The sequence below is a fragment of the Misgurnus anguillicaudatus genome, chromosome 5, assembly GCF_027580225.2.
Source record: "Misgurnus anguillicaudatus chromosome 5, ASM2758022v2, whole genome shotgun sequence".
NCBI lineage: Eukaryota > Metazoa > Chordata > Actinopteri > Cypriniformes > Cobitidae > Misgurnus > Misgurnus anguillicaudatus.
In genome coordinates, this window is record NC_073341.2 from 24,157,931 (window position 1) to 24,440,000 (window position 282,070).

General features: G+C 38.6%; 9 protein-coding genes, 2 long non-coding RNA genes and 2 other non-coding genes across 25 annotated transcripts; 8 read left to right on the forward strand and 5 right to left on the reverse strand.

The window, feature by feature from the left end:
• The first annotated feature begins 1,576 nt into the window (after nucleotides 1-1,576).
• kdm5bb (lysine demethylase 5Bb) lies at nucleotides 1,577-23,294 on the forward strand. Of its 4 annotated transcripts, none has more exons than XM_073867774.1 (28): nucleotides 1,577-1,630; nucleotides 5,221-5,298; nucleotides 5,508-5,626; nucleotides 5,905-6,079; nucleotides 6,636-6,692; nucleotides 9,981-10,124; nucleotides 10,209-10,302; nucleotides 10,863-10,981; nucleotides 12,295-12,453; nucleotides 12,611-12,730; nucleotides 12,829-12,987; nucleotides 13,391-13,572; nucleotides 13,720-13,882; nucleotides 14,128-14,247; nucleotides 15,183-15,377; nucleotides 15,560-15,734; nucleotides 15,819-15,950; nucleotides 16,065-16,215; nucleotides 16,697-16,811; nucleotides 16,922-17,292; nucleotides 18,499-18,637; nucleotides 18,986-19,165; nucleotides 19,379-19,534; nucleotides 19,614-20,090; nucleotides 20,183-20,279; nucleotides 21,591-21,763; nucleotides 21,849-22,085; nucleotides 22,157-23,294. In XM_073867774.1, the coding sequence occupies exons 1-28, from the start codon at nucleotides 1,598-1,600 to the stop codon at nucleotides 22,289-22,291; spliced, it is 4,455 nt and encodes a 1,484-aa protein (XP_073723875.1). In that variant the 5' UTR covers nucleotides 1,577-1,597; the 3' UTR covers nucleotides 22,292-23,294. The 4 variants fall into 4 exon arrangements, with proteins under 4 accessions (XP_073723875.1, XP_073723872.1, XP_073723873.1 ...); XM_073867771.1 differs by lacking the exon at nucleotides 1,577-1,630 and adding an exon at nucleotides 1,641-1,954; XM_073867772.1 differs by lacking the exon at nucleotides 1,577-1,630 and adding an exon at nucleotides 1,641-1,954 and having other exon boundaries at nucleotides 20,186-20,279.
• Nucleotides 23,295-25,755: 2,461 nt separating this feature from the next.
• LOC129415137 (U1 spliceosomal RNA) lies at nucleotides 25,756-25,919 on the forward strand. Its single transcript, XR_008634723.2, has one exon. It is a non-coding gene; the product is annotated as a U1 spliceosomal RNA (small nuclear RNA).
• Nucleotides 25,920-30,742: 4,823 nt separating this feature from the next.
• On the reverse strand, nucleotides 30,743-30,907 carry LOC129415138 (U1 spliceosomal RNA). The gene has a single exon (XR_008634724.2). It is a non-coding gene; the product is annotated as a U1 spliceosomal RNA (small nuclear RNA).
• A 1,320-nt stretch (nucleotides 30,908-32,227) lies between these two features.
• Nucleotides 32,228-34,106, reverse strand: LOC129433115 (uncharacterized). Its single transcript, XR_012369669.1, has 3 exons — nucleotides 33,967-34,106; nucleotides 33,380-33,523; nucleotides 32,228-33,043 (listed from the first exon to the last, which is right to left on the reverse strand). It is a non-coding gene; the product is annotated as an uncharacterized lncRNA (long non-coding RNA).
• A 2,108-nt stretch (nucleotides 34,107-36,214) lies between these two features.
• Nucleotides 36,215-43,548, forward strand: lmod1a (leiomodin 1a (smooth muscle)). Of its 3 annotated transcripts, XR_012369670.1 has the most exons (4): nucleotides 36,215-36,747; nucleotides 39,439-41,127; nucleotides 41,210-41,322; nucleotides 43,526-43,548. XR_012369670.1 is itself a non-coding variant. In XM_055168630.2 (3 exons), the coding sequence occupies exons 1-3, from the start codon at nucleotides 36,478-36,480 to the stop codon at nucleotides 41,234-41,236; spliced, it is 1,986 nt and encodes a 661-aa protein (XP_055024605.2). In that variant the 5' UTR covers nucleotides 36,216-36,477; the 3' UTR covers nucleotides 41,237-41,547. The 3 variants fall into 3 exon arrangements, 2 of the variants coding, with proteins under 2 accessions (XP_055024605.2, XP_055024606.2); XM_055168630.2 differs by lacking the exon at nucleotides 43,526-43,548 and having other exon boundaries at nucleotides 36,216-36,747; nucleotides 41,210-41,547; XM_055168631.2 differs by lacking the exons at nucleotides 36,215-36,747; nucleotides 43,526-43,548 and adding an exon at nucleotides 37,029-37,244 and having other exon boundaries at nucleotides 41,210-41,547.
• A 501-nt stretch (nucleotides 43,549-44,049) lies between these two features.
• LOC129414566 (uncharacterized) lies at nucleotides 44,050-45,304 on the forward strand. The gene is made up of 4 exons (XR_012369672.1): nucleotides 44,050-44,093; nucleotides 44,650-44,754; nucleotides 44,947-45,012; nucleotides 45,171-45,304. It is a non-coding gene; the product is annotated as an uncharacterized lncRNA (long non-coding RNA).
• A 7,747-nt stretch (nucleotides 45,305-53,051) lies between these two features.
• LOC129414569 (uncharacterized) lies at nucleotides 53,052-58,691 on the forward strand. The gene is made up of 6 exons (XM_055168634.2): nucleotides 53,052-53,757; nucleotides 54,034-54,360; nucleotides 57,477-57,572; nucleotides 58,042-58,146; nucleotides 58,275-58,330; nucleotides 58,483-58,691. The coding sequence occupies exons 1-6, from the start codon at nucleotides 53,688-53,690 to the stop codon at nucleotides 58,654-58,656; spliced, it is 828 nt and encodes a 275-aa protein (XP_055024609.2). The 5' UTR covers nucleotides 53,052-53,687; the 3' UTR covers nucleotides 58,657-58,691.
• Nucleotides 58,692-64,778: 6,087 nt separating this feature from the next.
• rap1aa (RAP1A, member of RAS oncogene family a) lies at nucleotides 64,779-71,637 on the forward strand. Of its 2 annotated transcripts, none has more exons than XM_073867775.1 (8): nucleotides 64,779-64,848; nucleotides 66,220-66,302; nucleotides 67,612-67,680; nucleotides 67,792-67,848; nucleotides 67,933-68,073; nucleotides 69,186-69,329; nucleotides 69,432-69,559; nucleotides 70,662-71,637. In XM_073867775.1, exons 2-7 carry the CDS (start codon nucleotides 66,246-66,248, stop codon nucleotides 69,519-69,521), a joined length of 558 nt encoding a protein of 185 aa, XP_073723876.1. In that variant the 5' UTR covers nucleotides 64,779-64,848; nucleotides 66,220-66,245; the 3' UTR covers nucleotides 69,522-69,559; nucleotides 70,662-71,637. The 2 variants fall into 2 exon arrangements, with proteins under 2 accessions (XP_073723876.1, XP_055023860.1); XM_055167885.2 differs by lacking the exon at nucleotides 64,779-64,848 and adding an exon at nucleotides 65,956-66,018 and having other exon boundaries at nucleotides 66,225-66,302.
• A 118-nt stretch (nucleotides 71,638-71,755) lies between these two features.
• inka2 (inka box actin regulator 2) lies at nucleotides 71,756-76,410 on the reverse strand. 2 transcript variants are annotated; one of them, XM_055167882.2, is made up of 2 exons: nucleotides 75,977-76,410; nucleotides 71,756-73,547 (listed from the first exon to the last, which is right to left on the reverse strand). In XM_055167882.2, exons 1-2 carry the CDS (start codon nucleotides 76,031-76,033, stop codon nucleotides 72,600-72,602), a joined length of 1,005 nt encoding a protein of 334 aa, XP_055023857.2. In that variant the 5' UTR covers nucleotides 76,034-76,410; the 3' UTR covers nucleotides 71,756-72,599. The 2 variants fall into 2 exon arrangements, with proteins under 2 accessions (XP_055023857.2, XP_055023858.2); XM_055167883.2 differs by lacking the exon at nucleotides 75,977-76,410 and adding an exon at nucleotides 73,869-74,512.
• A 490-nt stretch (nucleotides 76,411-76,900) lies between these two features.
• Nucleotides 76,901-84,226, forward strand: ddx20 (DEAD (Asp-Glu-Ala-Asp) box polypeptide 20). Its single transcript, XM_055167881.2, has 11 exons — nucleotides 76,901-77,133; nucleotides 77,339-77,433; nucleotides 77,613-77,781; nucleotides 79,931-80,054; nucleotides 80,184-80,326; nucleotides 80,439-80,577; nucleotides 80,724-80,782; nucleotides 80,902-80,984; nucleotides 81,064-81,169; nucleotides 81,593-81,694; nucleotides 82,900-84,226. Exons 1-11 carry the CDS (start codon nucleotides 76,941-76,943, stop codon nucleotides 84,000-84,002), a joined length of 2,316 nt encoding a protein of 771 aa, XP_055023856.2. The 5' UTR covers nucleotides 76,901-76,940; the 3' UTR covers nucleotides 84,003-84,226.
• Nucleotides 84,227-87,031: 2,805 nt separating this feature from the next.
• Nucleotides 87,032-204,772, reverse strand: kcnd3 (potassium voltage-gated channel, Shal-related subfamily, member 3). 6 transcript variants are annotated; one of them, XM_055168032.2, is made up of 8 exons: nucleotides 204,642-204,772; nucleotides 201,731-202,907; nucleotides 110,584-110,752; nucleotides 95,931-96,029; nucleotides 93,028-93,063; nucleotides 92,828-92,920; nucleotides 92,481-92,719; nucleotides 87,032-89,542 (listed from the first exon to the last, which is right to left on the reverse strand). In XM_055168032.2, the coding sequence occupies exons 2-8, from the start codon at nucleotides 202,831-202,833 to the stop codon at nucleotides 89,338-89,340; spliced, it is 1,944 nt and encodes a 647-aa protein (XP_055024007.2). In that variant the 5' UTR covers nucleotides 202,834-202,907; nucleotides 204,642-204,772; the 3' UTR covers nucleotides 87,032-89,337. The 6 variants fall into 6 exon arrangements, with proteins under 6 accessions (XP_055024007.2, XP_055024009.2, XP_055024006.2 ...); XM_055168034.2 differs by lacking the exon at nucleotides 204,642-204,772 and adding an exon at nucleotides 204,033-204,569 and having other exon boundaries at nucleotides 93,028-93,060; XM_055168031.2 differs by lacking the exon at nucleotides 204,642-204,772 and adding an exon at nucleotides 204,033-204,569.
• Nucleotides 204,773-243,912: 39,140 nt separating this feature from the next.
• On the forward strand, nucleotides 243,913-246,640 carry LOC141363873 (uncharacterized). The gene is made up of 5 exons (XM_073867388.1): nucleotides 243,913-244,444; nucleotides 245,440-245,478; nucleotides 245,608-245,646; nucleotides 245,769-245,933; nucleotides 246,009-246,640. The coding sequence occupies exons 1-5, from the start codon at nucleotides 244,429-244,431 to the stop codon at nucleotides 246,638-246,640; spliced, it is 891 nt and encodes a 296-aa protein (XP_073723489.1). The 5' UTR covers nucleotides 243,913-244,428.
• A 5,875-nt stretch (nucleotides 246,641-252,515) lies between these two features.
• On the reverse strand, nucleotides 252,516-253,823 carry LOC141363874 (uncharacterized protein F54H12.2-like). Its single transcript, XM_073867389.1, has one exon. The coding sequence runs from the start codon at nucleotides 253,821-253,823 to the stop codon at nucleotides 252,516-252,518; it is 1,308 nt and encodes a 435-aa protein (XP_073723490.1).
• Nucleotides 253,824-282,070: the final 28,247 nt, after the last annotated feature.

Genomic DNA, 282,070 nt, shown 5'->3' on the forward strand with positions numbered 1-282,070 from the left:
CTGTTTATATTTTAAACAAAATTCCGTTCTGTTGCCTATGAAGGCTGTCTGAATGCGTTTCCCAAAGCTGCCTTCATGCCGCCGAAGTCATTGCCTCATGAGGCAGCGAGGCAACAAGTAAATTTACTCCTGGCTTAATCTAACCCTGTCTGTGAAACAGCCTGCTAAATTTCAGAAGTTTTTACTGAAATTATGTACATAAATAGTAACTATTTTAATTACTTTACATAAATTATTATTATATTATTATACATAATTATAAGCCAGGTCTTATCTGCACAGTGTAAACTCAATAGGCTTTATGCCCCGCTGCACTACTTCCTGAACTTCAGCCAGCTCCTTGTTTCCTGTCTGCCATTATTGGACAAACTGATTAATCCACGTATGTCTGATTAATGTTGTTGTGACTACTGAGGTCAGGGACACCTGGATTAATCAGTTTGTCCAATAATGGCAGACAGGAAACAAGGAGCCGGCCGAAGCCCAGGAAGCAGTGCAGCTGGGCACAAAGCCCATTTCCCTGCTTGTTCTGTCCATCTTTGGATTGTTGTCCCTAAAATGTTCCTAAGACTTTTATTTATTTTTAACATAATAAAGAATTTCTTATACAGAAGAAAAAAATGCAATTTAAAGTAGTTTGAGACCTACACTTCTGCTCAATGCCTTGCCATTTTAATGAACAGTTGCTCTACCTTGTCTCAATCATATTATGCATATAACAGTTGTTTATTAAGATGCATAAATAACATGACCGAGACAAGGTAACAATTATTTATAACATCGAAGTTCAAGAGCTGCTTTTATTTCAACAACCCTGCAAAAGTTACCCACTTTTCAAAGGCCTTTCTACGACACCCCTCCCCCCTTTACGCAACAAACTATATATGCCTCTTGTCCAATGAGCAGCCGCCCTAAGTCTATTTAAAGAAGAAGTCCCGGTCGTTATTAGCTGTCACCTGAACGTATCCTTACGCGGAGGTAAACACTGGGGCGGAGCGACACGGCTGACGGTTTTAAACGCGTGCTGGGAGTCTAAACATGTGTTAGGAGCGTGATGAAATTCAGACTTGATTAAGTTTCTGAAATAAAATGTTTGGTAACATTTTTAACATCCATTTTCACGCACAGTTAAAAGTCACCAGCGCAATTCGTAAAGGTTTATGACCGACTCCGTGTTAATGACAACTGTTTAACTCCTTTGGGTCTTGTGACGCTGGCTAGTGTAAGAAAAACTAAACAGAAAATTATAAAACGTGGTTCTTTTCGCTTATATGTACACTAACGTTACTTGGAATATAATCTGATTAGTTTACAAATCAATTTTCAAATATATAACATCATAAAAATGTGCAGAAGTTCGTTCTTTTGGAGCTCATGTATGAGAGAATACGTTTAGTCTTTTCCTAAGTGTGTAGAAATGTTTACGAGAAATGAGTGGGAAGAAATCGAGTCTCTACGAGCTGATACCGTTATGCAGCCATAACCAAATCTTTAATTAGAGTACGGTATAATCTTTAAATATCCCACATTAAAATACGTGTTTATTTAAAGTTGAAACGAGTGGACAGGTTTGCTTCGTGTCTAGATTTTTGAGCGGATGTGGTCTCAGCCTAAGAGCAGTCACGTCACGGTGAGTGTGGATGTGCGTTTGTGTGTGTTGATTGTTCGTGTTGTTCAAGTGTTAGCCGGACTCGGAGAATAACGGACGGACAGACCGTGTTACGGATCTCAGGAAGTTTTGTCTCCGTTTCGCTGAGCGACTCTATTCTGCTCCGCTTCGCTCCGGAACCGGACCTGTGAGATGACCCAGCCGGGCCCGGCCGAGTTTACCCCACCACCGGAGTGCCCGGTGTTCGAGCCCAGTTGGGAGGAATTTGCAGATCCGTTCGCGTTTATTAATAAAATCCGACCCATCGCAGAGAAAACCGGGATCTGCAAGGTTCGACCGCCGCCGGTGAGTGCTGTCCGGATGGTCTAAATCGGACCGGGCCAGATCTGCGGAGTGATTTTGAGTTCGGTTTAAAGGGAAATGTCCCAACATGGCGGCGCAGTGACAGCACTGCCGAACCGCTTTGTGTGTAGCTATAGTTTTGCCATAAGTCAAACTTTCGAACCACTGCCGAGTCAGTTCACGACTAATGGATATTTATGACCCGGAATTCTGACCATGGGCAAAGTAATTGTGCCCAGCATCCGCGAACGTCGGGAATGTATGCCATTATATAGGAACGTGTCTCTGTATGGCGCTGTGTGTGTAGTTTATGGCCTGGTTCGGTTCTTATAGTAAAATAAACGGCAGGTTTACTTGCAGTTTAGTTAGATGTTTAGCGGAGTTTATTGTTGAAACATAAGTTTATTGATATATTCGTATATTTTGAGGTTTAAATATAATTTTTAGGGCTGGTGTAGTGTTTTCAGCATCTTTGTTATTGATGTTAGGTTGACGCTCTCAAGTCCACAATCCATTAATTTATTACAATGTTTATAAGAAATTCACATGCATAAGAGTATAACATCTTTAGATGGAGAAAAAGCATCAAGAGCCAAGAAGATACCTGCCAATGCGGAAATAAACCTTTCCTTTCATTTTCACCTTTACACAACTTTATTTGCAGTTATATTTTTAGCGTCTATTATATTTCCTATGTTAACAAATTATATTAAAGTTAATATAAACTAAATGATGTCATCATTCTATGAAAATACATTTTGAATTTATTCAAATTCATTCTGTGGGCGAAACGTGGTTATGTGCGGATTAATGTAATTTATTGGTTGCAGTCTTCATATCCAGCAGTTTAATATCGTTTACATTTCTAAAATGACCCTGTTCAGACTATCGGGGTCAATCAGAACCTGAAAGGATTACTCATGAACAAGTCTGACCCAGTTTAAAGGGTTTCAGTGCGTCTGATGGCGTCTTTACATTGCGGGTTTATCAGATATTCTAGGCCTATTCTGGATAATCGATTAACTTTGATGTGTAATTGATTGCTTTATTGTATGTTTATGAACATTTGATGACATCATTTTTACATAGTCTTTAAAATATATTATTGTACATAATAATAATATCTATTTGTAAAGAACCTGAACGGTTGTGTTTCTCCTTGCGCAAAAATGACCGCCCTCAAAACTCGCTGGTTCTGGTCCAGGTTTAGTGTTGATGTTTGAATTGGGTTTCTTCTATAAATCCATTAGACTCCCAGCTACGTGACGCGATTCACGCATGAGGTCGCAGAAGAAGAGAAACTGTAATTAACGTACATTAAACAAGCGATGATAAACGAATTACACATCCCCAGTAGCATTATATAACGATCTTTTTGTAGTTGTCACATTATTAATATTCATAAAGCAATATTTGACAGGGACTTTTCAAATCCTTGATGATGTTAAATCTCTCGAAGGCTTAAAGTGATGAAAATGCTTCCATTTGGCCTCTTGCTATCCAACACAAAGAGTCCGCAAACCTATATGCGCCCCGGATCCTGACAGTTTATGAGACAGTTACACAGTGTGAAACTGTTCATAGGCTCGGTTCGACCCATATTCTGGTTACGAACCCAAAGGATGGATGCATTTTTCAGGCCGAGCGCGTCCTCCATGTTGCGAGCTTGGGAGTGAATGAACCATCTGGCCATTTTGTTTCTTTCTCTAACTGTGCTGCCTCAACAGCATTCAAGTGTTATATTATATAGACATAATATACTCAAAAGTCACGTCGTTTTGTGTAACTGAAGTAATATTTAGTTTGTGTATCGTTGTGTTAAATATTGATCTTTTGTGTGTACAGTATGTGCATTAACGGTGATCTCCACCGTCGTCTTTTGGATTTATTGCATATGCTCTATCCGTAGTGTGATGCATTTGACTTTGAATAGCTCATCAAAGTCACCCTTGATTCATCTTTATATGTGGTAGTTTCGAGTCAAGATAAAAAGTATTTGTTAGTTTTTACAGAAGTTATAGATGCTGATTTTATTATGTAACTGCATGATTATTAGACACAATGAACAAAAGCACAGGCTATCTGCAGTAAGGATCAATTGGGGACAAAATTAGTTATTTTCTAGGTTCATTTTTTAGATAAGCTACCAGGTTATTGATCCCTAGGGAAATTCAGGCTTGTTATGTTAGCGGCTGTCTGGTCTTCATAACACACTGGTTATTACATTATGTATATCTGGAGACACAACTGCATGTTTTCTTCATCAAGTCTTTTTTCAGAACAGGGATGTAGTGGTTCTTAAACTTTTTGGCATCCCCCTCCTAGGGTGCATCCCTCAAAAACTAACTTTGAATTTGAATTAAGCAAAACATGTTCAATTATACAATCCTTATTTTTCTGAACAGAATTTATGATAAATTAATGTATTTTAAAAAATGTCATAAATTGGGGCCCCCTGGCATCATCTCACGCCCCTCAACGGGGGCCTGCCCCCCAGTTTGAGAACCGCATAAGCACATGTGACAAAGACAATGAGCTGAACTCAGACAGAAAAGGCTTTGTTAGATTGGCTCACCAAACTGAACAAACCCCCCATTTCCACTGTTTAACACAATCTGATCTAAATGTGTGGGTGAAGATTTGACTTTTACCTTATTTTAAAGCCACAAGGTTAAGTAGACACACTTTCACATGCATCTTTAGACCACAAGGCACCGGAAAAGTTTGTAAACTTGTCTTCATCAGTTCATCTGAATTACATTCGCAAAAGCAGAAAAAATATGAATCCAAATGAAAGTGGATCAAACATGTTTTATATTGTTTCAGTACAAAGTCTCTTAACCAATGCTCAAAGCTTCAATATGAAAGTCTTATCTTAAAAAAGAAACGGTCTCTTTCTGAACAAAAGCACCATGTTGAATGGTGCCTATAGACATATGAGGGACATTGTCTAAATTTGAAAACCTAAAGATGGAAATGGAGGCCTACTTGTTTTGTTGGTTTTAGTATGGTGATCTTCATGGTAATGAGCTGTTGAAGCTCACCTCGAGGATAAACTCTGTGGTTTAGTGAAGTTTGTTTTTCGTGAAACGTTTAACTGGATGAAAGAATTTAGTATGTATTTTACACAACCATTTGCTTAACACAGACCCACAGTGTTGGCTTGAATTTCAAATGCATTTATTCTGCAAAGTGAATGAACTTTAAAAAATAAATAAAGGAAATGTAAATATTGATTATGTATATTTTTACTTTGTGTGTGTGTTTAGGATTGGCAACCTCCGTTTGCATGCGACGTTGACAGACTTCATTTTACTCCTCGAATCCAGCGACTCAACGAGCTAGAGGTAATTTAACACCGGGTTGAGTATGAGTGAGCGTGTGCTTGTGTTGTGCTCAGTGTCTTGCATCTTTGTCAGCAGAATTTTGGCCTTTTGAGATGTCTGATGTTAAATGACATCACTTAATAATTAACACGTTTCATTAACGTTGCTGATTCTTGCTTTCTTTTCTGCTTTCCCAAAATCCCACCTTCTTTCCCACACCTCTACCCCAGGCTCAAACCAGAGTTAAGCTCAACTTTTTGGACCAGATCGCAAAATTTTGGGAGCTACAAGGATGCACGCTTAAAATTCCACACGTGGAGCGGAAAATCCTCGATCTGTATCAGCTCAACAGAGTGAGTTTGTGAAGTGAAAGTATGTTTCAGTATATTAAACTGATAAATATATTTAATCTTGCTAGCTATCGAGATATACCAGTACACATCATACAGCAATCCTATTATTATGAAGATTATGAAACCTATTACTCATTTCTGTGTGTCTAACATAGTAATTCATGTAACCACCGGGTTATTTACGATTAACCAAGAGAAATTCAATTGCTGTTTATTATCTGCATGGCACAGGTGTCATTAAAACTCTAAATGACTCTCTTGTTTCTCAATCTGTCAGACTGGTTGCAGAAGAGGGAGGTTTTGATATTGTTTGTAGAGAGAGAAGATGGACAAAGATCGCCATGACGTTGGGCTTCGCCCCAGGGAAAGCTGTGGGGTCACACCTGCGATCCCATTACGAGCGGGTCTTGTACCCATACAACCTTTTCCAGTCTGGGGCAAATCTGCTGGTGAGTTATATAACAAATAGACATATCACACACACTGCAAGTTTTTTAGGAATAATGCAGGAGTTCACAGCATGGGTATGAATAAGCATGGTTGCTTTTAGGGCGAGGAGTTGGGTTACATTATGCATTATAAAGACAGGGCGGAGGGTTTGATCATTTATGCTGCGTTTATAAAAGAGCTGCTTGGTTGTTAAGTGTTTTAGCTGCTAATCGCTTTGCCTCCTGATGTTACTGCTGTTTGTGCTGCAGCATCTGCTAAATAAAGCTGCAAACGACTTCCTTCGTCTTTAGAGACAGTATGTTGTTATCAGTACTAAGATAATCACTGTAAGCATAACCGAGTGCAAAAAGCTCAACTCTGATTTTCATGTTTTTACATACAAATTCGTCAGTAGGCTTAATGATTTTTAGCATCGTATCTTATCACACAATCGTGGAGCCTAATTTATTTTTCAATGATTGGATGCTTGACATCTCTGTTAGAGATGTCGGTGACCTTTGACACAGCGGTCACTGCAAATTTGTGTATAATGTACAGTACTCTTTTCTACATCAGGCTCCTGAGTTTGCAGCCAAACTGGCAAGTTTTGGGTTGCATCCTGGGCTGAAGGAGGTATGTTTCAACTTTCCCCATTAACTAACCTGAAAATGCAATTTTGGACATGTGATGTCATTATGGGATCTGTGGATATATATTTTGCAACACTTGCCATACTCCTGCAGTAAAAACCATTTGTTTAAATATTCAGGCCAGTTAAAACGTGGTATTCATCACGCTCATTGCTTTACGCTTATTTCTTTGTTATGTTGAATTCTTAAACATTTCCTTTTGCTGCTTCTGCAAATGTGTTATTTTAAACCAGTGTTTTTATGCATTTTATTCCTGTGAAACAAATGGGCAGCAAGCTGGTGTTTTTTGTGACTGACAGCATTTAACCTTTCCCGACCTCCCCAAACGGTCTTGCAGAAAAACTGCCGCTTTCATTCTCCCCTACTACTCTTGTCTTTGTTTTTACTCTCTGATTTCACTTTTGCTGCTGCTGCTGCATCCTCCCCCCCACAGACACACTTCTCCTCCGTGACCTGCTTTCTGTTCACGCTAATCTCTTTACACCTCCAGCTGTTCGGTCTCCTCCCTCTATAGCCTTTCTCTGTGTCTTTGTGCTAATCTGTAATCTGATAGTGGAAGCAGGCATCATCCAGGTTTGAAGGTGCATAACTGGAGTACTGAAGATACACTCACAGATGCTCTGGGATTAACAAGTTATTTACTGATTATGTGTTTGGAAATCTGTGGGGTAGATTTTTTTCTGTAGTGAACACTGAAGTGACCCTAAAGTGACATTTTTCATCTTATATAGACTTAATCTTAACCCAACACTAACCCTAACATCATATTCACACTTAAAGGTGCAGTGTGTAAATTTTAGCGGCATCCAGTGGTGAGGTTGCAACCAACCGCTCAGCCCACTGCCCCCCTCGCTTTTAAAATGCATAGAGAAGATATGGTACCAGCCACTGGAAAAACGTGCAATTGACGGAGACAAGTTAGGGAAAAAAGTTTGTCCGTTAAGGGCTTCTGTAGAAACATGGCAGCACAAAATGGCGACTTCCACGTAAGGGAACCCTCTGTGTATGTAGATAAAAACGTCTCATTCTAAGGTAATAAAAACATAACAGTTCATTATAAAAAAGGTCTTTGTACACCCCTGATAATTTAGTTTTGTATAATATTTTGCATTTCTGTCAAGAGATCCTTCTAAAAATTACACACTGCACCTTTAAATAGATTAGTTAATCTAAACAATTAAAAAATACATTTCCTTAGTGCTCCTTTTCATACAGCAACTACATAATGTCATGCTTTTTTTAGAAAAAACATGAAAATAGTACTAAATACTTGTGTGACATACTCTAAAGGGCGGTTTTGCCGGGTTTAGGTTAATCCAGGACTAGACCTTATTTATATTAGGACATTTAAGAAGTTTACCAAACCTTACTAAAAACACTACAGGGGCCAGTTGCACCAACCGGACGTAAAAAGTTAGGTGTAAGTCCTACGTCAGGCTTAGCGAAAAATATCTACGCCTGTTACACCATCTGAAACTACGACCAGACACAGCTACGCTCAGCATACACGATCTGCGTCCTCGCGTATGCGTTTAACCGTAGTGATATTGAGATGCCATCGCATTAAAGGTGCAGTGTGTAATTTTTAGAAGGATCTCTTGACAGAAATGCTAAATAATATACAAAACTATATTATCAGGGGTGTATAAAGACCTTTTTATAATGAACTGTTATGTTTTTATTACCTTAGAATGAGACGTTTTTATCTACATACACCGAGGGTCCCTTTACGTGGAAGTCGCCATTTTGTGCCGCCATGTTTCTATAGTTGTCTCCGAAGATTACATGTTTTTTGGGTGATGGCTACCGTAGCTTCCCTATGTGTTTCGAGACCGAGGGGTGAGCAGTGGACTAAGCAGTTGCAATTCGTAACCTCACCGCTGGATGCTGCTAAAATTTACACACTGCACCTTTAACTATGGTTAAAAAGTACACTTTCTGCCGCAAGATAATAGATTAAAAATGAGAGCTTTCCTTCCTCACGTTTTAATTGAACGAAAGCCTTTACCGTTTGCACAAAAGGTAATCATTTGCACGTTTATTTCAATAGCTCTGGTTATTAAACTAACAGAAAGCTTTTAAAAAGATCTCTACTGTGTCTTTGTAAATACTTAAGCCCAATTTATATTCGTATGCTGTAGGTTATCCGTAGCCTGTGCGTAGCTCTGCGTAGCCTGACGTGCACCTTGCAAAATTTTTAACAGCGCGTCGGTTCTATGCGGACCGCAAGCACTGTGATTGGTCCACCAGAACCCCTCTGGTCAGGTAAAAAAACCTGTAATATAGGTATTTCCGTTTGCGACGGTGAAAACATAGATGGGCCAAGTTGAGAAGTGATTTAACTCAAACTGCAACAAAAGTCGCTGTTTATTTACTTCCATCATTGCTGGTCTTCGCAAACTTGCCAAGCTTCTTCATTGACGGTCGCGCTGCTAATGTGGTTACAGGCGTGGATACTGCCTACCAGTGGTCTGCGCGTGTGTTTGCATATCGACTCGGACGATGACGCAAAACTATAAAAGAAAACTGACGCTGTAGGACCAACACACAACTATAACGAGCTCTTTATGTATTTTATTATATCATTTATTGGTGCGGTCTCTGCCATGCATGAAACACACTGGTCGCGTAGGCTATCCTGTGCATTAGATGTGCCAATGTCTCATCACATTTCATTATTTCTATTTTTGCAATAGAAAAAAGTCAATACTTTATACTTACGCCTACCCTTGACTAGACATAAGTTTTAGGCCCAGACGTGCGCTACGCCTAGAAGGTGCTACAGGCGTAAAATCTACGTCAGACGTAAAGCACATTTTATGTCCAGACTAGTCTTACGACCGGGTTTATGCCCAGCTGGCGCAACCGGCCTCAATTGTGCATCTTGAGACAAAACAATGTCACTGATATATGTTAAAATTTGTCGGTACAAGATGTTATTAAATTAAAGCAGCTAAAACATGCATTTAATACTTGGACTAAGATAAGCCTTGTCTGGGAAACCGCCCCTTAGTCACCTAAAGCCATAAGGTAGTGTGAGGAACAGATCAAAATTTAAAGTAACTTTTAGCAAATATAAAAAAGCTCACCTAGCCTACGTTTAATAATAAAAGGGCACATTTTGAAAGAAACATGAAGGGTAATTCAATGACAGAATTTTCATTTTTGTGTGAACGATTTTTTTATTAACATGAGAATCATCTGTGCAATATCTCAATATCTTTGTAAGTTAACTGGATGTTAAAATGTTATGCTTTGTGTTTTCCTTCAGTGTGTGCAGAAACCATCACTGGATGATGTGGATAGCAAAGATAAAGAGTACAAACCTCATGACTTGCTACAGAGGCAAAACGTTCACATGCCACCCAACGACACAAGCGCACCTGCTAGAAGAGCTAAGAGGATGAAAACAGAGGTGAATGTTCAGAAACACACTTAAATGAAGCTCCTATACTTTACATTCTCTGTTTGTGCTCATGTATTTAATTTGTTTCTTTAGTCTCCTTCTGTTAAGCAAGAGGGAGGTGAGGAGTGTGACAACAGACCCAACCTTAGGAGGAGGATGGGTTCCTTTGTTGCCAAACCTGAACCGGGTAGGCAGCTTCTTTAACATCACATGGCTCCAAAGTACAGTAGCCAAAAAGGGTGCGCTCACCTAATCAAACTGCGCCCACGCACGTTTGAACCCCAAAGCCTGGTTCAATTGACCAGTGTGATCTCTCTGTACACTGCCTTCATAAAAACCTTCTGATGGGCACAGCAGGGTTACATGAATGTCTGAGCTGTACATGCGACAGATCAACTAAGCAATATGATAAGCATGTGAGAGGGCTGTGTGCCATCGCACACCAAATGACTCTAAATAAAAAACAGACTTAACATTATGATGGGTTCTAGTGTTAAGAGAACTCTTTACTTCCTGTTTTCTTCAAATCAATGGCATCCTAAGGATGAAAGTGTGCCCAGGCTGGGATCGGTCAAATTACAGTCTGAGTGCGTGCTTCTGGGGCAGTAGTGAGGGGGGACAATTGCGCTCGGGCACAGTTTGGTTGGGTATGATGTGAGTGCGCCAAACAAAGCATGTGATTCAAAAAAGTTTGTTAATCAAATTAGTATTTTTATTGTAACTTATGTGTTTCTGTTTGTGTTTTAGAAAGGGAGATCCCGATACAAGTGAAGCAGGAACCAGTAGAGATAAAAGAGATCATTCCTGAACCAGATAAAACCAAATCACGCTTCAAGAAAAACAACCCACCTCCTCCAGTCAGCGTAGTGAGTTTGTCTCTTTTACTTACCCATATTCAAATTATGCTAAGTTTTCCTGTCACATGTAAATCAGATGTCACCAGAGCTCTGGGGACAAACCGAATCTGTAGATCATATTGGGGCGGTTTCATGGACAGGGTTCAGGTTAATCCAGGACTAGGCCTTTATTAATATTAGGTAATTTAAGAAGTCTTTACAAACATACCCTACAAAAAACACTACAGGCGTGCATCTTAAGACAAAACAATGTCAACGATATAAGTTAAAATTAAACAAGCGCTCAAACATGCATTTTAGTCTGGGACTAGGATAAGCCCTGTCTGGGAAACCGCCCCATTGAGTTGTGATGACTTTATATCGAAAAGTGTCTTTGATTTTGTACTAGGTTGATACTAAAATAAATACGTAAATAAATACTATTTTTCTACTGTACCCCTTACATTTATACATGTTGGTAACGAGAATCTAAAAAAAAGAAGGGTCTTAAATTGGATTTTTGTTGCAATATCAGGAAGAATTCAATTTAAATGCAGCCTAATGCTGCGTTTACACCAACCGCGTTTTAAGGCGTCAAAATCGTGTCTACCGCGCCTAGTTTGCTGCTTGAACAGCTTGAATGCATTCGCGCGTTTAGAGCGAAGTAAACACGCGGAAAAAGCAAGCATTTGACGCGCGTCAGAGGCAAACTCTGCTTCTTGTGGGAGGGGCAAGTGCTATGTGGTTGTCTGTTTGCAAGTTGACTGATGTTCACTGACACTCTTCCAAGCGAGGTCCTTTTTTTTCCTGTCTCCTCTATAGAAATAAGAGCTTGTGTCGTATAGCTCTGGGTGACTGCTTACGGACAATATCAAGCGTTGGTTGAATGAGTGACTCCGGGCAGGGCTGCCACCACAGCAGCAAGCAGGCTCCTGATTGGTTAACGCGGCGCGAAATTCCGCCAAAGTTAAAATATTTAAACTCGGCCGTCAGCCGCAAATTCGCGTGAACCGCAAAATGCACAAAAAGCACCATTCGCGTGTACCGCATACAATGGCCAATTCGCGCCTTTCGCGTGAACTAGACGCGCGAATGAGGTGGAAATGCGTATTCCGCGCCAAACGCCTCATCCGCGCAGTGGGACCTCAAGACGCGCGTCAACGCGTCTTTGCATTGACTTAACATTGAAATCAATCGCACTTCACGCCTCTATCACGGTTGGTGTAAACGGAGCATAACTGACCTGCTGCCATCATTAATAAATAAAAACAAAGTAATTTCTAAATATATGGAGTAAAGTGGCTTGCACAATATTTTAATACTGTCTTTCTCTCTCTTTCCAGGTGGACCTATATGTGTGTTTGGTGTGTGGAAAGGGGAATGATGAAGATAGGTTATTGCTATGTGATGGTTGTGATGACAGCTACCACACCTTCTGCTTAATCCCGCCCCTCACCGATGTTCCTAAAGGTGATTGGAGATGCCCTAAATGTTTGGCTCAGGTGAGTGGATCAAATCGGGAGAAATGAAACAATGATAGTGTTTGTTCACTATTTAGGTAGCAAAATTAAAAACTATTAAAAAAATCACCACTAAACAGTTTTTGTGCCAAGCAAAGCTTTAATTCAGATGATTGCATCATTATTTGTGTTTCTCCAGGAGTGCAGTAAACCTCAGGAGGCATTTGGGTTCGAGCAAGCACACAGGGACTATTCTCTAAAAGCGTTTGGGGAAATGGCTGACTCCTTCAAGTCAGACTATTTCAACATGCCTGTTCATGTATGTACAAACCCCTTTGAGACTCACGCATGAAAAATTTACAAATCAAAAATTACATTTTAGAGGCTTATTTCGGTGCTAATTTTGGCATGTTTCAGATGGTACCCACCGAGCTGGTTGAAAAAGAGTTTTGGCGATTGGTCGGCACCATTGAAGAGGATGTGACGGTGGAATATGGCGCTGACATTGCCTCGAAAGAATTCGGAAGTGGTTTTCCAATCAAGGGTGGAAAGTTTAAGGTTGCACCGCATGATGAGGTACTAATGGAATATTAGGAATTTTGATATGCTATATCCAACATTTATTCACTATACAGTTAAAGGGATAGTTCACCCAAAAATGAAAATTCTGTCATTATTTTTTTCAAACCAATAAACCATATTCACTTCCACAGTAGGAAAAAAGAATACTATGGAAGTGAATAGGGCTCATGAACGGTTTGGTTACAAACATTCCTCAAAATATCTTCTACATATTTATTAAAAAACGTATACAGGTTTGTAACAACATGAGGGTGAGTAAATAATAAAAGAATTTTCATTTTTGGGTGAACTATCCCTTTCTTTTTACGTACATATTTTTTGCATTTGACAAGTTTATAGGGCTGCAATTGGTTGTCTCATCACTAGCCTAATTATTCTGTCATGTGATTTGTTGTAGAAATACCTTAAATGTGGGTGGAACCTGAATAACATGGCCATGATGACACCATCAGTGCTGACCCACGTCACCGCAGATATCTGTGGTATGACCCTGCCATGGCTCTATGTGGGCATGTGCTTCTCCTCTTTCTGCTGGCACATCGAGGACCACTGGAGCTATTCCATCAACTACCTGCATTGGTAATGAGCAACACTCGGGAATGCTTAACAAAAAATAATATTATATTGCAGTTAAAGGTGTTAATATTTGTTATAATATATGTTTGTGAGTAATATTTAAATGGCATCACGCTGGAGAGACCTTCATTATGCGTTTGTATGTTTTAGGGGTGAACCTAAGACCTGGTATGGTGCTCCTGGTTTTGCTGCTGAGCAGTTGGAAGAAGTGATGAAGAAACTTGCCCCAGAACTGTTTGAATCTCAGCCAGACCTCCTACACCAGCTTGTTACAATCATGAACCCTAATACACTCATGGCCCACGGGGTCCCAGTAAGTAACATTATGAGCCCACACACGCTAAATGTTTTGAATTTTATTTTCTTATCGTTCCATTTTGATGTATTTACTTTAATCTGATTTATTTAACTTCTTTTGCATGTATGTATGTGAAGGTTAAATGTCTTCTGTGCAATATTTTGTAAACGCAATAAAGAATAATTTTCGACTTACACACACACATACTCATCATCACGAAGTCTGTGCTCATATCAACTAAATTGTTAATTTGCTTTTAGATTTACAGAACCAATCAGTGTGCGGGAGAGTTTGTCATCACTTTCCCAAGATCCTATCACAGCGGCTTCAACCAGGGCTTTAACTTTGCAGAAGCTGTGAACTTTTGCACAGTGGACTGGGTGAGCTGTTTTGGGATCAGCCTGCAATCTGTTGTCATACATTAAATTTTTTAGATTGAAGGGATAGTTCGGACAAAGATGATATTAAACCCAAGATTTACTCACCGCGAAGCCGTCCGAGATGCACATGTCCATCATTTTTCAGACAAACACATTTTCAGTTATTTTAGAAAATGTCTTATATCTTCCAGCTGTTAAACATCCTTCAAGTCCAAAAATTGTGCATATATCCTTCTCCAAAGAAATCCAAACGGCTCCAGGATGATAAACAAAGGTCTTCTGAGGGTAATCCGTGCGGTGTTGTTGTGGAGGTGTCCATGTTTGGAACTTTGTAAGCGAGAATGGCTGCCTTCCGGTAGCGCTGCCATCTTGGACTCCTCTGTATTCAGGAGAGAGTATTAGCGTAGGGTACGCACTTGTCTTAGTGACGTATGACAAATTCGGAGGGCGGAGGCACAGAGCAGCAGCAAAGAAACCTCCGTAAACTGCGTACGCTCGTATCTTGAATGCGGACGCGACCAAGATGGCAGCATTACCGGAAGCTGGTTGTTTTCGTTTATGGAGTTTTGAATGTGGAAATTTCTACAACAAAAACTGCGCAGATTGCCCTCAGAAGGCCTTTGTTTGTCATTGCGGATCCGTTTGGATTTATTTTGTGAAGGATGGATGCGCATTTTTTGGACTTGAAGGTCGTGGACCACATAACTTCACATTTGATTAACTGAAAGATCTAAAACATTTTCTAAAATAACTGAAAATGTGTTCGTCTGAAATATGATGGACATATGCATCTCGGACAGCTTCGGAGTGAGTAAATCATGGGTTTAATATAATTTTTGGCCGAACAATTCCTTTAAATGTGTTCGTTTACATGAACATTTTCATATTATTGTTTGACGAAATTTTTAACGTTATTTTTGCTGTGTTATACGCAGATGACGCTGGGCCGTCAGTGTGTGGATCACTACCGTCTGCTGAATCGATACTGTGTGTTCTCTCATGATGAGATGGTGTGTAATATGGCCATGAAGGCCGGCAGCTTGGACGTGGTTCTGGCATCAGCTGTGCAGAAGGACATGCACCTCATGATCAAAGAGGAGAGAGAGCTGCGTGACAAAGTCCGAAAGCTGGTGAGTTCGTATGACGCATGCATACATGATCAGTGACAGCTTTAAAAAATCAGAAAAAATCTCAGATTTTTTAAAGATAAAAATATATTAATACAAACATGCCATATGTTGTGTTCTCCCTTCAGAACTATAATTAATTAAAATCCATCTCTCTCTCTCTCTCTCTCTCTGTCTTTCTCCAGGGCGTGGCCCACTGTCAGTTGTTTCAGTATGACTTGCTGGCAGATGATGAGAGACAGTGCATGAAGTGCCGCACCACCTGTTACCTGTCAGCTCTCACCTGCCCCTGCCGACCAGGAGTCCAGGTGTGTCTGCACCATGCCCATGATCTCTGCTCCTGCCCAATCTCCAACTACACACTCAAGTGAGTCCTTACGTTTGCGTTTTTACTCTTTGAGTCACCATATAGAAGTGAAAATTTACTCAAGTGTAATACTCAACCACTCAATTACCGTTTTACACTGGACGACCTCTACCCCATGATGAATGCTGTGAGGCAGAGGGCAGAGTCTTATGACGAGTGGGCATCAAGAGCGACAGAGATCATGGAGGCCAAACTAGACAAGAAACGCAGTACGTTTCCTTTTGAACACATACAGACATGTTAGCTAAGGAATACTTCCTCACTCCAGTTTTGGTATAGGACCTACTTATGTTTCCTCACTGGTCCCATTCTCACCTTTTTAGATGTCACAGTGTTTCGTGCCCTTCTGGAGGAGTCAGATGAGAACTCATTTCCAGAGAACGACTTGTTACGTCAGCTCAGGCTGGTCACACAAGATGCTGAGAAATGTTCATCTGTTGCCCAGCAACTGCTAAATGGCAAGAGGCAGACTAGGTAAAGATACAAACACTATTACTTGCTGCTACAATGATGCACATTAGGGATGCATAACGATTAATCTATAGCAGAATACAAGTACTTGTTTACATCATATGTGTGTGTTAACTGTGTATAATAAATATGTATATAAATATGCACACATGCATGTATAATTTTAAGAAAAAAATATATATATTAAGTATTTATATTTATATATTATATAAATTATACATAAATATACAATTGTATATACACATGTAAAACTTTCTTAAATATACATAAAGGACATAAGTTATTTATACAAAGTTCACACACACACACATATATGATGTAAACAAAAACTTTTATTCTGCTATAGATTAATCGCGATTAATCATTATGCATCCCTAATGCACATCCTCATAAGTCACAGTTATGCATGTATAAACAAAAACACACAATGTGCTGGGCTAATAATAGTTTTGATTGGTTGAAACACATGTAAATTTGTCTGCAGGTACCGCACCGGTGGAGGAAAATCTCCTAATCAGCTCACCGTAGAGGAACTGAGGTCGTTTGTCCGCCAGCTTTATAATCTTCCCTGCAGCTTGACGCAGGCACCGCTTTTGAAGGTGGCTGATACACACACAATCATACAAGATGCGGCACACTTTTACCAAAGATTCATGAGGATCATTAGGCTGATCTAGCTCATCTAATGAAGCCATTAACTTTTTCTCAGGAGCTGCTAAACAGCATTGAGGATTTCCAGCAGCACAGCGAGAAGCTTCTGTCTGATGAAGTAAGCGCAGATGCCGTCAGCGAGATCGAGTCGTTGCTGGAGGAGGGCTCTCAGTTTGACGTGCTACTTCCAGAGCTGCCATTGCTACGGGAGCGTTTGGAACAGGCGCGCTGGTTGGCCGGGGTTCGGCAGGCGGAAGATCTGGTGACGAACCCGTGCGGCCTCTCTCTGGACAACATGCGTCGACTGATCGACAGAGGGGTCGGACTGACGCCACATGAGTCCATTGAACGTACGATGGCTCGCCTGCAGGAACTGCTTACGATCTCAGAGGAGCTGGAGGAGAAAGCGGAAGTGCTGCTCAAAGCCAGGTGGGGGCAGCACTGAGTGTGCTGATACACATGCAGCCATGCCAATGTCACATGTTCATATTCTTACAAGAGGAGAAATTCAAACTTGAAGTACCAACTAAATGCAAAGCGTGTATTTACCGAGAGCATGTAGTGTGTTAAAGGAAAACACCAGCGTTTTTCAATATTTTACTATGTTCTTACATCAACTTAGACTAATTAATACATACCTATCTTTTTTCAATGCGTGCACTTAATCTTTGTACAGTGCGTCGTGAATGTGTTAGCATTTAGCTTAGCCCCATTCATTCCTTAGGATCCAAACAGGGATGAATTTAGAGGCCACCAAACACTTCCATGTTTTCCCTATTTAAAGACTGTTACATGAGTAAGTATGGTGGCACAAAAAAAACATGAAATAGGAAAAACATGGAAATGTTTGGTGGCTTCTATATTCATGTTGAGCACCTGCAGGGGGCAGCACAAGATTGTTTGTATAATGCCCTATTTTTGTATTCGTATCAAGGCAGACATTTCACAAGACTTTTTTAAGATGTCAAATAAATCTTTGGTGTCCCCAGAGTATGTATGTAAAGTTTTAGATCAAAATACCATATAGATAATTTATTATCACATGTTAAAGGTGGGGTGTGTGATTTTTGAAAAACACTTTGGAAAAGGGAGTCAGGCCGAGTACCAAAACACACTTGTAGCCAATCAGCAGTAAGAGGCGTGCCTACTAATCGACATTGTTGCCTGGGTTGCGTATGTGTGGGGCGGGTCTATCAAAAGAAGGTCCAGATTCTATTGAGGTAGGGGCGTGTTTGTTTAGGTGATTTCAAATATCAACATTGGCTTTCAGAGATCACGCACCCCGCCTTTAAAATTGCCATTTTGTAGGTGTGAGCAAAATGTGTGGTTTTTGGGTGTGTCCTTTTTAAATGCAAATGAGCTGATCTCTGTACTAAATGGCAGTGCCGTGGTCGGATAGTGCAGATTAAGGGCCGGTATTATCCCCTTCTGACATCACAAGGGGAGCCACATTTTAATTATCTATTTTTCACATGCTTGCAGAGAATGGTATACAAAAAAGTTACTGGGTTGATCTTTTTCATGTTTTCTAGGTTGATAAAAGCACTGGGGACCCAAGTATAGCACTTAAACATGGAAAAAGTCATATTTTCATGATATTTCTCCTTTAACGAGGTTGTTTTATCTTTTTTCAAGGCCTCCAGAGAGTTTAGAGATGCTCTGTTCACAGCTGACTCAGATGGAGGGGGTCCCCGCATACCTGCCAAACTGCCTCCTACTGCAGGATACAGTCAACAGGGCTAAAGAATGGCTCCAGGAAGCTGAAAATTTACAGGTAGAGAACTATACTTCACATTAAAGGAAGTATGCATACGGCATGCATGACCCAGTCTGTGAAAATCCAGCTAAAGTCGTTTTTTAATGATTTACTGTTTTCTACATATAGTAAAAATCATCCTACATAATGTAAAGTACATCATCTGAAAAATAACCTTGATATTTTTAAAAGACTGAAATCAATGAGTGAAATCAATCTTTGATGCTCTTACTGCAATCTCAAAGTTAGATTGAGACTTTAGCCTGGATTTCACAGACATGATCACATATTTGACACTCCTGTGCCGGTTCCTAACAGGAACAAAAAATTGTCAGTTCACATGATTGTTTGTGTTTGTGCTGGCAGGTGGGAGGTCAGATTCCGGTTCTTAGCACACTGTCTGATATGGTTTTGAGAGCTCATGCCATCCCAGTACTACTGGAGCCTCTGGAGAAACTGGAGACTCTGGTCTCAGAGGTGCACAGCTGGAAGGAGTCAGCAGCCAAAACCTTCCTCGTCAAAAACTCCCCCTTCACTTTACTTGAGGTCCGACTAGATAAATTATCATTTTTCCAACACACAAAGAATCATTTTGTCAATATTTATGCACCATCATGTTCATCCAAACCTGTATGTTTATTTTCATAGTAGTTTAGTTTTTTAAAAGTTCTGATCACATTTGCTCTTTATTAATTTTAAAGAGTTTCCATAGGCTACCACTGTTTTCGTTAAATCCATGTTTCTGGGTCACCTGTGCAGGTTTTGTGTCCCCGATGGGAAGTGAGCAGCTCTGTGAAGAAGAAGAGGAAGGTGAAGGGTGACTGCACATCTTCAGGGAAGAAGAAGCTTGTGAAGCTGGACAGCATGAGTGATGTGGAGAGAGCACTTATAGACAGCAAAGACTCCGCCTCTGCTGTAAGTGTGCAATATATTGTACATGACACTCACAGACCCACAAAATACTTATTTTCATTCTTTTTTTCCTTTCTTTCAGATGTTTACTCTGGCTGAAGTCCGTTTAAAGGAGCTGGAGTCACTTTGCGCTCTTCGTGCATCTAACGAATCAAAGCTCCTACCTACTGCGGACTGCGCTTCTCTCAAAGTGTGTGTGTGTCAGCAGCCGGCCATGGGTGCGATGCTACAGTGCGAGCTGTGCCGAGACGCGTTCCACAGCGTGTGCGTGCGCGAGCCAACCGAACCCCGCGGCACAGAAGCGTGGCTGTGTCCGTTATGTCTGCGGTCGACGAGGCCCCCCCTGGACAAGATCACGTCCCTTTTGTCATCCCTGCAGCGAATCCGTGTCCGTCTCCCAGAGGGTGACGCGCTACGTTACATGATCGAACGAGCCGTTAGCTGGCAGCGACGAGCGCGAGAGGTCATCAATTCTTATAACCTCTCGCTGACCTCTCAGGAGCGCAGAGGGTCCTCACCTACACACAGTTTACATCGGACCACTGGGCACAGTAGGAAGGTCAGATATTATATCACTTAAAATGCTGTTAGTGATTTCTGTTTATTTGGAATGGGTGAATACTCATCAATAAACCGTCATTGTTGTTGTAGCAGCCGAGTGGATCTCCATCCCGGTGTCAGGACTGGAACGTTTCCGAACAGGACCAGGCTGTGTTTTATACAGAGCAACGCTGTATACCACTGCAAGGTCTGTTTTATTCTCACATACACCGAGACCACTGTAATATTCCCACAATCTCGCTGTGTAGAGTATAAGACAAGGGGGCAGACATAGCCTAGTGCAGTGTTCTTCATTTAATTTGTGGCTCCCATGGCAGTAAATAATACAGTGATATGATCATGCAGGCATGCGCTTTTTCTGTCTTTTCTGCTCCGGACGCCAACTTTGTTAGAAAACCATACCTATTAGATCAAGATGCACGTCGAGAAGCGTGTTCAATCGCATGCAGCGCTTGCACAAAGCGATTGTCATATGACATCAAAGTACCGTGAGATCAGACTGCTTGTTATGCTTTCGAATTCCTCTCGCAGCAGTAATGTCACTCGCCAACCGTTCTGTGTAGTGCCGCATGAAATTACGAGAAAGGTGGCCCCCTGGTGGTTTGGGGGGCACTGCATATTATAAGAATGCTTAGCATTAAAATCCTGTTTTTGTCATTAAGGGAAATATAATACTAATTTGACTCGTAAATGATAAAAAATTGTATTGCATCAGATTGACAGATTGATAAGCAGACATGCTATTTATGACTGGATGTAACTTTTGATACTTTGCGGTAAAGGCGGCCTCCTATTAAGCCTTACCTATCAGTGTGGCTCTCATGAAAAAAATAGTGAAGAGCACTGGCCTAGTGGTTAAAGAGTCAGGCTTGTAATCCGAGAGTTGCTGGTTTGAGTATCATGGCTGGCAGGTTGCGACTGTGATGCCCTTAACTCCAATTGCTCACCAGACATTGCAGTGATAGATTCCCACTGCTCTGGATGTGTGTTTGTTCATGACTTTGTGTGTGTTTACTATGCACTGAATGGGTTAAATGTTGACGTCACATAGGTTACCATACATTGGCAAATACATCACTTTCACTTTAAAATATAAGACCACCAGCTCGTAGCAAAATTGTTGCTGCGTTGTGTTTGCTTGTTTTCTGGGTTTGCGAGAGGTCCCGGGTTCATATCCCGGACGAGCCCCCAATTTTGTTATGACCCCAGTAATGTAAAAGGGGTATAACAGATGATATGATGGATATTAACTGGTGTGTGTGTATGTGTACAGGCAGTCAAAGACAACGACAACAAATAAATGAAAAACTGTGGTGGTGCGGAAAGTGAACAGGAGAAAGTATATACATTTACAATGTTTACAAGAACAAAAAACAAAGACACAAGGGGGAAAGTGGACAAAGACGGTGCCAAACTAAAGAAATGAACAAAATAAAAATAGTACTATAATGTTCAATCTGCTCAACATTCTAAAATCATATGTGTCTCTGTGTTCCAGGTCTCAGCGCTGAGGTAGAGGAGCTAATGGTGGAGGGTTTGCTTCTACAGGTTACTCTTCCCGAAACCCAACAACTCTACAGACTTTTGCTATCCGGCCCCCCGACCACAAACACTCCCCACACAGAACGCACACCCTACCTCACTCCGAAACACTCCTCACCGCAAAGAGAGGTAACTTGCTTAGTTTTCAAACTCATTTAAAGCTTATTTTTAAGAATATAATATAAATCCATTCCTTTTCTCTCTCTCCTTAAAGAGAGATGCCATCACTTCAGCAGAGAAGAAAGCCAAGCGACGGATGAACAGAGAGGAGACGGAGATCAGTGACAGAGGGATGAAGCTAAAAAGCAAGAAGCAGCGTATGGGCTCAGAAAAGAGAAGAGAGAGGAAGGCAGCGTCGGTCTCAGCGTCGGATGTTTCTCAATCAGAAGACTCGGGAGAAGATATGACGCTGTGTCCAGCAGAAAACTGTCTTCAGCCAGAAGGAGAAGAGGTGAGTGAATCTACTGAATGTGTGAATGTGTGAGATTGAATGTGTTTTTAATGATTCTCTCTCCGCTGCAGGTGAACTGGGTGCAGTGTGACTGCTGTAATCGCTGGTTTCATATGATATGTGTTGGGGTATCGGCAGAACTCGCAGCTGAGGAAGATTACATGTGTGTGACGTGCAGCACAACAAACACGGGTCGGCGGAAGTGAATCAACTCGATACCCTACACCCTTCCTCCATCTCTTGTCCTGGCTGTATAACTGACCCTATTCCCTAACCCATGACCTCCGACCTTTGTAACAACGGTGCTATTTTACTTATTTTGTTGTTCTGAATGATATTTGGTCACTTTTTGTATTTTTACAGCTGTTTCCTTCTGTCGAACTGTTTGTGATTGTCTAAAATAATGATAAATATGCTAAATATGCTGAATGAATATAGCGGTGCATGGGTTTGTGTTTGTGTTGTTTTCTGGTGTGGAGGAGAGACACCCTCGCTAAACCAGATGAGGGTCGTCTCTTCTGCATGCGCAGCCAGAAACGCAAGACAAACAAACAGTTTTCACCAAATACAATAAATAAATAATAAATACAGAGAAATTATTTTTTGGAAACCTGCCGTTTCAGTACACAGGGATATGGGAATCTCACCGTTGTGCGTTTTTTCTTTTTCTTTGTAGATTAGTTTTATTTATCTGAGCAATAATGTTGTTTGTAAGTTACAGGAGGTTTTGATGGTTTTGGTTGTGTTGGTGCTTTTAGAGACTGTGGGTGGATATCCAGGATGTGACGGACACAGAAATGTCAGATTTGTAGCAGAGAAATGAGTTTAATGAACTGCCAGAAAACTTGCTCATGCCGTTTTGATGGGTGTGGGGGGGGACGGGTGTCTGATGTGGGGTTTAACCATGTTGTTAAAAAAGTCCCAATTTATAGTGTGGAATAAATCTCTTTGTTCTAATATCAAAAAGTCTACTCTGGTTTTGATTCAGTGATCCTTGTTGAAATGACCTGCTTGGTGCCCTTTTTTTATCAGTCACAGTCTTTGTGACATCATTCCCCTCTTCCCCAATCATCACAACTCTTTTAGGCTTTAATTTATAGGAAATAAGACATTGGTTAACAGTTAAATATCCACCCTTACTGAAAAAAGCTTGTAAAAAAGTATAAATATTCTGTACTTTATGTATAAGAAATAAACCTGGCAGCACAGTATGTGTCCCCATGCAATTATTTACAGAAGCACTAACCATTGCCATATAGTATTAGTGAAAATGTTAACTTATTTTTCCTTTCTTTATACTCTACTGTTCACTGTTGAATGTGAATACTATGTTTATTATTCAATGTGCTAGCGACATACTAAACAGTTGTTTCAATAATGCAATTGAATTACAGCCAAGCTGGTTTTATCTGGTCTCCAAGCTCAATCAGATACAAAGTGGGAGACCAGCAAAAAACAGTAGACCAGCTTAGGCTAAATTTGGTTGTGTTTATGAAAAATAATTACAGAAGATATTTTATTAATATCTTAATTATTTCTCCTATACATCATGACAACAAACGGAAACTTTTGCTTAAAGGTACCAAAATTATGCATTGAAACAATATGTTAAATTGTTCTCTAATATCTACATATTGTTAGCTTCATAGCATAATTGCCTATGTCATATTTCAATGTTTTTGGAAAACACAAAAAACACAAAATTTAGAAATCACATTATGCAATTATGCTAAGGCAGATAGTGTTTTTGGATTCTATTAAGTGTTGTGCTTGGCTAAGGACATAGGCAGAAAGGCAGGATGATGCTGCAGTGGAAGGACAGTAAAAGTAGGCAGATATCACAATTTGGCCAAAAAATGACTTAGGCAATTATTCTATGAGGCTAACGATATGTAGTATGTAAGGAATAATTGACGACGGGTAGTTGAATTATAAGAAAATAATGCACACCCAAGGTGCAATGTTCCACCACAAAACTGTGCATTATTTTCAAATAATTCAAAGGACCGGAGTCAATTATTCCTCTTATACCACGGTTACCACAAACATTGCTCTGGTGCCGATTTTTAAGACATTTGACAAGTTAGGTTATCAGAAATTAATGCATACCCATGGAACATTTCTCAGCCAATCAGAATACAGCATTCAACAGACCTGTGGTTTAAGTGGCTTAATTAAGTGCAAAAATGTACCGCTTAAGGATTTGCTATTATGAAATGTTCTATCATTACCTTATTTGAAAGGGTCATGAATTATAATGTTGAGCTCTGCTCTGATTGGCTGTTTCACAAAGCAGTTCTTTCAGTAGCTCTGTGTGTGTGCAAACAACCCTTATCTTTGAGACTGTTTCAGAGAAAGATACAGAATTTGAGGAGTAATCAGTTGTTAGTTTGGAGATTGTTTATGGAAAACTTCTAAACCTAAACGCTAGCTAGGATCAACTAACATATACCAACTCAGTCACAACTTTGTTGTTACAATGCTAAAAACATTTTACTTAATGTAATGTGTTATTTATTTTCTTAGTTTGAATTTTTAATTAATCATTTGGAGCAGGTACAGCTAGTATGTTCTGAACTCTATATATAATATAATTGCATCTCATATATCGTAATTTTTAAAAAATATTTTCAATTAAATCTTTTTAATAAATTGATTGATAGTTAGGTTTTAAACTTCGAAACGGTCCAAAACACGGAAGGAGCGGAATGTAGAAAGCAAACTAATGACTGACCGACTGTAGACAGTTCGGCATTCTGATTGGCCGAGAGTCTACGGTGAAACTGACCAATCGGAAGGCCGAACTGTCTACAGTTTCACCGTAGACTCTCGACCAATCGGAATGCCGAACTGACAGCATTTTCGCTCGACTCCAGCGCCATATCAAAACATAAGGCGGCCTCCATAGGTTAAAATGTGTATTACATGTTGTTGTTTTTTGTTGAAGTAATGAACATCTTTTATGTTATATCAATGAATGTTAGTAGTTAGAGGCAAATATAAAGTAGTAAAGCATGCAAGTCTTCATAGTCGGGGTACCTTTAAAGAAACCATGACGCACTTACTCTACGCTCTAACAACAGTTAAAGATTACCTGACCCCGTGTTTTTGCTGTACTGCCCTGTCCGTCCTTATTTTGCTTAACGTAGTAAGATTGGGGTAAGTAAAGATTGGGTTGATATATTTTTGTATGTTTAACGGACAACGAAGACAGTACTAATGTTTTAATACCTTGATTATTCTTCATGCTGCAACTGAGCGCCCTTTGTTCAAATTTCCCGGAAGTGATGTAACGTTTTACTCCTGTGCGTCATGCTGCTTTAAGCAATACAAACGAAAAATAAACATAAGCGGAATGCCAAAATTTTATTCACGTTTTAAATATAGTTCAACTTCTGATAGTGTTTTTAAAAAACATACGAAGCACTTCTGTGATTTTATTGGCTGGCTGGTGCGCGTTGCATCATGGGAATTGCTCACTACTAAATAAAACCATTTGTAACATTTAAAAGCTTGACTATCAGTGAACCTTTTGAAGCCAAAGCAAAGAACAATCCTAAACTTAGATCACATCGCTGAAGTATGTAGCGTTACTTTGACGTAACAAAATCACCATTGTTGAAACGGGTGTTCCCTGAAATGCCTCTCCTTCGGGGTCGTTGTAGAACTCATACTTACCTGGCAGGGGAGACACCATGATCATGAAGGTGGTTCACCCAGATTGAGACTCAGCCATTGCACTCTCGGCTTTGTTGACGTTTGCGAATTCCCCAAATGTGGGAATCTCGACTGCATAATTTATGGTAGTGGGGACTGCGTTCGCGCTCTCCCCTGATTTACCTGGTTAAAAATAGAATCGGAAATTTGACGATTAAGTGTATCGTGATTAAATACCGGTTAGATTTTCCCGCACAAAATTGAAAAAAGTTATTTAATCGTGATGTAACGTTTTTCGTTTTACTGTAGCGGATAACTGCATTACTGTTTACATCCATCACAATATTGGATGATTCAGTGCTTTTGACATTTTATTTTTAATCTTTTTTGTTTTATTTTTCACCACAATGTGCAATTAAAGGATGTGTGTTTTAAATTAGATATTTGATTCAAGATAAAATTTGATGAAGCATTCAGGCGTCTGATGTGGGGTTTAACCAGCTTGTTAAAAAAAAGTCCCAATTTATAGTGTGGAATAAATCTCTTTGTTCTATTATCAAAAAGTCTACTCTGTTTGTGATTCAGTGATCTTGGGTGAAATTACTTGCTTGGTGTCCATTATTTTTTATCAGTCACAGTCCTTGTGACATCATTCCCCTCTTCCCATCACAACTCTTAGGCTTTAATTTATAGGAAATAAGACATTGGTTAACAGTAAAATAACCAAACTTACTGAAAAAAGCTTGTAAAAATATAAAATATTCTGTACTTTATGTATGAGAAATAAACCTGGCAGCACAGTATGTGTCACCATGCAAATATTTACAGAACCATTGCCATATAGTATTAGTGAAAATGATTACTTATTTTTCCTTTCTTTATACTCTACTGTTCACTGTTGAATGTGAATACTATGTTTATTATTCAATGTGTAAGCGACATACTAAACAGTTGTGTCAATAATGCAATTGAATTAAATCCAGCCTAGATGGTTTTGCTGGTTTTTCCGGTCTCCAAGCTCGACCGGATACAAAGTGGGAGAGTGCATTGAAACAATATGTTAAATTGTTCTCTAATATCTACATATATAGTATGTAGCTACATATCCATTTACAACCTTTATGAAATGTTCTTTTATTACCTTATTTGAAAGGGTCATGAATTATAATATTGAGCTCTGCTTTGATTGGCTGTTTCACAGAGCAGATCTTTCAGTAGCTCTGTGTGTGTGCAAACAACCCTTATGTTTGACCCTGTATCAGACAAAGATACAGAATTTGAGGAATAATCAGTTGTTTGTTAGGAGATTGTTAATGGAAAACTTTAATGGAAAACTAACACCTAAACGCTAGCATATAGCATTAACTAACATATAGCGCCAACTCAGTCACAACTTTGTTGTTACAATGCTAAAAACATTTACAAGTACTTCATTTAATGTGTAATATACTTTCTTAATTTGATTTTTTATTTAAAGGGGCCATGGCACAAAACTTTTTTAAGATGTCAAATAAATCTTTGGTTTCCCCAGAGCACATATGTGAAGTTTTAGCTCAAAACACCATATAAATAATTTATTATAGCATGTTTAAATTGCCACTTTGTAGGTGTGTGCAAAAATGTGCCGTTTTTGGTGTGTCCTTTAAAAAAGCAAATGAGCTGATGAAATTCAAAACCTGATCGCAATGATGGTGGTTTGTTGCAATTAAAAGTCAATTGTGCTGTTCTTTGCACTAAATGGCAGTGCTGTGGTTGGATAGTGCAGATTAAAGGGCTCGTTATAGTCATGCGTAGGTCCTACGGCGTAGCAGCGACGGCGTAGGTTCCGCGTCGGTGTTCCTTTAAACTTTTGCGGCGTCGTCCGCGTCGACGTGCAAACACACGCGCGACCGCTGGTAGGCAGTATCCACGCGTGTAGCCACAGAAGCAGCACAAACGTGAAAGAAGAAGAAGCTTAGCAAGTTAACCCACAAACGAAGAAGAAACAGGAACTTGTTGTGTATAATTTGAGAAGACCAGCAATGATGGAAGTAAATAAACAGCGACTTTTGATGCAGTTTGAGTTAAATCACTCCTCAACTTGCCTCCTCCTTGGTTTTACCGTCACAAACGGAAATACCTATGACGCAGTTTTTTTACCTGACGGGGGGGGGTTCTGGTGGACCAATCACAGCGCTTGCGGTCCGCCTAGATCTGACGCGCTGTTAATTTTTTTGTGAGGTGCGCGTCAGGCTACGCAGAGCTACGGCGTAGAACCTATGCACGACTATAAATCGCCCTTAAGGGGTGATATTATAATAAGAGCTCCTTATGACATAAGAGCCAAATTTTTTGGTTTAGCAAAACTAAGTTACTGGGTTGATCTTTATCACATTTTCTGTGTTGATAAAAGCACTGGGTACCCAGTTATAGCACTTAAACATGGAACAAGTCAGATTTTCATGATATGTCCCCTTTAATTGCATTTATTTGGAGCAGGTACAGCTAGAATGTTATGCTTTTGCTATTTAAGAGCACACACACACACACACACACACCTCAAGGGCAAAAAGCGTCTCAATCTTTCTGAAATCACCCTATATATAATATAATTGCATCTCATTTATCCTAATTTTTGAATATTTTCAATAAATCCTATTAATAAATTCGTTGATAGTAACACGGTTTTAAACTTTGAAACGGTCCAAACCACGGGACAAGCGGAATGCAGAAAACATACTAATGAAAAAAGATCAGTGAGTGGGAAAAAAAATTATCACGGCCCCCCCAAATAATGTGGGCTCCACTAACGTGCAATGCTGACTGTAGACAGTTCAGCCTTCTAATTGGTCGAGAGTCTGTAGTGGCTGCAGCAACCGTAGACTTTCGACTAACCTGAAGGCCGAACGGTCTACGGTCGTTGAACGGCAGTCAATTTGGAACGCTGAATTAATTTACAAGTAGTAAGTACAACACCGTAATCACTACTCAAAGTTAGTGATGGTCGTTTTCGAAGCACTGCTTCATGAGGCTTCGAAACATTTACGAATCTTTTGTTTCGAATCAGTAGTTCGGAGCAAATTGGCCAAAGTCATGTGATTTTAGCAAACGAGGCTTCGTTACGTCATAACTGTTTCGAAAATTCGATGGTTCAGCACTAGGGGGAGGAGTTGATCACATGACCAGTGTCTAATATGTTTAGGTGAACTCGGGTCAGTTTTATTATGAAAGTTCATAAAACATTTATCCTCCTGACTAATAACACGCCATTTTGTCTACTTTTTGTTTATAGACAGATTTAATGTGCATAATTAAAAGGGTAGTTAGTTTTAATGACGTGTTTGCCCTAATTAAAACTAAAAACACATACCGGTAATAGACTTTTAACTATGTCTTAATTAAGTTAAATAATCTTTTAAACATTTAATACAAATCTTGCTATTATTTTGTTAAAAAAAGCTATATGGGGAGGCTGCGGACCTGGAGCCGGTAGATCTACGCCCCTGGCAGTTTTACGCCCCTGGCAGTTTTGCGCCCCTGTTGCTCCTCATTCGTCCAGTAGTGGGAGAGGGAAATACAACTAGGATACTGGCCTATTTAAACAACCGTTTATGAGCACTATTTATTCATAATACACATTTAAACGAAAATTTTATAAACTTAGTGTACACTGTAGTCTGCACACTACGGAACCACAGACAGTAAAAAAATCCATATAGTCTAGGTCTGGTCATCTTGGTTTTTAGTATTGGAGATAAAAATAAGGATCATGGGTTTAAATAGTTTTGCATTATGATACGAGTGTATATTAGCGTGTTTTCCTATGGCATTTGAAATCGATTGGACCCGAAAGCGGCGCATGATGACATCACACTTCACTATTTATATTTATTTATAAACTGTTTTTATATACAAGAGACTGACTGATATATGATGTTGTGAATTTATATTAAGTTACATTTAGATATTAACCATATTTAGGCCATTAGCATAAAAAAGTACTGTGTAATCATATGGATCCTAAATTAAATATCTGCTGTACAATTCACAATAGGTCGCCATACAGCTACAAAACATGTCCTACATAGCATTTTATGAAGACAAACACAATGTAACTTTTCTAAAATTCCAGGGGTCAATTCGTATCGCTATTCAAGAAGGTCTGCTGCTATCATACGGTTCTGATATATGACTAGGCTCATATACTAATATACAGCCTCCCCCTACTGGATGCATGAGGAACAACAGGGGCGTAAAACTGTCAGGGGCGTAAAACTGCCAGGGGCATAGATCCATAGATATGTATAAAGGCTAGATGGCTCAAGGCGGAGTCCCTAACGGCATCACCTGGCGGCCATCTTACGACAGGGTGCTCGCTCACTCGTAGCATTGAGTTTAATGGTGCAGGTACTTTTAAATGACCATTACTTGCTCAATTTTCTACCGATTTTCAAACGGTTTGGGTTTTTACAAACGTTATTAACGTGGCTATAATTCTGGATGCTTTAACATGTTTCATGAATTTATTTTTTATTTTTAGTATAGGTATGCAGTGTCATAGGTACATCTTTGACGTTTATAACAAACCAAACCGTTTGAAAATCTGTAAAGAATTAAGCAAGTTATGGTCATTTAAAAGTACCTGCATCATTAAAACTCAATGCTACGAGTGAGCGAGCGCCCTGTCGTAAGATGGCCGCCAAAATGCGGACGTTGCACTCAATTGGCCAGCAGCGCGGACGAGCCATCTAGCCTTTATATACATATCTATGCATAGATCTACCGGCTCCAGGTCTCAGCCTCCCCCTACTCAAAAAAAGTGTAAAATGTTTGGACAAATCTGCTTTAACACTATTTTGACCAGCAGGGGTCGCCAGCGTGTGTGGTGTTTCGAACTGCTTCGAAAAACTGAATCAATTTTCGAAGCAATTGGTTCAATTGATTCGAAGCTTTATTTCCCCCATCACTACTCAAAGTATGTTTAAAGTTCTGGTTTTAAATCTTTCCTTTAACAAGTAAATCAGGGGAGAGCGCGGACGCAGTCCCCCACTATCATAAATAATGCAGTCGAGATTCCCACATTTGGGGAATTCGCAAACGTCAACAAAGCCGGGAGTGCAATGGCTGAGTCTCAATCTGGGTGAACCACCTTCGTGATCATGGTGTCTCCCCTGCCAGGTAAGTATGAGTTCTACAACTACCTTAAAGGAGAGGCATTTCCGGGAACAGCCGTTTCAATTATGGTGATTTTGTTACGCCGAAGTAACGCCACAATTCAGTGATGTGATCTAACTTTAGGATTGTTCTGTGCGTTGGCATCAAAAGGTTCACTGATAGTCAAGCATTTCAAATGGTTTTATTTTGTAGTGAGCAATTCCCATGATGCAACACGTTGACAGTTCGGCCTTCTGATTGGTCGATAGTCTACAGTGAAACTGTAGACAGGTCGGCCTTCTGATTGGTCGAAAGTCTACGGTTGCTGCAGCCACTGTAGACTCTCGACCAATCAGAAGGCCAAACTGTCCAAGAAGTCCTCGCTGCAGCTTGCAGCGCGATGACGTGGTGGATTAATCCAGTACGTAGTGGATGTTCAAACACGCATGCGCAGTGAATATAATCCAAATCCAGTGCTCGGTTGTGTATTTGAACACAAACATTAACACATTTGCCGTCAAATGCCGATAAACGTGCTGTTGTCCTAGATTAGTTAATAAGTTTACGTGGATACCCACGTGCAAAATAAAACCATTTTCGCGTGTTCAGTGCAGTTATTTTCACATAATTTATCCATAAAAGCTGATCGTATTGAATGAGTAGGCTAACGTTACCCCTTACGAAAATTAACCATGGTTTTACTACAGTTAAAACAAAAAAAAAACATGGTACTGTAGTAAAACCATGGTAACTACAAAATAACAATAGTTTTGATAACCGTGGTTTTCAAAAACAATAGTTGGTGTAGTAAAACCATGGTTTTGCTGATAATCACACCAAAAACTATGGTTACTACACTTTTACCACAATAAAACCATGGTTAATTTTCGTAAGGGACTGTAAACTCATTTTACATTTTTAGCATTGTGTAATGTATTATCTTAACATGTGGTAATGTTAAGATGTATTAAACAATCATCTTTAAACAACAAGATAAGGTATATTAGCAATGATACATGTAACGTTTTAATCAATCATTTATTTGAGTGTTGTATTGAAGTTATTTAAAAAATATTCTATTATATATATATCTATTCAAGTTACTGTTAAATGGAAACAAAAATAACTTGTCATTTATTTAAGTTGTTTGTTTATTTAACTTTTACCCCACAGCTTGTTCAATTCACTGATGATCAGTGACTGCAAATATTAAAACATTTTAACAATAAACATTAGGCCTAAACATGAACTTAGTGAAAACTCAGCTAGTCATCTTTCTGTGATTTACTGTTTTCTACATTAACTCATTCTACATAATGTAAACAACATTCTGTAAAAAAAACATTGATATCTTTAATATTGAATCAGAATCAGCTTTATTGCCAAGTATGTTTTTGTCACATACAAGGAATTTGTCTTGGTGACATGTTACGGACATAAATAGAATGACTAAGTTAAATTAAAGACAATAACACACTAGTAATATAAAAACAAAAATAATTTAAATAAGCAGCATGGTACAGTAAGTATATATAAGTATATGTATATATATATTCTCCTTTTTTACAATTGTGTGTAGTGATGCCTGTATGGATGTTCAGATGCTGTTGTTGTACAGATAGATAATAGGTGATATTTACAGTAGCATAGTTTAGAATGGTAGTTTCAGATGTACAGTATGTGGTGAATATACAGTTATGACAGGTGTGGAAGTTATGGGTGCTTTAATTGTTTAGGTATATAACCTGAGGAACAAACTGTTGTTTATAGTGTTCAGTGCTTTGTAGCGCCGGCCAAAGGGCAAAAGTTCAAAGAAAAAGTTGGCTGGGTGTGTGGGGTTGACTGAGTAAAATCATGTCAAATGTCAAAATCAATGTGAAAGTAATGAAAATAACACTTTGATGCTCATTATATCATAATTACATTTCAAGACTTATCCTGTTTTTTCACAGGCAGGGTCACATATAACTGACTGCAGTCAGCACAGGTAAAGCTTTTGTCACAGTTTGATCTTAAATAGTTTAAAGTCAGTGCCACGCCACCATTGCTTTACTGATGCAGAATAGATGAACAATTCATCCCTGGGACACCCTTCCTCCAACTCGACCTGGTGGACAGTCTGTAAATAAATCTCTACACCCCGGAGAATGTGTTCCAGTTGACAACACCTATTTTAAGAAAGAGAAGTAAATATTAAAAATTAACAAATGTATAGTCTAAATCTAGGGATACTTTATATGAAATTAGAATAAAAACACTGTTACTATAAGCACACACACACACACACACACACACACACACACACACACACACACACACACACACACACACACACACACACACACACACACACACACACTTACATTTACACGTTTGGCAGATGCTTTTATCCAAAGTGACTTACAGTGACATGTTTTAATTAGTATGTGTGTTACCTGATGATATTTGCTAATAATGTAATGCTCTAATTGAGCTATGGAATTTTTTTTGATTAAATAACTTACTGTCAAGCCAGACTACATGAGCCTTTTCTCTGAAAGATGCTTTACTAACAACATAGTGAAAAAGCTGGCATGTCAACAGTCTGATAAAAGCCACATTTCCATCTTCTTTAATGAGCAAGGGCATCTTGCCAAATCCAGTCAAATCTACAAAAAAAACAGTCAAATCTCATTAAGTTGAACTTTTCAAATAAAAATGCAAAGGATTGTTAACATACAAGTACTAAGTCTCTTTTATAAAAAAATCCAATCCAGATGTATTAATTTAAGATTAAGTGGCACTGGTTACAGTATGTGCACCTATTACTGGGCAACTGTCCTTTAAAAAACATTCATCTAGAACAATGCAATAGCATTAGTTAGCCTAAAAAAAAAGCATTAGTTAGCCTAGCAAAATCAGGTTAGTTTTACATTAGACCTACAGTCTGTCCACGCGTGGCATTATGTTCTGAAGTAACGTTATGATTAAAATGAGAATCGCTGTTAGCATATTAAGTCACCTTTATACCGCTTCGGACACATAACACTAACGTTACACAAGACTATACATGTTGAAACAACAAATCAGTAGATAAAGATTAATTACCTACCTTTATACAATCACTGTTGTTAAATAATCCTTCGTTTTTCGGCAGATTCTTCTTGAAATACCAAAGCACGTGCGATTGTTCATCAACAACAACATAGCACCGCGCATGCGCGTAATATTATATTCATTGCGCATGCGTGTTTGAACATCCACTACGTATTGGATTAATCCACTACGTCATCGCGGTGCAGGCTGCAGCGAGGGGTGTCTCAAACTGTCTACAGTCGGCATTGCACGTTAGTTCTGCGTTCCAAATGGACGGTCGTTCAACGACCGTAGACAGTTCGGCTCTCTGATTGGCCTAAAGTTAACAGTGAACGTAGACTCTGGGCCAATGACGGACCGTAACTGTCTACGTTCAACGACCGTAGACAGTTCAGCTCTCTGATTGGCCTAGATAAGTCTACAGTGAACGTAGACTCAGGGCCAATGACGGGTCGTAACTGTCTACGTTCAACGTAAACTTTTGCACTTCTCTAGAGAGAACGTCAGCGAATTGATCTAGTACGAGTTCAGGGGTGGGAAGTCAATTTTTTTTCTAAATCCTATTTAGTAAAATATACAAAGATATACTTGAAACGGCTCAAATAAATCATATACAAGTACATAAATTATTTTGGTCACAATTTTTAGGGTCCAATTCTCACTAACTAAATATTAACTACTTTTTCCTCAATATAGTCATACTTACTGCTTATTAATACTTAGTAAAGTAAGTATTGGTAAGAATTGGGTAGGATTAAGGGTGTAGAATAAGGTTTTGCAGAATCAGGCATTAATATATGTGCTTTTTAAGTATTAACAGCCAACATCTCAGTAATATTAATGCTAATAACCAACCAGTTAGCAGGGAGAACTGTAAGCTACACTAGATTGTTACCATTACTTTTATAAACTCACCAACATATTCAAAGTGAGAAGGATACATAATAAACATGCACTTTAACATTAGACCTTAAATGTTGATGTTAAATCCACGATTGAATATATATAATGGTCATACAGTCCATACACAGTATTTAGTTCAATTACATCAGAAGTAACCGGACTTAAATTACTGGAAAAATAAGAGTCATCCCTTACTTTACTTTTCAAGGAAAAAGTAATTAAATTACAGTAACTACACCAACACTGTTTACAATAAGGTTGTATTTGTTAACACTAGTTAATGCACATTGAACTAACATGAACAATTGTATTAACATGCTGATAAACTATTCTGCTCATTGTTGGTTCATGTTGGTTAATGCATTTAATAATGTAAACAAATACAACCTTATTGTGTTACAAATTATTTTATTCAAAAACCTCTCAGTATCTGCCATACAAGTGAAACAAAAAAGTATTTGATCCAACAGACTCGATTCACAGAGACCTTTATCAATCTTGGCAGCGCTCAAAATCTAGTCATTTGAATAAAATTTTAGATTTTTAACAAATTGTTTTAAATTGTTAAAAATCTAAAATTTTGGTTACACTTTATTTTGATAGTCCACTTTAGACATTCTACTAACTATAAATAACTTTGCAACTACATGTCAACTAACTTTCAATAATTTGCAACTATACGTCAACTAACTGTCATTAGAGTATTAGTAGACTGTAAGGTTTGGGGTTAGGGAAGAGGTTTGGGTTAGTGGAATAAGTTGACATGCACATGCAAAGATACTTCTAGACAGTTGAATGTCTGTTGAGATATCATCGCAATCAAGTGTTAGTAGATATTAAGCAGACCGTTTACTAATAATCTAAAGATTGGTAGTTGATAAGTAGTTGATAAGGGTCAAAGTTACTTATAATCAGTAAAATGTCTAAAATGGACTGTCGAAATAAAGTGTTACCAAAATTTTATTCAAATGACTAGATTTTGAGGGCTGCCAAGTTTGATCAAGTTCTGTGTTTCATCAAAGCATCAACTTTTAGTCTATGATGTTTCTCCTAAAATTGCTTGGGAATAATAAAAACAGACACAAATGGGACAACTTTTAAAATTTATATGAAACTGTAAACATTTACATCACATTTATGCATTTGACAGACACTATTCAAAGCGACGTCATGCTATACATTTGATCATTTTGTGTTAATCAAACCCATGACCTTTAACTGCTCAATTGAGACCAGGTGAGCTACAGGAACGGCTTTAAAATAATAAATAAAGAAATCTGGATTATATGCTAATCTGATCTCAGTGACATTGTTGAGATCCTTTCTGAACCTTTTAATGGATGCATAGATGAATAATAAGAGTTCTGCATGTGATTACTAAAAACAAACAAACAACCGATTTCATACAGGACCATCTCTCTCCTTTCCTCACGTGCCGCATCTAGTCATGCAAATGTGAAGGAGCGCGTGGAATGCGTCCTGGCGCACGAGCCTAAACAGAGCTCTGAGCGCGAGATCCTCCTCAGCACTTCGAATTAAAGTTATTCGGGTACGCTTTGAACCGAGTCTGTTGGATTTCGACAAACTAAAAGGTAACTTAACTCTTGGCTAACAAACAGTAAATATGTCCAAAAGAAAACCTCTCGCGCCCTCGGAACGGCAGGGAAGCGATGACTCGGACACGGAGCTGCTGCTCGCGAACCTCTCACCGGAGGAGGTGGATGAGCTCGAGCGGGAGCTCGTGTTCATCGACCCGGACCCAGATGTACCGGTGGGACTCCTACAGCGGAACCAGACGGAGAAACTGCCGTCCGCAGGATATGACAGAGAGGCCATGCTGGACTACTGTGAGCGGCAGACCAAGAGATTAATCCGCAGAGAGCTCAGCGCAGAGGTCATGATGCGACACATTACACTCCAACATTCATACTTTAAAACATTGATGCACTGATACATTTAAATTAAAACACTGATACATTTAAATTTAATTTAAATCATTGATACTTTTAATTTAATGTAATTTTTGTCAATTTACAGTGATACATTTACTTTGTGCATACACTTAATGGGAGTTGGGCACTTGCAACTTTTACCACATACATCTTTTCTGTAAATTTTTTTTTTTAGGTTTTTAATACACTAATAGGATTAATTTCTTTAATTTTAAGACTTGACTGTTTTAGCTCCATCACACACACACAAATTCCTGTTCATCATTATGGTCTACATGCCTGCATGCTATTATGGTTTAGTGTATCAACACCGGTTTTGCTAAAGGCACATGGGGCACTGAGGGACCCTCAGTGAATGTCAACATACAGCACTGATGGACCACATTACTTGCAGTATTTTTAATTTGCTGCACATTTACAGAACTTAGTACCTCCATGTGTGAAAGCTGCTTTTTCCTCAAAACAACAACCTTAATCTCTCTAAATGCTGTCTTTGGACAGCGTCCAAAAATATGTGATGATTTTCTTCATAGCCAAAAGTCTTAATCAACTCTGGTTATGTTTACTGTTGGCTTGTATAAACAACATTTTCTTTCCCTTTAGTGGTTGTAGCTGCAGGTTATTTGTATTTTTATTGTGATTTGTTGAAGCCCAGTGTAAACTTGTACTTAGACCTTTAATTTCACTCTGAACCCTTGACAGTCACTAAATAAATATAAAATAAATAATGAAAATCATGAATCTGCGGGAAAGCTGGAGTAATAAGTTAATACTAACAGAGTAGAACAGATGGTATGATTCTGGTCGTAGGCTAGTTAGAAAGTAGTAGTTTTACAGGATTAAACAGGTGCTAATGAAGCTCTTGTAATGTGATACACAGTCAAGAGGTCTTAACTCTATGAGACGTTAAAGTGTTTGAAATGCAGGCAACAGAACGCACACACATGCTAAAACAAATCTTCTCTCTCTCCTCTTTATAAACAGTCAGTGGCTCCCATGTCTGGCTTATCTTTGATGTTTATCTGAACATTATTATCCAGACATAAAATTCTGTCTTACGGTTTGCGCAGGTGTGACGTGTTTGGCAGCCACATCTGATGCTGACTTTCTGGCATTGTGGATGTTCAAAATATTAACTGGACAGTCATGCTCTCATCAATTCATCAAAGTAGCTTTGAATTGTGAAATATTTAAGTGTTTCAGAGTTGTCATCAGGGATTTACTTTGGTTATTCGTGGCTGTTTTCTTTAAGCTCAACCTCAGACACACTTTGGAGCTAGTCAGATGCTTAGGAACAGTTAAGGAGGGCATTCCAGATCGGAACGCGATCCTCCCTTTGCTGCCTTATAAGGGCACATCTGAGAGTTTTAAGACTTCTTCAAACAATAGCACACAAAATACAGAGCGAGCTCATTCCCTCTTAATGGAGACTAAAAATAACTTGCTAGATTTAGTTGGCTGCAGCTTTTGCCTGTAATCATTCTACATGTTTCCTTTCATGTCCCCATGATTTTATTGATGATGGCCTTTTATTATAATTTCAATAAAATGAAACTGATCAGAAACTGATATTCAGTGTCAAAACAAATATTAAAATGCCAAATGTGTGATCACAGCAGAGGAGAAATGCAATAACCGAGCAGATTAATCAAAACACCTGACATGACACTGTAAAAAATCTTGTTGCACTTAAATTTTTAAGTTTATCAACTTGATTTTATTCATTTAGGTTAAATTATCTGAAGTTCTTTTAACCTGATAAGGAACACTGTGCCGTACACGGTACACCCCCTCCCTTGCACGTGAGGCTGCATTACGTCATTGTAACTTTGAAGCATTAAATCTTCAAAATATACGGTCATTCGGCACATCGTTGTAAAGCTTAGACTTTCGGGATTCCATTAAGCGCACACACAAAGCATAATATGATTTTTAGCAGTCATAAAACTGTAATCTAGTTCTTAGTTACCTGAACCGGGCGGCGCCGATTTAGGATATTTACTTACCTTCAAAATCTTCCCTTTATCCGCTTCGGTGAAATTGTCCAAAACAAATTGTCCATTAATCCCCAAAAGTCCAAGGAAATGGAATATCCAAGCCTTTTAATCCAAAACAATTTGTTCATCTCACAATCTTGACGTTTCTGACCGAATTACGATATAAATACTGTATACAGTTAGTTCACTAACGGACATTCGTTCGAATCTCACTTTTCCTTCGCGATTTATAATGAATATATTCGGATGTCAAGTTTATTGTGCAACGTCTGAGGAACAAAAATACGCCCCCTTGTGGAATTTCAGCCGTTCCATAAGAGGCTACCTTTATTCTTTACATTTAAAGTAACTCCTTACTAGTCAAAAAAATTGAAAATAATTTCAATTAATGGAAAGTTTAGGTCCAACAAGGAATTTTTACTGTGTGAAAGAAAAAATACATACAGAAGCAGTGGCGGCTCGTGACCGCCCGGCCACCGCTGGACAGGAGTAAGATTAAATGGAGATAACATAGTAAATAACCTATACTTTCAGGAAATCTCATAACAATGTCACATACTGTGCTCAAGTTAAAAACTCAAAAACAAAAAAAACATGATGTCATTTGAATAATTTATTTTGTATTTTATCTTTAAGGGAGAGTCAAAAGGGGAGGGCAGGAGGAGAGATCGACTCCGCAGGATGAGGAGCAGGGAGTTTTCCAGGTCACAGAGTGGCGACCCTCCGGACACAGAGAGCAGAAACGCTGCGAGTGAAGCACCTCCTGAAAACAATGAACAGGAGACTGCTAAGAAAAGAGATGATGTTTTCAAAGATTCTTCTGATAAAGAGGAAATAAAAATAGAGAAAAAAGATGAAGGTGGAACAGAATTAAAAGAAAGGGGACCTTTTAGAAAGGAACGGGGAACTTCCAAGACTCTGGAGCTTATTTCCAAACTGCAGGATAAAAAAGAGGATAAGAGAGAATGCGAAAAAAGAGAAGAGAGGAAAGTAAGTGAGAACTCAAAAATACGAGGCTTCATCTCCAAACTCCAAGATAAAGACAACGAGAACCTTAAAGAAAAGAGCAACAAGGAAGATATCAAGAAAAGCAGAACCAAAGTCCTGGAGGAACAGAAGAACAGCAGAGCAAGAGACAGTATGAACCAGAATCAAACTGAGGAGATAAAAAGCAAAATAAAGGAAAAAGAACATGATCCAAAAAAAGAGTTTTCCCGAGCACAGAAAGAGAGAGAAACAAAGAAAGAAAATATGCTAGACAAAACAAAAGAACAGACCGAACAGATGATATCTACCAATTCCAGCCATAATGTCTCAGAGACCAATGATGGTAGTAAAGACTGTTCACTTACCACCGAGGATGAAGATTCTTTTAATGAACATGATTCTTTGGACAGCGACACCGGCTCCAGTATGTTTGATGACCTTCTGGAGCAAGTTCGCAACGATGACCCCGAACTAACCGAGATCAATGTTAACAATTCGGATGCCATAAAGAAAGACACCCTAATGCAGTTTGCAGAAGGTCTCCGTAGCAACACGCACGTTAAAACTTTCTCCCTCGCCAACACAAGGGCGGACGATCACGTCGCGTTTGCCATCGCTGGAACCCTGCGGGAAAACACCACCCTGACAGGCATTAACCTCGACTCCAACCATTTAACAGGCAAAGGCATCTTAGCCATTATCAACTCTCTCCAGCACAACCGAGCCCTAATGGAGCTGAGATTTCATAACCAGAGACACATCTGCGGAGGGAAGACAGAAATGGAGATGACTAAAGTCTTACGCGACAACTCTTCTCTGCTGAAATTGGGCTATCACTTTGAACTGGCCGGGCCCAGGATGACAATGACCAACATTTTGAGCCGAAACATGGACAGGAAGCGGCAACAACGACTGGAAGCGCAGAAACTCTCCAGAGAGGAGACTAAAACCCCAAGTGAAAATACGATGAGCGTATTTGACCATAGCAAGCCAAAAGACTCATCATTCTCACTCACTGAGAAGAAAACATACAAATTTGCTGCAATGTCCAAATTTACATCTCAGGAAACTCCAAAGGTCTTGACCGCCAAACCACAACCTAGATTTACCTGCTCTGAAGTGACAGGAAAGACAGAAGGGGCAACAGGAAGTAGACACGTTCCTCCTCCTCCCCCTCCTCCTGGTCCAGCATTAGATGTTCAGGCCTTAAGAAGATCATTGAACCCAATCTCTCAGAGAAAGCAGGACAGCAGTACAGCTGTCCGTCAAACAGAGAGGAACTCCAGAGATCAGCTCCTCACCTCTATCAGAAACTGTGGCATGAACGCACTAAAAAAGGTAGAAAGGTAAAACAGTCAATGTCACAGTTTTTAGTGTATTTGTTTTATTTATAAATACTCTTTCTCTCTGTCTCTATCAGGTTGAGATCCCCAAGCGGTTAAGATAAAGTATGGTGCACATACCTTCAGATTTCCCAGAAACCTTAGGAGACAGACCACTGGTTTGGATATACATGACATCTAAACATCTGAGGTGGGACACAGCATTTTTCCACATGCCATATGGGCGTGATTTTCGATAGACTGATACATAATCATCATTGAACACTGATGATGTGAAGCACCTGAGTTAAAGGACACTAAAAAACTGACTTGTCAATTGAGTTTGATAGGTTCTTTAAATTTCATGTCTTGGCCATGTGTTCATTTTTATCAGCACGTTTGTTTATGATTCATAAAAATGAAAAATATGCATTCATAAGGAAGAAGAGAGAGTTTATTATAAAAATGCAAAAAAAAACAAATTCATCATCAATCTGCTTTATGTCTCAATAGCAGAAGGTATCACACCAATGATCAGCATTTTTTACATTTCCCTATTTTCTGAATATGAAAAATAATGAAAAATTAAAGAATAGCATTTTAGAAAGGTTTTTAATTACATTTTTTGTGATAAAAATTAAATTTAACTTTATGGGCCGGTTTCCTGGACAGGGATTAGACTAGTCAGACTAAAATAATATGTAAGAGCTCACTGAAAACAACTTGCAATGACATATCTTAAAATACATCAGCGACCTTTGTTTTCCTTTAAAATGCACATAAGTAATATTTTTAGTAAGGCATGTTTGTTAAAACTAGTTATATTTCCTAATTAAACTAAGGACTAGTCCTGGCTTAAGATAATCCCTGTCCAGGAAACCACTCGACTCTTAAAAAGTTTTGCATTAGCATCTAACCCAGGGTTCCCCAAATTTTATCAAATAAACAATCAAATAAACATCACTTAATATTTTCTGTTTTGAAGCCAAAGCTTAAAAAGTTTAGTTGATTTAACTTTTAAGCTTACAAAATCCATTTAACTAAAACATTCAAGTAGAATGAACTTAAAATTATTAGTTCATGTTGTTAGGAATACCCATAATCCTTTGCGCCTAAATACTTATATTATTTTCTGCTTTTTCACAGAATAAAAACTGAGAAGAACTTTCACTACAAAGAATCGGCTCTTAGAGCAGGCTCGTTCGCGAACGACCCATCACTAGTACTGACAATGCATGTCAAAAACACAGTTTGGTGTGCTTCTGTGGAGAATCACGTTTATTCAATGACTGCCTTAAAATCAGTCATCAATTCTCTGTTATAATACCATTTAAAACATCAAAAGTAATATAAAGTGATAAAAACTAAAGTTATATGCAATTTCTAGTAATGTCAACTAATCTGGGTTAAGAGTGCAGGAATATTGGAAGAAGTCTATTCAACTTAAAATTGTTGTTAGAACAGTTTATATGTTTAAGTAATCATTACTTAAAGTTTTTAAGTAATCATTACTTAATGTTTTTAGGGCAACAAGTTTGCTTCATTTTTTTAAGTATATTCAACTTATATACTTAAAATAAGTATATAAGGGCCTCTGTAGAAACATGACGGAGTGAAATGGCAACTTCCATGTAAGGCGACCCGTGGTGTGTATATAAAAACGAATCATTCTAAAGTAATAAAAAAACAGTTCATTTTGTAAGGTCTTTAAAATAGTTATGTATAATATATTGCACTTCTGTCAAGAGATCCTTCTAAATGTTTCACAATAAACCTTTAACAAAAACCATCATATTCAGATTCTCTCTCTCTCTCTCTCTCTCTCTCTCTCTCTCTCTCTCTCTCTCTCTCTCTCTCTATCTCTGTTATTCCAAAGTTTCTGCAAAAAAACATTAAGTGTATGGTGGTTAAAGATATCAGCATAGCTGTAATAAAAAATGTGAGCATTTAATCACTTTTGTCTATGTATCACTGTCTTGATCAAGATAGCAGAAGCACAATAAGAGCCACAGTGCTTTTTTCTTAGCCAGTAGGGGGAAGAATTATATGCACATTGCAAAACAGACATTATTACAATTATAATTATTACAATAATAATACAATTAACAGAGTGTACCTTTTAGTCAAAGACATTGAGACATTCATTGTCATATGAAGAGTTTGTGGATGATTATGTATTGCAAGGATAGTTAAGAACGTGCAGAATAAACTCTCGGTAAGCTATGGGGAAATACTTTTTTGCTATAAAGTTAACCCCCGCTGAAGCTTCTTTTCCTTCCTGTACCGCAGTCTGCTGTTTGTGTGCCGTTGTAAGTCTCTCTGTCAGCAGCAGTGTTTCTAGACAGTAAACAGGTTTGCTTTAGTTTACTGTGTTATATCGTTGTTTATTTTAAGATGATGTTTTGCTTTAATAGATCTTGTAAATATTGGGAGGATGAAAGCACATCTTAAGATTCTAATTCTTTTTAGGGGTGAGTATAAATTCACTTTTTGTGCCTGATGATTATTATATACTGTTAAAAGTTACTGTAATGGATAACTGTAATTAGTCTGTTGATCAGTTGAACTAATATATTAATATATTTATACTTTACAATTACTGTAACTGTTACTGTAATACGATTAAACTGACAGTCATTTTTTTTTAGTTTGTAGTGTGTTGGTGAAGTCGGGAAATGTTTTTGAGGGAACAGTGGGACAGACGGTGGTTATCAGATGTCCTTTTCCAAATAAACACAAATATACACCAAAATACTTTTGCCGTCATCCGTGTAGTTTATCTAAGCATGTTTTGCTTAAAACTGAAGAGATTGATGAGGTTGTCTCAGCTGATAGATATTCTGTGATGAGCACTACCAATGCAAAGATCCTTCACTGTAACCATCAGACATCTGACACTCAAAGACTCTGGTTTTTATTACTGTGGACTTGATCAATGGTTTAGAGACACACTGAAGAAAGTACAGCTGGTTGTCCATCCAGGTGGGTAAACAACATTTGTGGTCATAAAATGTCTCCCTGTTTAATTTTAAATGATTTCATTATTAATTTAATATAAATTCACAGCATTCAGTAAGATTTATATGTGCTCATTATTGTTCTTTGTCTGTTAATAATGTTAGGCAAGATTATTTATAGTTACAGTATAGCACATTTCATATAAAGTTGATTCGGCAGGGATGATATACAGAAAAAAACAGAAATTGATTAAAAATAAACATTTTAGTAAATTGAAGTAAAATGCAAACTTCATAAAAAGGAGAAAAAAATAAAAATATTTTTTGTCATGTATATGTACTTAAAGTTTCCCAAACAGGTTAAGTTTAACCCAGGACTAGTCCAGCCTCATTAGGACATTTGAGTAGTTTTTATAAACATACCTCACTAAAAACAACACTGGTGTGCATCTTGAGACAAAACAATGATGCTGATAAAGGCTAACATAGTGCAAGGTGGGACTTGGGACTATAAACCCTGTCCAGGGAACCACCCCTAAATTCTGTATAAATAATTTTTGGTGTGTGTTTATTCTCTGCAGCTCCTGTGACTCCACACATACACATGACTCTATACACATCAGCTGTATTGAGCTCCACACACATCCTTAATCACACAGTAGTGTCTACAACACACACATATACAGGTACAGTCACATCCAAACACAAGTGAATTGAATGATTTTACAGTGTTGAGCATTTGAGCTAATAAAACATGTAGACCTACAGTATATCTGCTGCATGCCCACATATGAGATGATATCCTGTCTCACTTTACAGATGATATATTGTAATTCTCTCTCTTTCTCTCTCTTTCTCTCTCTCTCTCTCTCTATCAGATGATTCAAGCCCACCACCAACAGTCCAATTTACTAATAGTTCTCAAATGCCAGATAAAAGCTCTGGTAGTTTTTCTCATATTTGATTTTTAATATGGCATTTTTAATTATTTGTTGATGCACTTAAATATCTCTGCTTTCTGGATTATCTGAGAATACTAGGCTGATGTCTAAAGTAAAACAAAACCATCTTAGTAACATTGTGATGATGTTTTTTTTCATAGCAGCCAAAGTGAGTCTGGGTTATGCAAGTATTTTGCTGGTGCTCTGTGCTCTTGTGGCTTTGGTTTTACTCTACAAGAGAAGATTAATGTCAAAGTCCAGCGGTAAGACCCCACAAACAGGAAGACATGAACAAAAAACACACAATTGTGTCAAACAGGTATTAAGATATCATTAGTTTAGACTGATTTGTGTGATTCCAATGATTCTTTGTGATCTGCTGTTATGTGAAGAGGTCTTGGTCTTGATAAACTTGATTTTCTCATGATTATTGTATTCTGAAATTTATTGAAAGTCAATTTATATGAGTTCTACTATAATGTTTATTGCAGCGTTGAACCATCCCAACCCTGATAATGCAGTTTTAGATACACCAGACCTTAACCAGGTATAGAAACACAATATTTCCTAATTAGTTGCTTTGTAGTATAATCTAGTTAAATAATATTACAGCAAATAACTTGTACATAATGATATGTGTACGCCATATTTTTGTTTCATTGTCTCTATAGAATATAGAAGACGTCTATCACCTCTATGATGAACTAGTGACAGAGCATTGTTCTGTGGGCCAACCTTTAGCAGATGAATCATCTCTAATCTATTCAACAGTGCAGAACTGTGATCCAGCACCCCAGGATGATGTTAACGTTTTGTATTCACACATTACTCACAAATGTAAAATGAGGATAAATAACTAAAGAACAGTCTACTGCAGAGCATTTATGGTAAATGTGGTCAAAGTGTTGCATAAAACAAGCTGTACCATCCTGCATCCTGCAGGTCAGTGTGTTTCTACAATAAAGCTCTCTAGATTTATGACATGTATGTTTCTGTGAAAACCTGGTTTAGAGACGTTAACTGTCAACCCAACTCTCCACCAAACTGTCACACACAACATATGCATATTGTGTCCCTCACTGCATATGAGATGAGTGTTTTCTTTGGTCAGACTGCATCATGGTTTCTTCGTGGTGGCTTAATGTGGAGAATATGTGTCATTTGTGGGTTGTACACAGTTTGTCTGCTATAGATCTTGAAGCAAATACTATAAGTAAAATTGAAATAGGATTTATTACAGTTTTTCTGAATTGCTAAAACAAATTTTTTGAAACCATCACTCATGGGCCCTATTTTAACGATCTGAAACGCAAGTGCGAAGCGCAAAGCGCAAGTGACTTTGTGGGCGGATCTTGGGCACTGTTGCTATTTTCCCGGTGGGAGAAATAACTCTTGCGCCAGGCACAAATCAACAAGGGGTTGGTCTGAAGTATAGGTTCATTATTCATAGGTGCGGTTTGGGTGTAACGTCAAATATAAAATCAGAACGCTATCCAACATTCCCTTTAAACGCAAGTGCGCAAGTTCTATGGCGGGTTGCTATTATTATGACGGATTTACCAGGCGCACGCTAGGATCGGTTCACAGCCGAGGAGACCGACATTCTTGTAAGAGCAGTCAAAGACAGAGAAGTTGTTTTGTATGGGGATGGGAGACACCCGCCCAAATCAGCGTCGGTTAAACAGGCGTGGGAGGAAATAGCCACAATTGTCTCATCACACTGAAAAAACGAACTTTTTGGTGTAGTAATATTTATTAGATTAACTCTCATAATTTCTACATAATAATATTAACATTTATTGAGAACTAGATTTTCCTAAGTAAAATGATGATAAATACACAATTAATTCATGTAAAAAATGAACTGTGTGGGAATAGTAAGTCTTATCAGATATTTTCTTGTATTATTTAACTGTTTTATAGTCACTGCACATAGTCCTAAAATAATTAAGTAAATTTTAATCAAAAACTTTAGCTTATCTTAGTTCATTTTACTTAAAAATATTAAATCCATTACACTAAAAAAATCTAAGTAAAATTTACTTACATTTATGTGCACATGTTGTAAGGAATACCCACAATTCTATTTTTAAGCTTTATCACAGAATAAGAACTGATAAGAACTTTAACTACTTAAATATTTGTTAGCAAAATGTCATAAAGGTTTAAGCTCTTATATTATTGATGTTGTTTTGTTGTAAATAATAATTTTGTAAAGTCACCGTTCAGGTGATCTGTGTTTCTTTACATGAACCCTGTTCAGAACATGTATTGTAATTCTCTCAACAGTGCTGATAATGCATGTCAGAAACACAGTTTGTGTGCGTTTCTGTTCCGAATCAAGTTTATTCAATGACTGACTTGTTGTCAGTCATGAATTGTGTGTTATAATGCCATTTATAACACTTAAAAGAACTATGTCCATATTAATATGTTAAAGAAAATAACAAACAGAAAATACGATTTATTTAATATTATTAGGACAGCAATGCTTCAATTTAAAAAAAAAACCTAATGGACTTTACCTAGACGATTAAAATAAATCTAACTTCTAAATAAAATAATTAAGTAACATTTAATTAATTATTTAACATATGTTTTATCATGCAATTTTAAGTACATTTTATTTGATTTTAGTAGGCAAGTTTTACTTATAAAAAAGCAGTAAATTTTACTTAAAAAAAGTTCGTGCAAATTGTTACGAGGATTTTTTAAAGTAAATTTTACTAGTTGTTTTTTTCAGTGCAGCTGGCATCCCCATCGTTGCGCCAAGCGCTACAATGATGTCAGGAGATGGGGGAATCCCAAGCTTGCCAGCATAAATCAGTCACGCCGTGTAACGGGAGGTGGATCTGCCTCTACACATGACCTGACACCAGCAGAGGACATCGCTGCGTCCACCCTCACCGCTGAAAGCCAAGAAACACAAGCAGTCCAACCCCAAAGTACACTTACAAATCAAGTTCACATACATTAATGTTTCTTGAAAACATTTTAATAATTATTTACATAAAATAAACGTAATACAGCCACACAACAAACTTATGAAAATATTTTAATTGTTATTTGGATGATAATTTTTTAACGCAGCCCCACAAAATAAATAAAAACTATCACCACAATGCTCACCACAATGATTTCCCTTATCTCATGTGTTAATATTTTTTATTGTAACAATTTATGATTTGCAAAATAACTGTTGCGTCTGTGTAGATTAGATAAGCAAAGTGTGTGAGCGTTGTGCATATGGTCAAGCATGCGCCCTTAAAATAGCATAATGAACAACGCGCAAGCGCCACTGACTTTAGACAAGTTTTTTCTGGTCAGTGGCGCAATTATTTTTTGAAACTGCAAAATAGCATAAGGGATGGTTTGCACCGGAACACGCCTCCTTTTTTGCGCTGAACCGCCCAGGGAGCGCAAGTTCATTCCCTAGTTTGCCGACGTTCGTCTGTGGAGGGAAAAACCTGATGTGCGCCGGTGCAAAATACGTATGATACATGCATCACTGACAAAGTCAATTGCTCTGGGTGCAAGATAGGGCCCCTTTCTCTAAACCTTAAACACAAATCCCAATTTTTCAATCAAAATTCACAGAACGCCTGAATCTTCCAGCAAAATCAAACAATGCCTTCAAAACCATTTCACCTGTACTTACAGTAAATTCAAACTAAGCTTTCAAATCATACACACATAAGTCTATAATATAAAACACTAAGTAGCGTCCATACCTTAAAAAATGCTGCAAAAAATCTGTCACGGGACAGAGGTGAGGGACTGCCATTTATAGGCACCTCTTTGCACTGATTGGTTGGATCACATGACCATGCTCCTCCCGAACTTAGTTAAATAAACTTCATTAAAAATCTATAGTTTGTAATCACAAGTTTAGTTCAGTGAATATATTGAATACTTTACTGTATAAGAAATAGTAAGTTTTCAATATTACAGTTTTTACCAATTGCTTACACACGTTTTCAAAACTAAGTCTCCTCTTTTCAAAACTCTACACACAATTCTCAAAACTGCGCACACAAAATGCAAAATAGCACAAATCTCCCTCAAAATGCAACACTGCGTTCAAAATGCCATAAACACATGTCAGAATCAAGCATTTGCTTCAAATGGCAAATACTTCTTTCATAATAATAAATTTTTGGATATACCATGTAAACACTGCTGTTCTAAATCTAAAGCTCTTTGGTCTTACTGTACTTACAAATGAATATACAATAAAAATATTTAGTACTTACATGTAAGGGTGGGTTAATGACAGGTTCTTATAGTGTACATATGATAACTAATAACAAACACTACTGTACTTACAAATTGTATGTACATTGTAAGTGTGTAGTACATACAGGCCAGTGTACGTTAATGACAGGAACGATAACGAAAAACATTACTGTACTTACAAATTCTATATACATGGTAAGTGTGTGGTACTTACAGGTCAGTGTAAGTAAATGAAAAGTACTTAGTATGCGTGTATGATAACTAAAACAAACATAACTGATGTGCCATTTTTGTGCTCAACATCTTTGTCCTCTATTGCACTCTGTAAACACAAGCATTGAATACTGTACGCATTAACTACTGGGTACATTCACTAGTACGTCCATAGTAACTACATGGGAACAGCACAGTAAAATAAAGTGTTGTACTTTACATAGTTATTACACAGGACCTACCATCTAAGTTATAGTATACATATGCCACTGGGAGGCAACCCCAACTTTTAATACTGTACGCATGAACTACTGGGTACATTCACTAGTAGGTCCATAGTAACTGCATGGAAACAGGACTGTAAAATAAAAGGCTACATATTACACAGTTATTACATAGGACTGTAAGAATTTATAATCAGCCTTGTCAAAGATTCCACTCCAATTTAGCTGTTGAATAAAGCTCACCCCTCTAAAAGGCTTGATAATCATAAAAGGTAATCTCAGTTCAAGCAATACAATAATATAACCTGAAGTAATATTTTCTTAGTAGGATGAGACTTCTTGAACCAACACAGGTCAAAGAGGGCTCATGATAGAAAGACATCTATCTAAACATTATCTGATCACTTGGTTGACCACACAGTTGGATACTACAATTACCCATTTGGGCACAGTGGGAGATAAAGAGGTCATTTGTAGTATCAGTCTTAATTTACATTTAAAGGGATACTTCATTAGGGGTGGGAAAACAGGTTTGAAACTATAGAGTGTTAAGACTGACTTTGCTCAGGGTTCAATCTTACTCCGCTGAACCCAAAGTACGACGTGCTTTGTCACTGCTACCACAATAAACTACTTTCATCAAGATTTTCAACGTCCTCCTCATTTTTTCTTACAGGACCTACCACCTAAGATATAGCATAGTATGCGTATGCCACTGTGAGTTATATTAACTAGTAAAACAATTTGTTGTCTACAAATTATATTGTACATTCATTTGTAAGTACAGAAGTGTTTCTTGTAATTACAATATACCTACACTATAAGTATGTATCTGGTATTACCCAGTACTTATCTAGAGTTACATAATGACTACCAAGAATGTACCACTTAGTACAGTAATGATACCATTTTATTATCATTTAGATACTGAAAAACAAGTACTAAACATTTCTCTGCAAGTACAACATATTTACCATAAATGTACAAGGTTAGTAAACGTACTGTAAAATAAAGTGCTACCAAAAAGGTGTTGTTGTGCTGTTGAGTGTCAGGAATAGGAATGCCAAGAAAAGATGGCCTTCATTAGAATACGGTCGTCAAAGACATCATTTGAAGATAAACGTAGGTGTTTATGGTTGCAATAAGCCCTTAAAGGTGAACTGTTATGTTTTTATTACCTTAGAATGAGACGTTTTTCATACATCCACCGAGGGTCCCCTTACATGGAAGTCGCCATTTTGTGCCGCCATGTTTCTACAGAAGCCCTTAACGGAGAAACTTTTTTTACTAAGTTTTCTCCGTCAATTACATGTTTTTCCAGTGGCGGCTTCCATAGGGTCTCTATGCATTTCAAAACAAGGAGTGAGCAGTGGACTGAGCTCTTGGTTGCGATTTGCAACCTCACCACTGGCTGCCGCTAAAATTTAAACACTGCACCTTTAAACAGACAGAGTGATCTGAAATCATCTGGATATCTATTAATAATTAGAATAGGAAATAAGTAGAGAAGATGTCCGGTGTTCTGCCGAAGTCTGTTCCCTCTATGTGTTTCTTATAGAGTTTTTATCATGCTACACTTATAATTTATTTAGAGTAAATGCTTTTTTATACTGAAAAAGCAATAATATCAACATTTATTAAATATTTCAGATTTTTTTGTTTTCTATTATTTCTTTTAACCTTATATCTTATGCATTATAAGCTTATGTCTTCTTCCTGTGTGTTCTTAAATTATTATGTTACATACTTAAAAAATATATAATATAGCACACACACACATGCTCTGTTTGCAAACACGAAAGTGGTGTATAGTGGAGTAGATTGAAGACGTTAGCAGATGGCCAAATATAAAGTGACCAGATACATATATACGTTTATACAACAGTTCTTTTTGGTTCTCGAATCTGATTGGCTAAGAGCCATACGATATTGTACTGATAACGGCACAGTAACCGCTTCACCTTTTGTATCATTCCGCCACCTAGTGAATGGAGGTCCAAAACAGGCTCATCTCTGAATGGAAAAACACAGACGCCCTGTTTTTAAACACTCTCCGTGCGTCTCATTAGTTCACTAGCTCATAAATCAGTCTGTGAATCCCCAATCGGAAGTTATTATTCCGTCAAAGATCAGCGCTCTTGAATGTTACGTTAAAGTTAATGGGATTAATGTCTTGTCACATCGTGTGGACGATTAACACTTGGAAAGAGGAATGTAACTTAAACACTCATTTTTTTCTGGAGCTATATCTCTTATCAGAACGCGAAAACACTGTGGAACTGCAGCTAAGCACAGCAGCTTTTAAATGTGGACATTGATCATTTACTTTATCGTGACGTGACTATTAAAACATGTTATGAGATATCGCCACTGATATATTTATAAGCAGCATGCAAAAACATCTCTCTGACACTTATAAAAAAACGTTTTATATAGTACTGACAAGAACAAAGTTTAATAATAATAATCGAGTGCTCGTATCGCGTTAAGAATAAATGAGAAAGCAATAGTAACGTTATACAAGTATAGTTTTATTAACTTTTACCTCGCGCCAAAACAATAACAACACAAAAGACACTAAATATGAATAAAAACAAGTAATGGTTTGATCATGACACCAAATACTGCTGATTTGATCTAATTTTGACGATCATAAACAAACAAGGCCAACATGAGAGCTAGGGAATACCTGTCAGAGATGTAGCCCAGAGAGGGCGGTGGTCAGCGGGGCGAGTGAACACTGACGTCCGCTCATGCTTTGGTTCTCATACGTAGTGAATCTCATAAGCAAACGTTCAAACAGGCGCTATCTTTACTAATCGACTGTAGATTTAAATATAATACATATATATTCTCGACTGAACTAATCTTAAAACTACACTTTGTGACCAAGAAATTGTAATATTTAAAAACGGCGAATCCGTCCATTGAGTTAATATGAGATTCAAAGCAGCCGAAAGTGTTACCCGTCATTCTGGCCGCCCTCAAATCCGTGGCGGAAGAAGTTCTCAAACAAAGAGGCTTTTAAAATTACTCTGTTGTTTTCTAGTTTTCGTTTTTCAAATGTGTGCCGTCGAACTGTTGTATAAAAGCAATATCGCTCTATATCATCAATTTTCGTAAGGGCAGTAAATGTATAGTATATAAGTTAAACTGATCAATAGACTAATTACAGTTTTTTATCCATTAACTTTTGACAGTATATAAATAATAAGCAGGCACAAAAAATTAAATTCTACTCACCCCTATAAAGAATTAGAATCAAAATGTCTGGTTGTTGCGTTTGGTTGCACTAATATAATATACTATATTTAAGCAATATCGCTTGAGTAGGAGTGTGATATAACTCTATATCATCACAGCTGTGATTGTCTCCGGCACTCGGCCTACAGCCTCGTGCCTCTGGCCTAATCACAGCCGTGATGATTTAGAGTTATATCACACTCCTACTCAAGCGATATTGCTTAAATATAGTATATTATATTAGTGCAACCAAACGCAACAACCAGACATTTTGATGCTGGGAAACCATTTTGATAAACTTAGCTAACCACTGGGGAACAACACCACTTCCGTTGCCAAAATGTACCACAGTACTGATCATCACTTTTGTCTATGTACCACCATAATAGCAGAAGCACAATAGGATCCACAGTGCTTTTTTCTCAGCCAGTAGGGGGCAGAAGTCTATGCACAACAGAAAGAAAATAAAAGTGTGTACCTTTTGAAGTCAAAGACGTTCATTGTCATATGATTTTTTTGGGGATGGTTATGTATTGCAAGGATAGTTAAGAACATGTAGAATAAACTCTCGGTAAGCTATGGGGAAATACTTTTTTGCTATAAAGTTTACCCCCGCTGAAGCTTCTTTTCCTTCCTGAAGCGCAGTCTGCCGTTTGGGTTCCGTTGTAAATCTCTCTGTCAGCAGCAGTGTTCCTCTGTAAGATTAAAGGCAGTAAACAGGTTTGCTGTAGTTTACTGTGTTATGCCGTTGTTTATTTTAAGATGATGTTTTGCTCTAGTAGAAGTATTAGGATGATGAAAGCACATCTTAAGATTCTAATTCTTTATAGGGGTGAGTAGAATTTCATTTTTTGTGCCTGATGATTATTTATATACTGTAAAAAGTTAATGGATAGAAACTGTAATTAGTCTATTGATCAGTTTAACTAATATACTATACATTTACTGCCCTTACGAAAATTAACCATGTTTTTTTGTGGTAAAAGTGTAGTAACCGTGATTTTTTGGTGTATTGAATATTATTAGGAAACCCATGGTTAATTTTCTTAAGGGTGGGACTGTGATAAGATTCAACTGATAGTTATATATCTTTTACTTCTTTCTCTAGTTTTATGTGATGTGTTGGTGAAGTCTGGAAATGTTTTTGAGGGAACAGTGGGACAGTCAGCAGTTATCAGATGGTCTTTTCCAGATCTTCACATATATACACCAAAATACTTTTGCCGTCATCCATGTAAGCATGTTTTGATTAAAACTGAAAAGATTGATGAGGTCGTCTCAGCTGGAAGATATTCTGTAATGAGCACTACCAATACAAAGACCTTCAGTGTAACCATCAGACATCTGAGACTTACAGACTCTGGTTTTTATTACTGTGGACTTGATCAATGGTTTAAAGACACACTGGAGAAAGTACAGCTGGTTGTCCATTCAGGTGGGTAAACAACATTTGTGGTTATGATATACATGTCTCCCTGTTTAATTTTAAATTATTTAATAATACATTTAATATAAATTCACAACATTCAGTAAGATTTATATGTGCTAATTATTTACTTCTTTGTCTGTTAATAATGCTAGGCAAGATTATTTAAAGTTATAATATATAAAGTTAATGCTAAGTACTTAACATAGGGATGATTTGCAGAAAAAAAATAGAAATGGGATATAAATTATTAAAGGGCAGCTATTTTGTGTATTTGATATAATACAATGTGTTTGCATGGTTTATGGTTAAAAACACATTATTTTCCACATACTGTACATTTTTGTAGTTCCAGATATCCCTGCCTTCCACAAACGCTCTGATTTTGCATAAAATCATCGATCTGAAAAGCCCTGTGTCTCTGATTGCTCAGCTAATCTATACATTGTGATAGGAAATGTGATGCTCCTTATCATGTTTGAAAGATTTGCTCACATTGCAATGCTGACAGGAGTTAAAGGGGCCATGGCATGAAAATTTTCCATGTTAAGTGCTATAATAGGTCTTCACGGGTCCACTTAGATCCGAAAACCCGAGGTCCAACCCGAGACCCGATCGGGTTTGGGTCTAAAAGTTTCATGTGTGCCTCGAACACGGGTTGGGTATAATATTAGTGGCATTGGGTCTCGGGTAATTTAAAATTAATGTGTTTTTGCCGAACGACCCAAAAACCCGAACTCTCTTGCGTGTGTGCGTCAATGTCCTTTTCAAACCTCTCCTCTGTTTGCCAAGAGCGCTTGCAACATTGTGTAGCTGGCGGTAGGTTAATTTTCATTGAGACAGACATGTCATTCAATTTTAAAAGTAACGTACATTTTAACGGTTACCTGGGTGTCGTCTTCAGATAACAAAGTAAAACAGATGGAGCAGCTCGCCAAATTGGTTGCGACTTGGTTGTTTCTTTATGTCTGACTGCTGCATGCGGGGCTGCAGACTGCACACACATCTGTGCCGTTTACATTCAAGTCCAGTCGGGTAAAAAAATGCCACTGGTTCGGGTCAGACTCCGGTCTAATTTTCTCGGGTTTGTCTCGCGTCGGTCTTTCTTTTTAAAAATATTATTTATGCACGTCGGATTTGGGTATAAAGTGATTTTGGTCATTTCGGGTCGGGTACATTTCCTTGGACCCGAGAAGACCTCTAGTTCCCAGTGCTTCTATCAACCTAGAAAATGATGAAAAAGATCAACCCAGTAACTTAGTTTTGATTAACCTTTTTTTGCAAGCACCTGAAAAAATAGGTCATTGAAATTGCTTTCTCCTTATGATGTCATAAGGAGATCTTATTATAATAAAACCGCCCCTTAATCTGCAATTTAAGTTGGATACTACAGCACTGCAATTTAGTGAAGAGAGAAAGAGAGAGAGAGAAAATAGTTGACAGCACAACTGAGTTTGAATTGCATCAAATCACCATCTTTGTGATCAGTGTTTGCACTTCATCAGCTCATTTGCATTTTAAAGGACACACCCAAAACGGCACATTTTTGCACACACCTACAAAGTGGCAATTTTAACATGCTATAAAAAATTATTTATATGGTATTTTGAGCTAAAACTTCAGATATGTGCCCTGGGGACACCAAAGATTTATTTTACATCTTAAAAAATTATTGTGACATGTCCCCTTTAACTGACAGTATCAGAAGTGGGAAGAATTATGATAATGTCGGTCTTGTCTACGTCACCAATCCACTGATCTATATAAATGACTGGATTGCGCATAGAACGCTTAACGTAACAGCGTGAGGTGAAGCCAGCGCAGAGTTCGAGCCGCCATCTTGGTATACCCAACCGGCAGACGGCGTCATTGACTTCCATTCAAAATCATGTTTAAAATTCACCCGCTTTACAGCGTATCAGTCACGCAAGATTATTTTTAGGATATGTGTACGTAAGTTAACTGTTATTTCTGGTGTTATTTGCAATGTTTATGCTTTAATCGGGCAGGAAAATGGATTTATAAAAAACCATTAAGGTGAGTGTGTCTGCTGCGTTCTGTTAATGACACGGGTATAAATAAAGTTTTTTTGACATTCAGCTATACGGTCAGCGTTATTTCTCTAAATAAGTTTAGGTAACTTGTAAGTTTAGATAACATAAAACCAGCAAATTATTGCATGCACATACGGTACGAAGTATGATTATTTATTTAGATTTCAGAATGAGCACGTTTGTCATTAATACTAAATATGCTGCGGTCTGTCTGCTGATCTGATACTGTAATGAAGATGAATGTATAATAACTCATTAAAAACTAAAATGTACAACTTTCAGTAAATAACTATGTACATGCTTAGGACGTTTGTGTTGTAATAATGTACAGGGTAACTTCAGATATAAAAACGAAGACTAGTAAGGTGATGTTTTATCATTAAAACCTGATCGCGTCCATTGATTTAATAGAATGTTTGGGCATACCAACATGGCGGCGCGGTGGCTTCACAGTTGTGACGTCATGCGCAATCCAGTCATTTATATAGATCAGTGCACCAATCCCAGGAAGTAAACTGTTGCCTACAATCTGTGTGTTTGTTGTAGTCCAGGAAAAGACACTTGCGTCATCGTTTACTTTGGGGGTTGTGCCTTTAGCATATTGTTAACATGTACTAATACACACTTACACACCAAAGGAAATGTAAAATCATGAATCAGACCAGGTGCCCTTTAAAAAATAACAGAAAGAAATCTAATGATTTAAAATCACAATCAAAACTAAACATAAGTTACAATATGAAAAATGTGTATAAAACAAGGAGACAGATATAATATTAATTTTAGTCATTTATGTTCTTAAACTCAAAGGGGTGGTTTCCCAGACAGGGTTTAGATTAATCCAGGACTAGGCCTTAGTTATATTAGGACATTAGGACCCATACCTTACAAAAAACAATACTAGTGTGCATCTTAAGACAAAACATATGTTAAGATATGTCAGTGCAAGGTGTTTTAAATTAGACCTAGCTCAAACATGCATTTTTGTCTGGGACTAGGATAAACCCTGGCTGTGAAACTGCCTCTAAATTCTGTATAAATGATTTTTTGGTGTGTGTTTATTCTCTGCAGCTCCTGCGACTCCACCTTTAAACACATCAGCTGCTGTATTGAACTCCACAAACATCCTTAATCACACAGTAGTGTCTACAACACACACCTATACAGGTACAGTCACATCCAAACACAAGTGAATTGAATGATTTTACAGTGTTGAGCATTTGTATATTGTAGAAACATAGAAACACATGTATATATGTTATATCCGCTGTAGCTGCCCACAGATGACATGATATCCTGTCTCACTTTACAGATGATATATTGTAATTCTTCCTCTATCTCTCTCTCTCTCTCTCTCTCTCTCTCTCTCTCTCTCTCTCTCTCTCTCTCTCTATCTATCTATCTATCTATCTATCTATCTATCTATCAGATAATTCCTTCACCAGTCCAATCTATTAATAGTTCTGAATTGCCAGAAAAAAGCTCCGGTAGTTTTTCTCATATTTGATTTTTTGTAATATGGCATTTGGAATTACTTTCATTATTTGTTCCTGCACAGAAATATCTCTGCTTTCTGGATTGTCTTAGAATACTATGCTGATGTTATCATTGTGATGATGTTTTATTTTCACATCAGTCGATGTGAGTCTGGTTTATGCAGGTGTTCTGCTGCTGCTGGTGCTCTGTGCTCTTGTGGCTTTGGTTTTACTCTACAAGAGAAAATCAATGTCAAAGTCCAGCGGTAAGACCACACAAACAGAAAGACATGAACAAAAAACAATGTTTTTGTTGTGATTAATAGGTATTAAGAGAGTGTGGACAGTTATTAAAAGTCACTTTATATGAGTTCTACGATTATGTTTATTGCAGCGTTGATCCATCCCACCCCTGATAATCCAGTTCTAGATACACCAGACCCCAGCCAGGTAGAAACCCAGCATTTCCTCATTAGATAGTTGCTTTGTGATAGTATAATCTAGTTAAATAATATTACAGCAAATAACACAGCAAATATATATTTTTTATAATGTTAATATGTGTTTGCCATATTTTTCTGTGTTTCATTGTCTCTCTATAGAATATAGAAGACGTCTATCACCTCTATGATCAACTAGTGACAGAGCATTGCTCTGTTGGTCGACCTACAGCAGATGATTCATCTCTAAACTATTCAACAGTGCAGAACTGTGATATTGCACCTCAGGATGATGTTAACGCTTTGTATTCATTCATTACTTTACAACAAATGTAAAATGAGGATAAATAAATAAAGTATACTGCAGAGCATTCATGGTAGATGTGGTCAAAGTGTTCCATAAAGCAAGCTGCACCATGCTGCATGCTGCAGTGTCAGTGTGTTTCTACATTAAAGCTCTCTATATTTATGACCTGTATGTTCCTGTGGAAAACCTGTAGAGTGTGAATAGTCTGAAATAGTTTCTATTTAGAGATGTTAACTGTTCACCAAACTGGCACAGACAGCATATATGCATAGTGTCCCTTACTGAGATCAGGGTTTTCTTTGTTCATGGTTTCTTCAAGGTGGTTTAATGTGGAGAATATGTGTCATTTGTGGGTTTTACACAGTTTCATGTTTGCTATAGATCTTGTAGTAAATACTATCTGAAATTTAAATTGGATTTATTATTGTAAGAGAATGACTTCTGATTATTTACTTAATAGTTAGTAATGTTATTGTACCAGATGCCACTATAAGTGTGATTTAAATGAACACCTTGTCACAGTACCCTGTGATGAATGTTGAACATTCAAGTTTTCTTGCAAGGTGACAAGAATATCAGAATGTGTTTATGATGATGATATGCCAGCAGCTTAGATGGCAGGGTTCCCACGGGTCCTTGAAATCCTTGAAAGTTTGTGGATCTGGGGGGGGATTCAAGGCCCTGCAGTTTTTGAAAATATACATACATAAATTCAGGTCATTGAAAGTGCTTGAATCTTTTTTTTATTCAAGAAGTTTTCTGAAAAAAAATCCATATTATTCCCTGTGTAGTAGGATAATATCATAAAATTCTAGACTTTCTAAGCACACATGCTGTTTGCTTTAAATGCTTATATCTTCTGTATGCGAATGTTGATTTATACCAAAATGCTTTTAGTTGTGTTTGACACATGAAAACGTCTCGGGTTACGTACTGTTATTCCCTGAGAAGGGAACGAGACGCTGCATCTTCCTTGCCATACTTCCTGTGTCCCTGTAACGCTGTCTTTGGCAGTATTTCAGATAGTGATATACTTCCTGGCTCCCGCATCACCTTTGTTGTTAATCCTCACCATTGGTTGAATTTGATATACACATTCAGACGCACTTACCCCTGGAGGCATCCCCAAAGTGTCACCACCACAGTTCCCTCAAAAGGGAACTGTAATAACGTATCTTAAGAGGTAACAAGGCTCTCACTTGAAATGTGTCCCCACATTTAGTCCTTGAATTTGAGGGTATTGGACCTAGAAAGTCCTTGAAATGTCCTTGAATTTGAAGTTAACTAAGGTGTGGGAACCCTGTAGATGGGAAACTAAGAAGCTTTTTGAAATTACAACATAAGCATTTTCTAACAAACCCAAAAATTGTTGTGTTTTACTGGACTAAGCTGTGAGTGTCATTTGTTCAGCGGTAAAACTACAACTCTACTTCCTTTTACTGCAACAGATGAATGTGTGCCTTCCTCCCTCTCCTAATAAGGTGGGGCACACACCGTTCATCTGTCAGCAGGGCCGGCGCCACGAGGGGGCGTGAGGGGGCGTCGCCCCCGCACCGGCACTATCTCGCCCCCTCCACCATTAATGTTGAATGGGATTTTATTTTAATGATAATATTTGATTTAAAAATCACATTTGCCTTGTGTATTGTCTTTCTAAAGTGAATTTTATAGTCTAATTATTTAACAAAACCAAAAAATCAAGTGTGCATGTATTCTACCGTGACATTAATAAACACACGCCCACTCCATGGCTTGTTACACTTCAAGCGGCGCCACCAGAACCGCGAGGCGATCATGACGTCAAAGCGCCGCGAGAGCGAGACGAAACTACACTTTGCATGATTTCTCGAATCGCTCCCGCGGTACCCCGACATCACCCGACCGTCGGTTCCTGCAGCGCCGCATGGAGTTGAACAAGCCTTTTGTGTTGACGGCTTGACGCACGTCGACAATGAGCCCGCATTCTCAGTCTCAGCGGGAAATCAAGATGTCGAAGTGCGAAAGTATATCAAAAGTTACAGAAAGGAGTGGGAGAGTTACCCGGGCCTGCCCTGTAGCAATGGATATATGGAAAATAGGACTTCAAATTCTGCAAACCGGACTGCGGATTATCACACATCAATTAATGCCGTGGCATGGATTATTATCGGAGCATTTCAGGTGCACAGAACCAAATGTTCGGCTGTCATGTCAATTCTGGCACCATGAACTTCAGCCAGACTGTACATAGTTTTGAAAAGTTCAGATGTTTATGTTGTTCAGCATCCTTGCAAGTTAAAGTACAACCAACACAGCCTATTATTGTTCTGCATTTAACGTTAAAGGTAAGCATACGATCTCTCTCTCTCTCACACCTGTTTATCAGAAGTAAAATACATGTATTATTATTAATATTAATAGATAAAAACAGACATTGAATTTATAACTAATGAATAGGTATTTGAATTAGCCTATTCTATCCTAAAGCATAGCTAAATGTGTAAACGAGTTGTCATTTTGCTATTGTGGTTCTCTATCTGCTGGTGTTTAATCGCTAGCTTATGGTGCATTACTTAAATAACTACGTTAAATGATCAAATTGAACCAAAATTTTGATAAAATGTTGCGTTTGGACCGTTTTTGCGCTAGAAATCATTTGCAAACACTGTCCCCCACCATTACGTAAAAATTATTTGCACTACGGAAAGCAAACACGAAGTACGAACATTTCATAATTTCAGGGTTTTATATTACATTAACTAATTTCACAATGGACAGTCGAAATGGATTAAAAAGAACTACCTCTGGGTCTGAACTTCAAATGAGCAGTGTTGAGCTGTTAAGTAACGTTAGGTATGCTTTTTTGTTGTTGTACATAGTAAAAGTGTTCAGATCATGTACGTTGCTCACTATAGCTGTAGTTTTTGTGGTTGTATTACAGAGATGTTTGTTTATAACACGTTAAAGCTTAAGGGACGTACCAAAGCTATATGTATTTTCTAGCTTGGGGAATTAAATGCATTTTGTGTGATCGCCCCCTCTGGTATTTAAGACGCCCCCTCATCAGCGCTCGGCTGGCGCCGGCACTGCAGTAGAATCAGACCTGTGAGAGAGTGAAGTTTGCTGTTTCTTTTAATGTGCTATGCGAAATGTTTTTGTTTGTAAATATTTTAGGGAGAATGAATACTGTTCTGAAGATTCTTTGTCTTTTAAAAGGTAACATCTATTTATATTGCTAATTTTTTACCACCCATTTGCAATTCATTTTTTTCTGAAAAATTGCTCAAATAAAAATGTATATGTTAAAATTAAACGGGAGGTAAAATCAGTACTATGTGGTTAAATTATTAAGTGTATGTAATGTTACATGTATGAGGTAAATATCAATATAGATGTTTAGATAGTTATTAGCAACATTTTACACCCTATTTGTCAACATACAAACATTTTCTTTGATGATTATTTGTATGTGTGAGAGTTATTGTAGTGCCTCATAAATGTAATTTCTCTGTAATTCTCTGTTCAGATATTTATTGATAATTAAACATGTATATTTCTCTAGTTTTATGTGGTGTGTTGGTGAAGTCTGGAAATGTTTTTGAGGGAACAGTGGGACAGTCAGCAGTTATCAGATGTCCTTTTCCAGATTTTCACATATTGACACCAAAATACTTTTGCCGTCATCCGTGTAGTTTATCTAAGCATGTTTTGCTTAAAACTGAAGAGATTGATGAGGTTGTCTCAGCTGATAGATATTCTGTAATGAGCACAAGCAGTACAAGGATCTTCACTGTAACCATCAGACATCTGACACTCAAAGACTCTGGTTTTTATTACTGTGGACTTGATCAATGGTTTAGAGACACACTGAAGAAAGTACAGCTGGTTGTCCGTCCAAGTGGGTGTTTATGAAAACATGTATTTTAAAATATACAGCTTTGCAATTATGCTTGAATAATTGTATGTAGATTTACAAAATGATAATTTAGTGATATAAAATGGCAACACATTTGAATAATATATGTCATTTGAAATTATATTTAAAGGATTAGTTCACTGATAAATATTTGCTGTTAGAGGAATAGTTCATCCAAAATGAAAATTCTGTCATCATTCTCTCTCTCTCTCTCTCTTTCTCTCTCTCTCTCTTATGGTGTTATACGGTATGTATAATTTGTATAAATCTGATGAACACAAGGGAAGATACTTTGAGGTTCATGGACCCCATTTACATTTTTTCTATTATTGAAGTGAATGGGGCTCACAAACGGTTCGGTTACAAACATTCTTTAAAAATATCTTCCTTCGTGTTCATCAGAACAAAGAAATGTATAAAGGTTTGAACAACATGAGAGTGAGTTAATGATGACAACATTTTCAGTTTAGGGTAAACTATCCCTTTAATTTACCGACCCTCAGACCAATATGTAGTTGGCATCGTTTCTTCAGTAGAACTTGTAAAAAAGATTTTTAGCTGAAACCATGGTCAGTGATACTGTGCTGATACATGCAAAACAAAAATTTAATCACGATTTCAGCTAAAGAAACATTACATCTTGTACATGGGTTAATAAAATAACAGCAAATATTTTTATATAAACCATGCACCATTATTATATAGTTTTTACAATAGCCTATATAAATACTTTAGTTAGTGGGTCTTTATTTAATGTGTTAATACTCCAGCTCCTGTGACTCCTCCTCTGAACACATTAGCTCCAACACACAACACTACAACACACACATCTGCAGGTAAAGCTCCATTCATTTTCCTGTTTAGAAAGAGAAATGCTGTCTCCGTTTACAAATATTAACCTCTCTCTCTCTCTCTCTCTCTCTCACACACACACACACACACACACACACACACACACACACACACACACACACACACACACACACACACACACACACACACACACACACACACACACACACACACAGATTATTCTAGTCCATCAGAGCAGTTATCAACAACAACCCAATGGTCCACAGAATCCATAGTCCTGGTTGAAAGCTATGGTCGCTATTCTTTAATACTATAAATTTTGTTTTGTACATTCCCAGTAATTGGTCCTTTCTATTTTCTTCACCAAACGAGGGTGCTGGTTTATTTACTGGTAACACTCAAGTTGCAGCTTATCGTATAAGTAACACTCTGATGTTCTTATTTTACAGCAGTTGATGGGAGTATGGTTTGGGTTGGTGTTCTCATGCTGGTAATGTTCTTGGTTCTTATGGCTCCAGTCTGCTTTAACAGAAGATCATGTTCAAAGTCCAAATGTACGATCACACAAGACATTTAACACTGTCATTGTTTATTTCAATAACCCAACAGAGAATTGTCATGACAGTACCTATCAAACAATTGTAATGTTCTGTATGAGTTTTGGCAGTTGCATGGCATGAGTGATGGACACCTGTGTTTTGATTAACAGGCAATGATTATGCATGCGATCTAACAGTATTATTTTTATGCTTTAAACACCTGCCACCCCTCCACTCGAAATCCAGTTGAAGATGCATCACACCTCAACCAGGTATAACCACTTCTGTACCAATAAGTACATTATTGTATTTAACATGAACTGTATGCTCTCTCTTTTTCTGTCCATCCAGACTGTAGAAGATGAGGTTCTCTTCTATGATAAAACAATGGCATTGTATAGTTTGGTTGATCCCCCTAAGGGAGATTTCTCTTTATTTTGTTCTAATGTGCAGTACTGTGATCACGTAGAGTGAATATTTAATAACATAGCCTAGGTCTGTTATATTTAGTAACATAATTGATTAATGTTGTAGACATATGTGGTTGTAATAAAATATTTTTTTGTTTTCATTTAAATTATATGGTTGTAATGTAATCGTCTGTAGAAAAGCTTAATCTGTCTTCATATTGCAATGCCACTTCATTTCCTGTTTTACTGATCTGCTCACTATTCAACACAACAGTTTTTCTTAATAGTTCAATATAATGAGCAGGTATCTCTGGTGTGGAAAGTACTCATATATTGTATTATACATACATAAAAAATGTACACGTGTACGTGTTTGTGCATAGAGTTTGAACTTCACTTCATTAAAGCTGTCAAGATTAATAAATAAACAAACCATAGCCTTTGTCATTGATCGTCCCTTTAACCTGTTCGTGACTGCACGTGTGTCTCTGCCAGCGTTCCGTTCGAATTGAGTGACGTTTGCATCCGCGAGACCGGAGTCGGATCGCGCGGCGGAGTGGCGTGACACGGTGAGTAAACAGTCAGAGAACCTAAAACGATTAAAATGGTTTACGGGTTTCATATATAAAACCCTGGGTTTTTTTAATAATGTCGGATCAAGGGATACACGCGTATTGAACCTGGCAACGTGCTAGCGTTAGCAATAAAGTAACAGGACTTTTAGCTACAGCGGGCTGCTGGGCAGAAAGACCGCGTATAACAGCTCCGCTATCCGGTGAACTGTACAGGAAACACTGCTGCTTTTACAGGCCTCGGTCTTGTTTGCACAACACTTGTTACAAGCTAAACATTTGTAAAATGCAGTTGCCTTCTTCAGACGATCACATTACATTGTACATGTAATTTTATACTAATGAACCTAACTTGTATATGATTGCATATTAATATTTTTACTCGTCAAGTGACCAAAATGACAAATCACGTAACGTTACAGTAACAGTGTTTTCTGCGTGTCCTGTACTGACAGCTAGTGAGGAGGTCACTAATGTAACGTTATAGTAACGAGACTCAGATTTTATTAGGACATTTTGGCCTCAAAATTGACTATATAGATGTCTAAAACTTGACCAGTCATTAATTTTTGTGAGATAGTCTAATTTTAAATAGGTATCACGGGGCAGCAAGAGTTTGTCTCGTGAGTTATGTTAGTTTCATCTCTGTTTTGATAACCGGTTCAAATGTTTTGCTTTACCAGGCGGACATATAGTTTAATATTCACATGCGTTGATAATATGTGCTTATTGCTTGTACTCATAAGCATATAAGGATAATGTTAAAAGAAGTTTATTTAAAGTCGCATTTGATCTAAGACATTTGAAACATTATCAATTCACATGCATGTCCTTAATATTTTTTTCATTTTACCAACATTTATTAAAATAACTTGAAAGGCTGCTTTCTCTGCAGTCTGCTTTATCACACATAATAAACTATACAAAACTTGTTAAGGGCCCCATAGATAAGAATTTTTTTTGTAATTTGGATGGGTTTGCATCCTTGATCACGGTGGAATTTAAAGTGCACTTGACTTCAAACAATAACTAAAGCCCTGCTTTTTACCCAACTTCTGACTTTGAATCTCAAAAAAGTGCATCCATCTTTTCTTTACAGAAGTAATCCACGTGGCCCCAAGGGGTTAATAAGTGACTTCTAAGGACAATCAATGCGATTTTTGTAAGAAAGTTATAACCATATTTAAAAATAAATCTGAATATAACTGTGGTTGCCAGCTCAGTATTTATGTAGCTTATTGTACAGATGTACAGTTTGATTTGAAACATTATAATTGAAACATTAGTTTTAAAAGTTTGTATAAATGTTTGTTTATTAGGTTTACTTTATTTTTCTGAAATATGTGTGCTGTGGTTTAATTATACACGGCCTCAGAAGAGAGACCCACCATGCGTGAATATAAGCTTGTGGTCCTAGGCTCTGGAGGCGTGGGGAAGTCTGCACTGGTAAGTTCAATGTCTGTCAAGAGGTGAGACAAGGAAAGCTTTATGAGTCATTTTTTACGGTTATTATTAGTAACTTTTAGTCTATCAGTTGTTATCAGTAGTCTGTATCAATGGTGTGCACAGATCTCTGCAGGGGTGGAAGGATACAAATGGCACTTTTTCCTTTGTTACCGACGCTGATACTGATGTGTTTCGTGCATAACTTATCAGTCAGTCAATTAAAAATCCCTACGTATAAATATGACAAAAAATTTATATCAATTTTTTCACTTTTTTCCCTACATTTACATGTGTCTTATCACTTGTCATGCGTATCGTGATTTAATAATGTAAATTCACTTTAAAAAATTGATCTTTTTTTATTTTCTTAAAGGTATAGAGGTAGATTGTCCATAATTATTTAATATAACCGCCCCTCCGTTTTTTTTAAAAATTGCACACGAAACTCTCTACACCTCCTCCCGTGAGGTATCGCCTGTTAAACGCGTGCACGAGACAGAGAGAGAGAGAGAGAGAGAGAGAGAGAGAGAGAGCATGCAGGAGCCTAGTTCTTCTATTCGCTCTGTTTACAAGTTGCTGTCGGCATGTTTACCGTGTCTGTGCGCTTCGTGACTTGTGCCAGGGCTAGCATCGCTAATCATAACTTACATCAACTTTACTAGCAGTGATTTTAAATGGATTTCTCCAAATAGCATGACAAAATGTACCTTTCCTGTAGAAACTTCGCGTGGGAAGCCCAACCTGTCCTTTTAGCTCACACCAGCAGCCAGCGTGTGAAATAGTCTCCCATAAACAGTCTGGTCTTGTTTCTTTCTTTATAGTCCTTTCTCTTCTTGTCATACAATTCGTAGACACTTTTTCTCTTGCGACCCTCAGACATTTTGAAAAAAAAAAACACAGCGAGAACGCGAGCTTCAATGAATGGTTGAAACCGTAGCACAACACACATACACGTGAAAGTGCGCATGTGCAGAAAGCGAACCGAGAGGCGAGCACGTACGACGGTTATAAGTCAACATATAATCAGAATGATTGACATCTGGGATGACCAATAACAGAGGTGATCCACCCGGAAAACGAAAATCTTCCGCTATACCTTTAAATTAAATTAAATATGGGCATGGCCTATTATCTATTATAATGAACATCACCTGTTACTACACTTCCGTCTATAAATCAGTATAAGCCATTAAAAACAAAACTGTTGACTGATGTTTATAAACTTTAGTGTTAATCACATTATCACTAGTTTTTATGAATCTTTGTTTATCTTGAATGGGGTGTAATTGTGCTTTTGTGTCTTTTACAGACAGTTCAGTTCGTACAGGGAATATTTGTTGAAAAATATGACCCCACAATTGAAGACTCATATAGAAAGGTAAGTAAAAGATTTTGGCTAATGTTGTTTCAGATTATAATAAAATAATTAAACTGAAGTAAAAACATATATTAAATACATGCTTGACACCTTTTCTCTATTTCCTTTTAGCAAGTTGAAGTAGACGGGCAGCAGTGTATGCTTGAAATCCTGGATACTGCAGGCACAGTGAGTTAAAAATGCTGCATGAACTCTAATTAGTTGATTGAACCTTCATGTGAACTCAATAGATTTTCGACTGTTTGCCTACAGGAGCAGTTTACAGCGATGAGAGACTTGTACATGAAGAATGGTCAGGGTTTTGCTCTGGTTTACTCCATCACAGCACAGTCCACCTTTAATGATCTGCAGGACCTACGAGAACAAATACTGAGAGTGAAGGATACAGAAGATGTAAGTAACTTTAAATACCTTTTATAAAGCGCTATACAAACAAACTTGCATGATTTTCCTTTGAAACACTTTCGATTTGCTACTTTTTTTTACGTATCCATGTATAATTGCATTCAAAACTGGGATGCAAACTGCACATATAATGCATTGCAAATGTTTTTATTAAACATTGACTTGCACATTATGTATTTCAAAACTAAATTCTGCATAACAAAGGTTTTTGCAGTTCAAATGATTTATCCAGCCCCTTCTATCTCATGTCTGAGTATACCTGGTATTAAGATGCGTTTTGGTCAGTCCGATCCCGTTCACACCTGGTGTTTTAATCTGTTTCTTTTGTCCACTTTTGAGGTTTTTATGTTAACGTGCACTAATATTTTGTGAGAGAACGCTGCTTGTGTAGTTAGTGAATATGCTGCACAATGTTTTGTACATGTATTTGTAAAACCTTTCTCAGATATTTCAGAGCAATTGCTGAAATAAGCTTGCACAACTTTTACACACTCGCAAAATAAAACGTGCGGAGAGCAGCTGCTTTTATCAATGATAGCCTAATCTGCACCAAACACTGTGGGTTCAAGCTAGAAGTCAGAAGCAATGGAAAAGCATTTCGTTCAGTACAGCACACATTAGGTCAGTAGGCGGACAGTAGGCGGTCTTTTGTGGCTGAGCTCAAAACGTTTTACACCCCTTTTACGCCTGTATTTAGCGTGGTCAACTTGTGATCTGATCGACCAAAATGATTGTGCAAACAGCACATCAATCAACATCAAAATTTTCCTTGCCTACTTGGAGGTGGGTGTAAGCATTTTTAGACATACATATATCATTTGCAAAAGGAGCTATAGCACTGTGCATCAGTCTAGCACATTTGTTTTTTTTAAAATGTCCTCCTTGTAAATGCTTTCAGTTCTCTAATTTTAACTTTTAGAAGTTATGTGTGTGAAGAAAATGATGTGTGTATATAGATGAGACCTCAATGCACAAGCATGTCAGGCATGATTTGGATTTGGTTTCTATGCAAGAAAGTTTGGTAGCAAATAGCAATATGTACTAATGACTTTTTTTGTAAACCCAGTATAAATGCTATAAAAATATCTCTATCTCTTAAGGTGCCAATGATCCTGGTTGGAAATAAGTGTGATTTAGAGGACGAGCGAGTGGTCGGGAAAGAGCAGGGTCAGAATCTCGCTCGTCAGTGGTGTAATTGTGCCTTTCTAGAATCCTCTGCCAAATCGAAGATCAATGTCAATGAGGTGAGTCGCAGTTTACCCACCTCATCTAAAGCAAGTTAAAAACACACTTTCACACAAAATAAATATAATGGGAGTTCTCTGATACAATGCTGTGTGTTTCAGATCTTTTATGACCTGGTAAGACAAATAAACAGAAAGACGCCGGTGGAAAAGAAAAAAGCGAAAAAGAAGTCAAACTGCATCCTGCTGTAACACAAATGCAGAACGACACTGCAGCAGCTCTGAGCCAGGTAAACATTACTGAATTATTTACATGCAGTTAAATACTCATTTTATTCATGTGTACATATATGTGTAAAGTAAACAAAAGTTATCATGTAAATAGTAATGAATTTTATAAAAGGTAGTGCAGAGCTGATCTGTGCAGCACTCCAGTTTGTGGTAATGGTTAAGCTTCTCTACAGACCATTATATTTTTATCACCTTCTCTCAGCACCACTGTGGTTTTTTGGTGTGAAAACACTGAACTCTCTTAGAGTTGAACTTCCCTGAACCTCAACGAGTACTGCATATCACTTTCAATTTTAAAATAGTTTTTTATCTAAAATTGTCTAAAGTTGGAGCTTATTGGCACAAAATTTTACCCCACTGAAAGAAATTGTGTACTTTTACTAGTAAAGGTACTAGATGGCGTTACCCAAACCTGTTGTCACACCATGTGGGTAATGAGGTTGGTGTAGACCAGTGGATCTCAACTCCAGTCCTCGCCCCCTCCCACCCTCCCAGAACATTTTAGATGTCTCCATATATAAAACACATGATTCAGTTCATCAGCTTGTTAGTGTGTTAATTAAGGAAACGTTCAAGCATTCTGGCAGGAGCCTGATGACTGGATTCAGGTGTTTCATATAAGGAGACATCTAAAATTTTCTGGGAGGGGGGGCCGAGGACTGGAGTTGAGAAGAACCACTGATGTAGAAGATCCTGAAGTCCATTAGTAAAATAGCACCACCTGCTGGAACTTAAGCATTCCTGCATTGGATGCAAGTAGTCTTCAAATACAGTGGTTCCCAAACTTTTCAAGCGTGCGGCCCCCCTTGTGTATGGTGCATTCCTTCGCGGCCCCCCAAAGGTGACAAAAAGCTGTTCTAAACTCAACATTTTACTAAAACACATATTAAATTATACAAAAAAAGTAGTGCTTTTGGTTAGTAGCCTTATTTGTTTATGTTTTATTACACAGAATTCATGATAAATTAATGTATTTTATAAAATGTCATTGAACTGGGGCCCCCCTGGCACCATCTTGCGGCCCCCCTGTTCTAAAAAACAGCTCTTGGTTTGGTTGTGTTTAGATAGATGGAGAGTAAACGTTTTCCTCTTTTCTTTCAGAATGCCGATATGAAGAACTGTTACTAAGTTGGCCAGCATTCCAGTTTCTCTCTACAGTTTTTGGCCAAACAATTAATAAGGCAGAAAACGACACAGACTCCTGAACTAAAACAGACTTGACAGATGAAGAGATGCAGCCTCTGCCTTTCCTTCTTGAAAACCTGCCACCCCTTTGATTACTGTTGTTTTTTCTGAAGGAGATTCTACACTGTGAATCTGTGCCTGGAGGAGAATCTGTCTGACAAAGGGGGATACAGACAGGGAGGGGGTTCAGGACTTACTTAATGCCTATAGAGAGAATGGGGACATTTCAAAACATGGTTATTTTTACGTTATATTTGGACCCTTCTTCATCATTTGTACAGAAATTACATTAGAAACAGCTCAAATATGTTTTGGTCTAATCACAGCTTTTGTATTTTCAATGATACGCTCAAGTTTTAATTTTTGGATCTAGAGAAACTGTGGCAAATTAAACAAATGTCCTTTTTATAGTTAAATGCTGAAAATAACAAGACGCTTGGTTCTGTGTATCTTGAAGATAAAGATATAGTACTAAAACGAGTTCTGTAATAACCTTTATGTTCTTTACAATTGAAATTGTTAATTTTACAGCTTTTTCTGAAAAAATTATTTTTTTTTGAATATATATTTTTTCTGTATTTTGCGGTATGATGTAGCTCAGCTCAGAATCAAAATCCGAACCGATTTGTGCCTGAGCAGGAGAAGAATGAAATCCAATCTATTACGCACAGATGACTTCTCCACTGATAACCGCAAACCAATAATCAATAGTCAGTCTTCACACTTCAGTTGCCAAGTTAAATATGTCATTAAGATATTTTACTTTAGTTCATCCTGATTTTGTTTTGAGTATTTCAACCAAAATGTGTCTGGCTGGCTTTTGATTTTATTTTAAATTAATGTGTGTGTGTGTGTGTGTGTGTTTTGATCAATAAATTTAATATTGATTTGATGTTTTATGAACATTTTTAAAAGTCCCTTCATCACTTAAATATTTATAGTGCTTAGCCATTTTCAACTCAATTTGTATACAACATTTTTATCTAGGTGTATACATTTTGTCCAAAGCAAAATTACAACATAAGCAATTTATACTTCCATTTGTTCACATCCCCTAACATATTGCATTCAAGATTGAAAAGCAGTTTTTATTTTTTTGGCCACAAGTCATGAGTAATGTGATAACAGTTGTTTGAAATTAGTTTTTTAATCGCCTTTTACCCATATCATGTACTTTATAATAAGAGGGCAAAAAGCAAGCCATTTGTTTGTAGGCATTACAGAAAACACGATCATGCTGGTGTTTGCATTTTTCAGGTTTTTATAAATATTTTGCATAGTTATTCATCACAGCATATAGGGCAATAAAAAATGTGCAAAGCTGGGGGGTTTTCCAACAGCATGTGGGAGGTTTGTAAAAAAAATGCACCAAGCAGGACTTTTAATAGACTTCTTGACAGGCATAAACATCAGCACAAACACAGCATGTTGTACTCTCAACTCTTGCAATCAATGAAAAAATATCAATACATCCTAAAGGAGTTTACCTAACAAATCTTTGGAATTAATTTCTTAAAGAGCGCTACATGTGCACATGTTTTTCCTCTTCCTTTAATCCTTTAAAATGATTTTGGCAATTGCTTTTACACCTGTAGTTTTGACCATAAAGCAAGCCTATCAGTTGGGTTCTGGCTAGATAAGATACAGCTATGGCTAGATGGGATACAGCTACGGCCTTGTGATTGGTTGGGTTTAGGGTTAGGTTTGGGGGTAAGATTAGGATAAAAACAGTGCTCATCCAGCGAGATTTCATGAGATTTTGGATATAGCTGTACCCCTTCTAGCCACAAACCATCAGTTGATAGCAATGTATCTAACATTCTCTATGTAGAATTATTTACATTTTTCATTCTTTTAGACCCACACAACTGAATTGTGCTTATAGTCTATAGTCTGTGTCCATCCTCTTCCCATCAAACCCTCTGAGCTATGATAAGCCACGCCCTCTTGCTGAATGGGTGTGGTTTTCTTTCTCAGTCCTCTTGTTCTCACCCAGAATGGCTTGCTTGCATCCCCCTTTGGCTTTCTGCACATAATCTTTGGTTGTTTAAAGACCTCCATCTCCTGATTTCTTTGGTTGAGCTGTCCAGGAGAGTCCTGCAAGGGATTACTTCTCCCTGGTCGAACGCGGCGTAGGACACGTTTGAAGATGTTAGCAGTTAGGGAGAGTCTTCTGGAAAGCTCATGCGAATGACTGGTGGGTGATGATGACTCTGTCGTGTCTCTGAGGCTCGCGTCACTTTCCACCTCCCCTGCAGATTGGTAACCAACGTCTGGCAGGTCCAGCCAGTTCCCCACCAAATCAGCGAACGCATTATCACCCAACACCAACGGCTGTCTGTTTCTACTGTGATTCATCAGTGAGGATGTCCAATCACTAGAGTCGTCATTATCGTATGAGGAGAAACGGCTGTCAAGTGTATCTTCTTGAGAGCTGGAGAAAGACGAGGAAGTGCTTAGACTTCCCCTGTGCTGGATCCTCATGGGTTCCTGTGCCCTGGATGTATTGCGTTTCTCTAATGGAGAACTTGTGAGGAATAAAGATGGTTCTGTGCTAAACTCAGTCTTACAATGTTCGTCTAAAAGATTTTCTCTTTCTGAATCAAGCGTTTGGTTCAGATTGGTTTCTCTTGAGCTGTGGTTGTTTGGAGCGCAGGTGAATGGAGAGATCTGGCTGGTTTTACTGGGGAAGTTCAGCTCGTCCAGTGCAGTTTGGACCTGCAAAAGTTTGAGCTCCTGGAGGGCACCAATCACAGTATTCATCTGAGTGTGGAGACCTTCATCTGTCTGCCACAAACAATCCTAATGAGAAAGATAATAAAGGAAGATTAATTTACTTATGGTGTCTAATGAATAACGTTTCTCGAACTCACATCAAATCAATATTACAACAGTTTGCAATTTCTGCTAAAGAGAATGCAATGCAGATCTCTATTTTTTGTAAAATGTATGTTGCCATAAGAGAAGAGAGAAATATTGACCAACTGATACTGCAGATACTTACATACATTTGTGATGCATGCAGTTACATTTAAATAAATCCCATCTTTATACAGTGTGTAACTAATAAACCTTCTTTTTTCTCTCCACACCTAACCACATTTAAAACCTTTGTCGTCTTACCTTATTTCATCCTGCGGACCCTTAGCTTTCCTGTCTTTCCTTCTCTTTTCTTACTGTGTCTGTTTTCTGTAATGTCTTTCCCCTACCAGTGTGTGATCAATTATCAGTCTGAGATCAGCAAAACACTGCTGCCTTTTTACAGGAGACCTCAAAGCATGATGGGAAATGTAGGAACTAACATGTGGGTGAAATGGCTATACTCTTGAGTCATGGATATACAGCTGATAAATGGCTTTAACTGTGTTGATCAATAATGTAGGTATACAGTATTTCTGTATATTGGTAGTGTGAATCCACAAGATGGGCTTCTTTCTAGAATTATGGAGCACAATGTAAACAGGTTTAGATTTTAAGCATATACAAACTGCATAAGCTGTGTGCACACTTCAGGTTTGTCTAGTTTTCTAGCAGGTAGAAGCCAAACATATGTGTTAAAAAAAAAAAGATCAACTAATTGGAACATTGGTGAATAATGGGTTAATGTTTCGGCCTGATAGTTATGACATGTTTTCTGTTTAGTGTTTCATCAGATGAACCAAATGCCTATTGCGCGATGTCAGTGTTCTTCTGTGTCAGATTCCTTGAGGATGAGCTCACCCGATGGAGTAATAATTAATCAGACATCAGGAGGAGACCAACAAATGATTGATTTGTTAGTGTGCTAGTCAGCACCTATTTTCCCTTACTCTCTGTTTCTTTCACCTCTTTCTCTATCTCGCACACACATATAAAGGTGCATCAGTCTTTTCAACGTATTGTACTGTACTGTTGTTTTGGGACCAGATTGTCATTGCTTTTTAAAGGGCAACTATGGCCCGATTCAGGATTTTACATTTCATTTGGTGTGTGTATTCGTAGATGTTAACAATATGCAAAAGGAACAAACCATAAACCAGGCGAACACATTGTATTATATCGAATACGCAAAATTGTTTTTTTTAGCAATTAAATACGTGCACTTTAAAGAACCCATGAGTTCTTGATCATAGGTTTTCCCTGTGTTGTATGAGCCCTTCAATATGTCCCCCACCTTTGTTACATAGCCTATAGACATTAGTTAGATCTCAGACATGAACAATGATTTATGCCTTTTTGTAGATTTGAGCCAAGTGGCATAAGGAGGAGGAAGGTATTTTTAGAGAGCAAATTGGACAAAACTATGTGTGGTGCAAGGTGTCATCAATATTTCTGACCGCCGGAGAAAGAACAAATATTAATATGCATATAATCTGATGCATTTAACATCAGAATTTAAACACATAAAATTTAGGGATACACTAGTACCGGTATATGATCTAAAAAATAAAATAAAAAAACATATACTGTAACTTTTTAATGCCACAAGATGGTATCTTGTATGAGGTAAGAGTATCCTGAGATCAGATATAAGCCTTATGAGAATACAAACAGCGCACTATAGGGTGTTTTGTAAAATACTTTACATTCAGATTGATTTCTAAACAAAAAAACTATAATTAAATATATATCTATAAATTCCAGTATAGTCTACAATACATGTAAACAATATTGCATTTTGCAAACACACTCTCACATACAGTGTGTTACATTATACACAGTATGTCCTGTCAATCTACAGCCCCATTTAAAATATTCTACACAGTAATTTATAGACCCCATTTGCTTTAGAAACAGGCACATTTTAACTGCATGTGAATCTGCAGAAAGCTGCTTTGTAGTCTCGCATCAGATTCAGATCAGAAAAACTCACGCTCCCTACTACATTTTTTGAAAAAATACGGAAGTGTGAGGGGCAGCCAATCAGTGCCTTCCATTTCAAATAACCTGCCAATCAGGTTGCACCATTTTACAGCTGGAATAATCTAAACACAGAGTTGAGAAGAATGCGCTTCTGGAGAAAGTTTATGTTAGTTTTTACGTTGTAAATTGTCAAATTTAAGTCGTTAATCATTATTTGATGAAACTTGCAAATGTCAATAAAAGAGGTCAAAAGTTGTTGTTTTTTAATCTCAGCATGTGCAATTACACGAATAATTATTATAAAACATGTTCAAGCATGAACAGTAATAGAATTGCACTGTAAGTTACAAGTCAAGCAGATAAATAAGGAAGCAAAACAAAAATCTCACCAGTTCGTGTTTTAAACGCTGAAGGTTGCTGTCCATATTCAAATATCCTTCGTCCATTAAAACGGAATTACGCGATTTAAAAGCTTGTTAAACTAAAACACACTGAGTTAATTCTGTGCTGTTTATTAATGTCCCTCTTCGATCCTCAATCTTCTCTGACACACTTCTCATACATATTCATTGCAGCCCTCCAGGATTCAGGAAACGTAAAGTTAACCCACTGTGTAACTTATGTGGTGTAATATAACATTGCGTTGAAGGGAAAGTTTCTGGATAGGATTAACTAACGGTTGTCTGTCAAGAAAATGAGTCTTGCTTTAACGCCAGTGGTCAATTCACGATGAATAGAGCGTTTACAGGGGGGTTCATGCATAAGAATAGAGCTACAGTCTAGGGGCTTTATTTCTACAGATCCACTGTGATTGGTAGAGGGAGAGAGTACAATAAGTAGTGTGATTTTTTTTAATTCCAGTTTAAAATTCCAGTTTATTTTGTATTTATTTTGTATTTATTCTTACACCATCATCTGATTTGTAAACTTTTATTGTCTTCGAAGAGTACAGTACAAAAAAATCATATTTTTTTTTACAGAGAAAAGAAAAATATTTAGATAGCTGTGCTACCAAAAAAGACCAGTGTATCTCAACAATTAAAATCTTATTTTAATGTTTGCTTTGTCATATTTTAAATATATTAAATTAAATAACTTAATTGTGTAAACCGTCTTTTTAATACTTAAATTGATTTGATTATGTGCGTAACTGTACACGGCAAACTATTCGAAACAGCTGTTGTTGATATACATTTATCAACTTGAAGCAACAATGTTGTTGTGTTTATCGCCCTCTGTCGTGTGTTGCACAGTGGTTTAAGAAGCTGTGTCTGCGCGCTAGGGGGCGCATTTATTTTCTGCTCAACTTATTTATTCAGTGCAGAAGAAGAAGAATGGACTCGCGATAAAAAAATGGCGACGTCCATGCGAGCAGCGCACGAGCTGCAAACCAGAACCCGGACCGATGATGTACAGAGTAACGGCGGGGTCGAGTTCAGCTCTTTATTGCTCTCCAAACCTGTGCTCGAGGGGTTAGCCGCCTCTGGCTTTCAAAAACCATCTCCAATTCAACTGAAAGCAATCCCACTGGGAAGATGTGGGCTAGGTACGAGACCTAATAAAATACGAAATATATCTAAAACGTCCTATTTATAAAATGTCATGGGATTGATTTCTCTGGGTTGAAAACACATACTAAAATGTTCATCTTAAATGCAAGTCGCTTTGGAAACAAGCGTCTGCCAAATGCACTAAATGTAAATAATGATCTTCACCTTTCTTGTGTTTTCATATTATTTTTGCCTGTTCAGATCTAATTGTTCAAGCTAAATCTGGCACAGGGAAGACATGCGTGTTCACTACGATTGCGTTGGACACCCTAATACTGCAGAATACAGTCACACAGGTGTTTTATAGTTGATTAATTTTTGGGAATATATTTTATTACCATTTGTACAAAACTGTATTATTAAATACCCTGTTGATATGTTGTGATTGCTTGTTTGTTTCCCTTTCACAGTAATTCACCCTTTATTTCAACTTAATTTATTTTCAATCTCTTCTGCCACTTCTCTTGTCACACAGGTGCTGGTTTTGGCCCCCACAAGGGAGATTGCTGTGCAGATCCATTCTGTTGTCATGGCAATAGGCAGTGCTATGGAGGGATTAGAGTGTCATGTGTTCATTGGGGGACGGCCTGTCAGTCAAGATAAACTCCACCTAAAGAAATGCCACATTGCTATCGGCTCACCAGGTGTGACATCATTAAAGTCCAATGCGTAAGGTCTATACCATAGCTACGCCATAGGTTATCCGTAGCCTCTGCGTAGGCTGACTTGCACCTCGCCAAATTTTAAAGGTCACGTTCTTTCTGATCCAATTTTTTTATCTCTAGTTAGAATGTAATGTTGCTATAAACATTTTCAAAGCCTACAGCGAACGGCCAGTTTGGACTACAGCTCTCTACTTCCTGCTTTAATGATGTCAGTAGAACAGTTTTTTTAATAAACTCCGCCCACAGGAATACGTCAGTCGCAAGCTAAGCTAACGGCAAACTAAGCTGCTATCAAATCACAACACACTAAACAAACTACACAATAAGAACTCGCTACGTATTTCTGAAGAAGGGACTTCATAGAACAAGGAAGACATCAGCCCGTTTTTAGGACAGTGAAAACAGCGCTCGCTATACAGACAAGTAAATTTTGTGAAAAATACTGCGTTTTTTTTACACGTGAAACAAGAACTCACGTTATAATGCGCACTGTAAACAAAATCAAATCTTCAAAATCACAGAAAGAACAGGACCTTTAACAGCGCGTCAGTTCTATGCGGACCGCACGAGCTGTGATTGGTCCACTAGAACCCCTCCCGTCAGGTAAATAAAAACTGTGTCATAGTTATTTCCGTTTGCGACGTTAAGAACAAAGATGGGATAAAAGAGAACAAGGATGGACCAAGTTGAGGAGTGATTAACTCAAACTGCAACATTAGTCACTGTTTATTTACTTTCGTCACTGCTGGTCATCTCAAAACATACACAACAAGATGATGTTTCTTCTTCACTTGTGGGTTAAATTTTCCCAAGCTGCTTCTTCGTTGACGGCCGCGCTGCTATTGTGGTAACCCGCGTGGATACTGTCTACCAGCGGTCTGCATGTGTGTTCACATGTCGATGCGGACGATGAGGCAAAAGTATAAATGAAAACCGACGCGTAACCTATGCCGTCGGACCTACGCACAACTATAACACATCTCCGTGCGTGTTGTAACTCTGTCTGACGCAGCCCCCGCTAGCTTAGCTTAGCACAAAGTCTGGAAGTGAATGGCTCCAGCTAGCAAACTGCTCCCAATAAGTATTCTCAGAAGGCGAAGCACCGCCACTTGGGCGGAGCGACCTGCTTGCAGCACCCGAGAAGCCCCTGGTGAGGAGCAGAGAGTTCGTTGCAAATCACTTCGCCCAGTAGCAGTGCCTCGCCCCCCGAGAACACAGTTCCCAGCATGCACACCGCCAAAAGACCGCTGTCTCTCATACCACCTTGTTATTTGTACACGGTGTGACCACACAAATCACAACACACAAATAGGAAAACGTTCGCATTATTTTGTCACTTCTAGCTGGAGCCATTCACGTTCAGTCTTTGTGCTAAGCTAAGCTAGCGGGGGCTGCGTCAGACAGAGTTACAACACGCACGGAGATGAGAAAGGTATTTATGGACTTATCTAACTCTGGGGGATACGGTGAATAAGCTAAATTCCCAAAGTCTGGGCGTGCTCCTTTAACCCCAATTTCAGACAAGTAGGAGGGTTGGAACACTAATTTTACAATCATAAACATCGTTTTGAGTTTGTGCATAGACCTGACAATCCCACTGGCAGAAATCTTTACTTGTTTCATAAGAAAGCACATTTGATTTTAATAAGTAAACAACAGTGAACAACACCTAATATTTTAGGTTATCTTGCTTCTCAGTAAATTTGTCTTTATTTTAGTATTTTTTAAATATTTTTACTGGTAAACAACAAAAAATACTAAGACATCAAGGTTTATCCTGGCTCAAAATGAAAGGGAGGTAGTGCTAACATGATAAACATGCATGTGTTCAGTGACTCAACAATACACTTTACAAGCAATTTTTACAATTACCTTTTTTTAGTGTTTTAGTAATTTAATGATTAAAGAAACTCAGTGCATAGAGTGCAACAATAGTTTTTGCTTTTCTTATAGACACATTAAAAAGACACCTGTTTGGTGTTGGCCACCTTCAAATTCTCTATGCAAGAAAATCCCTGGACATAAAGTTTTGTCTTCATAGTATTTCAAGCACAAAATAATTGACAGATTTCTTTAATATAGTGTGTGTACAGTTTGGAAAAACAGTATTTTCATGTTGTTTTTATAGGCCGTATTAAGCAGCTAATTGAGATGGAAGCCCTAATTACATCCTCCATTCGTCTGTTTGTTTTGGATGAGGCTGATAAACTGCTAGAGGATGACAGCAGCAGCAGCTTTCAAGAGCAAATCAAGTAAGTTGTTTGCCGGATGCCGAAAAACAGAGGTTAATTGGATTTTGTGACTTCTGTATTTAGATTAAAATATATGAGTTATCTGATCTTTCTCTTTTTGCTTTCCGTGTACCTGTCACTTTGTGTAAGCTGGATTTTCTCCTCGCTACCCACAAATAAACAAATGCTGGCGCTCTCTGCCACCTACCCAGAATCCTTAGCGCAATACCTATCAAGATACATGAGAGAGCCTACATTTGTGCGACTCAACCCAACAGATCCTGGACTCCTTGGTCAGCAATCCTTTGAGATTTATCGTGTTTGTTTTTTACGAAAGAGAGCAGTATCTTTTAAATCATTGTTTGTGCATTGATGGTGTCATTGTTTTTTGCTTTAATCCTCCAGGGCTTAAGCAGTACTATAAGATAGTGCCCTCTCATTCATTGCCTCATAAAATCTTTGAGGAGAAGCTTCAGTGTCTTCTTGAACTCTTCAGTAAAATCCCATTTAACCAAGCGTTGGTGTTCTCTAATCTCCATAGCAGGCAAGTGCCGCACCTTTCTACTTACATTACTCATGCTGATTTATGTATATACTAGTCTAACACTAAGCATTATGGTTTAGACTTATTATAAGAGCTGTGATTTTACTATAAGTAATAAAAAACTAAGCTGAGCTGTTGTTCTGCAGAGCTCAGCACCTTGCTGACATCCTCTCATCTAAAGGTCTTCCTGCAGTCTGCATCTCGGGTAAGTTTCACAGAGTTTTATAGTAATATGTCCAAACTTAATATCATCTGGGCATTAAATTAAGTCTCAAGTGCATTATAAATGTTCATTATTTTTTAATCTCTTGCTGTGTTATGTAGGTGGTTTAAGTCAGGATCAGAGGTTAGAGGCGATGTGGAAGCTGAAGCAATATCAGTGTCGAGTTTTAATATCAACAGATCTGGTGAGATATCTGATAAAACATCCAGCTTTTAACACCCAAGCATGACATTCCTATTGTAAATCTCTTTCTTTTTTTACAGACGTCACGTGGTATTGATGCCGAAAAGGTGAATTTGGTGATCAATCTGGATGTTCCTCAGGACTGGGAGACGTACATGCACCGCATCGGTCGTGCTGGAAGATTTGGTGCGTTTGATCGTAAAGTTTAACGACAAAACAATTACACACCAACACTTACTTAGCCTTGTCTCTGTGGTTTTAATTAATGCACATCTTGGACATTTACATGAGAGTACTTAATCAGAGATGTGGAGCGGAGCTAGACATCTGTTCTGAGACGGTCAGACAGGGGTCAGAGTCTGAAAGGTCAACCATAGCAATCAGTAACATAATTAGCTGCTAAACACAAACTCATCAGGAGTATAATAATGACCGGGGCACTCCACAATCTGAATTTATAATTGGATGCTCGAGACATCTTGGTAACCAGAACATGATGTGCAGTGGCAACTGGAGTCTCATATAAATGACAGAAATATAAACCTTATATCAGCAGCAATGTTTATTTCTTTTATTGATCTGACAATGACCTCTGTGCTTATGTTTCAGGTACTTTGGGGGTTGCCGTGACCTACTGCTGCCATGGAGAGGAAGAGAATAAGATGATGGCCATAGCTCAGAAATGCTCCCTAAATCTAACTCATTTACCAGGTGAAGATGGTTGTTTATTAGGGATGCACCGAATATTCGGCCAACGAAAATTTTCGGCCGAAAAAAAGAGAAAGACTTTTATCTCCGAAACAATACGATGACGCAAACAGAAACCGCGACCTGCACGTGCTTGTCTGAAGCAACATGTATGCGGTGTGGATGTATTTAACCGCAAAAAGGCGCTAAAGAGAGCGGTTGTCTGTACGCACAGAGGCACATGCGGTTGAATAGTCCGGTCCAGATGTGATCATCACAGTGAGTACGCCTTTAAAGATCAGAACTCTTGGTGTGTAAACTTGAGAGAGAGTCGCACAAATGTGTCTCATACTGTAGTCCATTAACATACATTGGCCGAATAAAACAATGAAAAACAACGTAACGTTTGCATGCTGCGCTGTTTGGGATTTGCCCTCGGTCTCTGCTGCGCGTGCGTTTAAGTGCCCTCAATAGTGCACACACGAGTGAGACGCAAACAAGCGAACGTAAATTCTTTCTGTTATTGACAGGGCACACATAAACAAAATTATCTTCAAAGTATTCTTTTTCTAATAAAAACATTTGTTTATGTCTTTAGTGTATGTATAGATAACAGTCAGAAACCAGTCTCTGCTTATTTAAAGAGACCGTAACCTCAGTTAACCTACTTAAGTCTTTGTCATTAATGTTAATCAAACAACCCAAGACAAAGAGAAAATCACTTCTGTAGCTCTAAAAATAATAATATATTTAATTTATACAATAAAGACAGTGTTATAACTCATTTTATTCGATTTCTGTACCTAATGCTAATGTTAGCCCTTATTAATGTGCAATTTTGTTCTTTTTTATAAATTTCTATATTTTGTTAATTTCTTTATTTTTTATTAGATTTTCCCCACCCCCTTTTCGCTGATCTTAAAAAAAATGTGATCCGTCACACACCCCTAGTAAAGTTAGTACACAGTGATAGCCATAAATGCATTTGTACTAATAATTGGCATAATGATTTATTTAGGTTTTTGGGCCTTGGTTTCCTCTTTTTTGGTTTCGGCCAAGAATTTTCATTTCGGTGCATCCCTATTTTTTTATTGTGTTTATTTCATCCCAATCCTGTATATGTTTCTGTCAATTGTTTTTTTCAGTACAATGAAAGTGAGTGGCGACCAAGTAAATAATGATGGAATTGCTTTCCTTAAGATGTTAATATCTGTCTGATTCTCTCCAAGATCCAATCCCGCCTGGGATCATGGAAGAGACTTGTGACTGGGACGTGATCATTGAGCCCCCTTCCAAACCTCCTCAGAAGTTTCCTGCCGCCCCCAAACCAGAGAAAAAGAAACGGGTTAAATCAGAACCCACATCAAATAAATCTTCAAGGGCATCTGAAATATCACAGGTCAACCAAAGACCATGTGATAAACCTTACAGTGGTGCTGAATCCAAGGCTAAAAGTCCCTCTCCCAGACCTGCAAGGCAAAGACCATCGTCATCAAACCTTAAACCTCACTCGACTGCCATCCAAGCAGAGCAGAGTGATCCCCTTCCCAAAATTCCTTCACTGCCGTCCTTTAAATCACGGGCACGAAGGCTTACGACCTTCAGTGAGGCTGAGGCGGATTACGAGAGCTTCATAACAGAAGGTCCGGGACGATCTGTAGAAATCATTCACCAGTATGAAGGTAGCATCAGAAGTCAGGACACATTTAATGGCCTGCAAAACAGCCAAGATGACCATCATAACGAGGATAAAACTGAAGCTAATAAATCCCATCTTCAAGATGTGTCACACTCCCATCTAGATCTTCCTCTACAACAGGAAGTTTCAGAGCCAACCTCTGGCTCAAAGACTTCAGACATTTCTCCATCATCTGATGATGGTGATTCTTCTTCCGAGTCCAAGATGGAGGTAGAGAGCGAATCAAACTCTTCACTTCCCAGACAACACAAACATCACACACATGTTCCTCCAGACAAGGACGTTTCGCATGTACACATTCCAGTGGGCATCAATGTAAACCAGCGGGATAAGTCATCTTTACCTGCAGCCAGAGAACCAAGACATGGCAGAAACAAACAGTCACACAATAATCCTCCTCAATACAAAGGTCATCCAGGCTTTAAATCCAACAAAAAGTCTACGACAACAGGGCAGAGGAGGAGAAAAGAGAAAACTGATGATTTGGAGGAGGAAGTTGCAGAGCAGGAGGATTGGAATGCATACAGGGCCTGGGTCGATTATTACAATTCATATTACTACCAATCACAATTTAACTGGATGAGAGCGTATTACACAAATTCCATCTATATGATGGAAATGATGAAACGTTAAACAGAAACGAATGACTTTGTCATGTATAGAACCTATCTATGTATCCATTGACATTCACTGCTGTTAATGCCTCTATTATTGGGGTATAAATGTTGTTACTCTGTGCATATTTGCCTTTAATGGGCTTCTTTAATTGCAATTCGTTTACAGTGCTTAAGGTTTAATGATCTTCACTGTATTTAGTTCTTTAATAAAAATGAGATTCTAGAGATGGAGATTGAAAATGTTGCAATTGGCTGCAATGGTATGAGATGCGTTTGAAACAATCATTCGGTCTAATGTTCATCTTAATAATAACCAAAACATTTGTCGTCATGCATATGAAATGTGTGCAATCATAAGCCACGCCTACTAATCTGAGCTTTCAACTCGTTAGCAGCAATCAACTTGTGCTTTTCAAAACCAGTCAAGGGTATGAAATTAACAGGTGCCTCCAGAAACCAATTCTAAATGACCTTTCTAGACCAAGTCGAGGATATTTACCTTTGATGATGATCTTTATACAAACCTAGTAATTGTTGGTCCTCTGAAAAAAATGTGATTACTAGGAGGAGATGGGCACTCGAGAGGGGGTGGGATGATTGCAAGGGTCTTAAACTCAGTCAACCCTCAAACTGAACCTATAACCTATGCTAAGCAGAAAAAGTCTTGTTTTGAATTGTAGACAGGTGCGCAAATACTTTGTATCGTTACTGTGCCGTGTAACTTTGCTTAAATGGGTTTTATTTGGCCGCCTAACGTGACTTTAAACGGGAACGCGCGCTTTGTCATATTAAATTTTGAATCAAAAGTTAAATCTCGCTGTCGTGGCTTTTTTCCAAATGCGTATGCGCTGTTTTTAGCGTCATTAATCCAAGGAGAAAATCATATTGAGGTAGGACTCTTTTTGTGTCGCGTGCAGCAGTTTACAAATTCTCTGTTTACCTGCGTGCAGTTTCTGACGCTCGCGCTCATAAGCATGGAGAGATACCGCCACACCGTTGCGTTTCCTTTCACAAATAGGAACGAAAGTATACGAGTCTGGATTTGTGGACTTATTTTCGCCATTCTGGCTCTGACACTGAGCGATGATTCGGCCTGTTACTTGATGTGCCGGCATTTGCGACCGTTATGGTATGCCGTGTATGTGCTGTTTGCTGGGGGTTTTCATTATCTTCGCATCTTTTTGGTTGTGAGACAGCATTCTAACAAAATCACTGACAGTGGTGTGTCCTTTAAGACGGGTTTGCAAAGACACCTACCTGGTTGGAATCCTGCGGCCCATTCAGCACCATGGACAGCGGCCCCATGCGCACAAAAACTCGGCAAATCTCGAAAATACGCCTCAATTCAAACCACCGATAAGTTCTAAACTCTTTCTAAACATGTCCGAGCACTTTGGTCGGAATCAGGTGACTACTGTATGTAATTAAACCTGTTGTGATATTTTGTCTTCATCCTCTTCTATACATTTTTGTTTGGCCAGTGATGTAAAAATGTACTAAAAAACTGGGAATCGAACCCATAAAGATTAATTGCATTGCTAAAGCAATGTTTTTACCAATTGAGGAACACTTAAGTAGGCCTACATATTTTATAAATTTATACATTTGACATGAATGGATTTTTAATGCATTGTGGTTTTCTGTTTTGTAGCCCTGGCTGTTCACTGAAAAAAATGATTCGTTCAATTTACAATTTTTTTTAATGGTAAGTGGTTGCAATCAATTTATTTAAGTTACATTTAAACAAAAAAGATTAGTAAAGTAAAATGAAATAAAAAAACTTTTGTTTAAATGTAGCTTAAATAAATTGATTGCAACCACTTACCTTAAAAAAATAGTCAATTCAATTAATACTTTTTTTCAGTGTTGCATGAGTTTGAAACATTAACAAGTCTTTACAGAATAAAATGATTATAAAACAGCCCCTTGCAAAGGATTCTAGAAATCGACATTTGTATCATGCTTTACTTGTTTTTAGTCTTTTTAACGTTCATTTATCTTTGAACAAACTGTTAAATAACATACAATTAAATCTACAGTAAGTTACTGGCAAACAGCTGACAGTAATACTGAATTTCTACAGAATTTTTTAACAGTGTAGAGCCACATTTGGTTCTTAAGAAAACCAGTCAGAGGTTCCTAAAATAAGTAGCCTATATCCCCGCCTTTTTTTTTTACATTTGTATAGTTTGATAAACAGTTTTCTGCTTTAGAAAGGTTCTGTGAATGTTTACAGTTCTTTATGAAATCATACAGCCTCACAAAAAAACTTTTAAGAACTTTCATTTTTAAGAGTGCACATTATGTTTTAAACATGCAAACCAATTAGAATAAATATATTGATTGCACAAAATCTAATGTATTTTCACTTTAAAGTCTGTGTAAAAAACCCTAAGAACAAAGTTTAAACTTTGGGTCATATGTTTATCAAATCTTTGTCCAGAATAACCTAAAATTCAATGGAGCACTGATGTCACAGACAGACAGAGCTGCACATAGCAACATAATATAAAACAGAAATCCTTAAAGTGACTTAAATGAGACAAAACATATCTGATTTGAATTATCTGCTGTTGCATGTGTAATTGATTAGTAACTTTTTAATGATGCACATATAAGGTACATCATTTATTATCAGTATATCTCTAAATAAACTTAATATACACAGTTCTCTGGAGTACTTGATTCTAATTGGTCAGTTGTGACATTAAGAGGTCAGTAACAAACACTAAAACTGATGACACACTGCTCATCCTGGTACTGCGCGAGACCAATACTACTTTTAGATTTAATGTATCTCCGCTCTTTTCTTTTGTCAGGCTTGTTATAAATCAGATAATAAAATCAAAAAGGATCAGCTACTAAAATATTTAAAATTAATATTGATAAATCAATATCAATTTCGAATCCATGTATTAAGCAAATTAATGTATTGTTATCTAAAAATAAATCCTGACTGGTGTGAAATCTTAATAATAGATTGCTGTGGGATTATGGCTCAGCACTGAATTATTTGTCTGAAGAACTGAATAAACAGCAGATAGATTTGTGGCAGATACAATTAATTTATCAGGCGTTTCACAACTGTGACACAAGACAAGATCATAAATAATATTTAACATCTGACAGTGAACAGGAATCTGTTAAATAGAACAACATGACTATAAAAAAAACAAAACAAAGCAAAGAGAGTAAAAGCACAGACACACAGAGGAAGGAAGAAAAAAGACCCTTGATGTGTGTAAATGCGCACATACAGAACTCCACTACAAGCAGTTCTGTCACCTGTATGGACTGCACAAATGAATAGTTACAAAGCTGTTAAAATTTTAACTTCTATCACATGTATGTATCCAGCGTCTCCTGCATGTAAAGACAAAGTCAAAGTAACTTGAACGCATTACTGCTCTCCAATGTGAAGATCACAAGTGACCCAATACTTAACATTTATTATTGTAAAACTCTGAATCTATTGGCCACACGGTGTGTCTCTTCTGATGAATTACACAATTTCCATATTTCCCATTTATTATGTACATCCATAAAAATCAATAAATCACAATGCGACCAAACATAATTTGGACCAAAATATGCAGATTATTTTTTATAGCGGCGCTTAGATGTTTGTCATGGATTGTATTTACAACAAACAGTAAGATAGTGGCCATATGAACTCAGTGCCACTAAAGAACAATTTTGTAAGAGTTTACAAAACCTGATAAAGAATAATGTGGGCCAGATACCCTGATATATGTCACATGTGCTTTTCCCTGTAATACTATACTTTTTACATACCAGTATTTCTGTTCATATTATTAATGATCCTTTTGAAATACTCCATGGAAATTTGGCTTGTAATGTCTTAAGAGAACTGGTCATTTGCCAAAAACAGGTATGAGTCTTAAGGAGGGTCAATTTCTATGTATGCTGGTGTTAGAGGCACAAGTGAGTGAAGATTAAGGGAAAGGCATGGGATTATGTAAAGGGCGGGGCTTACGGGACAACAGGTGAAACTCGGGGAGGTTGATTGCTGGCAATTCTCAAGTTTGTATCTGTGAACACAATTCTCAAATTGTAAACAACACATACTAAACAACAGAGACATTCAATACATCCACAAATTTGAACTCTCTAATTGGCATTATTTTTCCTGAACATGGGCGACAAAGACACATACAGAAATGGAGGGAGTTTATAACTCAGTGGAGAATAGCTCTGTATGGTTGGTACAGTTGTTAGTATCTTCTCTAACGGCAATAAATCACTGAAACTCTAGAATGAAGGAAAACATTCACTGCTGATGAAAAACACAAACATCAAAATTTTTCCTACCCATGTAAGGTTTACGCAAACTAGACACGTTTAATACCCATTGAGCCATAATGACGATAACACTTAGATCAGAACAACTACAAGAAGCAGGCCAGCAGTGGACAGAGGAAAGGGGCGGGGCAGACACAAAGGGGCGGGAAGACGTAAAAGGGGCGGGGTAGGCAGTTGCTCTGGTTTTGCCAAAATATTACAAAATATTCTATCAACAATATTCACAGTTAAACCAAGGCTCGGTACACATCATAATCACAAAATCTCAGCGATGCCTTGTGCTTGTAGTCACAGAGTTTTCAAAAACACTTTCATGTTTCTCTCGTTTTTTGGTTCTATATTACAAAGTGATGCGTGACAGGTCTGACGTTACAAAGTCGACTCAGCATTTTGGGCTCAGGGGTTGACAGTGGCTTAAAGAAGAGGGGAAGTCTCCTCCCCCTGAGAGGCACAAACTGTGTAATAAGCTCAGAGTTTGAGGGAAAATTCAGTAACGCACACGTACGCACACGGGGTAGAAACATTCAAGTTATGCCTAAATCCAAAAATAAAAACTAGTCTAAGAAACACTGTCGCACTCATACATTCACCCTTAGACTCTGATGATTTTATCGCTTAACCTTTAAGATTTAGTATAGATCAAAATCAAACATATCTGGGATAAAGAAAGCCGAGGCTTTGAGAGGCTGTCTGTGATTAATAGACAAATAATAAACAAGAGTCACAAGATGTTTACAAGACTTCTTCCCTTCATCTCTACTTAAAATATGAATCTTTGCAGATAAAAAAAGAATGCATGACAAAACGTTATAGGAAAAGGAAAAATGTTTTATGCACAGTGACACCCTCATCTTATCAGTCCTGATGGAGGTGGATCGAATACTCATGGTTGTCCTGCTCTCTCTTTCTTTTACACACGCATCCTTTTCATCTTTCCTATTTCTCGCAGGAAGTTTGAGTCAGTACTCTCCTTCTCCCACTAAGGGGCAGGCTACTCATCAGTTTCTTTTCCTGAGGTCCGTTTTCCTTCAGAGCGCCGAGATTTTCACCACATCAGTGCTGGGATTCAGAAAAGGTGGGGCTTCGGGGGTCGGAGGGAGCGGGGCATCCGGACTGGCTCGAGAGTTGTTTGAGGGAGGGGTGGGGATACTGATGATTGCCGTGGTAACCAGTCCACTGCTTTTGCAGTTCATGCTCCCCGATTCAACTGACATCAGATTTAGACTGGAACGACTATAACAAAGATGCAAAAGAGCAAGATGTATTAGAAAGCTAGAGAAAAGCGACAAAATGACATCATTTTAAAATGTATGCATATTAAATGTGAAAAGTTTGGCAAAATAGGGCTAATAAAAATGTAAAAACTTAAATGTACTTTTAACAATTAAACTAAATGTGCTACTTGTTAGAAAAGTTTTATTTTAACATTCATTATGAAATAAAGATTTAAAGGCAGGGTGCATGATCTCTGAAAGCCAATGTTGATATTTGAAATCACCTAAACAAACACGCCCCTATGCCAATAGAATCTGGACCTTCTTTTAAATAGACCCGCCCACTGATCTGTATACCCTATTTTTTGGTCTATAAGCCGCGTTTTTTTCATAACTTGGCTAGTGCTGCATCCAGGGGCGTCGAACTGGGGGTAAAACCAGTACTGATTACCAGGGCCCCAAAGAAAGAGAGGGCCCTTGAAAAGTCTGGAATATATTATGGGGTGGGGTATGGGGGCCCATCAGGAATGCCTATGCATAGGGCCCGAGATCTTGTGCAACGCCCCTGTCTGCATCTTATAGTCAGGTGCGCCCTGTAAGTCAGTATGAATTAATTTAGACATTTATGAGGCAAGAGACATCATTACCGTCTACAGCCGCGAGAGTCCGCCATATGCTGCTTCTGTATTTATGTAATTCAATAGATTCTGTAATGTTGAATGACAAGTATGCGAACTTCACGCTAATTGGCTTGTTCGATTAATTTAGCCTATTCAACCTTCCAGTTAGTTCAGTATGCTTTGGTTTATCGTTTAAATAACTGATAATATTACTTTAACGTACAGACATTCATTCAGCCTGCTGTTCTGTCTGCTATTGTTTAGTTGAATAACTTGCCTTTCCAGATTAAATGTCTGTTCTTCGGCTCGGATTTTGTGGAATAATTTTCTAAATAAACGTATAGTCCACTGTGACTTATAAGACGTTATTTATGATGCGGCTTATACTCCGGTGCGGCTTATAGTCCGGAAAGTACGGTAAATTACTGGATTACGCATGTCGTCACAATTGTGAAGCCACTGCGCTGCCATTTTGGTATGCCCAAACATTCTATTAAATCAATGGACGTTATTAGATTTTAATGATTAAACATAAATTTAATAGTCTCTGTTTTTATATCTGAAGTCTCCCTGTACATTATTACAATGCAAATGTCCTAAGCATGTACATAGTTATTTACTGAAAGTAATTTTGCTTTTAAAACAGTAAGTTACTATACATTCATCTTCATTACAGTATCAGATCAGCGGACAGACCGCAACATATTTATTATGTATGAGTACGTGCTCATTCTGAAATCTAAATAATAAAATCATGCTTTAAGTAGCGTATGTGCAGGCAATAATTTGCTGGTTTTGTAATTATGTTATCTTTACAAGTTACCTAAACTTATTTAGAGAAATAACGCTGACACGCGTATAAATAAAGTTTTTTGACATTAAGCTACACGTTCATTAACAGAATGCAGCAGATACACTCACCTTAACAGTTTTTTATAAATCTTTTAATCTGCCTGATTAAAACATATAAATATTGCAAATAACATCAGAATTAACAATTAATTTACGTACACGTATCCTAAAAATGAATCTTGTGTGACTGATACTCTGTAAACCGGGTGAATTTAGATCATGATTTCTAATGCAAGTCAATTACGCCCTCTGCCGGTTGGGGATACCAAGATGGCCGCTCGAACGCTGGCTTCACCTCACGCTGTTATGTTGAGCGTTCTATGCGCAATCCAGTTATTTAAATAGATAAGTGGACCTGCCCCACACATACGCAACCAAGGCAACGATGTTGGTTAATAGCAGGGTTCCCACACCTTGATAAACTTCAAATTCAAAGACTTTCCAGGTCCAATACCTTCAAATTTAAGGACTAAATGTGGGCTCACATTTCAAGTGAGAGCAAGGTTACATCGTGTTATCTTTTAAGACACATTGTTGCAGTTTCCTTTTAAGGGAACTCGCGCTGCGTCACTGCGGTGACACTTTGGGGACGCCTTCAGGGGTAAGTGCATCTGAATGTGTATATCAAATTCAACCAATAGTGAGGCTTAACGACAAAGACAGGGTGACGCGGGAGCCAGGAAGTATATCGCTATATGAAATATTGCCAAAGACGGCGTTACAGGTATGCAGGAAGTATGGCAAGGGAGACGCAGCGTCTGGTTCCCTTCTCAGGGAACAACAGTTACAAACGTAACCCGAGACGTTTTCATGTGTCAAACACAACTATGCAAAAAAGCATTTTGGTATAAATCAACATTCGCATACAGAAGATATAAGCATTTAAAGCGAACAGTTTAGCATGTGTGTTTTTATACATTTTTATAATATTATCATACTACACAGGGAATTAAATTGTTTGTTTTTTTCTAGAAAACTTCTTGTATAAAATGGATTCAAGCCCTTTCAATGACCTGTATCCATGTATGAATACTTTCAAAAACTTCCCAGGGCCTTGAATCCCCCCCAGATTCACAAACTTTCAAGGATTTCAAGGACCCTCGGGAAGCCTGTAGTAGACACGCCCCTTACTGCTGATTGGCAACAAGTGTGTTTTGGAACTCGGCCCGTCTCCCTTTTCCAAAGTGTTTTTAAAATTCATGCACCCCACCTTTAATAAAATAGTAAAGCCCAAATCACAACAATAATGATAAAGAAACACAGAAATGGTATTATTTGGATAAATATTTCCAGGTGATAAAAAAATCAAACACTGACAGCCAATTCCATTTGAATTTAAAGGGCTTGTGGATTTAAAATGTGAAACGGCAGTGTGCAACATAGAATAAACATAATATAAATAAACGCTAATATAGTTCTTATTAAGTAAATAGGCATACTGTATAAAATCATCTATGTGTGTGTTTATGTGTGAATAAGTGTAACCTGGTGTTGAACCTTTGCTGTTCCCCACACTGGATATGCAATGCGCTGAGCTCCTGCAGGTTGTGTGTGTGTGAATGTGTGGCGTTGAGAGCCTGGTGGTTTTTCTTGTTTCTTCGAGAGCAGCAGGTGCCCGTGACGCCCTCTTCACTGGACAGAGATGGGCTCTGCGACGGGAAGTTTTGTAGTGCTGTCTGCAGATAGCCCTGTTCATACAGCCTCTCATCCACAAACTCATGATTCTAGATGTAAAATAAGAGATTTTTTTTAAATAAATTGTCAACAGCCTTTAATGATCTCACTTTACATGCATGCCTAACACTTGATACATGTATGTGCTTTTGACTGACCGTGGTCTTCTCCAGGCAGTGAAGAAGATGATGATGTTGACTCTCCAACACAGATGTGGGTTTTTTCAGCTGTTGGTCTCCTTCCATGGAGTCCTGCAGTACACACAAACATTCAAATCTTTTTTTATGGTTTCACCACATTTCAAACATTAATAATGCATTGGAGAGAGGGGCAAAGTGCGTGTTATTTGGCTCAGTACCTGTGGTGAAAGTTTCATCTTGTAATAGGGGATCTGCTGTTGTGTAGGGGGGGGAGGGGGGGAGGAGAGACATGGAAAGTGGTTTACTGGGTTTGGAATGAACTACATCCATAACAGAGCAGCACAATATGTCATCCATAAAAAAAACAAATCCCATTTATGGACGTGTAACCGTCCATATTTTCTAAAGTCCAAAAGATTTATCGCTTGGCGTATACTCTTGTATACACGCTAATCGATCTTGTGAACATCCTCTAGTAGACGGATATGATGGGTGACCTGTTTATATCTTTTTCTCCTTTAACATTTTCGATTATGTGCTTTGTATACTTGGACAGACAGGTGGAGACTGTAGCTCAATAAAAATCGCACATGTAGACTGACTGCACACTGGGCCACCCTGCTGACCGCACATACACTTGTTCTACATTTCACCATTTCCATGTCTTAACACCTACCAAAATAACATGAGTGAGTCAGTGACTGATGTAAGAGGAGGGTGAGACAGAAAGGAAAAGAAAGATACTGATGGAGAGAAAATTACAGTAACATGCCCGAGTATTCCTGATAGCTGCATGTTCGTACTCTTAATCTGATTCAAAACGTTGACTTTTCAGCACTGAATCTCTTAAACTACACTCTTAAAATCAAAAATACAGAAGCCTTTAAATGGGGCAAAACCCTTTCAAAAAGTGCACTTTTGGACCTAAAGCTGCAAAGTGGTACCTCAAAGGTACATATTTAAATTAAAATCTCATCAAAGGGTCTCAGTGACAGCTTCTGTACCTTTTTTTCTGACAGTGAAATGTCATACTGACCCAAAAAGATAAATTATACTTGTAAGTAGGAATGCACTGAAACTTATTTTTATATAAATTATATTGAAATTTATGTGCCAATACCGACAGTTTTGCTTTTTACTCCTTGGCTTAAATTATGATGTCATGAAATCCTAGAATTGCAGCGCGTACAAACTACAATTCTGTTATCATTGTTATCCAATTTAAAAAATAATCACATTTTATTAGTTCTAATGTATTTTTCCGGCCCTCAGGGATATAATCTGCTGTTTTTAAACATTTGACCTATATCTTTTTATCTCCCGATACCAATTATAGGCAGATATGCTGGTACATGCATAGTTGTAAGTAAAAATTATAATATAGAAAATAAAGGAGTATATGGAGTTTATGCTTATTAACAATGACTAGCTGACTATACATTATTTATATTATTTCACATTTACTTCCAAATAATTTAATAAATGGACATAAAATATTTATTTCAGGTTTGATTCCAAAATGCGATAAATTACTTTTTTTTAAATAGTTACCGCCAAAATCAGTATTGTATTAGGTCAGAAGTCTTCATTTTATGCAAAATCTGATATCCGCTGTGTTATTCTGTCATCTTTTCTCCCTTTTTTCTAAAATGCGGTAAACGTCAGTCCTCCTTCTCTGCAGAATGCAATAAATCCACTAAACCAATCACAACGCACCATTCCACGCACTGGAAACAATAATGGCGGTGCTTTGAATTCACACAGAATCCTAGTTTTCCTCATCTACTTGGTACTTCATGATTAACAAACAAACAAAAACAAAAATGTTTGATGGCATTGGTAAACCTTTGGTGGTTTTCTGTGGCGGGAAATAAACGGCCGTCAAAATTGAATAATTTACGTGAGAGGCACTCGGGAGACGAAAAATGTCGGCTGTTGCTTGTTCTCCCAACAGCATCAAGCTTCTGTCATGCTAACACATTGACCCCAGGGGATCTTACGAAAAACTTTCAATTTTCAAGTCAACGAATATCGAGCAGGACCAAAACATTAACAGCTGATCGCTGTCAAAAAAGTTCAGCGATGACGTCAGTTTTAATCAGTGTAAACCACTTAACAACTAAATGAATATAAATGACAAAGATGAATGCACATTTATATATTGATTTAATAGATTTATAGCTTTTTGGATTTATAGCAAATTTGTCATGGATTTATTGCATTTTGCAGAAAAAATTATCCGTTTTTATAATAAATCTTTGAAAATCAAATGATGGTTTAAAATTTTAGATGCTATGTGAAAGTTTGTAAACAGAAAATAGAGTGTTTTGGAATACAAAACACATTTTTACTGAAACGAGTCAAAATGGATGTATTGCTTTTGGAACCATTTTATTATAATGTTTATTATTATTCAGAGTTCATTCCTAACGGAGAAATAAAACTTGCATACTGTAGGAGATTTGCTTGCCAGAAATAATGTCCAAATACAAAGTTTAATGGTCAAACAAACATATCTGAATGCCACTGTTGACCAATCAGAATCAAGTATACTACAGAGAAGCATAATATGTACTTTTAATGTTGTTTTCTCTCTCTATCTCTGGATTTCTCTCAGATCTGTCTCTTTCCTTTGTATTCACTCTCATAATGTTCATTGTTCCTCAGACACATGAGGACATTTTATAAATGGCAGTTTTAAACATCTGCAGTAATAAAGACCAGACCGCACTGTCAAACACACATTTACGCACAGCTTACTAATGAGGATGTTTAGAAACACTAAGACATTTTCAGCACTGCGTCTTTCTGCCCCGATAAACTGGATGTTATTGCATAAATTATTCTGATGTTTATGCAAACACGAAAATACGATAATTGATTTTATTACGTGTTAAAGTTAGCTTACGCCACACGGATCCATTACTTTTGAAGCAACACAACCTGACACTTTATCCTAAGTGCTAAAATACGGCATGAGAGAGATTAGCACTTTTTAGAAGGGACCGTGCATAATGTATATCCAATGAGCCACAAGAAGTCAAACGGAGAACATAATCCGAATAACTTGTACTTTAAAATGAAAAAGTTTGTGTATGTGAATGTGTGTGAGTGTTCTCACCGTTAGCTCCAATGACTGGTTGAGTCCATTTCGCTTGCTATGCAGGAAGGCGCTAGAAGTGCCAGTCTTGGAAATTCTCATTCGGGCCAGTCGGGCTTTCTGTCAACACACACACACAGAGACCAAGTTACAACTCAGTCTACCAGGGCTTTTCCATCACAAAGGTCCGGGTTTCAATCTGATCTCTGTTGAAGGAGTAATTCAAAATACTTTAGGAAGCAAAATGGATTTTCACACGGATTGCTGTCCGTCATGAGATGATGAAAAATGCAAGAGCCTTCAAAAGCCACCGAACCAATCAGAAGCTCTCTGACAGCTATGGAGCAAATATGAGAAAAACGGTTGCTCGCTCATCTGCTTTAAAAATGTAACCGAATGGTAAATTACAGAAACGCAGCTGTGCAATGGAAAATTACAGTAAACGTCTGTAATTCTAAATTACGGTAAGCACAGCTGTGTAACGATAAATGATCAGTCAGAGCGGCTGTTTAAATTCTTCAAACATGTCATTTGTATAAGCACAGCACGGATGATAGGTGGAAACCACAAGTCAAATCCTCTGAGGAACATCAAAATGTAATATTTACAATGAACGAGGAGTATTTTTAATCTTCGCAACTCCAAAGGCGTAAAACGGTCTGATTTGTTCACTTACTTACTCATTCTGTAACAGTGTAACAGAGAGCAGATCCTCTCTTAATTTTAAGATGTAAAAAAGCCTTTTTCTGTAATAAAAAGGCTGTATATTGCCAGTGCAATACATTTATCACATTTTCAGTCAAATATAGGTGATTGCTCAGGCACAATTTGTCAAACTGTGTTCTGGGTGGGTGTCAGGGCATTGCTAAGCCGTTACACACTTTATGGTGTTGTTGCAAGGATGCTAAGTTTTGCACCCTTCAAGGTCACCTCACCCCCAGAATAAATTTAGGCTTTAAGTTGGCTGCTCAATGTAGATGCATGACTGTTTCCCAGCCCAATGAGTGTTTTTAAATTATTGAAGAGGAACAAATTGTGTCTCAATTGCATCAGTTCACTGGCTGAGATCAAACCAGTATTCTGATGTTCATTAATTTCTCACACACACTTGAACACAGATTGAAAGAACATACACCATCATTAAAATCCTCACACGCAAACACACACAGGAATCCCTCTGGGTGAGAGGAGTGCTAACTCCGCTCTTTTCACAGGAGATTGCCATCACATAATGGAATCAGTTTGGGCCTCTGAGAGCGTTTGTGTTTCCAACAAACGCAGGAACAATTTTCGGCTATCGCGTGAAGAAATGAGAAACATTTTTCCTGTGGATCAACCCCTGCAGAAGGTGCGTTGGAGAAACGGCTGCAGCGGCGCTGTGGTTCTTTATCAATGTGACAGAGAATCTCAAGGCTAAGAACAGCTGCACTGTACTGAGATCAGTAGCATTTGTTGTGTCACATACAGTACAAGTGCTTTCGGTTGGTATTATGCAGGAGATAGACAACCATCCCCTAAAACAAATACTTTAAAGTTGTATCAAAGTTGTCTAAACTGCACTTTAAAGTCGCAATGAAAAGTAAAATAAAAAACTGTAATTTGTTTTGTAATATTGTGGTATTTTTTACAAATGATTTATCTGTGAGCTTCATTAATTTTTAAAAATTCATGTGCCCTCATAATCTTTAATCAAAAATGCAAATCTCATCCCCTCCTCAAAACAATCTCTCTTTACTTCCGGTCCTAATGTATGGCAGGTGGGCGGGGTCCGGGAGAATATCGCTGCGATTAGCAATTAGCAACACGACCCAACTTCAAACGATCCAATCTGATCTCGATGGACAAATTCAAATCCAGCCCTGCCTTATTTCATTTCAGAGGCCGGTTTTACTCGGATACACGTCACCACGGGGAAAATTAGGCAATTGATACTTCCATTTCATGGTGACTTTAACGGTGTTATGTGGGTTTTCTAGTGGTGAGATTGTGAATTGCAACCAACCTCAATTTCGAAATGCAATGAGAAGCTACAGTAGCTGCCACAGGACTAACATGTCATCGTCTGAGACAACATGGGACAAAACACACTCCGTAGAACAGTTTGTCCATTTAGGGCTACTGTAGCAACATGACGCTGACTTAGATGTAGATAAAAATGGCTCATTCTAAGGTAATAAAAACAAATCAGTTTATTATGTAAGGTCTTTATACACCACTGAAAATATAGTCATTTATATTATATTGCATTTCTGTCAAGAGATCCTTTTACACATTACACCTTTAAGTTTAACAAAGTTTGTCTAAAATTTTATATATACAATATTTTATCAAAACAAATTGCATGTAAAAATATCAAAGTTCATTTATTTTTACAAGGTATAAAGCAAGATTTTTAAATCATTAAACGTAACTGTTCTGGCATTTTTATGTAGCGTAAAACTACTGGAAAATACTTTTCTAAATTACAACTAGTGAGATGTAACAGTAAATGTTATTAAGTTTTAAAACATCCTATTATGTGTAAAACCTTTAGCTTTGAGTGAAACCGAGAAAAATACCTAAAGCTCCAGTTTAACTGCAGAACCGGAAGGACCTAAACAAATCCCTGTTAATCCATGAGTCAGTTCAATGACATAAAGTACTGTGCAAAAGTCTTATGCTGCACTCAAGCAAGAGTGATTTCAATGTTAAGTCAATGTGAAGACGCATTGACACGCATCTGGAGGGCTCGCGGCACGAATGAGGCATTTAGCGCGGTGCGGTAGACGCGGCAAATGCGCGAGTTGAAAAATTTGAACTTTGGCAGAAAAACGCGCTGCGTTAACCAATCAGGAGCTTGCTGTAGTAGTGACGTGATTACAGGAGGCGAGCGGAGTCGCAGAAGCCCCTCCCATGATGCGAATTTCCCGCGTCTTCAGTCTCGATGACTGAAATTTTACACACGAATGAAGCGAGTAAACTCAAAATGTTCAAGCAGCGAACTAGACGCGGTAGACGCGCATTTGATGCCAAAAACGCGGCTGATGTGAACCTACGGTTAGGCCACCATCAAAATCTTGGAAAAATTGGCAGGATTCTCTACCCTCAAATCTTGGGGGTGTGTCGGCTGTCGTTTCTAAAACCACGGCCACTCGCGGGAAAGCTGCTGTCTCTCTCGAATTTCAAATATTGCAACAACCTGAATGGATGCTCGCAAATGTGTTGGGGGTGAGGCCATGCTCTGTGGTTTTGGTGCGTCATCGAGTCAACCTTTTAACCCCGCCCAAATAATCCTGAATTTAGAAGTGAGGAAAAACAGTGTAACTCCACAATTCAGTAATACATAGTCCACAGTCTTTGTAAACTGTTTCAGCAATAAATGTCTAACATAATGTATTTAGAAACAATTGAGGGAAATTACTTTAGACGATCTTTAAAACTGAAGCTGTAAAAGCTAAAATGGATTATGTCTTACCAAAGAAAGTTTCACCCAAAGAAAAGTGGAGATAAAAGTTTAAATTGTCACCTCGAAGTGTTTTGATAAAGCTCCAAAAATTCAATATACGCCTTTCTTTCAATATACGTCTATGACATTGTGCTAACTTGTTTTATCATCCAGCAAGCAAATAATCGATGAGCTGAAAGCTTAAGGGAAATAAATGATTCTGTAGTCATCATTGCGTGACACGTCCGAAGCACAAATGTTATGCATAAGTTTATTATTTATGGTTAAGAATTGGATAAATTGGTCATTGCTTTTTGAAATCTCCACTTATACTGCTAAAGGGCCATGCATGCACACATTTACAATGTCCATGCTTGTTATGCAAATGCTAAATTAAAAATTAATACCTCATTAATATGCTTCTCATACACCGAGAAACTACTGAACTAACACAAGCAACCATACTGTTGTCGGGAGTTGTGGTTTGACTGCCGGCTAATGACTCAACTCCAATTATTGGACTAACTGTGATCAAAACTCTGATTCCTGAACTAACTTTAAACAAAACCCATACCTTTGAATAAAGTGCGAGAGTTTGAGCATAATGAGATCGCTTGTGATCAGTCATGAAAGATTGTGTGATGTCTAGGAATCTGTCTGTTCTCTATAGCTCTCTGACTGGGATGATTTGCATTCATTATTAACAAGTAGCCGTAGTGTATAAAGTTTTCTGCAGTCCCTATGATAAATCCGCAGTGGATGTGCGTGAGGCGAGACACAATCAGCTAGCGAATGATAAAATTATCGGCATATAAAATCTAAAGCCTTCCTCACTTTGATCAAAGTTTCATTAAGGTGACGCTCACTCCGATAGCTCTGCATCAAACCCAGATGTCGTGCGTGAAATGATCTAAGTCCAGGGCGTTCTGGGAAACCCTAAAGTGCTCTAGAGAAGAAGCAAAGGCCCAAAGCTGAATCAATCTCCATTTCATAATACAGATACTGCAGATAGTGCTGTCTGGAGCCTAACAGGTACCTGTGATTTGCTGTAACAAGCCTATATATCTGTATTGCAATCAATAATGTTACTGCAGTTATATTAGAGCTGACGTTTGGTTTAGTCATAATGGTCTGAGATATAAGTTGTTAATATGGATCCACAGTTTTGGTGTAGTTAGTACCAATGCAGAGTTTACCAACATTTGAGTTGTATGGTATCACACTGAAGGGGCTTATTTCACGATAACATTCAGCTGCATGTACATTATTCCACTAAAACAAGGCTGTTTACATCATAAGGTAAGGAACATTAAATTGTGATTTGAAATAATATATTTGCTCATTTTTAACGAATGCAGACTTTCATTGGGATAAACCATGTTTACTTTTGATTTTAAGATAAGACAAGACATTAAAATGTCACAAACACATTATTTGGTTTAATAATAAGTAAATATAATGTCATATATGTTATTAACTCTTTCCCTGCCATTGACGAGTTATCTCGTCAATCAAGAGAAAATATTTGCATTAAAAAATGTGTTTCTGATGAATTTTTATGTTACTCTGCAATGCCGCGATTATCCACTAGATGGCACTTATCCAATTTATAAAAAACTGAAGCCAAAACGTTATTTATAAATTTTAAACTCGGTGTATGTTTTAAAAATCGTTCTGAATCTGATCTCCAACAAAATTCCTTCACAAAAATGCAATTATTTCAGCTTTTTACTAAAAAAAACCGCGCTGCGTTAACCAATCAGGAGCTTGCTGTAGTAGTGACGTGATTACAGAAGCGAGCGGAGTCGTAGAAGCCCCTCCCATGATGCAAATTTCCGCGTGAATGTCTCGATGACTGAAATTTCACCCGTGAATGAAGCGAGTAAACTCAAAATGTTCAAGCAGCAAACTAGACGCGGTAGACGGGAATTTGACGCCTCAAACGCGGCTGATGTGAACCCACGGTTAGGCCACCACTACCAGGCTTGTTGTTTTAGAAGTTTTAATGTCCGTCCATATTTATCTTTCAATCTATTTTATTAAGAAACAAACAGGAAATACAGGAAATATGTACAAAAAAACCCCACCTTTCAATTAAACAATTTTTATGTTAATCTGCAATGCCGCGATTATCCACAAGATGGCACTTACCCAATTTATGAAAAAAACTGAAGCCAAAAACATAATTTACAAATTTTAAACTCTGTGTATGTTTTAATAATTGTTCTGAATCTGATCTACAACAAAATTCCTTCACAAAAATGCAATTATTTCAGCTTTTTACAAAAAAATGTACGTGTCGGGTTAACCAATCAGGAGCTTGCTGTAGTAGTGACGAGCGGAGTCGCAGAAGCCCCTCCCATGACGCGAATTTCCGCATGAATGTCTCGATGACTAAAATTTAATCCGCGAATGAAGCGAGTAAACTCAAAATGTCCAAGCGGCAAACTAGACGCGGTAGACGGGAATTTGACGCCTCAAACGCGGCTGATGTGAACCCACGGTTAGGCCACCACTACCGGACATTTTGTTTCTTTTTCTATTTTATTAAGATACAAACAGAAAATATGTAAAAAAACACCTTTCAATTAAATTTTTTTATGTTAATCTGCAATGCCGCGATTATCCACAAGATGGCACTTACCCAATTTATGAAAAAACTGAAGCCAAAACGTTATTTACTCATTTTAAACTCTGTGTATGTTATGATAATCATTCTGAATCTGATCTCCAACAAAATTCCTTCAGCAAAAATGCAATTATTTCAGCTTTTTACTAAAAATTTGTATTTCTAAGGAAAAATACCCATATTTAAGAGTTTATAAGTAGAGATTTTTTTCCAGTTTTGTTTGTTTGTTTGTTTAGGGTCTGTTCATTCATTTGATATATTTGTATGTTCATATATTTTTCAAAGAAATTTTTCCTGGAACGCATTTTGTGAAAATCACAAAAAATGCTGTCGGGCAACTTTTCAAAAAATGGCTGGTGTGAAATGAGTTAAAAGACATTTATATTTCATTTTGTGTAATATTAAACAAGTGTACCTGTCAAAATAATTTGCAGCATCTGGGTTGCTGTGTGTTGTTAGTTTTGAGCAGTTGTTATCTGGGAATAACAAACCATGTCGCGACTGGCCAATCAGAATCAAGCATTCCGACGAGTTGCGTAATAAAGTGTCAATAAAAATGAAACCGACAAGAAACTAAAAAAGTAAAATATGTGACATCCTAAAATGTATACAGCTTAATACTTATTCCTTAAATAGTTTTGTGGTAGTGGGTGGTCACAGGATTTTTGTAACCTAAAAATTGGTTGTGTACCAATACGGCGCTGAAAACTCCTGCTGTAAAGTTACAGTGCAGTGTTTAGGATTGCGTTGTCTGATACGACAGGTGAGATGGAGAAAGGTCACCTCCTAAAACTGACAAACATCATACCCCTCCCAATAGCTCTCATATGGGAGTGCTATTTGTGGAAGGACTGTCATTTGAATGAACATCGCTATTGGCTATCTGTCCCCTCTCTCGCCCATTCTCTCTCTCTCTCTAATGTTCTGTGGACAGTATGCACAGCTGTTTGAATGGCGAAGGTTAACTAAGGGCTCAAGGCAGATTCAGGCACTAAGATCGCTCTTTTATTAGTTACAGCTGAGGGATAGTTTAAAACACGCACGCACACACACAGCACATTTTTCAAATGGTCCCGGCAGGTTTCGTCACATTTGGCTGCTTTCGTTTGGATTGGAACTAAACTTGCATCTCCCCGAGGCCACATGGAGAAGGGATAGAAAACGTTTAGGACAGCACTTTTGTGAAAATTAACATCAAATCTTGGTTTAGCCTGATCCAAGCTGAGATAAAGTGCAAACCGGGCATTGCTGCATTGGGAACACAAGGATTTCTGGGTAAAATTTGCCATCCCAGATAAACTGTAAATTAACATTAAGTAAAATGCTAAATCTGTAGGAAATTTTGCCCACGGCGACACTGTGGCCCTGTTAATCTGTCCAAACCTTTGCATACATTAATTTCTCATCAGCATACATTAACTCCATGAGTGCATGTGTAACGTACCGCTGGGTGTAGAAGCTGACGTCTCTTAATTCACACACGCGCACACACAGACACTTGCTATGTTGCAAACCCTAGAGAGTTATTTACACAGGCAGCATTTTAATGCAACATAGTCCCATACACTTTAGGAAAATTACCATGGTTTTACTACAAATAAAACAAAAAACCATGGTTACTAAAGTTAAGCCATGGTTATCTCACATTAAACCATAATTTTTGTTGTACATATATGGCAAAAATGTACATTTAAACATTTGGCAGGCACTTCAAACCCATGAGGTTTTGTGATGCTAACACAACGCTCTGCCACTGAGCTATACAGGAGCAAATAATGTAGTTACTACAACACAATACACTGCAATGCACATCCCTGAATGCACTGTGGTCACTTAGTGTTTGCAAAAATGACGGTAATGCTGATTATAAATAAATACTCTAAATTAATAAAAATAGTTCGCATTAAATAACACATGATTATTTTACCCGGTATTTGTGTGTGTTATCTATTGTGTTTGATTAGAGCATCCACCTTTTTCTCGAATGTGGAAGTAAGTGATGTGACGTATTTCCCTTCCTGTGCGAGACTTTCGGTTCAATAGCCAGCCGGTAGAAAACAGTGTAGTGGGAGCACGCATAAAACATGATTTAAACAGTTAATATTTAGTACACCTGCCGTGTATAAACTGCAATTTTTAATGAACTTGTTTATGGCAACACGTCGAGCTTCACACGGTCCGACACAGTCAGCAGTATCTTTCTCATTCAACACAAACCATAATAAACATATTAAACTACTACATGTATTGAGTATTGTTTTCGTTTTATGAAAATATTATTACATCACTTCTTAATACGCACTAGGTGGAGACATGAGCTTATGAAATTATCTGCTTACTTTTTGAAGTATTTGCTTTTTCATTTAAAACATTAAAAAAGTACGCGCAAACACATTACGAACTATTAAAAACATTAACTAAGCAGATAATGTTGCATATTCTGTACTGTAATCGAATTTTTGTAATAATATATAGTAGCAGAATAAATAAATCAGCTAAATCAGCATATTTTGATCAGCATAATAAACAATTATTGTATTTATTGTTTACTGGCAATGTTTATGAAAGGTTTTACTGGATGGATTTGTAAATACAGATCATGAGTGCAAGTGCGCCACATTCAGTTCTTGTGCATGGATTATGGTTAAAACAAATGTTTTGTAGAGATTTAATGCGTTTGTATTAGCTATTATGGCAACCCCTAACTGCATAAATTATGTCGATCTTCCTGCATTTCATAATAAACATTAAACAGCCAGTCAAACGGCACACTTGTGTTGTGTTCGCAATAGACTACCATTAGCTTTATAGTGGCTCACCGGAAGTCAGAAACAAGAAAGCTTAAAAATGGCGGCGCCCACATTTACGTCAAGAAACAGGTGGATTGCATCGCAAGCTCAGCATCATGCTAACAGCGAATACTTCAATACAAATCAATAGTGAGTCAAGACCCAGTGTAAAGCTTAATTTGTGTGATTCATGTCGCTACCTAGGACAGTATTTAAAATCAGTCACTAATGAGATGTTATGATGGTATAGATGAGTGCATTAGCCGTAGACTCTAAGTATCACTAGGATTTGGAACAAAGCTACAGTGTGTCACAGTCGTGACCTTGTTGTTTTTCTGCTAATCTCCAAAAACATTCATTTATGTTATTAGCAGAGCAATATAACTGAAAGGGCCCGTTCTGATTTAACAGATAATTGCACCCAAACTAAATAACCTTCAGAGAGAAGTAGAGAGATGTTAGGAGGAGGGCAGGGAGCAACGGAGTGATAGATGGGTAGACGCAGGGCATGTTACCCTGCTGGGAACTCATTCAGAGTCTAGACTTAATCTTTTGACAGCATGCTACCATTAAACCAGTGACAGGTCATCCCTTCATTTCCCCAGGGGATGAGAAAGGCTTAATTCAACATTAAGGCTGTTTGTTTGAGGTGTTATTTCGTATGGGGACAGAAAAGGATCGGGAACTAGTGCTCTTATTCGTCATACACATGGAAACAAACAAGTTTAATAACCTTATTCATCAGACAAGTGGAGTAAAGGAAGCAACATGGTTGGGTGGATATCAACAGGAACAAACACAGAACTATAAAAAACTGGTGGCAAGACAACAGACCTACATTTCAAGAGAAGACCATTTTCGAGCTAATGCGGTTTGTGGTGGAGAAAATGTAAGCTTTAGATGTCTTTTATTCTAAGACTGGAACAGGAACATCCCTGTCACTAGCAATAAAGTACGGTGCACCAAAGTAACAGACTGTGCAATGGTAATACCTTGGTGTTCTTTAAACTACCTTGATGTAAATATCATTGTACATGAATATGATAATCAGTCAGTCATCATCTGATACCACCTTACTATCACAGAGCGTTTACTGTATGTGAAGATTTCTGACATCTCTAGTGACTGTTTCTACCCCCCTTTATTTCTAATTACAAATATCTGTTAAACGGGGGGTCTAAAGCTATTTCATCGATTCTGACTTATTAAAGGATTAGTCAATTTTCTTAAAAAAAAATCCAGATAATTTTCTCACCACCATGTCATCCAAAATGTGGATGTCTTTCTTTGTTCAGTCGAGAAGAAATTATGTTTTTTGAGGAAAACATTTCAGGATTTTTCTCATTTTAATGGACATCACTGGACCCCAACACGTAACAGTTTTATGCAGTTTAAAATTGCAGCATCAAAAGAATTTTAAACGATATCAAATGAGGCATAAGGGTCTTATCTAGCGAAACGATTGTTATTTTTGTTAAGAAATATAAAAAATATGCACTTTTAAACCACAACTTCTCATCTTCCTCGCGTCATGTGATGCGCCAGCGCGACCTCACGCAATACGTCATGACGTCAAGAGGTCACAGATGACGTATCAAAACTACGCCTCAGTGTTTACAAGTGTGGAGAAAGAGGACCGCTCTGACGTTGTTGTATGTTGAATGATACTGTCTTTGTGTCAGTTTATTGTTTCAAGTGGTCCGCAAATGTGGGTTTCATATATGTAACATGTGACCTTTCGACGTCATTACGCAATTACGTGAGGTCGCGCTGCCTCGTCACACAGCCGGGGGAAGAAGAGAAGTTGTGGTTTAAAAGTGCATATTTTTAATTTTTCTTGCCAAAAATGACAATCGTTTCGCTAGATAAGACCCTTATGCATTGTTTGGCATCATTTAGAGTCCTTTGAAGCTGCGTTGAAACCACAATTTTAAACTGCATTAAAACTGTTAAGTGTTGGGGTACATTAAAGTCCATTAAAATGAGAAAAATCCTGAAATGTTTTCCTAAAAAAACATAATTTCTTCTCGACTGAACAAAGAAAGACATCAACATTTTGGATGACATGGTGTTGAGTAAATTATCTGGATTTTTTTTAAGAAAATGGTCTAACCCTTTAACACTGCTTAAGAGTTGGATTCCAAATGCTAAACATAGGCAAAGTGTCAAAAAAGCAAGTTGGATGTATTACAGAGTGTTTCTGTGCCGAATGCACTTCGCCAGGGTTCGTACAAGCTTCGGAAAGTTTGTTTCGAACATGAAAGATTCTTGTGTAACAATCTTGCTTTACTTCATTGATGGGCAATTTCAGTGCAGGAAGTACAGTGGAAGTCCTTATATGGACACTGTAACCGGAATAGCATACGTACACACCACCAAGAGCTCACACGAAATGAACGTCACCAAAGAAGTGTGCTGTTGTTGTTTGTGAGGGAAATTTAAGCTTGTTCAGCGAGTTGCACGCCCGTGTTTGTTGCACGCTGGATTTCATTGAAATGGGGTGGTCCCAACCAGGTTATAAGTGACAGGCGGTAAGTAAAACTGCATCAAATGTTTTGTTGGCAATTGGCGGGTAAGTGCATACAGTGGATATAAAAAGTCTACACACCCCTGTTAACCTCTTTCACCGCCGACGAGATTTTTAGTCTTTCCGCAATAGAGCTATTATCCACCAGGTGGCGCACTTCCGCAACTTATACAACCCGGAAGTAGCGCCTCACGTGAAAGAGAAAGAAGTCTGTGTACGTTTTAAAGATCGCTCTGCATCTGATCTCTATCAAAAGTCCTTCGCAAAAATGGAATTATCTCAGCTTTTTGCTCAAAATTGAGTGTTTTTGAAGAAACCTACCCATGTTTGAGAGGTGATTACAAGAGAAGTAATAAAGGTAGGATGAAACAGTTTTTTTTGTTTGAAAGCAGAGGGTCTGTTCTTTCATCTGATATATTATTTGTTGATATATTTAAAGAAGAACATTTTCTGAAAGGCCTTAAACTTTTGTGAAAATCATGAAAAATGCTGGCGCTGGCTGGCAACTTTTTTTTAAAACGCTGGCGGGGAAAGAGTTAAAACTACAGGTTTTGTGATGTAAAAAAGTAAAACCAAAATTAATAATTTCAGAACTTTTTCCACCTTTAATGTGACCTGTAACCTGTACATTTTAATTGAAAAACAAACTGAAATCTTTTTAAGGGGTGAAGTAAAAATAAAAAAAAAAATAAACTAATGTGGTTGCATAAGTGTGCACACCCTCTTATAACCGCTCATGTTGCTGTCTTCAGAATGAAGCAATCATATTCAAACTCATGTTAAGTAGGAGTCAGTACACACCTGACATCATTTAAAGTGCCTCTGATTAATCCCAAATAAAGTTCAGTTGTTCTAGTAGGCTTTTCCTAACATTTTCTTAGTTGTATCTTACAGCAAAAGCAATGGTCGACAGAAAGCTTCCAACACATCAGAGGGATCTCATTGTTAAAAGGTATCAGTCAGGGGAAGGGTACAAAAGAATTTCCAAGGCATTAGATTTACCATGGAACACAGTGAAGTCACCAATCTCAAGTGGAGAAAATATGGCACAACAGTGACATTACCAAGAACTGGACGTCCCTCCAAAATTGATGAACAGACAAGAAGAAAATTGGTAAGGGAGGCTGCCAAGAGGCCTACAGCAGGGGTGTCCACTCCTGCTCCTGGAGGTAGTGATGGGTCGTTCGCGAACGAGCGGCTCTAAGAGCTGATTCTTTGTAGCGAACGAGCAGAGCCGAATCTTCAGACGCATGCAGGGGAGCCGGCTCTTCTAAGGGAGCCGAGCTAGAAGAGCCGAATCTATGAAAAGAGCCGGACTGCCATCACTAAAATGTAGAGCCAGCGCTTGAGCCGAAAGAGCCGAATCAATGGAAAGAGCCGGACTGCCCATCACTACCTGGAGGGCCGGTGTCTCTGCAGAGTTTTATTCCAACCCTAATCAAACACACCTGATCCAGCTAATCAAGATCTTACTAGGCAGACTAGATACTTTGAGGCAGGTGTGTTGAGGGAAGTTTCAGCTAAACTCTGCAGGACACAGGCCCTCCAGGACCGACTTTGGAGACCCCTGGCCTACAGCAACAATAAAGGAGCTGCAGGAATTTCTGGCAAGTACTAGCTGTGTAGTACATGTGACAACAATCTCTCGTATTCTTCAAATGTCTAAGCTATAGGTTAGAGTGGCAAGACGGAAGCCTTATCTTACGAAGAAAAACATCCAAGCCCGGCTAAATTTTGCAAAAACACTTTTGTCTCCCAAAAGCATGTGGGAAAAAGTTTTATGGTCTGATGAAACTAAGCTTGAACTTTTTGGTCATAATACCAAAAGGTATGTTTGGCGCAAAAACAACACTGCACATGACCAAAAGAACACCATACCCACTGTAAAGCATCGTGGTGGCAGCATAATGCTTTGGGGCTGTTTTTCTTCATCTGGAACTGGGGCATTAGCCAAGGGGGAAGGAATTTGAACAGTTCCAAATACAAGTCAATATTTGCACAAAACCTTCAGACTTCTGCTAGAAAGCTGAAGATGAGAAGGAACTTCATCTTTCAGCACGACAACGACCCAAAGCATTCTTCCAAATCAACAAAGGAATGGCTTTAAAAAGATTAAAGTTTTGGAATGGCCCAGCCAGAGTCCAGACCTGAATCCAATTGAACATCTGTGGGGTGATCTGAATAGGGCTGTGCACAAGAGATGTCCTCACAATCTGAAAGATTTGGAGCATTTTTGCAAAGAAGAGTGAGCAAATATTGCCAAGTCAAGATGTGCCATGCCGATTAACTCATACCCCAAAAGACTGTGTGCTGTAATAAAATCAAAAGGTGCTTCAACAAAGTATTAGTTTAAGGGCGTGCACACTTATGCAAATGCATTATTTTAGGTTTTTATTTTTACTTTTCTCCTCTAAAAGATTTCAGTTTGTTTTTCAATGAAATTGTACAGGTTATAGGTCACATTAAAGGTGGGAAATTTTCTGAAATGATTTATCTTGGTTTGACTTTTTTACATCACAAAACCTTCAGTTTCAACAGGGGTGTGTAGACTTTTTATATCCACTGTAAAAACGACACAGACATAGTGAATCATAAGTTATCCAGACATATTGGGATAATGGGTCTCATTCACTAAGCATGCGTACGCACAAATTTGTTCGTAAAATGTGCGTACAGACGTTTTAACTTACAAATCATGATTCAACAAAAACTTTCATACTAAAACTTAGTTTAAATGTATGCAAAAAACGTAAGAACAACTTAGACCACACGTACGCCATAATTATGAAGAAAAAAATATGTGAAATATCTAACACAGATATATATTATAAGGTTATATTTCCTTAATTATTGCGCACATTTGGTCTCCATCTGGATACCCAAACATGAGATAAGCAGAAACTGCGTTATGTGAGCTTTAAAACTTCTATAGACGGTTTCAGCATAACAACATAAAAAAGCGGCTTTCGTGGTCAACACATAACTTCTGGTAAACTTCACTAAGAATAAATAACAACAAAGTACTTTAAAGGTAGTTTATTTATATAACAATCAAAATAAACAACACATAGATTACCTAGGAAATCAAAACATTTGTTATTTTTTCGACCAGGTATTTGTTCAAGAGTTCAGTTTAGCAACTAGTCAGACCATTAAAAAAACTGAAACCGTGAGTAAAGTTCGGACCAGATGCGTATCGCGTCACCGCACGTGTGTCCGATGAAACCGTCTATAGGACCCATATCATTTAATAAGATGGAAAATTATACTTTTGTAAGCACAGAGAGAGTTTAAGATCCACCGACCTGAACTTTTTGAGCCCGGCGCTTGTCAGCTCTCTGGTTCTGATGGTAAATGCGACTGAAGTTTGAAACGATTACTGGAACAGGCAGAGCGATGACCAGCACCCCACTGAGAGAACAGATGGAGCCAAATACCTTTCCTGCGATGGTCTTAGGGACCATGTCTCCATACCTGCAGAAAAAGCCAGAAGATATTGTCAGTGAAATTTGTACACCCTTCTCTCAACACTTGTTTCACAACCCAGGAGCAATAATAAAACCAGAGACACAAACACGATATCACACTTACACGAGTCTAGCTTCACATAGCAGTAACAATCCATCTGTTTTGATTATTACGTTCAAAATAAACAACGTCTCGGTTACGTATGTAACCCTCGTTCCCTGAAGGAAGGGAACGGAGACGTCACGTCGTGACCGACGAATTGGGAACCGCTTCGCGGGTGACCTATCTACTTCGAGAACTATCAAAAACGCCAATGAACTTGGCATGCAGGTATTTGCATAATGCCGGCGCCGCCCCGCCAGGTGCGTATATAAGGCACAGGTGCATAATACCAAATCAGCTATATTATTGCTGAGAAGCCGAGCAACAGTGCCCGGCCTGGACAGCAATGGAACAGCAAACTGTGGCGACGGGACGTGACGTCTCCGTTCCCTTCCTTCAGGGAACGAGGGTTACATACGTAACCGAGACGTTCCCTTTCAGTCGGTCACTACGACGTCACGTCGTGACCGACGAATTGGGAATCCCTACCAAAACGCCACTGCAGCTGAACCCTTCCAGTGCCTGCAAAAGCCCTCCGCCCTCCACATAAAGGGGCGGAACCTAAGGCGAAATGCAGAAGGCCGGTCACTACCTGTTCCTTAACCCACGATAGTGAAGCACGAACTGGGAGAAGCGTCTAAACTGAGCGGAGCTAGAACACTGCGGAAGCCATCCCCTAAGAAGGTTAAATGGATGACATAAAAATATATGAAACAACCGACAGGTTGCTCAAAATAAAGTCTCTGAACAATACATGGTATGTTGAGAGATGCAGAGCAGGCTCTGCTAAGGAAAAACGTGGAGGATTAGAACCCCACGGACTATACACACAAATGAACCCCACGTAGGGGACAAATGTGGACGCCTAGCCTACACAGGTTTACAGAGAATACATCAGTGATAGGTTGACAGCGGATGCTCCGCAACACCAGCTATCAGGGCGGTGGAGGAGAGGCAAAAACAGTTTTTTAGACGTTTTTGCCCCGATGGCCTTCCATAATGGTGCAAATGTGCAGCACCAAAATAGAGGCTCCAAGCCGACACACGAGCCGACCCTCGGCATTCTTAACTAGTTAGTAGAAAGAACCCGAGTGGAAACCGGTTCGACACGAACACTATAGAATCTTGTGAACGTATTAGGTGTCGCCCAGCCTGCAGCTCTACAAATATCTGTTAGCGAGGAACCGCGAGCCAGTGCCCAAGATGATGCCACACTGCGAGTAGAGTGGGCACGTAAATTAAATGGACAAGGCACATTCTGCTTTTGATATGCAAGGGCTATAGTATCCACAATCCAATGGGACATCCTCTGCTTGGTGACAGCTTTTCCTTTCTGCTGACCACCGTAACAAACAAAGAGCTGATCTGAGGTCCTAAAACTTTGCGTTCTGTCTATATACACACGTAGTGCACGAACAGGACATAACAAAGCCATGGCTGGTTCTGCCTCCTCCAAAGGCAGTGCTTGGAGATTCACCACTTGATCTTTAAAAGGAGTGGTGGGAACTTTGGGCACAAAGCCGGGCCGGGGTCTCAGTGTTACGCTGGATGCAGCCGGCCCGAACTGAAGGCACGATTCATCGACCGAAAATGCATGAATATCCCCTATCCTCTTAACAGAAGCCAAAGCAAGGAGAGTTAAAGTTTTCATTGTAAGAAACTTAACACTCACACTATGCAGAGGCTCGAATGGGGCTTCCTGGAGTGATTTCAGCACCAAGGACAGGTCCCAAGGAGGAATAGAGGGGGGACGCGAAGGATTCAGTCTTCGAGCGCCTCTGAGAAATCTAATGACTAGGTCGTGCTGACCCACTGTTCTACCGTTTACGGGTGAATGGTGAGCTGATATCGCAGCGATATCGACTTTAATAGTGGATGGTGACAGTCTATTCTCCAAGCGACGCTGGAGATATAAAAGCACAACACTAATCGGGCATTCTCGGGGGTTTTCACTTCGGGAAGAACACCAGTCGACAAACAGGTTCCATTTAAGCGCGTAAGCCTGTCTCGTAGACGGCGCTCGCGCAGCAGCAATAGTGTTAGATACCTCTTGCGGTAAATCACTCATATCCTCCGTGCCCCGTCCAGAGACCACACATGGAGGTTCCACAGGTCGGGGCGCGGGTGCCATAATGTGCCCTCTTGTTGAGAAAGAAGGTCCTTCCTCAGGGGAATCTTCCACGGAGGGGCTGTCGCGAGGAGAGAGAGTTCTGGAAACCAGCTCCTGGTTGTCCAATACGGTGCCACCAACAGCACGCTCTCCTCGTCCTCCCGGATTTTGCATAAGGTTTGCGCAATGAGGCTCACCGGAGGGAACGCGTATTTGCGCATGTTTCGCGGCCAGCTGTGTGCCAATGCATCCACGCCGAGCGAGTCGTCGGCTAGTGAATAGAACAGGCGACAATGGGTCGTCTCTGGGGAAGCAAACAGATCTATCTGCGCTTTGCCGAAACGTCTCCAAATTTGCTGAACCGCAATGGGGTGGAGTCGCCATTCGCCGGGACGCGCAGCCCGAGAGAGCGCATCCGCCTCTACATTGAGCGTGCCCGGGATGTAAATGGCACGAAGAGACCTCAAATTCTTCTGACTCCAAGTGAGGAGGTGACGGGCGAGATGCGACAGGTGACGCGAGCGTAAACCGCCTTGACGATTGATGTACGCCACGGTCGCAGTGTTGTCTGTACGAACTAATACATCTTTGCCCCGTAACTCGTTGCTGAAACGGACGAGCGCAAGATATACAGCCCACATTTCCCGGCAGTTTATGTGCCAATGCAGCTGGGGTGTCGTCCAGACCCCCGAAGCCGCAAGCCCATCGTACGTGGCCCCCCACCCCGTGTCTGACGCATCTGTGCATACTATCGCGTGCCTGGAGACCTGTCTCAGAGGCACACCGGCTCGGAGAAACGCACGGTCTGACCACGGAGTGAAAGTGCGACGACACGCAGGTGTAATGATAACACGGTGAATGCCGCGCAACCACGCTCTCCTCGGGACTCGATCGTGAAGCCAACGCTGAAGCGGTCGCATATGAAGCAGTCCGAGCGGAGTTACAGCTGCGGCTGCTGCCATATGCCCCAAAAGCTTCTGAAATTGTTTCAGCGGGACCGCGCTCTTGCTCTTGAATGTATTCAGGCAAGTCAGAATCGACTGTACACGCGCTTCTGTTAGACGAGCTGTCAAATCGATCGAGTCCAGTTCCATACCGAGAAAAGAGATTCTCTGCACGGGGCAAAGCTTGCTCTTTTCCCAGTTGACCCGAAGACCCAAACGAGCGAGGTGTTTTAAAGTTAAATCTCTGTGATCGCACAGCGTCTGACGTGTTTGAGCTATTATTAGCCAATCGTCCAGATACGCGAGAATGCGCACACCTCTCTCTCTCAGGGGTTTTAAAGCCCCCTCCACTACTTTGGTGAATACACGGGGCGACAGAGAGAGCCCGAATGGGAGGACTTTGTACTGGTATGCTCGCCCCTCGAACGCAAAGCGGAGAAACGGCCTGTGTCGGGGGAGAATCGATACGTGAAAGTACGCGTCCTTCAGGTCGATAGATGCGAACCAATCGTTTGGACGAATGCATGGAAATATGCGTTTGGGCGTCAGCATTTTGAACGGCATTCTGTGAAGTGCACGGTTCAGCGAACGCAGGTCCAGGATCGGTCGCAAGCCGCCGCTTTTCTTGGGTACAATAAAGTAAGGGCTGTAAAACCCCGACCTCATCTCGGCTGGAGGGACCGGCTGAATCGCGTCTTTCGCCAATAAGACAGCGATCTCCGCACGGAGGACGTGCGCATCGGCAGCTCTCACCGTAGTGAAACGAACGCCGGAGAATTTGGGGGGACGCCGGGCAAATTGGATCGCATAGCCGAGACGAATCGTGCGTAAAAGCCAACGCGACGGGCTGGGAAGCTGTTCCCACGCCCCCAGATACCGTGCGAGAGGGACTAAAGGCACGATCGGTGTACCCGCGGCGGGCGCAACGGAGGTGATCGCCGGTGTGTGCGTAACGGCCGCACCGACAGCAGTGTTGTGTGTAATAACACTCACCTGAGTCCGTTGCTGGGTGGTTGAGTAAGGGAGGCTCTGCTGAAGACACCTCACACCACTCGATGCACCCTCTGGCGAAGGAGGAGGGAGACGATGGGTTATGAGCCCGTAGCTGTCTCCTACCGGCTGAGAGCGCGGTGGGGTTATGAGCCCGTGCGTCGCTCTCGTTCTCCTCTGATGAGTCGGAGAACGAGGGGGGGTTATGAGCCCTCTCGTATCTCCGGAGCTCATCTGAAGACCTAGAGATGGAAGTGGAATTCGCTCTTTTTGTGGATTTGTGGGTGCCGACTGAAAAGTCGGCGGAACAGAAAAATGAAACAAAAGATTCCCCAACCGGCCCTCCTCCGGTGGGGGGAGTGGTGCCTTCACCATCTCCCGAAGAGCGATCCCCTCCATCTCTAGGTCGCCCGTCTCAGGGCCGCTTTGATCTTCTTTTACCACCCTTTGCAGCGGGCTGAGCGGGCGGGGCGGGCTGCTGACGACCGGTTCCTTGCTTCTTAGAAGAGCCCCGGGGAGGAACCGAGGCGGCCGCCGCAGGACGCCCTCGGCGAGGAGCAGGCTGAGGCGCCGACGTGGATGGGGCAGGCGCAGGACGCTTCAGACCTGGCATGATCTGAGCGATGGCCTCAGTCTGCTTCTTGGCCGCGGAGAATTGCTGGGCAAACTCCTCGACCGTCTCGCCGAACAGGCCGGTCTGGGAAACCGGAACATTCAGGAGCCGGGTTTTATCGGCGTCCTTCATGTCCGCCAGACACAGCCAGAGATGGCGTTCCTGGACTACCAGGGTAGACATCGCACGCCCGACGGCGCGTGCGGTGACCTTGGTCGCACGAAGCGCCAGATCTGTAGCCGCACGTAGTTCAGAGAACTCCGCCGAGTCGTGACCTCCCGCGTGCAGATCCCTCAGAGCCTTAGCCTGATGAACCTGCAGCAATGCCATGGCATGCAGGGCAGATGCTGCCTCCCCACAAGCCTTGTAAGCAGCACCGGACAGCGCCGAAGACTGCTTACAGGCCCGTGAGGGGAGAGTAGGCTGGTCCCGCCAGGAGGAAGCGACACCGGCCGGACACAACTGCATCGCGACCGGGCGCTCCACTGACGGGATACCAGTGTACCCCTTGGCATCTCCACCCTCGAGAGAGGTGAGAGGTGAAGGCTGATACGGCCGGTTCCGGGCGGAAAACGGGGTTTTCCACGACCGCGTCAGCTCTTCATGCACCTCGGGGAAGAAAGGCACCGGGGGCGAGGACTGAGAAGCCCTGGCACCCCCGAAGAACCAATCATCGAGGCGGGACGGTTCAGGTGGGGGAGGTTTAGTCCACTCCAAGCCGACCGCCTCCGCCGCCCGAGCGAGCATGGCTGCCATCTCAGGGTCGAACGCAGAAGCCGCAACCTGGCCCGAAGGCGGGAGCGGATCCGGATCGACGTCTGAGGCTGACAACCCCCCCTCCGACGTTACGGTGGATATCGCGTCAGGTGGAGGCTCGACAGAGCGCGAGGACACCGTAGAACACGGGCCACTCGTCTCCATCGGGACCTCCGCTGGCAACGGATCAGGGCGCTGGGAGCTACTGGACGAACCAGCAGACCGACCCAGCACCGTTATACGGAGGTCATCCTTCGCCAATCTGGTAGCTGCGCCCTTAGCAGCACCAGACTGGGAAGGCGGGGGCCGTTGCCGGAGGAACGACACCCGTCTCCGCAAATCCGCTATAGTCATGCCCTCGCAGACGGGGCATGAACTATCACGCAACGCTGCCTCTGCGTGCTGGAGCCCCAGACACGAGAGACAACGCTTGTGGCCATCCTGGGGGGCGATAAACACACCGCATCCAGAAACGGAGCACGGACGGAAATCCATCTTTAAAAAGACGACCCCGACCGTGACACGAATGAGTGGCTGTCTTTAAAAAGACACAAAGCTCAAACGTGCTGCTCTTTTAGGGAAATCACTCTTTTGTGCGAGCTGGTGAAACACACAGGGAGAGGCAAACGCACTCACTCGAACTCAAGTCCTAAATTAAGAGACAGAGAGAGAGAGAAAGGGTGGAAAAAAAACACTGCGAGCCTCCACTGAGGTGTCTTTGCCCAACCAACTTCAGCAAGCTGAGATATTCTTTTCCCACACAGCACAGGATCTACGAAGATCAGTAACAGCTTCTCGAGAGCAGATGTCTGCCGGCTTCGAAGCAATAAAGCTGATTTGGTATTATGCACCTGTGCCTTATATACGCACCTGGCGGGGCGGCGCCGGCATTATGCAAATACCTGCATGCCAAGTTCATTGGCGTTTTTGATAGTTCTCGAAGTAGATAGGTCACCCGCGAAGCGGTTCCCAATTCGTCGGTCACGACGTGACGTCGTAGTGACCGACTGAAAGGGAACTTCTTACTAAAAATACTAACATATACGTGGGAAATGAAAGCGAGTGTGATATTTTTACTCGAGGTGCCAGACTTTAAATGCAACAAATGATTATTGAAGCAGAAGGTGAAAGAGACACGAGTGGGGTGACAGGTTTATTTATATATCCATTTGTCTGCAAAGCATCTTGAATGTCTTGTTTTGTTGGAAAGTCTATTGTTTATAAAGTTTATTCGTTTTTCATTTAGAAAGCTGTTATTTGTTTACGAACACATTTGTTTATAAGATTAGCCTGAAGCCCATTTGTTTACATAATAATAAGCTTTGTCTAGAGAGCATATATGGAGCTAACTAGTAAAGGTCCAATATTATCAGTGCGCTGTGAAGAATCACCTGTTAAAAGGTTACACATTAAAACATAGCCAAAACCTATAGCAAAGGAAGAAAAAGTCATTAAAGTTTAAATCCCTCAATCCGACGCTGTGACAATTTTATGGATGTACAATATGATTCAATACCATTACGAAAATGAAAATACAATTACACGCACCACAGTAGATCTTTCTCTGCCTGTGTGATAGCCTGCCATCTAAATTCAGGCGGCGAGGGGCGGAAAGGTTTTTTGGAAGATAAGAAAGTAGCTGTAATATCTTTTCAAACAGATTGGATGGTTCAAGATGGCTTTAGGAAAAGGAAGACATTCGTTTTAAAAAGCTGAAGTAATTGGATGCTGATAGAATACAGCCACAGCGTGATAAAGAAAATTAGACCGGAGCACCAGGTGGGAAAGAAAAGACTAAATTGAAACCCCATACCATCAGATAATGTAAAACACATATGCGTGTTTTATGCGACAATGCAAACACATGTTATGTATGTTAACACCTAACGCAGTTTTCTTTTTAACTAATCCAAGTCTATTTAGCGACTGCCAGTGAGGATTTAATTAACACTGGATAATCCCGTTGCTTCATTAAATTCATTTTGCACAAGAGATGAACAATTCAACACAATCAGAAAACACAAAGAAAGCCAGCGGATTTGTAAAGAGACTCCAAAGTCGGAATTTAAATGTTCCAAATAGCTAAAACGACTCATTAGTTGGGAATGCTGCTGGGTTAGGAACGCTCTACTACGAAAACACTGCAGCATTGGCAACATCTGACAAATAAACAGGTTAATCATTTCAAAGTGATAAAGGATTCTTCAAAGAATGCTAGAGGACATGAAAGGGTTTTTAAATTATTCATAAATATATATTTATAAACAAATAGTTGTCATTTCAAGAGTTGATTAGTGTGCCGTTCTAAGGACTGGATTATATCCACATGCGAATATATTAGAGAAAGATCTCAGTGTTTTATGAAATCTAAACTCCATTTACATTTCACAAATGCAATATACACTACATAGCGATACACAATACAATCTGGGACACAGAGCAGAGATATAAGCAGTCTTTGGTACGCACAAACAGACTCAACTAAATACCCTGCAGGATGGAGGGCTTAGCAGCTTTGACTGAACGAAGCACAGGCCAAATAAAAGCTCCCTCTGGACTGAGATCTGAATTATGGCTGAACACCTCTCTGTATTTAGGGTAAATTCTGCTTTCTTATTTTTATTATACTATGGAGAATACAATGCATGTTTAATACCTTTCCAAATTAATAGGAAGTGTCTGACTAATCCGAATGTGGATCAAATCAGCTTTGTGGAAGATCTGCTCCTCGACAGCGTGTTTGGACTCGAAATAAATATCAAAAAGTATTGTGTTTGTTCGAAAATTATTTTTGATGCGAATAATAAACCATGTAAGACCATGCAACGCAGTTTTATTGACCGTTCTGTGTAGTCCTCCTGGTTCGCAAATTCTGTCTCCCCAATCCACACACACACAAAGACACATTAAGCATTTAAGTGTCCTGATTAAAGCGGTGTACGAGATTTAATGGTGTTTGTAATCAATGATTTTGGCCTTTACTCCTTTGCAAGTCCTTTGCATTTAAACTGAATTAATCAAATGATAAAATCAACTGATTAAAACCATTCACAGTATGCAGATTACAACTCACAACACACAACAACTACTCACATTAAATATTAAAATAAAAATGTATAAACACACTTTATATGCAATATCATTCCTTGTTTTGCCTTTTCATCTTCTTCTTGGACCCTCATGTGTATCAACCTACTGAGAATTGTTCCTTATCTGCATACCTCCATAACAAATATGTTTTGGTAGCTCGACTGGTAAAGCATTGGAATCCGCTTGTTAAGTCATGACACAAGGAATACAGTTTTCGGGTCCAAGCCTCCACTGATTTCAATAGAGGATATTATTTAAATAGATGTTAATGAGCACAATTCTTATTACACATTTACGGAAACATTTTATAAATTCACAGTGTACATTGCAGTCTCCATGCTCATGGAATCACCGACAGCAATATATTAATAATTTGTAAAAAATTAATGTCCATGAGTCCATGTCTGGTCATTTGGGATTTTGTTATGGAGATAAAAATTAGGACTGAGTGGATAACACACAAACAGATAAAAAATGTATAGATGGAATGCATTGTGCCAGGTGCATGAATGTAAATAAATGTACAAGCTTGTAGGCAAAAGGTAGAGCACATGGATGCTTATTCGGAGATGTGATAAGGAACTTAGTTGTTCTTGAGTGAACTGACTTTAAAGGATTAATCTATTTTCTTAAAAAAAAAATCCAGATCATTTACTCACCACCATGTCATCCAAAATGTTGATGTCTTTCTTTGTTCAGTCAAAAAGAAATTATGTTTTTTGAGGAAAACATTTCAGGATTTTTCTCATTTTAATGGACTTTAATGGACCCCAACACCAAATTGCAGTTTCAAACTACTCTAAACGATCTCAAACGAGGCATAAGGGTCTTATCTAGCGAAACGATTGTCGTTTTTGACAAGAATAATAAAAAATATGCACTTTTAAACCACAACTTCTCGCCTATCTACCGGTCCTGTGACTCGCCAGCGCCACCTCACGTAATTGCGTAATGCCATAGAAAGGTCACGTGTTACATATATGAAACGCACATTTGCCGACCATTTTTAAACAATAAACAGACACAAACTTTACTTCGTAGCATTCCACATACAACAACGTCGGAACGGTCCTCTTTCTCCACACTTGTTAACACTGGGGCGTAGTTTCGCATTCATCATCCGTGACCTCTTGACGTGATGACGTATTACGTGAGGTCGCGCTGGCTCGTCACACAGCTGGAGGAGAAGAAAAGTTGTGGTTTAAAAGTGCACATTTTTTATTTTTCTTGTCAAAAATGACAATCGTTTCGCTAGATAAGACCCTAATGCCTCATTTGGGATCGTTTAGAGTCCTTTGATACTCTGTTGAAAATGCAAGTTGAAACTGCATTAAATCTGTTACGTGTTGGGGTCCATTTAAGTCCATTAAAATGAGAAAAATCCTGGAATGTTTTCCTCAAAAAACATAATTTCTTCTCGACTGAACAAAGAAAGACATCAACATTTTGGATGACATGGTGGTGAGTAAATTATCTGCTCCAGCGCTTACGTGCACGCACACAGATGATAGAGGGATGTATCAACAGTTCTTAGTTAAGGTAATAACATATTTTAATATTGAAAATGAGTAGACTATTCCTTTAAGTAAATTTTGCTATATTTTTCATGTCAAAGATCAAAATTTGGCTGGTTAGCATTATTCAGTGAACGCTTTTTGTCCAAAACTACACCACTTTGGTGGCTTTTTAAAGAAAAATCACTAGTGCAGGGCTTCAAACAGCCAATCAGCATTTGTGTCTCAGATGATTGGTCAAAACATATACCTGTACCTGACTTCCCTTGAGCAAAGATGATCACATGTGGGTCACAAACACCCAGGAGGGCTCACACCAGTCCAGCATCTGACATTTAAATAAATAGCTTTCTCCAGGTATTATAGACCTCAATGATCTTTATGTGTGTGTGTGTGTGTGTGTGTGTGTGTGTGTGTGTGTGTGTGCATTAGTTTTTAAGATGCAAGAGTCAGCTTAAGCACAATTAAACACCCAGCAGGTGAAGGACATTGTATATTGTCTTGATAAGAGAGCAGCAGCCACATTATTCATAGTATTGGACTGAAACCAAAGATGATAGCACGGGGAAAAGGACAGATTTGGGACAAATGGGAAAAGAGAGAGCGGAAAAAGGTGCAGAATGCAATATAAAAAGCATTTATCTGCGGAGGATGAGTCAAACCTTTTCATATTGAACGATTTAGTACGCAACCCAGTTTAACAGAAGGTCCATCAAATGGCATATCTGGAGAGAAATCAGAGATTTGTGGAAAACATCCAATTTGGAACCTTCTGTTTGACTGGTTCGGAAAAACAAAAGCACTTTTCCCAGGATCTATTTCAGCTGTCATAAAGGGACGTATCGGCATGTCACATGTCGTTGAGTTCTCATTAATACGTGCAGTCACACACAACCTCTTTCATGCATGATTTGACTGCTTTCATTGCCACTGTGACTTTACTGCTGCGGTAATGAGGAAAGGGATGTGGTGAGCATGGAGAGCGTGTCATTAGCCCTTTAGCGCTGCGGGCCTGCCGACTTGCAGTTAGTGCTTGGTACATTACAGCCTGACTGCTGTTACACAACACGCACTCTCCCGAACCCAAACTTTCATCCTACTCACATCTAAAGCTCTGCCTCTCTCTCCCATCCTCCTCAATCCTTTCTTTCCCACTTCCCACCCCCTAACATTACAGATTCAACTCCCACGGAGCTGTTGCGACCTGCTTGGAGCCATCATTCCAACATCTAACATACGCTAGCTCAGTGTTGTCTAATGCCCTGTTTACATTACAGCATTTGTGTTTTAAAATGTTTTAAAACTATCCTCGTCTATACAAGCATTTCAAACATATCTTCATCCACAATATACAGGACCATAAACACATAAAACATGACCATTCGTGCACACTGGGCATGTGCATAAAAGTTTAAAATAACTTATTACTCTAATAATAGCTTACCTTTAACGCATGTATGCAGCCTATGGGTGTGCGATATTGGCAAAAAAAAAAAAATATTTGCCCGTAACAATAGACAATATTTTGTATCTTTCAAAAAGTGTTTGTGAAAGTCTTATTTTGTTCTAGCTCCCAAACATAAGAGGTAATGCATAGCTTTAGCCTACATAAATGCTTATTGCTAGCGAGTTCCTCTTCAGCCATTTCACACTGTTATGTTTTATTGTTCAGAGTTCATATTGGTGATCTTATAATCCATTTGAAAATTTTCTTATGAACTAAATGTATTTGTCAGAAAAACACCAAGTAAATTAATTAAAAATTATCCACGCACGTCCTCTCCTAGCGATACAGAAAAAATTACAAAACTCGCAATTTGCTACGTTGATTTTTAAAAGTCACAATAAACATGCCATACTCAATAGTGCTGCTACATCATGCTCTGAATGCGCATGCCAATTACATTTCTGTGCAAGTAATATACCGTATTTTCCAGACTATAAGTCGCATCAGTCAAAAATGTGTTTTGAACAGGAAAAACATATAAGTCGCACTGGACTATACGTTGCATTTATTTAGAAAATTATTTTACAAAATCCAAGCCGAAGAACAGACATTTAATCTGGAAAGACAAGTTATTCAACTAAACAATAGCAAACAGAACAGCAGGCTGAATAGGCTAAATTAACACGACAAGCCAAATTAAGTTCAAAAAGGACCCGAAGTCATTCCGCATCACTGAATCCATTGAATTAAATAAATCCAGGAGCAGCATAGAGAGGACTTTCGCGGCTGTAGACATTAATGTTGTCTCTTTGTTCATAAGAAATAAATTTGACGTATAAGTCGCACCTGACTATAAGTTCCAGGACTTGCCAAACTATGAAAAAAGTGTGACTAATAGTCCAGAAAATACGGTACTCAATAATATGATTTTGCAAATCGTTAAAACAACAACGATATTATTGCAAACATTAATACTGCATCAGTAGCAGTGATTTGTATACGCATCAATGAGATGCATGATGTTCCTTTTAATGTTCTTATTAATTTATATTCACAAAAATTATCAACAAAACATCGGTTAAAATGAACAGCCAAATTATATGAAACGAAATTCCTTTTAAGGTAGCAAACATGACTTAAAATAAACTCGAAAATTATGTCTGACCCACTCCATTTCTCCCATCATATTGGTCTTTAAAATGCCCTATATTCATTCAAAAGCGATTCTGCTATTGGTACAGAGAAGTCCTGTGAAATAAGATTGGAATTCATAGCAGTCACCCCTTCAACCATGCAATTCAACCACCAATCATCTCTATGTAACCATTCTCTGTATTTGTGAGAACAGTTGTCTCCTTTTTCATATAGCTTTGGAGATTTGCTGAGAGTCTTATTTCCTTTACGTATCAAGTTTGTCTTAGATATTGCACTGAGAAATAGAGAACAATTGAGGCGATTTTTGAGCCTTCACCTTCATTCAGAAAGGACAGTGAAGAGTGACTGGAGAGAGATAGGGTGGGAATGGGAAACGGCCGTGGATCAGATTTAAACTTGGGTCCCTTTGTAAGACCTTGGACCTGAATGCAACCTGAATGGTGTAGCCACATGCATCACAGCGCCCCCTAATGTGTGGTTCAGTTTCTTTATTTTTACAATTCCAACTTTCATCATTTGCAATGTTTCTAGTTGCATCTTTAGTCATTTTTCATGTTAAGTCTTCATTTATTCGTATACAAGTTGTACAGCTTAGATAATTTGCTTTTGAATGAATTTGATGTGAAATCTGAAATGTCTCTCTGTCATTGAGTTATACTGAAATCCCTGAAATGACTTTTGATCACCACTTAGCACTTATCCAGCGTTAGCCCATTTTGTGAAATTATTGGAGATTTCTGTGTCTTTATCTCAGGAGAAACATCTGAGATACATACTTAAGCAAATGATTTTGTTTAATCTCCATTTAATGTCATTGTTGTTTAGAAGAAACAACTAAGACATTAACAAAAGATTTGTTTCCTTCCCTATGGTCATGTCTTATTGAGTGCTTCAGCAACAGTTTGTAGATTGATCACAGGCCTTACAGACTCCATTGTTGCAGGAATTGGCTAGAGGATGTAAACCGTTAAGTGTCGGTTTCTGGGCCGATTGGCTTTATTTCAGACACAGACATGTACACACACACCGTAACATTTGGCATAGTTTCAGCCACAAACATTCCTAATGGATTCATCACCTCATCTGAATTCCACCGCCTGCTTAGGTTTTGAAGTTTGTAAGTAGGTTGCTGAAGAAACTAGGCCACTCCTCCAGCAGCCTTCAGACATGATTTTTCTACCTTCTCCATCCTCATCTGACAAGACCTACCACCCCAGTTTTTATTCACCCCATTACACAAACACACACATAAACAATTGCTCAATCTACTCCAGATGTGACATCCCAGAAAATGAAAAACGTAGAAGGGTGTCTAAATCTGGCATTACATTTTGTTTCTGCCTGAAAAAGATCTTAACACCTGTTTGCAGTAGGGATGGGTACGTGCAGTTACTTGCACACATGCAACTATTATAACAGGATTTTTGGTCACTAAATCAAACCATTTTACAAAACCAACTCAAATTTAAGGTACTCTGTGTTCCTGTAGCTCAAGCGTTGCGTAACAAACAAGTGTTATTATTAATAATTGATAGGATCTGTCGGCTGCATACGTACATAAACCAGCAATTCAAAAATCAGTGCACAAAAGTCTATTTTCTGATTTCTTTCTCTGGGTCTTTCTCTCCCATTGCATATTAAAGGACAAAAGCTCTCCCATAACACCAATTACCCATCTCAAATGATCAATTCAATCAAAAGAGCCACACCCTGAAAACACCACCTGTGTCTTATAAAATGTGGTTGCGTCACAGATCTTCAGTATCATGACTAATTTATCCAACCTCTTTCAGACAGCTAAATAATGCTAGCCTTTGAACCCACACCACTTCTTTCTGATGAGGGATCAGTTTCACATGTTTCTTTTTGTAAAGTGATATGCCGGCCAGCTCATGCTGCGAAGGAAGCTAATATCCCCTGGCACACATTTCTGGGCCAACCAGAACGGAGACGCAGGTTAATGCTGGAATCACCGAAGCAATGTGCAGTGCTAATTGATCTTTGACCCAGGTAGGAGCCCAACATCACCGGGCCTAAAGCCAGTGATCGAATTTACTGATTGGCTTTTAATGAAACCACAGACAGTCATTGATCCTAATCAAAGCAGGTTCAGTTACTGCCACAGATATGCATTTGGAGCACCGGCGCACACCTGATGCTTCTCATTGTTCGACCACAGATTTCAACGGCCTTAAACTGGCATGTAATTGGTGATGACAGCCATCTGTCATCTGCCAGTGTCTTATCGGCGGTCAGTCAGATTGCACTTATTCAAAGCAGCGCTGCCCATTTAAGACATTGTGCACCTTCATGCATATTTGAAACACTGGCAGGCTCAATGGAACCAACACCAGGTCTCAATGACAAGATCCAAAATCCACACTGGCCATAGAAATAAACGTGCCAGAGGGCCATGATGTCATCGTGGAAAATGTTTGTATTGTGAGATCAGTTGCCCTTTCCAGATCTCCGAGTACACATTATCAAACCAGCATGAGCTCGGAGATCACCAACCAGATTTTTCAGACATGATCAGAAGTGCATAAGGTGGAGTCTTTGATTTTGGCCCAGAGTCAAGTCTGAAGTTTATGAGCCAAAATCCTATTCGGACAGGACCTCTTTAGTTTCGATTTTGTTCCTGTCAGAATCCACCAAGTCGATTTTTCTCACACAATATCTTTAAAAATAGCAAATTACTGACAGTTTTTTAGCTAACTGAGCAGTCCTCTGAGAAATCTTATCCTTTATGAATGTCTGTGATTGGGGATATTGTATTCTCACTACGTGTTTCCTCATTATGGCCCTTCGTGAACAACCATAGGAATGTGCACCTCTGCAGTATAGACGTTTTGCCAAGACCAATAAAAAACACCAACCGCCAAATGACATAAACTGCTTAGACTGGCCACAGTAATACCAGTGAGCTCATCCGTGACTGCTCATCTGAGGGGCACTAATTCGAAATAAAAGTGTTCGGAGTGTTATGTGTGTTGCTTGTGTTTTCAAAATATGTGTTTGTTCAACCCTGTATCACAAAATTATGTACCTATAGTCACGTTATTTCGTGAGTGTTTTCCGTGACACTGACACGTTTTTCTGCCTTTTTGCGTGAACATGTCACGTATTTCTGTGAACTTGTCACTGTCACATATTTGTTACTCAACTGTTTTGTCCTATTTTCAAACCATTGACGCTTCAGTTTAGGGTTAGATTTGGTGTTTGCGTTAGGAAATCACTTTAAGTATTGGTTTATGATTTATTTTTTATAATTTTTGAATTTTAAACCATTGTCGCCTGGCATTAGGGTTAGAGTTTGGGTAAGGATGTCATTTTATGTAAATCTAACCATAAACCGAAGCGACAATGGTAAGAAAATAGGACAAAACAGTTAAGTAACAAATACGTGACAGTGACACGTTTACAGAAATACGTGACATGTTCACGCAAAAAGGCGTAAAAACGTGTCAGTGTCACGGAAAACACTCATGAAAATACGTGACTATAGGTATGTAATTTCGTGATAATGGGTTGGCTTGTTGCATCATGTGAACCATGTTCATCACGTGTTTTGTCAAAATAAGTGCCTGCTGCACACGCGTCAAAACCGTTTATAATAAAAGAGATGCTCGCGTTCACAAAATACACGCAAGACACTCCCTTAACAGTAAACTCTTATTACGCATGAGATTATGCGAGTATCTGGCAAACGCGAGCGTCTCTTTTATCATAAACCCTTTAGATGCGTCTGCAGAAGGCACTTATTTTGACAAGACACGTGATGCACACAGGTTCACTAGATGTGCAGAACACATATTTAAAAAAAATTACAAACCACACACATGACGGGCTACATACATGTTGTGATGAACTTCGCATTGAGCGCCCTCAAAAAAAGAAGTCACCAGCCGCCACTGCCAGTGAGGTAGGATACCCATCCCAATAATCCCCCAATTTGTAATTTTGTCATTGTTCAAGTAATAATGCAAGTCTTGTTTATTTCATTGAGTTTATTACAAATCTTCAATTTCATAAAGTCATTTAATAGCGTTTTTATAAAATAATAAGTGTGTTAGGTTTTTAGGTTACTTTGACAATTGTCATGGCAATCGGCACACACAGTTCACACCAGGATCAACATTTTAATAATGTAAAGTTGGCAACTACAATAGCTAAGTTTCCATCCCCTTGTCAATCGAATTATGTGAAGTTCGGTATAAAAATCTCATGCGAATAAAGCTGGGACATTTGATGTTGTTATCATTCATTTTCGCACTGAATCGCACAACATTCAAGCAAACATTTGCGAACAAAGTTTTGCTAGACAAAATGGATTGCGCCATTTCACAAGTTAAAATAGTGCTTATAAGCCAGCTGAGCTGATAGCGGCATATCAAGCTATAATAAGAAGAAAATGACGTTAACATCAAATTGCTATGATGATGCAGATGTATGTAAATGCCCGACGACAACGGAGGTATTAACGTGAAATGATAGTCCGGATCAATGCTTAACGCATTCCTTAAAGTAAATAGGAACGATAACATGATATCTTACCTGAGCTGTTAATATTGGAAGCCAAGGAAGCTACAAGGGTTCTTTGGCAGAGGATCTGATCCATCTCATCAAGGTCGAATTTGCTTTTATTATCCCTCCGGCATCGTTGCGAGATAACTCTCTTTTTTGAAACATGTATCGCTGTTTGAGCGCCTTCCATTTACTCCGGAGGACGTCCCACGTCTTGTCATACCCATTGTTGGACATTTCCTTCGCGAGTTCCTGATAAATTATGGCATTTCTTAGATGTTTGCTGTCTAAAATAGCCGTTATTTTCTCTGGTAAATTAAATTTAAAATGTATCTCGTCTCGTCGTTTGTCCACTTACATCTGACTTTGTTGACACACGCCATGTGTGCCACCAGAGTGGAAATTACCTAAAACTTTTTCTTCTTTGTTTTGTGGCGGGTTGCAACCATAAAATGACCTAAACCTTAATCGCAAATCATTATTTATTCGGCAAATAATGTTTCCATCAGCGTTTATCACATAAGCCATATATCGATCAAGATAAAATCCGATGAGATTGAACGTATTTCTTTTGAGTTGATATTCATGAAATTCAATAGAATTTTACCGTTTCCATAAGGCATTTTTCATTCGATATCACTTAATTCGGAAAAAACATGTGGATGGAAACATGGCTAATGACTTGTTGTGATATTGGTTTTGATTTGCTAGACTTTCCCACTTCACAGGCTTCAGTTTCTCATGTATAAAATGGAATCTGTACATTAGCAGTTCATGCTGATTTTGAGCTAGTCATTTAATTTTATTAATTAGTCAATTCTTTGCACTTTACTGAGCCTAGTGCTATAACAAGAAACGTTTGATGCTTCATGACATCCAGTTCAGTGACATCTGTCTTGTAATATGGACCATAAAGGTTGAGCAGTTGGGGATAGAGGTTACTAGCCCGAACGTTCGTGGAATATCAATACAGTGATGCACTGCAAGGAACGTCTGAAAGATGAGGTGCCTCTCGTGTTGTACTGATAGAGACTTAACTCACTTACATACCGTTTCATCCTCTCGATGTGACATGATACATTCTGTGAATTTGAATATGCAAAATTTTAACAATGCAATTAGTTGCCAAGGTGACAGTAAAACCGAAGGAAGACTGCTGCGTTATGCGGGTGTATATTAGAGACATTTGTCTCTTCTGTCCGATCTTCTGGTTAAGACATTAACCGTAAAGGAAATGGGGGGCAGAGGGCGTTCGCTGTCTCCCGTGGTCCTTAAAGCCAATTTCTCCTGACATGTAAAATCATTACCTTGACTTCAGTATCCAGGGTCTCAAACACTGGGAACAATCAATACTTGTCTCCATGGTGATTTAAACAGGGATCTCAGCTGAAACCCTTTAATTCATCTTATTGCTGCTACTGTCATCTGTAATCAATGAGGCTTTGTTTCTTTCACTTACTTTGATGTGTGCGTCTGCGTCCACAGGTGTACGTCTGCAAACGTCTGGGTGTGCATATGTGTGTGGCGCGTTTAAAGTAGTGGAAATGTACAGCAGATGCCCCTTTAATGGATTCTCATCGATCGAAACGGAAAACGTTCCAGCTTCACCACACGCTGGCACCTGATGTCTTTTATCTGTCCCGTGGACCTTTTTCGTCTTTATCCAAGGCTGTCTCTCTCTTTCAGCTCACCTCTAACGATCCATCTTTGTCTCCTCACCTACTTTTCAACAGAGCAGAACTGTGCGCGAGTGGGTCTGTCTTGTTCTGTATTGACTACATCAAGCAGAAGGTGCTGATCTAGAAACAGCTGTGCCGAGTCATGGGACTCCACAAACTCCAAAAAAAAGTAAAGACTGTAACACTTTACTTGAAGGGGTGTTCATAATCATGACATGACACGTGTCATGAAGGAGATTTTATGCACATTTATGACAACTGTCATTAAGTGTAATTTGTTCAATTCTGTCATTTTTAATGCAAAGATGACATTGTTTGAAATGTCTTTGTTATGGTAATTTGACATAAACCAATATATCATAACTTGTCATAAATCTGTCATAAACATGACATAGCAGAATAATGATCAAACTTAAGAAACTACCTAGCTTTATGGGTTAACATTACATTAAACTGTCATTTAAATGTCAGTAAGTGTTAATACTCTGTCAAATAGTTTTAAATAATTTAACAATGCAACAGACACATCAAAAGATTATAATTAACTTTATGTGTGTGCACAATACATAAAAACTGACAACTAACAGAACTTCTAAAATGATCTGACATAGAAGAAAAAACGAACAAAACATTTAATTAATTTAATATAATGAACTTGGCAGCGATATGAACCCAACGCTGGCTTAAACCATTGTATTGTACTGTTTTCATTAAATTTTAGGTGATTTGAGCCCTTTTCACACAGACATTCCAGAGAATACACGGAAAATGCACCATGGATTTTTCCGGGATCGTTTGATTTTTTTGTTCATTCACACTGCCAATGATTTGCCGGAATCTGCAAGGTCCCGGAAAGACAAGTGACCTGCACTTTCTTCTACGCAGCATCTGAAGTTTGCATATTATTTATTATTTTCCTCTCCAGAAACCACTCGCGTGCATTTTTGTTTATGATAAGACTATAAAGGAGCATTAACACTTAATGACATTTTAATGATAAATTCAATTTGTGGTACAAAGTGGTCAGTTAAGTTGTTAAGTTGTCTTGGTAATGTCAAGTTGTCATGACCAGGGCCAGACGGAACATGCAGACTTTTTTTCTCTGGAAATTTTTTGGAAAAATCTGTGGAATGATTTTAAATGTTTTTAATAGATATTGGAGAATTTAAGCTATAAATATTACAAAATTGCATCTAAAATAATTACTTTTTAAAGGCTTACAATGAAAATGAGTACACCAAACCAATGAGTCTTCTAAATTAAACTGGACCAACATGAACTAAATATTGTGCATGTCAAGATAGTGTAGTTTGTATATAAAATTACACATATATTATTGTTTATAGTGTTATATATTATAGCAGAATAATAAAGCTTGTGTTAATACGTTCTCATTATGAATTAAGCACGTATGAAGATAATTTCATAATTTTTACAATGCAATGTAAACTTTATATTAAACATAACATTCAAGAGCATTCGTCTTGTAAATGAATTTGAAATGATGATGTGCTGCTGAGTGCTGACTGTCGCGTCACATAGACGACAGAGACAAGTTAGATCTGCATAACTCAGCGATAAGTTTTATTTCATCTCAAACATCAAATGGTTCGTGCTCTATATCATTAAAAACAATCACAGCAAACAGCACACTCAGGGTTTATGTACTTGTCAATGCCGCTCACAAACGCGCGAGGCTATGTATGTGTGCTTGTCGTCAATGAGGGTTAATGGTCACAAACACGCTCAAGCGCGGTTTATGTGTGCTTGCCAATCACGGGCATTAAATCCGAGGAATTCCGCTGAGTTCTCCGCGGAAATCTGCGGGTGCGGATTCCGTTTGGCCCTGGTCATGACAAGTTATAATGTATTGGTTAATGTCAAGATGTCATTACAAAGACATTTCAAACAATGTCATCTTTGCATTAACAATTACATGATTAAACGAATGACACTTGATGACAGTTGTCATAAATCTGCATAAAATCTCCTTCTTGTTCATGGCACGTGTCATGTCATGATTATGAAGGTGTCATGTCAGTCTTATGAACACCACTTCAAGTGAAGTACACTGTACACTGTCTTTGGTATGCGCATATAAGATATAAGTGACTCAAACTAGTTAAATTCACTAAAATGCACTTTCACAGAATTAAGTAGTTTTTCTTTCCACACCGCTGGCATGATCACACTTTGCTGTGAAGCGTGTGATAACACCTGGAGCGAGAGTGAAAACTTTGAGGGGAGAGGTGGGGCGCCAACTATTTTCTATCTTTCACACAAAACTGATAATGCTGCTTTTGGCTGAAATTTCTGTGTATCTCTAGTATAAACATATAACAAAGTTTGACAAAAACAACGTAGCAAAATAATTTTACATTTTGAGAAAAATAAATCTTCAAAGAAGGGCAAGTAATTTGCACAGTGTAAAATGTATATATTTTTACTTTTTGGAGCTACTGTATTAGTGTCAATGACATTTATTTAGCCATAAAAAATTGCATTTATGCAGACACTTTTTGACAAAAGCGACCTACAATACATTCAAGCTATACATTGAATGTACTAGTTGAGGTCTCTTCAGATCTAGTATTGTGCAGGTAACCAACTTTAGGTTTTGTCTCTTATGGTAGTCTTCTCAGTGAGAATGCTTGCAGTAATGTGCGATGCAATTTTACCTCTCATTTGCTTTGGTAACCCGTGCATTTTTAATTCATTCAACACTGAAGTAACAGTGGGAACCCAATTAAAACCTGCTGTTACAACAATAACCAACACTCAAAAAACTTCATACATGAGGCCCCGGTACACGAATCCAGGCAGATGAAGGGAAAGTCTATTAGTATTCACTCTTTATAGGCATGCCTGGATTAATTCCTCTTCCGGGCTTGTGTGTAACCGAAAGCTAATCAATTAGAAAGAGTCTCTGAAACACGCATGCACACACACACACGTTTACACACACTCCCTACTTTCCCCCTCTCTGACCTCTATTCATTGATGTCTCTATCTGTGATCTAGATAGGTAGAGACAGAAGGAGAGATAGAGAGACGGGAGAAAAGCAAGAAAGCGAGAGCATGGATATGGCTTTTAATAATGCAACAAAGACCAAGCACACCTGGGGGTGTATAGGGCCACAACAGGATCAAAACCCTATTGAGGACTCTCCTGTGCCTTAGTCTTCTCTCTTATAAAACTGAACTTTAGTGTAAGGCTTTGAGGTCTATTGAATATTAGATATTATTGAGATAACTGTGCTGAAGATTAGGCCTGTACAACTGAAGAAAAATGTGATTGTGTAGTTGTTAAATAATGCAGTATACAAAGTACATTACAATTAGGGAATTCTGGGAATTTTGGAAACTTTTCATGGAAATTACAGGGGAGTATACATGGAAATTGTGGCACATGGATGAAGATGAGTCAGATGTTGAGGAAGCTAATGTTTGTATGTCAAAATAGCAATGCGCCTGAACACACCTCTTTAGCATTATGGCAAGCCGTTTTAACTTTTATTCGTTGAGTTCTTGATATCAACAATTCAATTTTCACTAGTTAAAATTTTAATTCTTGATATCAGAAATTACATTTCTACTAGTAACAATTAAATTCTTGATATCAAGAAATATCTTTTTAACTAGTAACAATTAAATTCTTGATATCAAGAATTCACATTTTTACTAGTAACAATATAATTATTGATATCAAAAATAAAGGTTTTTACTAGTACACTGAAAAAAAAGATTAATTTAATTTACTCATTTTGTTTTAAGGTAAGCAGTCGAAATCAATTTATTTAAGCTACATTTAAACAAACAAACAAACAAACAAACAAAACAAAAAAATCGAAAAACAATACAAAACAAAAAACTTTTGTTTTTAATGTAGCTTAAATACATTTTGTAAACATTTATTTTGTAAGTTTGTAAATAAATTGTAAATTGATTACAACAACTTACTTTAAAAAATATTGAGTAAATTGAATTAATCTTTTTTTTCAGTGATATCTAAAAATTTATAAAATTTAATTTGAATGGTGGTCTATGGTGACATTTAATTAGTGAAAATACAATTTCTGATATCAAGAATTACAGTTTTTACTAGTAAAATTCAATTATTGATATCAAAAATAAAGGTTTTTATTAGTACACTGAAAAAAATTATTAATTCAATTTACTCATTTTTTTAAGGTAAGTAGTCAAAATCAATTTATTTAAGCTACATTTAAACAAAAACAATACAAAACAAAAAACTTTTGTTTTTAATGTAGCTTAAATACATTTTGTAAAAATGTATTTTGTAATTTTGTAAATAAATTGTAAATTGATTACAACAACTTACTTTAAAAATATTGAGTAAATTGAATGAATAATTTTTTTCAGTGTAAGAATTATATTTCTGATATCAAAAATTCTAATTTCAGATATCAGAAATATAATTCTTGATATCAAAAATTTAATTTGAATGGTGGCCTATGGTGACATTTAACAAGTGAAAATACAATTTTTGATATCAAGAATTACAGTTTTTACTATAAAAATTCAATTATTGTGATAAAAAATAGCAATTGCTACTAGTAGAAATCCATTTTCTGATATCAAGAATTAACATTGTTACTAGTGGAAATGTAATTCTTGATATCAAGAACTCAACGAATAAAAGTCAAAACGGCTTGCCATAAAGCATGCCCATAGGTGCACAAATGGGTGTAAATGCTATTTAAATAATGTGATGCAGGATGTGAAAGTGATAACTGCGGTGGGCTGAAACTAGCAAAAAACATTTGCGGCGTAACATTCTAGTTACTGACAAGTTAAGCCTTTATCAGAGGACAAACTTTATAACTTGTACACACACACAAATATATCCAACCTGTCTGTATAGAGGTGTTGAGGGGACAGGTAGCCTATATAATTAAAGACCTTCAGTGTGCAAGTGTGTGTGAGCAACTCCCTGTCAAAACATTTCAGCGTCACAGCATGAAACCCAACGTAGTGAAGGTGTGAGTTTATGTCTGTGACTCATATCTCTGTCCTGTTCACTTCAGACCTCTCTGACCTGCATTCAGACAGGTGTCAGTCTCTCTCTCTCTCCCCCCTTCCTTCTTTATATTGCCAATCCACGGAAAGTGCAGTGAGCAGTAAATTATTTAGGGACTGTCTCAGGACACGTACAGTATATTTATATACAGTACAGAATGTATACACACACAGTGCACTGGGAGTCTTATTCAGAAGCCATTATTAATCCGGTTTTATCTGTGCTGGTATAGCACTACATCTTCTGTATTTAAATAAAGTCACTGTCATTCTTTCAGTGCTAACACGCCCACTTTCTATGCAAATCAGGCTTATTATAGATAGCACATCATTCACGAGACTCAGCACTTTTTGTGCTATTACCTGTGCTAAGGTAGTGATAAATAGTAGTTTGCTAAAAGACACATTAGTGTATGCTTTCTAGCTATCATGGCAGCATAATTGATCAAACCATGGCAAAGACGGTCATTACCTTGGCACATACCTTGATGTATTGTGCAATTGTACACACAGAGCTGAGTCAAGTGCTTAGATCATAGTGATGCAACGACTGTAGGCGTCTTTTTGATCCTCTACAACCAAGCACCAAGGTCTGGCATGCAGAGGTAAAACCTGGCCTTGGCTGCAAAAAGCACTCGGCACTAATTTAAATGAGGCTGTTTTGCATAATTTCTATAACGAAATAGCGTGTTAAAATAAACAACGCTATCAATTTATTAATACTAAATTTCCTCCATAATTCCACGCTGCAGTCAAGAGAAAAAAACAAACCTTATTTTATAGGAAAGGGAGAGGGAAAGAAAGTAAAGCAACACTTTTAGCACGTTCACTGTATGTCATGAGGCTGGAAATTCAGTGACAGGGAGTCAATATCAGCAGCTGTAAATAACCTTGCCATTTCCTTTTTTCTGTCTCTCCGTCTCTTTCTTTCTTCCTCCATCTCAACTCGCTATTGAGAGACCCATTAAAATTCAGGACAAAGAGCAGAAAGTTGCTGTGAAATGGAGAGTGATGACATTGAAGTGAGTTACTGAAGCTAAAACTAGCAGCTCTTATGGTTGATGAGACCCAGGTGAGAGCTAAAACACTGTTAGGATTTTGCTCTTTTATGGAGAAAATGCAGAATGCGTGTCAAAACTTCACACTTGCCTGTTGACTTACTGACACGTTCTGTGCAAAGAAAGTTTAATGGTCTTTACTTAAAAAATCAAAGGGAGAAGGTCTAAACGTAAAGGAAATGATCACTGGATACAAACACTATGTGCTATTTCCATTGTCTTGAAAAACAAACCGTTTTACTCTAGTTTTTAATCTGTTTTAAATCCTTTTTTATATTTTGTGAGCAGCTGTGTCCAGGTGATATTTCTATGAAACGATTTCAATCAGCTCAGAATAGATTAGTGCTGACATTTAACCGAAATGTGTTGGCTAATTCAGTCAAGGGCTTTAGAGAGCCCAGACTGTCTTGGCAGTGGACCAGATTGGAACGGAACCGCAATGCTGGAAACATTAAGACAATCTGATGGAACCCGGCACACATTAACCTAGAGAACTGACAGAAAGCATATCTGAAGGATAACAGGGAATCTTATTTTCACAGTTTTTTAATAAACTCTTTTTGCTGACCACCAATGAAATATGGGTAAAGGTATACTTGAGATTAACTTAGAGCCAATTCGGTTGTGGAGTAAGAGAGTGAGTTTATTTTCAAAAATCCATTTAAGAGTTTTGCCTGTTCTCATAAACACAATGTATATTCTGAATGACAGAATTTTAAAATGCACATATTTCAAAAACGTTATTTTGTCTATTTGGTATAATACAATGTGTTTGCTTGGGTTATTGTTAAAAAACACAATTTACAGCCTCTGAGTCCAAACGGGAGGAATTATAATAATGTCAATCTTGTCTATGTCAACAGGCCCAAGACGTAAACTGTTGCCTACAATTCGTGTGTTTGTTGTAGTCCAAGAAAAGAGATTTACTTTGGGGTTTGTACCTTTTGTATATCGTTAACATACTAATACACACTTACACACCAAAGGAAACGTAAAATCGTGAATCGGACCATATGTAGCTGCTTTTTAAACAAAAAGCAGGCTTTGTGAACAGTTTAAGCAACCATTATGAAAAATTCTCTTTTTTTAAAGATAGTAAGGTTAGTAAGGTTTGAGTTTACAATTTTTTGTGCAAAGCCGGAATAACGATTAAACATAAAAATGAATTTCAGCATTTGTTAAGGCATTATGCCATTATGCACAGTGTTGGGTGTAACGCATTACAAGTTACACGCATTACGCAATAATATTACTTTTCTGAAGTAACGAGTAAAGTAACGCATTACTTCATAAATGTACACATTAATATTTAAGTTACTTTTTAAAAAAAGTAATGCAAGTTTAATTCATTCAATTTAAAAATAAAATAATGTATCGAATTTAACTGAACATATTAACGTAGAATTACGCACTCTGTGTGCCTGAGCGGGAACAGTTTGAGTCAGAAACGAAGATGGCAGGCCAGAGCCTGAAAGATATCAAGCCTCAGCCAAGTAAGAAAAAGTAACTTAAAAGTAACTTAAAAGTAACGTAAGCAAAACTTTTCATGACTTTTTTGGGGAGTAACTTATTATTGTAATGTATTACTTTTAAAAGTAACTTTCCCCAACACGATTATGCACTGACAAAGCCTCGTATGATTTCATTTTTCATTTTCAGATCAAAACATAATGATGACAACTGAGATCTAACACAAAAAAAACACATTTTGTGTCTAGTTAAGAACAACACATTTAGCGTGTTGTCCGTAACTAGACACATCTCTGTGTTATTATTGGAAAAACACATTTTGTGATGTTTTAACACATCTTGTGCTGTCGCTTTTATTTATTTAAACACAAAATCAACACAAAATGACACATAATGTGTTACATAGGATAACAGAAAACAATGAGTAAAAAATTAACACATCCTTTCTTAAGAATGAATGTAAGAAATAACAGAGAAAAAAATATAAAAAATTTAAAATCACAGCACTGACAACCGAGATCTGGTACTGTATAAGGTAAAATAAAACAAAAGATAATATAGAGAAAGTAAAATGAAAAGCAACGTGTGAGGATATCTTGTAAAAAATTGTAAATTGCATTGTAAAAAATAAACAATATATGTGAGAGTGGCCTGGATACCGACGAGAAGAAATGACAGAGCCAAAATAAACCCAGATACCAAATGCAATTGAGATTGAATGAGAATCCAAAACAGGAAAAACAAACTATTCCTGATCTCCTATCAGACTCTGGAGGCATATAGCACTGAGACTTACACAGACCAACAGGTTATTGAGCTCAGGAAACTGTCCATCTCGCTCTCTGTATGAAGCCATGACCTTTCAGATCCCAGTCTCGCTCTCTCTCTCTCTTTCATCAATCTTGCTGTTTGTTATTTTGCTTTCTTATTCTTCATGATCCTCTACTGTATTGCATCTCTTTGCTTCTTCTCTGCTTTCATGTACTTTCTTTGTACTTTCTAGTAAATAAAGCTCTTTATGTTCAATTATTACTTCATAATGCTTATCGTTTTTTGGCTTCAAAACAGCTTTAGGGCCTGATCAGCTTTGTGTGTTCGAGTAATACAAGCAGCATTATTGCACAGATAACATTAAATATATGAATATAAAATGATTTATCTCAGGCTAGTCACAAGATGGCTTTATGTTTTGCTCTACTTGTAAATGCATTCACAGCTATAGCAAACCTGTATGCACATACACATACATTTATATAGCGATATAAAGATTATTTATTAATTAAAAAAAAAAAAACATAAGAAACAAAAAAAATCATAATTAAGTTTACAAAGTAACTGGATATAGTTTTTGAAAAACTTGCTCTTGACAGATTGGTAAATCTTATAAAAGCTTATAAGGTTAAGAAAGATTAGTGTCTCCAGTTTCTTTTAAGTGAAATTTCCACTATTATTTGCCATTATTGCTTTTAGTATTCTAACCTATTCCTTTTCTGTGTCCTCTTTTCAGTCTGTCCTTGTCATACATTTTACATGAAAGTAAAGTAATCACTATTTGAGTTTCAGCTCTTTTATCTCAGTTAGACTGGACAGACTTTTCCTCTGTTATTTTTCTTTCTCAATTTGGCTTTAACTAGTCTTTTTACAGTCTGTCACGAAATTATTTTTATTTTAAAGCTCTGCCACTTTAGTAATGCTATGTGCATGTGTCTGAAATCATGGCCTATATCTTAATTTTTGACCCAGTGTTTGGAAAGCAGCTCGTGATTTACAGTTTTCTACATTAAATAATCTTACATAATAAAACAAAATTATGAAAATATAAAAACATAATATAAAAATATAACACTTATATCTTTAATATTGACTGAGTTAAGCCCATGTCAAAGATTGGAATCAATGTGAAATCAATGACGGAAATCAAACTTTGATACTCCTAATTTTGCCTGAATTTCATAGACAGGGTCACGTTTAATCAAATTTGAACTGTTGTGCATTTTTTTTTTGTTTTATCTCTATGAATAGAGTGTATAAGGGACATCACACACACTGTAAAAAATGTCTGTAGAAATTACAATATTAATGGGTATTACTGGCAACTAGCTGCCAGTAACTTACTGTAGATTTTACATTTATGTTGTTTACTGGCAACATTTTGTTTAAAGTTAAATTAACATGAAACATTTTTTGACTTTATCTTCTACAGTAAGTTACTGGCAACCAGCTGCAAAATTACAGCAAATTTTTTAGGGTGCACAATTCAAAGCTGCCAAAAAACACGTATGTATTTTTTGCATTTGGATTTAAATAACTTGTGTGTTCTTGTAAATGTTTCATAAAAGTATTTCTTGGTTACAAACATTTAATGGTGAAAAGCTAAAGACTACTGCCGATTGATAGTATAAAGGACAGGTAATTTGGACCTTGTCACTACCAAAGGGTCATCAGACCAGTCAATAACAAAGACACGCCTTTCCTTAACACATTAGAGATTCCAATTAGAGATACAGATATATCTGGGCATGAGAACTGCGTAATAAAAAACACCTTTGTTAGAAAACTGACACTGTTGAAGTGTAGGTGAGCGCACTGTATGTGTGTTGTAAGCTTTTAAATAGAAGAAAGGTGTGAGATCAGCCGGAAATAGCAAGTGTAAAATAAGATTACTTTGTTACTTTTCAGATGTGATAGATGAGTGTGGGTATGTGTGTGTAAAAGCAGAGAGAATTAAAGAGACAGAAGCTTTTATCATATAAGAGCCTCCATGCATTATTGAAGATGCATAGATTAACTTTTCAATCTCAACATGCATCTTTACAACTTTAGCTGTCATTTTGTTAGCGCCTCTTAATATTCATTCTTCTGGTTCACTCATTCTTCTTTACATACACACACCTAAAGGATTATTAGGAACACCATACTAATACTGTGTTTGACCCCCTTTTACCTTCAGAACTGCCTTAATTCTATGTGGCATTGATTCAACAAGGTGCTAAAAGCATTCTTTAGAAGTGTTGGCCCGAATTGATAGGATAGCATCTTGGATTTGATGGAGATTTGTGGGATGCACATTCAGGGCACGAAGCTCCCGTTCCACCACATCCCAAAGATGCTCTATTGGGTTGATATATGGTGACTGTGGGGGCCATTTTAGTACAGTGAACTCATTGTCATGTTCAAGAAACTAATTTGAAATAATTCGAGCTTTGTGACATGATGCATTATCCTGCTGGAAGGAGTTTTCAGAGGAGGGTTACATGGTGGTCATAAAGGGATGGACATGGTCAGAAACAATGCTCAGGTAGGCCGTGGCATTTAAACGATGCCCAGTTGGCACTAAGGGGCCTAAAGTGTGCCAAGAAAACATCCTCGACACAGTTACACCATCAGCCTACACAGTCATAACAAGGCATGATAGATCCATGTTCTCATTCTGTTTACGCCAAATTCTGACTCTACCATCTGAATGACTCAACAGAAATCGAGACTCATCAGACCAGGCAACATTTTTCCAATCTTCAACTGTCCAATTTTGGTGAGCTCGTGCAAATTGTAGCCTCTTATTCCTATTTGTAGTGGAGATAAGTGGTACCCAGCGGGGTCTTCTGCTGTTGTAGCCCATCCGCCTCAAGGTTGTGCGTGTTGTGGCTTCACAAATGCTTTGCTGCATACCTCGGTTGTAACGGTTATTTCAGTCAAAGTTGCTCTTCTATCAGCTTGAATCAGTCGGCTCATTCTCCTCTGACCTCTAGCATCAACAAGGCATTTTCGCCCACATGACTGCCGCGTACTGGATGTTTTTCCTTTTTCACACCATTCTTTATAAACCCTAGAAATGGTTGTGCGTGAAAATCCCAGTAACTGAGCAGATTGTGAAATACTCAGACTGGCCCGTCTGACACCAACAACCATGCCACGCTAAAAATTTCTTAAATCACCTTTCTTTCCCATTCTGACATTTAGTTTGGAGTTCAGGAGATTGTCTTGACCAGGACCACACCCCTAAATGCATTGAAGCAACTGCCATGTGATTGGTTGATTAAATAATTGCATTAATGAGAAATTCCTAATAATCCTTTAGGTGAGTGTAGTCTTGGACAGTTACATGCTGTGGCCCTGAAACATATAAGAAGGCTTTTATAAAAAGTGCTTATGTTTTAAAACATGTTTTAAAAGTCTGTAAGCAATCACTATTTCGAATATCAGGGGGAAGAGAGTTTCATAAGCTTAACTGGTACAAATATGTACATTTGAGATGCTATTATGTACTTTAGTCTATAAACTCTTAGGTGAAAAGTTGTACTTTTTAAAGAAGTACCACAGTGACAGTTATGGTACATATTTCGACCATTTTTTTCTGACAGTGTACCCTTTTCAGGCACATTTTACAAAAAGTATGTCTTAGGTTTTAAATGCTGAAACAATAAATACATGTTTAAGATGAAATACCTGCTTTGATGTTTTGTTAAATAATGCAATGGAATTTCAACAGATTACATCAAATGCCCTGTTTATTTTTTTCAGTCTGAGTTGATAAGATGATAAGCGGATAAACGCTGTCTGATTAATATTGATGCCATTGCATGAGACTGGAGCCAAAATATCGTTCTAGTTATAATTTATTTAACTAAACACCACCCAAGAGAAGTTCCATTAAAATACAGAAACAAATAAATAGGAAATGATGATGGCAGGAAATGGGTGACTGACAGATTAGATTTAACAACATCCATTCAGATCAAACGTCAGACATGACTTTCTGGCCAAGATCAGTCAGTATAGAAGATTATGTAGGAAAAAAACTGCTCTGATTCATCTCAGTAAAAGCATATAAAATGATGAGCTTGTTTAAACATTAGGACTATAGCTTTTAAAGAAAGGAGGCATATCCTGATTAAAATGCACTACAGCACAATATTAAGGGCCATATGAAATCCATTAATTTTTTCCCAAATTCCATTTTATTTATTCTCAAATTCGGTGTTTTACGTTTTTATTTTCTGGATTCTGGTTTTAATGCTGAAATTAAATTTGAGTAATCAAAAAGTATATTTTATCAACTGAAAACATTAAACGAATATATTAAACGAATACAATTAAACGAATACAACTTTCAATACAATTTATTGAAAGAATATGCTAGTTTTCTTCACCGTTCCTGAATTTGTGAATGTCCTGTAAATATACTTTCAAAGTGGACGTGTGCGCGTGCAAGGCGGATGCGGGAAGAAAGTATATTGTACCTTTTTTGTCTGCTTCGGCAAAACCTGCTTGCGCTCTGGCAACGCTTGTCATTGTTTGCAATGCATGACGAGAAACGGACGTACCTTTCTTTACGTCCAACATTACATAAAAGGAAAATGTTTTCGCACATTTCTGTAATTTTATTTGCCAATTAATGAAACAACTAGCTTTTGAAAATGAGTTATAATGGGTTTTAAAAATGACTGAATGCCAAATTCTGAAACATTCCGCGCTGTACAGTAAATTCCATTTTTAAAAATACAGTTTTATCTGGCTAACAGAACTCCAGAGAAATCATCTTAGCTGTGACTCGCTTGACTTTAACTGATAAGAAAGGATTAAATGATTGTTTCATGGTTCTACTTTCCTACTACATTAACAATTTTATGAATATGGCATTCAGGGAAAGATAACAGTTACCTAAATGTCTAATCGTGTAAAAGCTTTTATTAAACCTTGAATGGATGTAAAGTAATGCTTTACCACATTTGACCTCCTTTAAAACTCAAACAATCTTTATCTTTATCAATCAAAATCCAATCACTCCTGCACTGCGGCATAGTTGCCAGCAACTAGATTACTTAAATTATAAGCTGTCCATTTCAGTAATAAGGTATTCAGTCGGGTCATGCAAAGATTACTGTCAGACCAACCCAAAACACATCCTGAACAACCAAGAGCAACATGATCTCACAGCAAGTTGTGTTATAAATAATGTGATTAATTTATTCGTGTCCATGGCACAAAATTCAGCATTTTTTGCCTTTTTCGTGTCACTCAGCATGAATTTCTATAAATCGTTTTTCGTGTCCATGGCATGACTTTCTTTTTCGTGTCATTTTATGTATTGTTTTCTGATTTTTTCCCCTATTTTTAAATCATTGTCGCTTGGGGTTTGGGTTAGGATGTACTTTTATGTATTGGTGTTTTTCTTCAGCTTTTAAAACTATTCTCACCTGGAGTTGGGGTTAGAGTTAGGGTTTGGGTAGGATGTCTAAAAAATGTAACAGAAAGTGATTCTAACCCCAACCCCAAGCGACAATGGTAAGAAAATAGAAAAAAAACAATGGGAAAACAATACATAAAATGCCAATAAAAAGAAAGTCGTGCAACAGACACGAAAAACTATTTATAGAAATAGTGACACGAAAAAGAACTTCATGCTCAAGGCACAAAAAAGCTGAATTTCGTGCCATGGACACAAATACATTAATCAAATGTGATCTATGATAGGTGATCTATTAGTGGTGTGACGAGATCTCGTGCGAAATTAATTATGTCACAAGATTTCTCGTGGAGGTGATATGCTGGCCTTTGGATGTCGCATTTGTAGACTGCAAACTTCATAAACACTGTCTTATTACAGAATATTAACAATTATATAAAGTTTACTATTAAACTTTACTAATCATAAATTGTTGTAATATGCAGATTAAACCCTCACTCGGAGTTTACATGATTTTATCTTGGCATGTTCTTGCTCAAGAATAACAGTGGCTATATCATTTTTATTGTAATAAATTGGACAAATATTAAAGATTTAAGTGGATTTAAACGTTGTTTGATTAAATGTAGGCTAAGCGTCTAAAGTTTAGATTCTAAAGTGAAAGTAACAGAAGCGGGTTTGTTAGCGCCCCTTGCAGGCATTTGTTATAATACATAATGCTGGTTTTTATTACAAAGGCTACTTATTACTGTAATGTGTTTACTTGTTTTGATACTTTATTTGAAAAAAATATTATTGCATCGTCATTATTATGTAATTTTAAAGGTAATTGCTAACTTGGGTCTATTTTTTACCAAAAATATCAAAATAATTTATTATCAATTAGCAAGATAATTGTAAGGGACAGTGCAAGATTAGATAAAACATTTCAAAATAATGTGATTTCAGTTTCCCATTCATTTATTTTATCATTGAGGATTTCCTAAAAAATGTAAAAATCTCATCTCGTCTCGTTCTCGTGAACTCAATCTCGTGTCTCGTCTCGTAGATTAAGTGTCTCGTCACACCCCTATGATCTATGGTAATTATTATCATGACTCCATTAAGTGTCATTGAAAGTCCTCTGTTATGTTTCTAAACTGGTTAAGCACTACTGTAGCAATTCTGAGGTTAAAATGCATAAAAATATATATTTAAATACAATTTAGAAAAAATTGCCTTTCAAAATCATGAATGTAAATGTAATGTCAACAGTCCTGATAGCACACGGCACAATGACATCAGTTTGATGTGTGTGTTTTTATCAGGAAAATGTAATTTGTATTTGCTCATCTGCTGGACATCATTATAATGTCCCTGCAGGATGTTCAAATGACACAGAGCAGATGTTTACCCAACATTTTTTTTTTTACTTAAAATGTTTGTGTGAATTTGTTTGAAGGTGTTTATTTGATTCATGCAAATAGGATGTCTAATACAAAACACAAAGCTTTCCAGATGATGCTCTTTTTCGCAGAAGGATTGAGGCAATGTTCTTCCATTTATCGGGAGAATGGAAAGGAATGTCACAACTCAAATAGCATGCAGTAGCTAAACATGTCTGATCTCTGCCACGCTAGCGCTAACGCTAACAACCCTGTCAGACAAGATTATATTGGAAGAGGAAATAGGACAGACAGTTATATTTGCGTTCAGAGCAAGGGCAATACAATTCTAGCCCGTGCCATTTTCCGAACTCATCTCCTCCCATGGGCCTCGCAGTGATTTTGAAGTACTGTATGTGCTAAGACTGAGATAATAATCATAATTATCAGTCACATTTAATTTAAATCCAACCTCATTTAAAAGCTAAATATTGCGTAAAGACGCCGAGAGGTAAATACACAACAGGTCAGAAATATTAGCATAACACTTATCTCTCTTTCCAGAAAGAAAAAGAGAGCGAAACATAGAGAAACAAAAGAGAAAGGAGCTAAGTTGTGTTATTTTTAGCTGCTTCTACTCATTAGCATGTTCTTTACTCTCAAAGAGCATGAGTCTGAAATAAACATCTTCAAAAGCCCACCAGCTCTCTCAAGAGATGCTCTCCACAGAGAAAGAGAAAAGATCTAAATTAAGAGCCTGAACGTGTTGGATCCCGAGAGACATTAGACAACAAGCTTATGTTCTGTGTAGGTTAGGCTTATAAACATATTTAGCACACTATGCTGATCTGTGATCAGTAACTGCACTAGTAACGTCATTCAAAAGTGCATTTGCTTTCATTAACAGTGACTGTAGATCAGTCCTCCAGCTGTGATATAGTTGGACAGATTTTGTTGCAGATTAAGAGCTCAGTTATGGGTAAAGACCGAGTGTGACAGTGGGAGGTTTGAAGTTGGGAGCTTCAGAGGCAGCGATGATTACAGCAGCACTGTGAACATAGATTCACAATATTTGCTCTGCAGATTTACTGAACTTTTTGTGAGGCTGTGTACCAAATGCGCCCAGAGACTTATGAAGAGATGTGTGACATTCACTCTGCTTTTTATGATTCAGAGGACTCTGGGTAGAGACAAGCCGGTACATGTGGCTGAACTATGAGCTAATAAAATAATTCCTATAGTAGGGGAGACCGGGGCTGGTTGTCTCACGGGTTGGTTGTCACAGTGCTTATTCCAGACATACTACATGGCGCTGTGGTACAATTTTGTTATCAATTTGTTAGCCTTTAATAGCTTACTCATTTGCACTTGAAATTTTACTGAGCAGACACAAAACATTGAGGTTAGGAGAAAATTTTTTATTTTCATGGGTCAGAGTAAATGTTCATGTTGGTGTTGTTTTTGTGTTGAGATCTTGTAGGATATTAGTCATTCAAAAACAAAACACTCATTAAAAAGCTAAAAGTAGTAGCTTTATTTTGAGTCATCTTTTAGCTATCAAGTTAAAGCCGTGTGGCAGCTAGCTTAGCATGTTTGTCAAGAAGTCAGTTGGGGATGGTTGTCACATAGCTTGTGGGGTTGTTTGTCACATAAGAATATTGGACATGTAGACCTTTTAAGACTGTTTGTCTGATTGTTTGTTTGTTTTTGTTTGCTGTTAAAATAAAATAAAGCATTAAATAAAGTGTTTTTAACACTAAAAAATTATTTCATTTTATTTCTCAACACAGTAGACAATAGGCTTTATGCCCAGCTGCACTACTTCCTGAACTTAAGCCAGCTTCTTGTTTCGTGTCTGCCATTATTGGACAAACTGATTAATCCAGGTGTGCCTGACCTCAGTAGTCACAACAACAATAATCAGACACACCTGGATTAATCAGTTTGTCCAGTAGTGGCAGACAGGAGACAAGGAGCTGGCTGAAGTTCATAGTGCAGCTGGGCATAAAGCCTATTCAAGTAACTGATCACCCACTTTAATCCCATTGTTTAAACATAAGGGGCATTAATAACAACTATCATACCCAACTACCCAAGATGTCAGCGCCGTATCGAGACATTGGCGGCTTCACTTTTCACCAATGGAAGAAAGCGAACATGCGTCCATCTTCACTAAAAAAAATGATTCATTGAATTTAATCAATTTATTTAAGCTACATTTAAACAAAAAAGATTAGTAAAGTAATATAAAATATAATATTATTTATATTATTTATTATTTATATTATTTAAGCTACATTAGTTTAAATGTAGCTTAAATAAATTGATTGCAACCACTTACCTTAAAAAAATTGATTAAATTCAATCAATCATTTTTTCAGTGTTTTTTAGGGTCTCTTTTTTACAGTCTCTCGCAGAATGTGCATATCACAGCTGTAAAAAAAATGGACGCCTGTTCGCTCTGTTCCATTGGTGAAAGGTGAAGCCGCCAGTGTCCCGATACGGCGCTGACATCTTGGGTCTTGAGTCTGCGCAGTAGCGATTTTGGGACCAGTCCTGCGCGGTAGTGAGCAGGAAGTAAAGCCGCGAAAGCAAGGCCCCGCCCTCGCAGAATGTGCACAACACAGCTGTCAATCATGACGTGACACCACTGTTTTTATAGCATTAAATAAGTAACTAAAAACAAACTTATTTTGAAAACAAACACTTGAGTTTACATCAGCGTGATAAAAACTACAGTAAATGACAAAAACCAGCTTCGGAAAAAAGAGACCGGAAAAAAGTTGTTTAGTTGGTCTCAAGTCCCATTGAATAACATGGGGATGTGGGGTTTATGACCTATACAGGGACCAGTCACTGGGGGACGATCGAGACATTTTGGCTTCACTTTTCAAACGAATTTGACGTCAAAATAATTTCTAATAAAATTTCCAAAAAAATGTTTTTGTTCCTTTAAGGTAGTTGTCATTACATTTTTGTGATAAGTTTCATTTTAGCTAGTAATTTGATGCTATAGAAACGGGGCGTGTCATTATGATTGCCATTTGTGATTGACAGCTTCTCTGAGCGGACTCTCAGAGCTTCGAGGGAAGATTGAAGATATAACTTTCTGTGTTATTTCACATCGACAAAATGAGTTGTATTAACTTACTTTATTTTAGCAAGCCAATCTAATGAGACGTTCAAGTGACATGGTTGAATTGGACGCGCAAGTGTTTGGGCGTAAATTTGATACCGTCTCTCGTCTCTGCGCTTCACGGATGATTCCTTCTGGGCATGCCCTGGCTCCAAACTGACATTTTTGCTTAACATGTCAGCACTCATTGTCGTACATTTTACAGTTCATTATAATGGAAGGAAGCGTCGTCACGTCGTCCATCTTTTTTTACAGTCTATGGTCACAATGCGGAAGTACAGTCGATCGGGACTTCCGGTTCACAGGGACTTTTAAGTTAGTATGCATTAAAATCTAAATGTTACACCTAAATCAAATTAATGTAATGTTTCAGCAATAAGTATGTATGACTGTTTGAATGATTCATTCCTTTTATATAAAGATGAATGTGTCCTTTAGATAGATTTAGCATGTGTTACAATCTGTTTGGTGCACAGACCAGCGTCTTGGCACTGAAACAGCTGAGCGAGGAATTAGAATTTATAATCTAATAGCAAAATGATTATATTTCCTTACAACATAAATCACTGTTAGCAACAACAGTATCAACATCCACGCAAACACACACAGGCAAAGCAAATCATCTATAAAGAAAAACGCAAACCCCTCTGTGAATCTTTGTTGAATAAATGAGAAAGAAACAGCAAGATTTTACAACTGTGCAAACATGCGCTGACTGAGAAACATGAACAGAAAATAAATGAGATTTCATTTCTAAAAACAACAGAAGGAGGGAGGGACGAAGATCTTTTCTAATGAGTGAGAAAAGGATCAAGGCATAAAGGGGGGGTGCGTGTCTTTCTTAAAGTCAGTGTAAAGTAATTTCCGAGAATTGTTTCTAAACACATTATGGGGCGGTTTCCCGGACAGGGCTTGTCCTAGTCCCAGACTAAAATGCATGTTTAAGCTGCCTTAATTAAAAAACATCTTGCACGGACACATCTTAAAGTCCCTGTAAAGTCAGATTTTAAATGTGTTCTGAGTTTGCCGCACCACAAAAAATGTGTAACCCCCAACCAGATTTGAACCTAAATGGATGCTCACGATTTTGGCCCTTCGTGGTGGCTCAAGTGCCTCATTGAAACCACTGTTTTAACCCTGTCCAAATAATCCTGACTACAGAAATGGTGAAAAACTATCTAACAATCTAACTCTGCAATTTAGTACCACATGCTTTACATTCTTTTTGGAGTGTTTCAGCAATACATTTCTAACATTTATAATGTGTTTAGAAACTATCTTCAAAATTGACTTTACAGAGATTTTACCATTAGTGGCATTGTATTGTCTCAAGATGCACACCATTATTGTTTTTGTATGGTATGTTTGTAAAAACAGCTTAAATGTCAGAATATAACTAAGGCCTAGTCCAGGCTGCCAGGCATAAAGGGGACATATCATAAAAATCTGACTTTTTCCATGTTTAAGTGCTATAATTGGGTCCCCAATGCTTCTATCAACCGAGAAAATGTGAAAAAGAACAAGCCAGTAACTTAGTTTTTGTAAACAATTCTCTGCAAGCATGTGAAAAAATAGGTAATTAAAATTTGGCTCCCCTTGTGATGTCAGAAGGGGATAATACCGCTCCTTAATCTGCACTATCCAACCAGGGCACTCCCATTTAGTGCAGGGTTCAGCTAATTTGTATTTAAAAGGACACACCCAAAACAGCACATTTTTGCTCACACCTACTATATTATCTATATAGTATTTTAAGCTACTATCACATATGTACTCTGGGGACACGAAAGAAAATTAGTGTGAAATGTCCCCTTTAATCTACACCTTGTCTGGGAAACTGCCCCTATTAAAGTTAGAAATGTATGTACACGTTGCAAAAACAGTAAACTATGTAGTATTGAATTGTGAAGTAACACCGTTAAAGAGTTTTTCCACATTTTTGCGTTCAGGATTATGTGGGCGGGGCTAAAATGGTGGGCCCTAACACAAATGCGAGCATTCATTCAGGTTGTAGCGGTATTTAAAAGTTGAGAGAGATGACAGCTTTCCCGTGAGTGGCCGTGGTTTCAGGGCTGACAGCGTATAGGAGCAGAGAATCTTGCCTGTTGTTCCAACTTATTTTGTTTATTTGGTGTTTAAAAGATGCAGTGTGTCATTTTTAGAAGGATCTCTTGACAGAAATGCAAAATAATATACAAAACTAAATGATCAGGGGTCTATAATGAACTGTTATGTGTTTATTGCCTTAGAATGAGAAGTTTTACATACACAGAGGGTCCCCTTTACATGGAAGCCGCCATTTTGTGCAGCCGCCATGTTTCTACAGAAGCCCTTAACGGACAAACTTTTTACTAAGTTGTCTCCAACGATGACATGTTTGTCCGGTGGTGGCTGCCGTTGCTTCTCTTATGTTTTTCAAAAGCAAGAGGTGAGGAGTGGACTGAGCCGTTGGTTGCAATTCGCAACCTCACCACTAAATGCTGTAAAATTTACACACTGCAACTTTAATCATTCGAATTTGGCTACAGGATAATATCCCATTTTTTGTGGTGTAATAAACTGCAAACACAATAAATGTGTTTTGTAATCTTTAAGCTTATAATCAAAATCTGAAAATCTGCCCTTCACCTCTGGAATAGGTTCCTCTCTGATGACATCATTTTGCAGGTTCAAGGTACATTCACATTATCAGAGACTTTGTCGCTGTGTGTTGCTCGTCTCTTTCAAAAGAAGCGTTTTTTATATCTAGTTGTCATAAAAAATGACGAGAGACCACTCCAGTAACTGACGAGAGACAGATGACGTGAACTCCACTGCTTTGTTCTCATTGGTAGTCGCTCCGGAATGCCGCCCATAATTTGCATAAAGTTAAACCTTTCTCAACTTTGTCGTGCGACTGGACATGCCCATCCAGCAGTCAATGGTCACTGACGCTCGTGTCGCCGGATGCCGCCGAGCTTCCATTGAAATCAATGAGATTGCGTCGTTCTGCTACTGCTAGCCGCTTATAATGTGAATGTACCTTGACGGCTCATTCACACGGGGCGTAAGCGTTAACGCTTAACGGAAGGCTTGTCTGAAGCATGGCCAACAGCCAATCACAGTGGCCGCTACACATGCTCCGTTCTTCCATAGACGTAATTGGCTGGCTCTGTCTAGGTAATTTGCATAAGGCGATCTGATTGGCGGACGCACGCGTTGCCGCTTGAAATGTTGAGAAATCTTCTGTCGCGAGCAACGGCACTGACGCGGCGCAGACGGATCCACAATTCAGTTCGGCAACGCATGACGTCACCCATTTAAAGTGAATGGGAAGCATTAACGCTGACGCCCCAGGGGAATGCGCCGTAAGGCGTAACTCCTGTTAACCCCTCCTCCCCTACTGTCAGTCGACGGCCAGTTCTTTTTGTAAATGAAACACCCACTTTTCTAGATCCAATAAATTTGCAGTGGAAAAAGAAGCCACACCCTCTTGTTAATTATTCAATATTGTATTACATTTTAAGATAGCACAATATTTGTCAGTTGCAACCTCCGGTTCACATGTACTTTACGAAATGCAGTACCAAAACATTACCTCTATGCAGTTAAACTTCTATGTCTGATGTGGGCGATGTTGAGTACAACAAGTTATCTTTTACTTTTCAAAAGTTTTTCTTATATCGTTTCTTTTTGGCAAAAAAGGGATTTACCGAAATATATATTTACATTATTTGTTAAAAAAGTAAAATGTTAATCAAAACACTAACATTAGCTTGTTAGCATGTGTTATGTTAATCTAGGGTGAATAGAACCAATATCTGGCACTTTGACTTGAAAAAACTGTTTTCACAATGCACCGCTCACATACTCATGCCACAATAGTTTTTGTCTTTTCACAGAATCGAACCCACTATACCGCACACATAAGAGAAAGCGAGTGCTTTGGTGTTTCAGAGGTTTCCATGGTAACCATCTAAAGAGACTCATCTGCTAGTCATCACATTGTTTAGTGCATTCTGTATGCATGCCTTTGTGTTTATGCATGCGTTCATTTGTGTGTGCTTGTCTCGGGTATATGATGGTGCTCCAAAGAGGTAATGAGAAAACAGTGGGAAAGATGAACAAAGAAATGAGGGATAAAGAGTTTCCCAGTCAGGGTGATACAGTATGATGGAAAGAAATAACCAGGGGATAAAGAAAGGGAATTGGATAGATGGATAGATAGCGAATGCTTTACTATTCCCATCAGGAAGCATGATATTAGAGTACAGCATCGCAACAGGACTGACCGTACATTAGGCTATATTACAGCTGTATGATCTTGGCAGCTGTTTGAGAAGTCAGGGTTAATGTGCGCTCTATAAATAAACAGCGTTTGGCATTTGATCAACATCTCTTAGAGGTATGTGATCTCCGCAGGGCTCCAGTCATTACAAGACCACAGACAGACACGAATAGAGGCACGAATAAAATCACACCCTTTCTTCACCTCTCATAGAGCATGACAAAACGACCAAAGCACCTCTGGGATTGCCTGTTGCTAGGACATGAGAGATTACCAAGCAATCAGATTTACGAAATGACACAATAGCTTTACAGAACAGAGAAAAGAGGCAGAGAGCGAGAAAGAAAAAACGTCAATTTTTTTGTCTTGAGGGAGATTTGCTATTATGAGAAGTAAGCATGATGTGGATCTCCATCAGCTTATAAACCCAAAGGATGCCAAAGATGCCTCACACTTCCTGTCATGCACTGAGAGTCTGGGCACCTCTGTGGAAGTCCAGGCCTCTACACGATTACTAAAGGATCAGCGAAACCCTTAGGGGACGTTCGGTTTTTGCTCATTTCTTGATATAATCCCTGATGCATAAACAGTCAGGCTGAACCCAGATAGCAGGACAGTAAAGGACTGTAGTAGTGTTAGAGTATGTATAAATAAATTCAATAAAATACACAAAAAATCGATATGACATCTAAAACTCTACGCTATTACAGTATATAACTAATTAAGCTGGTAAGATCAAAAGACCAAACTTGGCATTCAGTCAAAAACCCTTATAAGATATAAAATCTAAAAAAATGTCAAAACGGATTGCTGCCCTGAAAGTGTGTCGATTTTCTCTTTTCTGAAGATCATTACTCTAAATCATAAGAAGAGTTAAATCTTAAGAAACACTTGAAAGTGGAAATCTGGTGTGCTAGCATTAATAGCATTTGAAATGATTATATGCCAGCTACAAATGGCTGCCCTCTAAATTAATAAATCAAAGATGTAGTTTACCTGTTATTCATGCAGACAACATAAAAAAGACATTTAAATGCAGTAAAAGCATTTGCTTTGATGTAATATGGTGGATTATAATGCAAGTTTAAGGGCCCTATTTTAACAATTTATGCGCATTGTCCAAAGCGCACAGGCGTGTCCGATTCTGCTTTTGCTAATTTAAAAATGGTTTGTTGGTCTAAAAGGCGCACGGTTTAACAGGGTTGTTGCTATTCACATAATGAGTAATGGTTGTGTTTTGGGCGTAACGTGCAATAAACCAATTAGAGTCTCAGCTTACATCCCCTTTAAAAGCCAGTTGCGCTGGCGCCATGCCGATTTCCTATTTAGATGGCGGAATTTGTAAAATGAAAAACTAAGCGGAGAAAGAAGACCCCCAGTTTAAGATTGATATAAAAAAACGCGTTGTCGTCCCGTTTAAATGTGCATTTTACTAACTCCCTCCTTAACTAACAAAAACAATATTGCGCCATTGACTATTTAAATTGCCTATTTTAATGACTTTTAAATAAAAAAAATTGGGCGCAAATGCATTTGCTATTTAAACAACGTGGCGCTAAATGTGAAAATGATCATTGCGACGGGCTGAAACTAGCAAAAAACACTTGTGTCGCGCATTGCACTGCATTGCGCCGGTTGTACGATTGGGCCCTGTGTTTTGTAACAGACACACAGACATGCTTCACTATATTGGTGAAGACACACTTCTGTTGTTTTAAGGAAATGGATTAATGATGTTTATTCATATAACAACTATACCTAAACCTCGAACAAACCTGTTGACACTATTACAAACTAGCTTAACATAAGTTTGTTGATTTATGAGTCTTGTGTGGACCACCTAAAATGCCGAACCTGATCTTCGGAAATTCGTAACTATTTTACAAAGTGGCTAAATTGCATAAAATTGTTCAATGTGCAACGTATGATTATTAGAAAAAAGCAATAATGAAGCCCCACTTTGAAACCCAACATGACACAAATGGGATCGTAGAAATTCTTACAAAGTACACAGATCCTAAAATAATTACAAATTGCCACGAGACTGTGTTAAAAGTTCGTGTTTCACCTGTTTTACTATATTTGTGAGAACATTAAATAAAATAGGCCACATTTCATTCTGGATAACTGTCTATTGTCTATTGTTTTATACTAAGCTAATGATATTCAAATCTAATTTTACATTTTTGCATTTTAGATGATAATTTACAAAAATGTCCCTTCATTAGCTGACTTGAGGTTTTACTTTCATAGACTATTTGGTCCCCACAACATAGGCAACACACAAATATTGCAATCATATTGTTGTCATAAATATGTACTTTGTAATACTTTGGCTCTTGTGTGTCTGTGTTAAAATGGTACAATACAACACCCTGTTTTAACACCTACTGCATCTCGTCTGATAAAACATTGAATCGGTTGCTTGGCAACCCAAAGGCAGAGCATGCAATATACAAAATGAGGGGGAGATAAATAATCTGAAAGCAGTTTAACACAATAGCGGACACAAAACAAGCACACACACATGTACGCATGCATTCAGGCTGTAAAGTTCAAGTAGGGTAAACAGGGACAACTGTAAAAAGAAAGATTGACAAAATACAGAGAGAGAGAGAGGGAGAGGGGGGGGGGGGGATGATGATGATGGAGGATCAAGAAATGGCACTAAGCTTGCTGTGCCCTTTAAATTTAGAGGGTACATCAAAATAACTAAAACATGATGGAAAGGGAGAGACAGATAAAACTCTGCGTGTAATATCTTTGTGACCCTTATAATCCATTTTAAAATCGTAATCTTAGGAGGACGTGACCCTGACTGTACTGCGAATGAAGCAGACTTGCGAATAAAATTCATTACCACTGAAAAAGCACCACATCGCAACTATTTAAATTAAAGAGTTGTCCGTCTTATAAGAATTGGCTGTCTTATGTAAATAGAATGCGATTGTGATAAATTGATATTGCACTCTCCCTGTCTGAAAGGTGGTGAGGAGGTGAATACAATTTTATTTTGAAGAGATGTTCATGGGCATTTTCTATCGATCATGGCAGCAGTAATTCATCAAATGATCAGATGATAAAGAAAAGCGTTATGACTGGGCACATATCCAGAGACACTTTGTGTACGAGTGCACTATCAGCATTTTAAAGTCTCTATTGGAGTGACTTGATCACAGTAGAGAGGATGGATGATGTGATTGTGATAAACTGGTCTGAAATGTTAATTGAGCTGTTAAAATTCACAAACTTGAGCGTGTTTGCACTCTTGGCTGACATGCATTATTTCAGTAGTGAAGGTAGGGTGCAGATAAGTGATGCTATCAGTAGGCACAATTAATTTTTAGTGAATTTCCCCTGAGCATGTTTTTTATTAGCTCTAACAATTTCTTTGAGATGAAGAGAAACTAATTATAAGCTAAATGATTCTGTACCCACTGCAGGTCAGGTTCTGTTTTAGCAGAAAAACATAAACAAACAGAAGCAAATATCTCTTCTGGTGTTGGGCATGTCGGTAATGATAAGCTGCACTTTTATACCGGCGCTTCTGTATAATCATTTACTACAGAATAGCTATTTAAAGTTATATATAGCAAATATATTCATTTTATCATTTCAAAATGCGTGGTTGTGGCAGAGCTGCTATAGTTCAGCAGAAATACTCGCATATTATCGTTTGAGGTGGGCGAAGGAATCAAGGAATAACTCTAGCTATTTGTTTCAAAACAAAGGAATCATTATGTAATGTAACAGATAGCTTGACTCCATAATCAGAGGAAAGCAACACAAGCAACTGTAACCTATGATATGCGCCATATGGTACAGCAGTTACAATCTGCAGTAGAGAATAAAATGCCATGCATGTGTCTGTCGGATGGATCTACATAAATTTAAATAAATTGCTGCAATTTGCAACAATTGTCATAGCAGAGTCTTTCAGGGCATGTCGCTTCACTTAGCGGCAAAATTGGTGCCCCTTGCAATTTCCAGTGTTAATATCTGCCTGAATGGAGAACAACCAAAATCTTCAAAACGTTTAAAGAAACAAAAAGAAAAAAAAAGTTTTGCGTTGAGCTGCATTACCACCTTTGGTGTGCATTATTTTCGCATAATTCAACAGCCCATTATTTTACATATAACATATACTGTATATACACTCACCTAAAGGATTTTTAATTCAATTATCTAATCAACCAATCACATGGCAGTTGCTTCAATGCATTTAGGGGTGTGGTCCTGGTCAAGACAATCTCCTGAACTCCAAACTGAATGTCAGAATGGGAAAGAAAGATGATTTAAGCAATTTTGAGCGTGGCATGGTTTTTGATTCCAGACTGGCCAGTCAGAGTATTTCACAATCTGCTCAGTTACTGGAATTTTCACGCATAACCATTTCTAGCGTTTACAAAGAATGGTGTGAAAAGGGAAAAACATCCAGTATGTGGCAGTCCTGTGGGTGAAAATGCCTTGTTGATGCTAGAGGTCAGATGGGCCGACTGATTCAAGCTGATAGAAAAGCAACTTTTACTGAAATAACCACTCGTTACATCCGAGGTATGCAGCAAAGCATTTGTGAAGCCACAACACGCACAACCTTGAGGCGGATGGGCTACAACAGCAGAAGACCCCACCGGGTACCACTCATCTCGATTATAAATAGGAAAAAGAGGCTACAATTTGCACAAGCTCACTAAAATTGGAGTTGAAGACTGGAAAAATGTTGAGTCTTGATTTCTGTTGAGACATTCAGATGGTAGAGTCAGAATTTGGTGTAATTTGGTGTAAACAGAATGAGAACATGGATCCATCATGCCTTGTTACCACTGTGCAGGCTGGTGGTGGTGTAAAGTGTTTTCTTGGCACACTTTAGGCCCCTTAGTGCCAATTGGGCATTGTTTAAATGCCACGGCCCACCTGAGCATTGTTTCAAACCATGTCCATCACTTTATGACCACCATGTACCCATCCTCTGATGGCTACTTCCAGCAGGATAATGCACAAATGGGTTTCTTGAACATGACAAAGAGTTCACTGTGCTAAAATGGCCCCCACAATCACCAGATCTCAACCCAATAGAGCATCTTTGGGATGTGGTGGAACGGGAGCTTTGTGCCCTGGATGTGCATCCCACAAATCTCCATCAACTGCAAGATGCTATCCTATCAATATGGGCCAACATTTCTTAAGAATGCTTTCAGCACCTTGTTGAATCAATGCCAAGTATAATTAAGGCAGTTATATATAATGTATGTATATATACATATATAAATTGTGCATCCTCTTCTCAAACTGCTCAAAAACAATTGTAAGGCTGATCTGGCTAATTTGCATATACATTTTGAAAAAAAAATAATTCTCTGATACTGAATATTGTAAAATCTCAATTAAAAAGGCAATTAATAGCTCTCATTTATGTGAGTGGCCATCTCTCTTATTATTATGTCCGTTTATACTGAAATAAAGGTAAAGTGATTTGGAGAAAAAGACAATCCCGCAGTGAGGGGTCTGAACACAGGGGTCAGTGTTCAGTGCACAGACCACACAAACCAAAGTATGTGCCTTGGCAGTTTTGCACAAATGCTTATACATAAAACAAGATGTGATTGCGTTTGCACATGTTTAGCCGAGTGTGTGTCTAATGTGATGCCCGGAGCGTGTCGGTCACTGCTGTGCAGAGGCGAGATTGAGGTCAAAAGTCAGCTTTTCCTCATTAGCCTTTGTGGAGCTGTGGGACATTGTGGGATACGGTGGTGTGGGTGTCAATTTGATGTTATTTTTAACTCCTTTACATCAATTCACATCTTCAGATTAGGACAGATTTAAGAAATCATCATAACAAATGAGCTTTTAATCAAATTTTTCCAAAACTTCAAGAGCTTGATTTGAAGTCTGAAGTAATGCAGGTGTATGATTTTCAACAGGGGATCATTTGCCGTACCACGTTGTCACTAATACGTTTTGTTTGCTTCAAAGTGATAATTTATCATTAACGGTCATTAACATTAATTTGTATTCATAGATTCTGAAATGAAACTCTGACCTCAATTACCTATTCCACTTTTCCTAGTAGGACTTCGGAATTCCAATATCCTAGCGAATCTTGAATACCACCACAGCACAGGAGGACTATGAACTTCTTTGTTAACCCCCTTAATTCACCTTCTGAAAACAGTGCTAATGAACTGCTAATTATTGTCTAGCAGTTGCTAAAAATACATGTACCTGTAGATAGAGTGAAAACGGGAAAAAGAAAGCTTTTCACACAGATCTGTTCCACATACGCAAACAAAAATACAAGCGGAACTAAAGACTGTCGTCTGCACATTACTTCAGCTGTAAGCACATTGAAAGCCATGTAAGTGTTGCCCCAGTGGCACATTAGCTGGATCTGGTCCAGTCCACTCTTTATTTCTCATTATTCCTTAATGCAAAGGGCGGGACACAGCGATCTAGCAATAAATTAGTCGTGTCCACTCCGGGATGGCTGCCGGGTGTTTGGGCATGGCGCCAGACAGTGTGGCATCAGACAGAGATGGCGGTTACAGTCACCAGCGGAAGCTACTCGGTTTGAGCATTTCTGCACCGTGGTATATGTCAGCCTGAACAGAAGGGTCCAGATTGTGCAAACACATGCTGCTGAGTGGCACAGTGCTTTCCTGCAGGTCCTGTGGGGCTGACCGCAAAACATTACTTAAATATAACACCACACAGGGAAAGATTATGCATTTTATTTCTGGGTCAGTTTATGTTGACCTCATATTTATGCCTCAATCGAACACATATACAGTAGATAATATTTGGTATCCTAATGCTCTTTGATACAAGTATTGTTGAGCCAGGCAATGGAAAGATATAATTTATTTCCTGTAATTGGCTAACATGATCATTGTGGATATTATAAATGGATGTCCTCTAATGGCTCAGTGCACTTACACATATTAATAATACGTTTATCACATTGTACATATTTAAAGTGAGAAAAGGCACCATAGCATTCTACTTTCTTGAAACTTAGCACTGTGGTACTACGAGTACTGTTGCCTCTCGCATGATAAATTGCCCGTGATGTTCCTCATTTGTTAGCCGCATATGAAAAGCCTACTAAATGAAAATTTAATGTGTAAATTTCTTATGTAAAACACTCCATGAAACATGTACAGTCGAGGTCAGGTGAACCCTGAAGATATACAGTCTCGATACTTTTTTCCCCACTAGTTTCTGCTTTATTTCTCCTTTCTTCCTATTACATTTTAATTTATGGTCTTATCGAAAGTTAATCCTTCCTTTGGGTCATTCTACAAAAAAGTTGGAAATGCTTTTCCCTTGCTTTTGCAGACCCCTTAATCATTTAATTTGACCCAATAATCCCATAATGATATATATTTAATAAATATAGATTGTCCTTAAAATGATAAGAGAGTTTATTTATTTAATTTTCTTTTTTTCAACTTTTTTTTTTAAATGTCTGGTCCTGAAAATTGCCCTGTCCCTTTGATCATACATGGAAGTTGAACTGTGTACTTATTATTTAAAACTTTGTTTTTTGTAAAACAAATCAAATTTACATTTGCCTTTAACCCTGTATGAATTTACTACAGCACTGAAATGGTAAAAATACACTATTAATATGAATAATATCAAAAATAAATATTTGTCCCCCAAATTTATGTCATTGGTGTTACCCTACCCAAAGCACTTTTATTTTGAAACAATGCATCAGCTCTTTGAAGTTTTTAATGTGTCAAGAGGTCAGTGAAAGAAGCGCAGTGGAGGGAGGCAAAAGGTTTGTGAGATGTCTTACCTTATTTGTCTAAAATATCATGATATATATAAGAATTTTGAGATTTTTTTTCTCAAATGTCATTAGTGTTACTCTTTTTTATAGCTGGGAGTGTTAAGATCTTTACATAAAAATACATTATACTGAATAAGTATGTGATTGTTACATCTCTGATGAAATGGCACATGGTTAATGGCAGCCATTTTGTTAAAATATTAGTTTTTTCTGTAAATTGTCATTGGTGTTACCATCATTGGTGTTACTATCATTAGTGTTCTCTAATGAGTACTTCCTAAGCACTATTCCTTTTACTGACCAACATAAAAGCATAAAAAACAAAACAAGATGGAAAATTTTATGAAAGTTTATAAGTTTTATCATATTCATTATCTATTGTTATATTTCCAATTTTGTCATTGGTGTTACATTGTGTCATTGGTGTTAAACCAAGTTTTGGTGTTATGAATGTGTTTTCTTATACTTTCTAGTAATATTTTGTTGTTGATATGGGATGTAAGACATTGTTGATATTTCAGTCTTTGCATCAAAGCCTTTTTGGTTGAATATTTTTGTTTTTGTTGGTTTTAAAGAAAAAAGTCAAACTGAGAATCAAATAATTTCATACAATGCTGGGTAAAGATGAAGAATTTAATTAAGCAAATATTGATAATCAATTATTTTTCTTGCTGTTATCATTTCTCTACTCAACCTTTAACTAAATACACAAGCTGTAATTAAAAAATATTTAGTATAAACATTAATGTTGTTTAAATCACAGGTAACACCAATGACAAATAAATGACTCATGGATTCTTTATTAAAATGTATTAAAAAGGTTAAAAATAGATTAAGCTCCCCGTTCTGCGGATTCATAGATTTGACAAGTTAATTAATGCTATTAAAGAAGTTTTGGGTATGTTGAAAGAAGTTCATTTAAGCAAATTTCCATCACCCGAATTCCACCTTTTCTGTAGAATGACCCCTTTGCCCCTTTAACAGCTTTCGCTCATCAGGATTGGCTTTCTTATAGATGTTGACACATGGCTGTGATCTTTTGTTTCCACTGAGATGTTCAAATATAAGTAAGGTCAGGCACTGCCAATTTTGGGTGATGGGGTTAGGCTCACAGTCCAATTCATCCCAAACATATCCAAAATCATTAGGATCTGGGCTTTTGTACATGTCAGTCAGGGTTTTTTTTACATTAGATCCATTCTTCATGTGCCTCGCTTTGTGAAAAGTACGATTGTCAGCCCAGAACAAAAAAAAACAAACGTTCTCATAGCTGTTACTGAAAATGTTAAAGCACACGGTTCTCTAAAATGTCGCTGCAAGGTCTTTACTGAAATTACTGTAATAGCCAAACCTGTTAATTAAAAGGGATGCATTAACTATTATGATTATATGGTAAGAACTGTGCAGAAATAACCTGAAGATAAATCAGCTTTTCTTCGTTTAGGGAGAAACAGAGACACGTTGAAATTGTAGAGTGGTCCTCGGTGATAATGTGTGTGTGTGCAGGTGTCATTAGCCGAGTGGAGAGCTTGTCTCTATGTATTTTTAATGAAGGCCGAGGCAAGCTTGTCTGTGTTAATAGAGAATTAAAGATGATCAGTCCAAAACATGAAACAGTTCTGTTCCAGCACTGCTGCGAGCTTCACCCCCCCCATATGTTTAACTGTGTACTGACTTACAGAGAGACGGTGCCCAGCTGTTCTTAGCAAAAGTCTTGTAGTCTTAATGAAAAGAAATAATTGTAACCGAAATGCTCGATCTCTTTCATAAGAGCAACTGCATAGTTCGGCTGCGCTCAACACCTTCATTAAACACTAAACATCTAAGCTGGTTTTCGACGTGACTGGTTTACCGAGTCTGGAACATGACTGGCCTAGACCAGACTTGAATTCCATTAAACACCTTTGGGATGCCAAAAGTGCTTGTGTCTGATTTGGAACAAATCCTTGTAGCTATGTTCCAACATCTAAGGCTTCCCAGAGGAGTGCACGCTGCCAAGGAAAACCTTGGAAAGCGCACCCTCTATTAGTGCCTATGGTTTTGAAATAAAATATACAACAAGCACAAATGGGTGTGGATGTGTCGTTCATACAGTGTGCTTTATCACCATACAGGAATTATAATAAACAGCAGCATCATGGTCACATTCTTTACAAAGCAATGCATTCTTCGAGGTAGCAATGAGTCAAAATCTAAATTTTTCTAAAACTTTTTCCACTATCACACACAACATCGCACCTAAATTCCACAAAGTCTCTGCTCTGTCTCAGTGCAGCTGTCCCAAGAGGAATTTGGGTCATGTTTAGTCCCAAAAAGCAAATGTGCGATGTAGTGACAAAAACAGGATGTAATTGCTAGCCACAAGTTCAAACAGAATCTAGGATTCCCACTGTGCAACCACAGATACGACAGCATTAGGAGTGGGTGACTCGATTTTGAACTATCAGTATTTCTAATCCTATCAAAGTGTTTGAGTGCTTTATTATTTATTTAGCATGAGAAAATCATCTGTATCATTAAACTGAACTGATAAGAAGAGATTTGTTAGGAAATACTGTAGCAGAGGAACTTGTTCTTTGTATGCTTATCTGAACACGAACAAAAACACTGAATTTTTGAAGCAGAAACACAAAGAGCTCACTCACAATGCTGAATAAAACAAAAAGAGCTGTGATTAACAGAACGAATGACACAAAGACATATTTTTGGTGTTACTTTACACTTAATTATAAGGGGTTTTCATTACTTATTAAATTAAAATATGTTAGAAGATTGATCATTTTCTGTAATTGTTGTTATTAAAAATTCAAACATATTTCAGTTTAGGCATATACTGTATTTGATTCATTTTAACATTGGACTGTCAGTCCAAATCCATTTTTTCGACATATCCGATTGGAAACGATAATATTTAGCAAGTGTGAACGGCAAAAAAACATAACATAACATAACATAAAAAATATTTATATGTCTTTAAATTGAACCAGGGCCAGACGGAATCTGCTGACCTTTTTTGCTTTTACTGTGAATTTTTTTGGGAAAACCTGTGGAATGATTTTAAATGATTTAAAAAGATATTCAACACATTCTCACATCCTAAGGCGTCAAAATCTGAACCATGTTCAAACGCCTTTTAGCGTCAGTACACTCTTAAAATGAATGTGTTAATTTAACACATCTCTGTGTTATTTTTGGAACAACACACTTTGTGTTGTTTTAACAGATCTTGTGTTGTCCCTTTTATTTTTTATGAACTTAAATGACACTTAATGTGTTAAAAACAACACATAATGTGTTAAATAGTTTAACACAAAGCAATGTGTTAAAATTAACACATCCAGGGTGTGTTAATTTTAAACTATTTAACACATTATGTGTTGATTTTGACACATTGTGTGTCATTTCGTGCTGATTTAAAGTTCATATAAATAAAAGGGACAACACAAGATGTGTTAAAACAACACAAAGTGTGTTGTTCTAAAAATAACACAGAGATGTGTTAAATTAGGGACAACACACTAGGTGTGTCGTCCTTAACTAGACACAAGATGTGTTAATTTAACACATTCGTTTTAAGAGTGTATGAAGACGCGAAGGGTGCCCCTATGCGTCACTCACTATATCGACTCCGTTGCTTTCATGCTAATCCCTCAGCGTCGGATATAGACGAAAGGGAATCCCGGTAGGTGATGCCGTCATGTTATGCGACGATCGGCAGGATAATGCTGCTTCTGGACGGTAACTACTCAATTTTTTTCCAATTTTCAAACCATTGTCGCTTGGGGTTGGGGTTAGACTTGGGATTTGGATGTCAGTTTGTTTATACTTTTTGTCTTCTGATTTTTAAGCCATTGTTGCTTGGGGTTAGAGTTCGGGTTTGGGTTAGAATGTCTGTATTGGTTTATACTTTCTGTCTTCTGATTGTTAAACCATTGTCGCTTATAGAGTTAGAGTTGGGTTAGGATATAATTTTATGTAACAGAAAGTCGTTCTAACCCCAACCCCAAACGACAATGGTAAAAAATTTGGAACAAAAATTGAGTAGTTACCATCCAGAAGCGGCATGATCCTGTCGATCGTCGCATAACATGACGGCATCACCTTCCGGGTTTCCCTTTCATCTATATCCGACACTGAGGGAATAGCATGAAAGCAACGGAGTTCCCATTTCGTCGATATAGTGACGCATATAGGGGCACCCTTCGCGTCTTCATACTGACGCTGAAGGCGTTTAAACATGCATCAGATTTTGACGCCTTGGGGAGTGAGAATGGGTTGAGATATTAGAGAATTTAAGCTTTAAATATTACAAAATTGCACCTAAAATATATATTTTTAAAGGCTTACAATGAATATACCTAACCAATGAGTCTTCTGAATTAAACTGCACCAACATGAACCAGATAATGTGAATGTCAAGATAAAATTATATTTTGTATATAAAATGACATATATTATTGTTTATAGTGTTATATATTATAGCAGAATAATAAAGCTTGTGTTAATACATTCTCATTATGAATTTAGCAGGTATGAAGATAATTTATCAATTTTACAACGCAATGTAAACTTTATATTAAACATAACAAGAGCATTCGTCTTGTAAGCGGATTTGAAATAATCATGTGCTGAGTGCTGACTGTCACGTCACATAGATGACAGAGTCAAGTGAGATCTGCTTAACTCATCAAGTTTTATTTCATCTCAAATATCAAATGGTTTGTGCTCTTTATCGTTAAAAACAATCACAGCAAACAGCACGCGCAGGGTTTATGTACTCCCTGTCAATGACAGCTCACAAACACGCGGGATAGGCTATGTATGTTGTCAAGTTACTGGTCCCAAACACGCTCAAACGAGGGGTCTGTGTGCTTATCAATGACGGGCATTAAATCCGCAGAAATCTGCTGGTGCGGATTCAATTTGGGCCTGATTATAACATATGTCATTATGAATTTAGCACGTATGAAGATACGCAATGTAAACTTTATATTACATATGTTATATGTTATAAGTCACATTTCTCATTTCATTTAAGTTGTAAAGTACATTCTGATCACATTTGCCATAGCTTTTTACATATTTCACATTCTCACACCACAAACAGTAAAACAAGCTTGCTTTGTTTCTGTCGATTTGCGAGTAGAGACGGCTCCTATGTTCATGCCGCTGCTTTATTAGACACAGTAGAACCGCGGCTACACGTTGTCATATTGTAAGACAAAATTAAGTGTTTGAATTCATTTGGCACTGCGCAGACAGAGAGTTGTATGACATCAAAGTACCATGAGAGTAATTTGAAAGTACTTCTGTCTGCATAGTGCTGCATGAACTAGCTAGAGCAAACTTATTTCAAACACTTCCATGCAACGTCATTTCTATAAAAAGCAATGCAGCTATTCTGAAAAACGAAAAAGTGACACAAGTTTCAAGAGTGGATCTCAAGAGTTGTGACAGACAGTGTGGACAGTCAGTCATTCAAATCGGATATGTCAAAAAATCGGATTTAAACTGGCAGTGTGAACATAGACTTTGATGTGCAAATATAGGGCAAACTGATACAGAAATCAATCAAAATTCAATCAAAACTTTTTACTGTGTTTTTTTTTAATGTATTTTCTTTGGTGTGTAAGTGTGTGTATTAGTACATGTTAACGATATGCAAAAGGTACAAATCAAAAAGTAAACGATGACGCGAGTTATCGTCTCCAACGTAAATCTCTTTTCTTGGACTACAACAAACACACGGATTGTAGGCAACAGTTTACTTCCTGGGATTGGTGATGTAGTAAAGACCGACATTATCATAATTCATCCCGCTTCGGACTCACAGCCAGTAAGTTAACTCCTGTTAGCAAACGAATCTTTCAAACATAGTAAGGAGCGTCACGCCAATCAGGGACACCGAGCTTTTCAAATCCGTGCGTGTCAGGAAGAGAGTTAAATCTGGAGCTACAAAAAATTACGGTATGTGGAAAATAATGTGTTTTTTTAACCATAAACCACGCAAATACATTGTATTATACCAAATACACAAAATAACGTTGTTTAATGTAATTTTTGTACTGATACCAATATCCGATTACATAAAATGACATCTGATGCAGATAGATACAGATACTTTTGCTTTATAGCTTGTTTCAAAGTATTGTGTCATGTAAAGCTGCTGATTCACAGCAGTTCTGTTCTGTTGCAATTTTATTACCCAATTCAAAATAATCACACAGCATGAGTTCTGATTCGTTTTTCTGCTCCTTTTGATTTCCAGGATATAATCTGCACTAATTTTCGGGCTGATGTCCGATTGTGGAAAATTTAGCTTTTAACTGCTGATACTGGTTATAGGCAGATATATCAGTGAATCACTAATTATCTGTGTTGATGTACCAAAATAACAGTGATTTTGGCTTTGATAATACTTGGAATAGAATATGAAATTAACTAAATTGTATCATCCCTAGACAGCATAGCAGACTGCTGGCACACAGACTATATATGTGACCGCCTAAAATTTCCACCTTAGTCGTGTTAAGCTGCTGGCAAGATTACGCTCCAAACACAGTCTCTAAACATATCAACCTCGTGACATCATGCCCCCGATCCTACTTTCCATCCATCTGCTCATTTCTGACCCCATGCTATAAACGTGTTATTTTGTGTGTTACACTCCAAATCTGTTATTACAATCAGTGGGATTCAACAATGCATGCCGCTTCACACAGCAGTTAACTTTACACTCTCGCTCTCTTTCTGATCAAGTCTTTTAGCCATCTGCCCTAGTCTTCACTGCCAAACCTTCGCTGTTTGAACCTGTACACTTTACAGTAGTCATTTAGGTCAGTATTAACCTTTAGGGCCTTTGGACTCAGTCTGTGCTCAGAGTAGCCAGATTTTAAAGAAGTGAGTCTGAAAGATTATTTATATATTATATAATATTTTATTATTTAATTCATATCAGAAGGTTAGTCTTCAAGTTTAATTTAAAACATAAGAAGCTTGGATTTGCTTGGAAGTACAGCCATACAATAAAGTCAATAATGTATAACCCTTAGTGTAAAAACAAACCAGATCAAGTGTTGCCATTACAGGACCGCCTTGCTGAAATCCTAAAGGATTGTATTTTTGTGAAAGGATCATCCTAGAATATTGCAGGTTTTGTGTAAAAGTCCTGCGGAGGTTGTACATTTATCCGGTATGATTCTTGCAGGTGTATAGAAATCCTGCAGGATTGTTTAAAAATCCCAAAGAGAAATCATTGCGAATGTCCAAGTGGGATCTGTGTGTGGAATTCCAGCAGGATTTTCCAGGATTCCTGTTAAATGTTTTTGAACAATCTGACAGTGGGGTGTGCATTTAACTTTGCTTGTAGGGAAACACTGCTGTTTGTGCGACCTATGTGAATAATAAGTCACTTGCAGTTACAAGCCAACTATAATACAAGGTAAACTGCAAAAAATGATTTTTAAGAAAAAAAATCTTAGTATTTTTGTCATATTTTCAGCAAAAATATCTAAAATGTCTTAAATTAAGATGCTTTTTGATGAGCAAAACGGCCCAAAAAAATAAGTCTAGTTTTTAGACCAAAAATATCAAATTTAAATGCATAAAACAAGCAAAATAAAAAAAAATCTTGAATTTTTCTTGAATTTAGTGTTTAAGAAAAATCAAGATTTTTTTGCTTGCCCCATTGGCAGATTTTTTTGCTTGTTTTATGCACAAAGTCACTTAAACTTGATATTTTTGGTCTAAAAATTAGACTTATTTTCTTGGGTTGTTTTGCTCATCAAGAAAAAGCATCTTAATTTAAGAATTTTTTGATATTTTTACTGAAAACAAGACAAAAATATTAAGAACATTTTTTCTTGAAATCATACACTGCAAAAAAAAAAAACGTTCTTACTTAGTATTTTTGTCTTGTTTTTAGTACAAATATTAAAAAAATCTTAAATTAAGATGATTTTTGTTGATGAGCAAAATGACCTAAGAAAATACGTCTAGATTTTTTCTAAGTTTTTTTTTTTGCTTTTTTGAGCACAAAAATTGGAAAATGATATATTTGAAAAAATTATGTATTTGAAAAAATAATAATAAAAATAATAATAATAAATTGCAAGGCTGCACAGAACAGTGCACTATTGCAGACTTATGTAGGCTACTGAGGATTTAATATAGAGTGGGCTGGTCTAAGGCATGAAACTCCAGGGCTAAAAATTAGTCCCACCCCTGGATATATTTGCTCTTTGGTGCTTTATCATGTTGACCCCATATAAAAACATAACATGGCATCATTTTATTATTAGTTAACTTTAATTTCATTTAATGTTGACACAAATTGATAATTCATAATTCAGGTACTTCAGTCTCAAAATCCCAACATAATGTTCTACACAACGTTGGTCTCACTGTCTCTTTTATCATCTTTTCTATTTTTTTGGTCTTACTGAAACTGGACCAGTTTCAGTAAAGACATACTGTAGGGTGGGGTCTTATTTCATTACAGCTGCACTAATGTAATTTAACCAATTTCATAATGCAGCATCTGTAATAAAGCTAATACATCTAATACAGCATATTTATGATCCCATAGTTAAAATCGTCCTAAGCTCAGATTCTTCTTCATTGTTAAAACCCTCAGACTTCACCAGACAGAAATGGTTGTAAAGCAGGTTATACTGATTAAAAACATCTCAGTTTCGCTTTCTTTCTTTGTCAGCCTAGAGTAGATTAGAACCCATTAAAGATGCATGCTTAGGGAAATTGAAAAGTCTGACTTTGGTGCATAAAATTAAGCTCTATTATTTGGCCGGAAATACATACAAAAGAACAAGACTAGCGGAAAGCAAAAACAGCGCTGGATAAATAATAAGTGATTGATTCAGATGAGTCATGACATTCTGCAACACAACACATACACATAATGTCTACATGTAGTACTATTACGCATACAGTTTTAGAAAATGCAGTAAAGCTTTAATTATTCCAGCTTTAATTATTTATAAAACAAACTCTGATATTCTGCTTAAGCATCTGCTTAAACTACTAAACAAATGTCAGTATGAACGTTATTAGCCTTAACGAAATCCATAACAAAAACCAAACCATGACAAAATGTTTTTTGTTTACTATTACAAGCATAAAATGAGCAAATTCGCAATGCAACTTTAATATGCACTGCAGTACTAAAGAGGTAAAAACACTTTGGTTTTGCACATTCAGCCTGTTTCGGATGATTTGTCATTTCTTTAATTTTTTGTGTGTGTGTTGCAGCATGACCACTTGTCTTCTCTGCCGCTCGCCTGTGTTACTCTTCCGGCCGGAGATGATCGAGCTGTTTGCACGGCTCGGTTACGGCTGAGTGTTCATACGTGCGTGCATGCTCCACACTTTACAAATGTTTCAGGTCCTGCATATGAAAAGCAAAAGGCAGTGGAGCATCGAATCAGATCACACAGCACAAAGCCAGTCAGCCAGCCAGGGCACGAGGGATTGAGAGCGTTTGACCAATCAGATCACAAGAGCCTGAGGTTGATCGCTGTTGCTTGATGGGAGCATTACATCACTCCTTGAGCTGTACATCAGACACTGAATAATGCAAACCTGCCCGTTCCAATGAGAGAAGGAAAGGTAGAAAAACGAGTCTCTATGCCCATTTTCTCAGCAAGGAAGAAAGAAAAACGAGAGCGAACGACAGAATAATCCATCATTATTATGTGCTGGTGACAGAATGACAAAATCATAAACGTAAGGATGTTTCCCCTGTCTGGTGAAATATGCACAGGCGTATGTAGCAACGTTTGTACTGAATTGGTGCAGCAGTTTAATTAATTTAAAATAAATCCTGCCTGAAAAATCCTTTTCAAAATTACATCACTATGATATTTAGCATTCATATAAGTGAATGTGAATAATAGGTCAGGCACAAGCACACAATGGCAGCACTGAACTTTATCTCCACTTTAACTGCATCCGCACAAAGTCTTTAACACACATTAATTAAGACTAGCAGTCTCTGTCTATGCAACAATGACCTAACAGGACAATACAGGTGTGTAAATGAGGAAAGTTAAACGATCAAAAACAAATCAAAACAACCGGGACGTTTTAGCAACAGTGCAGCACTCAGACAGATGAATTAAGTATTTGCATAGCTCACTTTGCTAGCAACAAACAGGTCACAGCCAGGTTTGAATTACAGTAAACACACACTCATAAAACAAGTGGAGTAGGTGGATCGCAGGTGGATTATCACAGTTTTGGGAAGCTAACTCTGTACAGTCCCAAACCAATATGCTAGATTATATTATACAACAGTTCTTTCTGGTTCTCGAATCTGATTGGCTAAGAGGCGTGCAATATTCTACTGATAACGGCACAGTCACCGCTTCACCTTTCGTATCATTACGCCACCTAGTGAATGGAGGTCCTCTAAACAGGCTCATCTCTGAATGGAAAGACTGCCCACACACACGGACACACACAAACGCGCTGTTTTGAATCACTCTCCGTGTGTCTCATTAGTTCACTAGCTCGTGAATCAGTCTGTGAATCCCAATCGGAAGTTATTATTCCATCAAAGATCAGCGCTCTTGGATGCTACGTTAAACTTAATGGGAGTAATGTCTTGTCACATCGTGTGGACGATTAACACTTGGAAAGAGGAATGTAAACTATTTTTTTCTGGAGCAATATCTCTTCTCAGAACTCGAAAACACAGTGGAACTGCAGGTAAGCACCGCAGCTTTTAAATGTGGACATTGATCATTTATTTTATCGTGACGTGACTATTAAAACATGTTATGAGATATCGCCACTGATATATTTATAAGCAGCATGCAAAACCATCTCTCTGACACTTATAAAAAAAATGTTTTATATAGTACTGACAAGAACAAAGTTTAATAATAATCGAGTGCTCGTATCGCGTTAAGAGTAAATGGGAACGCAATAGTATCATTATAAAAGTATAGTTTTATTAACTTTTACCTCGCGCCAAAACAATAACAACACAAAAGACACTAAATATGAATAAAAAAACAAGTAATAGTTTGATCATGACACCAAATACTGCTGATTTTATCTCATTTTTGACCATCAAAAACAAACAAGGCCGACATGAGAGCCAGGGAATCCCTGTCAGAGATGTAGCCCAGAGAGGGCGGTGGTCAGCGGGGCGAGTGAACACTGACGTCCGCTCATGCTTTGGTTCTCATTCTTACCGAATCTCACTAAGCAAACGTTCAAACAGGCGCTATCTTTACTAATCGACTGTAGATTTAAATATCACAACCGTAGAGCTATATCACATATAGAGCTATATCACACTCCTACTCGAGCGATATTGCTTAAACAGGATGCCGCATCCTCAAAACTGGCCTTTAAAGGCCGGGGGGAATACCATTTTCCGCGTCCGGCTTGCGCGCGCACGCATCCGCGCAGCTTTCCAAGTATACTCCCCGCAGCTACACGCGGATAGCCGCGTTCGACACTATACGCAATACAAATGATTTCTTACTCAAATTATTAGTCTAACAGGCCGTCAGGGCAGCACTGATTTGGCAACATTTACAGTACATTAAAACATTAGGATATGTGAAGAAAAGTAACTGATCCACCATTGCAAACACAGTTTAGAACAAACAACAAGACAACAAAGAACAGGAATCAAACATTATGATAACAAACATGCTCCACAGCTTTCTGTTCTTGGAAGAAGTAAAAGTTAAAGAAGAAAAACGATAGTGTGTGTGCAAATGCTGTGTATTTCCTTTGTATAATTGTTTGTAGTGGAGTGTCCTGTCTAAATATTTTCACGCACATGCGCTGTTGTACGGGGACTCTACGCGCACTGTCAGCGGCGGTCTCAAATTTTGGGCTGCACGCGGACGGTCCGCAAATGACGTCATGCGGACGGCGCGCATACGGGACGTCCCTAGAATACTTTCAGCTTAAGATGATGTTCAGTGCTAATTTTGTATACATTTACAATAGTACTTTTGGCAGATGCTTTCATGTGAAGTGACTTACAGTGCGTTCAATGTACAGTATAGTTTATCAGTATGTGTGTTCCCAAAGTGTTTCTAATACGAGTGTGTAATAAGCAGGCTAAAGCACGCACATCAATTTAAATTGGGTGCTCGACAAAAATAGTAATAGTATATAAAAAGAGTAAAAATAGAAATAGTATAGTAATGCAAAGTCGGCAACACCAAAGCCCCAAAAGTATCAAAAATATTTATTGTTTAAAAACAGTGCATGGCATCAGGTTACGTTTCGAGCATGCAGGCTCTTTATCAGACCTGAAGAGCCTGCGTGCTCGAAACGTAACATTGGTTTTGTTATCTTACGCACCCAAATCATAAACCGAAATATATGATGAAAAATTTACTTACATGACACCAAAACACTCATTCATCAATAACTCTCCAGAAAAACATTATACCTTTCCATAAATTCACAGGAGACTGTCTTTTGGTAGCGTAAATACAATATCGGAAAAACAAATCGCTCAACCCTGTGCAACAATGTAAACAGTCCGTGTTGCGATTAACCCCGCATTAGTTTTTGCCCCGCGCACACTTCCTTATATGTGGTGACTGGGTGAGATCGCGGTGGGCAGAAGGTTAAGTTAGATAAAATCTTCAGAACTGATGAAAGCGGCATGTGACCTTTAACCTCCGCTGTGAGTGAGTGAAGTTGTTGTGCTATTTTTAGCATCTGAGGAAAAATCATTCCAATAGAAACCCCATGAGTATGTGTGTGAAAGATAGATAGAGAAACGGCAATAGAGAGAGAGAGAGAGTGATGAAAATGAAACACCTGCCTTTGTGCATCTCATGTAATGTAGTGCGTCTGTGTTTGAGGCTTAAATGAGTGTGAATGCTGTAAGAAACTGGTGCAGTGCATAAGACGTTCAGAGCCTAATAACAGTTAACAATAGCTTGGAGCGACGGTCACCAACACAAGACAGATTAAAAAATAATGAGCTTCACTGATGTTTATGCTGCAGGTGACTGTTTAATGTTCATATTCACATTACTTTATTGGCATAACATACTTTGGTACATATTGCCAAATTGTTTTATCCCTCAAGAATACAGCAACATAGACCAGGAGGTCTTCACAATCTTTTATTTCAAGAGGCTTTTTGGAGTCCACACCAGTGGCGGCCGGTGACTTCTTATTGCGAGGGCGCACAATGCAAAGTTCGTCACAACATGTATGTAGCCCGTCATGTGTGTGGTTCATAATTTCAAAATATGGGTTTTGCACGTCGAGAGATCCTGTGTGCATCAAGTGTCTTGTCAAAATAAGTGCCTGTTACAGACGTGTCTAAAGGGTTTATGATAAAAGAGATGCTCGCGTTTGCAAGATACTCGCATAATCTTATGCGTAATCCGAGTTTACTGTTAAGAGAGTGTCTTGCGTGTATTTTGAGAATGTGAGCATCTCTTTTATCATAAATGGTTTTGACGCGTGTACAGCAGGCTCTTATTTTGACAAAACATGTGATGCACATGGTTCACAAGCCCTAACTAACACATATTTGGAATTTGCGCCCCTCAAAAGAGCAGTCATGAGCCGCCACTGGTCCACACCCATGTTTTTACAGTATTTACATTAGGACCTCGCAGGCAGCAGATTATTACAACAATAATATATTTTATAGTGTAAAATATTTCATTATTTTTGAGTATAGCAAGTTAAAGTTGTTTAAAAAATTACAAACTAGTAGGGCTGGGTATTGGCAAGGGCCTCGCGATACAATACATATCACGGTACATGGGTCATGGTACAATATATCATGATACGATACAATACGTTGCATGTTGCAATACATTTCAATGCTTTTTCTTTTTTTAAATCAAAAATGTAAAAAATAGAGCTGATTTTTTAAACTTTTTTAATCAAAGTGCGTCCACACGAAAGCTGCAGGTGTTTTTAAATTTTCTGCCATTTTTTCACTCCCGCTAACTTCTGAGACATTGGCCATATACGACAGACAACTGGACAGCGACAACTACAGCAGCAGCGGAGAAGGTCGTTTGACGCACACAGAGGGATTATTAAATAGTTAAAATACCGACAGTAGAGATTGAAATATCGATACACTATCGTGGGATAAATTATGATAGTTAACTGTATCGATATTTTTGCACAGCCCTACAAACTAGATGATGAAACTCTAAGTTCACATAAGGTAGATGAGTTCAAACAAATAATATAACTTTTATAGTCCCACGAATGTATATCTATCTATTTATATAAGCAAGGAACAACAAGTGTGTGTGTGTGTGTGTGTGTCTATGTCAGTGCCCTCGCTTTGCTTTGTTTAAGGAGAGATGTGAGATTTTATGAAACAGCCATCCTCTTACTGAAAGTATTTGTCAGCACACACACACACACACACACACACACACACACACACACACACACACACACACACACACACACACACACACACACACACACACACACACACACACACACGCACACAACGACACACAGTCCTTTTTGCTGTGACTGCTGCAACGTTATCACAGACCCCTTCTAATTAAATACTGACAGATGCGCTTGGATTACCCCACACTTTTTCTCTCTCTCTCTTTCTCTTAGATACACACAGGCAGGAGAAGATGAAGAAGACCGAGAGAGATACAGTGAGAAAGAGAGAAAACTGAATGTATTTGAGTGGACTGGGTTCATTACTTGCTCCTATATGTTGTTTTCTATTCCCTCCAATACTCAGGACAAACATCTCTTTCATGGTAAATGCAGGGTGCATGACTATATAGAGAGCAGGACAAGTTTCATTAAGTGTTGTAAAGCTGTTTGTGATCTATTACTGTATGTGCTTGTGCAATATCTGTACATAATGCTTCTAGTGATATAGCACACAGTCAAAAGTAACAGGTTGGTTTTTATAAATACTGTCATTTTGGTTAATCTTCACGTACTGTATGTGGTTTTAACTCAGCATCCCCAGAAACTAAAGCAGAAACTCTTTCCCGCACTGCCCAGTTGAATTCCTCTGTTCTTTACACTCATTTGTTGTTTTAATTATGTTAAAAGTGTCTATCTCTTCACCAGATCTTAAATTGACCTGAGTTGTTAGCAGAACAAATAGCTGAGGTTCCATCAATAAATCTGACCATGCGGCTACTGAACTGTATAGCAATAGTCGAACTTAATTAGAACCATCCCTGGTTTAGGCACCAGTATTCAGAATCTGTTTAGATCTGATGTGGCTTAGATTCATCTAAGTAAATAAGTGCATTCATTATCCATTTACAGCTTGTACACACATTTACAATCTGCTCAATGTGATTTACACTCTTGTTCCTATCAGCCAATCATCGTCTGTTATTTTAGGAGACGGGATAGAGCTATGATTGGTAAGTAGGAAAGTTATTCCAGGAACAACAAAGGATGTTATTTCAGGAATATTTGCTTGTGTACCTCTAAATCACATAAAACAGCTCTATCATAGTGGAGATATTTGTATCATATATATCATATGATATATCATTATACCAATTTATTTCTGACAATCAAATCATCATTTTGAGAGTTAAAGGGATAGTTCACCCAAAAATGAAAATTCTGTCATTATTTACATCAGTATACATCTGTATGATTTTCTTTATTCTGATGAACACAAAGGAAGATATTTTGAGGAATGTTTGTAACCAAACCTTTCATGAGCCCCATTCACTTGCATAGTACACTGCAAAAAAAGACCTTCAAGAAAACATTTTCTTAGTATTTTTGTCTTGTTTTCAGTAAAAATATCTAAAAATTCTTAAATTAAGATGCTTTTTCTTGATGAGCAAAACAACCCAAGAAAATAAGTCTAGTTTTTGGACCACAAATATCAAATTAAGTGATTTTGTGCATAAAACAAGCAAGAAATCTGCCAATGGGGAGATCGGCAGATTTTTTTTGCTTGTTTTATGCACAAAATCACTTAAATTTAATATTTTTGGTCTAAAAACTAGACTTTTTTTCTTGAGTGTACACAGCAAAAAAATAACTTTCTTACTTAGTATTTTGGTCCTGTTTTCAGTAAAAAAATTCTAAAAAATTAAGTAAAAAATAAAAAAAACAAAATTTGATTTAAGATGCATTTTCTTGATGAGCAAATTGACATAGGAAAACTAGTCTAGTATTTAGACAAAAAATATAAACTTTAAGTAAATTAGTGCTCAAAACAAGCAAAAAAATAATAATAATCTGCCAATGGGATAAGAAAAATTTTCTTGAAATAATTTTTTTTCATAAAGACTTCAATTCAAATTCAAGAAATGTTTTCTTATTCCATTGTCAGATTTTTTTGCTTGTTTTAAGCAACTAGACTTATTTTTCTAGGTCATTTTGTTCATAAAGAAAATACATCTTAATTTAAGAATTTTTTGATATTTTTACTGAAAACAAGACAAAAATACTAAGTAAGAAAGTAATTTTTTTCTGTACTATGCAGGTGAATGGGGCTCATGAACGGTTTGGTTACAAACATTCCTTAAAATTTCTTCTTATGTGTTCATCAGAACAAAGTAATTTAAACAGGTTTGTAACAACATGAGAGTGAGTAAATGATGAGAGAATTTTCATTTTTGGGTGAACTATCATAATGCAAAACAGCTTACAGCTTAGGCCTAGAGAAAAATAAAACATCAAGGGTTAAAACAAAGGTTAACCAAAGGTGTCAGAGATGTTTCCACACTCATAAAGCAAAACAAGAAATGTAAAGAAATTCATCATGCAATCTCGCCGAGCTGAGACTGCACAATTTTAACCCTGATTTTGATTCGCCGACAGGTTTTGAAAAAGCACCAACAAATGGCTGAAATCACAGGCAAATCGGTGCTTGTTCAAGCGAATGACAATCAAACAGTGTGAACTGTCAAAGACGCGATCTGAGAGAATCGCAGATGAGTCGCCAACACCGTGAGATATCTGGCATGCTATATATCTGGACCTGTCTGCGATTCAGAATCATGCCGTGTGAAATGTGTTCTTACTGAAAATAACATCGGCAATGACCTACAGCCAATAAGAGAGCAACAAACAGGGCAGCATTTCCTCCTTCATAATCTTTTTTTCTTTTTCTTCTTTTCGCTGCAAATGAGCGCACATGCAATTTGTATGGCAAGCTTCTTGCGGGCTACCATTTTTAATAATAATAATAATTCCAATCTCACGTTTTCCTTGTCACTTCTCTCGTGCTTTTGGTTGTAAGATGTAGTTTGCGGACCGGAACAAAGTTGTTGTGATTTCTCCTATGATAAAGTCATGCTGTGTAAAACCCCCTGACGCCGATCCATCGTGCAGTGTCAACACAGCAGTAACTGAACGTCATGCAGTGTGAAAAGATCTGTGACCTGACAACTTTGAAAATCATGCAGTCTGAACTCGGCATTAGGCTAAATAGGAAAATAATTACACGAAAACCAAACTGGTTTAATGTCAGACTAACACGACTAACACACATCGAGCGTGAAAGGTGAACAAACTTACGATGGCTGCCAATGAGTGATCTGGGACATGGATCAGATGTTCTCCTTGTGTTTCACTTGTAATGTTTAGTATTTAGCGTTAACCGTCTAACCCTGATCAACAGTTTTTGGCTGTGAAGATGGACAGGAGATCAAGAGCAGAAGGGGTCCATCTGCCTGTTTACAGACACATTTGAGACCCTGGGGTGTGTGTGTTTGTAAGTTTATGTAAGTGAATGCTCATGTTTGTGAAATAATTTGGCTGCTAAAATATCAGCAGCTTGGCTGAGAGAGAGGTTTGAATAGCTATCTGAAGCTTTTAACAAGTGCGTATTTATTTTTGCGTACTCTGTGGTTGTGTATGTGCTGTTTTGCAGTGGTTTCACACGGTTTATGAAATAGCTATCAAGTACAGGTTTACAAAAAACAAAAGAATCACATGATCGATGATATTTCCTGATTAAATTTGATTGGCTGGAGCTCTCTCTGTGTGTGTGTCAGAGGTGATGCTGCAGAAGGTGCTGGTGAAATTGGATGTGGTCTGAACAGCCATGTGTTTGTCTTATGCTGTTTGACCACATCTGTGTGAAGTGGAAATGCCCAAAAGGACAGCGGTGTGACCGCAGCGAGATGAGGTCCCACTGGGATGCTGATGTTTAGTTTGTTTGACCAGATTCACCTTGACTCACTCAGTCCAGCTGCTGACTGTACTAAGATAAAGAGAGCTAAAAGGAAGTAATGCAAGAAGGTAATGAAGGTAATAAAGTAAATGTAAAGTAAAAAACACTTTGGAGAACAGCACAGGTGAGTCAGAGAGAGAGAGAGAGAGAGAGAGAGAGAGAGAGAGAGAGAGAGAGAGAGAGAGAGAGAGAGAGAGAGAGAGAGACTTTGACTTTTAAGGTCTCTTTATTACAACAAAACTACAAAAACATTAAAACAGCATCAAGATGATAAAAACCAAATCAAATATAAATGTGTAAAACCTCAACAGAATCCACCTCACAAATGCATTGATTAATTTCCCATTTTTCTTTGAAGCTCAACATGTCATCAATCAATTTATAATAACTATACTCAATATTGATACGGGATTTTATTAATCCCTTTAATATTGTAATAACATCAATTGATCCCTTCTCAATCAGCTTATTTTTTCTTGACAACCATATAGCCATCTTTGCTTGCCCAAACATGAAATTTAATAAAACATGACTCTTCATTTTACTTCTGCAATATTTGGGTCCAAAAATAAAAAGTTCGGGTGCAAATAATTCCCCCAGGGTTTGACACCACTCTTTCAATATATCATATAGTGGCTGTAATCTCACACAATTAAAAAATAAATGAAAAACAGTCTCTGACATCCCACAAAAAGGACAGCCCTCCCCAACCTGTGGATCCAGGTGTGCTCTGTGTCTGTTTGTGGCTATTATACCATGCACAAGCCTCCATTGTAGGTCCCCAGTTCTTTTCTCAATAGGAGGTTTGTACAGGGTCCGCCAGCAGCCCTTAGGGGAGGTACCTGGTCCAAAACAGTCTTGCCATTTAGACTCTTTCACATTCTGGAGCTGAAGAAGATGTGACACCTTTACACACAGTACATAAATGTTTTTCTTGCCATCATTTCTAAAATCTTCCAACTGAGGGGTACAAAACGAAAGCAGTCCATTCTCCATCTCTTCCCATGTTTCTGTATCAGCTGAAAGGTTCAAGTCCGGAAAAGCAGAAAATTCCTCCTCTCCAACCTGTGTCTCCAATAAGCCTCTATAGTCAGATGGTAAAAACTCTATGATTTGAGTCAACAGTCTTTCTGCTACTCGAACTGATCTCATTTTCAATTTCCGTGCCAAATTTTCAGCCGAAATCCACCCTTGCTCAGAAACAAGATGTTTTAATTTCGTAATACCAGCAGTCCACATCATTTTCCTTAAAGATTCTGATTTGAAAACATTTAAGTCCAATGCTGTATTAAAAAACAATGGCTCCTCTCTAAGCCATAGTCCCCTCACACCTTCTGGTTTCCGAGAAAACTTAAACAGTGTCCATGTTTTCAACATTGATCTGTAAAAAGGTGTCAATCCTGTCAGGTTTAGTTTTTCAATGTCCATAAGAAATAAATGACGATCTAGTCCGATATTGCCTGCTCTCCTTAAAAGAGCACAGGCTATCCCAGCCCAGCTTACGTCTTCCCCATATAGGAGTCTCTGCGCCGTCTGAAGTCTAAAAGCTCTGATCCTGGATTTAATATCGACCAGACCTTGTCCTCCTTCTTGTATTGGCAAATAAAGCACTGGTGCCTTCAACCAGTGTTGTCCCGACCAGAAAAAGTTTACCATGCTTTGTTGAATTGTCCTTACCAACTCATCCGGAGGCTCTAGAATCATCATTTTATGCCATAATGTCGAAGCAACCAGGTTGTTACAGACCAGGGTTCTCCCCCTAAAGGACAACTGGGGTAGCAACCAGTTCCAGTGAGACAACCGAGCACACACTTTTTCCACAAGTCCCTCCCAATTTTTCTTTTTATATTCCTCTGTCCCTAAAAAGACACCTAAATACTTAAAACCCGCTTTCCCCCACTTCAAGTCACCCGGTAATGATGGACTAGTAACATCTTGACCACACCACAAAGCTTCACTTTTTTGCCAATTAATTTTGGCTGAAGATGCTTTCCCATAACATTGTAAAGCCATTTTAACACTTTCAACATCATTTTGGTTTCTAATTACAACAGTCACATCATCTGCGTATGCAGAGAGTTTAATAGGATGTTTAAAAATGAAAGCATTATCCTGTATACCTGTTAATTGTCTTCTTAGTCGACATAGTAAAGGTTCTATGGCTATAGTGTAAAGTTGACCTGATATTGGACAGCCTTGGCGAATGCCTCTATTTATCTTTACAGGAACACTAAGGCCACCAGCTATTTTAATCATACATGTTGCCCCAGTATATAGCATTTTAATTTTGGAAATGAAATTGTCTCCAAAACCAAAAGCTTTCAGAGTATCGAAAAGAAAAAAATGATCAACTCTATCGAAAGCTTTTTCTTGATCTAATGACAAGAAACCTGTATTCATATTATTCTGAGAAGCAAAATCAAAAGCATCCCGCACCAAATGCAAATTATCTAGTATTGATCTATTTTTTATGCAATATGACTGGTCTTCATGTATTATTGTGTCCAGTACACCATTTACTCTATTTGCTAGACATTTTGAAAAGATTTTGTAGTCGGACCCTAAAATTGCTACGGGTCTCCAGCTCTTAAGGGATGTCAAATCACCTTTTTTGGGGAGTAGCGTTAAGACTGCTCGCTGACAGCTCAAAGGAAGAACTCTTTCCTTTATACATTGCTGGATTACCTCAAAATAGTCATTACCAATAACACTCCAAAAATTCTTAAAAAATTCAGCAGGTAACCCATCCAATCCTGGCGTACGTCCTGAGGAAAGTCCCATAACAGCATCAGTAATTTCCTCAAAATTCAGTTCAGAGTCTAAGAGTTTTTTATGTTTTGATGTCAAACTCGGAAGGTCTTGCAACAGTTCGTTTCTGCACTGTTCATCTAAAATGTCAGCAGCATATAAATTAGAATAAAACTCCACAGCCATTTTACGCATCACAATTGGGTCTGTTGTAACACATCCATTATTGTCTTTTAAAATATGCATCTGTTTTTCTTGACTTTTTTTCCGCTCCAAGTTAAAAAAAAAAGAGGAAGGTCCATCCATATCTCTTATTGTTTGGAAGCGACTTCTAATCAGTGCTCCTTTAACCTTTTCATTTAAAAAGGAGCTCAACTGATTTTTCTTTTCAGTCCATAAGTCTTGTAAATTCCCAACATCATTACCATTCATTTTCTTTTCAATGTCTATAATCTCATTTTCCAACCACTCTAAAGTTTTTTTCATAGCTATAGAGGAATAAGATGTATATTGTTGACAAAACTCTCTTATTTGTACCTTGCCAACATCCCACCACTGAATTATATTTTTATACATACATTTTTCAGTTTTCCAGGCTTCCCAAAAACATTTAAAATTTTCACAAAATTGTTTATCACTTAAAAGCTTAACATTAAAATGCCAATAATAGCTCATATGTTTTCTTTCAGTTAAAATGAGTTCAACTGTTATAAGTTTGTGATCAGAAAAAACTGTTGGAATAATGGTTGCTTTAACAACCTTATTTCTCATATTTTGTGATACATAAAGCCTATCCAACCGTGCACCAGAAATGCTTCCATTGCTGACTTTAACCCATGTATATTGTTGTACTGATGTGTTATACTCTCTCCATACATCTGAGAAATTAAAATTCTTTATAATATTAGACAAAAACATAGCTGACTTTGCATGAGGTTCTTCTCCATTTCTATCTTTTGTAAAATCCAAAGTACAATTCCAGTCTCCGCCTAATACAATCACATCATCCTGTTGTTGTTTTAAAAAGTCCTCTAATTTAACAAAAAACTGTGCTCTGTCTTCTCCCACATTAGGGGCATAAACGTTCACAAACAACACATGCAGATTTCTGATTTCAGCTCTTACAGCCAATAACCTCCCTGGTACGACTTCATGCTTTGATAAAACCTTTGTTTTAAGAACAGTGGAGAAAAGCACCGCTATTCCTGCACTTATATTTGTCCCATGACTAAGGACTTGATCTCCTTTCCACCATAGTCCCCACTCAGTCTCATTATCTTGATTACTGTGGGTTTCTTGTAGAAATATGACATTCAACTCTTTCAATCGTATAATTTCTGATACACAACTATTTTTCCTCCCATCCCTCATTCCATTTACATTAATTGATCCCACCCTTAAGATCTCCATTAGTAAAAGGAAAAAGAAAAGGAAGAAACAGAGTGGAAAGGAAAATTTAGAGTTCATTAATTAGTTTTTTCCCTTACTTTCACTATCTTTTTGCCTTGTCTAAGACCAGTAATATGCTTCTTTAACCGATATCGCTTTTGCTGCGAAAGTTCATCAAGGCTACTAGACTTCCTAGCCCATGCCACTGAAGCAATAAATCTTTCCAAATCAGGAAAATAATTACTTACTTCAACTCCTGCTTTCCCTTTAGTTTTATCAAGAAATGCATTAATTTCCTCAACAGTATACAGATCCTTATCACTTCCTCTTGAACTGTTTGTCCACTGTTCATCATCTACTAATCCATCATCTGTACACTGAGATAGACTTTCCCTTTCATCACACATATATTCTTCAGAGTTTTCAACTTGTACATCATAACTTTCACACACATCTTCTGCACTACTCTGAACTTCACTTTTATCAATGTCATCATCTGTTACATCTCCAGATTTTTCAAAAGTAGACCTACATCCAGCTTGTTCCACGCTTACATCATGTAAATTAATCTCACTCACCTCTTGTATCTTGCCCTCCTCTATAGGCTCCTTATTTTGCTCCTCAGTTCGCTGTGCTTCACCGTCACTCGTTTGCTGATCATTAATGTCACCATTAGAAGCACGTTGGTCATCTTTATGTGGACATGCGATGCGTTTATGGCCATATTCTCCACATTCATAACACTTAAGGCTCTCCGTGCTAGCATAAACCATGTATGAGTTTTCCCCGTGATTAATACGGAAGGAAATCTCTAAAGTGCGGTCTTGTGAGTTCAAAATCATGAGGACTTGGCGTCTAAAAGAAAGGACATGTTTAAGGGCATTGTTTTTACATCCAAGCGGAATCATTCTTACGTGACTTGCAATCTTCCCAAATCTTTGCAGTTCCTTCGTAATAGCCTCATTGGATATAAACGGTGGAACATTTGAAATTATGATTTTCGTTGCCGGAGCGGATAGCGGGGTTACCGTCACAAACGTATCCTTTACCCATATTCCGCTCACAGTCAACTGATTGACAAGAGAATCGGATTTTAAAAACACGACGACAGCTTTGTTCATCCGCGAAGCCGAAATTATATTTTCAAAGCCCACTTGTTCTCCTATAACTAGAAGCAACTCTTCTACTGTCACTCCAGGCTCTGGGGCACACTTGCACCCATTCCTGCGTGACAGAGTTGGCGTTCCCTGCACTGGAACAGACGCCATTGCGGCGTCTGTAAACGCACAATGAACAATGAACTTTTTCCTCCCACTATCCCTACAACTAACTAACTAACTAACAAAACAAAACAAAACAAAACAAAAAACAAAAGGTTGGAAAACAGTTTGAAAAGACACAGTTTTCACAAACTTTCTCGCCCGCACGCTCCCCTCACACACTCCGCTACAATCACGCGAGAGAGAGAGAGAGAGAGAGAGAGAGAGAGAGAGAGAGAGAGAGAGAGAGAGAGAGAGAGAGAGAGAGAGAGAGAGAGAGAGAGAGAGAGACTGGGGATTATTAACATAAGTAATTGTAGTTCATTGTTAGTAACAAACAGGTTATGTAATGAGTGTGTGATGTACTATACTACTGTCTACAGTAACTTACTGTAGATTAAAATTTATGTTATTTACTGGCAACAGTTTGTTCCAAGGTAAATGAACATTAAACATTAACAAGTCTTTACAAAATAAAACTAAAATAACAGCCTCATGCAAAGCATTCTAGCTAAAATCTCCTAGAAACTAAAATATGAAAGAAAAAAAAGAAAATGGTTAATGAGGATTTCTGGTTCCCAGAATGCTTTGCATGAGGCTGTTATTTTATCGTTTTATTCTGTAAAGACAAAGACTTGATAAAGTTGTAATGTTCATATAACTTTGAACAAACTGTTGCCAGTAAACATACATTTGAATCTACAGTAAGTTACTGCCAAAAAGAACTACAGCAACAATTTTTACAGTGCAGTGATTTGTAAGTATTTTACAAGTTGGCAAATTCGTATCAATTCATATAAAATAAATCGCACAAAAACATATGATTATATAAAAAACACAATAACGAAACCACCCCTTACCCCAACATTACAGGGGCGAAAACAAATCGTACAAAAACGTACAAATGTTGTTGTGCGAATAGGAATTATCCACCTCATAAGATATGTTTGAATTCCTTTTAGATTATGTTGGAAGTATACTGCACATTCCGATTTAGTAGTAAGCATAAATTCCTTTCTGAACACAGCCGTACTCTATGAACTTACACTATACTATACCATCTTGTAGAGAAAAGTAGTATCATCTCAAATAGATCATGAACTGGTTTGTACCATAATCATAAGTATAAGCAGTTTCCCTGACAAGGACAACGTCAAATGCATAACACAATGCGAGTCAATAAAAAGCAATTTGTATATTGTGATGCCAGTGTTGGGGTTTACTCACATTACACTTAAAGGTGCCAAAGACTGCATTAAAATAATGTTAAATTGTTCTCTGATATCAACATAGAAGGTATGTGGCTTTATTAAGTGCAAAAATTATCCCGAAACGTTTTACATTTCCATTTACAACCCTAGGATTTTCCTTTAGAACGAAATGGTCTATTATTACCTTATTTGCAAGGGTCATGAATAATAATGTTGAGCTCTGCTCTGATCCTTTCAGTAGCTCTGTGTGTGTGCACAAACAGCCCATATTTTTGTGCCTGTATCAGATACGAAATTTGAGGAATTTATGTTTTTTTTTAGTGTGGACCTGCAAAACGTAACTGTAACGTCAACAGTAGAACTTCAGCCTAAACACTAGCATATAGCATTAACTAGCATATAGCGCTAACTCTGCAGTCACAACTTTGTTTTTAGCATTGTAACAATGTTGTACTTAATTTAATGTGGATTTAATGTTGAGAGTGTAAATCTCGACTGTAACATCACAATTGACCTATGGCTAAGCCACGCCCCCAAACCCGATAAGCCAATCACAGTGCGCATAGCTAACCCAATACACTCGGACATTCTCTTACTCTTACAAGTCCATTGAAATGCATTGCACTTAGTCAGTTTTCATTCATTTTTATATGTTTTTCTTGTCATTTTAAGTTTAAAATGGTCAAGCGGTGTGGCTGTGGTACATGCAACTCCGACACAAGGTATGCAAAGAGGCTGGGCAACGTTGTGTATTTTTACCCTTTCCTAAGCCACATTTCGACAAGATAATGTTAAGTGTCTTCACTGGATTAAGTTGTGGTAGACCACAACACCAACTAAACATGGATAAATTAAACAAGGATATCTACATCTGTTCTGAGGTAAGTCAACAACATATTTGAATGTTATCTTTAACATCTCTAACGTAACGTTAGCCTAACATTAGAAAATGTTAATGTTAGCTTCTAGCTGCGTTGTACATCATGTTACTTAGCTTGATTAACGTATTTGTAAATAACCAAGACTACAAATGTTATTTATAATAGCAATGTTGTGCTGAATGATTCATGTAAATACTATAGCACCAAACTAACGGAGAGGTACTCTTGATGAAAATAGTAAAAAGGCTTGTCCTGGAAATGTATACAACTTAGGTACATATTTAATTTGATCATGATGGCAACGAGATGCGGTTTATCGCGTTTACACTGTGATCTGTAAATTTTTGCTTGGACCTGAAGCTTTTCATCGACCTTCTTAACTATAACATTATTAATATAACCCTCCAATGCATAGTTAAGGCCCTTTTGGTGACTTTGAGATGATAAATAGTCTTTTTGTCTCCAAAAATCATCAATTGCCTCCTGTGAAATGTCTCCTACTGTTACAGCTGCTATTAGCACCTATCATTGAATGTTGATGAATTGTCCGAGTGAGTGGAAGGGGCGTGGCTTAGCCATAGGTCAATTGGTTTTACATATGTTAAGATTGGCTGTTTTTGGCATGCACAAGGTTTACATTATAGGAGGAAAAACAACTGAGTTTGAGGCTCAGGGTATGTCATTACAAAACCCTTATTATTCATCTATGCCTAGGTAAATACAGTTTTACATTCTATGGCACCTTTAAGTGTACCGAACGCTACCCAAGTAGGATTGTCTCCCTTCCCCCAGTCATCTTACACTATACTCTATGATCCATATTCTTATGTCATTAAAAGATGTGATTGTTTTAAAGAAAACTGGAAGCATAGTCAAGTGTAATCGTCTGAACTTTGCTCACACAGCACCTTATAGACCACTTCTGCTATATAAGCAAAACTGCAAGGTGTCCAGCGTTCCACACTTCATTTACTCGGTTGAAAGAGAGCATCAGACGGTTACTTGAAGTGCACTAGAATTTTCGAATAGTGCACAACTGTACCCTCTCTGTTTATCTCTTTTTATTATGGAAGAGGAAATGAAAGTATTGGTCATGTCCTCTTGCTGACTTTCACAGAAGTCTAAATCGTCCAGCGAATCTTTTCGAATGTGTCCGTTACAGACAGGTACAGATTAAAGCCCTTCACCGTGAGCCTTCAGGCCACACGTCCCATTATAAAAGAGCTTTGTATCGCATGGGCTGTTAGTCACAACAAACCACACTTTCACGCCAGAGTCCATCTGTTAAAAGCTGAATATTTGTTTTTATCAATGCTAGCTCAGAGCAGCAGGAGCTATCAGTGCAGAGTCATTAATTAATTTATTGCTACGGGCAACTAATATCAGGGGTAAACATAAACACTGCATAGCAGCAACGAATGTTCAGAGACATTAGTATCTGAGCATCAACCAGCTGGGGCCGAAAAGGATCTGCGGGAGACAGGAGGATATCCGCGGGTGTGTGCTTGTGTGTTCGCTCGCGTGCACATAGGCTTGTGCACGTGCATCAGTATGTACGACGTGTTGCGGCTGCAGTCACGTGACTGTCAAACCATCTATTTCTTTCCCCTGAATGAGTCACTAATGATGATTAAATTGAAGCCTGAAGACAAAAACAACAGACATTCATACACCAGATTATTTAATGCAGCGAGAGCTGTCATGAGCTTTGAATTCGCACGAGTGAAGTTTAGATCCAGTCACACACACACAGAGAAACATATGCACACCCCGAATCACAGCAGCTGGTGGTGCTGTGGAGTGAAATCATTATTCAGTGTGACAGTTGCAGATTCATTAGCAGCAGTTAAAGATGACAGTGGTCAATAACCAAATGCATTAGAAGGGAGAGACCGACGATTATTTCTGTCATTTATACACTCATCCACCTGCTTTATGCATCCCCCCTATCTCTCTATCTTTACCTCACCCCTCTTTAGAATAGAATAGCGATGTCGGGGAACACACTAAAAGTAAAACTAAAAGTGTTTAAACAACAAAACAGCAGGTACACTATAAAAATGCTGGGTTATTTTATACCCAGTGTTGGGTCAAAAAGGGACAAACATGTTTGAAAACATTTAGTTTAAATATTTGAAAAACAACCCAACATTTTGGGTTGAAACAACAGAGCCTAGTTAAAATTGAAACACGAGAGGTTTGGTTTCTCCCTTTTTGACCCAGCGCTGGGTTGAAAATAAGCCAGAATTTTTTAGAATTAGTACTGTCTACAATGTTTAAGCTATTTAAGGAGCATTATTGTAAATATTCAACATTTTCATTATATAATGTATATATAGCAGTGGTGGGTCGTCAGGGTTTAAACACTATCTGAATCACTGATTTACATTTTAATATATTTTTCCATGAATGTGTATTGAATGAATCCCATAATAGTCTATTATCTTTATTTTTATAGCTTTTCTCTTGGTTGCTTCCAGTAGTGTATATTTTTGATAAAGCATTTATCCAATCATATTTCAGCTAGCGGCTGACATCATGTGTTGACAGGGTCAAAAAAATCTGCCTTTACTGTGCGTTCACAATGCCACCGGCGAGAGCGTCAGAGTGGCCGGAAGTCATTCATTTTTAATGAGAGCCAGCGGTGAGCTTCGGCAAGCAGTGTCGCGGCGCATCTTGGACAGTGTGAGCGTCGAGGAGAGTTGAAATCAACTTAACTTTATGCCTATGAGCTATGACGCGGTTCGGCAGCAACCATTTCGAAGGCCGAAACGTTCAGCGGCAACCAATTGGAAGGCGAAAAAGGATACCAGAGAATGCATTCAAGCATAAGGGCGTCCACTACTCTGTCATTGGCAGGGCAGCCAGAACGTTTTCTTTGATGCTTTGGCCAGTGGCGGTGTGAACGTGCAGTAAGGCCTTCAGAACAAACAGTGCGGGCGCCTTCAGCTACAGGTAAATGACAATGAAATCATTGCATTAACCAATTACATTTCAAGTTGGTGTCACCGGGGCCATCTAGCAGGCCTACAATGAAGTCAGCATTTTCGCATCATGTGATTGGATTGAGCCCCAGGAGTTTCAAACATACCGGAAAAAATTCCCACATACAGTACAGCGTTCTCCTCCAGCTTAACACAGAGTCACGGAACAGTATTCGATCTGTCCCGGCTAAAAACAGAACTGACTGGAATGTATGCCACGACTGATTTTGAAGGCAAACATCCCATTGAAATCCTTGATTTCCTTCATTATAAAAATCTGGGTGAGATTATGAGGCAGCTGTACACATTGACATGTTTGGCGGTTTGATTTTCCGCCTTAGCCTCCGTGGCAATAGAAAAGGACTTATTGTTGTGCAAGAGAAAAGAAAGGAGGATGGATTTTGTGTACAAATAATCCATAGATTAATTTGGTGAGTTCAGCTTTTTTCAGTCGAGCGACAGCTTTCTTGAGCTAAGCGCTTTGGTAGCTGTGATACTTGAGTTGTGAGCCGGTTGGTTGTTGTGATACTTGTTCCACCCCTCCTCCACTGTGATTGGACGGCCGTTTGAGAACTGACATTGGCCCTGTCCCAAATGGCGCACTTCATGCGGACTTTTGGCCTTAAATTCGCGTGCTCGCTTAGTCTACGAGTCCGTAGGGTGTGCCATCTGTCATTTTTACACTCCGAAGTGTGCTCATCAGCGCCCCCTTTGAACCACTGATGCGGTCTTCGGCAAAGCCGACGGAAGGGAGGAGTTCACACTGATGGGCAACTTCTCTTCCTATTTCTGGCGTGATGCTCAAATCTTTTCAACTCTCGGCCCTGAGCGCTGAGCCGGAAAAAGCGCTGAACGCCGTTTTCCAGTGGGAAAGAAAACCGCTAGCTGCTGGCTTTCTTGAAAAACACAGAGCTTCCATTGGAAACAATTAAAAACATACGCTAGCCATGGGTGTAAAAGCTTTGGTGTGCACGCCTCCTAATGCATTTTATTTAGTAGGCAAGTAATATTTGTAAATTGTAAATTTTTTGAATATCACTTTTTTAAACCTTTGAAAAACTTTGCATTATCTTTGAACAATAGACTGTCAACAAAGTAATTGTTAAGCTTTATCAAGAACAATTTATGCAATTTCTTTTGCAACAAAAAATTCTATTTATTCTATTTGTATTATATTTATTGCATCTCATTTTGTAGTGTCTTTTTTAAATAAAGTAAAATATTACTGTTTTTGCGTGAGGTGTAAAATACAGTCATTTCTATTTTACTTAAATTCAATTTAAAGGTTAATGTGTTTCTACTGCCATGATGTCATAATGATGTTATTAAGATATGGATTCATTCAGGTAGGACACCACTGAAGGCCTAAGTGTGAAATGCATGGCCCGTCACTGGTAAATATAGCTTTTCGAGTGTAGTGAATTCGTTGAGTCTGTTTCTGAATGCAAACTCCTCTTTCTGCTCTCTGTGAACTCATCACAGTGTCTCTTACTTGCTCATATTTTCTCTTTTTACAACCCTTTCTACATTGAGAAATCTATAATCCAGCGTTGGGGGGTAATGATTTTAGTCTTAATGTATTTATTATGCAGTTTTTCCATGTGATTACACTGATGTTTCAAACATTTGCGCTGAAATAGTCCATTTGTTTGAGTGTTGAAACCCTTCCCGAAACCTTCAGGATTCAGTGAGTGTGATTCAGCTTCACTCAGCAGAGACACAGAAACCCAGACGTGTAACCATTTCAGTTGAAAGGAGCACACAAACGCTTAGCAGCTGTCTAAAGTGAGACAGTCTGAGTGTCTGACAGAGAGACATTTCTGTGATTCTCTTATACACATATCACAAAAAATGTGTGCCTTGAGCGAGTCATTTGCACACAATAGCACAAAAATTATTGTTTTGTAACACTTTCTATGCAGATAAATGAGCATTTTATGACAACAAACACATAATCCTACTATATGTACAAACATTTTGGGTTAATGAATTTACATGATTTTTTAAGAGCTAGAAAAGAATATCAGCCAGAAAAAAAATGCTCTTTCACCAGGTTGAGAAGAGAGAAAGGAATATGTTGGGTCCCCCAAAAGGTTCTAAGAGGGTCCCCAGAAAATGTCAAGATATAAACATTTTAAAACTTCACTGTGTAGCCCATTATTATTTTTTTTTAGTTATGTAACCAATTTGCTGTATTTATATCATCACAAAAAGTCTAAAAAACCCTGTAGTCGCCTACACCTGTCATAAACACTGTATGTACAGCATGCATTATACAGCACTATAGATCATCATTAATAATCTCACAGCTCTGAATTCATACTGTAGCTCATTTTTAATAGACATTTCTCAGTTTTTACAGCGTTGTGTTCGGGTGCTTAAGAAGGTTTCAAAGGTCAGACGTCTTGCTTTACTTCCACTTTCCTTTCGTGACCTTTCATTAAAGTGAAGAGCTTGACCTAACACCTGTTCCTCTTACCCTCTGCTGGCAACACTAAGCCGGCAAAAAAACAACAACAAAGGAGCAGCAAATCAATACGACCCCTTAAAATCCAGACATCTACAACGCGTATCACTAGATCAACAGAAATTGCACTTGGTTTGGTAGGGATGTTGAAATAACTGTAAGGGTTATTGTTTTGATGTTTTTTGCTGGATGCAGCGTAACAATATCTTCCTTCATTGATGCTTCCATTATATGTCATCAGATGTGGTTGCTAATGGTGAAAGTGTGTTATTATGTAGGGCTGATGGGATGAAACTGCCGCAATTTGGCTATCAGAGAAACTCTAAACCCCACAGAGCACTTTGAATAAAGACCCAAACAAAGGAATATTTATCTTTCTAGCAGTTCACTCATTTTTCTAAATTGCTATGATGTATAATAAAACAACAATTTGCCTGAGTTTGATCAATAAAGAGAGGCTGATGTTTATTTTAGTCATTTTTGAAGAAAATTATATATGAGTATGATGATATGGCACCTAGAGACAGCTCAAGGCCAAATTTACTATGGACAAAGGAGAACATGGGAGAGAAAGACAGAGAGAAATGATCTGATCAACTTTGTTGATCCCTTCTGCATGTCATGCTAGATAGTCAAGTCCATACTACATTCTTACTGGCCATCAGACAATTTCAGAACAAAGGAACAGTACAAAAGTTGTCATTGGGGCAGTACCTTTTCAAAAAGTACACTTTTGTACCTAAAAGTTCCATATTGGTACCTCAAAGGTAAACATTGGTACCTTAAAGGTGCATACTGTTACCTCTGATTACCCATGAGATTATGCGATTATCTGGCAAACGCAAGCGTCTCTTTATCATTGATCCTTTAGACGCGCCTGCAGCAGGCACTTATTTTGACAAGACATGTGATGCAGGTTCACTCGAACACATATTTCTGAAATTTCGAATCACACACATGATGGGCTACATACATGCTGTGACGAACTTTCACGTGCGTGCGAAAGTTTCATGTGAGCACTTGAAACTAACCTTTAAAAAAAAATTTGGCACATGAAGGTTTCGCGTGAGCACATGAAAGTTTCACATGAGCACATGAAACTAAACTTTGGATTTTTTTACTCCAATGTCACTTTAGGGGCTCGGTAGTTAAAGGCCCCCAATCACTAAATTTTTTCCACATTAAATTAAATAGAACTTGATGAATAGACAGATGTATATATTAGCAACTGAAATGGCCACAAAAAAGAAACATCTTGACTTTTGCTTGTTTTAGCTTATTTTAATGCTTGTTTTGTCAATTTTTTTATAATTTTTAAGGGGACATATAATGAAAATCTGACTTTTTCCATGTTTAAGTGCTACAGTTGGGTCCCCAGTGCTTCTATCAACTGAGAAAATGTGAAAAAGAAAAACCCAGTAACTTAGTTTTGGTAAACCATTCTCTGCAAGTGTGTGAAAAAAATAGGTCATTGATATTTGGCTCCACTTGTGATGTCAGAAGGGGATAATACAGCCTCTTAATCTGCACTATCCAACCACAGCATTGCCATTTAGTGCAGAGATTAGCTCATTTGCATTTTAAAAGACACACCCAAAAAAATTCACATTTTTGCTTACACCTACAAAGTGGCAAATTTAACATGTTATAATCAATTATCTATATAGTATTTTGAGCTAGAACATCACATACATGCTCTGGGGACACCAAAGATTTATTTGACATCTTAAAAAAGTCTTGTGAAATGTCCCCTTTAAGTCATCTTGAGGCCCCCTTGGAAATCTGCTGGACCTCCCGGTGGACCCCGGCACCCTGGTTGGGAAACACTTTATTAGGACCTTTTCTAAGGACTGGCCAGTGACAACTTTTTAACCCTTTTTCTGAAAATGTACATTCACGACAAGGATCTAAATAACCTTTTTAAAGGACAAGTTCGGTATTCTACACCCAAAGCCCTGTTTGTTTATGATGAAATAGAACGGTTTTGACTGAAATTTCGACATATGCGGCTGCCCCGAGAATTTTTTGGGTGTTTGTGTTTCACCTCCCACCTCTACAATGGGTTGATAGGTGCACTGGAACAATCCTTCCTAAAATGCATTAAACTTTCGTTTACAAAGACGTGAAACTCAGCGAGTGGTCAGGGGTGTTCACTGGTGTGCTCGCACAAAAATCGCCGCAAAATACGCACTCCAACAGGTTTTATAGTAGTTTTTGTCCAACTCCATTGACTTGTATTAGATGTGCTGTGAGGTACGGTATTACTCCGCGCCGGGAACTTTGTTTCTATTCTTGCAATTGGCAAAGGTGGATTATAGCCACCAACTGGGCTTCAGCGGAAGAATGTACGGGTGTGAGGCGTTTGGAAAAATAGGTCCACAAGTTTACAACCAATGCTAAAACACCTGTTGGAAAGCATCTTTTGCAGCGATTTTTGTGTGAGCATATCAGTGAACACCCCTAACCACTCGGTGAGTTTCACGTCTTGTTTCACGTCTTTGTAAATGAAAGTTTAATGCATTTTATGAAGGATTGTTACAGTGCACCTATCAACCCATTGTAGAGGTGGGAGGTGAAACACAAACACCCGAAAATTCTCGGGGCAGCCGCATATGTTGAAATTTCAGTCAAAACCCTTCTACTTCATCACAAACAATCTGAAAACAGGGCCCCAAGTGCAAAATACCGAACTTGTCATTAAACTACAAAGAACCTTTTTTGCAATAAAATGTTTTTTAAAGGTTCTTTATGGAACCATTCAGCCAAACATGGAGTGTAATTAAACATTAAATCAGATCAGTGCGAATAGACAAATCCCTTACAGTTGGAAAACTGTTGTCATATCTAATCAGGACATGGTGAAAAACCGAAACGAAGATCAAAGGCGCACTTACTAAGCGCACAGCTCTATGCTCAAAACAGCCAATTCCTGCACACCTGCAGCAGTGGCTAGACTGCAGTCATCTCGCAGATAAGTGAGCGCATTGGTGCATGCGTGATTCGTTTGTGAATTTCACAGCACAATATACACCACAGAACAGAAGATCAGGTGCAGTCCCAAAGCCAGAATTTCCTTTATTTGGAACGGTTGCTCATGCACAACCCCTGACAGCAAACATCATGAGATGAACTCAACGACCCCTTGACAAACACACGTACACATACATGTTCCCTTACTGATCTAATATGTCTTCAGTCTGACACCCCGCAGCTCTGGGTGATTATCATCATTCAACCTGACTAATAGATTCAAGTCCGCTTTCTCTCTCTTATCATCCTCTCTCCCATCCTTTGTTTCGTTTAATCAATGCTTCTGATCAGTATTGACAGAACAGGTTTGCCAGAAGAATAATATGCAGTGAATCAGGAAAAAGAGAGAGAGTGAGAGAGACAGTTATGCGTTGGGCGAGAATTGTGATCTATTCAGCTATTGAAATGAGGGCGTGAATGTCCAATGTCATGTTAATTATTACTTGTAACAACTGAAAGCCTTCATTACTGGGAGGATTTTATACTGCAACACTAGAGTGCAGAATAAATACAGTAGGTCTGTAAGACACAGAGGGTGTATTGTAACCATCGCTGCAGGGCTAGAGGCTAATAAGATGCCAAACAAACAGAATTATGTAGGGAGAGATAATGAAAATTATATTTCAGGTACACTTGGTGTCGCTTCTCTAAGCCGCATGCTTGAAAAGCTGGCTTGAGATTTGCGTTTCTGTAAAAAGGTCATTTAGAATATGCTACTTTATCTAAAGGTCAAAACCATCTTATTATGGCAAATAAATAAATAAATCAATAAACAAGCATCTATTCTCTTTGAAATCCCCAACCTCCTGTCCTGTAGCAGAGATGTAGATGTAAAAGCTCTATGCAATTTCACAACAGACATCATAGAGTCCAAATCTCTTTCTGTAACTGTATTAAAACCTAGATAAAATCCTGCCTGGATCCATTGAGGTTGTGCGAGCAGTGTTCAGGGCCAGATTAACCAAAGGACAACCGAATCAGTGCTTTATGCAACATAAGATCTGATGCTAGGGCACGGCTGTTTCGTTGCGGATCACACAACAAAGAGTTTGCAAGCATTTTGTCTTGTGTATGTCACTGAAATACTCCATTGTGGCCAAAGGTTAATCTGTCTGTCTTTTCCACTTTCTCTAGCCCACTGTTTATCTCATCCATTCTCTTCTTTTGTTTAAAGCCCGTAGCATGCCCTTCTGCCAAGACAAAGCACAGGACACTATAATGGCCAACAGCTAAATTGTTAAACGTCAGTAGAAAAATACAAAAATCATGTGACCATGACTCTGAAATCCAGGTTAAAGTCTCATAATCTAATGATGAGATAACGACCATCAAAGTTTGATTTCAATCATTGATTTCACATTAATTTTAACCTTTGACATGTCCTTACTCAGTCAGTAAAGATTTCAAGGTTATACTTTCACAGAAGGTTTGTTACATAATGTATGATGATTTTATGTAAAAAACTGTAAAAAGTACTTTAGCTGGGTTTTCTTTCACAGGCAGAGTCACATATTAAAGGGCTTTACATACTTTACATAAAAATGCAATTTACTCACACCTTCTCCTTTCTTGTGGAACAAAGAAGAGTTTTACAGTAGGATATCCAAGATGTGTCATAAATGTAAAGATTTAAATAGGATACAAATCAGAAGCCCTTCTAACACAGAGATTAAAGAAAATACACGGAAAATTGTCTGGGATTTGTCCAGTATCGTTTGATTTTTGGTACATTCGCAGTCAATGATTTTCTTGAATCTGTGCGTGCAATCACACACGCACACCGTAAAGATCCCGTAAAGACACATGACATGACATATTTAAAGTCCTGCACTTGGTAGGTTTTGCTACAGCTAAGCACAAGTTTGCTAGCTATCCATGATTTGTCTATCGAGAAGGCATGTGTGTACATTTTTGTTTGTGACAAGATGATAAGGATGCGTGATTTGCTGTTCTTTGAATTATTTCAGCTTCAGCACGCATAGTGATGAGCTCCCTGATCTCTGCTTTAGTCCAGTTTGCCAACATTTCTCCTCGTAAATGTTGATGTGTGTTTAAATCCAACATGACCTCACAGAAAGTCGTGTTATAGTCACGAAAATTTGTATTAATTCATTTGTGTCCATGGCACAAAAATTCAGCTTTTTTCATGCCTTGATCACAAATGTCTTTTTAGTGTCACTCACACGAATTTCTTTACATTTTTAAAAACGTTATAAGTTTTTCGTGTCCGTGGCACGACTTTCTTTTTCGTGTCATTTTATGTATTGTTTTCTTTTTTTCTATTTTTAAATCATTGTCGCTTGGGATTAGATTTGGGGTTTGGGTTAGGATGTAATTTTATGTATTGGTTTCTACATGTTTATTCTTGCCTGGAGTTGGGGTTTGGGTTAGGATGTCTAAAAATGTACCAGAAAGTGATTCTAACCCCAACCCCAAGCAACAATGGTATGAAAATAGGAAAACATGGATACAAATAAATTAATAAAAGTTTTTGTGACTATAACGCAACTTTCTGTGAGATCAGTCTGTTTAACCCTCTGGGTTCCGACCATTTTGGGACACTGGCAGAGGTTCTGACATGCTCTTACATTGCTTTAAAACATATTAATGGCTAATATCACATAACACTGTATTCAGCACAAACTGTGTTACAATAATATGTAAGTAAAATGTATGTACATGTTTGTATTTTTAATCCCTGTTGCTTAGTGATGGGGACGAGACCGCCTATGCCGAGTCAGAGTCTTTGAAGGTTCGAGACCGAGTTGAGACCGAATCCGTTTGTTTTCAAATACAGTCGAGTCCAAGTCAAGACCGAGTCTTTGAAAGGTCAAGACTGAGTCGAGACTGAGTCCGTTGGTTTTCAAAAACAGTCGAATCTGAGTCAAGACCGAGTCTTTGAGGAAGCAAGTCTGAGTTGAAACCGAGTCCTTTAGAAGTCCAGACCAAGACCATAAAAACATGGTCAGTTTTCATATTCATGATTTAATATCACCCCAGTTAATAATCAACAGTTAGGCCTACAGACTAAGCTAGATTGGGAATTGTTTAGAGGAGCAAGTCTTATGAACTATGCTTTAACTATCATTAAAAAAATCCCTACCACATGAATCATTTCTGCTTATTTTTCTAGAGATAAATAAACGGCTCTGATGGCAGTATCTTTGCATTGCACCATGAAATGTCATTTTCAAATAATTGCATTTTATTATTTTTGTTATGTGTTTTTTATATGAATATTAAAAAAATGTGGTGGTCTCGAGGACTCGGTCTGAAATTACGAGTCCTTCTCCTCCCACTGTGGTCCGAGACCAAGTCAAGACCAAGTCTTTGAAGGAACAACTCAAACGAGCCTGAGAAAGCAGAAATCGGTCTAGAGACCTGACTCGAGTACTACATCACTACTGTTGCTAAACCAGGGATGGGCAACTTCGGTCCTGGAGGGCCAGTGTCCTGCAGTTTAGCTCCAACCATAATTAAACACACCTGAAGCAGCCAATTAAGGTCTTACTAGGCATACTAGAAACTTTTAGGCAGGACCGAAGTTGCCCATCCCTGTGCTAAACTATAACTTCTTGTTGCGTGCGCGTCCTTACTACGAAACACCCCTTACGTAATTGTTTCTGCCTCTTGTTCACACTAAATGCTTTCCATGAGTGTTATGGCAATGTTACTAGGTCCTCTTTATGGGAGCGATCCCAAAACATTTGTGTTAACACAAAAGCCTCTCTGCCAATTTTACAGAAATTTTCTGGGACCAAAGTGCTGTGGGAATGAAGTAAGGCACTATAGTCACCACATTCACGTTGACTATAAACAAACTGCAGCATTTTTGTTGCACAGAAGAAATAAAGATTGGATTTAAAGTGACCCGAGCGTAAGTAAATCACAATGTTTTCATTTTTACTCTTATAAGGGTGTGTAAAACGTGCCGAGTAGCATGCATGTGTCTTCAGGGTAGCGTACGTACACCAAATTAATACAATGCCACATGTAGGTAAATCAGTCACCTGACACCAGCCGTGCTACATTTCGCTCTGGCCAAGCAAGACAGAGACCCCAGGTAATGTGCACTTTAGTGTGAATGAATCAGTGAATAGGAGCAGCAGTGAATGTGTAAAATACACCACTGCTTTGGTCAAGAACAAAGACGGGAGCATTCATGTGCCTCATAACCAACAGGTGTGTTGTGATACAAACCTGAACTCCTTGAGTAAACTGTTATTGCTTAGAGATCACTTTTTATTGCTTAGGAGATTTATTGAGTTTTCAGAATTGTTGTATTTATATCTACTTTGCCTAAAATTGTTTAGGAGAAATATAAAGAATTGCTAAAATACATTAAGGTACGATAATTTATTTTTGGATGTAACAGGTTTGAGTTCAAATTGAAATGTTCAATATACAGTACTTAAATATTGCAAATATTATTGAGATCTCTACAGGAATTACTGCAGTATGTTTGTGACATATCTGGATCTTTTTCTCAGCTGAAATATATCTGATACGCAGGAGAAAAAGTTTCAATTTCCAACCTCATTGCTGTCTAGGAAAAGCAATTTAGATATTAAAGAGATATTCTCATCTGTGTTTTTTTCAGGTTTAAAGGCTGGCACAATCAATCACGCGATGAACTGCTGGGATGGGAAAATGAACCTCTATCTGGTCTAAACTTCAGGAGATGTAAACACGCTCCACGCTGGCAGTGAGTTCAGGTGACGTCATTGGGGTTGGAAATGTCACGGTGGTTTACATTGTTCAGCAGATGTACCTGAGAACATTAGTCACAGTGACACACACTTCTGCAGCGTGTTTTATTGATGAGAAGTCTCTCGCTGTCGTTGTGGGTCAAGTCTCAGATGCTGGCGGAGACTGGATCTCTGCTGAGAATGTAGTCATGAGTAATGAGATCCGCTCTACACTGAAATCCATGTCAAACTAGCCAACAACAAGACTGATATATAGAATTATAATTCAGCAATTACAAATTTAAAACCTATTCGGATGTTGTGCAAACGCACGACACATTTACTTAAAAGACTTAAATATCAAGAGATATGGCTTTTGTACGTGAACCTAAGCAAAGACTGGTGCAATGCTTCAGACACAGCTGTATTCATCAAGAACCAATCGTTTAGTAATGTTGCATTCATGATGTTTCCTCAACCATGAATGAAATTATTCATCTCGTTGTTTTGGGGTCACAGAGCTCGCTGACAGGTGCATCAGCCAATAAGCAGAGTCGTGTAGCTTACTAAACAGGAAATCAAAGACCCTTTTGACTGTGCAGCTCCAGTTTCAAAGGCACCATGACACGGCAGCCACAGCGTTTGTCGCTTGACACAGTTTGTCACTGACTGTAGTACTCATATGCAGCCAATTATTCAAGTCATAAACCACATAACAGCTTTAAACAGTCGCTCATATGACGCAAAACACCAAAAATCTGATTTTTATAAAATCGCCCTCTGCGTGTGTCAACCGTAAAGTGAACATGTGTATAAACAGCCTGTGATTTGCAAGAGTAGAAATGAATGGCTCTGAACAGCTCTGCAGCTGCTGTCCTGTTGTTACTGTGTGGGAGAGAAATGCTCAAGGATGTTCCCTTCGCCTGTTTCACACGCGCTTAAATATTAATTGGTGTGTAATAGGGATGAATAAAGTCTAGCCTGGGGCAATGACTTGATTCCAAACCTACCGCTGCTGTGGGTAGGGATGACTGTAGACTATGGTCATTAGGTATTTTTAAAGGAACAGTTCACCAAAATATGAAAAACTCTTTAAATTTTCATCTTAGCATATTTAATTTCTCACCCTTATACCATCCCAGATGCACTTTACTTGTCAATGTCCATCAATCTTTAAAGGAATATAAATTACTCCAGTGGGTTAATATATGTCTTCTGAAGTGAATCAATATGTTTATGAGAGAAAATATTTATATTTTTAAGCTTTTTTCAATCTATATATTACACATGCATTGCAACATACCGTACAGTTAAGCTCTCAAATACGACGGCATATTAATGGGAGACTAGTCCAGTGGTTCTCAACCTTTTTCACTTTTATGCCCCCTAGTTGCCCACAACAAAATTTAAAGGCCTCGGGCCAATATTTGCGAGTTTGGTGTGTATCGGCATCGCCCGATACGTGGCTGCCGTGTTCACCAATTTTTTTCCGGCATTATTTACAGACAGGTCATGTGACTAAAAACAACCAACCTTTCCATGACAACATCGAAAGCTCGGCCCAACAGCTGATCATAGCTGGACAAAGCAGGTTTTTATTTCTTATCTCTATGGGGCGGTTTCCCGGACAGGGAAATATATATTTGTAGTAGTAAAGTGCTAGAAATCAATATCGTTTGCTGATAGTTCCTCGTCATTGTGGAGAGTGCAGTTCATGGCACCCTCATCTGTTTTTACTATTTGTTAAATTAAGTTTTTTTTTTTAAGTTCAATAAATGCTACTTTTTTAAATTGAGAATTGTAACATTTGGCATCATCATTGTGTCATTTTTATGATGTAAATTGAGTGAGCAAAAGCAGTTTCGGCTCCAAATATCGGAAAATCGGCAGCCTGTATCGGTATTGGCACTGAAAAATCCATATCAGTCGATCCCTACTAGACAGACGTATAATTACAGCTAAAATGAAACATCTTGATTTTTAATGCTTGTTTTGTCCAATTTTTATCATTTTAAGTAATTTTGAGGCCCCTTTGGAAATCTGCTGAGGCCCCCTTGTGGGCCCCGGCCCCCTGTTTGGGAAACACTGGACTAGTCCTGGACTAAAATAAATGTAAGAGCTGTCCAAACTGAAAACAACTTGCACTGGCATATCTTAAAACACATCAGTGCCCTTTGTTTTGCCTCAAAATGCACACAAGTAATGTTTTTAGTAAGGCATGTTTGTTAAAACTAGTTATATTCCTAATTAAACTAAGGTCTACTCTAGACCTGGCTTAAGCTAATCCTGGTCCCTGAAACCATCCATAATGTTTAACCTCATTGGTTCTTGCGTGTCTTGAGATATTAATCATATTACTAATACAATATTAATCAAGTAATATTAATAAAATTCTAAATGTTTTATTATTTGAAGTACTTTAATGTTGGTTATGTGGTTCTTGTAGCTTTGCTATGTTGAGCCCAAGTTACATATAAAAAGATAACATGATGGCATTATAAAATTAACTTATTTGTTTTTGTCCAACTGAACAACAGAAGTACATCTGGGATGGCATGAGAACGAGTAATTTATTAGGGAACTTTAATATTTGCGGTATGAAAAGTTAACTTTAAAAAGAAGAAAAATCCACAGGCTGGAGGGACACAGATTTTTCCAAGGATATGTGTGTGTGGTTTTGAAAATAGCTGTTGTTACATTAATTTCTTCACTTAGGTTTTTCATTGGTTTAAAAGAAACCTATGAAGAACTTGAAGACGGTAGGATTTTGTAGGCAAGTCACATAAGTCTGAATGACATAAGGGAAAGTAAATAATCACTTTTTTGAGAACTAACCCTCTTAATGCATGGGGTGTGTGGCATGATGAGTTCAGTGCTAATATTTAGCAAGTCAATCTCAGAGGAAATGACTCACCCCAGTGTCGTCATGGTTACAATGGTGTACCAGAAGGAGGCTGGAATGCTGGTGAACTTGCTGGACGAGGAGCCTTTCTCAGCGTAGAACATTACGGTGGCAAAGATGATGATGGCCATGGTGAGGGAGAAGAGGAGGAAGCCAAGCTCGGACGCGCAGCTTTTCAGCGTGTAGCCAAGGATTCGGAGACCCTGGGAGTGCCGGGAGAATTTAAAGATCCTGAAGACGCGAAAGACTCGAAGCGTAACGAAAGCTCCGCTCACGTCCTCGTTGTTGGTCATGACCAGCCCGATGTAATACGGCAGGATTGCCACCACGTCTATAATGCTCATTACGCTTCTCATGAACCGGTACCTGCTGGGCGCTGCGAACAGTCTCATCAGATACTCCACTGTAAAGATCATTACGCACGCTGTGTCCATGCAGAAAAACGCCTCTGTGTAGCGTTCCCCACAGGGAATTTCTCTTTGATTCGGCATGGAACCACATGGAACTGTCTCGACCACGTTGGTGATGACAGATATGGCAATGAAGAACCCGGTAACGTAGTAGAAAACCAGGGCCATGGTGCTAGTGTGCGGGTTCTCAAAGGCCCTCCACATGGTCTCACGGAAAGTCATGTTAGGAGGTTTTTTGTCTTTGTTGTCCTCAAGGTCATCCATGAGACGTTCCAAGTTCTCCCTCTTGCGGTCCTTGTACTCTTCGTAACAGCAGTCGTTGATGATCTCAGGAATGATTCCGAAAAATGCCAGCTCCTCGTCGTAGGCAGAAATGCACTCGTAGCGCGGGAAGTGCAGCTTCCCTGTACGGTAAAAGTTGAGAATACTTCTGAACACATCTGGATCTCGGTCAAAGAAATATTCCTTAGTCTCCTCGTTGAAGAAAAACTCTTTTTCGGAGCTCCCTAAAAGCGTATCTGGGTAACGATCTAGAGTGTTTCGCCAGGTCTGGAAGCGTCGGCCACTGACGTTAAGGACAATAAGTTCATCCTGTCGCTTGTTCTTATTGGTGGGTGCAACAGGCATGGGCAGGTTGGCTACAGGCATCCATCCTATGGCCGCCGCCCGAGCAAAGGGGAGCCAGGCTGCCACTCCAGCAGCCATGGGGACTCCGTCTGGGGTCGAGGGGACCAGATCAAACACGTTCACAACCAGCTTGACATTAGGTTAGACCCCATCTATATATAGAGAGAAAGAGAAACAAGGAAGTGAAGAGAGAAAATGTGAGAGGTTTGAAGATGAGCGAGAGTTCCAATGGGAATAAGAGAAGGGGGAGCCAGATGTGAAATGGGAGTGAAAGATGAGATTGAACAGGATGACAGAGGTAAAGGAAAGCAATCACACAGAGTAAAATAATAATAAATATTAGAAAGAGCAAGACAACGGAAAATAGGGAGGACAGAAGCAACAGAAAGATTGTGGGAAAAACAAATGTGAAATAAAGTGAGGGGTGTGATACCAAGATTGAAAACCAGCGATAAACAGATTATGGTAAACTTTTACTGGCAAGGTGAAATCCAGAAAAAATATTGTCAAAATTTATCATAATTGTTTTTCTAATGCAAATACACAATCACAGTAGGCTATAATAATAACACATTAATACGCATTTTGTCATCACTCATAGTCCACATTTTAATAACGTGTCTATATAACTAGATAGCCTACATATTAAACAATACTATATAATCTGATCAACTGTACTAATATAGTCTACTAACAGTTTGATTTATAAGAAAACTGTAGATTAACATGTCAATCAGTTTTGCCTGATTGTTTTCCAATGGCGGCAAAAATCATCAATGCACAGCGCACATCACGAAAACTCGTTAAGGAAAACAGATGACCTTGTTAAAGTGATCTCTAAACTAATTTCAGTAAATATAAGAGCGACTCTCAACTCCTAAAGGTAAAAAAAACAAGTTTTGCTCGTGTTCCTTTGCATCTACGTTCAAACAATATTACGAACCTGTTGATCTCAAAGCAAAACAAAACCGCTAATATCAGATACAGGTCGCTAAACAATGATAGTGCTCAACAGTTTTTATTCAACGATAATCGAGATTTATATTATTAACTCTTCAGTGGCGTACGTCCACAGCTGCGGCTTAGTAAAAAATGGACAATTTAAAGAAAACTAACTATTATTAATAGTAATTATATTGATATTAACAATCATTACGATAATATCTTTATTTAAATCATTATCATTACCTATATTATTAACATCAATAATTGCAATGAAAATTAAATCAATCTAAAACAGCAAACCCACTTTAACAGTCAAGTTCTTTGTTACTTACCCATGAAAAATCATTCAACTTTTAATTCAACAGCTACATTTTCGACATTTTCCCCTATATCACTTTGAAAGTGTTTGCCGATATCCGCGCATTAATGAGCGAAACTGACAAAGCAAGAACACAAGTGACAAATGAACCTTATTAAAAATAAAATAACCAGCGTAATTAGCGCAAGCGTAAAGAAATAATAGCTGATTTGTAGTCCTCTATTACATCCCGCTCTGTTTAATGATCCATTTGCTCGGACGGACAGAAATGCCGCACTGAACGCTCGCGCGCTGGAAGTGACTTCCCGCAGGATGCTCGCGGCTGATGGATAGAGGTGCTAGTCTTTTCCCAACCTCTCTCTCTCTCTCTATCTCTCTCTTCGTCTCTCTTGCTCTCTTCTCATCTACATACACCAGCACGCTCCCTCCCTCCCCGAGGTCTCTCTCTTTGCTGCCAGTTCTCGCGCTCTGTAGTTTGGAGCTGCGCCGCGCGCTGTGTTCATGGAGCAAAGAGAGAGCGCGAGACGCACTGAGGCACTGGAAACGCGTCCAACAGTTTGATATCGCTGTGATTTCACTTTTAGGGTTCTGTATTATCTCACCCTGCTTGCTGCTACCTTACCTGAGCCGATTAAAAATGGGGACGAGGTAATTTGATTGAAAAATCAACTGAGAGCGCAGGTTTGTCGCCATCCAGCCTTCAGACATGACATTCAGAAAGTGTCCTTTTATAAAATCCAAGTCTCGTGTTGATTCTTACCGCTAAATATAATAAAAGTTCAAAGGCAAAAGTTTTGTTTTTACGCAAATGAGTCAAAAGTTAAAATACAGTATAAAGTACTGTACGTTTTTAATATTGTACATTAGATCTCATATTTATATATTTTACAGTCATTTATGCATTTGGCAGATACTTTTATCCAAGTCGTACATTTGTATTAGTTTGTGTGTGTGTGTGTTTCATGGGAGTCGAACCATGACTTTTATGTGTCGCTAACACAATTTTTAAGTTAGCTAAACTGTTATGTGATGCTGTTTGTAACCTGGAAGATGGTTGTTTGACATTACATCAAACTATTTAGCTGTTTTTGTAATAGTACTGCTGTAATACACGCCCCTGTCCTCCAGGCCGAAAACCAGGCCATTGAATTTCATTCCCAGTGTTCCCTTGATATTATGTATGTGTGAATTATTTATATCCCTTTTTTTCTTGTAATGTCCTTCAAAGTTGCTCAGTGAATGAATCCTCAGCAGTTATTAGATTCGGAAATTTTTGATGGATTAAGAGCGCTTATGTGCCTTGTGATGAAAGTGAGTGTGTGAGGCAGGTTCTGATATGTGTAACCACAGATTCCCTGCTTCAGTAAGCAATATAAAGCCTAATTAACTCTGCTGGGAGTCCTATAGTTCTCAAAGTGGGCCTGAAGGTTCTGAAGAATACCAATAAATTTGGATCGGTGGCGATCATGTAAAAACTAACCCTTTTACAGCCGAGTGCTTTCTCTCATTTCCCAGTACAGTAGCTTGATGTAGTTTTTTGGCTTGGTGAAGAGTGCAAAGCACTACTATATGGTGTAAGCTTAACACACACGAAGAAAAATAACAGCTTAGCTTCAACATAGCAATACATATAATCCTGAATGGAGTCAAGAGGTGAGGAGAGGGTTAAAGGCCCAGGCAAGTTAGTGAAACGAGTGTTTCTAATTCCTGTGGTGCTTCTACTGTATATCATTTTGTACTGTGGTGCCGCGTACTCACAAACAGACACAGATCAACGATAAGAGTCAGGAAAAGTTTTGCAAGAACAACCACTCAAATGCCTTGTCAAACAACAACAACATGCTGATCAATGGTGTCCGACGCCGCAGTTGAATTTACAAGCACAGGCACGGAAACACGTCCACTGTCTGTGGACAGGAGGAAATCATCAATCACTTTAACTAGAGCCGTTTCACCATTTCAGTGCCGTGACGAGGAGTAAAACCAGACTGCTATAATTCACTTAATCACAGCCTGTGTAAATGACTGCGGTAATTTAATTCAACAATTTAATGTAAACAGTAAATGCAAGGTTAGGTTATGGGTGCGGCCGATGTTTTATCTGCATCGAAGTGGTCAGGCTCCTTATGTGACTCAGATTTCCTCTCCACAGTCTAGCAGGAGGTTTTAATAAGTAAGTTGAGCAAACATCTCAGGTGTCTCCTCTATAGAGGTTTAACAGCACACTGGATTAACCTCACTGTGAACACACCAGGGGTCCATCTTGGGTCACTTTTCAGAGCTGTACTACCGAGAGTGACAGATCAGAGTAATGAACAGCAGGTCGTGCTTATGTGCATTTCTCTGTGACTCACGTTATAAATTCTGAATCTGAATTTATACCGCAGTGGCAAAAGAGAGACACAAATAGTATCCAATGCCCTGGAAAACAGAGAACTTGCTGATTGACTTGTGAATAAAGAAGCGAGTGTGTGTGTGGGTCAGGTTTTGCCTGCGCTGTAGGGACCAAATGTCCCCAAATGGATACTAAAATTTGAAATTACCTACATTGTGGGCACTAGGCAATGGTTCCCAGGAGGTAAATGACCTAATAAACATATTAAATAAGGTTTTAATAAAAAAATAATGTTTCGAGGCAATGTTACAGATTAGATAATGTTATAAGCTTGGTACATATGGCAAGGAAAAACTCTAAATGCAGATATCCATCAAACTGGATAAATCTGGTCAAAAACAGCATGTCTTTGTTTGAATATATTACTGCAGGCATCTATATGTCAGCTTTACAACAATTGTTAAAATTTGAAACATTTATTGGAATTTTTACTAAAGTTTTCTCAGTTGCCTTTTAGCAACATGATAACTTTTCTCTCATGGATCTCACAGTTGCATACTAATATATCATGAATTCTTCAAGTGCAACAATCTGTAACACCAGTGTTGGTGTTTAAGTTGTATAAAACTTGTTTCAAAGGACTTTATTACTTTCCATTATTTTGTGGAATGTCAAAGCTGCTTTTTCTTCAACTAGCCATTGTACTCTCCACGTCAGTGATGTCAAATGCTGTTGGCTTTTACATGTGTAGTGTTGACGGCAGCATGCCAAGTTTAAATGTATTTCTTTGACTGATTTTGAAGAGCTGCAGGAGATGAGACGAACCAGAGTAACACAATATCCAAGAAACAGCGTTGCATGAAATGAAGTGTTCATGCAAAGTTTGCCAAACTGTGAAGTTGGTTTCTCCATTGTTCGTTGATTCAGGTGTTTGACCTAGATGAAAGATATTTCATTCATATTTATTAGCCTTGACAACGTTGCGTCATGCTTTGTTTTTAAAATGGGTTGTGTTTCCACATTGCATAGGTCGGAATAGCCTCGGTGTGACCTCCAGGTAATGATCCATGTTTCTCTGCAGAGATCTGTAGATGTAAACCTTTGATCATAATAATAATAATAATAGGTATGTGTGTAAAATGCATCTCTCTGATGAGTGAGGCACAGTGATGTTCCCTGCCATGAGGCGAATAAATAAGCTGCAGGAAGACTTAGAGCCACAGCTGTTGTGAGTCTATTAAAGGTTACTGTATTCAAGGCCCAAAGCGAGTGCGTATGAGTGTGTATATTAGTGTGTGACTGAGGATGTGTGCGTTCCTCTGCTTCAAATATTCAGTGTCACACGTATTGATGTACGTCAGTGCAAAGAAGCCGCTGTGGCACCCAGGTGCGCTTTTGCACATCGGCCCGTCTTTTCAGACCACACATGCACTCATATACACACATATGCACCGTATTAACCTCAGTTTAACAATATACCGAGGACCCTTTTTTGGCTGTTTTACTCTATAAGGGGAAAGAGCAGAGGCAGAACTGGCCTTCTGTAAACACACATCTTACTCTGTCATGTGAAATGGAAAATTTTGTACACACTGGCAATAACTTGACCTGACATTACCTTGACTTCATCCATAAACAGCACGGCACCTCCAGAATTCCGGCCGTCCAAACGGCAAACATGGTAAACTGCTGTGAACTGCTGTTTGTCACCAAAGATAAATTTACTACTGCAGTCCAGGATGTGAAAAGAAACACTGGATGCCACAAGCTTATGTAGTGACCTGTCGCTCTGTTGGGGAGGTTGTAGCTCAAGGGTCACAGATTTGAACACACCGTAACACACACGCGGATGAAAACAATGTATTTAGGTTTAATGTGTTTAAGTTGTTTTTTATAAAAGCATCTGCCAAATGCATACGTCACAATCATTCCCATAAAAACTTGATGGTGCCCACTGTTTGCGTTATTTGCGTCATACTGGCTGTGTTGTTTTAGGACATCAAAATTGTTTAGTTAATTCTTCTTTGTGTCTGTTTCTACAACACGCAGGGGATGTAAGACAGATCTTCATTGCTGGGAATTGAGAGGATGCAGGATTAGTTTCAGTGGATTTCAGGTACAGTTTCTATACTGTAAATTTTTTTTCATTGCACTCAAATTTTAACATTTTAATCAAATAACTTAAGCTGATTTTACTTAATTTTTATGGGGCGTTTTCCTGTTCAGGGATTAGACTAGTCCTAGACTAACATAAATGAAAGAGCTGTCCGAACTGAAAACAACTTGCGCTGACATACCTTAAAATACATCAGTGTCCTTTGTTTTTTCTAAAAATGCACACAATTAATGTTTTTAGTAAGGCGTGTTTGTTTAAACTAGTTATGTTTTCTAATTAAACTAAGGTCTAGTCCTGGCTTAAAGGGACATTCCACTTTTTTTTGAAAATATGCTTATTTTGCAGCTCCCCTAGAGCTAAACATTTGATTTTTACAGTTTTGGAGTCCATTCAGCTGATCTCCGGGTCTGGTGCTACCACTTTTAACATAGCTTAGCACAATCCATTGAATCTGATTAGACCATCAGCATCGCGCTAAAAAATAACCAAAGGGTTTCAATATTTAAAACTTCTGTAGTTACATTGTGTACTAAGACCGACGGAAAATTAAAAGTTGCGATTTTCTAGGCAGATATGGCTAGGAACTATACTCTCATTCTGGTGAATAATCAAGGACTTTGTGATATTACGCACGGCCCGAAAATAGTCCCCTGCTATTGAAAATAACCAAGGGGACTATTTTCAGGCAGTGCTTAATATCACTACGCCTGCTGCAGCCATGTTACATCAGCAAAGTCCTTGATTATTAATCTGCCTAGAAAATCGCAACTTTTAATTTTCCGTTGGTCTTAGTACACTATATAACTACAGAAGAGTCAAGTTTTAAATTGGAAAAATATTGAAACTCTTTGGTTATTTTTAGCGCGATGCTAATGGTCTAATCAGATTTAGGGCCCTATTTTAACGATCTGAAACGCAAGTGCGAAGTGCAAAGCGCAAGTGACTTTGTGGGCGGATCTTGGGCCCTGTTGCTATTTTCCCGGCGAGAGAAATAACTCTTGCGCCAGGCGCAAATCAATAAGGGGTTGGTCTGAAGTAGGTTCATTATTCATAGGTGTGGTTTTGGCGTAACCTCAAATAAACCAATCAGAACGTCATCCAACATTCCCTTTAAACGCAAGTGCGCAAGTTCCATGGCGGGTTGCTATTATTTTGGCGGATTTACCAGGTGCACGCCAGGAGCGGTTCACAGCCGAGGAGACCGACGTTCTTGTAAGAGCAGTCAAAGACAGAGAAGTTGTTTTGTATGGGGATGGGAGAAACCGGGCCAAATCAGCGTCGGTTAAACAGGCGTGAGAGGAAATAGCCACAATTGTCTCATCAGCTGGCATCCCCAGGACGTTGCGCCGCAAGCGCTACAATGATGTCAGGAGACGGGGGAATCCCAAGCTTGACAGCATAAATCGGGCACGCCGTGTAACGGGAGGTGGATCTGCCTCTACACAGGACCTGATGCCAGCAGAGGACATCGCTGCGTCCACCCTCACCGCTGAAAGCCAAGAAATGCAAGCAGTCCAACCCCTAAGTACACTTACAAATCAAGTTCACATACATTAAGGTTTCTTATGAAAACATTTTAATAATTATTTACATAAAATAAACATAATACAGCCACACAACAAACTTATGAAAATATTTTAATCGTTATTTGCATGATAATTGATAATAACGCAGCCACACAAAATAAATAAAAACTATCACCACAATGCTCACCACAATGATTTCCCTTATCTCATGTGTTAATATTTTTTATTGTAACAAATTTATGATTTGCAAAAATAACTGTTGCATCTGTGTAGATTAGATAAGCAAAGTGTGTGCGCGTTGTGCACGCTATACATTATGGTCAAGCATGCGCCCTTAAAATAGCATAATGAACAACGCGCAACGCGTCACTGACTTTAGACTAGTTTTTTTTTGGTCAGTGGCGCAATTGTTTTTTGAAACTGCAAAATAGCATCAGAGATGGTTTGGGCCGGAACACGCCTCCTTTTATGCGCTGAACCGCCCAGGGAACGCAAGTTCATTCCCTAGTTTGCCAACGTGCGTCTGTGGAGGAAACCCCGCTGTGCGCCGGTGCAAAATACAAATTATACATGCGTAACTGACAAAGTCAATTGCGCTTGGTGCAAGATATGGATTGTGCTAAGCTATGCTAAAAGTGGTAGCGCCAGACCCAGAGATCATCTGAATGGATTCCAAAATGGTAAAAATCAAATGTTTAACTCTAGGGGAGCTGGAAAATGAGCAGATATTCAAAAAAGTGGAATGTCCCTTTCAGCTAACCACTTTCTGGAAAAACCCCCCAAATAAGTTAAACATCTCTTCACTAGTCAAGAAAGCTGTACATTTAAGTTGATTAAACTTAAAAATTTAAGAGCAAAAATGCATTTTTTTACACTGTACTTAGTCCTGTAGTCCTTTTATTCGCTCAAAAGAAGTAAATCGCAAATTTTCTGAATATTTATGTTTTAGCTCATGCCATAGGTTAAAACGGTTGGAACTGGCAACCGTCTATGCTTGCATTTTTCTACTGTTGCTCTGACTCACACCACTGGCATGTAATATTTAAAGATGAAGATTATCACTTTCTTTTAACTTCGGTTGTCATGTTCATGAGTTATAGTTATACCGCAACCTGCCATAACCCTGCAAAGCCCGCAGTGGTAGTTGGTCAAAGATGATAAGTTAGTATGAGGTAAACAGCAGCACGGAGGCTCCTTGTTTTCAGAGTACCTCCATGAGTGTCGCTGCTTGCTGGGTGAAGATGGGCCGCATACTGCGTCATTATGATGTAGCTTCACTCGCTCTCAGTTAGCTTTCCAGGAAATTTTAAATGCCTCCTGCTGAATTTTTTGTCGTAGATCAAGAACCGGCCTCCAATGGCAGAGCCAGGGAACCATAATTGAGTTATATGAGTCATAATTGAGAATTAAACATTCGCAGACACGAAGAGACTGTTAAACATGTTTCAAAAAGTAGGCGCTGCTATAGACCCTGGAGAACACTTACAGCATGTTTAAATGGCCATTAATTCACATGTCATCACTGACCTGCTGCTTTTAATGATCATGAGTCACCGTGGTGGTTTATTTATAGCATAAAGTAAAACAAACATTGAATTTGCTCATCCTATCTCCTGTACCCTGCTTATACCTATTGACATAGTAGGCGGAAAGGAAAATGTTACATAGGTTGGACTGCTTTTTACAATGTTTGTGGACTTTAATGACGTGTTCTGTTTTGGTTTTAAGATAGTGACATTAAATTGGCAAAATATATTTTATTCTTTCTTTCTTTCTTTCTTTCTAATTTTGACTAATTTTGGTAAAACGTGTTTTCTATACCAAGAAAGTGACAAGATGAAAACCACTATTTTCTGTTATAAACTTTCACAAAGCATATTTAGGTTATAATAACATTAAAAATTCAAATCCATAATTTGATTTTCAACGATTTATTACAAAAACTATTCCAGAAAATGCAATAAATCCATGACAAGTTTTTTTCCAAAATGCTATAAATCTGTTAAATCAATAATGTGCATTCATCTTTGTCATGTTATATTCATTTAGTGGTGATTTAATGCATTCTGCAGAAAAGGAGGAGTGGTGTTTATCACGTTTTGGGAAAAAAGAGAGAAAAGATGACAGAATAACACGCGGATATTGGATTTTGCATGAAATTAAGAATTTACTTTTTAATACTGACCTCCTGATACAATACTGATTTAGGGGGTAACTCATTTTTTTAAATGGCGTTTATCGTGTTTTGGAACCAAACTCTTCATTTATCTTTCTCCCTCTGTCTTTATCTCTGAATACTGTATAATAGACATATGTATAGAGGTAAACATTAGGGCTGTGAATCTTTGGGTAGACAGCGAATCGATTCGAATCACGATTCAAAGGTTTCCGTTTCGATTCAAAAACGATTTTTGCCAATCAGAACGATTCGATTCGATTAACAATGAAATTTGATTCGATTATTAATTATTCTGTTCTGTAAATTTTAGTATACATATGCATCTGAGCAAATAAAATAAATATTTGGGAAAATCATGACCATTTAATAGATTTTCAATAACTTGATTCAGGACTTCAGTTTAATAGCTTAACTTAGGACTCAAAATACCAACCTACATTAAAGCAAGTAAACCAAGAAAAATACTACTACATATTCAATGCACCATAAGCTTTTATTGTAAACATTGCATACATTTTCTGAACATTTAGGAAATACAGCAAAGTGTGTAAAGGAGTAGCACTTCTCACGTCTGAAATACTAGCTGCTTTAGGTGCATGTAATATGTCTATCTTAATGGCATGGCATCTACGGAGATGGTTGCTAAGGTTTGTTGTATTTCCAAGTATTTTTACTCAGATTTACAATGTCTGCAACTGAGTTGTCAATCTTTCCATTTACTTTGTGAAAACTGAAGTAATCCCAAACCTTTGATCTCATGTTGGGTGGTGCGTTGCAAATTTCTCCTTCGTGTCCCTCCATTTGTGCACTGCATATATATTTATATTTTTTTATTTTTTTATTTTTTTATTATCCATCATATTCATTATATAATCACGATCCATTCGATTTTAAAATATAAAATTGAAACAAATGATTCATGATTCAAAAATCCAGGTTTCAAGATTGATGCATATGCATCGGCAGGATTTGTAATCGATGCATCGAGAAAACAAATTAATCGTTACACCCCTAGTAAACATATATAAACGGTAAAAAGTTTGGACATTTTATTAAATAGTTTTTTTAATAGATGACTGAATAATAACCCAGAATAGATGTGAACTACTTTAAAATGCATCTCACGGCTAAGACCAAGAAGCATCTTGACAAATTGCCACAATGATTTTGCAAATTCTAGGCAAAGGGTGATTATAGCACAGATGATAAAATAAATCACAAACTCTTTTGATTTATTTTAGATGCTATTACTCAAAACATAAGTCCTATAGTTACGTTTGTGTTATGCCATAGTGTTAAAAAGTTTACTTTTATTCTATAATGTAGAAAAATATAAATAAAGAATGAGTAAGTCAATGTTACTGTATGTACAATATACCATTAAGTAACAAATGGCAATGATGAAAACAATTTACTGTTTTGCAAAAAATACATGCTTTAGCATAAGGGCAGGTGTTGCCAACCCTCAGCTTGAGTCTTTGTGTTGTTGATTAACTCGTGTGTTGGATAAAGTCGGATAATGAATGGACTTAGACCCTGATGTTTTTCATTAACTTTCATTCAATAACCGACAGACAATGGCAACCCACAAACCAAAATACTTAACCATCAAACATTAAGGTTGTAGTGACTTTGTTTTGTCTCATTATTCTTGTAATAGCTGCTTAAATGATCCAGGTGGTATTTGACAGACTTTGGAGGGGCAGCAATGCTTCAAGAAGCAATCATTTTCTCCTTGGTATCATCTAAAACATTCCTCTTAAATGCCTCAATGACCACAAACATCAATCAATGCGTGACAGATTGTAAGCTATTACACTGGGGTTCTGTAGGACCTTCAGAAATACTGTAAGAGTAAGGCTGCTGTTAAATTATTCTTTTTTTTGTACAGTCATAGGAAAAAGTACAAATTCTGTTTTCAAAATAAATAGTCAATAACAGTGGCAGCCGGTGATTTCTCTTTCGAGGGCGCACGATGCGAAGTTCGTCACAACATGTATGTAGCCCATCATGTGTGTGGTTCGCAATTTCAAAACATGTGTTAGGTGCGTCAAGTGAACCTGTGGGCCTCCTGTGTCTTGTCAAAATAAGTGCCTGTTGCAATGCGTCTACAGGGATTATGATAAAAAAGATGCTCGCGCTTGCCAGATACTCGCGTAATCTCATGCGTAATCAGAGTTTAGTGTTAAGGGAGTGTCTTGCGTGTATTTTGTGAACGTGAGCATCTCTTTTATCATAAACCGTTTTGACGCATATGCAGCAGGCACTTATTTTGACAAAACACATGAGGCACATGGTTCACATGACGCAACAAACACATATTTTGAAAAAACGAGCAACACACATGACACTCAGAACACATATTTTGAGTTTGCGCCCCTCGGAAGAGCAGTCACGAGCCGCCACTGGTCAATAATTAATCATAGAGTTAAACAAATGTACCTATCCCAAGGTTCAAACCGTTTTTAAACAAAAATGTTAGATTAATGTTTAAGATAGACATAAAAAATTATTTGTGGATAGATGCCAAAGACCCAAGAGGGATCCAGATGTCCCCACTCTGAAAGATGTGTTGGTTTAAAAAATAGTTCATAAATTAGGGATGTGACGATTAAGAGTTTCACGATTAACCACGATAAAATGTCCTGACGTAAAATGTTAGTATTATCGTTTAAAGTTTAATTATCATTACAACCGTGTTTGATTACCGTGATTTTGAAAACTCGCTGTAAATCTTGTCCAGCTAGAATCAGTTTGACGCAGGCGGGCACATGCAACATAGCTTTTTTCTCAAGAAGGCATTTAAGGGATTATGTATTGTATTCATTCACAGTAAACGTATTAGACAGATTTATTTATTTTTTTACCACAGAAATAATTTTAGGGGCAGAAATATTAAATGGTGGTTTTAAAAAATAAAACTTGTTCAAATGTTCTCAGTGTGTGTATCAGTTCTTTTTGAACATTTCCATCTCATTTGAACAAAACCATGATAATATTGATAACTTTGGTCACTATAATCATGATATGAAATTGTCATACCGTTTCATCCCTATTCATAACTCTGATGCAGAGTCTGAAGCTGCCCTCAGCTATAAATCAAATGGACCCTGCCACAAACCGTGTATATTCACAATAAACAACAATTTTATTAACAATTATTTTTATTTTATTTTTATTATTTTTATCTTAACATTGTATCTTGACGCCTTGTGTTCTTTTTGTCACTTTGGATAAAAGCATAATGTAAAATGTTAAAATTCCAATATTAATTTATGAAATTTACTTTTTAAACCTTTCCTGCAAAATATATTTGCAATTTTATTTACACACTTTCAGAAATCAATTTATTAGTGAATATAGAAATGAACATTAACAAAGATTAATAAGCATTATTGTATTGCAAAAGCTAACAAATAAATATCTAATTATGTTAATTTATAAACACATACTTGTTTACTTGTTTACGTGATTGCAACTCTATTTTTTTCTTTTTTCATGGGTTGTTGTTTGGATCTGCTCTGAAAACTTTCAAAAAAATAAAATAAAAAAATAAATAGAGGTAACTAAATCCTGGCTGGGCTGATTAGTTTCGACTTTTATTTCAGGTTTATTTCAGAGTTCTGCTACCTGACAGAGATCAGAATGGGCTCGCATATGGGATGGAGTGACCTAGTTACTTAGTCTCTAGAGAAGAGAAAGTGTGTGTGTCTGTTTGCATCTTTCTTACAGAGAGACGAGATGTGAGAGTGTGGTTTGGAGAATACGGGCCTATTAGAAGTCTGTAAGGGCAAAGAGAGGTAAGGTCTGGTCTGGCACAGGTGGTGTGGGGGCTTATTTGTTACATATCATTGCAAAAAAGAAAGGTGAAGGCATACATGAAATGATCCATGACGTTATATACCTAGAAATTTTTTGACATAAACAAATCCCTCGGGCTGAATCGGGCCCTGTCCGAATGATGTTGCTGATGTTTTGAGAGGATGTGAAGAAGAATAAAAAGATGTTTGTTTTGCTCACACTCGGCTCATTATTTTCTTGTCACACTATTCTGCTGGATTTTAGTGATGGTGTTATAATGGGGCTTGAGGGAACAGCTGCTTTCTATCAGCCAGAGTTGTGAAACACTGCTGGACCAGTAGAAGTCTGCTCAGACTGTTGATTGATGGATCCGTGGGACAGCTCTCTTCCTCAGAGCTAAGACAAAAACTTCACCATAGCAACATGACGAAGGAAGTTAGACTTGTTTAAATCGTGTCCTGTCCTGAACACTATTATGACTTCATTTTTGTCTGGACATTGTCTGTATAGTATATATATAATAGCTAGAGGTAAATATTAGTGAGAAACCTGGCAGAAACCGGAAGTCTGTGATGTTCTGAACCCGTTTTAATGCATTCATTATAGCCTTTATTATTGGACTATATTTCTAGGGCAGAGGTCTCCAACTTTTTTTTCAACTACTTGTTGATTTTATTTTATTTTACTTGTTGAAATGTTTTAGTATAACCAAGCCAAGCTAATATAAAAATATGTATTAAATAAATATTGAAATTGAGACTATTAATAGAATGTGCTTTGAATGTGCCGCGGGCACCATGTTGGAGACCCCCTGCTCTAGAGGATAGAGATGTGAAGGTTGAAGGAGAAAAAGGAGAAATGGCACATGACCACAGGCTGGATTTAAACCTGTACTCTCATGAGCCAACAGCTTCCATATGTCAGAAGCATTGTTCCATTTTTTTCTTTGTTTCTTTCTTTCTTTCTTTCTTCACCAAGGTCAGTCAGGAAGAGAATTAAGTAAAGCCATTAATCTCCAAAAAACTGCATTAACCTGCAAGGATATATGTGCCAAGATATTGGGAAAGTTCATGTAATTGATACATCCATTTTATTTTATTATATAGCATATAAATTAAAGTGGGCTAAAACTGATCTCACGAATTTCCGTGGCATAGTCACAGAATTTTTTGTTAATTTTTCCGTGGCATTCTCATGGATCTCTGCATTTTCCACAGACTTTTTTTCCATGACATTCTCACGGATTGGTTACTCCACTGTTTTGTCTTATTTTCTTACCATTGTCGCTTCATACATCCCTACCCAAACCCAACTCTAACCCCAACGCCAGGCAACAATTGTTTAAAGCAACACTAAAGAGTTTTTTTTTACCTTAAAATAACGTTTCCACAAAAGTTTCAGTCGTTCATCCACTCGAAACAGAGTGAACAGCACTTTCAAATTTGCTTTGCAGCCCTCTATCGGCCAAAACCGCACTAAAGAAGTTTCTAACCGTCGGGTCGCGGTCCTGTAGTTCGAGTGAAAACTACAAAAACAAGCACCCAGAGCAAAACACATTATCAATATGCTGACTTTTATCAGAAGCAATCCGACATTGTGAAAAGTCATCAACAAATTCAACTTTTAGGGTTTCAAGTTCCTATCAGCGGAAACAATATAAAATCAAAGAATGTTTGGAGCCTTCAGCACACAGTGCAAAACAAATATTTCTTACTTAGTATTTTTGTATTTTATCTAGTAAAAAAATATCTAAACAGGCTTTAATCAAGATGCATTTACTTGAGAAGCAAATGACCTAAGATGTTAAGTTTTATTTTTTTAACAAGATTATAGAGTTTCTGCTTAAAAAAAGAAAAAATCTGCCAATGGGATAAGTAAAATAAAGTTATTTATGTAGGATTGATTCAATAGACTTAAGCTTGAATTCAGGAACTCAAATTACCAGTGGCGGCCGGTTATTTCTCTTCCGAGGGGCGCAAATTCAAAATATGTGTTCGATGGTCATGTGAACCATGTGCATCATGCGTCTCGCCAAAATACGTGACTGCTGCACACGCATTGAAAGGGTTTATGATTAAAGAGATACTCACATTCACAAAATACTCGCAAGACACTAACTTAACAGTAAACTCTGATTACACATGAGGGGCCTCATTTATAAAATGCTGCCTATAACCATCCTACATTTGATCTTACGATCATTTAACAAAAATGCGTACGTGTGATTCATAAACCGAACGTACGCGCAGAAAATGCGCGTACCCCTTTCAAATCTATAAATCGCAAATGAACTTGAACTTCTGCGCGCAGCCGAGCAGGTTCAGATCTCCGCCTTTAAACGATGCGTAATTAATGTCAGACATATAAAAAAGCGCTTGTCAATGTTTAAACCCAATTTCAAACAACAAGAAGGCTTATATTTCCAAAAACCTGCAGCAATCAGACAAGCAAAAGTGCGTACGTCTGCTCAGACCCTGACGTGGCACTAAGCACTTTTCCACGTAAAAGTTTTTTATAAATATGGACTTTGCCGTGGATTTTTGCCTACGCACACTTTACAATCAAATCTGTGCGTACGCACGCTTTATAAATGAGGCCCCAGATTAAGCGAGTATCTGGCAAATGTGGACTTCTCTATTATCATAAACCTTTTTGACGCGTCTGCAGCAGGCACACGTAAATGCATCTTGAATTAGGATTTTTTTAGCTATCTGTACTGGAAAACAACAAAAATACTAAGAAATCCATTTTTGCATTACACATTGCAATCATAGGGCACTGTCACTACAGCAGTACAAAGTGCATAATATATGCATGATATTGAAATATTGATTAGAGGTGTCTGGAGATCATATAACCCTATTGCTGTTTATCACCCTACAAAGTCAGATGTTACAACATCTTATTTAATAACAAAAATCAATACCTACAGTTCCTCCCCCATCACACCCAATTAACGTTGAGATGAAGGCTAATGATAAATTGCACAAGCTCGCAATTGTTATCTAGTTTGGACCCATAAGTCAGGGACCTCTACCATGAAGGTAGTTAAACAAACTTAGGGTTACATTAGTTTCCCATTGACAAAACCAAACCAATGTGATCAAGCTTTGTAAGAACTATGAAGGAGCTTATCCAGAGCCTATCCGCCCTATACGCAGGCTACGCAAGCTGCGTAGGGCTCCCCACCACTAGGGGGTCCCCTTGTTCTTAACTTCATGCAGCGCTGCACAGACCAGCTGGCGAGTGACATCATTGTGCCGCGGGAGCCATTCGAAATCAGTCTGATCTCACGATACTTTAATTACAGTTGTCAGTCCATCTATGCAGCTCCGCATGCGGTTGACGCGCCAATCAACATGCGTCTTCATTCGGATATTAAAGTATATCTGCCAGGAGCAGGAAAGACAAGTGCCATGAAGGTGAAGTAAAAAGATTAAGAATACAAAATCCTATTTAGTCTTGAATAACCATGCAATGGATTTATAACAGACACGGCAGTTCAAATCCCTAGATTCAGTTTTAGTCCAGTGTGTTTTGTTAGAAATGCTTGTACACATTAATAATCAAAATCTTTCATACGTGTTAAAAAAGTAAACACATTTATTTATGCAAGATGTTGTGTGACTCCTGTTAGCATTTTAAAACAATGCAGATTAGGTCTAATGTTTGCATATTTAGAGAATGTTGTTTGGTGTGTTTTTCTGTGAACAGGGGCGTCAGATTGGGGGATAAAACTAGTACTGATTACCAGGGCCCCAAAGGAAGAGAGGGCCCCTGAAAAGTCTAAAATATATTATGGGGGTGGGGCATGTGAGCCCATCAGGACTGCCTATGCATATGGCATAAGATCTTGTGCAACGCCCCTGTCTGTGGATTCTGATCATGCCTTAGTTTTAAATAAATTGGAAAATCTGTTGAGTTATTTGTTATAGTTTATCTGACAGCTATTTTGGTTTTATTTTATTCATAATTTTAAAAAAATTTTCAGAAAACATGTGTCAATGTTATAATTATGAAGTATTTTGATTAGTGTCACAGTAATGTACATATGGCAAAAATGTACAGCTATAAGATAATACGTGTTTAGTTAACATTTTGTTTATAGCTACATTTAAGCAGAGACAATGAATGTTTTTTTATGAACGCGATGACAGGGCCCCTCACAAAGTTGCTTAGGGCCCCCAGAAGGCCAGGATCGGCTTTGAGCTTATCAGTTTTGATCTTAAACCTATTGATACGTTCAAGCCATGTTGGCTATATCATATATACGAAAAAACCGTCCATGAACGCCACCACAAATTCATAAATGCCACTTGGAAACTTGAGATTCTCTGCTGCTGTCAAAGCAAGATAGTAGTGCTAATAATATTACAGTTTTTTATGATTGCTTACACACAAAATCTTTTTGTGTCACACAATTTTTGAAAGCTCTCACTCAAAGTGCAAAACTACATGCCAAATCATCAAAACCATAAGCTATTTCTCAGCATTTGACTTTTTTCAAAACACTACACACAATTATCTACCTAAAACACAAAGATCTATGAGGAAGTGACTTTTCCAAACACAACCAATCAAAATGCTACACTTATTCACCAGGTCACACAGACACACTCCTCACATGTGCAAACACTAATTGCTTTACTGATCACTTAAAAATCACTGCTTTACTTTACAGTAGTATAGATAGGCCTATAAATAGGTCAAAGGTCAGATTACCTGTTTTGGCAATCTGCACCCCACCCCCCCTGCCAATTCCTGGACCGGGACCCCACACACAATTTATTGTATTCTACTGTAAAGAATATACTTTTGGTTTACATGTTTATAGTTTTGTTGTATGCTAATGTATACAACAGTAATGTTTGGACTAATAAATATTTTCTGTTTCTACATTGCATTGGTGTTTCCGGTGTACTTGTTACCCCTCTCAGCAGATTACTTTCACTGTAGAACATTGTATTGAAATGTAGATAAAAGCCCATGAAAGACCAAAGAGCTTTAGATATAGAACAGCAGTGTTTACCGTGTATATCCAAAAATGTATTATTATGAAAGAAGTGTTTGCCATTTGATGCAAATGCTTTATTCTGACATGTGTTTGTGGCATTTTGAAGGAGATGTGAGCTACTTTGCATTTTGTGTGTGCAGTTTTGAGAATTGTGTGTAGAGTTTTGAAAAAAGGAGACTTAGTTTTGAAAACTTGTGTAAGCAATTGGTAAAAACTGTAAAGTTAAAGGTGATTGTGTTAATGTGCAAGTTAAACCAATACGTATGGTATAATACCATAGAAATGCAATATTTGTGTATTTACATGTTTTTTGACTAATCCTAAACTTACCTGACTAGCCAACCAAACTGGCTTCGTGGTACAGGCCCCAGATCTGCTCTGAAATCATCCAACAACTGATAAATAAGTCATACTGAGAATGTCAACAGGCCGCCAACCCTTTCTGCCACCCAGGAAACAATTTCATGATGCCCGGAAAGAATTGATTGGGTTCCTGTATTACAACCATTTCTTTAACCAAGTGAGGATCAATGAGAGTTTCTCGACTGGGGTTTGGCTCCTGTCTACTCTGGGAATGATTTCTCCGCAGCTGCCGTAGCATCTAACAGATTGTGCCAAACAGATTAGGCATTAGATAGTCAGCATGCACCGGCAACAATTATCATTTGCTTTACATTAAAAGATGCCAGTAAAAGCTGAAACTAATGAAAAACTGATAGTTGTATAATTATACATTGGGGTCCAAAAACCTTGAATTTGTAAAATAAATATAAAAGCTTTTATCCAAATTAGCTTACAGTGCATTCAAGCTATACCTTGTATTAATAGGTATGTGCGTTTTCTGTGAATTGAACTCACAACCTGTGAGGCTGATGCAATGCTCTACCAACTTCGATACTGGTTCTTTACAGCTGTACAATATGGTTCCCCAAAGAACCTTTCAGTCTAAATAATCTAAATCACATTTTTTCACTACAAATAACCTTTGTGTGTGGTGGTTAAGGGTTTTTTACGGAACCCCACAGTCTGACAAAGTACCCAGGATCCTTTATTTTTAAAAGTGTGGTGGTCCGAGACTTTCTATTCCCCATTGTATATTCAGAGAAAACTCTCCCGTTATCCATTAATCCTAATATTATTTAGACACAGCACACGTACAAAAGGCAACAAGCCCAGACAACGCACATCTTCTCTCTCCCTCTTTTACTCTTATGTGGTCTCCTGTGGCTTTGGCAGAGGACCTGAGCGTGTTGGCTGTGTGTGGTTAAAGCAGGAAGAGTCAGACTCTGAGAGCACTTGGGCAGGATGCTGTTGTTCTCTGGCAGGGCTGCGAGCACAGGGTACAGAATCAGTGCACTCAACTGTAACCAAGCAACCATTCATTAATGCAGCCGACCCGGCATGGGGCTTTGTGAGTCTGCGTTCAGAGATGTGCGCTAGCCGCCTTACAGAGTAGTTAAGAACCAGTGATTACCGAAAACATGTCCCCAAAGGACTGGTGAAATAAGACTGGCACAGAGACATTAGGCTGAAGGCTTCAACATGTTGGGACCCTGTTTTACTTGTTTTAATAATACCAAAATGTAGCCTGTTATTATTTTATAAATGAAAGTAAAGTTTTACCAGGGGTGATTTTTTTGTGTTTAGTCAATGTACACTTCTTAAATATTTAAATAGCTGTGAGGGTTTGATTTCAACAGTTCATTAAGCAGCTCGAAATTATAACTCTATCAGAGAACTGTTGACAAGTTTTTTGGGAACAACTTTGTAATGTATTATAGGAAAAACATTCATCCATCTATCAATGTGCGCTGGAATCTATCCCAGCCTATCCAGGCCATAACAGGAGGGGCAAATATAATGTATATGTGACCTTGTCTGGGAAATCCAGAATAAAGTTGATTCAGACTGAGATTGGGGGAATTAAAGTTTGATTTCAGTCAATGATTTCACATTGATTTTAATCTTAAACATGATCTTTCTCAGTCAGTATTAGAGATATCAAGGTTATATTTTTATAAAATGTTCTTTTTATATTACGTGATTTTTGTGTAAAACAGTAAATCAGTAAGAAATAAGACTTTAGCTGGGGTTTTACAGGCAGGGTCACACATATAAAAATAGGGGTGGGCTGATCCGATATTCTGTTTGATATTAGTCCAATATTGGCGAAAATGGTCGGATTGAATATTGTAGAAGTTGGGGGTATTGTATTGTAGAAGTATTGTAGAAAAGATGAGACTTGTCCTGAGGTCACACATTAAGGGTGCGTCTCATTTCTTTGTCTTACCCCTTACCCCTTCACCTCGGTTTTGCACGTTCATGTGAGGCGAAGTGGTGTCTCAATTCTCAGTTCTCAGCTAGGGCCAAGGCGTAGGGATACATAGCCCTTGCAATGAAGTGTGATAACACTTGAAAGAGAGGGGTAAACGTTATCTCAGGAGAGCCAGCATCAAGATGTTTTATTGATGAACGTCGAACTGTCAAGGAGTCGCACAAATGAAAGTAACGTTATTTTCTGCAGTTTAATTGAGATTATATTATGACACTCATGTTTTATGATACTTTTAATAAAATGTTCAATCGGTTTTAATTGTAATGTTTTTGTTTTGAATCGCTAGTTAAGGCGCTAGCTAGCAGCTAAATTATGCTCTATTTGTCGATACCACAACCTGAGACAACAGCATCTTCTTTGTTTGTCAACGCTTGTCTGTTTATGTAGCAGCCAGTTAGCGGCAAGGGAAGGTGACGCAAACGGTAATCAAGTGGTGTCTCATTTTTTAGACGAACGATCTGTCTTACCCCTTTCCCCTTTACTCGGTAACGAGGGGCAAGGGGAAGACGAAGACCAAGGGCCCTATCTTTACATTTTTATGGCTAACAAATGCATTATATTACAATGCTTAATTGATTAAATGGGCGATAGAGATGGTATTGGATAGGGATCAATATCGACAAATACTCAAGGTTGTGGAATCGACTTCGGTATCAGATATTAAAAAGTGGTATAGACCCCGTCATGGGGACGAGACCGCCTATGCCGAGTCCAAGACAAGACCGAGTCTTTGAAGGATCGAGACCGAGTCCATTAGTTTTCAAATACAATCGAGTCTGAGTCAAGACCGAGTCTTTGAGGAAGCAAGTCTGAGTTGAGACGAGTCCTTTAGGAGTCGAGACCGAGTCGAGACCAAGGCCATAAAAACATGTCATATTCATATTCATGATTTAATTTCACCCCACTTAAAGGCGTTCTAAGCGAATCGGTGTGTTGATTTTTGAAATGTGTTTTCAAACAAACTGAGCAGAGTTAACTCCTCCCCCTCCCTTCCGTGCTTTCATGAACGCACCCAAACCCAACCCCCAAATCCTTATTGGCGTTTATTGGCTGGAACATTTTGTTTTGTTTTGTGGTGCAGGTTTGGCCACTATGTTTATATTGAAGTTTATAGAGCTTGGGCTGTCTACAGAGATCGTGTTTCTTTACAGTTTGATCAGCGGACAGGCAGCAAGCAGATAGTGAGGAGATGTTTGCTGTATGTAACAAAAAATGTCTTATGGACTAAAACGTGTGAATTCGCTTAGAGAGCCTTTAATAATCAACATTTAGGCCTACAGACTAAGCAAGATTGGGAATTGTTTAGAGGAACAGTCTTAACGTCTTAATATGGACTATGCTTTTACTATCATTAAAAAAAACCCTACCACATGCATCATCTTCTGCCTATTTTTCTAGAGATAAATAAACGGCTGTGATGACAGTATCTTTTTTCAAATAATGCTGTCAACATTGCATTTTATTATTATTGTTATGTGTTGTGTGGGTTTTTATAATAACATAAAAATGCGTTGGTCTCGAGGACTCGATCTGAAATTACGAGTCCTTCTCCTCCCACTGTGGTCCGAGACAAGACCGAGTCTTTTAAGGAACAAGTCTGAGACGGGTCCGAGGAAGTAGAAATCGGTCTCGAGACTAGACTCAAGGACTACATCACTACCCAGTCCTAATAAAAAGTAGGACAAAACCAGGGCTAAAGTCACACAGGACGAAAGTAACAAAGTGATTTTCTCAAAACTATTACAGCATGTTCTGCACGCAACCCTTGACAGAGCTTTCAAATATTGTGTTATTTCATTCTTGTTTACTACGGGTAGCTTTTTCAAGCATGAAAAGTAATTAATTTACATTTTCATACTGTTGAAATAAAAAAAAATGTTGTGTTACTTTCGTCCCAGCTGATGGGGTCGAAATTAACAATGTGCAACTTATGTTCAAAGTGAAATTATATTGAAGTCGTTCTACATTTGTACGAAACATCACCTTGTATTTTGACTACGCTTGTGAGTTATTCACCACAGTAAAAATATATCTCTGCCTAAAACATTATCTTTAAAAATGAAGTTTTTCAGAAAAATTGTATTTTCGACCTTGCTCTCCCCTACCTTGACCTATCCCAAACCCACACCTAACTTATTCATGTTGAAGGGGACCAGGGCCAGTGTGCTAAATCCCTAGGTGGCCTGCATTGAACTTGTAACCAAAAAAACTCCCTTGGTTCCAACATTCAACCTTTACACTGAGTTGAAAACATTTGAAGTCTGCTTGAATTATTAATGGTTGCCCTTGGGCATATTCCCAAGATAGAGTGGACAAAAGAAACTACATTAGGGTGGAATGAAAATCCAAAACGAAGACAGGCAAAACATTCTTTACATACAGTAGAGGATGCTACTATAGCATATAAGATATGTGAGAGAAGGTATGGAGAATAAAAAGATAAGGTGAGGAAAGAGTGGAGGAGAAGAAATGGAGGAAGAATAAAGACATGGGCAAGGAAAAAATCGTATTGGCTACTTATAATATATCAAAATGAAAGACCGATAAAATCCCAACCCTGCATGGGGTTGAATTTAAAACAGTACTAGAAAGTTAACTAAACATTTGCAAGTCTGTAGAATTTAGATGAGAAGAGAAAATCAACTAGAAAGCCATTGAGATCAAAGATGATTCATAAAGGCATAGAGTACTGGATGTAAATGTCAATGCGGTATGTCAGTTTGACCGAAGATCAGCTGAAGGTTGTAAAATGTTTATAATTTGTTGGTCCTTCCAGTCTGACACAGATACAAATACTTGAGCATGGCATTGCAAACACACAGCCATGTTGAACATAATTCTTATATGTCTTGTATTATTTGTCACCCTTAGCAGTAACGCTAAATCCAACTTTCATTTGTGTTGTTATAAGTTGCACTTGACATGAAGTCAAGCTTGTGTAGCTGGAAGTGTCTGTGTTAACATAAATCCTTGCATCGATGCTTGACTCTGCTTTATTGACAATACAGGAGGATTTTAGGCACTGATCCAACGAAGGAAAGAGCAAATGATGTGCATTAGTGTGTTAATGTTTATTTATGCATTAATGAGTGATGGGAAATGTAGTTTAGTGTAATCACTTTTGTTAACATAAACATAATAATAAATGCGTACATTTTACTGTCAGCCCTCACACTTACAGTAGTTATTTGGTTTTGCTTTGGTTATTTTATTGCGGTCACCAACTCACCAGCTGTGGATCTGAAAACAACCTGGAGTTGTTGTCGTAAATACAATTTTGGTGATTCTTTCGTAAATACAATCATTTCAAAATCACAACTGCTATAAAGACTTGAAGTTTATCAAAGCTGCTATGGCAACTTGAAGGTCCGACGTATGGAAATAATCTGCCATGTTTGTTGTTATTTTCCTGAACTAGCGCATGCCTGTGACATAAACGCGTACGCAACGAGAGCCATCGTGAGCAGACTTTTGCGTTTTTACCCTTTAGACAGGAATGCCACGGTAGATCTTTTTTAAGATTTCCACCTGAAGGTTTTACTTTTTTGTGTTTTTAAGCCCCAAAGATACAGTACTGTCGCCAACTAAACGAAAGGAACATCCGATAATTTTTTTTACGCTTTCACCCTTGAACGTTCTCTTTTAAACAGGCACTTAGTTTCACATAATTTGTGTTTGCTTAATTACACATAATTAGCAATAAAATACATTTTGTCATAATATAAATACATTGTATTCCTAAAAGTTAGTCATGACTTCTGACTTATTTTTACCATTTAAAGGTGCAGTGTGTAAATTTTAGCGGCATCTAGTGGTGAGGTTGCGAATTGCAAACAATGGCTTAGTCCACTGCTCACCCCTCACTTTTGAAACACATAGAGAAGCTACGGTAGCCGCCAACGGACAAACATGTCATCATTGGAGACAACTTAGTAAAAAAAATTGTCTGTTTAGGGCTCCTGTAGAAAAATGGCGGCACAAAATGGCAACTTTCATGTAAGGGGACTCTCGGTGTATGTAGATAAAAAGGTCTCGTTCTAAGGTAATAAACACATAACGGTTCATTATGAAAGGTCTTTATACACCCCTGATGATATAGTTTTGTATATTATTTTGCATTTCTTTCAAGAGATCCTTCTAAAAATTACACACTGCACCTTTAAATTGTATAGGGATATCAGACTATTCTTGAAGGACATGCATTTGATATTTTAATAAGATGTGCCGGCTAAAAATAATACATGAATTATTCATTAAGGTTTTCTTTTTAAAGAATTGGCCTTATTCTTGAAAATGTCTGATAGACATTTACATGACGATGTAAATGCATGTATTATTACCATAAAAAGTCAACATAGTAGTACATGGATAGCTTAATTTAGCGCGTCATGGTTTAATTATAGTTTGATTGATGTGCTCCTGTAGTGAGCTGTGCTGATGGATGCCCTTTTGTTCCCTCATACCGACAGCTTGTACTCTGTTTTATGAAATGTGAATAAGCAGATTTCTGTGTCGAGCAATTAGTTGGATTACCTGTCATTTAGACAATGCTGTTCATTCAGAATCCCATCTCAGTAAAACAGCTGCACTAAAACTACCTGATTTAGTAAGCATGGTGAGAGGGTTATGAGTAAATGTTTAGAAAGTAACTTTTTACTACACTGCCAATGTCCAATTGCATTTAACGGCATTAAACATATCTAACAGACCATAATAATAGATTATTTTACGTACAGAATGAGTTCATATATGTTCATACGTAAAACTCCAAGGCTGCAGAGGTAAATCATTCATGAAACTGAGACTCCCCTGAAAGATGCCATAAAACAAATCACAAATCACATTACAAGGTTTTTTTTGAACTAGTGATAAATTACTGTCAGACTTATCACTGTCCCACTTGGAATGCATTGCAGCTATGCCATATCTTGAAGTAGAATTGACTGTCTGGCTTGTAATGTTAATAAATGTCATGAAAAAATTGAAATTTTCCTGTTTGTCTGGAATTTTAAATAAAAATGTGTTTACTGTGAAGGTGGTAAGAAGGTTGGGGATGAAGCAAAACTTATTTGTATTAAAGTAAATTTGATTACCTCAGTAGATTTATTAAAATGAAAAAGGTGATAAAACACCTTCCTATTATTGTTTAAACATACGCAGGCATATTTTCCGAGTCATGGATATGCATACAATGTGAAAAAGTTAAAGTTATTCTATCCTGAGGGTTTTGGATTGCTGACTTTTAAAATTCCCTTATGCATTTCAGCCTATTGAAGACACACTTGGGAAAGTCATATTTAAAAGTGAAATAAGTCTTTTAGGATGAAAAGCACACTTAGTTTAACCTTGTAATGTATTTAACTGCTGGAAGCATTTATCTTCAAATGCTGTGTCAGAGTTTTATTCAGTTGGGGGTATTCTGTCAAGGAGAACATGAGATCTGTACAACACAACATAAGTGCTGCCAAGTGGCCTTTTCTGCAGATTTAATGGGCTTTAATCATTCCCAAATTACCTGCCTATTTGCTTTATCCTATAAACCAACTATGCACCAACCATATATCAAATATATCCTTCATTAGTAATTCACAGCAGTGAAAACACACATTTTACACTGCAATGCACTTGTTTATAAATCTAAACACAGGCAGGCAAAAGTTGAGCACAACTACAACACAGTTGTCATCATCAAGAAAATACAACAACTCAAAATTGCACACACTTTTTTCTAATGGTATTTTTTACCAATTGTGTGGATTGGAAACAGTCTGAGAGTCAGATGAAGAGTATGAGGAAGAACGGGAAACCAAAAAAGATGCAATTGGCAAATTTGCAGTTGGATTGCTGACTTTTTACAAAATACAAGTGCTGCTTACAGTAATATTGAAAACTTACTATTACCTGCTGTACTTACTGTAAAGTATTCACTATATTCACTGAACTTAACTTGTGATTACAGTAATACAGATTGTTAACTGTATTTGTAAAGTGTGTTGTTATATACAATAAACATGTATTTTTCTGTAAGCAGATGTCCTGGATGATGTTTTTTCCATTTTTTAAGGTAGTGTCTAATGGATGCTCTCTGTGTTTTATTCTGGATGGTTCTGTGAATTTAGTTTGACAATTTGGATTTGTGTTTAAGGGTTTGAGAAAAGCAGTGATGGTTTCAAAAAATGTGTTTTAGCAATTCAGAAAAACTGTACTGTAATCACAAGTTTAGTTCAGTGAATATAGTAAATATTTTACTGTAAGTACAGCAAGTAATAGTAAGTATTACTATCAATATTACTGTAAGCAGCACTTGTATTTTGTAAAAAGTCAACAATCCAACTGGAAATTTTGCCAATTGCATCGTCTCTGGTGTCCTGTTCCTCCTCATACTCTTCATCTGCCTCTCAGACTGTTTCCAATCCACACAATTGGTAAAAATACCATTAAAAAAGTGTGGACAATTTTGAGTTGTTGTGTTTTCTTGATGACAGCTGTGTTGTACTTGTGCTCAACTTTTGCCTGCCTGTGTTTAGCATTTATAAAACAAGTGCATTGCAGTTTAAAATGTGTGTTTAAGTTTTGCAAAAAGAGTGCATGATTTCACAAATGGGCATCTATGAATTTGGTTCAGAGATTGGGGTTTAGTGTTTTAGCAATTCAGAAAAACTGTAAATCAAGCCGAATCAAAACTTTATTGTTACTTCCATGATCATAGGCCCAGTGTAAGATAAAAAATGAGACTCCTTTTTATCCAAGGCATGTGATAAGAGAATGAAAATGACAACTGATAGTAGTGGCAGCTGGGCCCTAGATGCCAGAGTAGACAATAAACAGAAAAAAGTTGTGGAGAAAGAAAGGCTGAATAGATTTAGTGTTGTTATTGCTTTTTATTGAGTCCTTGTGAGGGGCACAACTCCCATGATCCATAAAATTAGCTAAGCACTTACTGAGGTTATAGACGTGATGATTTTCACACGGCAATTACACGTGAATACAAATACATGCACACACGTGCACACACACGCTCTCACTAATCCCTCTGATACATCTATACTTGCTTAATCAAGCTAGGATCTCTAATTAAAGTCACCCATTCAATATTAATACACTTAAGCATTCTTGAAGTCAGCCCTGCATGTGTGTGTGCGCACGTGTCTGTATGTGTCGGTGTGTATTGTTATCTCTGATTGAAGAGAAGAAATGCAGACCTAAGCTATTAAACAGTTCAGAATTGACCTTGAAAACCTACGTTGTTCCTGGCACATTATTCACTCTTCACTTATTCTTAATCGCATATACGTGCTCGAACGCTCACATTTATGTTAAATCATTCATATTCTGAATGTTCCTAGTGGTTAAACATGAACTGTGTTATCATTTTAAGTGAAATATGTGAAGGGAAATCAGAATAGGCTCATATATGTGACCCTTTCTGTGAAATCCATGCAGGGTAAAGTCTCATAATCTAATAATGAGATTTTTGGAGCATAAATGTTTGATTTCAGTCATTGATTTTCATCTTTGACATGACTTTACTCAGTCAATATTAAAAATATCAAGGTTATATTTTCACAGAATGTTCTTATGCTATGATGGATAATGTTATGTAGAAAACAGTACATCCCCATAAAAGACTTCAGTGTTGTTCACAGATGGGGTCACAAATTAGTAAGAACCTTGTTAAAGATGGAATACACTGTCAAAAAAAAAAATGGTCCTAAGATATCACTGGATCGTTAAAAAAATCCTAATATGGTACCAATAAGTGCACTGTGAAAATCATATCAACATACTGTAAGTTTTTGATTTACGTTAACAAATTAAGTTAAATAATTTCAACTTGTTTATAAGTTATGTCAACTAAATACTAGTCAAAAACTTAAAACAGTAGGTTCAATTGACTATTGACTTGCATAGCCTAGTATATTTGATAAAACTTGCATGTAGCATTGCAGCATTTTTACAGTGTACCTTTGATATACTACTATTAACTTTTTAGGTGCAAAAAGATACTTTTTAAAGGGAACCGCCTCAGTGACAGCTAGGGACCATTTTATTTGACTATTTCATCTGACACATACATAAATAATCCCTATCAATCAATACTTATCCACTAGTAGTGCGTGGTGATGTTTGTGTTTACAGAAACATTATCCTTTACCTGTATTTTCTTATTTTTTTTATAGTTTTAGTGTGCTTGGGACTTTTCTGAAAGACACCCTTTGGTGTGTAGCCCCCTGCAATAACGACTTATTCGCTGCGGGACTTTATAAAAATACAGGGACTAGAGGTATAGCAGGTACTGAAATGATGGATACAGCACCTAAAAGTGAAAGTATACCAAGGTGGAATGTCAGGCAGATCAAGCTTGTTGTAAAATCAGACTGAGAGCAGGGTTGGCTCTCACCCATTTGAAGGTACTTCAAGAGTGACGTGGAGTACAAGTAGTTGTTGCCTCAGTAGCTTGCAATGTATGTACAGTACAAGCTGGCCAAGTGTTAATGTTGTGTTTACAGTACATGTGCTTACAGTAATGAAAATCCTGCCCTGTGTGCCTTTTAAGTTTGTCTTTTGATGTACACTCACTTAAAGGATTATTAGGAACACCATACTAATACTGTCTTTGAGCCCCTTTCGCCTTCTGAACTGCCTTAATTCTACGTGGCATTGATTCAACAAGGTGCTGAAAGCATTCTTTAGAAATGTTGGTCCATATTGATCAGCCCCCACACCATTACACCGCCACCACCAGGCTGCACAGTGGTAACAAGGCATGATGGATCCATGTTTTCATTCTGTTTACGCTAAATTCTGACTCTACCATCTGAAAGTCTCAACAGAAATCGAGACTCATCAGACCAGGCAACATTTTTTTAGTCTTCAACTGTCCAATTTTGGTGAGCTCGTGCAAATTGTAGCCTCTTTTTCCTACTTGTAGTGGAGATGAGTGGTACCCGGTGGGGTCTTCTGCTGTTGTAGCCCATCCGCCTCAAGGTTGTGCGTGTTGTAGCTTCACAAATGCTTTGCTTCATACCTTGGTCGTAACGAGTGGTTATTTCAGTCAAAGTTGCTCTTCTATCAGCTTGAATCAGTCGGCCCATTCTCCTCTGACCTCTAGCATCAACAAGGCATTTTCGCCCACAGGACTGCCACATACTGGATGTTTTTTTTCCTTTTCACACCATTCTTTGTAAACCCTAGAAACCACTGTGCGTGAAAATCCCAGTAACTGAGCAGATTGTGAAATACTCAGACTGGCCCGTCTGGCACCAACAACAATGCCACGATCAAATCACCTTTCTTTCCCATTCTGACATTGAGTTTGGAGTTCAGGAGATTGTCTTGACCAGGACCACACCCCTAAATGCATTGAAGCAACTGCCATGTCATTGGTTAATTAGATAATTGCATTAATGAGAAATTGAACAGGTGTTCCTAATAATCCTTTAGGTGAGTGTATATACTGGTAAAGTCTGCATTTACAATAAAACCATGACTGATTAAAGTGCTGTATGATCATAAACTCTTGGCATTTCAAGAAAGAAAATAAAAAGGATTTTCTTGTAGTTTATGCAAGATAAGACAGGACAGAATAAAGAGTGAATGAGAGGAATGGGGTCAAGAAATATCATTGACCAGATTCAAACATCCAAGTATCATCACTGTCATGTCATAATCATGTGTTAATTGCTACTATGGCCCTAACATATAAAAGGATTTTATGACAGGAATGAAAAGTGTGTGAGATATGTCACTTTGACTTTCAGAGGGAGAAGTATGAGAAAATGAGATCGGGGGGGCTAATGAATATTTCAGTCTGGCACTGGCGACATGCTTATCGGTGTGTGTACAGATGCTGCTGTTTATTTATTTACACTTAAAAAATGTCATAAATAATGAGATTGGTCCTCAAGAACCAATCTGGAAAATTTGACGTTAAATAATAGACAACTTTTCCTACAATTATGTTTGTGCTGCAAATATTCCCTCAAACTTTTCTCAGTACTGTCATATGTGCTTGTGCTATGAAAGTATACGTGTGCACACAATTCTAGTTTAACCATTGCATTATTCATGATGTTTCCGCTCCTTTCTCATCTCATACTTTCTATTTTGTATCTGGCATTATTTTCAAAAAAAAAAAAAACAGAATGGTCACATCATTTTCCTGCCTTCTGTATTGTACTGTTTAATAAAGACGCATATATATAATGTGAATTGGGAAGGTGTCACGTATTTGCTGTGCTTTGCAGTAATGCAGCCATTGTCCCATAGGTGTGAATAATCAGTATGGCTATAAACCTTGTGAAATGAAATGCTCGAGCTGAAAAGAAAAAAAGGAACGATAGAGGAGAACCACAGAGAGGTTAATGTTTAAAAAAGAAAGTGAGAGAAGGAAATATGTTGTTTTATTAGTGATGTCATATAAAAGTTATTGATTTCAGCATATAGTTATAGTTATATGCATATAGTTAAAATGTGTCTTGCATTTTTATTATAAAAAGCCATTTTGATGCCTGCTCATATTCTCAGACTTATTAATCATTAGTGAACCTGTACCAACTTTTTCCTGAATTTCAATAAAAGATTTTACATTTTCAGACTAAAGAAAATATTCTGGAATCATGTTGGTTTATTTTCAATCCACCTTTGGTTCAAAAACCTACCCCAAACCCCAACCCTAACCATAACCAAACCCTAAAATCAGAGGGACATGATAAGTAAAAAACAATGGTCTAGAAACAGCTAATCTTGGTTGTAAAATTAAACTATAATCTTATTTCTGAAATCTGATTGGCTGATTGAAATGTTGTTCCAGGGTCAACATAATGTTGCCCTGAGGACATCAACCACTTGGCAAAATCAGGAGAGCCCTGACGTAGCTCGCACTATTTAATGTGCACTTCCTGCTTACAACACCTCCGAGTTGTCCTAGACGCGACTCGACGCTGAGCTGCATGTGCGACCCCCTTAAGAAACCAGCCACCTCAGCTTCACCCGCCTCTTTACCCATTTTCGGTTATCTGCCAAGATGGTGATGGCAGGCTCCCCCAACTGTTGCCTTAAAGGGGTGGTTCAATGGTATTTCATGCATTCTGACTTATTAACACAGTTATAGAGTTGTTTCCTCATGCTAAACGTAGGCAAAGTTTCAAAAAAGCAGTTGGGCGTGTTACAGAGTATTTCTGTGCCGGATGCACTTCGCCAGGGTTCGTACAAGTTTCAGAAAGTTTTTTTTGATTACGGGTCCAGCTGGGAGACACTAGAACTTACAAACATCACATCACGTGACACAGCTTTGTTTAATTTCAAAACTCAACAATGGCACAAAAGAAGAAGTGTGTTTTTGGATGTAAGGAGAAGAAAACCAGCCTTAATAACGGATATCATTTATTATCCTGGATAGCAGTGGAGTTTTGTGTGTGTGTTTGATGCGCTGGATTTCATTGAAAAGTCCCAACCGGGTTGGGTTGCGGTTGCATGCGAGTAAGTAAGACTTCTGTCTTATGTTGGAAATAGGCGCGTGCATATTATATAAATGACACGAACATGTAGTGAATCATAAGTTAAATAGTGTTAGTGTTGCATTACTCGTACTCGCTCCTCCCGTGGTAGTAACTCCTCCTTTATTTTTTCGTACGTTATCGGAAAGATTTGGTAAATCTAATCTTTCTTTTATAAATCTGATTAAAATAAAGATTCTTCGGAAATATAAAGGATGTAATACTACTCTATAGGTACTCCAGATTAACATCAGAAATGCAGAAACAGTGTGTGTTATGTGAGCTTTAAAAAAAAGCTTCTTACAAACCTATGGGTGACGTCACAGACACTACGTCCTTATTTTTTACAGTCTATGGATTTTACTTATGCTGGGTTGTTTTAACCCATTGTTTGGTCAAATATAAACATTTTCTATAGGTTAATTTAACCTATTGACTGGATTTGTCCCTTGGATTTGATCCAATGGTGGGGTTAAAAAAATAGCATTTTTTAAAGTGTATATTGTAAGCCTAAAGTCTATTTCAATTTCAAATTTTTATAATAAATGTTGTAATCAATTTTGTTAATAATGTGGAATGTGGAAATAACATATTTTAGTTAAAGTATCATAACTTAAGGGGGCATGCCCACCAAAGCTTTTACGCCCGCGGCCGTCGCATGTTTTCAATTGATTCCAATGGAAACTCTGTGTTTTTCAAATAAGCCGGCACTGAGCGTCGAGAGTTGAAAGAGATTCAACTTTGAGTGAAAAGCTCCGCTCGTCAATGTCAGTTCTCACACGGCCATCCAATCACAATGGAGGAGCGGCGGGACATTACCACAGCAACCAACCGGCTCACAGCTGAAGTATCACAGCTATCAAAGTGCTCGGCTGAAAAACAGCTGGCATTCGGCGTCCTCAAGGCGTTTTCAGCCGCGTTTAAAAGTTTTGGTGTGTCCAGCCCCTAAGTGTTAAGATTTTTCTAAAAACTTTCAACAGAAGTGAAAGTAAATAGCTCTCTTCTGTTTATCAGAAATCCTGTTTCTTATTATTCTTCAATGTGAAGGTTTCTGCTCACTGGGAGCTGCATTAAATTTGAAAGATGCATTGATTTACACACTGCTGAGTGATTCCTATAGTACTCCAAGTCCTTTCAACCTTATCAATGGTAATGTACTTTTTTGATGACAGTGACAGTCAAATGACTAAATGTCATTTACCGTGGTTACCATGGTCAAATTTTATAGGGTTAACTCGAAGGTTTGAGCCAGGCATGCTCTTACAGTATATTTCAGTGATTGATGTTATTAAAATGTCATGATGTTGTGCATATACCGATGTTTATATACTTCAGTTCCGGGTCATTCACATTGGAACATGCTCAAAAACCGGGAGATTTAGTACAGTGGAAGGAAACAGAATTTGTGAAATAGATTTTTAGGGTTTATGTCATATAGGGATCAAAGATGGTAATTAATAACCTGCACGCTTAAAAAACTGTGCTAAATAGCACCAAAAGTGGTTCACTGCCTGTTTACCAGGTCTCGGTTCAGTCAGTGATACTGTTGGGGAGAGCTCCTATGAAGAGTTTAGATACAGATTACTCTCTCGAGACAAACTTTTTAAACGATTCAGTCCGATTAGGTGTACTGATTCAACTCGTTCACTAAAAAGAACCGGTTCAAAAGAACAAACCGGACATCCCTGCTACTGTAGGTGCTCTGTAGCTAAAATGGTTCCCCTTCGAGCTTTCAGTACTATTTAGCAATTTTTTGTATATTCACTTGTGGATCGACTCGTGTAAACACATCTGATGTTTGTTTCTGAGAAAATAAAGAGCTCAGGTGAGTTTTTGATACTTCTCAGTGGTCTTTCTCAGTGGGTGAAGAGAGGGTTGGACAGCAGAGCTCCTGAGGGGTCCTGCAGTCTTTGCCTTGACTTTGAGAAAATCAATTATGACAATTTGTCGCTCTGTGAAAAGACCATTAACTTAATGAGCGGTGGGAAATTGGCAGGAAAATGTCTTATTAGGAGAACATCTCACTGTGTGATGGTCCTGCTCTCTGATTACATTACGGCACTAATAGGCTAACAAGAGCATTAACTGTAGTTGACATGATGAATTTGATCGACTGCTTGGGGTAATTGCGCTAGTCGATAGGAAACAGTATAACATATAAACTGCATGTGATGGTTTGCTGATGGTCATATCTGCCTGTCTGTCTGTCCTTGAGTCCACATGCTCATCTATAAAAGTTTAATGTATGCTTGGCACCCTCATGGTCTGTTGTGTGCTGGCGTGTTAGAATTAAGTTTATGCCGATTGTCCGATGCAGGGTTCAGCAGTAAAACATGTCAGAGACAAACACGCTGGACAGACAGAGACAGATCACAGTCTACACCCTCTCCATTATTCATGCTTCTATGTCACCTCCCTCTCCCGTGCTCTCTTTCACGTTCTCCTCAACAGGGCCATGTTGACAGGCAGCGCAGGGGTGTCAGACCATTTATTAATACAGGTGAACAGCATAGAGAGAGAGAGATGGAGAGATAGAGGAAGAGAGACAACGAGAATGACAGAGAGAGTGAGAGAGTGAAAGAATGAGACAGAGAGGGAGCATTAAAGCAGTATGAATAATGGAGTGCTTGTTGTTTTCTTACATTCCCTCAAAATCCATTCAAACCCAGGTCACAGATCTCATAGAAATTCATTGCGTACTCAGCTGTAAGTTGAATTTTTGGTATCTGACACATTTTCTACACAGTTCACCATATATTGGCATTTTTCAACTGCAAAAACTTTTGTCCTTGTCCAATTCTCCAATTCACCTAACCTGCATGTTTTTGGCCAGTGGGAGGAAACCGGAGCACCTGGAGTAAAACTCAGCTGACACGGGAAGAAAAAAATATTAGTAAAAGCTAAGATTAACAAAACAAATATTATTTATGCTTAATATCCTTTATGTAGCGATATTATAGACTCACCTAAAGGATTATTAGGAATACCTGTTCAATTTCTCATTAATGCAATTATCTTATTAACCAATCACATGGCAGTTGATTCATGCATTTAGGGGTGTGGTCCTGGTCAAGACAATCTCCTGAACTCCAAACTGAATATCAGAATGGAAAAGAAATGTGATTTAAGCAATTTTGAGCGTGGCATGGCTTTTGGTGCCAGACAGGCTGGTCTGAGTATCTGCTCAGTTACTGGGATTTTCACACACAACCATTTCTAAGGTTTACAAAGAATGGTGTGAAAAGGGAAAAACATCCAGTATGTGGCAGTCCTGTAGGCAAAAATGCCTTGTTGATGCTAGAGGTCAGAGGAGAATGGACCGACTGATTCAAGCTGATAGAAGAGCAACTTTGACTGCTATAACCACTCATTACAACCGAGGTATGCAACAAAGCATTTGTGAAGCCACAACACGCACAACCTTGAGGCGGAGGGGCTACAACAGCAGAAGACCCCACCGGGTACCACTCATCTCGACTATAAATAAAAAAGAGGCTACAATTTACACGAGCTCACCAAAATTGGACAGTTGATGACTGGAAAAATGTTGCCTGGTCTGATGAGTCTCGATTTCTGTTGAGACATTCAGATGGTAGAGTCAGAATTTGGCGTAAACAGATTGAGAACATGGACCCATCATGCCTTGTTACCACTGTGCTGGCTGGTGTTGGTGGTGTAATGGTGTGGGGGATGTTTTCTTGGCACACTTTAGGCCCCTTATGACAATTGGGCATCGTTTAAATGCCACGGCCTACCTGAACATTGTTTCTGACCATGACCTATTGCGTCTTTGCATTGACTTAGCATCTAAATCACTCGCGCTTAATGCTTCATTCACGTCTGATGTGAACCCACCATGACCCTTGCTTGAGACCCAGACTTTATATCTCTAATATGAAAATCCTGAAAAATATTTTTAAATGTCACTAAAGAAAGAAGGCTAAATTTCCCCTGTGAAAAAAATTCTTTCTTATTTAGCATCTAAAATAAGGGATGTAGTAATGTGCTTATTTGATTTATTTATTCATAGTCCTTAGTTGTTACTGGGATAATACCTTTTTTAAAAATACACCTTTGCACCTAAAGAGTGCATATTAGTACCTTAAAGGTGCATATTGGTACCGTCCCGGTGACAGCTATGGACCATTTTTGACCATTTGTTCCAATTTTCTGACAATGTACCTATGAAATTAAGTTCAGCAACACTTTTATTTTACAAAATGTTCAAAAGTTGAACTACTGTGTCCTTGGCAAAATACATTTGAGATGATTTCACATGTGGTGGAAAGACGTTTGTTTGTGACATTTCAGAGAGATAAATGACAGACTCATTACAAAAAACATTACACCGTTGTTCAGCTTGGTTGATCCAGGAACAACTCTGTCTGAAGCCTGGAACACAGTTACCAAATTGCATTTTGATTTACTTTTGTGATGATGAGTTGAGGCTGTAAAGTTAAGAGCGTTTCAAAGTTGTACAGTGCAACACCTTTAAATCACAACTAACTGTGTACTGCAGTGAAGGGGTCATTACATTCAACTATACACTTAGTGTCCGGGGAGTCTGCTTTTGTGACTGGTCAGTCCAGTATAGATGTTTCTCTTTCAAAGCTGTATTTTATATTAATGTGGCAGTCACTGAGAGGGACAGCAGCCCAGGTGAATTATGGGAGGTTGGGAAATGGATTTGTGAGATGTTTAACTGCACAAACTCCCACATCCACCAGCCTTTAACTTTACCTTTAAAAATTTGACTGCCGCTCATGTCTTTAGCATCTCTTGTGACAGGAGACTGTGAATCAAGAAGACAAATGTCTAAATTGATGTGAGACAAGCGCAGATGAGCCCGTTTTAAGCAAAATAAGGTGCGTTTGTGACTTAAACTGTTGTTTGCAGTGCTAGGACTGATTTTCATCTTGATTCTTCAACATCAAAGTCACTAAAATGTTAAACATTTTTTCTATCTTTTAATGAGCCGTGTTTTCAAGTTTGCTCTGTTATGGATGTATTGATTCGACCAATGGTGTGATTTTGGGCTGGGAGCATCTGTTTATCTGACAAATAGAAGATGAGGGGTGTTTTGAGAACTCTCCTTATATATCAAAAGTGCTAGTTGTACCGAAATAATTACACACTGTGCCTTTAACTGCTTGTTGTAAATGGTGAGGGTGGCAGCACTTTTAAAAAATATTTTACTCTGAGGATTCAACACCACATTCAAGTTAGCCTGGGGTTGTGACCATGGCAATTTCTGAATGATTGTTCCTCATTAAATTATACATCTTTTATGAATCTGGCATGTTCGGAAATAGGGCCGTTTAGCAAATGTGTGTCTAGAGAGTAACATAGCAGAAAGATTTCCTGAAACTGATATTAACTTTGCCTTGGTATTTTCCTCAAATGTGTGTTCCATTTGAACTTCACACTACTGACTCTTCCTGTGTTTAAATGAGCAAATATCCCCAATAGCTTTTAGTAATGGTTATGTTTCAAAGCGTAGCTAAGGGTTGCATCATTCGCCCTGTTGCGGGTTGATAATTCAGTGGTTTTAATTACTCTACTGTTAGATTGTGGTCCTGCAGGCAAGAACTTTCATTCTTGACCGCTTGTCAAAGTGGAAATATATTCTCTCTCTCTCTCTCTCTCTCTCTCTCTCTCTCTCTCTCTCTCTCTCTCTCTCTCTCTCTCTCTCTCTGAAGTTTTGAATCCTTTGGCTATATAATACTTTATAATTTTTGTTTGGATGCCCATCCAAAAGATCAAAGGCTGCTGTTGATTTTAGAGCTGTTAATGCGTTTGCCCCGTTTGCTGTGTGCGGTTTAGTTCCGCCACTGATGACCGGAGGGAATGTGATAGAAATTACTGGCCAAAAATAATTATAGTAATCTTTACTTATTAATGTCATGCATGAGCCAGACATGTACAGATGTGCTGGGCAGCTCGGAGGTCTGTACTGCAGAAGACAGGATTCGTAAGTTTTAAATGTAGATTGGTTCATCACCGTCAGTTAGTAGATTTAGTCTTGATATGATAGTGTAGTCCTTCATTGCTCAGGAGACTCAAATGAGATCTGATATATGTTTAATACACTCACCTAAAGGATTATTAGGAACAACATACTAATACTGGGTTTGACCCCCTTCCGCCTTCAGAACTGCGTTATTTCTACGTGGCATTGATTCAACAAGGTGCTGAAAGCATTCTTTAGAAATGTTGGCCCATATTGATAGGATAGCATCTTGCAGTTGATGGAGATTTGTAGGATGCACATCCAGGGCACGAAGCTCCCGTTCCACCAGATCCTGGAAGTAGCCATCAGAGGATGGGTACATGGTGGTCATAAAGGGATGGACATGGTCAGAAACAATGCTCAGGTAGGCTGTGGCTTTCAAACGATGCCCAATCGGCACTAAGGGGCCTAAAGTGTGCCAAGAAAACATCCCCCACACCATTACACCACCACCAGCCTGCACAGTGGTAACAAGGCATGACGGATCCATGTTCTCATTCTGTTTACGTCAAATTCTGACTCTACCATCTGAATGTCTCAACAGAAATCGAGACTCATCAGACCAGGCAACATTTTTCCAGTCTTCAGCTGTCCAATTTTGGTGAGCTCGTGCAAATTGTAGCCTCTTTGTCCTATTTGTAGTGGAGATGAGTGGTACCCGGTGGGGTCTTCTGCTGTTGCAGCCCATTCGCCTCAAGGTTGTGCGTGTTGTGGCTTCACAAATGCTTTGCTGCATACCTTGGTTGTAACGAGTGGTTATTTCAGTCAAAGTTGCTCTTCTGTCAGCTTGAATCAGTCGGCCCATTCTCCTCTGACCTCTAGCATCAACAAGGCATTTTCGCCCACAGGACTGCCACATACTAGATGATTTTCTCTTTTAACACTATTCTTTGTAAACCCTAGAAATGGTTGTGCGTGAAAATCCCAGTAACTGAGCAGATTGTGAAATACTCAGACCGGCACCAAATTGAATCTATACACTTTAAAAAATTATATCATAGCATATATCAACATATATAAAAATGTGAAAACTTAAAAAAGTAGATTAAATTGACTTGCATAATTAAAGAGACATATGCAAATTTTCCAGCTCCCCTACAGTTAAACATTAGATTTTTACCATTTTGTAATCTATTCACCCAGTAAACTTAAGAGACAAATGAGAATACTGGGGACACACCTGAGAAGCAGGTGACTTAGCAAAAGCATTTGAGGTCTGGAATGAAACTGAGATGTTAAGATCGTGTGTGGGGTTTTTTTCCTATGGAAAAAGAGCTGTGACAATGAGTTCATTTCTGTTTGAAATCACTGTTTACACTTACTTAAGACCGCCTCATTCTTTCTCCTTTTTATCTTACTTTTCTGTCCCTTTACAGAAAGTAAATAGAAAATACAAAGGCATAATTTTAAACCAAAAACACAGATACTCACATCTTTTGTAGACCAACTAGGTCTTTGGGACACTAAATATAACAAGACCTCTTTCAGAACTATCTCCATCAAATGACTGCTGATGTCATCCCTTGATATAGATAGTTCAAAAAACAAATTGGATTGATAGAAACATCAGTAGGAAAACGTTCATCAGTTTTCTAAATTTAATCATCACATGCTCTATCACATGCCCAAAAAGAAACTGATGGATGGAAAACATCAGTAGTAAATATGAGGGACATGTTGTCACATAAAAATGATTGATGGTGCCCTTTGACCTTAGGGGAGGGGCTAACCTCTGACCTCTGAGGGGAGGGGGTTGACCTTTGACCTCTGAGGGAGGGGCTGACCTTTGACCGGACCTCCCACGTCGTGAACCTTTGACCTCAGGGGAGGGGCTAACCTTTGACCGGACCGCCCACGTCGCTCTGAACTTTTGAACCGACCGCCCACGTCGCTCTGAACTTTTGAACCGACCGCCCACGTCGCTCTGAACTTTTAACCGGACCGCCCACGCCGCGTTGAACTTTTAACCGGTCCGCCCACGTCACGTTGACATGTTTATGTCCGGGGTTATCTCCGGGTGCGTTAAATCATGTCCTCCTACGATAATGTTTACGACCGGGGTTATCTCCGGGGCGTGTTAAATCATGTCCTCCTACGATAAAACAATAAAAACAGTGTTTACACAAGTGGTCTTCATTAAAACACATTCCATGCTCCCATCATAATTTATATAAGGTGGGCCCCCGATATGTCTAATAAAAGCCGGGAAAATCACAGTTACGAAAATCACAAACATGGATACCATGGATACACAGTGCAGCCTCCGGTGAGTGCCGAAAAACTTTAACTTTTAACATGATCCATTTTGGAATGCTTCACATTATTATAATCTACCATGTTGGCGCGGCTCGAGTGACCTCTCTACAAATTATTTTGATCAGGGATCATGACCTCTCTACAAATTATTTTGATCAAATTGAAATATTGCAAAATCCTCTCATCAAATAGTTTCATTAAACACACATTTTTATATGAAATGATCAAATAAAATAAGCGTTCTTTCTTTTCTTTAAAAAAGAATACCAGTTTCTTATGCTATATTCATAAAATCAACTGTAATTATATAAAGGAAGATTAGAAAAGCCGTTTTAAATTGTATGGATACGACGGATTAAAAAACATGTTCAAAAGTATCAACATAATAAAAAAAAAAAAAAAAGGTTTCTCACAGCGGCAGATGAAATACAATCTAAAAGAATAAAGAACTATAAAGAAGTATGAATTCTGTCAAGATGAGCATTTTGTAGGAGTAAAAATGGATGTGTAATTTTTAAATGTCCTATTCTGCATTTTGTATAGATGACCTGATTTTCAAAACAGAAGTTATGTTTTTAAATAAACTGTTCAGTACAAAGATATTCTGCCACTTACACAGATTGTGGTCCTTTCCTTGAAGTTGCATTCCTGAGAGATGCTCCCACTCCGAATCGTAAATCGTTTTGGCTGTACCCGTGTGAGGGCCGAGATATTTTGTTTTTAAAACGTAAACCATGTTGTTAATCCAAATAGCCTCGCGATACCGATAGACCCGGCTCAAAGCTTTGTGACCCAAAGACCGTTAGTTTTACTGTACTGTCATTCAGGTATGTCGAATTAATTAAAAGTAATCATTGTAGTGTGCCGCACAAGTGATTTTATTGGTTTTCACTCGTAAACAATGTCCTCCTAACGTCATGTTTTTACCACTATCTGAAGACCGACTGACCTATCTCAGTAAGTTATGAGCTCAGGGTCTTTACTGTCATCAAAACAACACGTCATCCATAAAGGCGGCACTCGGTCCATGGACCGTTGCTGCCCTCTTCCGGACATCTATTAGCCTAAAAATAATATATAGCCTATATATATTTGGTTTAGTACGAACTTATGTTTTTAGTTACATCTATTATATCAGTCAGATCGTTCTTACCACAATATGATCTTATTTAACATTTTAAAATATTAATATGAATATTAATCCGTGTTAAACAACAAAGCTTCAGCACTATGGCAGCGACGCCCCCACCCATCCTTCACTATAAAACATTTCAACACAAGCTTCCAGTCCCCCAATTCAACTTAATCCAGGCGTCGAACGAGATCGCAGCTCTGAAATATGTCCCGTTATAATGGTGAGAGAAACGATTTTATTAATATTTTTGTTGGGGTGATTACAAATTTTATTACGACTAACGTTATGTCTACTCGCGGTTATATATGTGAACGAAGTTTACTATGGCTTTCTCTTATATTTCTTATTAATCAAATTATTGTAAATATTATCACAATGCTCACGATTTTCTGATTTTTGTTTTTAACGCTTACAATATTATAAAATCAAGTTTCTTTAAACTCTCGTCTCTTAACGTTTCTCTAAGCTAAGCTAAGTCGGTTGTAAACCTTTTGATGCTTTTTCGGCTATCGTTTAAAATTATCTCGATGCATGCGGTGCATGTTTTTGATACTTTTGTGAAAATAAAAAACTTTTGTATGTCGCACAACAATGACGTACTATGACGCTGAAATCATAGGACGCTCGACTATTGCGGACATTGACATTTTTAGATAAACTAGCTGTAAAAAATTGTTAACGCTATTTTATTTTTATCTGAAATGGTTGTAATCATTTAGTAATGCGTGCGATGTGGTTTTTTCTTTTCTTTTTAGCTCACAGAGGCTCATTTTTGCAACAGTCGTTATAGCGCTTCAGTAAAGCGGGGCGCCATTTTGGACTGAATATTCTTCATAGAGCTTCGCTAACGCGGCCGCCATTTTGGAATGAAAATTCGCACAGCCAAAATGGAGGCTGTGGACAAAGTTGTCCGGTAGAGGGAGGCATCGGACCACATATTGTGCCTCTTCATTTTGTTACACTGACTAGATGGAGAACAGCGTGGCCCCTGTCAGCCTGCTGTAGTTAGTTGAGCGCTGTGTAAGCTGCAGGACGTCCGCTCAGCATATGTAAATAAATAAATAAAGATTTCTCTAAGCAGCAGCGAGATATTACAGAAACCAAATGTGAAACAGGAAGACGTCGCAATGATAATATATCTCTCTGTAATCTCCCCCAACGAATTATATATTTAATTTTTTAACGTTTAAAGGATAACACAGGTCTGTTTCTTAGGTACGTGTGATGGTTCCCTTATCGACTTTCAAAATCTGTGTAAGTATCTAATTGTCTTAATTATTTGTGATAGTCAATTCTGCATGAAAAAATCTCATTTAAATATCTTTAAAAATTCAGAGACTGCTATTTTTAATAGCATAATTCTAAATTATTTATTTGAAATAGTGACTATACCTCTACACGACAACTACGCCACTGGCGACGGTAAATGCTTTTCTTTATTTATCTTTGCTTATTTTTATTTTATATATTTAATATTATTAAATTATTATTATTATTTATTATTATTATTATTATTATTTAATGGTAATAAATCTATGTTTCAGGTTTTGCTGATTCGACTACGGGTGAATTTCCCCGCGAGCCGAGTGTTGAACAGGAGGTCATAGATTTGACGGCCGAACACGACGGGGACGAAGTGATAGATCTTTCAGATCCCTTGCAGGAGGAGGAGTTCAACGGTGATGCAGCAGAGGTCCTACCGCCATACGGTGAGCCATCTTTTCACTCGTTGAATATAAACGGTAGTCGCAGCTTGCTTATGTCTGTTATGTTTACTCACGCAGAAAACTGTCTCGGGCGTAGCGATTGCGAGCCTGGCTGTAGCACATCACAGCATAACGGTTGGGTCCAGTCGTCTTGGGCTAGTGATCATAGCGCATGCGCTGATGATGATGATGAGGCGGACTGGTCCGGGTCGCCGATAAACGCTTGGGGTCAAGCTTCCTGGTCCGGCGACAACAGCTTACCGTCGAGCGGTCAACAGACCCCAAACACTATCCAACCTTCCATTCATGAAAATAACGCTTGGGATCAAGACTCATTACCATCGAGCGGTCAACAGACGCCAAACAGTATTCAACTCCCCGTCGATGAAAATAACGATGGAAACTTAGAGCTGGCTCAAATTGAACAGCTTCATATCAGATTAGACGCTTTTGACCGCAGACTAAACGCGCTAGAAGATCGTATGCGTCAGGTTTACGGTCAACAGGGCGCTCATGACGGCGCTTTTCACTTGGGTCTAGATAGACAGCGTTTAGCTATAGAGGAAACAGCTCACGATCCACGACAACAAATTCAAAATGCAGAGAATTCAATGAATCGTTTGCATGACTTAACTTTCGAGCAGATGAGAGAAAGACGTCTAATGTTCGAAGCCGTCTATGCTATGGTTTTCCCGATATTTTATCCGTAGTGCAATTTTTTATAAGACATAGCATTTTTTACTCTATATCCTATGCTATTTCACATTTATCTACCTCGTGTTTTAGCATGTATTTTGTTTTTATCTAGCATTTATCTACCTCATGTTTTTTTCACATTTATCTACCTCGTGTTTTAGCATGTAATTTTGTTTTCATCTAGCATTTATCTACCTCATGTTTTTTCACATTTATCTACCTCGTGTTTTACCATGTATTTTGTTTTTATCTAGCATTTATCTACCTCGTGTTTTAGCATGTATTTTGTTTTCATCTAGCATTTATCTACTTCATGTTTTAGCATGTATTTTGTTTTCATCTAACATTTATCTACCTCATGTGTTTATGGTTTTAGCAATTATCTAGCATATATCTATCTCATGTTTTAGCATGTATTTTGTTTTCATCTAGCATTTATCTATCTCATCTGTTTATGGTTTTAGCAATTATCTAGCATTTATCTATCTCACGTGTTTATGGTTTTTGTTTTCATCTAGCTCAAGTTTAAGATTTTACCGTTATCTACTTTTTGTAACATCTGAAAATTAATGTACAATGAATAATGATAATTGTTCAGACGCTGCGCATAGCAGTCATTCTCTTTCAGATCAGTCACAGGGTGCAGCGTCTGAAGAGGTCGGTAGGTCGCAACAACAAATGTTAAATGCTTATCCGAATTCTGAGTCGTCGCAGCAATTCATCCATTTTGATTCGGACCCTCAACTACAAGAACTGTTAAATACACTTTACGCATACACACAGCAAGATGGCGGCGCGCCACCAACCACCCCAGGTCCATCTACTACCTCGGATACCCCTACAGACGCTATCGAACCGATACAGACGCCCCCCTCCGATACACCGTCACTGAGCAGAGTCGACATCGAAGCGTTGATACGAGATGGCGGAACCGTAAACGACTTTCACGTTTATCCGAGACCTCGTTTCAATAGCGTGGAACTGCAGAGATCCATGAATCTGAGAGAGATTAGAGCCACAGATTTAGCATCTTGTCACATACGCCTGCACGACACCATGAACGAAATGGTGACATTGGCCAGACAAATAGGAGGCGACAACAGCGTGATCAATTTCACGCTAAGAGGTCCGAGTCTCAAATCTGACCTATCGGTAATTTTACACCCGGGAAATAATTACGACGTCGCGTTATTTACAGATCAAATTGAAAAAATGTTACAGAGCGACGAGCGACTATTGTGTGATGATATGATCGAGATAGGCGCTACCGTGGCAATGAACAGACAGGGGGGTGTTCGACGCAAACTTAAGGATCTGGCTCTTGACCAGGTGATCAAAAGAAAAAAGACGAGTTTGTTTTGTCCTACGAATATCTCTAATAATTTATGTTTCTCTATCTGTCTCGCACATTTTCTCGATCCCACGCTACCTGAGAGCGAACTGGTAAGACGAGCTGCGGTGATTCAGAATGACGCGGGGTTCTCTATTCAAGACAAGATCGGCCTTTGCGACGTACAGAAGTTTGAGACTATTTTCGATGTCAAAATAGTCGTTTTTTACAGAACGTCCGATGGATCGGTAGAAACCTTTTCAAATCAGAGCGAACCGCATCCGAAAACATTGCACCTCTATTTACACGACGAACACTTTTACGCGATTCTCAATCTAAAGTCGTTTATCGGCTCCGACTACGTATGCAGGTTCTGCTATAAAGGGTACAACGATGTTAAACTTCACCACTGTAGTCGCATCTGCAACGTGTGTTTCGACCCCGATTGCTACAAACATCCTAAAAGAACCGTACATTGCTCAGATTGTTTGCGATTTTGCAAATCCGATTACTGTTACAAAGCGCACAAGAAAATACCCCGGGGCAGAGACCGTGTGCCGTGCGATATAATAAAATACTGTAAATTGTGCAACAGACGCTACGATGTTTCGGGCGCTAGAGATAATCACAAATGCAAGCCCTTGCAATGCGTCCATTGCGGCGAAGATCTCGGGGTAGAGGGGATGCACCAGTGCTTTATTCGCCCTATAAATCCCAAGGATACTAGCGAGAAATACATCTTCTACGATTTTGAAACCCGTTACGAAAACGGAAAACACGTCGCCAACTTTGTATGCGCAATCACTTTTCAAGGGGAGAAATTTGTGGCGGAGGGTCCCTACTGCGTATCGTACCTAATCAACAATTTCAGGCAACGCAGATACAAAGGCTACACTTTCATCGCCCACTACGCCTCCAAATTCGATTCTTTTCTCATTTTGGAATATTTCTGCAAAGCGGGGCTCACGTTGGACATCATCATGCAAGGGTGTAAATTAATTTACATGTACGACGATGTGTATGCTCAACGATATATCGACAGCTACTCGTTCATTCCCATGGCCTTGTCTAAGATGCCTGCAGCGCTAAACTTGACTACGATGGAAAAGGGATACTTTCCCCATCATTTCAACAGGGTGGAAAACGAGCGTTATGTAGGCCCCTACCCTGATAAAAAGTTTTACGGCTACGATAACATGACCGACAAAAACCAGGCAAAGTTTGACGAGTGGTACGCCACCGTCTCTGATAAAGTCTTTGACTTCAGACAAGAGCTGTACGAGTATGGCGTGAACGACGTGGTCTTATTACGCGAAGCATGCATGAAATACCGTGACGAGTTCATCGCATGCACCAGGATCGACCCCTTCAACTTTACAACGCTGGCTAGTTGTTGTATGGGCGTGTTTAAAACGCATTATCTCGACAGTAAGACGCTGGCTCTTACGCACAACAACGCGTACGTTCAAAAGAGTAAGACGTACTCGAACGCATCGATCGAATGGCTCGAGTATGTTAAAAAGACTCGAAACTTGGACATTCACCATGCCTTGAATCACGGTGAAGTGTCTATCGGTCAATATTACCTGGACGGGTTTGTGGAAATCCAAGGTACGAGATACGGTTTCGAATATGCCGGCTGCCTGTTCCATGGCCATCCGTGCCGCTATCCAGCGCATTACACCCATCCCCTGTCGGCCGTACCCTACGGCGTTCTCAGGAGACAGTTTGACGAAAAGGTCGATATTCTGCAGAATGCGTACGGGTTAAAAATCGAGGTAATGTGGGAGTGCGAATGGACCGAAATGAAACGAGACGACCCCTCGGTAAAAGAATTTATGAGTACCTACTCTGCTCCGGAGAGACTGAAGCCCAGGGACGCTCTCTTTGGCGGGCGAACGAACGCCTACAAACTCTATCACAAAACGACGGAAGGAGAAAGAATAAGCTACGTCGATTTCACCAGCTTGTATCCCTTCTGTCAGTCTACGAAAACCTACCCCATCGGTCACCCCGAAATCATTTTCAACGATTTCGAGCCGATCGAAAACTACTACGGACTTATCAAGGCCGTCGTGTACCCTCCCCGTAAATTACTGCACCCCGTACTGCCGTATAGATGCAATGGGAAATTATTTTTTCCACTGTGTCGTACTTGCGCTCATGCTGAAAATCAGACGTCGTGCTGCAGTCACACGGATGAAGAAAGGGCGCTCTCGGGTAGCTGGGTCAGTATTGAGCTTTTGAAGGCCATTGAGAAGGGGTACGTGATCGCTAGGATCGACGAGGTTTGGCATTTTCCCCAACGTTCTGATACGCTGTTTTGTGATTACGTGAAAACGTTTTTGCAATTGAAACAGCAAGCGTCCGGTTACCCCTCAAACGTAGTCACGGACGCGGACAAAGCCAAGTACATTAGAGATTATTACAAAAAAGAGGGGATTCGTCTCGACCCTGAAAAGATCAGTTACAATCCCGCTCAGAGATCCATCAATAAACTACTGCTGAACTCTCTTTGGGGACGCTTTTCTATGCGCGAGAACCTCCCCAAAACGCTACTCGTGAAAAAACCTGAAGATTTCACCAGAATTGTTTTCAACGAAATCGCAGGGCTGAAATATTTCACGTTCGTCTCGGACGAGGTAGCTCTCGTTCAGTTTCAAAAACCCGAAGGCGATTTGTGCAAAACAAACGACATTAACGTGTTCGTAGGGGCATTTACGACCGCTCACGCGCGACTGGAGTTGTACGAACTCATGGATAAACTCGGCGATCGTTTGTTATACTCCGACACAGACAGCGTTATATTCGTTTCTAGGGATGGCGACTGGGATCCTCCGCTGGGGGATTATCTGGGGGAGCTGACGAACGAATTGGACGATGGTGATTTCATAACAGAGTTCTGTTCTAGCGGACCAAAGTCTTACGGCTATCGTACCGCTAAAGGAAAGGTAACCATGAAGGCTAAAGGAATAACCCTAAATGCAGAAAATTCTCAAACGATCCGGTTAGACACTCTGATTGATCTGGTTGACGGCTATGCTAAATCGCGCGATAACTCGCGCTGCCTCCTGGCGCACACTGAAAACATTGTGAGAGATAAAAAGCATCTCACGCTGCACAACGTGGCGGTGCCCTTTATTTCCAGCTTAATAGCTTCTAGAACGGGCTGATTATGGAGTATGCGGAGAAAATGTATTTAGTGCCACGCCATCAGCTGGACAAGCTGAAATCGGAAAACGTTCGAGAGAACATTCAGCAAGTCGTCGAAAATGATCTGGACGCCTCCATAAGAAACATTTTACTAAGGTCTGATTTGGATCAATATGAGAAAGTCAAACTTTACTCCAACATCCTGACGAGGTATTTAGCGGTCGTTAAACAAGGGGACCAAGAGAGCGCCGCTTTAACGCTATCTTTACCGCAAACCACCAGTACCATCGACGATCGCAAAGACGACAAAGAAGAGTCAGCGATGGACGCTGTTGCTGACGAAGTGGTGAAGAACGTCCCCTCTAGAAGCGTGAAAAACAGTCGGTACATATTAGAAAAAATGACCAAAGCTAAAGATTTGTCTGCGTGGAACACATCGGGGGAGTTTGTGTTTAAGGGACGTGCTATTCCGGGGTCGCACATGCTCGATTTGATAAAAAACATTACTAATCCCCAAAAGGTCAGAGACGAGCGAAGACCGTTGGGCTGGAACGAGTTTCTACAAGCCTTTGCCGAATTAAACATTCCTTTTTCTACAGTTCCGAGTCAACATGTTAGACGTGCGATTCATTCCTTAAGAGGAACGCCTTCGCGGTCCACAGCCCCGATAACTCATTCTAAAAAAGCTATGAAGCGTTTACACGCGTCTACGCCGCGATCAGATGTTTCAGAATTAATGTTTAAATCGCCTTCTATTGACCGAAGAACATGGATGGAATTTTAATGTACAATTGCAGATTTTTATAATAAAAACAGTAAACATGGAATGTCTTTGAGTCTTTATTTAAATACATCATATTCTCATTAATTGAAAAAGCATGCAAAAGAATTACAAGTCTGGACACACATATTCATTTTGTCCTTATCATATTTTTCATTCCTACGTAATCGTTTCACAAAAAGCGATACCATTCTGTCATTTTTAATATAATCGTCGCTATAAAGCTTCATCACGTCGCTATAGTCGCGACCTCTGATTAAATGGTAAAGAAAAAACACACAGTGCTGTCCGCAAACGTCCGTCGTGAGATCTTGAACTTGTCTGCCCGAATATAATATATTGGCGCTGTTGAGCGCTAAAAAGTTTTTGATGGTGTATGGAAAACGTTCATCCTCGGGAGGATTTCCGAAGCTGTCGAAAAAATACGCTGATCCCTCTCGATCGAAATAAACAGCCAGCCAGTGTTCGCCCGGCAACTCCGAAGGGTGAGTGTTGATTATGGCCATCGAGGGTAAGACCCTTAGCGGTCTTTCGGGAAGTTGATCGCACGGGAGCACTCCGAGGAAATGAGTGTTACACGAAATTTTGTCCATGATGGCCGTGAGTTGTAAAGTATTCATTTCGCTCAATAATAATCGACCATGACCTGCCTGCGGTTTGAAATCTGTATGATCGAATCAAACACTGCATAAATAATCATCGTGATGGTGCGGGGTAGCGGATTTTTAAACCGCGCTTCCAGCCTGATGTTCCCGGACTTGACCAGCGATAGATGTTGACCGCACTCTTCGTCGGGGGTGAGATTAAACGCAAACAGCGAGTATCCTCCCAAAAAATCCTCTCTATCGATCGCTAGAGCGTGGTTTTTCAGATGTCTCCCCGTGGACATTACCAGTTGGTAATATTCACGCACAGCAGAGCCCGAATCGAAATCCGGCTGCAGCGGTTTTGACGGTATTTGTTTACCGTCGGCATAGATGGCCAGGAACTCCAAATCGTAATGATTGAAAGTGAATGGGTTTTTATCGTAAGATCCGGAAAAGGCGTCGTTATCAACCATCCCCAGGATGATTGATTTCGGCAGCGTTCCTAAAAACAGATTTTCTTGATTCGAAACACGCGATCCTGCAGGCAGAGAGATGGTTTTAAGACAAACTCTGTCGACAGGGTACTTGGCGGTCGTGCTGAGCAGCGCCTGGGCGTGACCCAGTCTGACGGCTGGCGACACGCTTACTTTCTTGACAAATAGGGAGGCCGACAAGATTTTTACTTTGTAGGCCACGTCATCGCTCCTCATCAGACAGAATTCATCCTTCCCCCTGATCAGGCGTATTTTAACATCGACGCCGTTTATCAGTAATTTTTCCTGAAAGAAAATGTCGGCGTGAATAGGTACTAGCAGCTCTACCGCTTGGCTGCCATGCGTGAAAGACGATCTCTTGAGCAGGCCCCTGTTTCGGCCTACGGGGTCGCGGACGTCGGTGTGACCCGCGGTGTCCTTGTAAAACAGACCGGGCGTGAAAAGAGATTCCAGAGCATCTTTACTGTAGTTCATGAGACACTCTATGATGCATCTGTAAGGGTACGTGCTCGAGCTCTGAGAGATCAATCGGTCGCCGAGGCTTATATCCAGCTGTGAGAACACGGTCGCCCCTGCATAGTTTATTAGCCCGACAGGCGCGGGGTCTGGGATGTCGGTGCCGTTAGGTCTCGTGATTTTAAGCCTGAGAAAGAGCATCGTGTTATTTAGATCCAGATAATCTTCACCCGTGCCGGCGATAAAAAACTCCAGAGGCGCAGAGTCTGATATAGCCGATAAAGGCGGAACCTCTAAATAATCATTTTTCTCAAGAGACGTCTGCGTCGGCGGAACTGTAAATATATCCAGCTCCGACTTGATACATTCTCCAGACATGTTGTGCAGTAACGCCATGTTAGAATATGGTCTTTAGGGATCTCTTCACCGTCGCGCTTCGTTTAGCAGGCTTCTTGCGCTTTCTTTGCGCTACTGAGCGTTTCTTCCGACCGCTATTTGTTTTCTTTATCGAATGACCACGCCTCCTCTCTCCCGGGGGTTTATACAGTCGCTTGCGTGCCATAACCATCAGCCCGGACCCGTCTTGAGGTTTTTCGGTATGAAAGCTCGATAAAGCGTTTGAGACGACGTCCGAAACTATGTGTTTAGCAGCCGTTTTTAGGTGAGGCTTTGCTATGCTGAATCCTTTTTTTAGCAGCGGAACCGCCATTCTGAACAAACCTCTGAAAAGACCACCTAGACCGGCGCCGTACATGACGGAGCCTCCCGCGTATCCTGGTAGTCCAGAACCGGCCTGGTCCCGGTAATAGGCGACGTAATCGTCCGCGTTCATCGCGCGATGATTGTAATAGCTCATTTTCAAAGCCCAGATTGTTTAGCCGGTTTAAAGTGCAATTTTACAACAACTTTTCCGTGAGAAAATGGTATTTCGCGATTTTGGTCGTCCTTTAATTCGACTGTGATGTCCGTGATGAGCGACTTGTTGATCGACACGTAGTGAGGTTTGTCGTACCTGATACTGACGGAATCTTTGTCTTTACCCGTAATATGTACGCATCTCAAAAGGGGTACTTGCGAGTCTCCCACGGTCTGGTATTCGATAATGTCGGTGTAAACGTAAATTGTGTAAAAGCCGGCGTGGATATCAGTTTGATGAGGAGCATAGGTCAGGACGTCTCTTTCAAAATCAGCTTTTTCATTGTAGTTTTCTCGTCCTAAAGGAACATTCGGTATCAAACCTAAAATATGGGCTAGCTTTCCGTAGAAGGTCAATGAAACGTTAGGCTTGGCCGACAGATAAACTTTGTTTGTTATATGATCGAGAGTCAGTAACCCTGATGTAGTTAGCGCTGCATTGATCGCTTTAATCACCGTCTGAACATTACCGTAGTACCCGGGCTGTATATTTAAAACCTTTGAAACAAACCAACTCGATAGTTGGTCATCCTTAGGGTTCCTGTCGGGATTTTGGGTCGCATCTGTCTTACGACCGGGGTACATGTTTAGCGAGAAAGCTGAGTCATCTCTGTTAAAGTTGTACCAGCTTCTAGGATATTCAATCTCGCACAGTCCTACCGTCCATCGTCCTTTCAAGTCGATAGGCGTTGCTAGTTTTGTTCTGTAGCTAGATATTCGATTGTCGGGGTAAACTGACAAAGAAGCGTTGCAAGGTAGTGTGACGTAGAAGCCGTCGTCGTCCATGGTAGCTTTTGGCTCAAATGAATTTACGTTTCATGATGTACGCGTTTTTAAGACGGCTGCAAGTCCACCAGGGCCTTTTTGTCTACGTAGCTATTAAATTTAGCGGGCCAACCTAACCATTTGACTAAAACGAGCGTATTTCGGCCTTGTTTTTTCTCCCCTAAAATCTTTTCTACCTTAAACGACTTGTCTTTGCTCACAATAATTTTTTGTAGCTCTTCTTCGTAAAAAACACCGTCGATGATTTCTCCATCATAATCGGAAAGTCTGTAGACCGGAGGCTGTCTCGGTACGCATGCGGCCACGGTGAAAAATTCTTCTGTGTAGTTCTGCTCGTAACCTTTGGCGAAAGTGCCTCTGACTTTAGAAATTCTCACAACATCACCTACTTTAAATTTAAACGACCGTTTCTCGTTCTTCATACCTGCGTACAGGTTTTGAAACACCAGGGATTCGTTTTCCTTATTGACGTCGACCGGTCGCATTTTAATACTCCTGTGATAACCCGTGTTGTATCCTTGCGTGATGTCTTGTAAAACATCTATGTATCGACGCGAATTAGTGGCCGTTAAAAGCCGCCACATCCTGCTTTTCAATGTCCTGTTAAATCTTTCTACGACGCTCGCTTTCAAATCCGTGGCGGTAGCGAAATGGTAAATACCATGCTTTTTCATCAAATCTTGAAAATGCTTGTTAAAAAATTCCTTGCCCTGGTCCGTCTGCAATTTCTGTGGAACTCGCCCCTCTTTGAGTATAGATTCAAAGGCTTTAGTAACCTCCAGCCCGCTCTTATTCTTTAGCACGCGCGTCCATGCGTATTTACTAAACACGTCTATACAAGTCAGTAAAAATTTTATATTATCATTCTCCGTGGAATAAGCCGACATGTCGACGAGATCCGCCTGGAACTGTGTATCCACACCATAAACAACGACTCTATTCCGTTTGTATTTTATAGGAGCGGTTCTATGTAATGTGTAGGCGTCCTCGCCTGACAACCACTCTGAAACCTGTTGATCGGTAAGTCGAACGCCCGTGTCCTTTAAAACGGCATCTTTTAAACGCTTTTTACCTCCTAACGAACCGGGGTTAGACGGTGTGTAATATGTTTTCTTCATGAGCTCTGCCATGTTAGCTTTTTCCCCGTCCGCAAAAGAATGGGTGACAAAGGTTTTATGCTTCAGACTTTATTTAAATGGTTACATAATATGGTTACATATGATAGTCGCTAATATAAATGATTACATAGGCGTTTAAAATGGTTACATAAGTGTTTAAAATAAATGGTTACATAAGTATATAAAAGGGGTTGCATGGTGATTACAAAAATGGTTACACAAGTATATAAAAGGGGTTACATGATGATTACAAAAATGGTTACACAAGTATATAAAAGGGGTTACATAATGATTACAAAAAATGGTTACATGTAGGATAGAGGGTAACACTGATATAACTTTATATTATATCCAGCCAGTCGAGAAAATGTACGCAAGACATCATGTTTCGGTCGAGCATGTAGTCGACCAGAGTTTCGACAATTTTGTTAATATCCTGTTTCTCATCTTTTGAAATCAGCGCCAGACAGACCTCGGATACATATGTACACATACACATGATTTCTGTAATCCCCATCTCATCTCTACATTTACAGACAACGTCCAAAACTTTTCTGAGGTTAGAACAGACCGATGCTCGGTCTTTAATGCAGAAGTTACTCATACGGTCCCATGAATTTGACAGTCCTCTCACAGCGGCCATTTTTTCCTTGAAATTTGAAAGACGAACGCTTTCCGCGGCGGGTTCATTTTTCGGCTCAATTGCCTTATGCATCAAGTCCATCAGTTGCCTTCTGTAATACCCTTTAAACAAAGAGGGTATGATGATTCGCGGTCTGCAGAAGTTTCCCATGTTTTGATGGTTACTCTTTAACTGTATTGGTTTTCCAGAAATCGACGATGTCAAAAATTAGGGCGTCTGTGTCGTCGCCCTGCAGGTTTTCTGAGATTTCTTCTAGTTTCGAGATGATGTTCGGCTCGTCTTTTAACTCGTGGAGAATAGCTCCTGCGGCTCCTTGAATAGCCCGAGGATCAGCCTTTAGACCGCTGCGCTGTAGAGCGTAGTTGACGATGGGATGTAGGATGGGTTGAAACAGCTTGTCTGTAAACTCTCCAAAGTGCAAGTCGAAAAAGTATGAGGGCGGTTCGTACAGACAGGAATGTTGACGCTGACTAGGGTGGTTTATCTCGCACCCCAGACACTCTTGCTTGATCTTGTTGTTGACAAGGTGGTTTAGCAGCACTCCGATCACTCCTTTAATGATTTTTAATCCGACGTCTGTAAAGCACCCATCTGTGCTATCGAGTGCGTTATCGGTGGCATTAGCGCTCAGTTCTTTTAGGCGACTCAGACCCTCCTCTGATGGGCGTCTGAAATCTTCAGTAAGGTCGTCGTCGGGTAAGTGTTGGTTAGCGTTGTCGTTGTAAGAGTCAACATCGATGTAGAGAGAAGGTCCGGGGTTGTTATCTGAATCGCTGTCTTGAGACATTGTTGGTGGAGGCGGTCCCGTCTACTGCTTTATAACGATCGTGACGAATGGGCGTAGTTAATGGGCGGAGACGGTCCGAGAGAATATTGGCCACGTGAGCATTTCTCGGGGTGGAACAGCTGCACTTTAACTTTGCAATAGCCTTCGTACATGTCGCACCACTTGAACATTTTGTTTATGGTTGAAAAAATGTTTTCCATGCCATACAGATCACGCCACTTGAACAAAAATTGCATCTCATAGAGACTGTAGTGCTCGTCAGGTAGAACCCCCACCAGTGGCTCGCGAAGCTTCGCGTTGTCTTTGCAGAAGAAAAAGTAGACGCAGTCCCCCGGTCTCTTTTTAGAATGGTCGCCCACCACTCTGTACCGTCCTTTGGGAGTTATGGCATCCCATTCTGCAATGTACAACGGTTCTTCGCGACAATCTTGCAGATCCTTCCAGACATTGTTGTAAAACAATGTCCAGTCCTTGTCACTGAAAACTATGCGCGAGTCCAGTCCTGGTGTATATTCACCTTTTTTCTCAGCGCTGTAGAGTATTACGGTACGAGTCTCTTTGTTAAACTTGTAACCGACTACTATGCTACTTTCTAGCAAAATTTCATCAGCGACGATGTTCTTATTTTCGTGAAGAAACTTTGTCAGGCAGATATGCCTGCGTGGTTTTTTCGGCGCCATGGCGAGATGATTCATGTCAATATGCCAATCACTCGCCGGAGTACTGAGCGAGCTGCACGGTGTATCCATGGTATCCATGTTTGTGATTTTCGTAACTGTGATTTTCCCGGCTTTTATTAGACATATCGGGGGCCCACCTTATATAAATTATGATGGGAGCATGGAATGTGTTTTAATGAAGACCGCTTGTGTAAACACTGTTTTTATTGTTTTATCGTAGGAGGACATGATTTAACACGCCCCGGAGATAACCCCGGTCGTAAACATTATCGTAGGAGGACATGATTTAACGCACCCGGAGATAACCCCGGACATAAACATGTCAACGTGACGTGGGCGTACCGGTTAAAAGTTCAACGCGGCGTGGGCGGTCCGGTTAAAAGTTCAGAGCGACGTGGGCGGTCGGTTCAAAAGTTCAGAGCGACGTGGGCGGTCGGTTCAAAAGTTCAGAGCGACGTGGGAGGTCCGGTCAAAGGTTAGCCCCTCCCCTGAGGTCAAAGGTTCACGACGTGGGAGGTCCGGTCAAAGGTCAGCCCCTCCCTCAGAGGTCAAAAGGTCAGCCCCTCCCCGGAGGTCAAAAGGTTAGCCCCTCCCCTAAGGTCAAAGGGCACCATCAATCATTTTTATGTGACAACATGTCCCTCATATTTACTACTAACATCTAAGTGCATCTTCTAGCGGATCGGTTCCCCAAAGGAAATCAGTACAGCTGAAAGCACAGAATATGTATGTCAGATGAAATTATTGGTGGAAATACATACATACATTCAGTACCAGCAGCGAAGAAGAAATTTTAGGATTTGTAGTGTTTAGCTGATATTAATTTTAAAAATGTAGATAAGAAAGTGTGTGTTTTTACAGAATGCAATCTATAAATCAGCGTTTGTGCTCTGATTTGAGTTTTTCTCATGCTCCAGTGCAGAGGTTTATTATCAGCACCCTTACATGGGATGTAAATCCTACGAAGGACTGAATAATTGCATGAAATTTGGTTTGGGGTCTCGTGATGTTTGCGCTCCGGGACTCTGTATGATCCTTTGATCCAACCCTAGTGGGAACTGAGATGTTTCAGCAGCTGAATAGCAATAGGAAAAGAAAGGAACTGCTGCTTGTAGCCAAAGAGGTTTTTTGCAATTCTGACTGCCGACAGAAGCCATGTACCATAGTTTTGTTCAGGGGCATAGACAAACCTCAAACCGTACACACATAAAATCCAACAGACAATATTAATATACACCATACAAAAATATTAAATACTGTTATTTCTTTCTGAATAAGAATATTTTGTGTAATAAGGCTGAGTCAGTCCTGAAAAGAAACACACATTGACAGAGTTTCCATTATGTATCCTATTATTGAGACTTTGAGCCCTTTGTAATTTCAGTAATGCAGATTAGAAAAGACACCAGCAATTTCTCTTATGCTTTTTTCGTCTTTCATGAAGAGCTTTTACAGAATGTATTTTCCTTTGTACTTTGTATTATTAAGAAATTCTTTGAGCTTGATGCTTTTATTTTTAACAGACCTCAGTAAAGGATACAGAATTCCAAAATTGAAAGCCTTTTTGAAGGGAAAGTTACCCAAAAATGAAAATTCTGTCATCGATTACCCATGTTGTTATAAATCTGTATGATTTTCTTTATTCTATTAAACACAAACAATGTTATTTTGATAAATGATGGTAACCACAGTTGACGATACCCATTGATTTTCATAGTAGGAAAAACAAATACAATGGTCAATGTGTACCATCAACTTTGTGCTTACCATCATTTATTAAATATCTTATTATGTGTTTAATAGAATAAAGAAACTTTTACAGGTTTAGAACAAAATTTTTAATTTTATCCCTTTAAAATACATTTCCATAAAATGTTCACCATATTTTGTTTCCTACAGACATGTTGATGAAGGTTTTCAATCTGGCACAACAGGCCTTCAAAACAGAGACAAAAACTTCAACGTTTGGTTGTCATTCCCCTCCAAAAAAACACTCCGGCGGCCTCCAATCGGTTTCCTTCTCCACACACTCACTTCTTAAACAACCTGACATTTACAATTAAGAATTTTAATTGCTGTTGTCTTTTTATTGAGGGCTTCGCACAGATTGAAGAGATAATGCAATTTTCCTTAACTTGATAGTTGCGTCTGCCTCAATTAATTTCACATTTTCATACAATTTTCAGGCTAAAATTCATGACATTTCTTTACTGAACCTATTATTAAACATGTCACTGCAGTAAACGTTTTCCCTGCTGAAACAGATTTGAAAATGAAAGGACCAGCATAGCTGTTCATCAATACGCTCTAAAAAATACTGGGTTATTTTCAACACATTGTTGGGTCAAAAATGGACGAACCAGCTGCTGAGTTAATTAACCAAAATGTTTATATGTGACCCAGCAATGCTTTTAAACAACATTGCATGTTGGATTTATTATCCCAGCATATGTTAAAGAGCATGTATTATCTGATTCATAATTTTAAACAATTTAATTGATTTCCTTTGGTGTGTAAGTGTGTATTAGTACATGTTAACGATATGCTAAAAGGTACAGTAAATGATGACGCAAGTTATCGTTTCCAACTTAAAGGTATAGCGGAAGATTTTGTTTTTCCAGGTGGATCATCTAGACTATTGGTCATCCCAGTTGTCAACTGATGATATGTTGACGTAAGGCCTTCGTACGTGCTCGTCCCTAGGTTCACTTTCTGCACATGCGCACTTTTAGGTGTATATGTGTGGTAGGCTACGGTTTCAACCATTCATTGAAGCTCGCGTTCTCACCATGTTTTTTCAGAATGTCGGAGGATCGCAAGAGAAAAAGTTTCTACGAATTGTATGACAAGAAGAGAAAGGCCTCTGAAGAAAGAAACAAGACCAGAGTGTTGGGAGAATATTTCACTCGCTGGCGTTTGGAGAAATCCATTTAAAATCACTGCTAGTAAAAGTTGATGCTATGATTAGCGATGCTAGCCCTGGCACAAGTCACATACCACACAGTCACGGTAAACATGCCGACAGCAACTTGTAAACAGAGCGAAGAGAAAAGGCTCTTGCGTGCTCTCTCTCTCTCTCTCTCTCTCTCTCTCGTGCACACGTTTAATAGGCGTTCCCTCTTTGAAGCAGGTAGAGTGTTGCGCATGTGCATTTTTTTTTAAAGTGAAGGGGGGTGTCACGAACTGGAACATGAATCAGGACGCATAAGCAGAGTTCACAATGAATAAATAACATTTAATAATAAATAAGAAACAAAACACGAGGAGTAAAACAACGAACAGGTAAGTCAAACAGGAACATCCAACACAGGAACAGACAGGGAAGTAATGACAAACAGGTGTGATGAGGCAGGTAATTAATCAATGAATGTCCAGGTGACAACGATCGGAACAGAGACAAGGCATGACACGGATTAACCGTGACATTACCCCCTCCTTAAGGAGTGGCTCCCAGACACGACAACATAAACAAACAAAAGTCTTGGAGGGAGGATATGGGGGAGGGACACAGGGCTTGGAGACCAAGGTGGAGACGGCGGAAGCCGGGGCAAAGCCGGCAGGGCAGGAAGCCTTGGCGAACCCGGCAGTACAGGGAGCCAGGGTGAAACCGGCAGGGCAGGAAGCCGTGACAAAGCCAAAAAACCCGGAGCGACCATCTCGGGAACCGAGGCAGATGACTCGACCCTCCTGGGAATTGACCGGGATCCGATCCCCCGGAAGTCACCTCCCACCATCTCGGGGAAACGGGCTCGCACACCATGGCAACCATCCCAGGGAAATAATTGGGCGTGGCGTCCGTTCCGAGCCCTGAATCGAGCACTGCAGTGGACCTCCCAGGAATCAGAGTAGACGACTCGACCAGCAGGGGAACCGACCCAAACGCCTCGACCCTCGCAGGAACAGGCTTGTGTGTTCCGGCCACCCGGGGTGTGGTGACCGCTAGCTTGAGCCTGTCCTGGAGTTCCAAGCAATCCCTCTTGGTCAGCTCCAAGGGACATCAGGGCTTTGCAGGAGTAAAACAACGAACAGGTAAGTCAAACAGGAACATCCAACACAGGAACAGACAGGGAAGTAATGACAAACAGGTGTGATGAGGCAGGTAATTAATCAATGAATGTCCAGGTGACAACGATCGGTACAGAGACAAGACATGACACGGATTAACCATGACAGGGGGGTTCTTTTCAAAAATTCTGGAAAATCTTCCGCTAAACCTTTAAATCTCTTTTCTTGGACTACAACAAACACATGGATTGCAGGCAACAGTTTGGTTCCTGGGCCAGTTGACGTTAACACGACGGTCATTATAGTAGTTCTGCCACCTTTTGACTCACAGCCTGTAAGTAGTCTATTTTTTCATATTTAAAGAATTTACTACTGACTAAACCATGACTCAAACATGAGTTTTGTGCAGTGCGGAGTTGCTCTTGTTGCTCTTGTTGTTTGTCGTTTCTACGATCAGATATGAAGATATGGTTTTAATGTTTTGGTATCCTTACCCTACCAATTTGTTACGTCCTGCTCAAGCCGTGCTGGCAAAGTTGATCGATCAGCTTGGTCATCTGCATTTTTTGGATCAGATTCGGCACATATTGATAAGGTAGTAAAGACAATATTAACTCGTGTCAGCATTGCATTGTGAGCTAATCTTCAAAACGTGGAGCGTCACATTTCTGGCTGATATCAAGGCCAATTCAGGCCAATCACAATGTACTGGTAAGCTGGCCAATCGGGGAAACAGCGCTTTTTAAATTTATGCATTTTGTACAAAATCTGAGCGTTTGAGGAAGGCAGGGATATCTGGAGCAACAAAAATGTTCAGTATGTGGAAAATAATGTTTTTTGAAACATAAACCACGCAAACACATTGTATTATTCTAAATACACAAAATAACATTGTTTTTTTAGCAATGAAATAGGTGCTCTTTAAATTACAACCCAGCAGAGTGGGTTCTTCCCTTTTTGACGAAACATGGTAGCCTGGCTAACACCAGACCAGTCTCATAGAGTCCCGTTTACGAATGGCCAGAGCCGTTTATTGGGCACTACGAATGTCTATCAAATGCGTCTATACGTAGCTCATAGCCAGTCGTTTCAATTATTCCAGATGACGTATGTAGAGCGACATAAATTCAAGCGTCAACAACTTTTATCAGGTACGTGTGCACACAGCTGAAAACTATGCAACTAAATCTGTAGCTGTATATTGATATTGAAAAGCAACACAACTTAGTGGCACTGTGACAACGACAGTACAGGCATAACGACAATATGATATTAATAAATACCACTTACCATTTATAAGTTAAATGGACTTCGTCAACGATGCCTAGCAGGTTGGTCCTATAAAACTGTAAAAAAATTTAACGCCAAAAGTTGCTCTTTTTTTTAAATAAACTTGCGTTCAAAACTACTTTGAACACTTTTTAAAGCTGCACTGAAAAGTAACTTCGCGTGCCATGTTGGATAAACAAAACTGCTTCGGTGTGTCGCATAGACGTCGTCAACGTCTTGCTGCCTCCTCCCCGTTCTGTGATTGGTTCCCTATTCAGGGAAAAAATTGGTCCATGGTTTTCATGATAGACTTGCAGCGTGAATACATTTGCGCGCAAGGCAGCATGGGGAAACCCAGGCTACAAACATGGTGTGATAACCCAGCATTTTTTTAGAGTGTAAAAAGTATTTTTCTGTAAAAATTATGATAACTGAATTAGAAAATGTGACTGAATGAACGTGTCTTACAGTGAGTAACCACAGTCCTGTTGAATGCTTTATTCTGATTGGTTGAGAAATGTTCCATGGGTATGGATTATTTTTCTGTAAACCGCACACCTAACCTTTTAAATGTCTTAAAAATAGGCACCAAAGCAATGTTTGTGCTAATCGTGGTATCAGAGGAATAATTGTCTCCGGTCTTTTAAATTATTTGAAAATAATGCACACACGCAGTGTACATTACCACCTTGGGTGTCCATTATTTTTGAATAATTCAACAGCCCATCGCTAATTATTTCTTACTTAAATGAAAGTTATCCCGAGTGTCCGATCAAGAGAAACTAGGCTAATAACTGATCAACCAGCTTCATTAAATAGACTATGCTGCTAACTTCTTAAGCTGAGTTTTGCTGGTGTGGTGAACATTATGATTCTGTTGGCTTAAACTATCATCAGCTTGTCTGCTGATCTTAGCTGGTTTAGGATGCTCATAAGCTTATAAGAGATTCAAGATCTTTATTTATCTGTCCTTGGTACAATGAAATTCTTATTATGTCCATTCCTCTCGAGACACAAGGAGTAGAAGGGCATGAGAAGCAATAAATTACAAAGAGAATAACATAGTGAATATAAAACAAAGGATAAGCATGAAAATGCTAAAAATGAACAATATACAATAACAAACGGTCAATGTACAGTATAAATATGGATAAAAACAGTAACAATTAAAATTTACATGATGATGATTTACTTTAGACCTCTAAAACTAGCACGAAACCCAAAAACCAAGTCCAAGATTTTTTCAGCAGTGATATTTACTCTTTATTACTCATCTTCTTTTCTTATAAAAAGACCCTCATATTCTCACTCATTAACTTGAAATAGTATCTCAGCAGAATGAGAGCGTCCTTTATTGGATGTTTTTTTGGGGCTGTGTACAATTTTGTTGTTGTTGCCTTGTAAAGGCTGGAGAACCTTTGACGGTCTCTGGTGAAGGAAAATCAATGCGATTCGGGATAATCACTGCACTTTCTACGGACACAGTTTAAGAGCACAGCAATCCATACAATTACCTGCAAGACACCCCAGAGATACCCTGCTTTTAGCATACACTTACAAATCCATAAAGCAGCAAAGCATCCTACAGATGGATGCTGTCAGTGCTATATGATTGCTATTTTCACCTTAAAAAGAAAGAGCATCTGTGTTTACCTATGGAGGTCAACCTTCGCCCTTTAAAGGAGGATTACCGTTTAGGAGCAATAACTGCTAATACTAAAGATCAGAGGGATCATTTATCTTGAAGATGCACCCTTCTTCTGCCCTACCTAAGTGCTATAAAGTGTGCAGCCGTGGTGAGTGCATGCAGATGGAGCTGTTCATCTTCTGGAGAGCTTAACAGCAATATGTTTGAGCTCTCCTGGTCCTCTCGCATAATTTTAGATATGAATCTAACACTCACCGTTTACCCTTCAACCCATAATTGCTTTCCTACCTCGGGCCTTAAAATGACTCAAACGTCGCCATGGTGGGTCGCTATGGCAAGTCGCCTGCACGGCAGATCCGGATGCGTGGTCATATTCAGTGATCAGAAGGCATTGCTAATTTTGTATGTGCGTCAGTGACAATAGGAGATGTCTGCATGGATTGCGTGTTTGCTTCTTCAAAGGGAACATCGGCCTCCTGATTCGATATTTCTCTTTCACTTAAGGGTGGTTTCAATTAGTCGCTTTGATAGAAAAGCGCAAACACAATGTCTGACCCAAGGGGGGTGGCGATATTGAAAAAAGCTTGGCTGCACCTTTCTTCGCTATTGTCCTGTTAGCATATGTCCACATCCGCAAGGGTTCACAACCTAAATGCGACTTAATTGAGAAACGCATATTGATTGCCTACAGCTTTGTCCTTGCCTGCTGGTTTTGTTTGGTGTCTCGTCGGGTACTGGGTGAGGTGCGGTTATGGTCACTATTGATTGTTCGGAGTGCTGATCTGGAATAGATTCTCATTTACAGGATGAGAGAATGGCGACAGGCTCGTGGAAATGTACAAATTGATTTTGCAGACCTGGTAACCTGGAGAAGCAACATTGTCTAGACTTTATTTTTATCTAAACACTGAGCGATGCCACAAAATGTGTAATTGAGAAATACTTAAAGTCACGAAATTACTTGGTTGTATGTTATTTAAAGAAAAACACCCGTGTGCTATTCTGAGCCAGGCAGAAAAGGCGCATCTACAATGACACTAGTAAATCTGAACGCTTTCTATATTTAGAAACTAACATTTGCTCCACTGCCTGTAGAGGAACATCAGGCTTTAGTGGTAACTTAGCAACTGGTGCTAGGCAACCTTGTTGGTAAGCATGGATCTGGTGCAGAGGGGGCGTGGCAGTGAATGTCTTTGAGTTTTAATATAAACAGATAGGACAGCCTGCTAGTCATTATCAGCCCAGTGGCACAAAAGCATTTCAGTACATTCCAGTTTCCCGTCTGGAGTCTGGGTACAGATGATTTGCATACTGTAAGGAAAAACTTCAGAGCCGTTTGATTGTCTTAGCGGCATTAGCTAACCAAACATCCATCACGGCCTCACATCTGACAACACTTCTAATTAACAATTCATTACATTAGCCTGCACGCTAATTACTTTTTAAAAAATTCAATATGAGAAACAGAATAATTTAGCGGCTGTGCTAACACTTGTCATGTGTTCATTACTCTGTAGGCATATAGCTGTGCGTGCCCTGCCGCTGTTCTGCCTGAAGGTTTTGATGTATAGCTCACGCTGGCAGCTTACACACAACAAAAGTGCCGAAAAGATTAAGTTTAAAAAGTTGGATTTTGTCTTTTCCTTTCATAACTTTGGTGGAAGACTATAGTGAGTTTTAAGAGTGTTATTTGTCATACAATATAAAATGTATCAATCCTCAAAAGGCAATTGACAAAGATATACAGTAATGTAACTCTTAACTCTTCTAATATAGACGGGCTGTGGATAGGGCACACAGGCAGCCAATGAGACACAGAGGCAAGAATAACTATTATTGCTGTATTAATTATGTATATATAGTAATGAAATTTTCCACGTAGCAGAGATGAAAGATTTTAGCCATTACTGCGCGGACAGTTCTTTCTAGAGCACATGCCATGTGATAACTCATGATAGGTACACTGCGAGCCCCTGAATCGTAGTCTAGTCTTACACATTATGACTTTAATCATAATGTCTGCTCTACATTGCAGCTTAATTTGGTCAATAAGAAACTGTGTATCAGCTAGTATCAAGTTTGTAAATTTGGCAAGTTCTTGACGAATGTTCCTGTGGCTCAAAAAATGTTAGGATATAAGTGTCTCCCAAATATGTAAATGTAAAATAAATTATTTTTGGCATTTTAGTGTGTGTTTACACCTCTTATGCTGCGTGCACACTGCCAGCGACCAGCCACGGCAAAGCCACACAATCTTGTTTATTTCAATGGAAGCTTGCCGACTTCTGGCAACACCAGTGACAGTGATTGATGGTGACAGGAAGTGGGCGTACCTGGATACCTGAAGTAATATTAGGTTATGGAGCCTCTCCACAGTGTCACAATGTCATCATTTTCAAATGCACGTGCACCTGAAGTTTAAATAGATTTGATTGTCAATGGTTTATCAGGTGAAAAAATCACTCAGAAAGGATCCCAATGTTATTGATCGTTTTATCTTTATGATAGTAAAGTTATAGTTGTGTTGTGGTGTGAACTCCGCTATTCTATTTAATAAATGTTTTTTTATGTAGTTATCATAATAATGAGGAACGCCTCCGAATGACCTCTTTAGCCCCTTTCAAACCGCTTAGTTCGGATACTGAGTTACCAAAAATGAGTATTGGGGCAATTTCCGGAGAACTAATATTAATAACTATTAATAACTAATAACTACCATTTCCCCGGTTGCAATCGCACCGTCAGTAGGGAAGTGACGTACCATTCATACTGATGGCTAATCTAAAATAAGTGCAAATGGCAGAAGCATTCACACAGTAATGGGCGACACAGAAAACATCCAGACAGCAATCTGGCCCAAACAATGAGCTTTTATCGCTATTATAATATAATTTGCAAAAACCTTCATACCATCTCCACAGCTTCATGTAAATGGTCACGACAGAAAGACAATACATGCAGACAGTACTGGATTAGTGGCTGAAATGTGCACAAGGAGGATTAATGCAAAATAAAGTTGTTTGTAAAATTTAAATAATCTGTATGGCGGCTAATTTTACCTGCAAGAAGAAGGAGAATAATTTGTTATGGCAAAAATGTACCACCACATAAATACCACCGCGCTGCATGCATACTTTGTTGGAAAATGACTTGGCTGCTGATGTTTTGTATGTCATGCTTCAACCAATAAACGTACACTTACATTGTGTTCACATTGTGCTGCCTGGTTAGACCCTACTCTGAAGTAGGGGCTAATTTGTTTCTAGAAAAGTGCGGCCCTGTACTAAAATCGTCCCCGTTTGTCACACTTTAATGTTTCAGATCATCAAACTAATTTTCTCTAGCCACAGCCAGGCCTGATTACTGCCATGCCTGTTCACAATCTAGAAATCACTTAACAAGGACCTGCCAGACAAAGTGAAGGATCCTCAAAAGTTATCTATCATGGCGAGATCAAAAGATATTCAGAAACAAATGAGAAAGAAAGTAATTGAGAACTGGAAAAGGTTATAAAGCTATTTCTAAAGCTTTAGGACTTTAGCGAAATACAGTAAGGGCCATTATACACAGTGGAGAACCTTCCCAGGAGTGGCCAGCTGACCAAAATTACAATAAGAGCGCAGCGACTACTCATCCAAGAGGTCACAAAAGACCCATCAACAGCATCCAAAGAACTGTAAGCCTTATATGCCCTTAGTTAAGGTCAATGTTCATGACTCCACCATAAGAAATAAACTGGGCAAAAATTATCTGCATGGCAGAGTTCCAAGATGAAAACGGCTGCTGAGCAAAAAAACAAACAAACATTAAGGCTCATCTCAGTTTTGCCAGAAAACATTTTGGTGAACCCCAAGACTTTTAGGAAAATACTCTGTGGACTGACGAGACAAAAGTTAAACTTTTTGAAAGGTTTGTGTCCCACGTCTGGGGTGAAAGTAACACCGTATTTTGAAAAAGAACATCATGCCAACAGTAAAATGTGGTGGTAGTGTTATATTCTGGGGCTGTTTTGCTGCTTCAGGACCTGGAAAACTTGCTGTGATAAATTGGACCATGAAATCTGATGTCCTCCAAAAAATCCTGAAGGAGAATGTTTGTTTGTGAGCTTAAGCTGAAGCGAACTTTGGGTTCTGCAGCAGGACAACGATCCAAAACACACCAGCAAATCCACCTCTGAATGGCTGAAGAAAAACAAAATGAAGGCTTTGGAGTGGTCTAGTCAAAGTCCTGACCTAAATCTTATTGAGATGCTGTGGCATGACCTTAAAATGGTGGTTTATGCTCAAAAACCCTTCAATGTGGCTGAATTACAACAATTTTGCAAAGTGGGCCAAAATTCCTCCACAGCGCTGTAACAGACTCATTGCAAGTTATTGTAAACATTTGATTGCAGTTGTTGCTGCTAAGGGTGGCCGAACCAGTTATTAGATTTAGGGGGCAAACACTTTTTCACACATTGACATGTAGTTTTGGATTTGTTTTCCCTTAATAATAAAAACCTTAATTTAAAAACTGCATGTTGTGTTCACTTGTGTTATCGTTGACTAATATTTTAATTTGTTTGGTGATCTGAAACATTAAAGTTGAGAAATATGCAAAATTCTTGAGGGGGTCCAACACTTTTTCACACCACTGTATATATATATATATTCCCTAGAAATGGATAAAAAAACTTTTAATTCCAATTACTTTTAAATATAAGGCAAATATTGAGTTCGTCCACACATGGTCTTTTCTCTGGACCATGCTGAGAACATCAAAGGGAAACTGAGCCAGTTTCAGCTCAGCTTGACCCAAATGAGCACTGCCCAGCCCAAGCCGGCAGACACTCCACAGAGGTTTCATTTAAAGCGTGAAATCTCAGCCAAAAGCAGTCAAATCCACTCCACCCTGCCATATCTCCCTTTGCTATTCATCTTTTTGGATAAATAAAGAATGACCTTTGCTGTGCAGGTGAGCAGTGGGCCTGTCTGAAGAACAGACTAATCCACACACACTTCACAATCCAGCAGAGAAAACAGCCGCTAGCCAAGATGAGATCAGTGTGTCAGCTGTTTGACTGACGGATATAATGAGGGACAGTTGTGCAGGTGTGAGTAGTGCTGGCTGGAGGTGATGAGCATGTTAATGAGAACTGTGTGTGTGTGTGGGGGGGGGGCTGTTTGTCACGTGTATGTGTATTTAAATTAAAATCATTTAACCATGATCATGTGAATGTTTACGCCAGTATGCGTGTTTGATGGACCACACAGATTTGTGACCCATAACCCAGTTAAAGTCAGATGTGCTGCTTCATAAAATCATCCTTTAGTATGTAAAGGACATGGGTAACATACCCTTGATGTCTTTAAAATTGATTGATAAGGTCATGTCAAAGGTCATGTGAAATCGATGGGTGAAATCAAACGTTGATTACATTTGTGATTGGATCTTGGGACTTTAGCATGAATGCTTCACAAACATTTGTAACCTAAAAAAATTATAATTTCTGTCAGAACTGTAAAAAAAATTAAAACCTACTATTTTAAGTTTTGACCTGTGATTAGTTGACATAACTTATAAAAACAAGTTGAAATTATTTTAGTTATTTTGTTAATAAGCTGGTGACTTCTTTTTTTGAGGGCGCTCGATGCGAAGTTCGTCACAACATGTATGTAGCCCGTCATGTGTGTGGTTCGTAATTTCAAAATATGTGTTCTGCCCTTTGAGAGATTGTGTGTGCATCACGTGTCCTGCCAAAATAAGTGCCTGCTGCAGACACGTCTAAAGGGTTTATGATAAAAGAGACGCTCGCGTTTGCCAGATGCTCGCATAATCTCATGTGTAATCAAAGTTTACTGTTAAGGGAGTGTCTTGCGTGTATTTGGTGAACGTGAGCGTCTCTTTTATCATTAACGGTTTTGACGCATGTGCAGCAGGCATTTATTTTGACAAAACACGTGATGCACACAGGATCTCTCGACACGCAGGACACATATTTTGGAAAAGCGAACCACACACATGATACTCCGAACACTTATTTTGAATTAGCGCCCCTCGGATGAGGAGTCACAAGCCACCACTGTTTGACACAAATGCGGCATTTTTTTACAATGCATGTAATTTCTTTCAGTGTACATCAGACATTAAGCAAAATAAAATGTGTTTGTGGCAAAATGAAATTTAAATATGTAGGTGCCTAGCTCTTGATGCCCTGAGAGGAACAAGGCTGTAAGATCCCATTTTTCAAACTTTAGTTACCCTTACGAAAATTAACCATGGTTTTACTACAGTTAAAACCAAAAAAACATGGTTACTTTAGTAAAACCATGGTAGCTCCAAAATAGCAATGGTTTTGACAATCATGTTTTTTGAAAACCATAGTAAAACCATGGTTAGTGTGGTGAAACCGTGGTTTTGCTGATAGTAATCAATACACCAAAAAACCATGGTTACACTTTTACCACAATAAAACCATGGTTAATTTTCGTAAGGGTAGTGTGTAATGTTGCAAATAATACCTGCACAATGATAAAGCTCAAAGTTCACTGCCAAGCGATATATTTTCTTCAACAAAATTGCCCTTTTAAAGCCTACAAAGAACGGCGGTTTGGACTACATCTCTCTCTACTTACCGGTTAAATGACATCAATATAAGAGTTTTTGACAAAACTCCGCCCACAGGAATACGTCAGTCGCCTGCTAAGCTCAAACGGCTCTGCTAAGCTAAGCTGCTGTCGAATCACAACACACTAAACAAACTACACCATCAGAACTCGTTACTTATATTTCTGAAGGAGGAACTTCATAGAACAAGGAAGACATCAGCACGTTTTAGGACAGTGAAAGCAGCAGTACAGAAAAGTAAATTGTGTGAAAAATACCACGTTTTTTACACGTGAAACATGAACACGTTGCACACTGTAGACACAATCAAAGCTTCAAAAACACAGGAAGAACATTTTAAACATTTTGTGTGGAACATAACAATGATGCTGTTGTGGGTGTGTTTATACAAAACACTTCAATAACAGATTACGCTCAGCTAATTGTATGCCAGAATTGAACCTAACCAAAATAAAGTTGTGACTTCTCTTTTCAGGTTTCGTCGCATTGTGGACATGTGTGTATATTGCACACAGCCAGAGTAACTTCCCTTGTGTTCAACAGGGGGTAAAACAAATTACAGGCTAAATGAGATAGCAATTGTTATAAAGTGTTGAAGCGTGCGCCGTGTTCGAAATAATTTATCTGGTCAGTCTTTAATCAGTGTGGATGGTGGATTTGTTTGACTGAAGAGGAGGAAAAACAACTTCACAGAATATGATGCAAGACACTGAAACAGGCAAAAATACAAGCCCCGGTTTTCCTAAACCTGGTGGCGTCTGTGGTTGCAGTGTTTGTGTGCGGATCAAGTTTTTCCTAGAATAAATCTGTGACCTACCAACATGGTTTGAATGATATCCGGGACTCATGAGGCTACATTCCCTAAAATTAAAATACAAATGTTTTTGCCAGCCTGATCAACTGAGAATTCGTACATATTTTACAAGTTGGCTAATTTATATTAATTCATATGAAGTTTATCGTGCAAAAATGTAAGATCATCATAAAAAAACAATAATGAAACCCCACTTCTAAATCCAACATCACGGGGTCAAGGCAAATCGTACAAAAATATACAAATGGGGTCATACGAATTAATGCAAATTAGCCATCTTGTGAAATCCGTACGAATCTTCATAAGATAGCTTTGGTTTGTGCATATACTGGCAAAAATTTTTATTTTTCGATTAATCGTTTTTTAAAACGTGGTTGATTCAAAATCGATTCTCAAAGAGCAGAATAAATTTTTTTCTTTCACATTTATTTTCGCAAACATTGAACGTAAGATCAACGTTACTCTAATTACTAGTCATCTTCACTAGATGTCACCTCATTTTTGCCTTGCGCGATGTTACCAAGGAGCGAGAGGCGAGCCTGTTAATCATTTATTGAGTGCATAAAAGGTATGAAAGCATTTTAGATTTCGCAAGCAAGAAGACGACGATAGTGTTGTGGGTTTTCATTTCTTTTTATTAATTACCCACTTGTAAACTGCTGTTCACTGTTCTTTACTATTAATATAGTATTTGTATTAAATCTATATTCATTGATTTGAAACAAGTATAAAAACAGACTCGAGAACCGGAATCAAAAATTGAATCGCGAATCGAAATCGAATCGATCCTGAACATCTGATTGGATACTCAGCCCTATACTGTATGCCATAGAAGATCCATTTTTTGTTGGACATGATGTTTTGGTCCAGACTTAAGAGTGATTTTTTAAAGTTCAATAGCAAGTTTGAAATGGTATGGGGCTGTTGGACAATGTGCGTGTCTATGTGTGTGTGTCTGTCTGTCTGACTGCATTGATTTTACACAGCAATTCTCAACAGACTGGCCTATGTACCCCAAACTGCTGTCAGGCAGGACAGACTTTATTACTCCAATGACCTTGTTAAGGCAGGTCCTCATCAATTTTATTAAAAATTCGCAAAAAGAACAGATACAGACGTTCACACACTGAATGAGGCAATGGAGAGACAAGGGCATTAGTAAAAGCACCATTGCCTTTAACTGAGTATATAGAGATTTTATTACTGAAGACTGTAAGGTTAATAAGAAGAGATCATTACATTCTCATAATGACATTTAACCCTAAAATGTAATTGATTTTATTAAAGTTGTAAGATTGAATGCCAAATGCATTAAAACTTCAACTGACCTTGAGCATTGGGATAGAAAGTTTAACAAGCTGACCTTCCGAATCGGAGCCTACAGGAAAACAAGCAGACAATGATACAGGAGTTTCATTTTTCCTCCGAATTTTCAGTGGAGAGTGAAAAAAGACAATTCCAGCCTCTAGAGAGAAAAATAATGCATACATACTGTCAGTAATAACCAGATGCTTGATGCCAGAGGTGATCAGTCAGTATGTGAAAGTCTCTAAGGATGTCATGTGACATGTACAGTAAGAGATGTCCTGTAGTGTCCCCGAGTGAATTTCCCAGTGCTTTTAGCTGTCGGGAGCGTTCTCGTCACATCATTTGTGACCTTGATATCTTTCATGTAACTTTCATTAGGTATTAGAGGCTTAGTAGTGCATCTAAAACACTTGCTATGTTTGTGCTTGAATGTGATTCTGCAATGTTTGCTGAACCACACAAATAATCTAACAGCGAGTGTGTACAGTATAAATCCAGACAGGTGTTTTCTTTACATTTTCTTATAGTATGCCAGTCAACTGACTTTATGAACAGCAAAACTGACGTGTTTACAGAAAGAGATTAATTTAGTAACAAAACAAAGCTGTTTTATATTTCTGTTTTTCCCCCACAGTATCTTTACAGAGAATTTATATGGTTGTGCATTTACATTTTACATTTATGCATTTGGCAGATGCTTTTATGCAAATCGACTTACAGTACAGTACATTACAAGGTTGTTTTATCAGGATGTCCTGGGTTCAGACCATTTGCACTGTTAACGCAAAACTTTGAGCTATTCAGGAACATTAGCATTTATCATGATGATTTAATCTTGAGGGAATTGAGCCCTTTTCACAAAGACATTACGGAAAATGCACAGGAAATGCATACGGGATTTGTCCGGGATCGTTTGATTTTTGGTTCATTCACACTGCCATTGATTTGCCGGAATCCGTGTGTGTTCACACAGATTCCGTAAATGTTCAGGAAAGACATGTGTCGTATTTAAAGTCCTGCACTTGGTAGGCTGAGGTTTGAAGTTTTCTTATTATCCATTATTTCTCTCTCCAGAAACCACTTGCATGCATTTTGTTTATGATAAGACTATAAAGGAGCGCGTGATGCACCATTTTAGTATGCTGGTGAATGATATCAGCTACAGAGTGGATATTTGAGGAGCTCCCTTCAGTCCAGTTTGCAACCATTTCTCATCGTGATTTGCATTTAAAACCTCCATTTTGAGAGCTAAACGATATATCTTGTTGCGATGATGCGCAGACATTTTTGTTTGTTGCTCATATGAGTTGCATGACATGCTATTCTTTTATGTTGATGAATGATCTCCGTTTCACTCTCCGCAGAGAGTGATGAGCTACCTGATATCTGCTTCTGTCCAGTTTGCAGACATTTCTCATTGTGATTGTTAATGTGTAGGGCTGTGAAGATACATCGCGTTCCCCATTAATAATACCTGCCTAAAAACTATTCTGAATCGCAAGGCTCCGATTCTGTGTTTCATGCACAGCTTGTGCATGTACTATGGCTCTGTGATCAATAGGAAGTCCTTATCAATCTAATATCACTATGAGTTTGAGTCGTTTATAATGTGAATTTAGAAAACCAACACTCGTCATTCAAAATATTTTTATTATCATGAAAATACCTGAAACAATCTGAAGAACAGCAATATAAATATCCCTTTAGACATTTCCTGAAATAGTGTTTGTAATGCTACTTCTTCTGTGGCACAAACGGCCTTTCTACACGAGAGCACCCTCTGGCTTTTGGATGTGGCGGCATTTCACCGTAATTCATTAAAATTCATTCATTAAGAAAATGCACATTTGCCCGATTAATCGTCACAGCCCTATTAATGTGCAGTAAACCCTGTTTTAAAGAGCTGAACAATATATCTTGTTGCGATGATGCAGATGTAAGCTCATATGAACGCGTGATGCGCTGTTCTTTATGATGGTGAATGATCTCCGCTTCAGCGCAAAGAGTGACAAGCTACCTGATATCTGCTTCAGTCCAGTTTGCAGACTTGTCGTGATTGTGAATGTTAATCTGCATGTAAATCCCAAACGTGCCGCACAAGCCCTGAAAAGTGAAGCCAAAATCTCGATCGCCCCCCAGTGACTGGTCCCAGTATAGGTCATAAACCCTGCCTCCCCATATTATTCATTGGGATTTGAGACCAACTAAACAATTTAATTACACTTCTATTATCTTTTTTCCGAAGCTGGTTTCTGTCATTTACTGTAGTTTTATCACGCTGATGTAAATTCAAGTGTTTGTTTTTAAAATAAGTTTGTTTTTAGTTAGTTAGTTCATGCTATAAAAACGTTGGTGTGACGTCATGATTGACAGCTGTGATATGCGCATTCTGCGAGAGCGAGGGCGGGGCCTTGCTTTCGCAGCTTTACTTCCTGCTCACTACTGCGCAGGACTGGTCCAGAAATCGCTACTGCGCGGACTCAAGACCCAAGATGTCAGCGTCGTATCGGGACACTGCCGGCTTCACTTTTCACCAATGAGCATACAGGCGTCGTCCATCTTTTTTTACAGTCTATGCTAAATCCCTCATTTTAAAGAGCTGAACCATAACTTTATGTTGCCATGACACGTGCATCCTCACTGCGACACGCCACTTACGGCATTGTTTCTGTGTCTTGTTCACACTGAGGGCTTTCCGGATATCTTACCGCAATGTTAGTAGGTCTTCTTTCCGGGAGCGAACCCAGAACATTTACGGGATGTGTTTGCGTTCAGACAGAAGCTTGTCTGCCAATTTTACGGGTATTTTCTGGGACCAACGGGCTGTGTGAATGATGTAATAGTTGCATGAATTAGGCAGTTAATGTTACCAATATTATGCAATAATAACTTATGCAAATAATCTTTTTGGTTGACTTTACTCTGAATGACCATATTTCTCTAAACACTTACATTTTTCTTGAAAATGAGCTCAGCCTCATTGAGAAACATATTAATTTCTTTATGAATGAGTTCATAAAAAGACATTTCCTTGAACTCGCCTGCAGTTTGTGTGTGGTTATTCATCAGTGTTTAAATTATTGAGTTTATCTAACACAACCTCAGACACATCTGTGAGTCTGCACACTAACAAGCAAACCACAAAGAAAAACCAAATGAACAATGAGAACATGTGTGCCACTAACCTAGATTTATTGTTTTTCAATGCTATATTTCTCTCTCTCCCCGTCTCTTTCTCTCTAAGCATCTTGTTCTGGGTGCAGTTGTTTTCTTTGATGTGTTTGTCTGGGGACAGACATTGTGTGTGTATTTATGAATTGTATGTGTGTGTTAGAGAGAGATAATTATGGCGGTCATGTTAAGTAGGTCTGGAGCACGATACAGCTGAAGTAGGTCACAACTAAAGTATGACAGACTCGTCATGCTCATCCATCGAGAAGAGAGACGAGAAGAGGAAATAATTGATGTGGATTTCACTGTAATAAAATGTCTGTTATTACCTACAGAAAGGATTTATTAAACAAAAATTATAAACCACAATTTAGAGAGACGTTTTTGCAACAGTCTCTTATGAATGTTTACGAATGTGAATAAGATTATGTTGCAATATTAAATACAATATGCCAGTATATGTTTACTAGTGTGAAAATCAGAACTCAAGGTATTGCTTCAACTGAAATATATTTGCATACCGAAAAAGTTATTAAGCTGTATTATGGAGGATAATGTTTATTAGGGACACAAAGGCTCCCCCATAGAGTTTGCCATCATTTTAATTAGACAGTAAGCTGAAATAGATGACACGACAAACCTAACAGAGTCGAAAACTGCTGTCATCATCTTAATATACCTCCATCTCACTGCTGAACATTTAATGCAGCGGAAAGAAACAATTAAGACGATGAAACATATTTGAGACTTCATTACAGAATCAATTTCATCTTAATGGATTTAGTGCATTTACATGATAATTAGACCATTTTACTGTTTTCCCAACAAATTTAACTCCCTAATTTTAAACTAAAACATGAGGACCTTTCGACCCCGAAAAGAAATTGCCCAGTTGATGTTGAGCAAGCTGGGAATTTTGTTTCTGAACTATGATGCATATTTGATGTTTAAAACATCTTCATATTCATAATTCATCATTTGTATGAATACACTCCGACATGCAACCAATTTTACTCCACCTCTGTGTTTCAACGTGAGACTTTGGAACTGACAATCTGCTGTTAACCCTTTCCCCGCCAGCGTTTTTAAAAAAAGTTGCCAGCGCCAGCGTTTTTAATGATTTTCACAAAAGTTTAATGCCTTCCAGAAAATGTTCTTCTTCAAATATATAAACATACAATATACCAAATGAAAGAACAAACCCTCTGCTTTCAAACAAAAAATAAAAACGTTTTATCCTACCTTCACTAGTTCTTTTGTAATCAGCTTTTGAATATGGGTAGGTTTCTGCAAAAACACCACATTTTGAGTAAAAAGCAGAGATAGTTCCATTTTTGTGAAGGACTTTTCATAGAGATCCCATTCAGAGCGATCTTTAAAACAGACACGGACATGCAGCTGTTTGCCATAGTTGCGGAAGGGCGCCACCTAGTGGATAATAGCGGTATTGCTGAAAGACGGAAATACTCGTCATTGGCGGGGAAGCGTTTTCTCTTGATTGACGAGATATCTCGTCAATGGCGGGAAAAAAGAGTTAACAAAAAGGCTTCATCCATGCCTTCACCTCAGTATTAACATCCTAGGTCTTACTGAGACATGGATTCGTCAAGAGGACTCACCCACTGCTCTCTCTCTCACTGGGGTCCCTCATGGATCAGTTCTTGGACCACTCCCTTTCTTCACCTACACAACATCCTTAGGTCCTATCATGCAGGTGCATGGCTTCTCCTACCACTGTTATGCTGATGACACCCAGATCTACTTCTCATTTCACCCAGACGATCCCACTGTAGCAGTATGCATTACAGCCTGTCTAGACGACATCTCAGCTTGGACAAAGAAGCACCACCTTCAGTTGAACCTAGCTAGCTTATACTGTATTTTTGACACAAACCAAGGTACAGCACAACCTTTTTTATTTAACTTGGAAATACAACCATTACTCCATCCAAAACCTTGGTGTAATCTTTGTTGACCAGCTTTCCTGGTCACATAGCACATGTCTCCATATGACATATCATGGTTTCCTAATCTTTGTAAGTCACTTTGGATAAAAACTTACTGTTACCTCACAGGTTTTGTTCATAGACCAATCAGCCATAACATTATGACCACCTGCTTTATATTGTGTAAGTCCCCCTTTTGCCACCAACCCTGACCCGTCGAGGCATGGACTCCACTAGACCTTTCTATCAGAACCAGCAATCAATTTTTCAGCAATTTCAGCTGTAGCTTGTCTGCTAGATGAGACCACACGAGCCAGCCTTTGCTCCTCACATGCATCAATGAGCCTTGGCTGCCCATGACCCTGTCACTGGTTCACCACTTTTCCTTTCATGAACCACTTTTGATACTGACCACTGCAGACCGGTAAACACCCCACAAGAGCTGCAGTTTAGGAGATGCTCTGACCCAGTCATCTAGCCATTACAATTCCACCCTTGTCAAAGTAGCTCAGATCCTTACGCTTGCCCATTTTTCCTTCTTTTAACACATCAACTACACTTGTCCTCAAAGTTGATGTGTTAGAAAGCAGGAAAAATGGGCAAGTGTAAGGATCTGAGCGACTTTGACAAGGGCCAAATTGTAATGGCAATGGGATAAAGTTGAGGCAAATAATTTTTTACAGTCTATGTTTAACTTACAAAGATATCAACCTTGCTTTTGGTACTTACTGATGGCACTTACATGTATTGTTTAAACCCACATTTGGTTTTAGGCTAAAATGTGTTTGATTCTTTAATCGGTAGATTGGAACAAAAGAGTATTAAATCACCTGCAGACTTAAGTGAGCAGAAAGAGCTGAAGTTATTAAACTCCGGACTATTCATATTTTATAAGCACCAAGGAAAGACCCGCTGTCAATGTGTGTGTGGCCTTATGTGGTACGAAGCTATGAAATATTTCTTACTGACCAATGGGGATCATCTTGTAAAAGTTGGAATAAATATACCTGCCACTCAAATGGCACATTGAAAAAGTAACCCATCTCACAAAGGAGCCTCAAGTTGCTGATTCTCAGAACAGTTAATGGTGTTCTTTCTACAGTTTTCACTCGAGTGCTCCTAAAATCTCACAGTGTTGATTTACAGCCACAATTCTGTTCAATTCTAGGAAAGCCATTTAAAATAAACTGCCCTAATAGCAGACCAGACAGATAATGTAGTCCACCTCCTCTGCGGCTCATACACTCTCTAACTGACCTGAGACCAGGCGCCTCACTCGCACAGACTTTTATGCTAATTCGTGTTGGTAAAGGTCGCAGACTCCTGCACCAGGCAACTCAAAAATTACTCAAGAAATTACCATTCCTCTGAATTCACACATGCTCGGATTTATTAAGAGTCAAGGCCTGAACTGAAGGGCTTATGTGACATTAAACAGGACCCATAAGGGTTTACTGCCACTGATAGCATTTGAGCTCACAGCTGGTGTGCGTGTGTATATGTACACAATAAATCAATTCCACTGAGGCTAAAGTTTTATCGAGGTTTTCTTCAGCTTTTGGTGGTAACCGAATTCTGCTAATAAGATGAATGTGCAACCCTTCATTCCCCAGTTCAGTGTTTCTGTATTTCTTTCTGTAATAGAAGTTGGATTCTGTTGACATCTGCCCACACAATCAATGTTAGACTAGAAATATCATGGATGAATTATGCAGTAGTGTTGAAATAGTTATAATGGTCAGATGGTTGTATGAATAATATAGCACCTACTGTATATTCACGTCTATCCCAGTGGTTATTAAATTTTTTCAGTGTGCACCCCAACTTTGTGCATCCCCAAAGAATTTTTTTATATAAAACAATCTCAAACTTAGAATTTGAATTGAACTGAACTTATTAGTGCTGTTTGTTAGTAGCCCTAATTACACAGAATTTATGATAAATTAATGTATTTTAAAAAAATGTCTTAAAACTGGGGCCCCCTGGAACCATTTCACACCCCTAAAGGGAGGTTCCCCCAGAACCACTGGTCTCATCTCTCACTCTTTGCTAAAAACAGCTTTAACCAGCTTGTGGTGGTTTAGCTTCCAGGATGGTGTTCATCAGACTTAACAGTGCTGTGCAAAAGTCTTAGGCCATCACCACCAGACTTGCTGTTTTAGTGACAGATTGACCCCATATTCCTTTTATGGGCCTTAACCCCCGGAAAAGCACGCCTGCCCTGCATGTCAAGTGTGAGCGAGAACACGCATTAGCATTGCTCCGTCGAGTAGAAGTCACCAGTAGGCTATCACTGCACAGCACGCGACAACTTTGTTTTAGCAAGATAGTTTGACAAAAGAAGTGTGTTTTTGGGTGTAAGGAGAAGGAAACCTTATTTAGCTTTCCCTGTCTTAAGACAATGCAGTCCGTTTTTCCCGGACAGCAACGTAACTGCAAATGAGTTTGTTTGTTCCCTGGCTGCATTTCGGAGAGGACAGGTTTACAAACAAGGTTCAGTTTGACGCCAGATTTGCCACTTGTTTACAACTGCTGGAGCGGTCAAAACTTTAAAAGACCCCATTTAGGAGTCACAACCACAGATGTAATAAATCAAAATCTCACGTGTTTTGTTTGCAATCGCGCATACGTGCATGTAATGTAAACAACACCAACAACAGCAAACATTTTTCGCCTCAGTTGGCATTGTACTGCATTTACAACATTTACACCTTTTAAAACGGGCAAATGCAGTAAAAAACACATCAAGAATTACGTTGCTTTTTTAATTAAAATAGCGGATAAACAAACAAGGATTAATTACCTGATAGAGACGCCCTGCTGTAATTGTTGCTGCTGTGGTTCCTGTTCGTCCATTACTGACTCAGTATCTGACTGGATCTATGTATAATGTAAGGCTGGTTATTTAAAAAAAAAAATTAAGGTTGGTTTCCATCTATGTCAGCTG

Coding starts and splice junctions, on each gene's coding strand:
- kdm5bb (XM_073867771.1), top strand. CDS start 1,802: ATGACCCAGCCGGGCCCGGCCGAGTTTACCCCACCACCGGAGTGCCCG. Junction 5,299..5,507: donor AGCGACTCAACGAGCTAGAG/GTAATTTAACAC, acceptor CCTCTACCCCAG/GCTCAAACCAGAGTTAAGCT. Junction 15,951..16,064: donor CAAACTAGACAAGAAACGCA/GTACGTTTCCTT, acceptor TCACCTTTTTAG/ATGTCACAGTGTTTCGTGCC.
- lmod1a (XM_055168630.2), top strand. CDS start 36,478: ATGTCCAAAAGAAAACCTCTCGCGCCCTCGGAACGGCAGGGAAGCGAT. Junction 36,748..39,438: donor GCAGAGAGCTCAGCGCAGAG/GTCATGATGCGA, acceptor TTTATCTTTAAG/GGAGAGTCAAAAGGGGAGGG. Junction 41,128..41,209: donor GCATGAACGCACTAAAAAAG/GTAGAAAGGTAA, acceptor TGTCTCTATCAG/GTTGAGATCCCCAAGCGGTT.
- LOC141363874 (XM_073867389.1), bottom strand. CDS start 253,823: ATGGCGTTACTGCACAACATGTCTGGAGAATGTATCAAGTCGGAGCTG.
- rap1aa (XM_073867775.1), top strand. CDS start 66,246: ATGCGTGAATATAAGCTTGTGGTCCTAGGCTCTGGAGGCGTGGGGAAG. Junction 66,303..67,611: donor GCGTGGGGAAGTCTGCACTG/GTAAGTTCAATG, acceptor TGTCTTTTACAG/ACAGTTCAGTTCGTACAGGG. Junction 69,330..69,431: donor CGAAGATCAATGTCAATGAG/GTGAGTCGCAGT, acceptor TGTGTGTTTCAG/ATCTTTTATGACCTGGTAAG.
- LOC129414569 (XM_055168634.2), top strand. CDS start 53,688: ATGATGTTTTGCTCTAGTAGAAGTATTAGGATGATGAAAGCACATCTT. Junction 57,573..58,041: donor TACAACACACACCTATACAG/GTACAGTCACAT, acceptor TTTTCACATCAG/TCGATGTGAGTCTGGTTTAT. Junction 58,147..58,274: donor ATCAATGTCAAAGTCCAGCG/GTAAGACCACAC, acceptor TGTTTATTGCAG/CGTTGATCCATCCCACCCCT.
- kcnd3 (XM_055168032.2), bottom strand. CDS start 202,833: ATGGCTGCTGGAGTGGCAGCCTGGCTCCCCTTTGCTCGGGCGGCGGCC. Junction 92,921..93,027: donor AGATGAAACTTTCACCACAG/GTACTGAGCCAA, acceptor TGTGTACTGCAG/GACTCCATGGAAGGAGACCA. Junction 89,543..92,480: donor CAGCAAAGGTTCAACACCAG/GTTACACTTATT, acceptor TCTTTGTTATAG/TCGTTCCAGTCTAAATCTGA.
- LOC141363873 (XM_073867388.1), top strand. Junction 245,479..245,607: donor TATCGACTTTCAAAATCTGT/GTAAGTATCTAA, acceptor TATTTGAAATAG/TGACTATACCTCTACACGAC. Junction 245,934..246,008: donor AGAGGTCCTACCGCCATACG/GTGAGCCATCTT, acceptor TTACTCACGCAG/AAAACTGTCTCGGGCGTAGC.
- ddx20 (XM_055167881.2), top strand. CDS start 76,941: ATGGCGACGTCCATGCGAGCAGCGCACGAGCTGCAAACCAGAACCCGG. Junction 80,327..80,438: donor AACAGATCCTGGACTCCTTG/GTCAGCAATCCT, acceptor TTAATCCTCCAG/GGCTTAAGCAGTACTATAAG. Junction 81,170..81,592: donor CGGTCGTGCTGGAAGATTTG/GTGCGTTTGATC, acceptor CTTATGTTTCAG/GTACTTTGGGGGTTGCCGTG.
- inka2 (XM_055167882.2), bottom strand. CDS start 76,033: ATGGACGAAGGATATTTGAATATGGACAGCAACCTTCAGCGTTTAAAA. Junction 73,548..75,976: donor AGCGTTTAAAACACGAACTG/GTGAGATTTTTG, acceptor CTTTCTCATTAG/GATTGTTTGTGGCAGACAGA.